This window comes from Triturus cristatus, chromosome 7 (genome assembly GCF_964204655.1).
Source record: "Triturus cristatus chromosome 7, aTriCri1.1, whole genome shotgun sequence".
Taxonomy (NCBI): Eukaryota; Metazoa; Chordata; class Amphibia; order Caudata; family Salamandridae; genus Triturus; species Triturus cristatus.
Window position 1 is genome coordinate 1,725,900,569 of NC_140590.1, and position 288,358 is coordinate 1,726,188,926.

General features: G+C 45.0%; 1 protein-coding gene across 1 annotated transcript; it reads right to left on the bottom strand.

The window, feature by feature from the left end:
• Positions 1-15,400: 15,400 nt before the first annotated feature.
• LOC146812905 (killer cell lectin-like receptor subfamily B member 1B allele A) lies at positions 15,401-179,358 on the bottom strand. The gene is made up of 7 exons (XM_085614637.1): positions 179,167-179,358; positions 162,375-162,422; positions 131,722-131,817; positions 110,244-110,381; positions 52,597-52,736; positions 48,807-48,919; positions 15,401-15,722 (listed from the first exon to the last, which is right to left on the bottom strand). Exons 1-7 carry the CDS (start codon positions 179,243-179,245, stop codon positions 15,575-15,577), a joined length of 762 nt encoding a protein of 253 aa, XP_085470763.1. The 5' UTR covers positions 179,246-179,358; the 3' UTR covers positions 15,401-15,574.
• Positions 179,359-288,358: the final 109,000 nt, after the last annotated feature.

A 288,358-nucleotide genomic window follows, 5' to 3' on the forward strand; every position in this document is an offset into this window, starting at 1 on the left:
CAACTGACCCATATTGTCTCTTAAACATGAACCATCTACAAAGAATATTTCATCAGGTTCGGAAAGGGGTTCATCTACAATATCAGGTCTGGGTTTGGTGCACAATTCAGTCACATCGAGGCAGTCATGATCCTCACAATCTTCATCATCAAAATTTGGGATTGGCAACAGTGTAGCAGGATTTAAAACAGAACACCTCTTCAATGTAACATTTTCAGCAGCTAGTATGACTTGTTCATAACGTGTCAATCTATTATTCGTGAGGTGTTGTGTCTTAGTCCTGGTCATCAATAGTTCAACCGAATGTGGCACATGCACAGTAAGCGGATGACCCATTACAATGCTCTGACATCTCTCGATACTGACACCTGTTGCAGCAACGGATCTGAGACATCCGGGCAACGCAGAGGCTACTGGATCTAGTGTAGCCGAAAAATAAGCAACTGGTCTACGGACATTCCCATGGACCTGGGTCAACACTGCCAATGCGCAACCTTCTTTTTCACAGCAAAACAATGCGAATGCCTTCTTATAATCAGGCATTCCCAATGCTGGTGCACAGCACAAGGCTTCTCTTAACTTCAGAAATGCCCTTAAGCAATCTTCATCCCATGGTACCGGATCACTCACATCTTTGTGCGTCAGCCTCTGTAAGGGCTTTGCCTCAAAGGAGAAGTTTGGGATCCATTGGCGACAGTAGCCAACCATTCCCAAAAACATCCGAACTGCCCTCTGAGTCGTAGGGACGGGCATTCTCAAGATCGCCTCTATGCGATCTGGGGATATTTTCCTCTTGCCCTTCTCGATCCTGTGACCCAAATACTGTACTTCACTCAAACAGTACTGCAATTTATTTGGAGACACTTTATGCCCATTCTCTCCCAGGAAATTCAACAGTGCCACCGTATCAATCCTGCAGGCGTCCTCAGTTTTTGACGCCACTAACAAATCATCTATGTACTGGACGAGAACGGACTCCTGGGGAAGCACTAGACCTTCAAGATTCTTTTTCAAAATCTGGTTGAAAATAGATGGGCTCTCAGTGTACCCCTGTGGGATACGACACCATGTTAACACACGATTTTCCAGCCTGAACGCGAAAAGAAATTGGCTCTCCTCATGCAGAGGGATCGAGAAGAAGGCTTGACACAGGTCAATCACGGTGAACCATTCCGCATCACATGGGATTTGGAACAGGATCACAGATGGATTCGGTACCACAGGACAACATGGGATTACGATTTCATTAATCCTTCGCAAATCTTGCACAATCCTGAATTTCCCACTCGGCTTCTGCAATCCCATTATGGGCGAATTACACGGACTACCTCTGACTTCTCTCAGAATCCCCTGCCTCAGCATGGACTCAATTACAGGTTTGATCCCCTCAATAGTTTCCGGTGACAATTTGTACTGGGGAGTTCTCGGGTATTCCACATTCGTTTTGACTCTTATTTTCACTGGATCTACACCCTTTACTAATCCGATCTCTTCCCCACTAAGGTCCCATACTTCAACTGACACAGACTCCCTTAGATCTAAGGGGAGTTCCTCCACTGTAAGTGCAGGATACATTTCCACGCACCAAAGCTGATTCGCAACCTTAAAGGTCGCATCATCATCTCTTGTCTGGACTTCCACACCATTCGGGGTGCAATAGATGGTACAATTAAGTTTACACAATAGGTCTCTTCCTAACAAACAGACTGGGCTAGAATCGCACACCACAAACTGGTGTCTATCACTGAAGTTCCCGATCCTGACCGGGATTGGTTCCGTCAGTGGGCTAGTCAATTGCTTGTTCGCTACTCCAACAACTTGGATTGTTTGACCAGAGAGGGGTAGATACGGAATCACTGCAGACCTTACAGTCGACCTTGTAGCCCCCGTATCGACCAAAAAGGTCGTAGGGTGGCCATCAATCTCTGCTTCTACAAATGGTCCCCTTTGGTCTACTTCTAGGACTGCTCTAAGCGCACAGTCATCATCTCCTCCCCAGTACGATCTTGTGGCTGGGTCGGAATCGCCTTCCCCATTCACTTCGAATAAAGGCATCTGTACATACGTCCGAGCTCCCTGCTGCATATTCTGTATTCTAGGCGGTCGGGGAACTTGTACCTGCGGAACGTTCGTCCCCCCTTTTGTCATTCTAGGTGGCGTCACTACAGGGTGTGTGTCTGCTACTGGAACCTGGGTCAACTCTTCTTCCTGCTGTATCTGATTTAATGGATTAAACGGACACTTGCGTCTCCAGTGTCCAATCTGATGGCAAAGGTGACAAGCTGTGGTCTTTTTCAATACTGTCACATCTATTCCGGTCTTAGGATCTACTCCTCTCGGTCTCCCCAGTCCTTGAGCATTCTGTGCTCCTCCTTGGTAATTTCCCTGTTTCCTTCCCAACGTTCCTCCAGTAGACTGTCCCTGTACTGCGGTCTGCATCTGTACCAATAACAGATTGTCTTTCAATTTCTTGTGCTTAGATTCGATTTCATCACTGCAATACCTAGCATATCGGAGGATCTCATCCACAGGCTTATTCTGCCAACAAATCAAATGCTGCTGTATCATCAGGCTCACCTCTGGCCTCAATCCCAACACAAACTTAGACACAAACTGCCCCATATCCTTGGTATCCAATGCCTCCAAACCACTATACTGTTTAAAAGCCTGCAAAAGCCTCTCATAAAATTCATGCACTGTCTCTTTGGGCTCCTGTACTGTCCTATCTATCTTCACCCAATCTGTATCTTGAGGCGAGACCTTCGATTTCAACCAAGTGATTACCTGCTCGAACTTTTTCATCACTATCGGCGACGGGCCATGTGTAAGCAAATCTCTGTCGGGCTCTGAGGCCGGCCATTCAATCGCAACCTTACATGCCAACCACAAATCCCCCGGGATCACAATGTCAAACAAAGTATTCAAATCAATCCACAATACTTTCGAGATCTTGACAAAACGGTCAACCTGCTTGTACCACTCCACAGGTTTTTCCCTTAACCGGGGAAAATCATTTGTGAAAGCAGCCAAGTCCCCTCTACTCCAGGGTACATGCACGTATCCTCCATTCTGTACTTCCCTTAAAGGGAAACTCCCTATCGCCATCGCGCCTCCTCCTGGAGGTGGCGTCTCTCCCATTACTCCTCTAGAACTTTTCTTCTTGGACCATCTTTCTTCCCATTTATCGAGCATTATCCATGCTCGCATTGCTATAATCAGGTCCTTGACATGGGTTCTTAATCCCATGAGTCTCTTATCTTCCAGTTCCTGATCACTATACTGTAATCGGTGGTCACCTTGCAACGTTTTAGTTTTGGACAGATCCACCCCATATCTTTTTGCCATCTCCGCCAATTTCTCATGAGCTGTGCGTGCCTTGCGAGTCACATCTTTTGCTATAAAGAGTAACTCATCTTGTTCGTAAGTCTGTATTCTTTCTAAGGGTAGATTTCCACCTATTATCTCATCCAATTCGGCCTTTAGTCTTACAACATCCAACATTTTTCCTCTCAATGCTCCCCTCAAAACTTCTCGACAAGCTGTACCATCCCTGTTACTGTATTCGCATTCTCTTTCTTGCGACCTACTCTCTCCTGATCTGCCCATAGGAATCGAGCGATTTACACCCGCTTCTCGATCCCTTTCTGCATCTAAAACACCCTGACTCTGAGTTCTCACTGGTGGAGTCCACATTCTCAAGTCAGATCTTGACTCTACTAACGACTTTGGTCTAATTGGTCTCGATTCTCCCTGTCCTCCTGAAGAGTCCGCTGTAGCTGGCATCGGCGTACTCCATTCTATAGGCTGTGGAGCCCTCTCCATTCCCCTCACCGAGCCACTTCCCTCCATCTCATTTCTCGTCCTGCCCTCTGACCGTTCTGAACTCCCTGCTGTTTCTGGCTCAAGCTCATACATCGACTCAATAGGTCCGATGATAACCGGTATTTTCAACGCATCTGGTAACCTCACTCCTTTCTCCACCTCCGACCTGCTGACAGACTTATACCTAATATTCTCGGTTCCCATAGAGATCTTTCCTTCTACTCTTACTTCTGATCGAGGTACCGTTCCCCTACACTCTTCTTCTTTCCTCTCGTTGCCTTCTGAGGCATCTGGATTGTACGGAGGTGGTCTCTCGGACAACAACCTTTCTACCAGGCTATCATCCGTGTCACTGTCTTCCTCTCCATCTACTGTCTTTTCCTTTGGTTTTCCTGTCGTCTCTAACAAGGGATACAATTTATGTCCCTCTATGGCCTGCTTTCTCCATCTTTTCTCCGCGGCATCCCATCTAGCATCCTGTAACGCCTGAACTGACCTCTTCACCCTTTCTTGGTTTCTGCCTCTCTCTTTATCATGCGCTGCTCTTATCCACGCATGTAGTGCTTCAAATTGTGTGGGCCTCGGCATAGGTCGTAAAGCTGCCATCACAGTCTTTAGCTGATACAACACTGCTAGTCTGAATGAACCATACCGTGGGAACGCTAACTCTCCTTCTCCCTGAGTCACCTTGTGCCAATTTTCAATCCAAACTATAGTATGCAACCCTACATTTCTTGCCATGTAGTGTGCTGGCGAATCCTCCGGAGGGGCCTCCGCACCCTCCCGAGAAACCACAGGTTCATCTCCCCGACACAATTCTCTAAAAACTTTAAAACATTTCATCATGCCCAACTACTAAACGCACACAACCTCTATTTACTTCCTGGTTTCCATCCGCCAACGACAGCGCGAACTACACCAACCAGCCTATCGCAGCGCGACACCTTCTGACGTCACAGTTCCTCCGCTCGCAGCAGTTTCCCTCCTTCACACCGCTCGTCTCACCCTTGCATTCGTCCCATTTACACACTGAAATAACCGTTTGATCCCAAACAAATTACTCCTCTGGCTGTCCGTCCACAGCCTCTGACTATCCGTCCACAGTCTCTCGAAATTGTCGACCTCGGTTGGTTACTGTCCGTCCCTTTCGGGCAGACAGATCGCCTCTGATAGGTTTCAATTACTCAATTCCACATACTACAACCCACGACCGGCGTCAGGTTGCCACACACTCATACACTCGTTCCCCCTATCTCGGTCCTATTGATCGATGGTACCTCACGATCAGTGGTCAACAAAATCTACCAGGGGTGTCTTCTACACCCTCTTGCTCAGACTTCTCATCGCCTAAGACTTTCTCGGGCTGCGCGCGCTCACAGCCTGATCTCACAGTCACACAACACTCACACCAACTCCGCAAAACATCTCATACAATACAACACCGCAATCTACAACATCATATCCTGTTCATACTCACTCTTCGAGCTTCTGCTTGCTGTCGCACTGCTACTCGCCATCTACTTCCGTCTGCCAGGTCTTCTGCCGCTCGCCCTCCGATGATTCAACCTCACTTATCATGGATGGGCCTCAAGGAGCACTTATCCTATTCTTGATCTTCCCTCGCTATCAGAAAGAAACCATCCTCGTTTGCTACCAACTGGGAACGCCGGTTCTTGACCTCGTCTATTTAACTACAAGAACCTACACAGGTCGCCAGGATCTTTTTACTTGCAGAATAGCGTAGAGGGAAGAATCACAATTATCAAGTCGTATTTACCGCAATTGGACATCTCAGGAAAGAACACTCATAATCTGGGAGGTTGACCTTTTATTATCAGCAAAAACATCTGAATATATAGGCACCTCAATACCAAACACAAAAGATATATGGGGATTAATACAAATGCTAGTCTGCGAAGTATTCGCATACGACTGAAAATGAACAGGATTACAGCTTCCAAGAGCATCAAATACCCTATGGCAATCGTGATATCAAAATTTAAAGTCATCAATCAAATCATTTCTGTCCCTACTCTACTCTAAGGTGACATACCTACTTAACATTCCCTTCCAGGTGAGGATCGCATAAAAGGTGTCAGCAGTGAAACTTCCTAAGAAGTCTTCACCATATGAGAGCTTGATCTATTTTGCTCCTTTCCGTCGCTCGCCTAAGTCTCGTCTGCTCCACCCACGGGGCTCTGTCCCTAATACAAAACCCCAAAAAGCTGTACACGCCCTTCAACACACCCCTTCAGGCTGCCTCTTTCTTCAGTACATTTCCATTTGGGTCCTTGCTTCTTCCATCCACGAATTCGACCTTGGGTCCCAGGCCTTCTCTGTACCAGGAGTTGCAACTTTACATTCCAATCCACTCCCTTCTCGTCTACTCCTTCTGTCTCCATTCCATTTGAACAAAGGCTCTTTCTAACTAACGAGCTACATGGCCTTGTACCTGCAGCCAAATGCTGAATAAGAAAAAACCCCTAACATCATGAGGTTTCACCATGCACTGTATTTTAAGCTCTGCTAGCATCATGCCGCCTTAATAAAACATTGCTAAAATAAACGAGGCCTTCACTTTACACTCTTGGTTAGGCCTCAAACTAAACACTTTACCATTAGTAACTCTAATTATTCGTTCTATACTTAAGAGGTTTACGTTCTTCATCCCTCTAACATGACTTTATGTCACTTAATGCACAACATTTTATACTAAGCATTACATATACACATCAATATACCAAAATAACGGAAGGCCCTTCTCCTCTCTCGAGGCCTGTTTACATTTCTACTTTTCTATTTCATTGCATACATTTCCATTATACTTGGGTAACATGTTCATATATGTGTGGGTGCTGACTAACAAAGAATATGGTGCACCCCTACAATTTTCGCATCAGCGCCGCTCTATCACAGGCATACCTTTTGCGAGCAGGGCACGCGCTCAATGCGGCTTTGACCTTTCTTCTTAAGCGGGGCTTTCATACATCTTTACGGGACTGTTGAGGAAGAATAAAAGTGAGGAGCCCGGTTTGCTAGTCATTTTCCAAAGTTCGAGTTTTAAAGGTAATCAATCTGTTTAGGCTCATACCTGCTCGTGGATTATTTCACAATGCAACAACCTTCCTTTCCGATGTCAATCACGGAAAGGAAGCAGCATAACGTGGCAGTTTTCTAAGGTATACTTGGGAGCTGTAGTGAGAAAATGTAGCCAATAGAATAGTTTAAAAATCTTATGAGCGCTCATCAGCACTCATGGTGCATTATTATATTGGTGGTTTATTATAATATTTAAACCTCAACTAGAATGGAAGCAGAGTGGCATAGTAGTTGTCTAAGGTGTTCTTGAGAGTTGTAGTTGAATAGTTAGCCAATGGAACAGTTCGAACACCTTGTGAGAACTCCTCAATACTCATGGTGCATTGTGGTATTATTAGTTTTTATGTTACACTCTCGACAGCTCAGTCAAGCTATTAAGGCCAGTCAGGACACTATTGAATATTAAAATCAAGTATGCTTCTTTTTGAAGCAAAGCATTCTCAATATCAAACATCCGCTGTGGTGTTTTGAAGGACACCAAGACTGTCCATTTGAATTGATGTTCATTGTGCAATTTTTCAACAAAGTGCTCAACCATAGGAGCAGTCATAATCTTTTCTTAATTCTGGAACGATGTTGTGTGATTCTTGTATTTATTTGTTGGTTTGTCTTCCCTATATATATCTTTTGACATGGACAAATGATTGCATAAACTACGTTTTTCGTTTTGCAGGTGGTAAAGTCTGTGTGTTTCCATTGGATCATATTGTGAGTAAACTTAGTACCTTCAATTGTTGTGGTGCAAGCCACACAGTTGCTGCACTTCCAATGACCTTCGATTGGTTTCGAAATCCATTGCAAAATAAGGTTGTTTTTCATTTTTGGAAGAGACAGAGCTGTCAGCTCACACAATTTGTTGTCCTATGCTCCTGTTCTTCATCGCTGTTACACCTGGCACCATTATCGTGGGTCTCTCTTCCATTTTTTGCTGTTGCCTCATGTGTTTTTGCTGGTTATAGATGCTTTGGGCACTGTGCCACTGCTGTTCAGTGCCACAGTGCAAGTGCTCCCTATGGTAAATTGATGTATGGATTAGTGACTCCATGATTGGCTTGATTGGTTTACTTGTCAGACCCTAGTACAGTGCACTGCGTGTGCCCAGGGCTTGTAACCAATGCTGCTGGTGGGCTTGCGTTACAACAAACAAATGATGGACGGAATGCTGACAATGCAGACATTCTCCCCCAGTCAAGAGATCTGGGTTTAATCTATCGTTCTTTTGCCCGCTACACCACCCCAATTTAGACATGGCCATATGCAAATCAGTCTTGACCCTGTGCCTCATGGGAACAGTCCAGCCCGAACTGCCAAGCCATGTCTTCCCTTGACCGGAATCAAGCATCCTAGGACCGGTTTCTGGCTATCAGCCGCCATCAGCCAGGATAGCTTGACTCCAGTGGCGTAGTGAGCACGGGTCCCACGTCTGGGAATACCCATCCCACTTAGGGCGAAAAGCGTTACAACAAACAAATGATGGACGGAATGCTGACAATGCAGACATTCTCCCCCAGTCAAGAGATCTGGGTTAAATCCATCGTTCTTTTGCCCACTACACCACCCCAGTTTAGACATGGCCATATGCAAATCAGTCTTGACCCTGTGCCTCATGGGAACAGTCCAGCCCGAACTGCCAAGCCATGTCTTCCCTGGACCGGAATCAAGCATCCTAGGACCGGTTTCTGGCTATCAGCCGTCATCAGCCAGGATAGCTTGTCACCCCGAATGGGAAGGGTATGCCCAGACGTGGGTCCCGTGCTCTCCATGCCACTGGAATCAAGCTATCCTGGCTGAAGAGGGGTGAAATCCCGAAACCGGTCCTAGGATGCTTGTTTCCAGTCCAGGGAGAACCTGGCTTGGCAGTTCGGGCTGGACTGTTCCCATGAGGCACAGGGTCAAGACTGATTTGCATATGGCTGGGTTCAAACTGGAATGGCATGGTGAGCAAAAAAAATGATGGATGTAGACCCAGATCTCTGTACTGGGGTGAATGTACGACATTGTTCTGCAGTCTGTCCATCAACTGTTGTTTTTGCATTTGTCACCCCGAATGGGAAGGGTATGCCCAGACGTGGGTCCCGTGCTCTCCATGCCACTGGAATCAAGCTATCCTGGCTGAAGAGGGGTGAAACCCCGAAACCGGTCCTAGGATGCTTGTTTCCAGTCCAGGGAGAACCTGGCTTGGCAGTTCGGGCTGGACTGTTCCCATGAGGCACAGGGTCAAGACTGATTTGCATATGGCTGGGTTCAAACTGGAATGGCATGGTGAGCAAAAAAAACGATGGATGTAGGCCCAGATCTCTGTACTGGGGTGAATGTACGACATTGTTCTGCAGTCTGTCCATCACTGTTGTTTTTGCATTTGTCACCCCGAATGGGAAGGGTATGCCCAGACGTGGGTCCCGTGCTCTCCATGCCACTGGAATCAAGCTATCCTGGCTGAAGAGGGGTGAAACCCCGAAACCAGTCCTAGGATGCTTGTTTCCAGTCCAGGGAGAACCTGGCTTGGCAGTTCGGGCTGGACTGTTCCCATGAGGCACAGGGTCAAGACTGATTTGCATATGGCTGGGTTCAAACTGGAATGGCATGGTGAGCAAAAAAAACGATGGATGTAGGCCCAGATCTCTGTACTGGGGTGAATGTACGACATTGTTCTGCAGTCTGTCCATCAACTGTTTTTTTTGCATTTGTCACCCCGAATGGGAAGGGTATGCCCAGACGTGGGTCCCGTGCTCTCCATGCCACTGGAATCAAGCTATCCTGGCTGAAGAGGGGTGAAACCCCGAAACCGGTCCTAGGATGCTTGTTTCCAGTCCAGGGAGAACCTGGCTTGGCAGTTCGGGCTGGACTGTTCCCATGAGGCACAGGGTCAAGACTGATTTGCATATGGCTGGGTTCAAACTGGAATGGCATGGTGAGCAAAAAAAACGATGGATGTAGGCCCAGATCTCTGTACTGGGGTGAATGTACGACATTGTTCTGCAGTCTGTCCATCAACTGTTGTTTTTGCATTTGTCACCCCGAATGGGAAGGGTATGCCCAGACGTGGGTCCCGTGCTCTCCATGCCACTGGAATCAAGCTATCCTGGCTGAAGAGGGGTGAAACCCCGAAACCGGTCCTAGGATGCTTGTTTCCAGTCCAGGGAGAACCTGGCTTGGCAGTTCGGGCTGGACTGTTCCCATGAGGCACAGGGTCAAGACTGATTTGCATATGGCTGGGTTCAAACTGGAATGGCATGGTGAGCAAAAAAAACGATGGATGTAGGCCCAGATCTCTGTACTGGGGGGAATGTACGACATTGTTCTGCAGTCTGTCCATCAACTGTTGTTTTTGCTGGTGGGCTTGCAGCACTGATTGTGCTACCCACCGGAGCAGCTTGTAAAGTGTGATTCAGGTCTGCCACCGAAGAGCCTGTGTGCAGTCTTTTACTGCCATGCTGACTGGGCAAGTGCACCCACTTGCCAGTCCCTAAAACCTTCCCTTTCATACATATTAGTCACTCCTATGGTAGGCCCAAGGGCAGGGTCCATTGTAGGTAAAAGGTAGGACATGCCCTGATGTGTGTGGCATGTCCTGATAGTGAATTACAGCCATTTTCGTTTTCCACTATTGCAAGGCTAACTGTTCTCCATAGGCCAGAATGGGCAGTTTGATTATTACATTTTATAATCCTAACTGACTCAGAGAACATGGTAGAAATTCGAGTTTAGTATTCCTGAACTCAGAATGATAAAATACATCTTTTAGTGAAGTTGGTTTTAACATTCTGTGTTTGAAAAGGCCACTTTTAGAAAGTAGGTATTTTCTTGTCTAACCATCCAAACCTGCCTCTTGTAGGCTGTGTATTCCTTGTCTGTAGTTTGAGTAACGGGGGCTGGGGGATTCCAGGAGACAGGGTGAGTCAGCACAAGGCTGAATAGAGAGATCTGCATGTAGATGGGTGGGAGGGGTTTCACATTGGACCTGAATAGGCCTGGGCCTTCCCTCCACAATGCTGGCTCCACCTCCTGTGGTGTGTCTGATGTCCCTGCCCTGCACTGTGAAAGGAAAGTAGGAGACATGTCAACAAAATGCTCCAGGACTGACCAGAACCGGTTTGGACTAGGCAAAGGCCTCTCTGCCTTCAGAGAACAAAGAGAAAAGTAGTATAAATATTGGGACCCAGACCCAAGAACTTTAGATCACTTCTGGGAATCAAGACAAACCTTTGCTGAGGAGAAGAACCAGGAAGCTGAAGGAGGAGACTACCCCTGTGCTGTGTCTTTGTGGGTTGGCCTGCAGTGGTTGCTTCATTACCAAAGAGGAAAAAAGGACTGAGTGTGCTTTCTATCAACTTGAAGAAGAATCTCCAAGGGCTTGAACTAGAGCTTGCCTCCTGCCTGAAGTCTCAGGGTTACAAAACTTCACCAACCAGCTCCCCCCTGAATTCCCTTGCTGGGAATTGAAGTGCCTGCTGATGTGCTGGGCCTTCTGAGAGACTGCGTGTCGCTGGGAGCTGGAAGCGCGACGCAACAACGAGAAGCGTGTCGCCGCCGCTGTCATCGCCGAGGAAGCGAGCCGCTGCTGCCACTGTCATCATCGCATCGCCGAAGCGTGGTGCATCGCCGGAGAAGCGGGACGCTGCCACAGAAGTCATCATCGCATCACCGGAGAAGTTGCGGCTCCAAAGATCATCGAGTCGCCACACGGCCGTCGGGCGTGCACGCATCACACCAACGTTGTCGCATCGCAACCAAGACGCCATTTTGTCGCATCGAACCGGAGAAGATTATCGCATCGAGGTGCCAGAGTATCGCATCGCACTGGAGAGCAGTAAGAAACCGACGCATCAACTCCCCACACAGTAAGAAAGCGAGCATCAACTCCCCTGCGCTGCAGTAAGGAACCGACGCATCCACTCCCCTGCATGTATGGAACCGACGCATCACCTTCCTTGCGACCCTTTTGTTTACTTTGCATTACGTATTTAAGGTGCATTGAGAATAAAGTGTTGCATTTACAACTTGAGAGAACTGAGCTATTTTATAACATTTGAGAGACTATTTTTGAGTACAGTATGGTGGATTTTTGTCGTTTGGTCTTGTGTTAAGTCTATATAAAAATACTCTTTTTTATAATACAACCTGTGTGGTGTCCATTTGTAGTGTTGTCACTGTTTTACTGTATGTGTTCACAAATGCTTTACACACTGCCTCTGAGATAAGCATGCCTGCTCGTCCCAAGCTACCAAGGGGGTGAGCAGGGGTTATTTTAGGAGTGTAGCCCCTTACCCTGACTAGACGCAAGGGTCCCTATTTGTCACAGGTACCTACCTATGCCAACTAGAGACCCCCAAATCTAACAATCGCAAAGAGAGGTTTTTGAAAAAGGCAATTTGTTGTTCTATGCTCTTGTTCTTCTTCATCGCAAAGAGAGGTTTTGGAAAAGGGCATTCTAGATTTTCCAACAAACGCCAATTTTTCAGAAGGATCTGCTTGAATTTATTAGTAATGCAAACATTCTCCCCCAGTCAAAAGATCTGGGTTAAATCCATCGTTCGGCAGTTCGGTCTGGCCTGTTCCCATGGGGCACAGAGTCAAGACTGATTTGCATATGGCTGGGTCCAAACTGGGGTGGCGTAGTGGGCAGAAATAACGATGGATTTAGCCCAGGTGTTTTGATTGGGGGAGAATGTTTGCATTGTCAGCATTCCGTCCATCATTTGTCTGCTGTAACATTTTTCACCCTAAGTGGGATGGGTATGCCCAGAGGTGGGTCCCTTGCTCACTGTGCCACTGGATTCAAGTTAGCCTGGCTGATGAAGGATGACATACCATGAAACCGGTCCCAGGATGCTTGTTTACGGTCTAGGGAGGACCTGGCCTGGCAGTTCGGTCTGGACTGTTCCCATGGGGCACAGGGTCAAGACTGATTTACATATGGCTGGGTCCATACTGGGGTGGCATAGTGGGCAAAAGAACAATGGATTTAACCCAGATCTTTTGACTGGGGGAGAATGTTTGCATTGTCAGCATTCCGTCCATCATTTGCCTGCTCTAACACTTTTCGCCCTAAGTGAGATGGGTATGCCCAGATGTGGGTCCCTTGCTCACTGTGCCACTGGATTCAAGCTAGCCTGGCTGAGGAAGGGTGGCATACCCTAAACCGGTCCCAGGATGCTTGTTTCCGGTCTAGGGAGGACCTGGCCTGGCATTTCGGTCTGGACTGTTCCCATGAGGCACAGGTTCAAGACTGATTTGCATATGGCCATGTCTGAACTGGGGTGGCAGAGTGGGCTAAAGAACGGTGATGGATTAAACCCAGATCAGTTGACTGGGGGTGAGTGCTTGCAATGTTCAACACTCCGTCCATCATTTCCTTTGGTTTTTGCTTTGTTCACCATAAGTTGGCAGGGTATGCTCAGACGTGAGTCCCTTGCTCACTTTGCCACTGGATTCAAGCAAGCCTGGCTGAAGACGGCTGAAATGCCAGAAACCGGTCCTAGGAAGCTTGTTTCCGGTCCAGGGAAGACATGGCTTGGCAGTTCGGGCTGGACAGTGCCCATGAGGCACAGGGTCAGACTGATTTGCATATGGCCATGTCTGAACTGGGGTGGCAGAGTGGGCTAAAGAACGGTGATGGATTAAACCCAGATCAGTTGACTGGGGGTGAGTGCTTGCAATGTTCAACACTCCGTCCATCATTGACTTTGGTTTTTGCTTTGTTCGCCATAAGTTGGCAGGGTATGCTCAGACGTGAGTCCCTTGCTCACTTTGCCACTGGATTCAAGCAAGCCTGGCTGAAGACGGCTGAAATGCCAGAAACCGGTCCTAGGAAGCTTGTTTCTGGTCCAGGGAAGACATGGCTTGGCAGTTCGGGCTGGACTGTTCCCATGAGGCACAGGTTCAAGACTGATTTGCATATGGCTTGGTCCAAACTGGAATGGCATGGTGAGCAAAAAAACGGTGGATTTAGGCCCAGATCTCTGTACTGGGGTGAATGTATGACATTGTTCTGCATTCTGTCCATCAATTGTTGTTTTTGCATTTGTCACCCCGAGTGGGAAGGGTATGCTCAGACGTGAGTCCCTTGCTCTCCATGCCACTGGAATCAAGCTATCCTGGCTGAAGAGGGGTGAAACCCCAAAACAGGTCCTAGGAACCTTGTTTCCAGTCCAGGGAGGACCTGGCCTGGCAGTTTCGGATTGACTGTTCCCATGGGGCACAGGGTCAAGACTGATTTGCATATGGCTGGGTCCAAACTGGGGTGGCGTAGTGGGCAAAAGAACGATGGATTTTACCCAGATCTTTTGACTGGGGAGAATGTTTGCATTATCAGCACTCCGTCCTTCATTTGTCTGCTGTAACACTATGATGAAGCATGACACCCAACTGGGTGTGTGAGGGCCCCTTTTCTCAAATTGGGAGACACCCCTCCTCCACCTTAGGGTAAGGGTGTTATACCAACCTAGCCTTTGCCTCTTCCCTTCGACCCATAGGAATTGCATACCTCTTCCTCTAAACATGTCTAATGAGAGACCCTCAACCTCCCTGAATAAAATCCATGCTGTTGTGTACAAATGAGCATGTGAAAGGAAGAAATAATTTCCCAAATATATCTACGTATTTACAGAGGGGTTAAAAAATAGAACGAAAACCTGACAGTATTGGTCTGCTCGGAGGGCCAACTTAATGTTCGTGAATTTTAGGAGGTGTGTAAACGAATAGTGTTTGTGGATGTACAGTGTTTAGTAAAGTGGGCCGAATTGCAGCCATACTGATGCTACAGGAGTGTAAAAGGTTGTATCACATTCCGAAGCTCAGCAACAACATGCGGATGCAGTTTGTGCACTATCAAGTGCTGTGTGGGCCTTACTTTCAATTCTGTGTTTATCATTATTCTCTGTCTTGGTGATTGTTGTTGTAGCCTAGTAGATCAAAAGTCATCATACCTTAGAGCTGAAGCTCATGTTAGGTGCTGTGTGGAAGGTGCACTGTTCAGAAATACATGCATGTGATGTGTTTACAACACTGATGTTCTATAATTGTCACTGAATATTTGGTGTGCAAGTGCACTTTTTACATGGACTGCACGTGCACTTTCATTTCAATCATTCTCTGCAGGCATTGTTTTGATTCCTGGTGCCCACTCACCTATGCAATGGCTATTTGCTCCATTTAACCCTCAACACCCGATTTACATTTTGTGGCATGGGGTCTGTTTTTAACTCTTCCCGTGGTGGACTAGTGCAATCTGAAATGCGCTACTCTAATGGTTGCATTACATGTTTTATGGGCTAGTAGAAATCTAAAGTGCATATGACAGACACTAGATGAGCACCTACGTGAAGATAAACAGAGTAGAACGAGTGTTATTGGTATGTAGGATATTTTTAAGGGCAGGCAGTATGAGCGATTATGTTTTAAAACGGAAGTTTTACCCTGTAAAAGGCTCGTCTGATGGCCACGCACACAACAATTACGTTTACCATTAATTTTTATTATGATTATAAAAGAGATTTTATTTTTTTCAAAGTCGTAAAACACATATTTGGCGCTACATCTCAAGGCATATTTTCTGCAAACAAAACATACACATGTATATATTTAATTTCAAAGTGAGATAGTCCAGATTTAAACTAAATTCATTGGAAATTTCTGCTCTGGGCTTGGATTACTAGTTGGTGACAAAACACTTCTTGTCGAACAGGATCCCCTCCTTCTGGCAGATCCACTCGATTTTGTAGCTGCAGTTCAGAGCGGTGATCTCGTCGCGAGAGTAGAACCCACAGTTGTGTCCAGGTTTGTGGGCATTCACTGGAATGCTGTCAGAGAAAAATAAATATATGAACTCGCAGGCAGGATTAACCCCATGCTGCAATTACTGTGCAGCAATGTTTGATTTTGCTGAACGTGCGTACATTTTCGAACTCTTCCCTATATTGGACTTTCAGTCACAAATATAATTTCCTCTTTGACATTCATCTAAAATGAAACCTCACAGCTATATCACTAATGCTTGGAACAAAATAAGCCCAATTTGAGAAAGTACTGTAAGGAAATCTGCATCTATGGCTGATGCCGCATGAGAGAACATTCCAAACCCTGGGAGTAGAAACAGAGAAGGGACTGACAGCTTGTGCTGATGCAGAAAAAGGGTAATCAAAGTCCGTTTTACAGACGACAAAGGACTCATTAGTTAACGGGTGAAAATGTGGAAATCAGTAAAGAATGGGCAATATTATGAAATATATATGCAAAGTGGAAGTGGGACAAGCCTTGCCCATGGACATGGACAGCTGTAGCCATGAATAAGGGCATAAGTGGTGTTGGAAGGCCCATCTTTCTGATGACATCCGATTTATTTCTTTAATGTTCTGAAAGAGAGAAATCAACCATGACTCTCATGCAAGGGGGAAAGCACTCAGCATGCAGTTTTATTTTTTTTAAAGCCGTGGTTTCGGTGCTGCTTCTTTTTTTTTTTATATACAACTTTGTTTTTATTTAGAGAAAGAGGTGAGCTCAAAGTACACAGCTGTGTGCCTACAACCATCCTGGCCGGCAGCGAACAAAAGCAAAGTCCATTTTACAAAGGCCTTTCAGCCTAACACATCGCATATTTTCCCCTTCCGATTCTCTACCTTCAGCGTATCATACTCAGGGGGCCCACCACCCCACATTCCACCCAAAGCCGCGTATGTGCCCGATGCGGGGGCGGGTAGGGCAGGTGTAGCTGGTGTTACCCGGTAATCTCCGGCTCGAATCTCACAGCTGGGGGCAACCCTGTCGCTAGGCCGGGGCTGCAGCGTGCCGCGCGTGTACACAATGTGTGAGGCAGCTCATGTGTGGCGGTGTAGCGCCCCGATGTAAGCGCGCAGGGTCGGAAGGGGTGGATAGAGAAGCGTCGCGCCACCGCGTTGGGTTGTCAAGGCCCTATTAACGCACTTAACCTCTACACGTCCTGAAGGCAGGACAAACTAAGTGAACAGAAAGCGGGAGGGGGAAAGTGGCGGGGGGAAGGGGGAGGGCGGCGGAGAGGGGGAAGCAAAACGGCAGTCATCGCAGCAGTGTGGAAAGGGAAGTCTAAGTCTAAGGGACGCAGCATGTGGGGAAGCATGTCTGTACCGTGGCGAAGTCCAACCCCGGCAAGCCCACCCGCAGCTAGGGACCCCCCAACGTCGAGGGTGTCAATGTCCCCGGCCGTGTGAGAACCTCAGAGCGCGTCTGAGATATCTCGTCATCGAACAGTTTCAAGGCCCGCAGTCTCGGCGGTTTCATTCGCGCGTGTTCTATCCTGCCCAAATGGGCCACCAAGGGAGACCAGAGGGTCTTAAACCTGGTGTCTCTAAACTGAAGGCGGGCTGTAAGCAGTTCCATCGCCAGTACCTGCCAAAGACGAGTGAACCACACGTTGATGGACGGTGGCTCCGCCTTCTTCCAGTACACCGCCACCGTTTGCTTTGCAGCACCTAACATATGGAGGCTCAGGTGCCAATCGCGGCCTGTCATTGCCCTTCGCGACGTCGGCCGAAGGCCCAAAATGATCGTGAGGGGGTCCTCTGGCAGGGGGTATCCCAGCACCTTCTTGATGTGGCTGAGGACTTCCTTCCAATAGGTAGTCAGGCTCGGGCATGTCCACCAAATGTGGATAAAGTCTCCTGGCGCTTGAGTGCAGCGCCAGCACAGCGGGGACACCTTGGGGAACATCTTCTGCAGTCGGACAGGGGTGTAATACCACTGGGTCATCACCTTGTAGGCCGATTCCTGTTGGGGAATGCTGCGGAAGGTTTTAGGGATATCGCTCCAGAGCCTCGTCCATTGGGCGGGATTAATCTCGGAGCCCGAAAGATTCTGCCATCGCTCTTGGTACGGGTGTAGGCCTGGCCGCTGAGAATGCTGGAGCACTTTATAGACTCGAGAGACTAGGCCCTTGTATGAGCCAAACGTACGCGCCAAGTGTTCAAACTGGGTGAGAGGTCTCGTGGCCGCCGGCATCAGCGAAGAGCCCTGCACCCAATGCCGAAGCTGAGCGTATTGGAACTTGTCCCCGTCTGTCAGCCCAAAGTCCCTTTGGCATTGCTGGAAGGATTTGAAGGTCCCTCCCTCGAAAAGATCTCGAATCGTCCGGCAGCCACTTTCCGTCCAATTCTCGAAGTATGGCGCGCAGCAGGCCGGCGGGAACTGGGGATTGCGAGCCAAAGGGGTGTGCGGTGAGGGGAAGGTGGTGAGGCCCCTGCGGACCGCCACTTTATCCCAAATCTCTAAGACCGTCCTAGTGGGGATCGCCATATACGCACTACGGTGACGCGCCGCCCGGGGCAGCCAAGCGTGATCCCAAATCGGGCGACAGGTAACTGCCCTGTCCATGTGGAACCAAATTTTCTCGCTTTCCCACGCCCCCCACTCCAGGACATAACGGAGGTGTGACGCCCAGTAGTACTCAAGTAGATTAGGACAAGCAAGGCCGCCCCTATCCCGAGGGAGCTTTAGTATTTTGTTAGAGAATCGCGGCTTCTTACCTCCCCAAATAAAGGAGATCAAGTCCCTTTGTAGCCCCTGGATGTAGTGTTCCGGGATGGGAGTCGGCAGGGTCTGAAACAAGTAGAGAATCTTTGGCAGCACGGACATCTTAATCGCATTGAGGCGACCAAGCCAGGAAAGCGGCAGTGCCTTCCAGGCGCGCAAGTCGTCTAGGACAGAGCGCCTGCACTCCGGCCAATTGGCCTGCGTCCAGGTGGCTAGGTCCGGCGTCAGGTTGGGACCAAGGTATCTCACGGAGTCGCTCGCCCATTGATATGGGGTGCTCGTCCGCAACGACGCTGCCTCTGTCTCCGGGATCGTGAGGTTGAGCACCCAAGACTTAGCGTGGTTAATTTTAAGCCCGGAGGCCCGCTCGTAGGTGTATAGCAACGATTGCGCGGCTGGGAGCGAGGTTGAGGGCGAAGACAGCGTGAGGAGGAGGTCGTCAGCGAAGAGCGCAACCTTATGGTCGCGTCCCCGAAGGGAGATACCCTTGACATCCGACGACTGGCGAATGAGAATAGCTAAGGGTTCTACTACCAGGGCGAAAAGCAGAGGCGATAGGGGGCAACCCTGCCGCGTGCCCCTGCAGATGGGGAAAGGCTGCGTGAGTTGGCCATTCACGCGCACCCGGGCTGCCGGGGCAGCGTATGGGGCCATGATGCGTGCTTCCATTTTGGGTCCAATCCCTACTTTCCGCAAAACTGCTCGAAGGAACTCCCAATCTACCCGGTCGAACGCTTTTTCAGCGTCTAGGGACAACAAGCAAGCCGGGATATCCCAATGCCTGGCCTTTCCCACTATGTGGGCAATGCGACGAACATTATCTGCCCCCTGGCGTTGGTGGATGAACCCCACCTGATCCGGGTCCACAAGGTGTGGGAGATGAGCACTAAGCCGTTTGGCAAGGATTTTAGTATAAAGTTTAAGATCCGAGTTCAACAGGGCTATGGGCTGGTATGAGGAGCAGAGGGTGTGGTCCTTCCCTGGCTTTGGGATGAGGGCAATCTCGGCCATCGCCATGTCCGGGGACGGCCCTCCCGAATCAGCGAAGGAGTTAAAGAGACGGAGGAGGTAGGGTTGTAGCTGTGGCAGAAAGGCACGGAAGAACGCCACCGGTAGCCCGTCTGGTCCAGGTGTCTTGCCTAGCGGGAGATCTCCCAGGGCTCCCGCTATTTCTTCCAGCGTAATGGGCTCCTCTAAGAGCTCAGAGTGACGTTTACTCATCGGTTCCCATTCGCATTTACCCAGAGTCTCTGTGATCAGCGCAGGGTCTGGCGGGTCTCTCTCGTACAGGGAGGAATAGTATTCATGGAACGCCCGAAGTTTAGCTGCTTCGGTGGTCACCCATGTACCTCCCCCTCCCTGTAGCTTCGCAATGTGGGCCTTTGCCGCCCTCGCGCGCAGCCGCCGCGCCAGCACCTTTCCCACCTTATCCCCACCGATGTAAAAGCGCTGCCGGAGCGCAAGAAGTGCCCGTTCCGCCTTATTTGTCCGGTGTGCCCGTAACTGACCTCTAAGGACCGCCAGGCGCCGCTTATGGGCCGCCAATGGGCGGGTCTGGTCCATCTTCTCCAGCGTCTGGAGTTGGCGGGTGAGTCTGGTTTCATACAGTTGGGCCTCCCGTGTCCGCGCGGCAGAGATAGCCGTGAGGGTACCCCGTATCGTGGCCTTGAAAGCATCCCATAGGAGGGGGAGGGGAGTCTCCGGCAACTCGTTGTGCTCGAAGTATTCCAAGATGGCTGTCTTTATTTCCTCTCTGTCCCTCGGGTCCCGTAGAGCGTGATCTGGGAACCGCCAGCGGCGCGGACCGGGGGCGCGAGTGGAGCGCTCGTGGAGTAGCATCTCCACGTGGGCATGGTTTGAGACCGAAATGCTCGAGTGCGAGACCGATATAGTGTCTGGGAGCAAAGAGTGGGAGACAAAGAGCATGTCGATGCGGGAGTAGGAGCGGTGGACGTGCGAGTAGAAAGTGAAGTCTTTCAGCCCCGGGGAGTGGTAACGCCATACATCTACCAAGGTCAGAGCAGTAAGGGATTTTTTCACAGTAGCCGACAGGGCCCCTACGCCTCGGAAGCCTCCCCCACAGCGGTCTAACTCCGCGTCCCAAACCAGATTGAAGTCCCCCCCCACTATGAGGTCCGAATCCACCGGGTCAAGATACTCCCGGATGACCCCGCGCAAAAAGGTGTCCTGCCCCTGATTAGGTGCGTAAAGATTGCAAAGCGTAAGCCTACGGTGCCCCCTCGTGAGCTCCACCCTCAGGACCCGGCCCGCAGTGTCTCTACGCACATGTGTGTCCCCATGACAGAATCCCGCCCGGCAGAAAATAGCAACCCCCGCTGTCTTGGTGGCCGCGGAAGCCCAAAATCTGTGAGGAAAGCGCGGATGGGCCATACGACCCACATCAACCCGCAGAAGGTGCGTCTCCTGCAGGAATACTACGTCCGCCCCCTGTTGGAGCAGGTACCTCCAGATCTGATGGCGTTTGCTAGGCGAGTTAAGCCCCTGCACGTTCAAAGAGACGACCTTCCAGGAGGGTACAGTAGTCATAGACATGGGTCAGCATGTGCAGATGTCCCCCCCACCACCCCCAGCCCCCCCACAGAGCCCCCCCCCAAGAGGGTAAGGAAATAATGAGGAAGAAAGTCAAAGAAACAGAGGCAAACGAAAGAATTAGAGTCACAAAACGGCCAACATGGCCAACAAGGACTATTCCAGTCTAGGGAGTGGCCAGGCACTTCGGCACAGGCTATCCCAGAGATGTCACTCTCCCAGGAATAGTGGTGGGGGTCCGTCGGCACTACCGCCATTCTCCAAGGTCGAAGGAGCCCTGGGCCGCCGCCCGGCATCAGGAGCTGCAGCAGCGACAACAGCGAGAAGGTCGCAGTCTCTTCCCGCACCAACAGCCGGGAACCCCAAAGCGGGCCATCTCATTTACCCAAGGGGGAAGGAGCCCAAATTGCATGCCCGGAAGGCTACTAGGGAGCGGGCTCCTGTGACCCCGCCGGCGAGGATCCGGCCTCCAGCGACCGAATGTGGCGTATGATGTCTTGCTTGTCCTTCGAGGAGCGGCTAGCAGCAGGGGAGGGGGAGCGCCCCGCCCGGCGCACCTTGGACCAGCTAGGCTTCAGCGAGGCTCGGGGCCCCGCGGCACCGCGCACCGGACTGGCCGGAGGGGAGTCCGGGATCTGGAGTAGCTGCGCGGCTTCCCTGTAGGACCGCAGCACCCGTCGTCTGGACTCCCAGTTGAAGATGAGGGCGAAGGGGTGTCCCCACTGATATCGAATGTTAAGGTCTCGCAACTTGTCCGTAACCGGCCGGAAGGCCCGCCTGCGCCGGAGGGTCGTGGGGGCCAGGTCCTGGAACAGCTGTATCGGAGCCCCGTTGAATTTGATGTCCGTCCTGTCTCTTGTCGCCTTGACAATAGCCTCCTTTTCGACAAAGAAGTGGACCCTCGTCAGAATATCGGGAATCAAACCTGGCCTTCCGGGTGGGCCCGACACTCTGTGGGCCCTGTCCAAAGTCGGCGGAGAGGCGTCGTCATCCCCCCGGAGTTCATGCAGAAGGTCCGCCACGAAGGTCATGATATCCGCCCCCTCCGCGCCAATCGGGACGCCCCTAATGCGGATGTTATTGCGGCGCCCCCTATTTTCCAAGTCCTCCTGCCTGATCTGCAGCTCCACATTCTGCTCCTCCAGGGCCGCTATCCTCTGCCACAGGCGCTCCTGGTCCTCCGAACGGGCGTCCAGGGTTTTCTCCATGTCGTCGACTCTGTCTCCCAGCTCCCCCACGTCTTTTCGGAGCTCCTTGACGCAGGCCTGGACCTCCGTGCGCAGCGAGCCGATTTCGGACTTGAGGTCCTGCATGAAGAGCGCCATGAAGGACTGTGTCACTGGCTCCGCCGATCCACCGGCTCCAACCGCCTGCGAGCCCGTCGGCGCCCCTCCAGGCTTACTCCAAAGGTCCTTTACTGTGGCATCTTTTGCGGGCGCCGATGCGTCCTTTCCTGGCTTGGTGCGCGTCATCGTGCCGTTATACGCCGCCTCCACAGGAAGACCCCAGCCGCAAGACGGCCCGTCCACTCAGCGTCCCTGGGGGGCCAGCCAGCGCCGAAGGGTGTACAGGCCTGGTCGAGTCGCGTCCAGCGTAGGGCTGCTCCACACCCCAAGTCGCGGGCCCCGTCGCAGCGCCACCGCGGATGTGCCTCAGGCGCAGTAGTGAACCAAGGCCTCGCGGCCCACGCCGATACGCGTCGTCCTCAGGGCACGGAAGCCACCAGGTCGCCGGGCCCACCAGATTCCGACTCGGGGCCCTCCCCACTCACACAGGCAGCAAACAGCACAGCGTCCGGCGCTCCAAGAAAGCGCGCTGTCCCCACAGCTCAGCAACCCCCTAGGGGGGGCCGGTAGCCCAGTGGCCGGTAGCCAAGCAGTCCCACCGTCCCGGGTCCCGCTGTCACCGCACCGCACCCCTCAGCCCCGCTCCTCCGTAGTGTCCAGCGGGGGGGGGGCGAGCTAATATCCTGGGCTCAGTCCGGCCTCCAGGTCCAGCCAGCCCAGCCGCCTCCGGTCCAGGGCTCAGATCCAGGGCCGTAGTGACCTCCCCCGCTCTAGGCCTCCAAGCGCCCCCACTGTAGCCGTCGCCACCACACAGACAGCGCTCTCAGGGGCCCCCAGCGTCCGGGACCACCGCTGCCAGGGCTCCCTCCGCTACTCCAGGCTTTACCCAGCCAGGGTGAGCCGCCCCGCGGGCCGATGCCTCCCGCCGACCTCCTCACCTCAGGCGCAGTCCAGCGCAGCAGGATCCGGCGCTCGCAAGCAGCGGCCGCAGCTTCAGCGGTGCAGGGTCCCAAAATGGCGGCCTCGCCCGCCGGAGCAAACGTCCCAGCTCTGTTGCCCTCGACCGGCACCAGGGAGTCTCGGCCCCCGCTCTCCGACGCCTCCGATCGCCTCCAGGCCAGCCAAGCGGCCTCTCAGTAGGCTCCAGCTATCGGGCAGTTCATGGGACCCAGCAGCGTTCTCCAACGCAGATCGCGCAAGATGGCGGCCGTCTCTTCCGCGCCCGGGAGCTCCCAGTGTCTGGCCTCCGGTGTCGCCAGTCGTGCTCCCCGGGCCCAGCACACCAGGCAGCGGCAGCCCCCTCCAGTTCCGACAGCCTCTCGCACCCAGGAGAAGCCGTATACCGGCAGTCAAAGTGCTTTACGAAGCTCGTTTTAGCCGGCGGCAGCCCGGAGCCCCGACAGCTCGCGTCCTACTCCATGCTCGGCTTGGCCACGCCCCCGGTGCTGCTTCTTTTAAAGCAAAGCAGAGAATGCCGCCTTAAGGGAGAGCAACCTGGCTTTAAATTTTCCTCCAAATTACTATTGTTGTGTCAACATGTCAGCGGCAGGATTGATTCCTATTTTGCCAAAGAAATTGATATCATTTAGCCCATGGTTACTCACAAACTTTCCCTCAGGCGCCAAATTTACAGTGTGGTTTGTGGCCGAGGGACGCGTCGATGGTGGCGGGGTCAGTGGGGGAGGGGGGCGGGGCTAGAGGAAAAAAACTGTGACCATGAGGTTGAACACAGGCCCCTGCAGCAGACGCCTTCGTCCACTGAGCCACCAGACCCGGCATACACGCATCTCTCTCTCTCTCTCTCTCTCTCTCTGTGTCTCCCTTCCTCTCTCTGTTTCCCTCCCCCTCTCTCTCGCTCTGTCTCCCTCCCTCTCTCTATCTCTCTCTCTCTGTCTCCCTCCCTCTTTCTCTCTCTGTCTCCCTCCCTCTCTCTCCCTCTGTCTCCGTCTGCCTCTTTCTATCTGTCTCCCTCCCTCTGTCGCCCTCCTTTCTCCCTCTGTCGCCCTCCTCCCTCCCTCTGTCGCCCTCCTCCCTGTGTCTGTCTCCCTGTGTCTGTCTCCCTATGTCTGTCGCTCTCTGTTTCCCTCTCTCTGTCTCCCTCTGTCTCCCTCCTTCTGTCTCCCTCCCTCTGTCTCCCTCTCTCTGTCTCTCTGTCTCCCTCTCTTTCTGTCTCCCTCCCTCTGTCTCCCTCCCTCTGTCCCCCTCCCTCTGTCTCCCTCCCTCTGTCTCCCTCCCTCTGTCCCCCACTCCCTCTGTCTCCCTCCCTCTGTCTGTCTCTGTCTCCCTCCCTCTGTCTCCCTCCGTCTCTCTCCCTCTGTCTCCCTCTGTCTCTCTCCCTCTGTCCGTCTCTGTCTCCCCCTGACACCCTCACTCTGCCTCCCTCTGTCTCCCTCTCTGTCTCCCTATCTCTGTCTCCTTCTCTTTCTCTCCCTCCTTTTGTCACCCTCCCTCTCCACTTCACTCCCTCTCCTTCCCTATCTCTCCCTCTGTCTCCCTCTCCATCTCTCTGTCTCTCTGACTCTACCTGTCTGTTCCTTTCCTTGTCTCTGTCTCTATCTGTCTCTGTCTGTCCCTGTCTCTGTATGTCCCTGTCTCTGTCTCCCTTTCTCTGTCTCCCTCCCCTCTACCTCCTTCTCCCTCCTTCTGCCACCCTCCCTCTCTCTTCCTGTCTCCCTCCTTCTCCCTCTCCTTCTCCATCTCTCTGTCTCTGCCTCTATCTGTCTGTCCCTGTCTCTGCATCTGTCTGTCCCTGTCTCTGTCTCCCTCCCTCCGTCTCCCTCTCTGTCTCTGCCTCTATCTGTCTCTGTCTGTCCCTGTCTATGTCTGTCTCCGTTTCTATCTCTGTCAGACTCTGTCTCTATCTCTGGCTGTCTCTGCCTCTATCTGTCTCTGCCTCTGTCTGTCCCTGCCTCTATCTCTGTCTCTATCTCTGTCTCTATCTCTCTATCGCTGCCTGTCTCTGTCTCTCTCTGTCTCTCTCTATCACTGTCTGCCTCTATCTGTCTCTGCCTCTGTCAGTCTGTCCCTGTCTCTGCCTCCATCTGTCTCTGCCTCTATCTGTCTCTGTCTCTATATGTATCTATCTGTCTCTGTCTCTATCTGTCTCTGCCTCTATCTGTCTCTACCTCTATATGTCTCTGCGTCTATCTGTCTCTGTCTCTATTTGTCAGTCTGTCCCTGTCTCAGTCTGTCTCTATCTCTATCTGCCTCTGTCTGTTTCTGTCTCTGTGCCTCGGGTAGTGCACACGTACTGTGTCTACAGGTCCCCGTCACCAGCCCAGAGACAGCCCCCCCCAACTCCCCCCTCTCCCTGTGTAATGTAAAAGCCAGCTCGTTTTCTCTCTGAATTTGCTGCTTCGCGGGATTTGTGTCCCACCACTGGGCCTGGGTTCATATCTGTCGCTGGCTTTAATTCTGACTCTCAACCCCCGAACTGTCAGACCAAAGCCCCCCTTTGGTGCCAGTCACCCGTCCATGTAGGTATGCATGCATCAATTATACATAGTGCCAACCTGGCGGCGAGCATTTGTGCGCGGTGCAGCGAGAGCGGAGACGAGGCCTGAGCTCCCTAGCTTTGGCTCAACCCTCTGACTACAGGCTGGCGGGAAACATCACATCACAGGCTCTTAATGCACACCTCACCCGGCTCTCACCCCCTACTGCCATCTGTCACCCTCTGTCACCTCACCCAGCTCTCACGCCCTGCTGCTCTCTGTCACTTCACCCGGCTCTCACACCCTGCTGCTCTCTGTCACTTCACCCGGCTCTCACACCCTGCTGTTTTCTGTCACCTCACCCGACTCTCACACCCTGCAACCCTCTGTCACCTCACCCGGCTCTCAGTCCGTGCTGCCCTCTGTCACCCTCTGTCACCTCACCTGGCTTGCACACCCTACTGCCCTCTGTCACCCACTGTCACCTCACCCGGATCTCACTCCCTGCAACCCTCTTTCACCTCACCCAGCTCTCAGTCCCTGCTGCCCTCTGTCACCTCACCCCACTCTCACACCCTACTGCCCTCCGTCACCTCGCCCGGCTCTCACACCCTTCTGTCTTCTGTCACCTCACCCGGCTCTCAGTCCCTGCTGCTCTCTATCACCCTCTGTCACCTCACCCGGCTCTCACTCCCTGCTGCCCTCTGTCACCCACTGCTCTCACTCCCTGCTGCCCTCTGTCACCTCACCCGGCTCTCACTCCCTGCTGCCCTCCGTCACCTCACCCGGCTCTCACACCCTTCTGTCTTCTGTCACCTCACCCGGCTCTCAGTCCCTGCTGCCCTCTGTCACCCTCTGTTACCTCACCCGGCTCTCCCTCCCTGCAACCCTCTGTCACCTCACCCGGATCTCAGTCCCTGCTGCCCTCTGTCACCTCACCCGGCTCTCACACCCTACTGCCCTCTATCACCCTCTGTCACCTCACGCGGCTCTCACTCCCTACTGCCCTCTGTCACCTCACCCGGATCTGACTCCCTGATACCATCTGTCATCTCACCGGCTCTGTCACCTCACCCAGCTCTCACTCCCTGCTGCCCTCTGTCACCTCACCCGCTGCTCTCACTCCCTGCTGCCCTTTGTCACCCTCTGTCACCTCACCCAGCTCTCACTCCCTGTTGCCGTCTGTCACCTCACCTGGCTCGTAATCCCTGCTGCCCTCTGTCACCCTCTGTCACCCTCTGTCACCTCACCCGGCTCTCGGTCCCTGCTGCCATCTGTCACCTCACCCGGCTCTCAGTCCCTGCTGCCCTCTGTCACCTCACCCGGTTTTCACACCCTACTGCCCTCTGTCACCCTTTGTCACCTCACCTGGCTCTCACACCCTACTGCCTCTGTCACCTCACGCGGCTCTGACTCCCTGCTACCCTCTGTCATTTCACCGGCTCTGTCACCTCACCTGGCTCTCACACCCTGCTGTCCTCTGTCACCTCACCTGGCTCTCACACCCTGCAGTCCTCTGTCACCTTAGCGCGGTGACACTTGGAATAGTGCCAGGACACTCGCAGCATGAGGAATCGATTAGTTCGCGGAAGTAACTGATGTCGCGGGGGGAGGTTGTCTCGCTACCTTTATAATTGAATTGTAGCCTAATCTATCTATTAAGTCCTTTTATTACTGTACTGGATGGCAGGCTGTGGCACCCACGAAAAAATGTGTAGTCTGTTGGTGCAGGTGGTTCCTGTTGTGCTTATTTATTAATCACTTTATACATTGTTCCTTACATCATGAACATGTATATTAATGAGGAACGTAAATCCGAGATTTGGGAATTGCGAAATGTTTTGAATCCATATGGTCTGAGTGAAATGGGATACACCTTGCTGGTGCCTCGATCATAAGAATGCTGGGCGGTGGTGTTTGTTTTTTTGTAGGACAAATCTGATGTTAGGCCATTAATAAATGTCTTCTACAGAGGTTCTAAATGTGAACATGTAATCTTTATCAACAGCGCTAGAAATTGCATATGTTGCTTGAAAGAAGTAGAATCCTTTCCGACCCTGCTGAGACAGCTTCCCGGGCACACAAACAGCCGCACCCGAGTACTTCACAGGTCTTTAAAAGACCATTTACATGTTATCGATGCTTTGTTGTATTTCACCTCTTCTGAGCGCCCCTGCATCTCCACTCTGACTATCGCTGGAATCGCCCGGCCCCCATAGAGCATAGTCTCTCGGAGTGCGGGCTGCTGCAACCAGTGATGTTTGCTGACACTCTTTAAAGAAAAAAAACAAGAACACAGGTTCGATGTCTGCAAGGTCCCCGGGCCGTCAAGGAAGGCCGTACTATGAGTACCCGTGATTTAGCCACTGTGTTGTGTTGGTTGCTACCAACTTGGTCCTGATGAAGACCCTCTTATAAATTATTAGTGGGGTTCAAACGTCAACTTTTACTAGTGGATTGATGTTGATGATACACATTTACACTCAATGAACTCTAATTTTGAGTCTTGTAGTTGTAACCTTCTTTATCATCAGTCCCTAGACTGTATATATTGTAAATAAGCACTTGTGCACTTTATTCACGTGTGCAACTTTGCACCGCACGACTTTTGGAGCTCTTACAATATGAATTTTCTACCAAAACTTTGCCATACTGATTCATTGTATGATTAAAACATTGTATTTACATACTGTGCCAATATTAATTATTGTACACAACTAATTGGCCTAGGGAGGATAGGCTTTCTCCTCTCTCCTAAGAGATCACAGTGTTGCATAATTGATCCATTACCCAGATCACCCGGATTACCTGGTTATCCCCAAATGTGACATATCACAATGCTTCCTACCTCACAATATTCTTGTGATGATACTTTGGCATCACAGTACTAAAAACTCAACATTTTGTCCAAACGTCCCTCCCACGGAAAACCTTGTCAGCTCTACATCTTTACCCTTGGGGAGTCAAGTGTATGCAAAGAGTAACTTGGTTATCCATCTGGAGTGTAATAGTTTTTGGGACCATGGGACACCAGTAGAAAATGGCTGTACCTGAAACGGGCTGAAACAGTGCTGAACGAGCCTTCACTTGTGTCATTATTTTTGCCATAAAATGTTATGCATCCCCAAATGCATTACATTACCCCAAATCCAACTATATGGAGTGAGGTCATCAGCATATATACTAGAAAGATTTAAATTCATTTGGATAAGTCTTTCTTGAGGTGCATTAGTAAATTAATCAATTTCTCTGGAATGGCGTTTGATTTCAATTTGAGCATAAGGTAAGACACCTCATCCGAAAGGAAAAACCTTTCAGTTGCAATGGGTGTCTTTCAGTGACGAAATGCTTTTCCAACATGATTTTTATACTGACATCCAATAGACTTAGGCGTAAATCGGATGACCATTAGGTTCACTAGAAATGAAAATAAAAGTTGGAGTGGTGCTAGCCTGACATAGATGAACGATGGCATCATTCTTCAAGTAATAAAATACATATTGGTCCTTATTAACTTAAGTCAGTCATATTTCTGTTCAGAATCTTTTAGTGAATTTTCATAATAGAAAAAGAAGCCTTACCAGCTATAAATGAAAATATGACATACCTTACTATCCTTGTTTGTTTTTGTATTATAGATATGCACATTATCGTTGCTCATATCTCTTGTATGACACCATTTATATCATGTCTATGTGCTATCGTATACTTCGGTTACTGTCTCATGAGGATTATCATAGATGATAAACGAAGAAGGGAAGGAGAAAAAGAAAGCTAAGACAGGAGACAAAAATAATTAAAAGAAGAAGATCAAGGTCAAAGCATCAAAGCATTATACATGTAACTGTCTCAACATATACAGAGAAATTCATTACATCTTAATCTATACTCTTTCTTTATTGTTTCTTTATGATTTGTTTTATAATCTTAAAGTGAACATTTACCCAAAACTGGTTTCCTGGCTGGGACTGAGCAAAAGAACAGAAATCTAGGTTACCAGCTTAAAACAGCAAGGTCTTCAGAACCTTATGAAATGCAAGCAGACAGGTGCAATTCCTCAGGGGTTCAGGAAGGGAGTTTCACAGTTTCAGACCCAAGTCTGCGAAAGAGTGCCCTCTCATATGGGCAAAGCGAAACCTAGGCAGAATACGTAAGGCCTGGTTCAAAGGCCTTAGCGTGCATGAAGGCTGATAAGGCACCACCAGATCCTGAATGTAGAATGGGCTATCCCGGCTCTCGCCTTCAGCAGGTAGCAAAGGGCCTTGAATTGAATAACCTTAGTAACTGTAAGTCAGTGAAACTCTTGGAAAAGCTGTGAAACTGAAGCATTTTTCGGGAGCCGGAACTGCAGTCGAGCCGCAGAGTTCTGGGCCAACTGAAGACGCAAATGGACGCCTGATCTATTCCCAAATACAAGATACCATACTCCAGTCTAGTTAGAATTAGGGCTTAAATTACTCTCCTTTGCTCTGAATGGAGAATAATCCAGATGATCTTTTTTACCCATTTGAGCACCGCAAAGTAGGTGACACTAACCTTGAACACCTGAAGCTTCATAGAAAGATGCTCATTCACAACAAAGCCCAAATTGTTAACCTTGAGGGATAGGTCAGGTAGAGTCCCTAGGATTCAGGCCAATGTTGTGGGCCCCAAAGTTGTTGATTCTTACCTAGGACAATGACCTCCGTCTAATCACTATTTAGCTTGAGAGAGTTATTGTTCATCCAAGTGGTGATTCGACCTAAGCCCAGGTTAAGATTGGACGGTTCATGATTCTCTGCAGATGACAAAGAAAAAATAATTTCGGTGTTATTTGCGTAACAGAATAAGGTCAAACCACAACTCTCCACTTTGTCTGCTAGTGGACGAACGTGAATACCATTGGATTAAGCACTGATCCCTGAGGGACTCCAGAGGTAAGAGCTCAAATCTCTGATCTGCCATTGGCTGAAAAGACTCGAAAAGTCTGAGGAAGGATGTTAGCTAAGCCAAGGCTGTTCCTCCAAGACCCTTTGTTGCCAATTTTTCTAGTAAGATGGAATGGGACATAGTATCAAAGGCTGCGCTTGCTATGTTGTTATGTTGCCACAATTTATATTGTGCACGACTCACCCGGAAAGGGGTATCTCTGCGCAGGAGCTTACTTACAACAAGTGGCAGGCACAGAAATATTCCCTAAAACAATTTAGTTTTTAGTAAATTCCTGAATTGAGATGATCAAGGCACAGACGTGAATGAACTAGAAGGGCACTGCAATAAAAGGGGGCCAGATAAGAAAACGCTATACCCCTGACCAAGACTTTTCCCTTGTAATCGTAGAGCTTTTCCAAGACTGTAAAGGGTGAGATTCAAAGCTAAATAATTGTGTCCTAGTCCCATAATGGATTTGTGGGTAATGCAACAATTTTTTTTAAATAATCCTCTTGAGAACAGGTAGCCAGTGTAAGGAGTGTAGAAGGAGAGCAGATTAAGACCTCGCAGGAGCATTACAAATAAGCCAATAAGGGGTGCAGCCATATTTTACACCACCTGCAGTCTCATTAATGGAGGCATACAGAGCATTGCAGTGAGTAATCCAAGCGACTCACAACTAAGGCTTGGACAAATGTTTTCCTTGAAGAAAGAGGGAGAAGCGGAAAACCCCATTTTAACAGGCGTAACAGATGGAAACAAAGTCCAGCGGTGTTACAAACCTGTTCTTTAATAGAAAGAGATTGGTCTAGGTACACTCCAAGATTCTTAACAATCATTTTTGGGGTTGGAGCTGTGGCAAGTTTAGCAGGCCGCCAATCAGAAGCCCATATGTTAGGGGCCTTACTGGATAGCATGATCTCAATTTTCCCAGCATTAAGCTGGAGACAGTTCTCTGTTATCCAGGCCACCATAGCTCTCAGACTAGCTACAAAATGTCCTTTAACATTTCAAGTCTCACAGTAAAGGAAATCAAAAGCTGCATGTCGTCCGCATAAGAATACTATTCTAGCCCATATGCTTTCACTAATTTGGTAAGGGGTGCCACATAGATATTAAATGACATAGGGCTCAGATGGGCCCCTAGGGACAATCTTGTCCAATAGTGCAGTGCGAGATCTAAAAGAACCCATAGTTTTGGTCTGCGTTCTATTAGTAAGAAAATCCTCAAGTCACCACGGAGATAGACCACCAATGCCAGATGAGAGTGTGACACTGTGTCGAAAGCTGCTAATAAATCAAGTAGTACTGAGATAATGGAACTGTTAATATCTAAAGAATATCTAATATGATAAATGACAGCCACCACAGTACTTTCTGTGCTATGAAATGGTGGAAACCTTGCTTGTGAAGGATCTAAAAGATGATTAGCTTCTAAATAAACCATAAAGTCTCTGTTTATCTGGGCTCCCAGAAACGTACCCAATACTGGAAGCAGCAAAATAGGATGATAGTTAGTTAAATCATAAGACGCCACATTTGGTTTCCTTAGTATGGGGATCACCTGTGCAGCTTTCCATGCTAAAGGGATTTTTCCACTTGTTATAGATTGATTAAACAAAGTGCAAACTACTGGTGCATGTATTTTAGAGAGAGAGGCTGATATCCTAGGTGGACAAATATTTAGAGGAGACCCAGATTTTGCCAAAGCGAGTGCCATCTGGATGGAGTCTATTAAAAATAGTTACATTTCTCAAGACTAGAAATATCTCTGGCATTGGAGTTATCGAAAATCGAATGCTCAGTTAACTGAAACTCTTTAAAGTCCAGATAAATCATGTTAATTTTCTCCTCAAAATGGTAGGCTAGGGAGTCGTATAAGGCTTGAGATACCTGTATGCTGTAGGTACGAGTTGAGGGATTTATAAAGGAATTCAGAACTTTAAAGAGTTTTTTGGAGGAATTACCTGCTGTAGTTATTTGATTAGATATACAAAGATTTCTTGCTCTTTTAAGATTATGATGATATCTAGTCAAAGCATTCCTATAAGATTCTTTGGAAGCTGAGCTCTTTTACATAATGTTTTTCCGCTCGCAATTCAGATGTAAACTGCAGGGCATGCACTTTTTAAAGCAAGATATAAGAGGTGCTAGTTTATCAAATGCAAGCGCTAACACCCCCTACCTCTACATAATTCCTCTTGGACAATAAGGGGTTATATACCTTTGCAAAAGAGTCAGGAAGAATCTTCCTCCATTGTCTATTCATCGTAGACTCTGAACAATTTCCAGTGTTAAGCCTATATAAATGGGATGATGACAGATCTGACCAAAGAAGCTGTTGAGGTCTATCACAAGTCAGAAAAATTGAATTTGTAAAAGTCAAATCCAAAGTATGCCCAGCAACATTAGTGGGGCCCATGTTTTTTTTAGTTAAACCAATTGCAGCTTAATCGGTCATAAGCTGCGAGACCTCAAAGTCTTGCTGGTTTTCCCCATGATAATTAAAATCACCCAACAATAAGAACTGCTGGGAGGACAGGACATGAGGTGCAGTGAATTCCATAGGCTGATGACTAAATTGTTTTTTTGGACCTAGCGGGCGATATATTAAGGCACTATGCCCACACTCATTAGGGAAGAGGTCACAATTAAAAACACAGATCTTTGCCCAATCAGTGAAAAAAAGGTTCAATAGCAACATTTAAGTGGTATCTTTAAAAACAATTACTATCCCACCCCCTGACCTGCCTACCCTATCTAGCCTTAACATGCGATATTTGTCATGGAGAGCTGTTGTGATAGCAGGTAGCGTAGTTTACCTTAACCACGTTTCAGTTAAAAATCCTATATCAGGCGTGGAGGAGTACAGCAAGTCCCAAAGTTCTACCCCGTGTTTAGGCAGTGACCTAGTATTTGATAAAAACAATTAAAACATGCTGACGCAGAGGACCTAAGAATTTAGGGAGCAGCATTATGTAAAGCAGAGTCTGAAGTTAAAAACATCTTCTCAGGACAAGCTGCCGATTTTGCTTCAACAGATATAATCTTAGAAACATCATCCAATCCTTGTCAGTTACAACACAAACAAGTAACTGGACCTTCTAGGTACGTGGAAAAGGAATTGCAGCAATTGGCCACATAGGAATCCATTAACTTATGCAACTCAGCAGTAGTGTAAATAATTCTATTAGCAGATCTACTCTCTGGTCCAGAAAAGACAGTGGTCCTGACTCCTGGAGACATTTGTGCATGGACAGGTGTAGAGGGGCTTGCCTTTGGTGCGTCGCTGTTGGAGCCCGCTGGGTGCGTCCACTACCCGGCCACGACTGCATCTGTTTTTTGAGGTAGCTAAGAGTACACCAATAAACAGCTGACCCCCCCCCCCCACCACAGGAAGTGAGTGAAACCTAAGCTCTCTCCACAAGAAACAGCAGTACCGCGGTGGACTGCTGAGCATTAACAAAGTTAAAATAGGTTAAAATACACAACAAAATGAACAGAGCAAAATGAACGTAGGCCCCAAAGGCAGTTAAAATCACAGTGTGAATGTTAGCCAAGTCAAAGGCCTAAGTCTTAGATCCAATATAATAAGCGTGGCAGTTCCTTCCAATTCTAGGAGTTGTCTAAGGTGATCAGTGACTCTAATGAGAAGAGATTCAGTATGGTGCCCAGCCCTAAAACCTTACTGCGGGAATTGAAGAACATTTCTGCCTCCACATAAGTTGTAAGCAGTGCATCCACCTGTTTCTCCCAAACTTTGGAGAGACTATCCAACAGAGAAATTGGTTGAAAATTTTACTAATTAGTCAGGTCATGATTGGGATTTTTAAGAGAGGAAGAACCATAGCATGCTTCCAACTCCGATGAAGGAAGCCCTCCCGTAGAGAAGAGTTGGGAAGATTCATCACCACCTGAAGTAACTGAATTAAGAGAATTTCCAAATATTTGACTTATCATTAATCAGTAACAAAAAGGTCAGAGCAATCTGCAGTTTACCCATATGTGAATTAAAGTGCCCCTCACTCCATCACAAAGCCAGCATGTCCCAGAATGACAAAATCCACCAAAACATTCTAAGAGGAATCCAAGGATAACTATGTATCAAGTAATATCTCAAATTACTAAATGGTGGTTGAAACCTTTGCCTGAGCTACAGACTGAAGAAATATTTTTCCTTAGAATTCCTTTACGCTTTTCATATTCTATTCGAAATAACAATGTATGTCATTTATGCTCAATAGCATTACTTATACATATACTGGATTCCTCAAGTTGCCTACAGATGAGTGATGCTTTATGTGATTTTCCTGAGAATGACTGATAAAAAGAAATTCGTTTTGGACTTTCTATGGTCAGGTTGATGTTATTAATTGAAAAACATATCAAAAAAGCATTACATTTAATCTTGCTGAGAACAAAACATAGAGGGAAGGAAAACAAATGCAATGAGTTGTGATAATAGTGTTACTTTTTACTGTATTAAGGCAAATGCATTAGGATTGCCCCAAGCTTTACAAACATTTATGATGGGCTTGATAGTTTTTGTATCTTTTATGTGCCCAAAACATGAGTGTGTGTCGGTGAGTATGTCATTTTCTTCCACAGACCCTTGGAATTGTCTTGTCACTTACAGTACCAAAACTTTACAGGTTAGAGATTGGGTGGTAATTGTGCAGCACTCAGGGGATTTAACTAGGAGCGTGCAAAGTTGCAATGTGCACTGACTTGCAACACATTCTTTTAAGCTCTTCAAAATACACAGCCTGCAAAGGATAACAAATGGAGAGCTATAGTAACTATTTCAGCAATGTGAAACACTTCCTGCTGCCACGTGGGGGTTCGGGTGAACTCCCCCTGCTCAACTACAGTCCCGTCAGTGTCCCGAGCCCCACAAGTGCCCTGCCCCTTCTTCTCCCCCAGCATCATCCTAAGTCACATTGCCCCATTCCTCCAGTGATTGTACTACCGAACATCGATCACCAGAATATCGTGGTACAAGAAAAGCAAGTGCATTCATGTGGACGATCGAAGGGGGAATCTGTTTCCTCTCTTCTCTTGCTGTGACTCCTTCTAGAAACGGCCCGATCAGATCTGTGCATGGTGGCTGGTATGTCAACCTCAGATCTGTGCACGGTGGCTGGTATGTCAACCGTGACTCACAAAGGGATATTTTCCCGGGGGTTGAAAGGTCTGTGGCCCAAACAGTTGGTTTACTTCAACATTTTTACATGTCATTACCTGTGCGCACACATGAATGATGTTGGCTGATTTTACCTCTTGTTTGCCCTTCTCAAATTAAGGGCCATATCAGCAACGACGCTTAGCGATAATTTTCTTATCGCTGGCTATCTCTGCTTTTTATCACCATGGTAGCGCGTTATCATCAACGCACTGCTCCAGGGCGATAACAATTCCAGAGATAGAGATGTTATCGCCGTTTTGCAGGGAACATCGCTGGTTTTCCAGCGATGTTCCCTGCAAAAGGGCGATAACCTTGCTGATACGACCCTGTGGTTGTATCAGCCTAATCCACCCCCAATGTTAGGGGTGGCTTAGTCAGGATTTTAGCAGACATTAGTTTTTGGAGAAAACAGCAGTTTTCTCCAAAAACTAGCGTCTGCTAAAATGCAAGGGCATCCTTGCTGATAGCGCAAAGACGCATTATTGCTCTCCTGACATGTAGTGTATGTCAGGAACGCCCACTTTGCATCTCATTAGAGATACAAAGGTAGGCGTAGTGTAAAAGGGTGCTAACATGCGAATACGCATGTTAGCACCCTCTTGCTGATAGGGAGTTGGTTTTATCTCCGCTTTTCTGGCTTTTAAAGCCAGAAAAGCGTAGATAAAGCCCTTGATGAAAAGACCCTTAGTGACTTGCCTAACATGAGCCATCCTATATTTTAAGGTTCTCTCATTCCATCCCTACCTTGAAGACTACCTCTAAAAGATGGCACCCATCATCCAGACTATTTAGAAACATTCTCCCTTCTCACCTTTGCTTCCCCATCTCCATGGCTCCTATGAACACCTTCCCCAACAACTACAGATTGTCACTGGTGGGTCATTACTCATTTAAAATCGTTTATGCTCCTAACCTATGCAAAAATGTGTCTTAGAACTTCAAACATAATCTACACAAACGTCACCCTGAAACACTTGTCTCTGATGCCTACTTTTGCACCTCTTAAGGCGTTGTGGTTAACAACCTAATCTTTTATACTAACAGGAGAGCCCAATGGAGAAGAGTCCTAGCTAACATGTTCTACTCCAAACTGTTAAGGAAAACACCACGTGGCTGCAGAATAACCATAATTCCCTCACCAATGCTGATCTCACAGTTTCCATTTACAACAATGGGAATATCCTCATACAAGCATCGGACTGAAATCTGAATCAATTTGACAAACTCTTTTTGAATATTAAAAATACTTTGGCCAATACTATATCACTCACCCGACAAATCGGAGTCTCTCAACCACGCAGCAATCCCTCGCCTCATCCACCACCTCTACCACCTCCTCTACCTCTACCTCATCTAATTGGATTCAACACGACCAGTCCCCTAGCCCTAACAATGAACCCAGTATAGACGGGCCTAGGCCTTGGACTACAATGAAAATCTGCCCTAATTTCTACCTAATGGCCCAGCCCGCATCCGATACCCACATGTCACTGGTTCCTTATCCTCCCCCCTGTAAAACGCCCAGCTATAATAATGAAGGGATCCTGAGTTCCAATCACTACCCTTCTTCTTCCCCACCCCTGCCCAGTGGGGCACCCAACCTATCCACTGTGCCCGATAACAATCGTTTCTCTACTGCCCCACAACACAAGAAGCCCATCGATGACCACCCTTTCAACTAAAGAGGAAACTTGCCTTTTCCTGCCACTCACATATTATCATACTATGCTCACTCCATAGAACAATAAATAACAGCATTCTACATATCTTTAAATCTGTTAAACTCCCCTCCTCTACATCACCCTTACCTCAGTGAACTGCCCACTCACCCACGTGCTTCCCCACACCTGGCAGCCAACTGCCCAACAGCACAAAAGACACAATGACAAAAATTGTAGAACACCACTTCACTCTCATCCTCATCATGCTGCCTCCATGTCACCTATCACCAGGGTCGTATTGGGATCACCATTCGGCCCGGTCATTCCCAAAAAAGTGGCCCACGTTCCTGGAACACGCCCGTTCAGGAAATAGCATTTGGCTTGTCTCATTGGGCTTATTTTCAGAGAAATGTTTGATAAATTATGTATTTTAAAGCTCATAGAGCCAGAAACATTGGTGAAAACTAGAAGTGCTACATTTTGGCTGGATGGGCGAAGTGAATTAAGTGGCCCAAAGGCCACAACTCCTGATGTGGCTATGTTTGTCAACTGGCTTTTTTTTTAACCAGCATTACCAATATTTTAATGCCCTTGCCAGTACGAAAATGAAGAAAATCATCTAAACTGGGATTTTCTCCCCCGATCGATATGTACATTAAAAGATTGAACAGTAAACGTAAGGTGAAAGCAGTTTAAAATGTGGTCTAAAGCTTCTTCAATGATCCGTGACCGATAGTCAAAACTAAACAAAGGAAGAAAAGCCATGTTAAGAAGGAATACAGACTTTTATTATTGAATAAAGAATCCTATCTCATTATTAAGTTCCAGCCTTTGCAGATTCTTAAAAAATGAGCAAGCAAAAGGTTATGTTTTTTTATTGTAGTTTTATATAGCGTAAACTCGGCCAAAAGGCGCTATCATATAAGCACCAGTCAGATGATCAAATTAATTTTTATTTTAGGCCTTTGAGCATTTAAGTCATTTGCCCAGAATCACAGGATGTTGCGGTGCGGCTGGGACTCAAACCTATTTCCAAAGTTCCATATTCGGCAGCTCTGACCCTAACATTACATTATCTCAATTTTCCGCACGGAAAAGGTGCTTCACAGCAAAGTTTACGAAAACATACACGTCCCTCCCCCCATCACCACAACCACCACCACTAAGGTCTGAAAGACACTGTTGCCGAGGTGCCAACAATAGGCTCTCAGCAAGGCCATTCACTTAATCTCGCAGCCCAGTAAACCGTAGCCTCAGGGTGGTGGCCTGGGGAAGTGGTGTGAACAAAAGCAGGGGAACCGAGGTGATGATGGCCCACAGCAGGGGAGTGGGACATTGATTCTGAGCGTCTGTGCCGGCCCCACGGGAGACCAAGATAAAGTCTGCAGTGGACAGAACAATATTGACCTAGCGACGCTGCTGAAAGCAACCCCCGCAGAGCCTCCTTGCTCATGATGCTGCCCCCCCCCTTACAGTGGCCTGGTTGGGAAGACAATAAATCTCTGTGGGCGATTTGACAAAAAACGGCCCACTGGTGACCCTTATGCACCGGGTCATGGCCAATGCCCGACTGCCCGCGTTACCAATCCGATGATGCCTATCACTAGCATCAACCTCCCAAAACCTCCACATCTACTTACACCCCCAACTATGTGGAACCTACATTGCCTACCACTGTTTCCTTCGTGTGGAGGCATCACTCACTTTCTACCCCCAGACAAACTAACCACTCCTTATACCACCACCCCATTGAGTATGAACTGAAAGACATCAAGCATGACCTCCAACTAGTTAAAGAGGGACTTCTGAGCCTACTACACTTCTCTACAATGATGGAGAAATGCTGGAACCTCCACATGTCCACCAAGACTCATCTTTGGAAAAAAGGCACATTTTACCTGGAAATCAAGGCCTCTTGTTAACCATCACGCCAGGCCACATAGGATCACTGACCATATGTCGGATGTTGACATTCACTCCCTTCTACCTCATTATACAATGCCACCCTTAATAAATCTTCTCTTGTACCATCCAAGATCCAGACTATTCCCTCCAATCCATTCAGAGAATCCAGTGTCAATCTCAGAACTATGAACCTTGATAATTTACCACCAGTCACCACATCTCTCCAAGAATCTGTAGTTACCAAATCCCACATCGTGTTGATGCTTCTGAATTGCAGGTCAGAGGTAAGGTATGCCGCGGATATAGTCGACCTCATACTCTCACAAGATCTGGACTTCCTGATCCTATAAGAAACTTGGCTTAATGATTCCTCCTCACCAATTTTGGACACTCTAGTTCCCCCTGAATATGACAACATCAGATTGGATAGACCTCAAAGTTGGGGAGGCAAAGCTTGCATCTTGCGCTCAGTCCTCACCCTGAGACACATTCAAACTGTTCCGATGTCCACCTGCGAGCACCTGGGCATCGGAATCTGGAACCATGACAAGTTATTGTGTACTCTTCACACAGTCTATCACCGCCAGGAGATAATCTTCTCTTCATAGAACAAGCAATGGAGACCATAGCCTCCAACTCGGACCTACTACAAAATCCTATCTTCCCTGGGGACTTCAACCTACACTGGAACAATGCAAATGATCCCTTACTGTGCACCTTCAAAGCTTTCCTCTCTAACCTAAACCTCACACAGTCCTACAATGAACCTACTTACATCAAGGGATCCACCCTCAACTTAATCATTGCCAAAGAAAAAGTTATTCAAATGGATGCCATAACTCCCTGTGACTGGTTGGATCATTACTTAATCTCATTTCTCATCTTGGAAATGGTACTGATAAGACAAGGTCAACCTTGTAAGGCCAAGAAATGGTCACAAGACTTAAGGAACATCAATATAAATGAGCTAACCAACATTAGCAATAACGTACTTTGCCCGTCCTCTAACTTGACAAATCTAGATGACCTTACCGATCACTACATTCACTCCATGAATGATATACTTGACTCAGTTGCTCGAAGCAATTGAAAAGTATACCCAGAAAACCCTCCAAACCCTGGTTCAACTGCTCCCTTAATGAAGAAAGATGCAAACTGAAGTTTAACAAACATATTTGAAGTGCAAAAACTGCTCACTTCAGGTCTCAACTCGACCGCGCCAAAAACAGGATGAAAAAACTGTTTGAAATTATCAAACAAGCTAATCACTCAATGTTAGACTCCCCAAGATCCCTGTTGGGCTGAGGTAGGTACAGTAGGCCAAACAGGGACCCGCGAGACCCAACGTTAGAGAAAAGACAGGTCGCCTTCAGAGATAGCCCCCGCTCCACCCCCTTGGTAGTTTGGCACAAGCAGCCAGGCTTATCTTCAAGGCCAATGTGTAAAGTATTTGCAATTACGCTCATAGCAGTTCAATGATAACACCACAAATAGACTCCTCACAAGTTTTATAGAAAACGAGTATATGTTTATAAAAAGATATACGATGCTACCACACAATACTAAACTAAAATATGCGTGGGGATAATGCTCCCCCTGGCCTATTATCATTGAGCTAAACTAAACATTCCTACGTAATCCTAATGTCGTAATATGCAGTTCGGTACACAACAGTCAGGTACTTCCCAAAATAAGAATAATGCAGATCGTAACACGGTTATCTGGCGATATGTACTGGCACTGTAATGAAATGCGTAGATCAACAACGTGGTAAACTGTTATGCCCCCATAATGTAATGCATACGGTCCCCTTCCAGGTACTCTGTTAGGAAAAAGCAATGCAACGTGTAATACAGTTATCAGTAAATTAGTTATGCGAACCTAATGCAATGCAAATCATATATCCAGCAGTTCGGTATGCAACATTAATGCAATGTGTAATGCGACAATCCGGCAGATCGTGATGCAGGACTAAGACAAAGCGTAACACATCTACCAGGCAGTTCGTTGTGCAAACCTAGCGCAATGCGCAACACACCTATCAGGCAATTCGTTAGGCAAACTAATGCAATGGGCAATACGACAAAACAGGCAGTCCATTGTGCAAAAATGAAGCAATGCGTCATACAATCATCAGATACTCCGCTATGCAGGAGTAATGCAATACGTAAGTTACTCCGGCACCGTTCACGGTACCTTTGGCGGTCTCTCTGCCACTTGTGATGGTTTGTGGTTAGTCTCCTGCCACAGTTGCCCCCCCACACGGGAAATATAGAAGACAGTAAATGCAGCTTCATACTCAGGCTCCGGTGCTGCCACTCCCTAGGCACACGGGCCTCAATCCGAGCCAAAGTATAGGCTCGCGCTGCAGGACAGAGAGTGAGGCCAAGAGCATCTCCCACCGAGGCCACGCCCCACCCCAGGAATCGACACATGTTACCTGGGGGCGCAAGCCCACTCTCCTCTCCTTGTCCAGCAACTTGGGCCTCCAATGCACTCTTCCAGGCAATGGGTAGATCCCAAGCTGCACACTACACCCGCACTCAGAGTAAAGACGACTTATGGAAACTCTGGGTGCACGATAACAAGACAACTCCTCATGAGGGTCTCAGGCTGTGCACGGCACACGCACACAGCGTTGTTGAGACAAACTTGGTCTTCTGGTGCCCATGATTACAAAGCACCTCTTGCACAGGGCACTTCCAGCGAGGGTCTCAGGCTGCGAAGAGCACACGCACACTCCGTGGCTGAGACACACTTGCTCTTCTGGTGTGCACGATTACAGTTAATCCACACGAAAGTCTCAGGCTGCCCCCAAGCACACGCACACTGCGTCACTGAGACTTACTTGGCTACCCGGTACACACGTTTCACAGGATGATCCTCTCAAAGTGCTCAGGCTAGACAGAGCACACGCACACCGCCTATCAGATTCTCGCTTGGAACTCCCGGTGCCCAGGATCACAGGGCACAACTTGCGAAGATCTCAGGCTAGACAGAGCACAGGCACCCACTGCATATCTGAAAGTCTTCTCTGGAAACTTTTGTGTTCCTGTGTTTCCACACAGGGATCCAGCTCACCTCGGACCCTTGGGGATAGTTACTTCCAGGACACAGCACACAGCAAAGTCCTTCAAGCAGGGGGACATAGCACACAGCAAAGTCCCTACAGCCTTTCCTTAATTGAAACAGCAAATTGCAGGCCAGCCCCAGATCACACTGCAAGAGTAGTCCTATCCAGCAGTCTCTTCAGTTATTTCTTCCTTGGCAAAGGTTCCTCTTGATCCATGACGTAGCTCCAGTCTTGTTCACACTTTATCAAGCCATTCTACAAAGTTCAAGGGCTTCAGCTCGCATAGCTATACCCCTCAATGGCTTTGAAGTCTTTAGGTTATATTCACAAGAACGCGTGATAACTACCGCAAGAGTAGCATAACGTTCAATATCGCTGGCCATCGCGGGAAAATAATCCCGTGTCAACGTGGAATTCATAACAAGGCGGTAGCATGCGATAGTCACCAGATAACTCGCCAAATGTCAGCGTCAAAATCAACGCCACACAGCAAAGATGCGATACGCAAACTCGACAATTCATTCGATGAGGTCAATCTCGGTACAGAAATCAGCGAAGACCAGCCACAGGCCTGCAAGTCCCACGCAACTGGCGGAACAATGCACTACGAAAACCACAGAAACAACACACTAGAAACGAGCCAAAGCACGTTGCAACATGGATGCACCCTGACCCAGCGCAGAGGTCAACTCGAACCCCACAACCCCCACAGACCACCAGCAAGGAACAGCTGGTCTGGGGAAGGCCAAGGAGAAAAGGGAGAGGAAGACGGGGTGCAGACCGCAGGAAAACAACACCAGCGTCACGGAGGTGACAGAATACTACCACCAACTGACCCACAAGCAGACCACCGTGAATGCAGCCGGAGTGCCGAGGAGGCCAACAGAGGAGGCCAAAAGACGCCGGCATGACTTGACAACCTAAACCAGGTACAAACCCACAGTCAACAGGAAGGCAGCAACGGCGACAGGAGGTGGCAGTCCAGCGCCATCAGAGGAGCTGAAGGAAACCCAGGCCACTGTCATCAGTGTGGAGATGGTGCAAGGAGTAGGGAGAACGGACACAGCTCGAGAAGACCTTACACAACATCAACAGGGAGTGCAACGAACAGGAACTGAGGGTACGGGGGGAGTGGGCACAATGGCATACATGCACAACGAGGTGTAGCATACTGCACACCCACAATCACCCATGTCCATGGCCCAGATCCCCTTGGCACACTTCACACACATAGCACAAACAGCACACCCACATCAACGACAACATGGTACAATGCGCATCGCCGACACTGCAGAACAGAGGACACAACTGGCTTTGCCCATGCATAGAAACATGCCTACTACATCTGACAGAGCTGGAAACTGTGAAATGGAAATGTACTCGTACGATATCACATCCGTCATGTAGTCCAAATATACACTGTCCCACAGAAAAATCCAGCACCTCACAAACAGTCAAAATGTACATTGCCAAACAGTCTGCATGTAAACCAGAACAATGCGCCAACATACATGGCAACAAAATGTCAACATGCATCTCCCCTTCACATTGCACAGGGGAACTCAACACCTCCAGCAGAGCAAAGAAGACAACACATCTGTGATGCTGGGGAGGACCACAACACCGTCGACACCGATGCCCTACAACAGCACATGGATATCCCACGCAACCCCCTCCCGGACCAGGGCAGACAAGCTACTCAGAGAACACAGCCGCTGCAACAGTCCACACAACAGGAAGCACCCGCAAGCACAGCTGGCTCACGACACTTCACCCACCCACACATGGCACCCCAATGCCATGTGTCATCACGCCAAAAGGAGGTGGCCCAACAGGTGGGGGTTGTAGCCCAACCCATGCAAGGCGAGCTAGAACACATACATTGGTGTCTATCACCCTTAGGGATCACCCACACCCCACACAGGAGACCCACACTGCCATAGAGACACATGCAGTTGTGCATTCACTGTACAGAACCACGCCCACTGGCGCGCAAATAGCAGTCACACAACCACGTTGGCGCGGCGTACGATGGCCCTGGTTACTCCCCTTACCAATTTAGTGGGTGATGACAAAGCTACATGTCCAAGCTCCAACCCCCTGCCCACGTTGACATGTCTGCATCCGATGTACACAGCACATTGTAATGTCCTAGGGACCAGGGCCCTCATGCATACAACAAGACCACAGGGACACATGTACACGTCATGTTGAACTGGCTACGGGCACGTGCGCCCGGCAAATTTATTGGCAGGGCCACATGTACAGTGACGCCTGTGCTGGATGTGTGTGGGTGAGTGTAAGCCAGCATGCACAGAACGTCTGGTGCTGGCAACCACTTGAACATTAGACACCAGTGCAACGGAAAAAGAAAACACATGCATAAAAGAGTCAACTGCTGAGCAACATGGAGGGAGCCGGAGAAAGTCTAGAGGACAGCCAACATGCAAACAGAAGTGACTGTGAGTTGCAGTGCACTGTGGATGGGACACTAGAGATGAGCACACCATTGTGAAGAAAAAGTCTCGGATTGTGTCTCTCCTACAGATACCTGATGCAGATGCAGTAGGGTGTGTCATACCTGCATCATCTTCCCCATCAACGTCTCAGGGCCCCTACACTGTTTGAGGTGACATAGCTGCGCAACCTCTCCACAGCTCAAAACTCAATCAGCAAACGGACAATGGCTTGTGGTGCACTGAGTCACTGGCAACTGGAGTGCTGAACAGGATATCAGGCCGATGATGGCATCCACAATAGATCTGAGCAACTCCGTAAGTCTGTCAGGATCACCTGGTCGACTGTGGCAGATGGCTGTTGGAGGTGGTCCTTGAGGTGGTGGCATGTGCCTGCTGCGGTGATGCCACGTCCGGGACGGTCAGGACTCGATTTTGTGTGTGAGCCCTGCTGGGACACTGTTGGGCCCGGAGGCTGCATACAGCGCAGAGCCACAGAGAAATGGCGTTGATGACCCCAAGGCCAACGCTTATTGGGCCATCCAATATCTCAGGAGAAGGGGTCCCAGACCTGACCAGTACAGTGTTAGTGGCCCCGGATGCACAGCAGCCAGCACAAGCACCCAGCCATGGGATGGTGACTTGCGGTGCAGTCAGATGGGCCATCCGACCTGAGCGGGTCACCATCAATGTCCGAGGTGCATGTTGCGGAGGGTTTGGGGGAAAGTGGAAGGTGTCCTCCAGGGCATGAAGCCGAAAGGTTTGAATTTATCCGGAAGCAGCAAATGGATGAGTGGAATGCGACAGCCTTGTTGCCACCACCAATTAGGTATCATCTACATGAGGATGAAAACTGCCCCCCAGTCCATAGGCTCAGATGCCACCAAAGTTCAACCAGAGAGTGTCCATGATTGTCGGGGAACAGACTTAGTGGCACCGGGGCTGAGAGGGGATGCTGTCTGCGATGATGCCGGTAGGCTGAAATGAACTCAGCCATTGCAAAATGAAGAGTCTGTGACCTACTGGACCGCAGTGTAGGCCGGAGGCAGTGGTCAGCAGTGGCCCACAGCCACTTGTCGTTGGCTGGCGAGGCACAGAGTTAGTGACACAAAGGCAGTTTTCGGTTGTGTTCGATCATCTCCGTAACAATGATCTTCCCTCCAGACTGAGCCACATCTTCCTCTTACTCCTCTCCGTGTGACCAATGGTGTGGACTCTGCCATTTGTGATTTGTGCCTAGGTGCTGTATGCGGGACCTATTGGTCCGCAGATTAGTCCTGGTCCCTCATTCACGTGTAGCCTGCTGGCGCTGAACAGGGTTAGTGGCACCACATGCTGCCGGCTGGCGTTGAGCAGGGCTAGTGGCACCATGTATCGCCGGCTGGCGTTGAACAGGGTTAGTGGCACCACGTGTCGCAAGTAGCACATATGGAACTATGCCTCACTGATCGAAGGGAGTCTGGTGCTGTTGCCACTGGCCCGGATTTGGGGTCACTGCCATTTATGACTCAGGACACAGTTTCACATATGGGACATACTGGGCAGAAGAGTAGGCCTGAGGTGGCAGTAGAATACGTCAATGAAAAAGGAGTAAAGCGGGCCGGTGTCGTGGAGGCCGTGATGGTCCGAGGAGGCTGCTATGGTCACGGAACACGGGCCTGGAACTTGCGCGGAAACGTGGTGGGCACTCCTTGACACACGCCGGTGTCAGCAGATGATCAGTGAGGCCTGGCTGCGCAGGGGCGGGCCTGACGGGTTCGTGGTCCAGCATGCCGGGGTGGGGCACAGCGTCGCATGCAACTCCGCTCAAGAGGACGGCATCGGCTGTGTGGTGGGGTGTGAGGAGCCACCCTGGCACAGACATTGGGCTTTCCGGAAGAGGTCCATGCCCAGGGCTACGTGCTTTTTATTCACACCCCTATGCTGGCGTGATGTACGCCGGGCCATCCCACTCCGGTCACGCTTAGAGGGGGGTGTAACAGGCAAGATTTTCAGGAGGTAGCCCACTGGCTGTGGTGACATGGTTGCATCCACTGTCCAATACACTCCATACACCGGAGGTGTACGTCGCCATGGATATGGGTGTTTTCTGCATACTGCGGTCTGTCCAGCACATCTCCGCCACTCTTGGCATTGTGTGCTTTCTCAATCATGGTACTACTGTATCCTTCACACATGCCTGTTTGTCACCTCTCCCCACATTCGGCTGTTGTGTGGCTGAGGTGCCATGCCGTTGATGGCTCATGTTCACGGCTTTGCCAGGTAACCATTGAGAGTTGTTCTGTCGTGTCTGGTGGATGGGCATGTTGTTGTGCATGTTGGTTGTGATTTTGTGACGTGTGCATTGCCAAAGTTGTGATTTGCATGGTTGTGTAGTTGAGTTGAGTGATGTGTTCATTTGGAACTTGCCAAGGGGCTGTGCATTTCCCTTGTTGCCATCCTGGGTACGCTGGTTGATGATGGACGGTCGGAGGATGAAGGAATCATGCACACTGGCTGTGTATTTGAAGGCGACATTGTTGGAGGTTCCAGGGTGATCTGTTGTTGCCTGCACATTGGGGTGGGACTTGTGCTTTCTGTTGCGGTGATTATTTGCTGTGTCACCAGGGGGGGCAGTAGGACCTGTGTGCTGTGGGTTGTCCCCGACACGTGCGTGCATCCTGCTAGGGCGTATGGCCCTTGCTTAGTCTCCAGCGTGACCTGCGCATTGTGTTGGCTGTATGGGGACTGGGGTACCAGGGTGATGGTGATGTCCAGGACAGGTGTGGGGGACTTGGATGTGGCTGGCTGTGAGACTACTCTGACTCTGGTGGGTGTTGGTTGGGGGGTGCCAGGGACCAACAAGTGCAGCCGAGCCAGCAGCTTGGTGTGGGGTGGGATGTTGGTTGTCTGCTGTGTTGGTGTCGTAGGCCTGTTAGGCGATGATGATCAGGATGCGCAGGATGGTTGTCCCTTTCAGCTTGTGGTGGAAGGTGACATTGTCAGATGTTGGGTCTGTGCGGCTGGTACGCTTCCTGGGGGTCCGCTGTCTTTGTCTGTGGTGATCCCGGGGGGTCCCAGGTGTGTGGGTTGTGGTCTTGGGGTGGTGTCGCTGGGTGTTGTGGTCCTCTTGGGTGTCCGAGTCAAAATCAACAGGGGTATACCCAAATAACCCTTTTATACCTGGGCATGGGACGTAGTTTTATAAAATGGTATAAAGTAATAAATACAAAGTAATTTTTGAGTAGAGCACATTTAATTACCTTCTCCACAATTATTATTCTTGCTTGAATGTATCAAAACATATTTATAAACCATATGGACAATAACACCTAAATGATGAGGTAGACACAAAAAAAGGGAACATATATCACCACATTCTATACATAAATCAAAAAACAAATTATTCTCACTAGTGTCCCCCTTGCAGTTCTGGAAGGACCACTAAGAGGTAGTCCAGGTGGCACAATTAAGGCTAGTCAACTAATACAAGTCGTTCTAGTGTGACTCCCTACAATTCCAAACAATCACTACAATTCAAATGACTCCTCCTTAGAAGTGTTGACGTGACCACATTTCAGCCTTTATTCTTCTTAGGCCTCCTCAGAACAGGGTTAATACATTACTGTACAAAACAAAAACAACAATATTACTCCATGCTTCCGCTATGTGGAGAGCAAGCTGGCTAAGAATCGTGACTGCCCAAATCACCATCATGTGCCCATCTAAAGCGCCACCAGAGAACCAAACATCAGTGACGGTCCTACCAACTACTTCTAATGAGAAAGTCTGCTCAATATTAGTTCGCTACATAAAACCAGTGCTAAACACAAGAGACAAACTACCACTTTTTGTGTTTCACTTCTCTCCATACCTCACCTAGATCATGATGTTCCTCTTCCAGTTCGCATTCATGTGAAATTCTATGCAATTTTCTACGTACCTTCCATTTTGCAGCATGGAGCCATTGAGCCATGTCCATTCAGAACTGTTGTCATTGTACTGGAGGCCAATCCAAAAGGAGCGTCTACTCTTTGTGTTGATCTTAATGAAATCCTGAGAGAGAAACATCTGTAAAATTAAGTCTTAGGGTTTGAAAATACTGCCTGGTGTACAAAGCAAAAGGGCTTCTGTACACAAGACACACACACACACCCTCAAAATCGATTGAAAAAGCTAAATTTAAAGCTGAGGTAGGGTGGCTAGAAGTTTCAGTCGTACGTAGGGTCTGACATTTGTTTTATATCTATGAAATTCAAAAAGTAAACCTAACATTAAACTTATCTCCCACTGAAAAGTGAAAATTAGATGTAAATAGGAGGCTGGGTGAATATTTAGATTAGAGTGCCAGATTTTTATGTCAGAGTTGTTTGATTGTTTGGAGAAGCTACTTGAAATGGTAATTGCGCCATTGTTTTTTTGCGTGGGAGGGTAATGCTAGTTTGCGAAAACGTTTGAAATTGAGGACATAATTAGTCCCTTTCTTGCAATGGTCCTGAGGCCAGTTCATACATTATGGCATGCATTTTATATCTCAGAGTATAATAGTACTTATGTATTTACAGTTATCTTATCAATATTTGTCATAGGAAATATGGCGCCCATTTTAGTATAATCATTATATGTCATCCCTAATAATAAAGATACTGCATGAGTAAAATTTGACCTTGGTAAGAATGCATGGCAGGGTTTTGAGAATAGATTAAAGCGGCTAATACATTTTGAATTTCATGTCTTTAAGGTTTTGTTTAGCAGCTACTTTTGACTTTGACTTAGTTTTTTCAGGACATATGACTATTTTTATAGATGTATAGATCCTATAACGTTCGAGGTGAGCATTATTTTGAATTGTCTTTCGTTGTCCTAAAGATAGTTAAAAATATCATATATCTTTATGTGGCTTTATGCCAATTTGTGCTTGTGTATATTATATTTCCGAACTTCAAATTGCCAAGTACATATTGTATTAGCCAGTGCGCACATGCTTGATGTAGTTTATTAGAAGTTGGGGCAAATCCCACATGTCCCCAATGCACGTTTAGCTGTTACAAAAAACCTGTTGGGGTAGCTGTCACTTGTCCTGGGCCCATGCACCCTCTTTTATTTAAGGTTGAAGGAGGCCTGACACAGGTGACACTTGACATGTTCAAGTTTGAAGTAGCTGGTACAAATCACGGAATCAAAACTGAGTCAGCAATTATTCACTCACTGATCATCCATCTGATGCAAAATATTGATCACCAGACTGATGGCCCCTCCTGCTAGTGCATAGGGGTATCCACTGTCAAAACAAATTGCTTAGCACCAAGTCCTACCTAATCAAAGTTCATTCAAGTCCAATCACTCATTTTTGACTTTTTGTCTCACAAGCACTGGCAGTCAACCCAAATACACATGAGGGGAACCATGTTGGATGGTCATTTTTGTGCTCTGGAACACAAATGCAATGTTTAATTAGAGCCCATTGATGCAAGTGGACCCAACAGCCGAAAGGCAGAAAGCAGTGACTAATAGAGAAAGCAGGGATGAGCAACAACCTGGAAGAGTGAGCTAAAGAGGCAGAGAGTGTCTTGTGGTGGATGAAAGAGGTCTCATGTAGAATCAAGACAAGCAGTCTTGGAATTTGAAACCCAGACCATGGATGCTGTGCTCTACAGCCTTCTGAACAAAACGTTGAGTCTCAGAACATACTCTTTTTTTAAATTACGCACTGCATAAGTGCCATTATCTGTGGTATCACGAGGGAATTCTGCATGTGGAATAGATATAGTGTTTTAGAGTTTTAGAAACTAATAACAGTTTTATGGTGTTATGAGCTCATGGAATGCATTTTAATGGCATGCTGAGGCGACTGGAATGCCTGTTAATTGGATATGGCCCAACAATTATTCATTGACTTACACTCTCTAAGAGCATTTTGTTCTACATGAGGACTCTTGGCAAAACAAACGATTAGCACAGTTTTTTGACAGGAGCCAAGCAGCCCAGCCTGTCCTGATCAAGTCTACATTTCTGAATACTGTTTTCTGGTGGTCCAATTGCTGGAAAATGTGTTCAGGCCTTGCGGGGTCCACTCCACGTCTCCACTGGGATGATATCTTGGCCATTTTGTCAGCAGTTTGACACCAGGAGTATGATCAGCTGGAGCCCATTCAAAGTCTCCCTGGTTAACCCTGAACGGTTTCTCCTTCAGCTCAACAACTACTGATGGTCTGTTTAATCTTTGATTCCTGGCTCAGTGTGCAGTGGGAATGTGGAGTTGCAGGTTGGGATTGACTAGCACAGATGTGCTGCACCACATTATGATGTTTCCACAGAAGAATAGTCTGAATCATGTACTATGCGAGCCAACTAATAGTTAAGTTAAGGGGTGCAGCATTCACCACAAGGTTTACATTGGCCTCTACTAATATTCATGATTCCCACCTGAACATCTGCACTTATTAATGACACAAAACTAGTGTTGGCCCCAGCACCCATCTGGGATAGAGGATGTCACATCAGTACAGGAGGTTTATCAAAGCAAGGTGCATCACAGGCTGGTATGTCACCTAAATAACACAAACCTCTAGGCCAAGGATGCGCTCTGGAAAAGGTTTGCCCGTTTTTTTCTTTATCAGTGCATCTGCTGCTCTCTTTGTTCTGGGACACAATAGGCCAGACATACTGTCAATGAGTTGGTAGAAGTCATCACAAACTGTGCACCGTCTTTTACTGAATCCATTATGTTTTTGTGAATTGACGTTTGTACTAATTGGTCAGACTACAAAATCCTATTTTTTGTGGATTTCAATTTGATCTCCTCTGTCAATATTAATATGTAGGCCACAAATTCGTACCCACTTTGAATAGCAGCCATCACAGAGATGATGGCCTGGCGAGGTAAGCAGAACACCAGGTCTATGGTTGCTTTTAAATAAAGAATTTTTAAAAATGCAACCTGTTCTCCTTAATAGAATACAGGATGAGTTAAAAAAAAAATTTGACAGCAGTCCACTTTCAAAATATCCTTAAAATGATAAACGTATAGAAACCAATAAAACAATAGAATAGAAAACAAATAAAATTACATTCACTAAATACACATTTTACATTACAAATTAAAAAATATCTACCTTCCCTGCTTGACATGCAGATGCGCTCAGGTGGGGGTAAATATTTTCCGCTCCGGCTCGCTCCTCTGACCATATGCGGCAAATAACCAAGTACTTAATGGAGCGTGCAATAACTCAAATCCCTCTGACACACCCAAGGTCTGCATTTGCCTGCACCAGATAGGGGGTAAAGGGTTGCTTTCATCCAAATATATCTGAGGCTGGAATAGTAACTGAAGTTATCCATCAATTGGATCACTGCTGGGACTGATCCAGCTGGGTTATCTCAGTATATTAAAAGATTGTCGGCATAGAGAGATTGTTTGTCTTCCAGGTTCTCTTGACATCCAAAGCCAGTAATCTTCTCTAATAACATGGAGCCCACTCATCCTTAATAAAATGAGTGAATGTGGTGCTTGTCAGGAAAAGTAATCAATGTTTGTGGTACATGCTTATTAGTTCTGTTGTCATGCAACCTACGCGGATTAACACAGACAATTTACTTGTGAATTAAATACATTAAAAGGCATGACCCAGGGAACCAAATTTCTCTTGATCTCATCACACATTTCCTCTCTCCCTAGTAATAGCATATTTAAATGCCTGTGCTTATACACAATATTTAACCATTTTACTTACATCGTCAATGATTGCGAGATGGGATTGGTGGGAGAGGCAGTATTCCTCACTGGAGGCCCAGGAATTATATTCCTCAGACATGAAATAACATCTTCCTCTGAAACTCAGCCAGTTGTAAGGGCATATCACACAAACAGATTCTAATGGGAGGAATCCACAGCATTAATATGACCAGTGTATAAAAGATTATTGTATGCCTCAGAACCTCAGATGATATGGAAGTGTAGAGAAGACATTTCACTGGATATGGTGAGACACTCTACAGACACTCAAACTAAAACGTGGGAGAAAAAAGTGGAGGTTTATTAAGCTTCCAGAATTTAGTGGTCAATAATATTCGCAGGGGTGGGAAATAACCCACACACTTCTATGTACGAGAGTCTCAAGGAGAATACTTCTGATGACCCTCAACCACACATTCACACTTAGCTGTGTATATTATCTCCGCTCTTGTGGTTCGGTGGATTGTGTCATCATTGTGTCTTTCTCTTGAGTTATGGAGTTATGCTTGAAGTTGTTAATACCTCACACCATTATGTAAATCTCTTAATAATGTCACTGAAACAATCCTTCTAGTTATAGGCCAAAGGCTGAGCCCATAACTCCATCTCGTCTAGAGCAAAGTGGGCTCCATGATGAAGACTGCTGAGTGTACATACTCGCCCACATTTACAAGTGAAGCACCCTATTATCTGTGCCCTCAACTAAACTGTCTTGATGAAGGACATTAGATCCATTAGGGCAGAGATTGGCCGAAACATGTCAACCCAATCATAAGGTGCTGTGGACCAGTTACCTATCCATATAAACTAAAAATCCACCGGCCCAATTTTAATCTTATTTTTATCTAGCTCTTTAATATTAACATCTCACTCACTGGATATGAGATCATTCTAAGTGTCATACCACTGTCAACACCCACACAGTCTCCCTCCTGGTGGACGTTGGTGAATCACTTGGAGAACATGACACTCAATAGGATAGGCCAGATAATGACATAATCCATCGAACCACAAAACAGAGTTTATATACACCACTAGCTGTGAATGTGGGGTTGAAGGTCCCCGGAACTATTCGCTTTGAGACTCTGATATAGACACCTGTGGTTCATTTCCCCATGCCGTGATTATCGATCACTCTACAGACATTGGTAGAGCACATATCACTCTCACATGTCATCTCAACACGATGCCACTTTAAAATCCAACCCATTTATTGCACTCGTTCATTCACACACAATACACCATTCTTCTAAGAACAATGACAAATAAAATCCCACTTCAGAATATGCATGGTAGAGACATAAAAGTCACACCTGAAATCGGATAACACAAAATTCCAAGACCAGAACATATTACTGATTAATACCAAAAACTAGATTAAAGGAACTGTGGCTCACCCAAAATCCTCTGTGTTGTTAACCCTTTGCAGTACTAAGTGAGGGTGAGGGCTGCATAAAATGCCAGAATGAAATATAGTAAATGTGAGTGATTGCTGCACTTCATAGGTACACTTTGAAAATGAACTTCCTCTAAGCACATGTAAACCTACTCATTAAGTTATTACATCGTTTTTCAACAGTGCATCTTGCGTCGTATTCTCCGAACTGCTGATAATTAGCAAGTAGCTGTATAAGGCCTTTTAAGAGAAAGGGCAGATAGAGGGATATCCCAAATGAAAGGACAACCTATTCGAAATGCTAGAATTCCACTTGTTTGGCTAATCTGGAACAATGGAGGGCTCTTGTGGCGCAGGCTGTTCACGAGGAACATAATGGTGATGCTTCTTGCACACAGAGTAACGACTTTAGCAGCCTTTGGTTTATTCAAGTGAAAGCAGCTTCCAAAATTGAATACGTTATGTATCAGTTTATACAAATGAAACTTCATTGCAATCACTGATAAATACAATGACGTGTCATTGGAACTGGACTAAAGGAAAACCTGAAGGTTCTAGTTATAAGGATCTCAAAGATGTTGAAAATGTTGTGGTCCAATGGTGATGTCCACCAATTTCATCCTGGTATTTTGGTAGATGCAAAAGAACCGGAACCAATGTAAGGTTAAGTGCTCAATCCTTTTCAATGAATATGCATGGGAGAGGAAGAACTTGTTGTCCATGATGTCCAATACTACAGAGAGGCCTGGTAAAACATTTAAGGTTTTTTGGTCCCTGCACTATCCCTTGTGCATGACCTCCCATATCTTAAACCTGGCAGTCTCTGTGCCTTGTTTTGATATCATCCCAGACAGTCTGAAATGTAGAATCATACTGACATTGTTAACAACATTTTGTTATTTAGAAAATAATGCTTGCTTGATTTAAATCTGTTTTAGATAACATAGCCAAGCTTACGTTGAACATGAACTAGCTTTCTAAATACATTTTTCTCGTCTTTGTATTTCAATTTCAGAAAATAAGCAAAATCAAATTCATGTTCATAGTGGTGTTGATGGCCTAATAAATAAATGTAACAATTTGTATTCCACGAGGAAGAAGCTATGTTCGAGATGTACCAGCCTCTATAACAAATTCAAAGCTCTTTTTCTGAAACTGTTCTATGAGTCAAAGATCAGTTATAGTGTTTGTTGTTTTCATTTGCTGCACTAAAAAGGAGGAGTGAACGATTAAGACGGATGTTTAGGAGTTCATAGTAGTCAGAAGGTTTGGGATGAGTCAGATGGAGTAGGGATGAGAAGGAGGGAAGGGTTGTTTTCTTTGGTAGAAAAATGTAAAGAATTCATAAATATATATATCCAAGCATCTTTTGACTTGAATATAGCTTTGGCTTTGTTTGACCAATTTGCATGAAAGTTTGCCAAAAAACTGTCATGGAGGGTACTATTGATTGGGAATGTTTGGGGGTAGTCCGTGCAGTGGGGATCGAGAATATAGAGCGCGAAAAAGGTTGCATTTGTAATGTTAATTCCCATACAAATTTTTTGCCACCTCTACCGCCTGAACTGCTGAAAGGACTTACATCAGATTTAGCAGGGAGGTAGAAGTCAGTTCAAGGAAGTGCCTGTTGCTTATTTGGTGGAAATCGGTTCAGTAGTTTTTCATAAATGTAAGTTTAAAAATATACCAACCACCACTGCATCCACTTCACCTTTCGGAAATCCGTCGCACATCACCGCACCCTACAGATCCCCCGTCGCTGCTGGGGCAAAATCATCGAAGTACAACTACAGACTAACCTCGCACTCAACCCACCGACCAACCCCTCCAACCCCGACGATGGTGCAGCACCCTTAGACGATGGATGGATGACTGCGCCAACACCTTAGCCCCGCTGAAAAAACAAACCCCCAGAGACACCAGCAAGAGAGCCAACTGGTTCACCCCAAAACTCCTAGCGTCAAAGTGCACCTGAGGGAAGTTGGAGAACATATGGCACAGCGAGAAGTCGCCGGGCAGCCGTGCAGCCCACAAAGATGCCATCTACAACCACCACCACCTCATCGGGACCGCCAAGAGGACCTCCTTCAAAGACCGCCCGACAACAATGCACACAACAGCAAGGAGCCCTTCAACGTCGTGAAGGAACTCTCCAACGCCAACGACATCCCGCCGTCGCAAGCCCTGTGCGACTCCCTCGCCACCTTCTTCCACCGCAAGATTGCCAACATCCACGACAGCTTCAACCCCCGGATGACCCTAACAGACCCCAACACGCCGGACTCACCACACCCCACCGACCACGACCCCGTGACAACCTGGGCCAATGTGAGCATCGAAGACACAATCAAGACCATGGGCTCAATCCACTCCGGCTCGCCGTTTGACCCTTTCCCACACCACATCTTCAACAAAGCAGGCAGCTCCATCGCACCCCACCTGCTCAACATCATCAACCTCTCCTTTGAGACCGCGACCTTCCCTGAGAGCTGGAAACATGCCGAAATCAACGCCCTACTGAAGAAACCCAAGGCGGACCCAAGCGAACAAAAAAACTTCCGGCCCATCTCCCTGCTTCCGTTCCCAGCTAAGGTCATCGAGAAGATAGTCAACATCCAGCTCACCCGCTACCTCGAAGACAACAGCATCCTGGACCCCTCCCAGTCAGGATTCCGCAGCAACCACAGCACTGAGACCGCCCTCATCGCCGCCACAGACGACATCAGGATCCTACTGGACAAAGGCGAGACGGCGGCCCTCATCCTTCTGGACCTCTCCGCCGCCTTTGCCACCGTCTGCCAGCGAACACTACGCACACGCAGGGACCCGAGACAAGGCCCTGTACTGGACCTCCTCCTTCCTTTCCGGCAGAACCCAGAGAGTCCACCTCCCCTGTTCCGATCCGAAGCCTCCGAGATCATCTGCGGCATCCCGCAGGGATCCTCCCTCAGGCCAACGCTGTTCAACGTCTACATGGCGCCTCTCACACGCATCGCCCTACATCACGACCTCAACATAATCTCCTATGCCGACGACAGGCAACTGATCCTCTCCCTCACCAAGAACCTCCTCACCGCCAAATCCAACCTCCACCAGGGAATGAAGGCCGTCGCCGACTGGATGGAGGATAGCCGCCTTAAGCTGAACACAGACAAGACAGAGATCTTCATCCTCAGGCCCAACCCCTCAGCATGGGACGACTCCTGGTGGCCCGCATCGCTGGGGACACCCCCCGCACATACCAACCACGCACGCAACCTGGGAGTCATCATCGACTCAAAACTCACCATGACCAAACAAGTCAACGCTGTCTCCTCCACCTGCTTCAACACCCTCCGTATGCTCCGCAAGATCTATAGATGGATCCCGACAGACACAAGGAAAACAGTCACCCAGGCCCTAGTCAGCAGCAGACTCGACTACGGAAACGCCCTCTATGCCGGAGCCCTGACCAAGCTAATCAACAGACTGCAAAGAATCCAGAATGCCTCTGCACGCCTGATCCTCGACATCACGCTCCGCGACCACATCACCCCCGACCTGAGGAACCTGCACTGGCTCCCCGTCGACAAAAGAATCTCCTTCAAGCTCCTGATCCACGCACAAAAGGCACTCCACAAGACCGGCCCAGCCTATCTCAACAGTCGACTCTCTTTCTACGTACCCAACAGGAAACTCCGCTCTGCATACCTCTCCCTGGCTACCGTCCCACACATTCGTAGAACCACAGCCGGAGGCAGATCCTTCTCCCACAGCGCCGCCAAGACCTGGAAGACCCTCCCCCTCAACCTACGACAAACCGAAGACTTTCTAACCTTCAGGAGACGACTCAAGACCTGGCTGTTCGACCAGTAGCAACAGCACTCCCCACTCCCCTCCCTCAGCGCCTTGAAACCCTTGCAGGTATGTAGTGCGCTTTACAAATTATTTAATTGATTGATAGTGATATCTCTGGCTGGGGACATTTCACAAAGGTTTTGAGCTGAATCACAAATGCACATGCCAATGGGAATGCTCTGATTGGCTGGACGCAACCTGAATAGAAAGTTGTGGCTGCCATTTTATCTATTGGGAACGATTCCAGGGGCTGAAAATCTGTGTGAAAGCCCACATAAGGTGTCAGGGTGGAGTACTCTGACCCCATGGTTGAGAACTCGAGGTGTTAGTGACAGAAGTTATAGGTATAACATACATTTTTTTAATCGTGTGCGATATTCGACACAACAACGCGACCAACAGCATGTCCCCCACGTACCATTGGGGGACATCGCGACTATCAATGTTGTAGTGAAAAGTGGTGAAAATATTAAACATATATCAATGAATCATTAGTATTCATTGTCATAGAGATATTGATAAATGTTTTTGTAGATGTTATTTATATAGTGAGTTATCTAATGTGATGGTTAGAATTAATTATATAGTTATCATTTTTTAAGGTGGTGGTGGCTATTGAATTCCTGCTTTTGCTTTCTGCATACACAACGTACCTGTGGGATCACAATGACCGACATCATCACAATCTCCGACCTCACCGCGAAAACAGAAAACAGAAAATAGGTTTTAGAGATGGTTGTTCTAGAAATACAATAGAAAAACATGAGTTTGAAGTGTACAGTAATACACCTCTAATGTATAGAATATTGTAATGTGTGTGCATAAATGTGTTTTCACTGCGTGGTAAAGGTGCGATTGTCGCGGTTGCGTAGGGCAATGTTCAGAATGGATTTTTCTAAATATTATGTTTGGATGTTTTGGTGACCATTGAATGTCTGCTTTTGCTTTCTGTTTTCGTGACGTGTCCGCGGTGATTGAAACGTTGTCAAAAAGATTCCCAAAAACTAAAGAAAAAAAAACCTTTAGAAAACAAACACTTCTCAATATTTCGGATACTAGGGTGGCTCTGACAAGGGCCATTGTGCTTGTTGTGTTTATGGCAGCTACACATAAAACCGGATGCAGAGATTCAGGTTACTTAGAATTACCCTGTTGCCTTCATCTGTAAAGTGCACTCCATCATTTCATTAAAATCAATGCATGTCATAACGCAAATTGTTGTTATAGATACAGCCCATGTGATGGTGTCTGGGGAATACAGAAACAGTTTTATTAACATGTTTCCTGGCTTTGTCAATGTGTGGACAGAATTGATTTGACCACTTCCATTTCTGTCTTTAGCATATATTAGGGTACACCAATACAGAGTGAGGTAAAAGTGACATCAGTTCTGCAAAGGTTTCATTCATTAGGATGTCCAGCCCTACCCCAGTCAATTATATAATAAAATAAAAAATAAATACATAATTATATGAGTGCATGAGTAGAGCCTGAGTGTTTCATTAGTGCACATGTGTGCCTCAGTATTTCAATGACTGCATGGGTTGTAAGTGGGTGTTCATATGGCTGCATAGGTTTTGCGCAAGTGTTATAATGATTGCATAGTTACAGCCTTGTATATTTAGTGTTAAATTTAAAAAAAAGTGTAGAAGAAGGGGAGATGCAGTGACACAGAACAAGTTTGAAGGGTAGTTGATAAGGCCTTTGCTTTGAAAAGGAAGCTTTTCATTTTGATTCTAAATAGAATGAAGACTCTTGACAAAATAGTGTTGTGCATGAGGAGACAAAAGCAGAAGAAAAGATTATTGAATAGAAGTAATAGTTGACAGTTGACAATGGACACATACTTCTTGTACAGAGGCTTTCTTTAATGAAGCAAGCTATCCCCAGGATAACAACTGAGTTCATTCTATTGATTAGAGAGGACGATGTTCTGAAATGTAGAATGATAGTCCTATAGCAAAAGAAGTGATGGTTCTAAGAAATGTAGAAGAAGTTATTGCAGAAGAGGTACCGGGAAGGGGAAGTCAGGGTACTGTATACAAATGGAATTGTAGTAGTCTTTCTAGAATTAGACAGCAATTCTTCTAAGGCAAAGTTTAAAACACAAAATAAGTTACACCTCTCAACAATACGAACTTTAGGTAGAAGGCTGTATTATGTGAAAACTCCTATTTTACCTTCACTATAAATAAATAGAGCACTTTTACATGGTAGTTTGGCAGACATAGAAAAGGTCTGTGATGATGAGCAGTTTCATTTTTTGGTCCTGAGCAGGATTCAGGGAAAATGAAGAGTGGTTAAGAGGAGGAGTTGCAGAACAACACACATATATTACAGTTGATAGTTTTAAAAAAGAGATTACAAAATGTAACATAGTGTTCTGTAAAAATAGTATGCTTGTATATGTTGTTGATGCACTTACTAGAAGATTTAAACACAGACTGTTGACTTATATTTAAAATGTGAAGAAGTACATTATATTAACTGGCAAAAGTTACCTGTGTATTTATTTGTAGAGGGATAGCGTGACTTTCTATACAGCAAGTTATATGTAAGTAGTATTACAATAAACCGGAAGATAATACAATTAACAACACATAGATATTAGATACCCATTTTTTAAGATAATAAAATGCCTGCTAATGTAGAAAAACTATGAAGAACCAAAAATAAAAAATAAAAATCAATATTTATTATTCTTTCCAGCATTGCAAAGGGCTGTTATGGACTGCTCTCTAGCACTCACTAAAACTTCATAATCCATGCAGCATGCTGCCATTGGGGAAAACACTGGAGGCAAATTTTGAAGTTGAGATTGGACTTTTGAATGGACTCTGCTTCGTTGTTGTTGTGTTGCTATTGAAGTCGAGGGTCCTTCAGCTTTGCGTTGCCTTCTTGCTGCTCACTATGAACTCCTCTTATGAAATGTGAAAAAAATAAAAAAGGGGGAAATAATGCCATGTATGATTATTGCAGCTTTGTGTACAGCTGTAACACACTGCTCGCCAGCTGTTATAACAACACTACAGTCCATGCAATACGTGGCCATTCTTGAAAACTCTGGAGCCATATCTGTTGTAGTAGTCTGTACCTCTCAAGGGTCTTTCTGGCCGGGAATTGTTGCTGCTGCCACTGATGTAGATGGTCTTCCAGCCTCCCTCTGCTTGATCGGCAGTTGGAGGCATTTTCTATGATACGTTTTATGATGATATAACATGAAAGTAGTCCCACATGAGACCCCAAAAGGTCTCCAACCAAAATCTACCACCTGCTAACAATAATCTTCCGGAAAAGAAGATTCAAGGAGGAGGAGTGGGTATATAGCACCTATTAATTTTGCTGAAAAGTATATCGTTCAACGATATTCCCTACTTTCACGTTCATGTGATGTTTTGAGATTGTGCATTGCACTAGTTTGGCAACAGCTTTTAATTCCCCATGAGTTTGGTGACAATGGGTAGTTTGATAGGTGTTTGATTTGATTCCTAGATTTGTATAGTGCACGTATGCCCAAGGGCGTCTTGGTGCTGGAATTGGCAGGAACGCTGAAGTTTGGCAGGACCTGGAGATACTAATACAATATATGAGCAAGTCAGTTGGCGAATAATCATGTTTACAGCAGTCTTCTAAATGACATGAGCGATGTGCTGCTCTTTATCGAGATCGGTAAGAGGTTCCAGGTTTTTGCTGGTAGTTATGTTCTATTTGTGAGTTCAGATGTTGAGTTATTTTTTGAAACTGGTCTTTTTTTTATAAATGTGTTGTTAAAATAAAAGTAAACCAATATGTTACTAAACAGATAGTCTCAATCTTTCTGTAAAATGTGTCTATATATCTGTTTTTCACTTTATTTGAATTTGTAACTACTGATGTCATTGCAACCTCTGGCGTTGCTGTGAAGAGGGAAAATGTATTTCTGATTTTGTTATTTCGACAAAGGAATACAAAGGGAAAAGTTAATTTAGTATCTTACTAAATAGCTACACTGAAACGTTATGGAAAATATGTCTATATATGTGCTTTACACTCTGTTAAAAACACACAGTATTCGCAGTCCATCCTTGGCAATTGCACTCATATAATCATACAGGCACTACCTCTGCAATCATCAAGGACGCCCTTACTCCATCACTTTGCAAACGTGCTTCCTGCTGGCATAGTACTAGTTGGGGGATGAAGTCTCCTTGGCTATTGGGGGTATTTAGGGGCCAAGTTTCCTTCTTGTTACCTCCAGCAAGTCCCACACAGTCAATTTGATAAGAATTCTTTGGGAGGCCAAACCCCCTTTCTGCACCATTCTGCAAAAACATCACCTAGCTTACTACTGGTTGGGAAATAAAGTTGTCTTGGATGTGAAAGGACCTCGGGGATCAAAAAGCCCTCCTGGTACTTTCTCTAAGTCCTCGACAAGCGAGATTTCTGAGATCTGGTCAGAGGCCCCATCCCCCTTTCCACACCTTTCTGCAAAACTTGGAAATTCACTGGAAAAATCTAAGGTAAGTTATAGTTAAGCATTAGCATTTAAAAAACCTTAGAAATTCACTGAAAAAAACACAATGGCTACAGGACTATCATAGTTAGGAAATAGGATAAAAAATATCTTGGATATTCATTGAAAAAACCAAAGGCTACAAGGACGTTATAGTTAGGCTGATATTTCACTCGCACGAAACCAGAGAAATTCAGCAGTCATAGTTAGCTAGCCTAACTGTAACTCACGCCCCATAATGCACTGCTTATGAGCTCACATATTACATCACTCATTACATGGTCATTGATATCACTGATGACATCTCAAATGACATCACTGATGACATCACTGATGACATCATCTACAGAATCTCTGACACATCGCTCACACCCCATGTAACTTTTCAAACACCCACTCCAACTTTCACTCTACCATTCTCAAAACCATTGATACAGCCCTATCAGTATTTACATACCCACTCGCTGATTCCTAGGTCTACACACACATCCACTCATTCACCTATACAGCCGCTCATACACCCACTCACTCACTAGTACAGCCACTGACATATCCATGCATACACCCATACAGCCACTCACACACTGTCAGACACTCATACAGCTACTAACATACCTATTTACTCAGCCATAGAAACAATCACACAGCCACATACTCACCTATACAGTTATACACACATCAACTCATTAATTCATAGAGATAGTAACACATTCTTACTCACCTATACTGTTACTGACACAAGTACACACTCACCCATGCAGCTTCTTTCACAATCACTGACTCACACATACAGTCACTTAAAGACTCCAACGCTCACCTATACTGCCTTTCACATATGCAGTTTCTCACCCATAAACCACTGACACATCCATTCACTCACGGACATAGCCATAAGCACACTCACTCACCCATACAGCCCCTCTCAGATGCACTCATGAACCCATAGAGCCAGTGATTCACCCACTCAATCATCCATGCAGGGAATCACAAACCCCCTCACCCACCCTCACAGACACTCATACACCCATACAGATACTCAGAAAAGAAATCAATAACCCACACAGCTACTCATGTACTTACTCACCAACCCATGCAGCCACTTACACACCAACTGACAGACTGATGCAGACATTCACACAAATTAGTCACTCACCCATACATTCACTGAGGCACGTATAATTAATCACTCACTTATGCAGTCAGTCACACACACACACACACACACACCCACGCACACACACACACACACACACACAGGCACACACGCACACACACACACACACACTAAATCATCCATTCAGGCAACCATACCCCACTGATTCATCATGACACCATGCTGTATAAATATTTAGCACTCATAAACATTTTAGAAACACTCACAGTCACCAGATGATGTCATCATTGATGTCATTTGAGATGTCATCAGTGATTTCATCAGTGATGTCACTGACCATGTCATGAGTGATGTAATATATGAAGCCATAAGAAGTGCATTGCAAGGGTGTGAGTTATAGTTAGCTCAGCTAACTATAACACCTGAATTTCTCTGGTTTTGTGTGAGTGAAATATCAGCCTAACTATAACATCCCTAAAACCTTTGTTTTTTTCAGTAAAAAATAATATATATATATATATATTATCTACTGGCGGTCACCAGTAGATAGTTATAGTTAGGACCGTGTTTCCATAGGAAATCCGCAACATTCTATTTGGAATAACTTTGGCGCCGGTTGACGAATCCTCGCGAAATTTTCAAAATAGGTGGGGCGCTCCGCGCCCCTCCTACCCTGAAAGTCTCGGGGGGATTCGTCAAGCGGGGGCTGAGAAAAAAGGGGGGTCCCAAAACGCATTTTCCCCATGCAATTTTCCATAGGGACCTTTAGTCCAAGGTACAGCCCGAACGGCTGAACAGAATTACTTGAAATTTGGCAGAGAGGTAGTCCTCAGGTCAGGGAAGCACCTTTTGCAGGTCTGGTGTCAATCTGTTCAGTAGTTGCTGAGAAAATCAAAAGTAAAATCATATATATATGTGGGCGGAGCCTAACCACACATCTCATCCTGAGATCTGATTGGCTGTCAGCACTTCATCCAAGAAGTGTTGGCAGCCATCTTGGGACCAATATACATGATAGCACCTCATTAAAAAGCATTGCAGTTAATAGAAGGTTTTAAGACTTTAGTTACATTATAAATCATTTGTTGATAGTACCATACACATTTTAGGAATTGTGATATGTTTTAAGGTGATTTCACCATGTGAAAAAGCCTTCTGCTGGGATATCATGATTGAGAGAAAAATATTTTCTCATGCTTTTCCCACAGAGGTTTGGAAGGTGATCTATAAGCTAAACTGAGAGCTTATTTTCTGTAAATTCACATTATCTTTCTCAGTCATGTGAGAATGAAGTCTGACATTCTCAGTAAAACATGTACATCCAACAAGGGCAGAGACTGTCAGTTGATTCCTTTGTGTTCTACTGCAGCTTCCCAGAGTGTTCCAAAGAACAACTAGAGCGCTAACAGTCCTACTTATGATAAACATATGGCACACCTGAAGCCATCTTGCTTGGATTAAAGTGGTAACTCTTAAAACATTTAATTTAAAAAGGAACAAAATGAGGGGGTTCATTTTTCCATAAAAAGTATGATTAGTGCTGCAGAAAGAAAAATTAGGGCACATTTTGAGTGACTTCTCAAATCCTCTTCTATTTCATTAAAAAATTCTGACATGCAGACTGAAACATGCACTTTCAATACCAGCAGCAGTTTTCCCTGGTGAGCAGTAGCTTTACTACAGTGATCTAATGAGCAAAAATAGTGCTAACATTCTGAATTTATGGCAAATGTGTGACACATCTGAATGCCTTCTTGATGGAATCAAAGTAAAAAACTGAAAGTATTTCCTACTGAGGAGACTGCAGTAAATGAGGAAATTAGGAAACTTCATAACAAATAAGTCTCCCAAGATGGCCACCAGAGACAAAAGAGCCCAAATGTAGCCCAAATATCACCCAGATTTTGGAGAGCGCGAGATAGCACAGGCCCTAGAGCTTGCTATGTGATATGCGCCTTGGAGTGTAATATGCACAGGGCAGTGTTGTGTAACCTAACTAGTCTCTAAAGTTGTAATATAAAATATGTGCTGGGGAGTGTAACGTTGCATATGCACTGTGACAAAGATATGGATCCCAGATTGTAATATGTATGGCATAGCACTGTGCGTTATAACATAGGCATCGAGGAAGGCACGTTAGATGGGGCAATATAACCCGTGCAAAGACAAGTGTGGCATGACATATTCACGGGGTGGTGTTACAGTGCACATGGGCTAGAGAGTGTCATAGCATATGCACTAGCTAGTGGAATACAACACAGAGTTGTGTGGCACTCAGCAGGCAATGGTGGGTGTAACACAGCATTGGGCTCTGCCAGGAGCGCGCTATGACTCTCAAGTGATGTTCGTCCCCTTTTCAGAGAGTAAAATAAAAAGTATTACACATCCGGCAGTGGATGTGTGTTTTATTAACCGTGAGGGGGGTTTCTTGCATAGTTTTGGTCGAATTTTTGTCGAAACCCCTTTGAATGGCTTGGTGTGCATGTGTATTAAATGTGCCCGTCAATAGCTACCCATGTTTGTATAAATAAACGACAAGGGTGTCTACCGGGATTAGGCACGGTAGGGCATCAGACATGTCAGAGCTTCACTAGTGGTGTAAAGACATTCCACGTGGATTCATTGTATGCATAGTCGCCTTTTAATGAATATCACGCAAATCGTCATGGTGATAGGTACGTACGGTTTGTCCAGCATGTCCTAGGTGTGTCTATATATATATTTTTTAAAAATAATAAAAAACAGTGGCTGGCCCTGCGGATTGGGGTCAAAAAAATATAATTAGGAGACAGGCCCTGGGGGATGGGGTCATCAGGGCCAATAAATTAGAATAAGAAGGGGAACGACACAGCCCCCCTTCTTAAAAAATTAAAATAAATAAAAGACTGGCATCGTGCCGGAGGCCACGGCTTCTCCTTGCAGCACTCTGCAAACGCGCCCCCTGGCAAATTGCAAGTTGGGGAATTAATTCCTCTTCAATACTGAGGGTCCCTGAGGGCCAACTAGCCCAACAGGCATCTCCAGTATGCGCCAGGGAGCTGCGCTGCAGACAGGTGTTCTGAGGCCAAGCCCCTTTTTACACCTCTCTGCAACGCAGCTCTGTGGCGCTTACTGGAGGTACCTAGTGGTCTAGTTTGACCCTAGGGACCCTTAGGATTCAAGGGGACTTAATCCCTCAATTTAGAACAGCCACAGGGCGCGTTTACACAGTGGTGAAGGGAGGGGACGGGGCCTGAGGTGACGTGTGCAAACACGCACTATGGCACGTTTTAAATTGGGGATATAATTTCCCTTCAATACTGAGGGCCCCTGGGGGCTAACTAGCCCACCAAGTGCTTCCAGTAAGCGCCACTGAGCTGCATTGCAGAGAGGTGGTCCAGGCCGTGCCACTTTTTACACCTCTCTGCAGCGTAGCTCTGTGGCACTTACTGGAGGTACCTAGTGGGCTAGTTGGACCCTAGGGACCCTCAGGATTCAAATGAACTTAATCTCCCAACTAAAAACGGACACAGGGCGTGTTTACACAGTGGTGAAGGGAGGGGACGGGGCCTGAGTTAACGTGTGCAAAAATGCCCTGTCGCCTGTTTTAAGAGGTAGTTTTAATCCCCCTGCCCTATTATATACTAGGGGCTTACAGAGGAGGTCATGCTAATCACAGGGGGAACCCCAACGCATAATGTTCCCTAGTGTATGTAGGTGTTTTCACTGTATTCTAAGTGTCTTTTAACATAGCACTGGCTCTAGGACTGGTTAGTCAGACTCAGTTATAGTTAGTTCAGCTAACTATAACTCGCGCGCCCGCAATCCACTGCTGATGACGTCACATATTACATCACTCATGACATGGTCAGTGACATCACTCATGACATCACTGATTACATCTCAAGCTCTTAGCTGAACTAACTATAACGGGGGAATTTCAATGGTTTTGCACGAAATGTCCAGCTAACTATAAAATGTGTGAAACCTATTGTTTTTTCAGTAAATTTGCAAGGTTTTTTAAATGCTAATGCCTAAGTATAACGTGTGTGAAACCTATGGTTTTTTCAGTGAATTTGCAAGGTTTTTAAAATGCTAATTCCAAACTATAACGTGTGTGAAACCTATGGTTTTTTTAGTGAATTTGCAAGTTTTTTTAAATGCTAATTTCTAACTATAACATGTGTGAAACCTATGTTTTTTTTTAGTGAATTTGCAAGGTTTTTTAAATGCTAATTTATGTATGTATTATTCTATTTTGAATAACTTTGGCGCCGGTTGACTTATTATTATATTTTCTTTATATTTATTTTACAATAAACTATATATATAGTTATAGATTGACTGTATCCTGTGATATAGAATGGCTCAGCTCTTTTTTTTTAATTTGGATAAAGTTGAACAGCATAGTTAATATCTTCTATAAACTTATAAACAGTTTAAAATGTTTTTTTTTATGTAGGGTTTTTCACGGTGCGCGCACCGTGCGCGCACACGCAATTTATTTATTTTTTTAAAAAGTATTTTTTTTGCTCTTGTGGGTCCTTTTGAGACCCTGTGACAAGGCCTAGGGCATTAGGAAGTGTCTTCCGTTACTTGTTTTCACGTTCCTAACTTTTCTCATTGGCTATCGGGCGCGCACCCCGCGATTTTTTTTTTTATAAACAAAATGTTTTTTTTTTATTTACGAGGTCCTTTAGGGACCCCCTGAGAAGGTCTAGGGGGTCAGGGAGTGTCTTCCCTGCCTCCTTTTCATGTTTTAGAAATCTGGTTAAAAATAATTCATTTCCGATGCGTGCGTGCACCGTGCGCGCACGGCAAGTCATGTGATTACGAAACAACACTTTTCATTGGTTCATAGTAGTTTCTGTTCCAGAATCTTCAAACACCACACCCACTCCCCTCACTATTTCTTCTTATTTCCTGGGACAAGGAGCTGAACAGCTATCAATTTTACATGAAAATGGCAGAACAGCAGTCTACTTCAGGGAGTGAGGAGGAGACCTTTGTGGTACCACCAAGGCAGACCAAACAAAAAGACTCTTATATCTGGAAATTCTTTACCTTTCCAGAGGGCCAAAAGAAGGTCAATGCACCGAAGGTGACATGCACTATTTGTGGAAGTGTGTTGTCCAGAGGAGATCCCACCAAGAAAAACTCGTTTAGTATTTATACAATGTTGAGACACTTCAAGACAGTGCATCCTGTATGTTATGCTCGAGAGACAACTAGAGCCCTAAGAGACAGCCCTCCTCCTGCTCAGCTGAGCACATCATGTGCGGCCGCAGATTCTCCATGTACCAGGTCACCGGACATCCGCCCACTTTTCCAGAAGGTGCACATACATTGTAATGTGTGCAATGCTGTTCTTTGCTACGGTGAGAGCAGTATTAACTTGATTGAAAACAAAATACAGCAGCACACATGCTCCAGCCCATAATTTTTTTCATTTATTGTTTTTGTTCCTGTTGAACAGTTTTTCATTACCAGTTTTTTTTGGTGCTCTAAAAAAAATTAACAAAAATACAAAATTGTTTGTTAAAAAACTAAAAAAAAATACAAAAAAAGACAAAAAAAAATGCTCTTTTCAGAACTCACTTCACTTCTCCAAGAAGAGCTATATTCCTAATATACTGTGTTGTAATTTTATTGAATGAATGTGTAGTGTATACATGAATGATTGAAATGATTGAAATGACTGAGTGAAGAGGAGGAAAGGACTGACAGAATGAGTGAGAAAAGGAAAGTATGATCAGTCATGAAAGGGAAGAGAAAGACTGACTGCAACAAAAGGACTAAGGGCAGAGGATACAGGTAAGAAGAGTGAATGAGTAAGGGAATGGCAGTGAGTAATGGAGAGTGAGGGAGGGGGAGTGAGAAAAGGGGATTAAGGGACGGAGATAGGAAAAGGGAGTAACAGATGAAGCGGATGAAGTACAGCAGGGTAAAGGGATTGAAAGTAAGAGAAGTGGAGTGATGGTGAGATAAGGGGTATCAGGATTAGAAAAGGGGGTAAGGGAAAGTGAGAGATGGGGAGTGAGGGGATGGAGGGATTTAGGAAACTGGAGTGAGAGAAAGGGAGTCAGGATTTCAATGAGCAAAGGAGAGTGAGAGAGAGTGAAGGAAAGAATGTGAAAAGGTGAAGGGGTGTGAGATACAGACAGGAGGAAGTGAAGTAGGAGAATAGGAGTGACTATGAGTAAAGGATAGTGACAGTTAGGGAAGGTGAGGGAAGGAGAATGACGGAGAAGGTTAAAAAATTAACATAGATGGAAAATGAGTGATGGAGAGAGGAGGAGTGGTAGAAACAGAGATGTTAAGGAAATTAAGGGTAAGACAGACAAAGGGAGAGAGACAGAAACAGAGACAGAAAGCAAGGAACTGAGAAGGAGTAAGGCAGTTAGAATGACTGAGACATATGGAGACAGGGAGAGAAACATGGTTGAAAAAATAGTGATGGAGGCAGTAAACCTAGGGGAGTAGTAGAGAAGGAGTGAGGGAGTTATGAAAGAGCAGTAAAGGAACAAGAGAGAGGGAAGGGGAATGAGAAAAGCAGAGTGAGGAGAAGTGAAGAAAAGAGAGCATGAAAATGAAGGGGTGAGAAATACAGATATTTTAAACTTACCTGACCAACAAAATAACTTAATTAGAAATAAATGGGGTTTTTTAATTGCAAGAAAAATGGATTCAATTTCCTAAATTTTCTTTCTAGATCTGAAAAAAAATAGTAATATTTGACAATACATTTTAGAAAACAGTACACATATTTTCATATTTTTTTGTAGGGTTTTTCACGGTGCGCGCACCCTCAATTTTTATTAAGTGCGCGCACCTTGCGAGCACCGCGCAATATTTATAATTTTTTTTTTTTTTTTGGGGGGACCTTAGGGGTCTTTCATGGTCCACCTGAGAAGGTCTAGGGGGTCAGGGACTCTCTATCCTGCCCCCTTTTCACGTTCTCCACTTGTGTTTTTAGCTCTCTTCTGCCTCTAAAACTCAAAATGGCGGCTGGAGGGTGCGCGTACGCTGCGCGCACCCCACGATTTTTTGAAAAAAAATAAAATGTTTTTTCACCCTTCGGGATCCTTCAGGGACCCCCTGACAAAGGCTAGGGGGTCAGGAACTCTCTACCCTGCCCCCTTTTCACGTTCTCCACCTTTCTTTTTCACTGTCACACACAAAATGGCATCCGACACTTCCTGATTTCAACCGATTGGAATGTTGGCTGACATCTAACCACCAATCAGAATTACGCTTGCGGACATTTAGTGCGAGCACCGTGCGAGCACCGTGCGTGCACCGTGCACGCTTATAGATATTTATGTACTTTTAACTGCAATTTTCTCAGGAACTACTGAACAGATTGACACCATATATGCAAAAGGCACATGCCTGACCTGAGGACTACCTCTTTGCCAAATTTCAAGTAATTCTGTTCAGCCGTTCGGGCTGTACCTTCGACTAAAGGTGCTATGGGAAAATGCATGGAGAAAACGCGTTTTGGGACCCCCCTTTTTTCTCAGCCCCCGCTTGATGAATCACCCCGAGACTTTCAGGGTAGGAGCTGAGCGGAGCGCCCCATTAGTTTTGAGAATTTCACAAAGATAAGTCAACCGGCGCCAAAATTATTCAAAATAGAAATTTCAGATTTCCTATGGGAACTCGGTCCTAACTATATCTATCTACATATATAGATGACGTATTCTGTATCTGGAAAGGGGAAAAAGATGATGCTATGCAATTTGTTGCCAGTTTAAATGCAAATGACTGCAATTTGACATTCACATGCACAATAGAAAAAGAAACAATTGAATTTCTGGATGTGATTGTGAATGTCAATAATGGCAAGTTGAAAAGCAGGCTGTTCCGAAAACCAACAGCAGGTAACAGTTGCATGCTGACAGCTGCCATCCAAAAAATGTGATTCGCAGTATCCCATATGGTGAACTTTTAAGGGCAAAGAGAAATTGCAGCACACAATCGGATTTTGAATTAGAAATGTCAAACATGAAAGAAAGATTTTTGGAAAGAGGATACTCAAACAAGATAATAAAACAAGCATGTGCTAAGGTAAAAACAGTTTTGAGGGATGACCTTCTAGACCCAAAAATTTCCAAAGAAGACAAAGATGAACCAATCAGGTTCATCACCGCATATTCTAACCAGTCATGGCAGGTTAGAAATTGTTTGAAAAAATATTGGCATGTTCTAAACATTGACCCAGTTTTGAAAAAATCAGTGGGAAGTCAACCAAAGATTACATTCAGGAAATGTCCAGCTCTCAAAGACCTTCTTTGCAGTAGTGCTGTAAAAAATGAAGAGAAAAATTGGAGAGAAATAAAGGGATTTTATACATGGAATTCATGCAAAGCATGCAAAAATAGTGTGAATCGAAAGGAATTCCCTTTATCAAAAAGTCACAAACCATACGTGATTCCAAAACATTTAACATGCAAATCTGATTTTTGCGTGTACGCTTTGTGTTGTCCTTGCCCACTTGTATATATTGGGAGTACCATTCATCAAGTGAAAAAACGAGTTTTAGAACATACTAGGGCAATTACCAACGAGGACAAGCAATACCCAATTGCTAGACATTTTAAAGAAATACATGGGAAAAATGTCAATGTCCTACAATTTTGTGCCCTGGATAGAATTCCTAAATCAGAAAGGGGTGGAGACAGAGTGAAAGAATTACGAACATTGGAGTCCAGAATGATTATTAAGTATGACACCGTACAACCACTAGGTTTGAACAAGGATGAAGAAATGTCGGTTCATTTGGGTTAATTGAATTCCTGAAACGTGCTGCATATTGAAAACTCAAAATGTATTGTATTATATTGTGTAAATGAGAAGCCACAAGTTTGTTTTTTAACCTTTCACATATACCATAGTGATTGCACAATTTTGTATTTTTTGTAGGAGACCAAACTGTCAGCATACCGCTAAGAAGATTGACTTACAGAGGCACAATGAAATTATGATTTGGTTGGATTGAAATGAGATAATTATTAGAAAAAAGAGTGATAACTACGGCCCACTGGGGCAGAATATGAGGAGTTTAAGAAACAGCCCACTGGGGCTTAAAAGAAGATTGCGATATAAAATATGTACACGCATTATGAAGCGAGATGGTTAAAACGTGTTGTTTTGTAACAACCGTCTTCGTGTTGAATTTTGGGTTAAATGCCCACTGGGGCAGGACTTAATATTATTCTCTAGTTTTGAGATAAACTCGCATAATATACATGCAAAGTACATTTGTGATATAGTCGCATATACTAGAAATTGAAAACAGTGGCAATAACAATATGTTCAAAATAATAACCTTGGAAATATAACCATTACAAAATGGATGCCAAGTTTGAATGTCTTTGATATTGAGTTGGGGCAGGTAGTCCTACTTTTACTTTTATGTTTTGTTTGAACACTATATGTTTTACGTTTTACAAACTACTGATTACCCGTGACCAAGGTGCGGCTGCACCGAAACGCGTCGGGCGTTTGTTTGCCATTTCATAAATAAAGAATCACGCTTATGGAACTGGGCTCAAGATTGCTTTTTTACCGCGAAAAGGCTTTGTTTGAAAATTTCAAGGAGGATCGCTACCTCGCTTGAGCCCACCACCGCAAAAGCGGCAGGGAAATCAGCGAACTGCATAAAAGATATATATATATATATATATGTGCATGTGTATGTGTGTGTAGTATATATATATATTTAGCATACAGAGAACCACCACTGCCGCTTCCACTCGCCCTGGGTGCCTCTTTTGCACGGTGGTGAGCCGCGTTTGCATGCAGGTACCATTGTAGACCAGAATTGTGTCTGACGACACAAACAGGAGCACACACAAGGATTTGTGATAAGAGCTTTCTTTATTCCAGTGTATCCCCCCTTTGCTTTATTCCTGTGTATCCCCCCTCAGCACTGACAGACGCGTTTTGCCATTACGGCTTTGTCAATGTCAGTTTGTCCATAAAAACACCACCATTCTAAAGTGAAAAAAGTGCAGTGAACGCGTGGAAGACATAAAAGATGGCCTAATACATACATAATGCATTGCTTCTGTGGCAACCATCTTAAAGCCTGTTGTGGTGCCATAAGAAATCACATTAGATAAATATCTAAAAACATAATTCTTCATATCTCCTTATTGTACTGGTACATATTTTCAACAATTATATGTGACAATCATACATTTTGTTATTGACTATTAGCCTCCGATAATTTGTGAAAGTAGACAAATTTTTAAGCCGCACTGTACCACAGTTCATCGAAAATAACATATATCTTATATCATCATATCAGCAATAGGGCATTGAGAGCCAACATCAATGAATTGTCCTGAGCTTCTCTATTTATAAATCATACCTTTTGCTTACGGGGCTTTAAAAACTTATTTTGCATTGAGTACATTTCTACTGTGATAAATGATATCGCCCTGAATGGGCATATGATTCTAACACGTGGAGATAGACAATCACATGTTTGAGCGACAAGAAGGTGCATTTCTAATTGTGTCTTTTATGCATTTGTGCCCTGAATGGGCGAATTATCTTGCTGTTACTGAAGTTATGTAGAGGAAATAACACAGGTGTAGATACTTCCCTAGGTAGACATGCTTCATACAATGGATCCTAAGTTTATCATTACAAAACTGATAGACATGTTTCATTAACTTTCAGAGGTATAGTATGACAATAAGAACCATTAGTCCAAATGTGCCCACAACTCTTCGTCATTATTTAAGCCCTGCGGAGCCATTGTGCCAAGCTCTATGATATATCTTGACTCCAGTGAGCATAATCTCCTGACTCTATCCCCTCCTCTCTCATTTTTGGGAATTTGGTCTAGGCAATAGAATTTTAACAGATCACGATTACTCGGATGGACAGTCTCAAAGTGACGAGCCACCGGATAGGTGCTGTCCTTTTTGGCTATGGTGCGCATATGCTCCAGTATGCGCTTCTTTGCAGAGTGTATAGTACTACCTATGTACTTTTTTTGACAGGGACACTCTAAGCAGTATATGGTGAACTCAGAGTTGCAATTGAGCAGGCAATTGATTTTTCTTATGGATTTAGACCTATTCCCCTGTATCTCATAGGTACTCTTCTTGTGACTAAATTTGCAGGCTTTGCATTTTAAACACTGGAAAAGTCCCACAATTGGCTCTTCTCTATGTACAGAGGACACGTAATGGCTTGAGACTAAATGATCTTTGATGGATTTTGCTCTTCTATATGTAATAAGGGGTTGTACAGAAATTACACTTTTCAAGACATTTCCTGTTTTAAGTATATGCCAGTTTTTCTTAAACATCTTAACAATCTTGGAGGATTGCGTGTTAAAGCGTGTTATCATACGTACTGGCTCTATCCCTTCCAAAGTATCATTAGTCTGATCAGATTTAGGCATCAACAATTCAAGTCTAGATGTCTTTTGCACTTTATTTACTGCCGTGCGGAGGGTATTGTCAGAATAGCCTCTAGTTCTGAATCGATTTAGGGCTTCATTCTTGGCTATCTCAAATTCCTCCTCTGTTGCGCAATTGCGTTTAATGCGCAGCATTTCCCCATAGGGGATATTGTTGACCGTGCCCTGGGGTGGAAACTTTTAGCATGTAGCACGGCATTGCCAGCCGTAGGTTTCCTATAGAGCCGGGTCAAGATTTTCATATTTTTCACATAGACTTATAGGTCTAGATACACAACTTGGGTACTGCTGATATGGCCACTGAATTTTAGGTTGAGATCATTATTATTTTAAAATGATATATATTCCTCCACTGAGGAATATGAGCCCTTCCATACAATGAATAATTCATCGATATGGCGGGCCCAAAGTATGACACTTTCCAACCATTTCTCCGGGGTATCCCTCCAGGCCACATGCTCCTCCCACCAGCCCACAAAAAGATTTGCGCAGCAGGGGGCAAAGCACGTGCCCATCACGGTCCACCATTGCTGTCTGTACAGCTGTCCTGCAAAAATAAAAATGCTATTTTCTAAACAGAATGTCAACATTTCATTGTGTTTTTTTAGTTTAAGTAAACGCTTCTCTAGGAACCATTTTACAGCATTGATTCCTTGATCGTGATTTATGCCGGTAGACAGACTTGTAATATCCAACATGATCAACAACATATCAGGTTCCCAATTGATTCCTTTAATGGACCTCACAAAGTCCTATTTGTCTCTAATGTAGGAGCTAACCCAGGTTGCCAAAAAATAATCCAAATAGATTGAGCAGTTTTCAAGAAGGCTATTTATTGATGCAACTGTTGGACGTCCCGGGGGCCAATGAATGTCTTTATGTACCTTGGGGAGGTGGTAAAAAGTTGGTACAGTAGGGTACTCACAAAATAAAAAATTAAATTCATCAACATCCAACAGCCCCTCATCTCTCAAGGTTCGCAGGAGTTGGTGAAAAGTTTCAATACATGTGGAGTAGTCCTTTCTTTCATGAGTGATGTAATATGTGACGTCATCAGCAGTGCATTGCGGGGGCGCGAGTTATAGTTAGCTGAACTAACTATAACAGGGGAATTTCTAGGGTTTTGTACAAGGGAAATGTCCAGCTAACTATAACGCCCCTGAAACCTATGGTTTTTTCAGTGAATTTCTAAGGTTTTTTAAATGCCAATTCCTAACTATAACGCCCCTGAAACCTTCGTTTGTTTAGTGTTACCTACTGGCAGTCGCCAGTAGGTAGTTATAGTTTGGACCTATTTTCCATAGGAAATCCGCAACATTCTATTTGGAATAAAGTTGGCGCCGAATCTTTGCAAAATTTTATAAACTTTTGGCCAGCTCCGGTCCGCTCCTATCCTGAAAATTTCACGGTGATTCGTCAAGCGGGGGCCGTGAAAAAAGGGGGGTCCCAAAATGCGTTTTCCCCATGCAATTTCCCATAGGACCTGTTGACGCAGCTACAGCCCGAACTGCTGAACGGAACTACACCAAATTTGGCAAAGATGTAGTCCTCAGTTCAGACTCATGCCTTTTGCTTAAATGGTGTAAATCCGTTCAGTAGTTCCTGAGAAAATTAGAGTTAAAAAGATAGATATATCTGGGCGGAGCCTAACCACACATCTCATCGTGAGATCTGATTGGCTGTCAGTACTTCATCCAAGAAGTGTTGGCAGCCATCTTGGGACCAATATACATGATAGCACCTCATTAAAAAGCATTGCAGTTAATAGAAGGTTTTAAGACTTTAGTTACATTATAAATCATTTGTTGATGGTACCACACTCATTTTAGGAATTGTGGTGTGTTGTAAGGTGATTTTACCATGTGAAAAAGCCTTCTGCTGTGATATCATGAATCATGTTTGAGAGAAAACTATTTTCTCATCCTTTTCCCACAGAGGTTTGGAAGGTGATCTATAAGCTAAACTGAGAGCATATTTTCTGTAAATTCACATTATCTTTCTCAGTCATGTGAGAATGAAGTCTGACATTCTCAGTAAAACATGTACATCCAACAAGGGCAGAGACTGTCAATTGATTCCTCTGTGTTCTACTGCAGCTTCCCAGAGTGTTCTAAAGAACAACTAGAGGGGGCGTGGCTTAGGCGCCTACGGAGATGGCCGCCGGGTCTCTGAGCTCCGCGATGGCGTGAAGCGGCGAGGTGTCTCCAGGTTGTTTTGCCGCATCGTGGGTGTACGGTAACCTTTGAAGATAGCATCGGAAATGTGGCTCCGCGATGTGCGCTGCAGTAGCAGTGTCTGGTAAGCTTTAAAGCATCTTTTTCGCCTCAGAATCGGCCGCGATGCACTCGCGGCCGCCATTTTGTTTTTCTCTCTGAAACGCTGTTTCCACGTTCGCTGCCACAATTACCTCAGAAAATTCCTATTTTTTGCGGAAATGTCTGTTTTCTTTCTTTTTTCCTGCAAAGACTGCCTGCACTATTATTTTTAACGTACCATCTTCATGGTTTTGGCTGGTCCTATCCTTTTTGTGAGCTACTGATATATTGCCTCCTCTGACAATTTTCATGCTGTGTGGCTGATTCTTACTTTATTAGTAAGCTGATCGTCTTGGGTCCAATTTTGACGCGACAGGGCTGTCACTTGGTCGCTTCGCAGGGCTAACAGTACTCTTTGAGGCCACTAATCTGTGGATTGAACTTTATGAAACTATCTTCAGCATTTTTTCTTAGTGGTGGAGTGTCTTGTCCTGTACGTGGTGGCTTCACACAGCTAGATTTTACTTTAAAAAATTTGCTGGATATTCTCTGCTTTCATTCTGCAACATGGCAACTTCTCAGAATAATCGTAGAGAGGTTCCACAGGCCAATGCTGCCTCTTTGGACGACTTCAATCCTTTTACTATTTTACAAGAGAATGCTGATGATGTCTCCAATGATCCTGCAGTTACAAAAGGTTCCTCTCCATCTACGTCTCGAGCGGGCGCCAAACAAGGATCTAAAATTCCATCCTCAGTCCCTTTCACGCCTAGGAAAAGAGGCAAAGCGAATCCTCCTTCTCCGCCGAATTCTTCTTCATCCCTTTCGTTGGAACTTATTCTTGAAGAGATTTCCGCCCTCAAGCCCTATATGGAAGAGACTAACATTCGTTTACAGAATTTGGAAGATAACTGGTCCCACACTGAGAAGCGTGTTGATGCTTTGGAGAAGAGAATTGACTCTGTTCAAGACTTCACTATGCAAGTTCCTCTTCTTCATAAAGGGGTGGATCACCTTAAACAACAGATTGAACAGTTGGAAAATCGTAATAGGCGTAATAATTTACGCATTTATGGTGTGGCTGAAGGTCTTGAAGGTTCTAACGCTATATCCTACTTTCAGTCCTTTCTTCCAACTCTTCTTGGTCTTCCAGAGTCTCCGCCATTAAATATCCAGTGTGCGCACCGTTTGGGTCACCTTTCCAACTCTGCATCTTCCTCAGTGAAACCCAGAGGAATAATTTTGTATTTCTTAGAATATACGGATCTTTTCAGAGTACTGCAGGCGGCCAAACAAAGAGGAAGGATTTCTTGGAATGGTTCTAATCTCTTTTTTGCTCAGGACTATGCTAAAATAACTGCTGATCGTCGGAAGAAATTTCTGGATATGCGACCAGCCCTTCGCAGTCTAAATGCTCGTTATGGTTTATTTCATCCATGTCTTTTCAAAGTGAATTATAATAACAGAACAACCAATTATGAGGATCCTGCTGTACTTCAACGATTTTTGGATTCTTGTAAAGGAGTCTCTATGGACACTTCTAAATCATAACATGCTGTACTAATTTTTGTTTCTATCATTTACCATTTGTTTCATATTTGTCCGCAAGTGTGAATTCTTATTTTTCAGTCATTCTTTGTAAGTCTTGCTGTTAGTATATTGTTTTTTATATTAACCTATATCTTATTTTCCCCTTTCTAGGTTGTGGTTTCTTTGCTCCCTTGCTTCCAGTGTTCCTTGGTATACCTGGATGATATTCTCTGTTTGCTTCTCGTCCCGTGACCTCTAGCCCGACGTTTTGGCCCTCCCCATGTGGCTCCACCTACCCCGACACTCTTGTTTCTTGTGTGGTATGTTTTTCTCGTATTGTATTAATTTATCACTTGTTAATTTTGTTGTGTTCTCTTGTTTCCTTTCTTTCCTTACTCCTCAATTTTATCTCTTTTTTAAATTTTTCATCTATGTTCTTTGTATACAGCGTCTTCTCTCTTATTTTCACTCTTTCTTCTTTTTCGTAATCTTATATATCCCTCACTGCTATCTTTTTATATTAACTGTTGAATACCTTACATTGCTTTTGTATATATACTTGGTATACTTTGTCAAAAATTGTTTCAATTTATTTGATATGAAATTGTAATGTCGTTAAATATTATGTCTTGGAATGTTAAAGGTTTGGGTTCTCCTATCAAACGTCAAAGAGTTTTGTCACATATTGCGAATTTGAAAGGAGATATTGCTCTTTTGCAGGAAATTCATTTACCTGACACTGAAATAATTAAACTACGGAGGAATTGGGTAGGTCATACTTTCGCTTCACCTGGTTCAGGAAAACGCAATGGCGTTGCTATTCTTTGTCATAAACGCCTAGATGTTCAGCTCGTAAAACAAGATCATGATTCTGACGGCATATGGGTTGTGATTTCTTTACTGATTAACAAAATTCCTCTCACTATTTTTAACATTTATGCTCCCACTATTCACGATAAAGTGTTCTGGCCTCAAATCCTTTCCCTCTTAATGCAATGCACTGATGACTATTTGATTTTTGGTGGGGATTGTAACATGATTGTTGACCTCTTTATTGACAGGAACTCCAAATCTAGATTTGTCCCTTCCTTTATGCACTCTCAATTCACTTCCACTATCTCTCAAAGATCTCTTGTAGATTCTTGGCGAATTTGTCACCCCACATTACAAGAATATACTTACTTTTCTCCTGCTCACTCTACGCAATCTCGAATTGATTATCTCTTCATTTCCAAAGCTTTACTTCAACACATTTCTCATTCAGACATAGGATCTATTCTAATTTCTAATCATGCTCCAGTTTCCTTAAGTTTGGATTTACTTCCCCCTGTTAAAGGTACCAGACTTTGGAGATTTAATAATTCTCTTCTGTTAGATCCTAAGTTCACACCGGCCTTTCTTGATTTTGCCTCCTTATGTTTTGAGACGAATGAAACTCCTCAAATGTCTCCTCAAGTTGTATGGGACGCATTTAAAGCTGCTTCTCGGGATTTTATTATTTCCTTTGTTGCTCATAAGCGACGTGCAACTTCTTTTTCATCTCAGGCACTTACTCTACAAATTAAAAACCTGGAACACCATTACTATCTAACAAAAAGCCAGTCCATTTTGGAGGAACTTATTAAGGCCAAACTTTCTTCCATAGAATTTTATACCCACTTCTCTAAGTTACTTTTTCCCAAATTATTACAGTTATTTTTGTTTTTTATATCTTCCCAGGGATCTGATGGATCTTTTCAAGAGGCTTTGATTTGCCTCCTTCCTAAAGAAGGTAAAGACCATACATTGTGCAAAAATTACAGACCTATTTCCTTAATCAATTTAGATTATAAGATTTTTGCGAAAATTCTTGCGCTTCGCCTCGAGAATATTCTACCACATCTTATAGGTAAAGAACAATGTGGTTTCATTAAGGGTCGCCATCTTTCTGATAACACTCGTCTCTTTTTCAATGTCCTAAGCAAATCTTCTTCCCATAAATCTTCATTAGCTGCTGTGGCTTTAGATGCTGAGAAAGCTTTTGATCGGGTTAATTGGCAGTTTATCTTTTCAACTCTTACCTGGTTTGGTTTTGGTCCAAAATGTCTCTCTTATGTTTCTATGCTTTATTCTTTTCCAAGATCTTTTATTTTAGCCAATGGGCTTGTCTCCTCTTCTTTCCCTCTTCTCAGAGGTGTCAGGCAAGGTTGTCCTCTTTCTCCCCTTTTATTTATTTTGGCACTTGAACCCTTCTTATCTAAAATACGGACAAACAAAGCTATTACTGGTTTTCCTTATGGTAGTAAACAGCTAAAACTCTCGGCATATGCTGATGATATTCTTTTATTTATCTCTAATCCTCAGACCTCCTTGCCGACTTTTCTTTCGGAAGTTTCTGCCTTTTCCTCAGTTTCTGGATATAAACTCAATGTAGACAAATGTGAAATTCTTCCGTTAAATAAATATTGTTTCCATGATGATTTTGTATCTTCTTCTTTTCATTGGAACCCTACGAAGATTAAATACTTAGGTTTATGGTTTACCCCTTCTATTAAAGATACTGTATCACTAAATCTTAACAATCTCCACTCCACTTTAGCTAATTCTACTTCGCGATGGCATCCTTTATTTTTGTCTTGGTGGGGTAGACTTGATGCTATAAAAATGATGTTGGTTCCTGTAATTTTATTTTTCTTATCTAATCTTCCAGTTAATATCCCTACCTCCTGGTACAAAAAAATGTACTCTATTCTATCAAAATTTCTGTGGCAGAACAAAAAACCTAGGATGTCTTTCTCCAAGCTTAAACAAACTAAGCATTTAGGTGGAGTTAACTTCCCCGATTTTGCATCTTATCATACCTCCTTCTTTCTTAAAAATTCCTCTTCGTTGTTATCACAGAACGCGTCTGATTCGGTAGCTTTACCTTTGTGAGTTGAAATTGAGTCTTATTTTATTTCTCCTTTCTCTTTTGATGAATTTTTATCCTTATCTAATACTCCTCAGAAATGTTCACTCCCCATCCTTAAACATGCTTGTAAAATTCTTTATCCACTTATGCTTGATGGTTTGGATGATCGAGATCGTTTCTTGCAGTCTCCGATTTGGTATAACAAATATATTCGGATCAAAAATAGAACTCTTTTTTGGAAAGACTGGTTCCATCTTGGTCTTAGATGGACTCACCAGCTTTTTCAAGACGCTACCTGTATCCCTTTCCCTATATTACAAAAACGCTATTCTCTTCCTTCTTCCTATCTCCCTAAATATACATTATTAACCCTAGCTGCTCAAAATTCATACAATAATTTTGAGTCTCCTTCTACACAGATCAACCCTTCTCCTCTATCTTTATCTTCCCTGTCCTTGACCACTTCGGCTTCTCAAATCTACACTAAATTGAGAGACAGTGGTCGCACTCGGGATAAATCTAAAGTAGAATCTAGTTGGGAATCTGATCTAAGTGTTTCCTTCTCCTCCTCTGTATGGGATAAAATTTGGATTAAACTAAGAAAAACTTCTAGGGCAGCAAATACCACTCAAACACTATTTTTCATATATAATAGACTTTTATTACTCCAGCCAGATTGCATCAGATTAATCCTCTCAATCCCTCTACTTGTTGGTCCTGTTCAGCTCCTGTTGCGGATCTTAAACATATGTTGTTTACATGTCCACCTATCCACCAAATGTGGATTAAGGTTTGGCAACAAATTAACAAAATATTTTGCACAAATATCCCTTTTTCTTTTTCCCATATTTTTCTAGGTAGCGTTGTAGAAATATGGTCCTCTTCCACTTCTCTTAATACTCTCATCATTGATTTACTTATTGCTGTTGCTTTTCAGCAAATAACTAAGTCATAGAAAAATGCCTCTCATGTTTCTTTTCAGGGCTGGTGGTACGGTGTTTGTTATAACCACAGATTGGATAGAGCATATGTTCACCCGATTGCACTTGCCATTAAACGTGACTTATTATGGTTACCTGTTACTAATTTTTTAGATAAGTCTGCTCAATTATTCCCAAGACATGTTCCAATTATAGAAGAAGTTTCTAAGCCTCCTTTAAGTAGTATTAATCAATCGTTTTATTTTATTCTGTTTTTCTTCTATTTTATATATTAAGTCTTTAGTAGTGAGATAAGTATAATATATATGCTACATTTTTTCGCTGTTGGTTTAACTATATTATTATAAGACATATGTATCTCCTTTCCCCCTCCCTCCTTTCCTCCCCTTTCTTCCCTTTTTCCTTTCTTTATGATATGCATTATATTTCTATTTTTCTTATTATTATTCTCTATTGTATTGTATTATTGTATCCTTCTATATTTGTATCAAATAAACTTTCTTTTAAACTTAAAAAAAAAAACAACTAGAGCGCTAACAGTCCTACTTATGACAAACCTATTGCACACCTGAAGCCATCTTGATTGGAATAAAGTGGTAACTCTTAAAACATTTCATTTAAAAAGGAACACAATGAGGGGGTTCATTTTGCAATAGGGCACATTTGGTAAATGTGTGACATTTTCTGAATACCTTCTTGATGGAATCAATGTAAAAAACTGAAAGCATTTCCTACTGAGGAGACTGCAGTAAATGAGGAAATTAGGAAACTTCATAACAAATAAATCTCCCAAGATGGCACCAGAGACAAAAGTGCCCAAATGCAGCACAAATATCACCCAGATGTAGCCCAATGACCGAAGTGTGCAAAACACTTATTTTTTGTGTATTCGCAGTTTTATATAGTGCAGACTTGTCAGGTATTGAAGTGCTTTACATGAGCATTGGTTACATCACACAAGATCAAATTCATTTTGGTTGTAGACATGGGGAGATTAAGTGATTTGACCAGAATCACAGAATGTTGAGCTGAAGCAGAAACTCCAACCTGGTTCCCCAGTTGCAAAGTCTGCAGCTCTGGAAGTAACACCACATCCTCTCCCCTAAGTGCAACATTTAATCAAGTGGTCAAAGGGATAAAAAAACATAAAGATTACAAATAATTTAAAAGTTCTTTGTCGCTATTTGAAAACTCAGAAAATATGTCCTCATTTTAGTTTTTTAGAGCACTAACCATAATTTTGTGCAAATAAGAACCTCCCATATATGTAATTTCTAAAGGAAATGCTCTAGGTATTACAGTTTAGATTACATCAAAGGGAGGGTCAGGACCTGGGCACAGACAAGAGAGTTCAGGGGACCGCGCGGGGCAGGCAGGAGGAGCAGTTGCAGCACAACAGACCAGGGAGGACAGAAGGGTGTGGCAGTAAAATGAACCATGGAGGACAGGAGGAAGGGGATAGGGGCATGGCATGTGGACAGGCAGGGTGGAGGTGGCAGGGACAGGTTACAGTCATCTGACAATGCTAGGCAGGTGGGAGGGGAGTGACAGCTCAACAGAACACTCACAGTAGATAGGAGTGGCAGGTCAATGGAACATGGTGGGCAAAAAGGATGGAGCAGGGGCATGCACACAGACAGCGGAGAGCAGAGGGAAGGATAATAGTGGCAGCAAGCTAAGCACAGAGGCTAAGCAGGAGGTCAATGATGGGCCATAGAATTGGGCAATGGAGGGCAGGAGGAGTGGACTGGTACATCATACTAAATGGAGGGTAGTTGCAGCACATCAGACCATGCATGGCAGGAGGGAGGAGGCTAGTCCATGGATTCAGACAACAGAGGATAGGGAGGAGGTGGATGGGGCAGCAAGGTAAATTCAGAGAAGGTGGGTATAAGGAACTTTATTGTTTTTAAAATGTGTGTCTGTGCGCACTACTTAAAATATGAACAAGTATGCAGCATAATCTCACTTTTATTCAGGAAGAAGAGGACGTTTGTGACTGTGAATCCGGGCTCACTTGGCAGAAACACCCCCTGACCCTCCACCCCCCATCGCAAAATGTAATGCCCATGTAAAGGGTAGGTGGACGCAGTGTTATATAGAACATAGTCCTGAGAGCACGATTGAAAATGAAAACTAGATATAGTATATGGTATAAACTATGCACCAAAAAGTGTGATATAAGATGAACCGGGCGTGAAATATCATATGCAATACATTGTGCACAATGACAGATTCATTGGAGAGCGCGAGATAGCACAGGCACTAGCGCGTGCTATGTGATATGCGCCTTGGAGTGTAATTACACAGGGCAGTGTTGTGTAACCTAACTAGTCTCTAAAGTTGTAATATAAAATATGTGCTGGGGAGTGTAACGTTGCATATGCACTATGACAAAGATATGGATCCCAGATTGTAATATGTATGGCATAGCGCTGTGCGTTATAACATAGGCATCGAGGAAGGCACATTAGATGGGGCAATATAACCCGTGCGAAGGCAAGTGCGGCATGACATATTCACGGGGTGGTGTTACAGTGCACATGGGCTAGAGAGTGTCATAGCATACGCACTAGCTGGTGGAATACAACACAGAGGTGTGTGGCACTCAGCGGGCACTGATGGGTGTAACACAGCATTGGGCTCAGCCAGGAGCACGCTGTGACTCTCAAGTGAGGTTTGTGTCCTTTCCAGAGAGTAAAATAAAAAGTATTAGACATCCGTCGGTGGATGTGTTTTTTTAACCGTGAGGGGGGTTTCTTGCATAGTTTGGTCGAATTTATGTCGAATCCCCTTTGAATGGCTTGGTGGGCGTGTGTATTAAATGTGCCCGTCAATAGCTACCCATGTTTGTATAAATAAACGACAAGGGTGTCTACTTGGAGAGTACCCACCGGCGGGGGTGCCGGGATTAGGCACGGTAGGGCGTCAGACACGTCACAGCTTCACTAGCACTGTAAATACATTCCACGTGGATTCATTGTATGCATAGTCCCCTTTTAATGAATATCGCGCAAATCGTCATGGTGATAGGTACATACGGTTTGTCCAGCATGTCCTAGGTGTTTCTATAAATATATTAAAAAAATAAAATAATAAAAAACAAAGGCCGTCCCCGGGGGATGGGGTCCCTGCGGCCATAAGTGGCCTGAGGAGGGGGGCAACGCAGCCTCCCTCCTAAAGAATTTTAAAAAAAGGCAATGACCCGGGGGTTGGGGTCCCCGGGGCCGATTAAGGCCTTGGGAGGGGGGCCATGTGGCCCCCTTCCAAATTAATTTTTTTCAACAAAAAAAATTAGGGTGCAGGCCCTGGGGGATGGGGTCCCCAGGGCCAATCAACTAGAAAAAGAAGGGGGCCCACACAGCCCTCCTTCTTAAAAAAAATAAATAAATAAAAGACGGCATCGCGCCGGAGGCCACGCCCCCCTCCTTGCAGCACTCTGCAAACGCGCCCCCTGGCCAGTTGTAAGTTGGGGAATTAATTCCCCTTCAATACTGAGGGTCCCTGAGGGCCAACTAGCCCAACAGGTATCTCCAGTATGCGCCAGGGAGCTGCGTTGCAGACAGGTGTTCTGAGGCAACGCCCCTTTTACACCTCTATGCAACACAGCTCTGTGGCGCTTACTGGAGGTACCTAGTGGGCTAGTTTGACCCTAGGGACCCTTAGGATTCAAGGGGACTTAATCTCTCAACTTAGAACGGCCACATGGCGCGTTTACACAGTGGTGAAGGGAGGGGACGGGGCCTGATGTGACATGTGCAGACACGCCCTGTGGCGCGTTTTAAGTTGGGGAAATAATTCCCTTTCAATCCTGAGGGACCCTGGGGGCCAACGAGCCCACCAGGTGCTTCCACTAAGCGCCACTGCTCTGCGTTGCAGAGAGGTGGTGCAGGCCGTGCCCCTTTTTACACCTCTCTGCAATGGCGCTTACTGGATGTATCTAGGGGGCTATTTTGCCCCTAGGGACCCTCAGGATTCAAGGGGACTTAATCTCTCAACTTAGAATGGCCACAGGGCGCGTTTACACAGTGGTGAAGGGAGGGGACGGGGCCTGAGGTGACGTGTGCAAACACGCCCTGTGGCGCGTTTTAAGAGGTAGTTTTAATCCCCTGCCCTATTATATACTAGGGGCTTATAGAGGAGGTCATGCTAATCACAGGGGGACCCCAACGCATAGTGTTCCCTAGTGTATGTAGGTGTTTTCACTATATTCTGAGTGTATTTTAACATAGCACTGGCTCTAGGACTGGTTAGTCAGACTCAGTTACCACCAGTATCCGTCTGAAAAAGTTGAGGGTACAGGATGATTTTGCAACAAGGCTTCTTTCTGCTCTTCTGTTTGTTCTTTCTGCACTTTTCTTCGTCTTTGAGGACTTCTGTTGCTTCTTTCTGCATTTCTTTTTTTTCTTTCTGTGCGTTTTTTCTTCTTTCTTCTCATGTCCTATCTCTGTAGGCATAGTTAGAAATTAGGATTTAAAAAACCTTTGAAATTCACTCAAAAAACCCTAGGTTTCAGGCACGTTATAGTTAGGAATTAGCATTTAAAAAAACCTTAAAAATTCACTGAAAAAACCATAGGTTTCAGGGGCATTATAATTAGCTCGACTTTTCACTCGTACAAAACCATTGAAATTCCCCCGTTATAGTTAGTTCAGCTAACTATAACTTGCGCGCCCGCAATGCACTGCTGATGACGTCACATATTACATCACTCATGACATGGTCAGTGACATCACTCATGACATCACTGATGACATCATCCTTGTGATAGAGTGGCAGACCTCCTCTCCCCCTAATATAACGTTTGATACACACATTCAAAAATAGAAACTAACATTTTCAAAATAATGGACATACCAATACCAGTTACACCAATCTATTCAGTAATTCTAAGATCCACATACACATCCACTCATTCACCAACAGTCCTATACAGTCACTCATACATGTACTCACTCATCATATGCACTCATACACCTATACATCCTGTTACACAACGCCACTCATCCATAGTTACTCACACACATAGTCACTCATGCTAATAAAGAATCAAACATCCATTTACTTGCATATACAGTTATACACACACCACCACACTTACTTCTACAGAAACTTACACATACTTAGTCTTTTAAACAATCACTTATAGAAACACATACTTACTCATACAGGAACTCTTCCAATCTCTCACTCTCACATATACTCACTTATATACACCAATAGTCACATATACAAGTTTAAAACATATGTAGTTACTCATAAAGACACTATTGAGACAGTCATTCACTCACTAACACACCCATGCACACACTCATCCACCCATACAGTCCTGCACACATGCTGTCTTCAACACATACAAACAGTGAGTCACTCATTCATGCACCTATGTAATACCCCACACACTCAGACACTCATACTGATACTCAAAAAAACAACTAATAACCTATATAGACATTCATGTAGCAATTCACCAACCCTTGGAGCCACTTATACACAAAGTTAGAGACTGATACAGATATTTACATATTTAAACATTACTCACTAAGCCATGTATTCACTAAGATACACTTAATCAGTCAGTTATACAATAAATTTTCCACAAACAAATCATCCATTTAGACACTTATATACCCATTTATTCTTCCATCAACCTTGAGATATACATATATAAAACATATGTAATTTTCAGAAAAACACACATTCACTGGATGATGTCATCAGTGATGTCATGAGTGATGTCACTGACCATGTCATGAGTGATGTAATATGTGACGTCATCAGCAGTGCATTGCGGGCGCGCGAGTTATAGTTAGCTGAACTAACTATAACGGGGGAATTTCAATGGTTTTGTACGAGTGAAAAGTCCAGCTAACTATAACGCCCCTGAAACCTATGGTTTTTTCAGTGAATTTTTAAGGTTTTTTAATTGCTAATTCTTAACTATAACGTGCCTGAAACCTATGGTTTTTTCAGTGAATATATATATATACGCACACAGCAGGCACCCGCCAAGAAAAGTTTGGCAGGCAGTGGCCATTGATGGCTTGTATTTTGTTTAACCTGCCAGAACCTCCATGGCCAATGAAAGTATTGTGCCTGCTGACACGAGGTCGGGGCAAAACAACATGTCAAGGCGGCAGTCACAAAGACCGGCACCTTAAGGCACATGAACTGTAAGCGGCAGTAAGCTGCTGACGAGCAGGAGATTGTGTTAAGTAGCAATTTCAGAATGGCAATGCATAAGAATATGTGGCAGCGCTATCAACAGTGCAATGGGACTCGCAATAATATGAATGGTCATTAATTTGTAATCATCACAAGATGAAAAAACACAAAGTCTGGGATAATAATTTAAAAGACACTGAATGATGGCGGCTACAAATCGGTAAAAAGGACTGCATTTAAACCATAGTCCCCTTTTGATTGCCACAATGCAGGGGGAGCTAATTAGAATACTTAACCATCTGTAATTATGGACTTTCACAAAAAGCATTTGATAAAGGCTTGGTCGCCAAAATGAGTCATGCTATGCCTGTGAAAAGGAATGCTTTTTAATGTGAGGTATGGAATAAATGCATTTTTCAAATACCCGCAGAGTGGTACGGTTGTTCCTAGTGGGAGGAACGTTGTTGGAAAATTGTTCCGTGCTGGCCATGCGCACACAGGTGGTACCTATATATATATTCACTGAAAAAACCAAAGGTTTCAGGCACGTTATAGTTAGGTATTGGCATTTAAAAAAACCTTAGAAATTCACTGAAAAAACCATAGGTTTCAGGGGCGTTATAGTTAGCTGGACATTTCCCTCGTACAAAACCCTCGAAATTCCCCTGTTATAGTTCATATAACTCGCGCCCCCGCAATGCACTGCTGATGACGTCACATATTACATCACTCATGACATGGTCAGTGACATCACTGATGACATCTCAAATGACATCACTGATGACGTCATCCATGTGATAAATTAGTGCATCTTCTCACACCCTAATATAACCTTTGATACACCGACTCAAAATTTCAGACGGCCATTTTGACAACCATAGATACTCCAATACCAATACCTACTCACCCACTCATTGACTTTTAGGTCTACATACATGTCCACTCACTCACTTCTACAGTCACTCATACTTACAGTCACTCTGTGCATTTATACACCTATATGGACACTCACACACCGCCAATCATCCATTAAGGTACTGACACATCTAGTCAGTCATGCAAATAATTATTCACAGTAAAATTTACTCACCTATACAGTTAAAAACACTCAAGTTCACTTACTCATAAAAATACTAACAAATTCTGTGTCTTCCGGCAGAAAAAACAAACAGCACATGACACAGATATCCTTGCACTATGGAGCATACAGCCACTCCCAAAATCACACTCTCACATATAGATAGTTATATACTCTTACACACATATACACTGCGTTTCACATATGTAGTTACTGACACATGTACATCTGAGATATACATTCAATCACTAACACACCCATACATACACTCACCCAACCATACAGTGCACCACAGATGCACTCTTAAAACCATGCACCCACTGTATCACCCACTCACACATCTAGTCACAGAGTCACACACACCCTACCCACACAAATACTCAGGCACCCATATAGATACTCAGACAACCAGTATATAACCCATACAGACACTCACATAGCTATTCACAAAACCATGCAGCCACTTATACACCAACACACAGACACTCACACAGTTTAGTCACTACTCTGCAGTAAGATACATTTAATGACTCACATAGAGTCAGTTACGCACCTAGAAAATCATCCATTCACACACTTGTACACCCACTTATTTTTCAACAGGCCTTTCCCTATATATATTAAACATATTAAAACTGTTCAGAAACACATACTCAATGGAGGATGTCATCAGTGATGTCATTTGAGATGTCATCAGTGAGGTCATCAGTGATGTCACTGACCATGTCATGAGTGATGTAATATGTGACGTCATCAGCAGTGCATTGCGGGGGCGCGAGTTATAGTTAGCTGAACTAACTATAACAGGGGAATTTCTAGGGTTTTGTACGAGGGAAATGTCCAGCTAACTATAACGCCCCTGAAACCTATGGTTTTTTCAGTGAATATATATATACATATATATATATATATATATATATATATATATATATATATATATATATATATATATATATATATATATATATATATATATATTCACTGAAAAAACCATAGGTTTCACACATGTTATAGTTAGCTGGAAATTTTACTGATAAAAAACCAATGAAATTCCCCCGTTATAGTTACTGTAGGCAACTATAACTCACGCGACCGCAATCCTCTGCTGATGCTAATACTGTATTTAGACACTTATTTGCCCATGTCTTCTTCCATTAAATTTTAGCTATCCATATATTACAAATATTTTTTTTTCATAAAGACACATATGTCATCAGCACAGGATTACGGTCGCGTGAGTTATAGTTGCCTACAGTAACTATAACGGGGGAATTTCATTGGTTTTTTATCAGTAAAATTTCCAGCTAACTATAACATGTGTGAAACCTATGGTTTTTTCAGTGAATTTGCAAGGTTTTTTAAATGCTAATTCCTAACTATAACGTGTGTGAAACCTATGGTTTTTTCAGTGAATTTGTACGGTTTTTTAAATGCTAAGTTACTTTACGCCATTCGTGGCGTGCGCGCCCACTTAACGCAGTTCGTTCCGTGCGCGCACGGTGCGCTTCTCGCACCGTGCGCGCACAGTGAGCACGCGGTGCGCTTTGCGCACCGCGCGCCCACTTTACGCAGTTAGTGCCGTGCACGCACGGTGGGCACGCGGTGCGCTACGCGCACTGCGTGCCCACGTTACGCTAGATGGGCCATGTACGCACGATGCGCTTCGCGCACCGTGCGCACATGGAGGACATATTATGCGCTTCCTTGTTATAGGTAATCTGTTGAAATTTTTTGGGGAAATGCTGTGTTCATATATGCCATGCACAAATGGTGGCCTTCGGACACCATTTGCACACGGGGTGGAGAGAGTGTGGATTTTTTTTTTTAATATTTTTTTTACAGTACGCGAACGGTAAGCGTACGGTAAGCGTAATCGGCGAAATGTTCGAAAAATAAAAAATTACCGTTTTTTGCCTTGGGGATCTTTGAAGACTCAACTAACATGGTTATGTGCATGGGCGCTGTCTAAACAGCCCCTTTATATGTTTTTGGCATTTGTTTATCAGCTCCCCCCTCAGAGTGCGAGAGAGAAAATGGCGGCCGCCGCTTCCTGGTTTCGACCGATTCGAATGTTTACTAAGATCTAACAGCCAATCAGAATCGCGCTCGCGCACCCCACCGTACGCGCACGGTAAGCGCACCGTAAGCTGCCACAGATATATATATTGATTTAAAGGCTATTTTGTCAGATTCTACTGAACAGATTTACACCAAACCTACAAAAGGCACTTCCTTGACCTGGGGACTACCTCTCTGCCAAATTTCATTAAATTCTGTTCAGCCGTTCGGGCTGTAGCCCTGTCTAAAGGTCCTATGGAAAAATGCATGGGAAAAACGCGTTTTGGGGCCCCCCTTTTATCTCAGCCCCCGCTTGACGAATCCCCCCGAGACTTTCAGGGTAGGAGCGGAGCGTAGCGCCCCACCTATTTTGAAAAATTCGCGAGGATTCATCGACTGGCACCAAAGTTATTCAAAATAGAATGTTGCGGATTTCCTATGGAAACGTGGTCCTAACTATAACTACCTACTGGCGACCGCCAGTAGGTAATATATATATATATGTATATATATATATATATATATATATATATATATATATATATTCACAGAAACACCTCCGATAAGGGAGCCCTCGACCCTGCAGGGCGACCTCTTCAACCGGGCACGGAGATTTCCCGGCAATTTCAAACCATGAAGCACCAAATAAGAGGCCCATTACTGACAACAGAAAGCATTTAATCGAGCTTTTAGGCATAGGATTCCTGTAGTCCCAACTAGTTTCGGCATATATATATATATATATATATATATATATATATATATATATATATATATATATATATATATATATATATATATATATATATATATATATATATATCCAAAGAACGCCGACTCCGTTAAGAACAGGTAGAGGCCACTCGGGGGAGAACGTTAGAAGATCTTTATTTCATGACAGCGTGTGCATAATGCATTTCAGCCCTTCGGCCTTCCTCAGATGCTGCTGTTTGCAAAGGGTAACTCCACCCCCACCTTTAAATGTCCAGAAGCACTACCATTGGCGGAAGTCCGCTGACCCAAGGTCACATGTTTGCAACTCCACTGCAGTTCTGCCACAACTACAGCTCCCAGAATGCTGTAGAAACGCGAACACATCCAAAGAACGCCCACTCCGTTAAGAACAGGTAGAGGCCACTCGGGGGAGAACGTTAGAAGATCTTTATTTCATGACAGCGTGTGTATAATGCATTATATATATATATATCACACAAAGACACTCCAACTAGGATCCCTGGCCCTAGGTAGGTGGCATGGAATGGTCGGGGGAGCCACCCGACAATATTAACACACTTAACAAGACAAATGTCCGTGCTCTCAGGAAGCGCCAAAGTGAAGTTTATTGCACCTGGTGCAATAAACTTCACTTTGGCACTTCTTGAGAGCATGGACATTTGTCTTGTTAAGTGTGATAAACGTGTTGGGACAGTGATGAATTGGAGTACATGTTCCGTTTTTTTAATAAAGATTCAGCAGAATGATTGTGCATGGAGTGGCATCATTAAAGCTTGGGGCATCTTTAAGGAATGTTTATGCACGGTGGTTCCGGCCATGAAGGATGCACCGCCTGGTAAAATGTAGTACAGGATTGCAAGGCTCAAACTGTCTGGAGCCTGTCAGCAGCACACATAATTGTGTATTTAAAACCGGACTGTAACTTCCGAGGCCCACCGGAGGGCTATAACATTGTTTGAATTGAATGAAGATTGCCTGGCACATACACAAACTCAGCCAATGGGTTAATTGACACTGCAACTCCTGCATGCTATTCACCAGAGAGTGCATGTCAAAAGCGGAAATGCACGAATATATATATATATATATATATATATATATATATATATATATATATACACACACACACACACACACACACACACACATGATGGTTGATAAAAGGTTTATTTGCTTGATTAAACCCCTCTATATAAATACACATGTGCAAATTGAAGGGCAGTAATTGTAGACTATGCGGTTGGCCACAAGAGACATTGGTACATTTAGTGCCCGTGTGTCCTAAATTGACGTACCTTCTTGAAACCACTATTCTTGAGGATCAGGGTTAGATCAGCTCGCCAGGCACTAATTAGGTTACTATCTGGTGAATCGATCCTGATTTTATGCCAACTGAGAAAATGTTTAAATGCAGCCCGAAAATGTTTGATATAACAAGTTTGAGATGTATCGTACTTATGTCCCTAGAACCTATGAGCTTTTAATATATATTTTGCTACTTCTTTTGCTGCTAGGGCGATAATTAGAATTGTAACAATATAAGCCCTGTTACAGTAATTATTGATGCTCTTTATTGTTTTTAAAGAATGGAATTATTAATTATTGCACGTTGGCACTTTAAAATGCAATATGTGCAATATCTTGTTATACTAACTATTGATGTATTTTTATTGAATTTTATTCTTGTCTTTATATGTTGTAATTAATAATTATTGCACGTTGGCACTTTAAGCTGCACTATGTGCAATATCCTGTTATAGTAATTATTGATGTATTTTTATATGTACTACCAATGTAATTAGCTATGCATGATTAAAGCCCATGTGTGATTTATTTTATATCCTATATTTATATGTACAGTGTATGGTGAATTGGTCTGGTTTTGTGACATAATTATTATTGTATTGGTCATTTTTAACCCCTTCGATGCTCATGACGGAGCGGTTCCGTCATGAGCATCGGTTGGGCTGTGCTTATGACGGAACCGCTCCGTCATGAGCACAGCCCCTGGGGGAAGCGCTGGCGCTCCCCCCCTGGGGCATCGATCCTGCCCCCACAGAGGGGGATGGCAGCGGAAGACTTTCCGCTGCCACCCCCGAGCCCCCCCACGCTTCCCCATGACGTCAGCGCGCACAGCGCGCACCGACATCATCAGGAAGCGTTCCAGAGCGTCCAACGGAGGAGGAGGTAAGTTTTGCTGGCTGGTGGGGCCGCGGCGGTGATTTTGGTATCGATTGAGGCATCGGGGAGAGGAAAGAGTATTTCCTCTCCCCTGATGTCTCAATACAGGGCATTCCTGCAGCATGATCACGCACAGAGTCGCAATCGTGCTGCAGGAATGCCCCCACTAGGCACCATGGATGCTTTTGTCTTGAAAAGGAAGCGACCCCTTGGGCAGGGGGCGCTTCCTGGGGTCCCATTTAATTTTGAAGACTTTTCTTCCCCCTCTGGGGGCAGATCGGTTTCATTTTGTTGCCGTTTCCGCTCCCAGGGGTGGCAGAAAAGCCCACTAGACACCAGGGATGTCTTTGTTGTTGTAGGAAGCGACCCCTTGGGCAAGGGCCGCTTCCTGGGGTCCCATTTAGTTTTGAAGACTTTTCTGCCCCCTCTGGGGGCAGATCGGTTTCATTTTGTTGCAGTTTCCGCTCCCAGGGGGGGGGGCAGAAAAGCCCACTAGACACCAGGGATGTCTTTGTTGTTGTAGGAAGCGACCCCTTGGGTAAGGGTCGCTTCCTGGGGTCCCATTTACTTTTGAAGACTTTTCTGCCCCCTCTGGGGGCAGATCGGTTTCATTTTGTTGCCGTTTCCGCTCCCAGGGAGGGCAGAAAAGCCCAATAGACACCAGGGATGTCTTTGTTGCGTGAAGGAAGCGGCCCCTTGGGCAAGGGTCGCTTCCTGGGGGCCCATATATTTTTCAAGACTTTTCTGCCCCCCCTGGGGGCAGATCGGTCTTTTGTGTAGCTGTTTCTGGTCCCGGGGGGGCAGAAAAGCCCACTAGACACCAGGGATGTTATTTTTTTGCGTAAAGAAAGTGACCCCTTGGGCAAGGGTCGCCTCCTGGGGGCCCAAATTTTTTTCAAGACTTTTTTGCCCCCCCCCCCCCCCGGGGGCAGGTCGGTCTTTTGTGTAGCCATTTATGGTCCCAGGGGGGGGCAGAAAAGCCCACTAGACACCAGGGAATTAGTTTAAATAAAAATGGAAGTGACCCCTTGGGCAAGGGTCGCTTCCAGGGTGCAATTTTTTATAGTATGTATTTGGCCCACCCGCCCCGGGACAGAGTAGCCTTTTTTTTCCTGCTGTTTTCTGCCCCACCTGGCACACAACCCGATTGACCATTTGGGTAGTAACATAGCATGTTATAATGTTTATTGTTATATTTTTTGTGAATTGCAATTGCAATGTTTTTTTTTTACTTTTTTGTTCTGGGTGAAGACTTTTGCTTTTTCCAGTTTGCCGTTTCGTTACTGGTGGTTCCGCTGTTTGTGTAGTTTGGTAAGAGATTTTTTTTGTACAATGTAGATGTGTTTGATTTCTCTGCATGAATTTTTTTTGCAAATGGTGTAATAATAGCAGTATGTTTGGTTTTTGAGTGTCAAAAACTGTTTGCATTTGTGCTCGATGTGTATTTGGTTGTCTTGTGAGTAATTTGTTTTTTTTTCTTCTTTCTAGTTGGATACCGTTGGTTTTTGCTGTGTCACTGCAGAGTAGGTTCTGGTGAGTGTAGCTGTCTCTTGTAATTGAATTCTATAGTTTTTGAGTACATTGATCTTTGTGATAAAGGTACACATTTCTTTACTTACTTGGTTTGCACATAGTTGGTTGTTGTTGACTTGTTTGTGCAGTCTTTTATCTTAGTAAGTATAATGGCTAGCCGCAGGATTACTGCTCAGCAGGTTGCTGGTTTGCTTTTTGAGTCTTCCTCTGACCATGGTTCAGAGACTGACTCTGCATCTGAGGCAGAGGAGGCAGGGGACGATTCTGGCAGTGAGTTTTCTCTCCATATGGAGTCATCGGATGATGAAGATACTCTTAGTGCGGATGAAGTGCCTGTGTTAGAGGAGGAGACTGATGTGCTGATAGTGTGGCAAGAGGCATCTGGGCTGCAGCGTGGGGCTGCAAGGCTTCCCGTTGGTGTAGTGCGGCAAGAGGCTTCTGGGCTGCAGCCTGCGGCTGCAAGACTTCCCGTTGATGTAGTGCGGCAAGAGGCATCTGGGCTGCAGGCTGGGGCTGCAAGGTTTCCTTTTGAAAGTGATGACCTCTGGGTTGCCCCTGGCATGGTGCAGCCGGCATTGCCAGACTTTACTGGTGTTCCAGGGTGTAGAGTGAATACTGAAAATTTTTTGCCGATAAATTTTTTTCAGATGTTTATGGACGATGTGTTTTTGGCAGAGATTGTTGAGCAGACTAATTTGTATGCCGAACAGTTTTTGAGGGACAACAGTGCCAGTCTTAAGCCACACTCTAGAGCTACCCGGTGGACTCCCACAAATCTTGAAGAGATGAAGAAGTTCTTGGGTTTAACTTTTTTGATGGGCTTACTAAGGAAGCCATCAATGTCTTCATATTGGTCTACTAGTCCCTTGATGGCAACTGCTATTTTTCCGGCAGTCATGAGTCGTGACAGGTATTTGCTTTAGCTTCGGATGATGCATTTTGTTGATAATGGTTTAGCGTTGACACGAGATCACCCTGAGTGTGACTGTCTTTTTAAGATTAGGCCTGTCCTTGATCACTTTGTTGATCGATTTTCTGAGATCTATGCTCCTGGGAAAGAAATTGCAGTGGATGAGTCTTTGGTGTTGTTCAAGGGCCGCTTGGTTTTTAGGCAATATATTCCTAGTAAGAGGGCACGCTATGGAATTAAGCTGTGCATGCTGTGTGATAGTAGGACTGGATATGTCTCAAATTTCAGGGTGTACACCGGTAAGGAATCCAGGATTAACCCCTCTGGTTGTCCGTCCACTTTTGGAGTGACTGAGAAAATTGTTTGGGAACTTGGTAGAGGAATTTTTAACAAAGGCCACCATTTATATGTAGATAACTTCTACACTGGTGTGCGGTTGTTCAGGGAATTGGCCAAAGTGGATACTGTTGCTTGTGGCACAATCCGCTCTAACCGTAAAGGTTTCCCAAAAGAACTGGTTTGTCAAAAGCTTGTGCGGCGACAGTGCAGTGTGTTGCGTTGCGAGGAGCTTCTTGCTGTGAAGTTTTCAGACAGGAGAGATGTCTACATGCTGACTACCATCCATGATGAAAGCACTGCACCTGTGACTGTTTGGGGTCAGGTCGCTGAAGTGCGCAAAACTGTGTGCATTTTAGACTATAACAGGCACATGGGTGGTGTTGACAGAGTAGATCAGAGGTTGGAACCTTACGCTGCTCTTCGTAAGGCTTACATTTGGTACAAGAAGTTGGCTATCCATCTTTTCCACTTGGCAATGTTTAATGCTTTTGTTGTGTTCCAGGATTCTTGCCCTGAGTCAAAGATGACTTTTGCTGAGTTTCAGGAGTCTGTAATAGGCAGCCTTGTTGTAGTGGAACAGGCAAGTGTTCCTAGAGTTGGAGTGGTGGAGGATGTTGCTAGATTGAGAGATCGCCACTTTCCTGATCTCATTCCTCCCACACCCTCAAAAGATTTTCCCAGTAGGAGATGTAGAGTCTGTTGGCGAAGAGGTATGCGGAAGGAGATTCGTATGTACTGCCCCGACTGTCCTTCTAATCCTGGGCTGTGTATCCCGGCTTGTTTTAGAGCGTACCACACGCAAAAGAATTTTTGGGAGCATTCATGAGTGGTAAAGTGAACTGCCTGGTCTGTATTCTTTTGAAAATTTGATTCTGTTTCAAGGTTGGCGTTAGTGCAATGTATTTAGTTGGTGATTTTGTGTTTGTAGATTTGTATCTATTTGCGATTTGTTTGTGTTTTTATTTTTGTCTTTAAAAATCCTAAATGTGATGGCGGTGTGTGTAGGCTGGCGCTTGGCTGTTGGTGTGTGTGGACTGGCACTTGCTTGGCGGTGTGCGTGGAATGGTGCTTGGCTGGTGGTGTGCGTGGACTGGTACTTGTCGGGCGGTGTGCGTGGACTGGTGGTGTGCGTGGACTGGTGCTTGGCTGGCGGTGTGCGTGGACTGGAGCTTGGCTGGTGGTGTGCATGGATTGGCGATTGGCTACCGGTGTGCCTGGACTGGCAATTGGCTGGCGGTGTGCCTGGAATGGCGCTTGGCTAGCGGTGTGCCTGGACTGGTGTTTGGCTAGCGGTGTGCGTGGACTGGCGCTCTGCTAGCGGCGTGTGTGGACTGGCGCTCAGCTGGCTGTGTGTGAGTAGTGACTTGCTGATGGTCACTATACACACTGCTAGCTGAGTGCCACTCCACGCAATCCATGAGCTTGCATAGTTGCTGTGTCAGGAATGTGGGCGTGTGAAAATGATGGGCCCTTGAATGGCGCTGTGTGCTGGTGTGAGATTTGTTATGTGATGGGCCCGCGGCTGGCGGTGTGAATGGTTTTGTATGTCTCACGCGTTTGAAAGGTGTATGAATGGCCTTTTAAAGAGGTTGGTGCCTTGTCGTGGCTTTACAGCTCACGAGCTGTGAGTCAATGGTTCAGTTTCTCCCCCTTTCAATTATTAACAGTGCTTTTCATTTTTGTGAAATCACTTGCTAATACAATTGTATATACTGAACCATCACTCACCCTCGTGCCAAATCCAACCAGTATGTGTGTGTGCTTGAGGATTAGATGGCTGTGCAGTAATATTTGTCTTTCTGAAGCAGGGTGTACCTTGTCCCTTTTTGTGAATTTTGTAATGTGTTTTGCTTTTGTGCCTGGTGGTGCGAATGGTCTTGTTTGTATCATGTATGAAAGGTGTGTGAATGGCCTGTAAAGTGGTTAGTGCCTTGACGTGGCTTTACAGCTCACAAGCTGCGAGTCATTGGTTTGGTTTTTTGTGAATTTAATTATTGACAGTGCATTTCATTTTTGTGAAATCTCTTGTTAATATAATTTAATACACTGAACCATGGCTCGCCCTCGTGCCAAATCCAACCAGTATGTGTGTGTTTGAGGAATAGATGGTTGTGCAGGAATCTTTGTCTTTAGTTTCTCTGCCAAGGTGTACTTTCCATGTAAGAATAACCCACCAACTGTAGATATTGTTGAAAACCCTTGGGAGTTCATGGTGATGTCTCTCTTGTGAATTCAAAATGTTTTTTTATCCCCAATGTCCTGTAAACCTCCAAATGTCTGCCACATTTTCATTGCAATATTGTTCCAAAATTCTCACGCTGTAGAAACAAACCAATAATTATGTCTAAACTATCTGGTTTTGGAAAGGGGGTCATTTGGGTGTTTGGCCCGGTGCTTGGCGGCCATCTAGGGAAACCTACCAAACCCATGCATTTCTGAAAACTAGACACCCGGCGGCTTCCAGGGAGGTATGGCTTGCGTGGATCCCACAATGTTTCCTTACCCAGAATCCCCTGCATACCTCAACTTTAGCTGAAAAAATCACTTTTTTCACACATTTTGGTATGGGAAAGTTGTGGCATCACCGGGCTCACACAAATTTACCACCACCCACCGTTCCCCCAGGTCTCCCGGTAAAAATGGTGCCTCACTTGTGTGGCAGGCCCAAGTACCCGCGGCAGGCAAGGGCCCAAAACGTAGTGAGGCGACATCAAAATGGCCTATCGCAAAACCACTTGGTTTTGCAAGGGGGGTCACTTGGGTTTTTGGCCCGGTGCTTGGCGGCCATCTAAAGGAAACCTACCAAACCCACGTATTTCTGAAAACTAGACACCCGGCGGCTTCCAGGGAAGTATGGCTTGCGTGGATCCCCCAACGTTTCCTTACCCAGAATCCCCTGCAAACCTCAATTTTAGCTGAAAAAATCACCTTTTTCACACATTTTGGTGTGGGAAAGTTGTGGCATCACCGGGCTCACACAAATTTACCACCACCCAGCATTCCCCTAGGTCTCCCGGTAAAAATGGTACCTCACTTGTGTGGGAGGCCCAAGTACCCGCGGCAGGCAAGGGCCCAAAACGTAGTGAGGCAACATCAAAATGTCCTATCGCAAAACCACCTGGTTTTGCAAGGGGGGTCACTTGGGTTTTTAGCCCGTGCTCGGCGGCCATCTAGGGAAACCTACCAAACCCATGCATTTCTGAAAACTAGACACCCGGCGGCTTCCAGGGAGGTATGGCTTGTGTGGATTCCCCAAAGTTTCCTTACCCAGAATACCCTGCAAACCTCAATTTTATCTGAAAAAATCACTTTTTTCACACATTAATGTGTGGGAAAGTTGTGGCATCACCGGGCTCACACAAATTTACCACCACCCAGTGTTCCCCCAGGGTCTCCAGGTAAAAATGGTGCCTCACTTGTGTGGGAGGCCCAAGTACCTGTGGCAGGCACTCAAGTCACCCCATCCTGGATTCCCCTGGGTGTCTAGTTTTCAAAAATATATAGGTTTGCTAAGTTTCCCTAGGTGCCGGCAGGGCTAGGTTTCAAAAACTACAGCTAGTCACTTTGCCAAAAAAGGGTAATTTTTCAGTGCAAAATTGAGGTGTGACCACATTGCGTTTTGCGCCGTTTCCTGTCGCGGGCACTAGGCCGACCCGCACAAGTGAGGTACCATTTTTCTCGTAGGACTTTGGGGAACGCGGGGTGGGTGGAAATTTATGGATCCACGCAGATTCCAGAACTTTCCACCACAGAAATGTGGGGAAAAAGTGTTTTTTTTGTCAATTGTTAGGTTTGCAAGGGATTCTGGGTAACAGATCATGGTGGGAGCCAGACAAGTCACCCCATCCTGGATTCCCCTGGGTGTCTAGTTTTAAAAAATGTATAGGTTTGCTAGGTTTCCCTAGGTTCCGGCAGAGCTAGGGTTAAAAAACTACAGCTAGACTCTTCGCAAAAAATGTGTAAATTTTCAGTGTGAAAATGTGGTGTGTTCACTTCCTGTCGTGGGCACTATGCCTACCCACACAAGTGAGGTACCATTTTTATCGGGAGACTTAGGGTAGTTCAGGTTTGTAAAGCAACTGTTATTACCTATTGATTTTTGATGCATTTCTCCGTTCCAAATGAAAGACATTGTGTAAAAAAAAAGTCATTTTGAAAAATGACCAATAATTGTCATGCAAGTATGAGTATTCCCAATTTCGAAAATGTGCAAATATGCACTGTTTCTAAACTCTGTACTTTATTTCCATTTCAGAAATACATAGGTGTCTTTCATACCAATTTTTCCATGTATACATTTTCACACTATAATTGCTATATACCCGGAACAAAAAATAAAACCACTACAAAATGCTGCTCAGTTTTTTACTCTGGGTTCGTTGGGCTCTTGGTAAACCTACAAGTCCTATATATCCCCACAACCAGGAAGGTCCAGCGAATGTAACGGTACATTGCTTTCAAAGAGATGTCATAATTAGAAGAAGTTACAGGTGAAAACGTTGACACAAAAGGCTGCTTTTTTCAATAATTTTTAATTTTTCCTACATTTAACTGTTTGTTTCTATAAAGAAACCTTGATGGATCTACACAAATGACCCCTTGCTGAATTCAGAATTTTGTCTACTTTTCAAAAATGTATAGCTTTCCAGGATCCATTATTTCTTTTCTACTCATTTCTACCATTATCTGGAAGGAGGTTGAAAGCACACAAAATTGCAAAAATAGGGTAAGTCCCAGAAAAATGTCAAAACTGTGTAAAAAAAGTTGGATTTCTGACAAAAATCTGTCATTCCCTAAAATCTGGAGAAATGGTGATTTCAGCCCCACAAACCCTTTTTTGATATCATTTGCAGAGAAGAACCCAGACGCTTTCATTTGCAGCCACTTTTCCCCATTTTTCACCAAAAAAACAAAATGTTGCTGTATTTTGACTAATTTCTAGGAACCCTCTAGGAGAATCCACAAACCCTGGGTACCTTTAGAATCCGCATGATGTTGGAAGAAAAGGACGCAAATTTGGCGTGGATTCCTAATGTGGTCAAAAAGTTACAGGGGCCTAAGCGTGCACGACCCCAAATAGCCCAAAAAAGGCTTAGCACAGGAGGGGAAAAGGCCTAGCAGCGAAGGGGTTAAATAATACTTGTGGTACAGTTTCTAGATGTTGCGTATTGTAAAGATGTTTTGATTGAAATGATCGTAATTAATCACGCAATAAAGATTTATTATTATTGATGGGCAGTATCTACAAGGTCTGCTGTCCACCTTTATCACGTGATACATGTTTTCTTCAAATAACTGTAAATAAACGTATATATTCATAAGTATATATATGGCACTTATTGTAGTTATAAGTAGCAGGCATAGTTCTCTATATATGCACCTATTTGTATTTAGAAGCAGCAATTAAAAAATGGATTAACATGGCCCCTTATTCAAATGTATCCTATGGTGTAACATTCAATTTTCCCAAATATAACTGTATCTGCTAATAATCAGAGGCATGGTTTAAGGTGCAATGATGTGTACTTAAACACCAGCTCTTTTCCATACCGTGACAATTATAGTTTATGATGTCTGAGTGTACTGTTGTGGTACATAATTGAACTGTGAGTATAGTCTTCATGCGGGGTAGAGCCAACTTTTGACTAATCTTCTGAAGTTGAGTTGGTTGTCTGTGGATCTTATGTTGGCTAGAAGGGAATTTCATAATTTGGTTGCATGAACAGAGAAAGGTGTTCTATCCATGGTTTATTTCTTGTATTTAGGAATTATGGGGCGAGGAGCCAATCTTGACGGTAGGTTCCTTTGTTGTATATATTTGTGGATTTTCTTTATGGTGAAGAGTGGCCATTTGCCATGTATTGCTGTGTGTGTGATACAAAGCAGTTTCCAGGAGGATCTTCTGACAACTAGTAACCAGTGTAGTGCCCTTAATGCAGAAGAGGTGTGTGCATGTGGCATTACATGTAGGAAGAGTCTAGTGGCAGCTTTCTGAATTCATTAGTAGTCTTCACATAGTTGAACAAATTGAACGATGATACAGACCATTTGCTTAGTCCAATATTGATAGAACAAGATAGATAGTAGCTTGTGCCTTGTATGGGAATCCTAGGTGGGAGAAGATGCATTGCAGTCTGCTCATTGTGAGAAGTCTTAATTTGACATCCGTATCCACTTATGGATTGATTGAAAGTTTTAAGTCCATGGTAATTTCAATTTACTTTACTTCCTTAGTTATTTTTGGCAGTGGTCCTAGATTGTCAAGTCAGGCTCAGAGAACATTGTGAGTATCTTGGCATTGGAGGCCTTTTGAGCTGGCTCAATTCCATCAATAGGTCAATGGGCCAGAGACAATCAAAGAGTTTTGATGTTTTAAAGTTCTTCGGACTTTCCATTTTCAGAAATATCTGCGTGTCATCGGCATAAATATAGCAGGTGATGTCAAACTCTGTGATCAGATCTGCTATTGATTTCATGCAGATTTTGAAAAACATGGGTGAGATGTTTCAGTCTTGTGGGACTCCTGCTTCAATGTTGCAAGGTTTGGAAGAGGATGGTGGGTATTTGTAATATTTGTTCTATTGTGTAGGTAGAATATGATCCAAATAAGAGCTGTTCTCTCCATTCCGGCTTCCTCAAGTTTTTAGGTGAGTGTACAATGATCCACAGTGTCAAAGGCTGCTGAAAGGTCCTAAAGAGGAAGATAGCAATCCTGTTCTGGTCCACTGTGTTTTTAGGGCCATCCCAGATAGAGAATATGACTGATTCTGTGCCTCTTTCTGGATGAAAACTAGTTTGGGAGTTAGAAAGTATTGCATTTTCTTCAGTCGGAGTTGGAAAGTATTGAATTGTGATATGATGTGCAAAAGTTTCTCTTCTTATGAGATTGCCCAGGGATGGTTCATTTGCTATAGGTCTGCAGTTATTGGCGTCTTGATTGTCCAAGCTAGTTTTTGTTTTAAAAAAGTGCATGCATGCCTTTTTTAAATCTACTGTGGAAACTACTGATGACGAGTGTTCTTACTGGGATGGCTGCTGAAATTATTAGTAGGATGTTTTTGATGATTTGAGGTTAACAAGTGTCAGAGGGGCAGCCATTTTGCTTGCCTTTTGGTTTGTTTGCTTTGACAAGTTCCAGAAATGCAGTTGGTGATAGTTTTTTGAAGGAGCATAGTTGCTGTGCTTGCCTTTAGCTGGAGGGTATTATCAGATTGGGGGTATTGGTATTTTTGTTATTTAACTAGGTTACCAACATATTTGCTTTAGATCTGAAATGATTAGCACATTTTTCCCATAAATCTTGAGAACTGGGATTGGTGGTTTCTGTACATCTTGGTTTATAGAATCCAGGGAGTATTTATAAGAATTCTTTTCTGGCACAACTTGCCTTGAGTATTCAGTTTGAATAGAATTGTTTGTTTGCATTCTTGATTGTTGACTTGAATATTCTGTTTTGTCTGTGTAGGGATATCTTGTCTTCAGGGCTGTTTGTTTTGTGTCAGTTGCCTTGGAGCATAGCATGCTGTTTTATATTTTTTAATTCTGCATTCATCCAAGGAGCATGTTTCCTTTCATTACACTTAGACATCTTCAGAGGAGTTAGAAGACTTAAAGCTCTCTGGATCCATGAATAGAGTGTTTGTACAGAATTGATGGTGTCTAGATCTGTGTTAGAGTTAAGCAGATTTTCTAGTTCTTCCAGATTAAATTTGTCTCATGGTCAGTATGTGGGTGAGGGTAAGATGGTTTTAGTTGTGCTGGGTTTTGTTTTCTTGTGTTTGAACATAACAGGGTATTGGTCTGACCACAAGTTAGGAGTAATTGTTTGGAGTGTGACTAGGTTTGTGTTTGCAAAAATATGATAATTAATGTGTGTCCAGTGATGTCTGTGGAGTTAGAAAAAAGTTGCTGTAGGTTGTGTGTGTCTAGGCTAGTGAGGATGATTCTGGGGTGCAGCATACTGGATTTCTGAAACCCTATGTTAAGGTCAACCAGAATGCATGGGTTTGAGTATATTTCAAGAAGAGCAGAGATTGTGTCTAACAATGTCTCTGGGAGTGTTGCATTACTAGGTGGTGGTCTGTAGAGTAGGAAGAAGCAACATGAAAATGTTGGTGTGGTGTAGCATCTGATAAGAGGGGGGTCTCACAACATTGTAAAGAAATACACCCACCTTTGGTGAGATGTGATGCTTCTTTAAATATGATAGCTAAGCCACCTCCTCTTTTGCCAATGCGAATTTTGTGTGTTTTATTCTGGTGGGACTGCTTTGTGCTTTTGTTCCCCCAGCCATGATTCTTTGATGAAAAGTAGATCTGATTGTGTATCTATTAGTAGGTTGAATATGTGGTACTTGTTTTGTGAGACAGAATGAGAATTTATATGTAGGCAGTGTAAAGAATCTATTTGGAAGGTGAGATAGTTTGTTCTGCAGGAGGGTGAGTATTGGTCATTGAAATCTTGAGTTGTGTGGTATTGTTGGTGGTGTTAACTGTTGGGGGAGAGAGGGAGTGGTGTTGATGGTATTCATTATCTTCTTCCAAAAGACTTAGAAGACATATTTTTGGGCCATGTTGTGTGGGTGTTGGTCATGAGTGTGTTTGAAATAGTGGGGCTGGGCAGTGGAATTGTGCCTGAATGGTGGGTTTGTTTTGTGATAGAAAGGGGATGTGATGTTACAAAAAGTGTTGTGGACTTGCTTTCTTTTGTGTATGTTGCAGGTGGATGGTCTATGGGAGGGAGGTGGTAGTGGAGCATTCATCTATTGCTCACATGTCGTATGGCTCTGAAGTCAACAATAGATAATAGACGTGTTGTAGGGTATTATTGTGTGTCTGTTGATTGAGTGGTTGGTGTATTTGTTGCATGGAGGGAGTGAGATTGAGAAGGCTTTAAATGTAAATTATGTTTCTTGGTGTTTAGTGAAGAACAGCTGTGTGTATGTGTATTTGTTTTTAGTGGGCAGTACTGTCTGGTATTTTGTTAGTGACGTGAGGTGTATGGTTTCAGTGGGAAGTATTGGTGAGTTGTGAATGTTGAATAAGAAGAAGGTGGGCTTAAAACATGAGTCTGTGTAGTATGCGTGTGGGTGATTTGAGAGATGTTTGTAGGCTGAGTAGGGGGATGATATTATCCTATTTGTGGAGAGGGGTGCTCAGCGCATGTTTTCATTGGTTGTGTGTAGGTAGAAGGTGATTGATGTGTTGGTAAATTTTGTGATAGATGGTTGAAATAAAGGTTCTGAGTGGTGGCACATGCAATGTAAAGAGTAGTGATAGCATAGTGAAAGGTATTAATGGAATTGTGGGAGTTTGTGAGATTTTAAGTGTGAGTTATATGTTTCATTGGTATGCATAATAGAAGTGCATTTGGTTGTGTTGTACTTCAGAGTAGTGGATTGTGTGTGGGTTTATTGGTACAGGAATATAATGGTATGTGGGAACAGGTTCTAATACTGGGTAGAGTTTTGTGAGAGTGACAAATGAATTGGCAATGCATGTTTTTAGCAAGAGTTGGTTGTGTGTTTTTGGTGAGGTTGTATGCATGGCTGTGTTTCAGTCTTTCTTGTAGAGTTGGTTTAAAATGTGAAACAGGCAGCATCTCTGGCACTAGGCCGAACCTGGCCCAAAGACGCCCAAACAGGAAATTGTCCTTGTCCTCTCTGTTCTTAGTCTCTCTGCCCGGGATGAGATGGCCTGAGACCTAAGGTTAAATAGCCCTAGTAATCAGGTGACCTTCAGCCAATGGAAATCCTAGCCCTAACCGTAGACAATCAGAACACAAACTCTAAACCCTAGATCCAATGAGAGCCCCAGCCCTAGGAACAAAACAAAACCCTAGTCCTATCAGTCAATCAAAAATAGGCCTGGGTGGAGTTCGCGAAGCCGCACAACAAGGAGCTCTGTGAAGTGTTGAAAAAACGTAGCTGCGCTATGCCCAGTTCGCCGAGCATCAGAGTTTTAGTGCCAGAAGTTTCTCCCGTGCTGTAAAATCAGCATGAATAGCACAACAGTAGAAAGTTCGAAATGAGGCTCCCGCATCACGCAGGGCTCCAGTGGGGGCTGCTTCTTTCTGGCACTTAAGTAGATTTTCTACTCGTGAGTCAGCTTCCTCAACGCGAGTGGCTGCTTTCTCAATGCAACTGGTAACGACCTGCTGCAACCGCCTGCATTTAGAAATCTCACCGGGGGTGGTCTAGCACAAGATTTCTCATGCTCGTGCTCACCAACTTAACGTTGGTGAACTGCTCAAGAGAATAAACTCCACTTTGCATCACTGCGCAGTTTTTTGGAACCCTGTGATGAGTGCAGAGTGAGCAAAACTCCACCGACGGAGTGGAATTTTTTGCCCACCCCTTATAAAAACCCAAACCCTAAATCATAGCTCCATTACAACCATAGCCCTAGGAACCAATCAGAACCCTAGCCCTATTAACCAATCAGAACACAAACCTTAAGCCCTAGATAAGAACCCTAGCCCTGGGAATCAACCCTAGCCCTATCAACTAATCAGAACATAAACCCTAAGCCCTAGGGTCCAATGCACACCCTAGCCCTAGGAACCAATCAGAACCCTATCCTTATCAAACAATCAGAACACATCCTCTAAATTCTAGGTCCAATACAAACCCTAGCCCTGGGAAACAATCAGATCACGTTGCAATATCCAATTAAAAACTTAGTTAAACTGAAGGACCTGTGCCAGATCTGGGAGTGGTAGAGAGAGACATGCTCACTGCTGAGCTGTTTGTGCGCCAATCACTAAAGCACAGACTGGTGTGCAGGGGAGAGGGAATATGCTCTTGAACCCAAATTCTCCTTGGATTCCTGACAAGTCCAATACACACTTTGCAGGTTCATTTTCAACCCTGCAGGTAAGGCCCAAGTATAAAGTCACTAATAGTGCTTTTCACACGTTTAAAAAACCTTGTTTTTTCTAACATAAAACGAGTTCTTCATACACTTTCCAAACACAATTTAAACCATAAAACAGATTAGGCAGTCTCTTAAATAGTCACGTTAGGCTTAGGGGTGTATTTTCTGCTTTTTTAGCTTCTAATAGGGGGTGGGGGTTGTCTTCTAGTAGCCTTATCTCACTTAAGGGGAAAAGAAGGAAAGAAATGTAACCAATTGTGCTTAGACGATCACTACTTGCAGTTTTAAAGTTAAAAGGTGCAGAGCATAGGTCAGTGCTCTTACCACCTTTCCTTTGGCCTTGCTCACTGGGATTTTTAGGGTTCCCAGAAACTGGGGTTACAAAATGGAGGTCACTGCCTTGTGGCTCCTTCCACAACCTTAAGGGACTGGTCCAGGGGTGAAGGTAGAGACCTGCTGGAAGCTTGTTGTATCACTTGTGTGGGGGGAGGGAAAATTATTCTCCTGAACTTAGAATCTCTTTGGATACAGACAAGCCCAATACACACTTTGCAGTACCAGTTCAACCCTGCAGTTCAGGCTCAAATGTAAAGCCACTAAATATTGCTGCACATTAAAAAAATCCTGTTTTTCTTATTCATAAAACAAATTGAACAATCTCTTAAACACTCAGTTAGGCTTAGGGGTGTACTTTCTGCCTTTTTAGCTTCCAGTGGGGGATGGGAGTGGCTGTGTTGTATTGGCCTTAGCACACTTTAGAGAAAACAAGGAAAGAAATGTAAGCATATACGTTTAGACAGAAACAGCAGTTTTAAGTAAAAATTTGCACAGCACAAGTCTGTGCTCTTGCCACCTTTCCTTCAGCCTTGCTCATTGGGCTGTTAAGGGCTCACTGAAACTGGGGCTATAAAATGGAGGTCTCTGTCTTGGAGTTTTCTCTACAATCCTAAGGGCCTGGGCCAGGTTTGAGAGGAGAGTAGAGGCCTGCTCAGCTGTCTGCAGGCCCTCTCTAAAGAAAAAGCTGGTATGCAGTCGGGAGGGAAAGAAGTCCCTGAGCTAATAATCTCATTGGATACAGACAAGGTGTTCCAAAATGTTTCTCATCTGATTTATCATGATTCTTACACTTTGAAAAACTTACATGGTTTTGACTTTGAATTTTGCCTTGAGAAGGTTTCTTTTTTACCCTTTGGCTATTGTCTTATGAAGACTCACACTGTCTCTATACTGAGACTCCACCCTTTTGATTTATTAATTAAATGCATTGACAACATCAAATTGGATACTTTTTGCATTGTGGCTTGTCATCACCCTGTGCCTTGTGCCTGCCATCTGCGTACAACTGTGAGAAACTACAGTAAAAAACAATGTATAACTTTCTTAGTCTTTCTATATCCTGCTGGTATAACATAATCCTTCACATTACAGCACCATAACTTCTATCTTTAAGCATATTAGTTTAACATCCACCACCAACTACATTTCCTGCTCATCCTCTTTCTTCCCAGCATGTGTAACTCAATACTTTCACCTTAACCCTTCACTCTGCACTGCTTCAATTGGGAATAGGTGTACCTCTTGCTCAGCCAGGCTCAACAGTTATTATTTTCATTCACTTTGTAACAGGCTGGTGTAACTATTACCTTCTCTGAACCTAGTTATTGCTATTAATTGTGTATGTCACACACACAGATGCACCCCTTCCCTCTCAACTTACTAATGTTACCTGCCATCTTTAGTCCAATTTTCCATTGGTTTTGATCGTTAGTAGATAATGACTTCAGTGTCATAATTTTGCCATCTTCATTAACCCTCTGAGGATCCCTTGGTCCATGATGGTACAGTTACTTGTGAAACATTTTGCTGAGTTATTAGATTATTACTCGTTTTCTCACCGTTTAAGTCTTTACATAGAAGGTCCTTCAATGCCTCCAATGTCAACGATGCCCCTTCAAAGGTGAAGCCTGAATTCAGACGTGTCCGAAGATTACAGTTAGCATTTGAGGCACCCGGCAAAATAGATAACCTAATGTCTGAAATATTAGAAAAGAAGAGGTCATTACACCAAAATGTGCAGCATAAACTGCATATATGTAGTATAAACGTGACATGTCAGTCATTTTAGACCTCAGGAACTCATTTTCGTTTAGAACAGAAATCTTCAAACAAATTTGTGCAGAGCTCCCACTGAGCAAAATGTTTTCATTTTGGGCCCCCACCCAAAGGTTCAGGGTGAATAAGAATAAGTATGGGAGGAGAAGAGTGAAGTCATGCTTCCACACTATTTGTGTGCACTACCCTTCCCTCCCTCACCTAAATGAACAATGATAATTAGATATGTCTGAGGGAATGGTGCTCCCCAAAAATCAAGTCATGGCTCCCAGGGGCAACATCCCACACTCTGAAATAGGTAATCATTGTAATAAGGACTGCCATTGCCCCATTAACCACGGATACCAGAAATTGCTGCATGCTCATTGAAATGCCAATTGATTCATTTTTACGTATCTAACTTTCATGGGGTAGTGACTTTGAACAGAAAGTGGTACCTCTGAAGGTATGTTTTGAAATAGAACATTTATTTCACATAGCTAATGCATCACTCACAACACACAAATGATCATGCAGTGTTATCTTTTTAAGAAAAAGAGACAAGACTTTATTTCTTAATAGAGGTGCATAACCATCGAATTAATCAGCCTTGAACAAGGGAAAGGCACTACTTTATATTGATATCTATCCTAATAGACTATGGTAATCTGAATCTGTCTCAAGTAGCAATACAACTAGAATGGTTTTAGGGCAAGCAGTGACCAAGGAGTAGATCTGGGCAAAACTTTACTACGCCAGAATAATTGGAGTAATTTCAGTAACTATGCATTTTAGAACAGGGACTTCTGGTTGGCAGAAGTATGAACTCTATCCAAGCAGTAACCACCACTCTAGGCAGGGTAAGCTAGATACACACTAAAAGATAACCTGTGCTGACCCTCTGTTAGCTTGGCACAAGCAGTCAGGCTTATCTAAAGAGGGAATGTGTAAAGAATTTGTGCAGTACACATACATAGTAACACAATAAAAAAAACATTAAAAATATTCCACACTGGTTTAGAATAATAGAGAATAATGTTATGGGAAAATCAAGATAAAAACAGCAAAAATCTAATAAGTAGAAGCGGAGTTATGAATTTTTAAAGAATAAACCAAAAATAGTGCTAGGAAGCCAATAGCGCCAAAATGTTACTTGCGGTCACGCTAGACCGGGGTAAATCTCAGGCCGATCAGGATGGGGCATGCTGGCTACAGGACTCAGCTATGTCCCGTTAACAAAGTACCTTGGATGAAGCAAAGCATTGACGTTGAAGACTCGAGTTGAGGAGTTGAGAAGGTGCCGCATCCGGTGGAAGGAGGCGAGCATCAGTGTTGATCCTCGCCATCAATTGAAGCTTCTTCGAAGAACCCCTGTATGATGCACGCACTGTTATCGTCAAGCCGCGCGTACCATCGTCCTCGAGCTGGACTGGCTGTAGAATCGCTGTCGTCAAGCAGCCACTGCCTTAGCATTGAATGGCGATGTGTTGGTTCCAATTGGCGCAAAGTCGCTGCGATGTCAACATCAAGGATTAAAACAGCTGCAGAACCTCCTTCTGAGACCAGGGACGGGAGAGGGGGACCTCAGACTAGGGTCAGACTCACATATGGTAGAGTCCAGTAACACCTGCAGGGTTGTAGTAAGTAAGAGGCAATCCAGCAAGCCTTTAGAGTCACTCTGAATTCAACTGAGATGGGTCAAGTACTTGTCTCTGCAGGGCTGAGATCAGCACAGCAGTGAAGCATTTCCTTAAGAACAGTCAGTAATGCAGCTTTGCAATCCTTGTAGCACACCAGTCCTTACTCCTGGCAGAGCTCTTCACAGGTCTAGTAGTGTACTGTCTTGGCAGAGTCAGAGCCCCAATTCTTATACCCAAATCTGCCCTTGAAGTGGGGGTGACTTAAAATCAGCTCCTTGAATTGCACAGGTCCCTTTCATCCCAGCCCTGTCTTCCAGGCTATCCGTGTGTGTGTGTGTGGGGGGGTATCAGCCATTTGTGTGGGACACAAGACACTGCCTATCCAGATGTGAGTGTCAACTCCCTCTTCCTGTCCAGGAAGGCTATTAGAATACAGATGAGTTCTTTGTCACACCTACCCTTCCCGTGCTTGTGGCTGTTGAAATGGAATGCACAAAGTGTAGCTGTCACCTTGCACAGAAGTGTTGGAAACAGGCTGCATTCACACAGAGCAGTAAGAGCAAAGACATGTCCACTTTCTAAAAGTGTCATTTTGTAAAAATTGTAATGTTAATTCCAACTTTACCTGTAAAGAGGATTTATCATTTCCACTTGAAAGATATGGAACATGTTGCAGCTACTCCTATCTAATCAGCAATTACAGCTAAGGAATTCCCAGTGCTAGCCCATGAGAGGAGTAGGCCTCACAGTAGTGAACAATTAATTTAGCTGTTTGTCACTATCAGATATGTAAAACTTGAAAAGTTCATGTTCTACCTTTTACATATACAGCACCCTACCCTTAGGAGCCCATAGGGCCTACCCTATGGAGGCCTTATGTGTAATAAAAGGGGAGTTTATAGCTTGGCAAGTAGTTTTAAATGCCTAGTCTAAGTGGCAGTAAACTGAACACACAAGCCCTTCAATGGCAGGCCTGAGACCGGTCTGAGAAGGCTACTTGTGTGGGTGGCACAACCAGTGTTGTAGGCCCACTCCTACAATTCAGATTACGGACCTTGGGTATGTGGTATCGAACTTTACAAGGACGTACAGGTAAATTAAATATACTAATTGTGCATACACCAATGTCATCATGTTTGCCCATGCACTTTAGAATTAAGTAGCAGTGGTAAACATTGGAGGTAAGCACACAAAAAGGTTGGTGGAAGATCACCCTAAGGATGATAGGTCTAAAAAAACATTACTCTTGTGATGCAAAATAACAAAAATTATGCGATTGCTTCAGCTTGAGTAATTAAGAAGAATTTGCGGCAAAAATCCTACCACACCAGCACAGAAACATTGAAATAAGAGAGACTGACTGGCTACTAGCAACTGCTGTCAGTATCCTGTAGAATTTAGTGCTATTTTCCTACCGCATAATGCATCCTCTGGCCCATTTTTGACACGAGCGCATTTTGAACTAAGAAAACAGTGCTAAATGATGGATTATGCTTCACAGGTTTACACATAATTATGACTTGTAGTAATTACTCTAGAGAGAATTATGCCACTTACGAACGACCCCTATCAAGGAAATGCAAAGTGTCAGAGATCTGGAATTCACACTCAGTTCTTGGCTGGCACATGCTGGGTGCTGCTAGTTTTTTCTGCACAGCAGTTTGTCGAGAACAAATCTGCAGTCAGACATGTGGCTACTTAGTAGAAGGTAGACATCAGATGTTCTCTGTCCACCTGTATTTTGTTGGAGGCTAATGTGGCTTGTGATGCAGTAGCCACTTGGAGGATTTTGGATTATCAAGAAAGGTGCAGAAAAGCAGGGAGCCACACAACCTATTGACAATGCCTGCACTTTGTGAGGATCATAGTCTCTTCAAGACTATGTGCCCGATTCACAGAACTAACTTAAGACAAAATCCTAAACTTACTACCATTTTGGTATTCACAGAAGGCACTTACTCATTTCGGTATTCACAGAAGTTAGGAGTCCTAACTTTAGGACTCCTAAATGCCTTCTGTGAATACCGAAAGTCTTAAAGTTAGGATTTTTCTCAGTTTAGGAGTAGTAAAGTTAGGACTCCTAACTTTAGGACTCGTAAACTGAGAAAAATCCTAACTTTAAGACTTTCGGTATTCACAGAAGGCATTTAGGAGTCTTAAAAGTTAGGAGTCCTAACTTTACTACTCCTAAACTGAGAAAAATCCTAACTTTAAGACTTTTGATATTCACAAAAGGCATTTAGGACTCATAAAGTTAGGAGTCCTAACTTTACTACTCCTAAACTGAGAAAAATCCTAACTTTAAGGCTTTCGGTATTCAAAGAAGGCATTTAGGAGATACTTTTTAGAAAGTTGTGTTTAATCTGGCTAGACCTCTGGGGGCCTTACTGCCAGTATTCACTGTCATCTGTCTGCTGATGGCTCCCCTATGGTGAGATGTTTTAGGCTCACAGGGAGTGGACAAAGGGTTTGGGTGAGGGGAGATTCACTCCTTCCCTTGAGATGATGGCCGGGGGCTATGCCCAAGGACTATTTAGGCTTCAAAAAGTCCTAACCCATCACAAGGAAATGTACCTGACACTAGATCTGCCCATTCCTTTATCCTTCTAGCCAACTTGTCTCCAAAACCAGTAGGAGAGGGAGCTGTCCCAGAACAGGTCTGGAGTGACCACAAGAGAGGCTTTGCTCATTAACATAGCCACTCCTCTAATAGGCAGAGGGAGCTCTGACCAGGGGAAGAAAGGTTCGCAATGTTGGATTTAGGTAGAGGGGAGCTCCGGGGATTGGTTACAGTAAAACACACAGGAGGTGCTGCAGAACTGTGCAGGCTCATGCCTGGAAACATTTACCCTATTGACCTGAGAATGGCCTGGAGTTTCAGCCACCCATAGGCTGACACTGCGCAATAATGTGACATTCCCAATACCCTCATCAGAGCACTCCTGGACCTGGTGAGAATCAAAAAAGTACTGCCCTGCTGTCTAAAGAATCTGAAGGAAGATTGGATCTGCTTGCTGTGAATTTAGTACCCCAAAGGTGACTCCAAGTGAAAGTTGGCTGACCTCCTGTTGGCGCTAAAGGGCTACAACAAGCTTCCAGAGGTCTCTCTCCCTACAACTGCACAGCTGGCCAGGTCCAACTGGACTGGCCCCGGACTCTGATGCTGACCTCTGTTGTAGTGTGTCCTAACCCATAAGTGGGCCCCCCAGATTCTGGACCCTTGGCTGTTAGAGTGTGCTCTTCCTGTCCACAAACTGCAAGACAGAGGACTAAGAAACTTTTTGTTAACATTCTACCTGGAGAGCCAATGGGGACTGGGGTCGCAGTCAAAACCACAGCAATCGGTGGCTGGCTTCAATTTTCCGGGTGACCCTGCAGACGGAAACCCAAATTGCAGAAAATTTTAAAAGTCCAAAAGTAGAGGGCTTTACTGGGACTGATACCCAGCAGCATCTGATCCTCCTTGATGACCATCCGTTCACTGGAAAATTTGTGAACTGACTATATGAATCCAAGCTCTACGTTTACAACTCCTCCATTTCTTACAATAAAATCAATGTTTTGTAAACTTACATCATTGTAGTCACTGTTGTTCCACCTCCAAAAACAGCCCTCATAGCTTACTTCGGCCCAAAACTAGGAGAGGGTGGAATGTTTCATTTTGCCCACAGAATTGGCAGGATTTTGGTTGTCCTCATTATTCTTTCACATGGAGTTCCGGCAAAATCCACTAATTGCCACGTGCTGGAATTTTTCTCCCACAAGACTCCAAAAATGTGAGCCAGCGAGAGCGAGGAAGATTTGGCATCCCCTACGGCGGTCAGGAGCAGTCAGGAGCGTTGGTTTTCTGCAGCTCGAGTCATTTTCTACTCAATCGGCTTCAAAATCAACTCTAATGACATGCACTCTCGCACAATGCATAGTGCCGTTTGTGATGTGCATGAGCTGAAAACAATAAGGTGAAACGTTCCTCCCTCTCTTCAAATGGTAATTTGAAAAAAATAAAACCCTAAATGTAATAGGTCACGAAAAAACTGACAATCTGAATAAGCCAATAAGACAAAACTGGAGAAAATTCACTCCAAAAGGAACCAGGAACAGGATCCATGCAGAAATTAAGAGATTAAATCAATCGTACACTCCAGTGATCTGTTCTACAAGAAGGTATATCCATTCCAGAAATTGGTTGATTCAGCTGAAGTGTCTCTCAATCCTGTTTCTGCTCTGAACTTGCACAAGAAGACAAGGTAGATCATCTTCTATATGTGGAAAACAGAAGCAACAAAATACCCCAATGGGAGGGATAACATCAGCATTAGTAAAATATGACAAAGATGCATAAACAGGAGTGGAATATTCCTCGACTCTGTGTCCTTAATAGAATTGAAAATTCTTAAAATTATAGGTTGAAATTCTTGTCATTCTAGGTCATGACCGGAGGTTCAGATTATGCTTGTTAAAAACTTGTTCACCACCACAGCTGCCACATTAACAATAGGTTTATGATAAAATCACTCAAACATGAGGTCAAAGGACCACTCAGCGGCCCTCATAATGTCCTCCATACGAGAACCTAATGTGAATAATTTGTAATCCATTGCACCCCTGACTGAAAGAGCTTTGACTAAAAGCACTCACATCCACTTCCGCTTCAGCCATTAGGTTACCTAACCCATCTGGCTTAAGTAGCAGACAGTACCAAATGGTTCCTGAAGATCAATCAAACTTTGAGCATTAGGATCCCTTCTAACGCTGGTTGACAGACTCATAAGCCTCAAACTACACACAACTTAGCATTCACAGGAAAATATGCATATGAAATACATCTTGTCATTGTCTTGGTACATTTAGTAATCTGAAAGGACACCCCATTGGGTGAGAATACTCTAAATGCAATAGTGAGTGTTCTCACATCCAAAATGAGTCTACAGGATACCAGGCTCAACAGTTGCTTTCTGGATAGTTCCCGATTATTGGGCCAATTTTGAAGGAACTGCAAGACCAAGTTCACATCCCATAGCCCCGAGTACCGAGGAAGAGAATGATTAGTAACTCAAATCCCTCAAATTTCTTTACAACAAGGGATGTTAGTCTAAAGGCTTACCATCAATAGGGAGGAGACTAGTAGAAATAGGTGACTGATTATTATTCACTGACTTGTAACACAGGCCATCAGAGGCAAGCAGAGAAAGGAAATTAATTACATGGGAGGAACCAGCCACCACAGGATCAACTTATTGTGAATCACATCGACGAACCAACCAACACCATGCTGAAGTATAGCATTTAAGGGTACCAGGAGCCTGAGACTGGTGGATGAAGAATTTCGATTAATCTGCAAGTCCAAACACTTGCCAATGACTCTGGAAAAATGCTACGCAATGAGCTGTGGAGAGCCCTGCGGAACCATAGGGTGCAGCTCACCAATCAGACACATTAGTAGAACCACAACTACGCTCTCCAGAATGGGACCACAAGAATCAGATTCACTCCCTGTCTCCTCACTTGAGCTGCTATCTGCAGGATCATCATGAAGGGTGGAAATGCGTAATCAAGACCTTTGGTTTAGTCATTCAGAAAATAATTTGTCTCCAGATCAGTGGGCCTAAATGCCAACTGAAGAACTGAGGAACTTGAGGGTCAAAGTGAGAGGCAAAGAGGTTGATCTACAAAGGGCCCCAGACATATTGAAACTACAGAATCATGTGAGTATGAAGCTTCCAATCACTGGCATCCCATCGAAACCTGGGGTTCCAATCAGCTATCACATTGGACTGACCAGGCATATGTTCTGCAAATACCAAGATCTTCTGCTAGAGGCAGTAATGCCAAAAATCCTTGGCAATCTCAATCAACATTTTTGATCTGGTGCCCCCTAACTTGTTGACATGCTAGATCACTGAGACATTGTCCATCCAGAGGAGGCTACAACAACTCAGCTTCAAAGGGGGAGAGGGTCTTGATTGCATAGGATCCTGAGAAACAACTCTAGATAGTTAATGTGAAGATCCAGTTTCTCCCAGGACCACCTTATCCCCGTGGATGCATCTGTTTCCCCGTCCCCACTTGCTCACATCTGATTCAATAATGGTGTACAGCTAGGAACCAAATATTGCCCTGGAGGTTCAGGCTTCCATATGATGAAGCCACAAGGACATTTTGTTCTTGGTCTCTTGGGAGAAGGAGACCAGGTCAGAATACGACAGGCCTCTTTTCAATAACTGATATGGAAGCGATGGACAGATCAGTAGTGAAGGGGCCAGAGAAAAAAGCTTGAATGCAGGAAGCTAGAAGTCACAATATTCTGGCCACCTGTCTAAGAGAGACCCTAATTCTTGTCAATGATTTTCCTCAACTTGCGCTTTAAATAACTGCACCATCACAGAACCGATCAGGAAGCCCAGAAACCCTACTGACTGAGATGGAATCAGCTTAGATTTCTTCTAGTTTAACAACAATCCCAGTTGATGATGGCGAGAAATGGGCCATGATAAGGGAGTCACTTGAAGGAGTCTGTCCTGGGCTAATCAGAGAACTTTGTTTCAGATAAATTATGAGATGAAAACCCTGAGATCTTAAAAACACAACCACTGGTCTCATCAACTTGGTTAACTACCAATCAATCAATCAATCAGGACATTTGTAGAGCGCGTTACTCACCCGCGAGGGTCTCAAGGCGCTGGGAGGGGGGTGCCGCTACTGCTCGAAAAGCCAGGTCTTGAGGTGCTTCCTGAAGGAGAGATGGTCCTGGGTCAGTCGAAGGGGGGTGGGGAGGGAGTTCCACATCTTGGCCGCCAGGTAGGAGAAAGATCTTCCTCCGGTGGTAGTTCTGTGAATCTGTGGGACGGTGGCGAGGGCGAGGCTGGCGGAACGGAGCTGGCGGGTAGGTGTGTAGAATGTGAGGCGGGTGTTGAGGTATTTGGGGCCCGCGTCGTGGAGAGCCTTGTGTGCGTGGGTGAGGAGTCTGAAGGTGATCCTCTTGCTGACGGGGAGCCAGTGCAGGTCTCTCAGGTGAGCAGAGATGTGGCTGTGTCGGGGAATGTCCAGGATGAGTCGAGCAGCTGCGTTCTGAATGCGCTGGAGTCTTTGCTGTAGTTTGGCGGTGATCCCAGCGTAGAGGGCGTTCCCGTAGTCCAGTCGGCTGGTGATGAGGGCCTGGGTGACTGTCTTCCTGGTACCAGTGGGGATCCACGGGAAGATCTTTCGGAGCATGCGGAGGGTGTTGAAGTAGGAAGATGTAACGGCGTTGACTTGCTTGGTCATCGTGAGGGAGGAGTCAAGGATGAAACCCAGGTTGCATGTGTGGTCTGTGGGCTTGGGGGTGGTGCCCAGAGCAGGGGGCCACCAGGAGTCATCCCAGGTGGAGGGGGATGGTCCGAGGATCAGGAGTTCAGTTTCAGACGGCTGAGCTTCATCTATCCCACGACGTCTTTCATTCCTTCCTGGAAGCTGGCTCTGGCGGTGGCGGGGTCGTTGGTGAGGGAGAGGATCAGTTGGGTGTCGTTGGCGTAGGAGATGATGTTGAGGTTGTGTTTGCGTGCGATGGCTGCAAAGGGGCTCATGTAGACATTGAAGAGGGTGGGGCTGAGCGAGGATCCTTGGGGTACGCCGCAGATGATCTTGGTGGCCGCTGCACGGAAGGGCGGGAGACGGACTCTCTGAGTTCTGTCGGAGAGGAAGGAGGTGATCCATTCCAGGGCCTTCCCTTGGATCCAGGCGTGGTGGAGGCGGGTGGTCAGGGTGCGATGGCAGACAGTGTCGAATGCAGCCGACAAGTCGAGGAGGATGAGGGCGGCAGTTTCACCGTTGTCGAGCAGGGTCCTGATGTCGTCGGTGGCTGCGATGAGGGCGGTCTCGGTGCTGTGGTTCGCTCAGAATCCGGACTGCGATGGGTCGAGGGAGCCATTCGTCTCGAGGAAGGTGGTCAGCTGTTTGTTGACGGTACTCAATGACTTTAGCGGGGAAGGGGAGGAGCGAGATGGGACGGAAGTTCTTGAGATCTGTGGGGTCCGCGGTGGGTTTCTTCAGGAGGGCGCTGATCTCTGCATGCTTCCAGCTCTCCGGGAATGTGGCGGATGTGAAGGAGTTGTTAATGATGTCCCGGAGATGGGGTGCTATTCCCATAGAAGCCCAGGTTCACACCAGGGCATATTATCAAGCCCATTATTGCCGCTTTAGTGGCAGTTTCCTACCGCTAAAGCGGCGATAATGTTATCGCCGTTCCTTGATAATATGGCCCCTAATCTGATACTCCTGGACTGTTGAAAGGACCTATGCATCCTGAGTGATGTGAGTCCAGCTGGGAAGTAAGTGACTGATAAGGCATCCCAATCTCATTCCTGAAGGAGGGCTCAACCTCACCTGTAGGGGAGCCCTGGAGAAAATTGTAGGTGTTAGTTCGGAAGCTGCCCCTGCCTTGTATGCCTCTCCAAAAATGGGAACCTGCTGGGAAGAATGCACCTCTACTGGTCTCTTGCCAGTTGTGGTGTCATTTAGCCTCACAGAAATGTTGAAAACCCATGTAGGAGGTTCAGCCAGGCAAGCAGCCACTTAATCGCCCAGCCCTGGTAGAAAGGCCAGACTGAAAAACTTTTGATAGAATATTGGGCCTTATCCAGGGCTGTAAACGTATTGACAAACTTGTCCAAGTCTTTAACCGAGGCCGATTTTGTGAACTTAGGACCTATCCTCTTCAATATGGATTTTCCATGCTCTGTGGAGGAAGCACAATTGGCATTGCAAGGTTTGCTGATGGCACGCTGAGCCCAACCCACTATTGATGGGGGTTCCTGAATTTTTGTCATCGACTGCCATCTTGAGGGTTTCTGCCAGAGGTCTCGAAATGTGTAGAAGACAAGTCAAAAGCACCATGCCTTTTCAAAGACCTTCTTGATAACTTTGGAGAATCTTTTCAAAAAACTATTTATACTAGGGTCAAATTCTGGTGTTTCAGATGCCTTGCCTTTCAAGGTAAATGTAAATGTATGTGTTTTTTGTAAAGCGCACTGCTGCCAAGGCGTCGTGGCGCTGTAGACCGCTGCGGAACCTGTCCTGGCTATCCCTGTGAGATGGTCCCCCTGGGTATCTCCAAGGTGAAACCAGGCATCCCCAGCGAATGTGGGGGGCCGTTGTGGAGATGAGGCAAGCTAATGCCCAGAGTTGCCGAGTGTGATCCCTGGTTAGAGTAGGCACCGAGGCGAGAATTATCAAGTCCGCTGGTCCTGGTCCACGACCCTGCCGCATCGGGAATTGAACCCTGGTCCCGGGCCGTCCTCTGCTTCCAGGTCTGCTGCCTCTAACCAGTGAGCCACACTACTCCACAAGGTAGGTAGGTCAAGGAAACTCAGTTCAGAGTCTAGCTTTCATGCCTTTGTCAAAACCCTTGTGCAGGCTTCATTGCATGCAGTCAGCTACTTCTGAGCAAGGTTACTACTCTGAGGAAGAGTGATGGACTATCTTGCGGGGTCAAAAGATAGGAGGTCTTCCATAAGAGGGTCTTAAGGGGCTGGGGGGGAAATGCAGTTGTCTCTTTCTTAGGAGGGATGGGTCTAAGTCAGAAAAGGGGGATCCCGAAGTACCTTAGTCTGTGTCTGAGTGGGAGCTCTTGTCAGAGTCTTGCATAGGAGGGGTGGAGTGGTTGCATTGAGGGGCCAGGTGTAAGGAGATCATCAGTAAGCGGAGGGAGAGGAATGGGGATAAGCTCTGCTATTTTGCAAAGCTGTCTGGTGAAGGGATGAAGGGCTAAGGCGAAGGACCTGTTAACTGAGTGCTGGCCTGAAGAATCAAGGGCCCCTGCTAGTTGTTCCCCTATGAAATGCCCCTCTTCAGAGAAAGGCTCAGAGGGGTGAGAGCCTGAGTGATCCATAGCTGAGATAAGTAGACACCCCAATTATACATTAGGGTTTGGGGGGAGTACATAGTACACTTAGGGGGGCCCCCAGGAATTAGGGCAGTGAGTTTACAGGAGGCACATGTACCTTGAGGCGGCAGTCCCAAAAATTGTTTACAACCCTCAGTGGACTCGGCCACGAGGGGTGTAGCTGGAGGGGCCCTAGTAATATGTGGGCTAGAAAATATATCAATATAATTCATTGCCAGTAACAATTGTTGGCCAATAATTCAAGACGGTGCACTCGTTGGGAAAGCAGTGATCGAGGTGAGGCCAAGCTCGTATTATATCTAGTTGTAAGCGGTAATTGTGCAACGCTCCCAGAGTGAAAGAGGCCGCACAGGGGCAGGTTGGCTAACACTCGCGATAAAAACAGGAAGTGCTTGGAACAGGGAACCGTGAGCACTGTTTGGGGAGCTAGAACATGGAGAAATGCTTTGAACAATAACAGCCACTATTTGGATTACATTTTGTAGAACTGACAACACATCAAGGTCTGAAATGCATATACAGGTGCATGTTTATATAACTTTAGAAGTAAAAAGCAAAAGTGTCTTATCTTGTGGCTGCAGCATCAAAGAAAGAGGAAGAGCTATTCTCTGTGTGTACTATTATAGGGTTTGTGGGCCCTGATTTGTGGGTGGTTTTATCGGTAATGTAGTTTTATAGGTTAAAAGTTCTTTGCTGGTGTTTTGAGAAATTTGCAGTAAAGGAAGAGAAGCATAACCTGAGACTCCGGTCCTGACATAGAATCACTCCGAAATGGGAAGCATTTGACCACATGCCAGAAGACTTCCGAAAGAAACTTTTTACAAAATGTATGCCGTCCCTTAAACAGGGAGCCTCATCACCATTTCTGTTACCCAAAATTATTGAGTTTTCCATTGCACCCTTTTGCACTCCATTAAGTTGGATTTTAAAATCCAATTAAAATGAGTCATTGAATTATTTCTCTAGCTGTCCCCAGACTGCAATTATGCATTAGTTGTTATGCTGTAGCCCTCTGTTTACCTGAGGGCATAGATATCTTTGCCACATTGAAAAATGACTTTGGATGTTTCTTATTGCTAGAACGTGTAAAACATTACATTTCTATGCCCTTCTTTTAAATACCATGCACCCTGCTCTGTGGGCTTTTAAGACTTTCCTTTGGGATGACTTATAAGCATTAAAAAGGAAGGTTTAGGCCTGGCAAAAAGTTTATTTTGGCAGGTTGAAATTGCAATTTATAACTGCATACCCATGCTGCAGTGGCCAGCCTGGAGCCATATTTTACAGTGTTACTTTAGTGGATGGCACAATGAGTGTTACATTCCACTAGTAGCATTTAATTTGCATGCCCTTGATAGAGGTTGTATAATATACTACTTACTTAAGGCAGATGAAATGTGCCAATATGGTTTATACCAATTTTAACATTTTTTTAAAAGGAAGGCACACACACACTACCACTGGTTGGAAGAGGTAAAGTGCATAGGGTTCTATGGCCAATCTAAAAGGGATCAGCAACAGAAGGCAAAAGTATTGGGGTAACACCATGCAAAAGATCGTCAATTCTAACATGTTTCCCCATTCACCCTGGAATATTACAAAGACAGTTTCTATCATCGAACAAAAAACAAACAAAGACCCCTAGCTGGTCACCAGTTTCAATACTAAATGTTGATGCGAAGATTTATGGTCCAATGATCATCGGAATGTATGCCCCAATCAGTGTCTGCCTGACAACAAATGTTTATTATTGAAAGGATTACCACTGTATATACTAATATAACAGCTACCTTGGTAGAGTGGGCAAAGGAATCTTGAGATGTTGGGAGAGCTTCCTATTGTGTGGAGTGGGGATTCGTCTCATCAAGAAAATGTTATTTAATGAGTTTGAAGTGGGTTTTCCATCTCCAGCGGTCCGCGGCAGGGATACTCACTGGCTCCTCATCTGTATGCATGGTAGTTGGAACCGCTAATTATATGCATTTCAAATGAAAAGATAACCATCCTGGGGCCAAAGTTCATATATATAAATCAAAATTAATTAATCCATGAACATCAAACAAAATAATTCAAAAGCAATGAGCAGAGATTGCCTGTGTCTGGTTCTGATTTTTTTCTATCTGAAGTTCATTTTGGTGTCACTTTTGTTGTTAATGTTTTCTTCATTTTTGAAAATAGGTTGAAGGATTTTTAATGGACAATGTTTAGACTTTTTAAATGCTTTATTACTGCTTAATAATGTAAACATTTCCTAAGCTAAGCCTGTTTGCTCTGTGCCATAGCTATCAGGGTTTCAGCCCAGGTTTAATTTCTGAAACAGTGTGATTGACCTGACAAGTTTGTTGACTCGTTATTTTGGGTGGACTCACATTCACCCCAATGAATAATATATTTTCTTTCAGAACTGTCTTTGAATACTATTATCAGTAGATTCCTCATCTTCAACGTATTCACCACATTGGAGAGCAGAACAAAACTTCTTACATATGGTGGCATAAAGTTCTACATGGAGGTGCACTTTGAATTTCTCAACATTGTATACTGACAGGAGAGACTTTATGAGGCTTTTAAGGTCCTCGTATGCCATGTTATACCAACCTTGTTTTCTGAGGCACACTACCACTGCAATGTATCTTTAACTCAGCTGATTGTAGGGTGTCAGTGGAATGCTCTTCCCAGACGTTTTGAACCTACAATTTATTTCCTATGCTTTTAAACTCTATTTTCTGACCTGACTTTGTGATTGCCTGCATGCATTCTTTGAAAACCACAATTGTGTCTATGCCACTGGGCCTTAGCCAAAAACTATGGGAACACTGAAATCAACTCACCCATTGACTCAGCTAATTAATTATGTCAATCTCATCTGACTGATTACTTACTAACTGCTTATGCTATAGACATTATTTAGGGGCTGAAACACATTTCGAGTGGCTGCTGCATTACTGTGACGGAAATGAACTTCTGGCTGCCGTCTACATTCTTGTTACCATTATGAAAACTAGGAATATTTTGACTGTTCACTGTGTTTTTATTTATGTGTGGACTATTTTACATGTACTTTGACTTGTAGCTCTACTGTAAGGACCATGCATAAACCCACATATATATGGAAGAATTTTTTTTGTGTATATGTTATTGATGAACTTATCAACTCCAGCAATGTGCTTCAGTCAAAACTGCAATGAATTAAAAGGCCCATTGATTTTCACCCAGCATGGTTTCGCTTTAGTGTAATTAAACAACTGTCATGATGAATTATATCTCAGTTCCATGTTGACTGATCAACTGACTAAGCACTGGAAATCACTCACCTGCCACCCGACTGGATACAAATTGGTGGCAAGAGATGCTGGATGTAGCATCAACATGTTTCCACCTTCCCCAGTATCAACAGACATTGTCCATGTTTCAACCAGATGTTTTTGATGATACATGGTGTTGTAGTGGACCATCTATTATGTAACTAAAGACAGAACCCCTCTTGTTACCTGTACAGTCAACAAGATGTATTAATTGGTCTATTTTTATCTTAACTTTGTTTTGTTAAGTAGTTTTTTATGTGTGACCTCACTACTTGATAAAATAATATAATTATAAATACAATGTTCTCAGCTAGGAGACAGTGTCCTCAACACAGTTGGAACGCTGAACTTAAAAACTGGTAAGGAAGAAATATCCTACTTCAATTTCATGAGCTTAACAAGACCAGCTACCTCCATGAGGGTTAACTTCAAAACACATGATTTACAGGCAATTCAAATAACCTCAAAATGCAATGTTATATGTTATGTTATGTTAAGTCCTTTTATAGCGCGCAATAGCTACTCCAAAGAGTGTCCCAGCGCGGAGGCAAGAGGAAATTCAACATAAGGCCAGCCATTACGGAAACAAGTGAGTTTTTAATAGTTTCTTGAAAAGGAGCGGATCTTGAGTATTGCGCAAGAGAAATGGAAGAGCATTCCAAGCCTGAGAGGCTCTAACAGCAAGAGAGCCGCCCCCCAATTTGGAGCGAGAGAAACGTGGCACTATAGCCAACAGAAGAGCTGAAGAACGTAGCAATCTAGACGGGACATAAAAGGAGAAGCATTTCTGCAGATAGATGGGACCCTGATTGTAAAGAGCCCGGTGAGCAATTACCAAAGATTTAAATTTGACCCTCTCAGCCACGGGCAGCCAATGCAGGGTGCGAAGATGAACACACATACTGCTTCTTCTAGCGATTCCAAGAAGCAGCCTAGCGGCCTCAGTCTGGATCACCTGCAGTTCATTCATAGAGTAGCCAGGGATGCCAACATACAGGGCATTAGCATAGTACAAGCGGGACAAAAATAATGCCCGAATAACCGTTTCTTTGGCAGACCTAGGGAGGAGAGGGAGAAAACTCCTGAGTGTTTAAAGAAGACCAAAACAACAGTCTGAAATCTTATTCACATGAACAGAGAAGGAGAGATTGTCCTCAAACCAAACTCCTAGATTTTTTGCGGATTTCCCATTAGACGAAGGAAGGGGAAATCCAGGAGGCCAGATCCTACTTCTGAAGTCCAGGGGAAAGTTGCCGTAAAGAAGGATCTCAGATTTGTCTTCGTTACACTTGAGTTGAGCCCTAGAAAGCCACACAAATACCGAAGACAAGCACTTCTGCACAGGCAGTACAGAGTCAGCACCCTTACCCCATGTGAAGAGGAGCTGGGTGTCATCAGCATATGCTATCACCTTAGCCCCCAGCTCCTCGGCCAAAAAGACCAAAGGAGTAACATAGATGTTAAAAAGAAGGGGGCTAAGGGAAGACCCCTGAGGAACGGATGTATGACGTTACAACGCGAGTCAGTACAACGCGTGCTGTTACAAGAAAACTTTTACAACGCAAGTGGATTTACAACGCATGCTTTTACAACGCAAGTCTTTACATCAACTTGCGCTAGATGGCGTGCTAACATTAGAAAAGTGTAATTTACTATTCCAACTCCAGTCTACTTAACAGTAGGGAAGGTGTTGGGATAGTAAACTACACTATTTGTAATGTTAGCACGCCATCTAGCGCAAGTCGATGTAAAGACTTGCGTTGTAAAAGCATGCGTTGTAAATCCACTTGCGTTGTCAAAGTTTCGTTGTAATGGTAGTGCGTTGTAAAAGTTGCGTTGTAAAGGTTGTTTACCCTGAGGACCACCTGTAGTAACCTCCTGCAAAGAGGGGGCAGCCAAACCTGTTGAACCCGCCCTTCCAAGAAAGACCTCAGCCAAGCCAAAGCCAAACCAGAGACCCCGATCTCCGTGAGGCGGGTGAGCAGCTTGGAGTGCGGGACCGTTTCGAACGCAGCCGACAGATCGAGCATAACCATAGCTGCTCTGCCACCAGCGTCTAAGCAATCACGGATAGCTTCAGAGATATCAACCAGCGCTGTCTCCGTACTGTAGGAAGCCCGAAACCCAGACTGCGCTGGATGCAAAGCATCAGATTTTTCCACAAACTCAGTGAGTTGTCTGGTAACCACCTTCTAACAGACTTTGGCTAAGCTGGGAAGAAGAGAAGTTGGGCGGTAATTCCCGGGAATCAGGGAGTCGAGAGTAGGCTTCTTCAGCAAAGGAAGATTTTTGGCCTGTTTCCACTCCAACGGAACCCGAGACTCACCAAGGGAGGCATTAATAATAGCGTTAACCTCAGGGTTAATGATCTTCGCTACTGCTGCCAGCAATCTCGCCGTGCAGGGATCCGTGGGAGAACCGGACTTCAAGCCCTTGAGGATCTTCAGAGAGCTGACCAGATCCACAGGGGCAAAAGCTGACAATACGTGTTTTAATGCACCCTGCGGTGGCACAACAGGCCCCGCGGCCACAGGAGAATCCGCACACAAAGCGAAGGTCTTCTGAATCAGACAGATTTTATCTAGGAAAAAACTAGACAAAGTATTGCACCAGTCAGCCGTGGCCGGGCGAATACACGTTTGAGCTGTAGGAGACGTAAAACTCTGAACTATATGAAAAATCTCCTTGGCATTGTTACGGGCCTGCTAGATACGGGCTGTAAAATATTGTTTTTTGGCCTGAAAAATGGCCGAATAGTAGATTTTTTGTCTGCCCCTAAGGGCGGCCTTGGCCGAGGGACACAGTAGCCACTGCGACGCCAAATCCGTTCAAGTTTTTTACATTCCTGTTTAAGCAGGTGCAAATCAGAAGAAAACCAGTGATTCGACGGTGAGGCTATCGAAAATCTAGATGAAGTTGGAGTAGCAAGCAGAGACATAGACTTAGCTAACCAATTCGTAAAGCCCGCAAGACTCCCCTCAAGGTCGGGAGTAAGGGCCGGTCTTGAAGCCGCCAGGACCCCCGCCAAAGTAGCGGGATCCCTATTGTTTTTAGAAACCGTATAAAACATCTACTTCACTTTTAGGCCCTGCTTTCTTTCAGATTACGATTATGCCTCTTCCAGATAAATTCTTGGACCTCTATTATTCAGTATGACGGACAATCTACTTGTAAGGGTCATTATGTGAATATGAAGATTTAAACAAATCTCTTAACATCAATACATAGACACAATACCCAAGGCTGATCAATGTTATTGCTTAGAAAAACAGAGCTACAGTTCAGGCTGTACAGCCTCCCAAGTTTAGACAACAGAAAATCACTTAGACTCCCTAATTATACAATCTTAGACCTCAACATGTATAGATGTATCTGGTGATAATAAGGTGAAAAAAGCATCAAGAGACTATGTAATGCCTTTGCATGAGACAGAAAAAGTGCATATCAGCAAGAAGGTGGCCCCAGAATATTAGTTGTTATTTTTGTTAAAGTCAATTTTGTGTATTTATGAAATGCACTCAATTTTTCCCAAAATAAAACCACATCATTTTCAGTAAAAACACTCATTGTGTTCTCATGTGCCACCAATATATTTTTACAGATAACATTCCCTGGCAATATATGCCAGCTTCTAATTTCAGTAAAATAGCAGTGTATCATTGCCAGTATCCACAAACGCAAGCCTTGCATTGTTCTCATTTTTGTCTCCAGCAAACAGCACTTTGCTTTCTTAGATGGTTTGTACATATCAGAAATATCATCTTGTCATGTTCAACAAATGAACTAATTTTCCCAGCTGAGGCCATCGTTCTGAATTTTTGGGCCTCATTGTGATGGCGGTGGGTCTGCCACTGTCAGGCTGTCGGTGGCGGTCCCACCACCATCGGACCCTGCAAGACCTCCTGCCGCATTATAATGGTGGGCAGATGGAGGGAGGGCAGAGAGACCAACCGCCATGCATCCGATGAGCTCAAGGAGCCTGTCAGTGCGTCAGAGGCACTGCAATCCCTACAACTGTGGTGGTGTCTGCTCAGGCACTGCCGTAGGGATTACAATATTCCATTCCTCCGGCCGTTTCATGGTGGAAACCCTCCATGAAAAGGCAGGCGGAAAGTGACTTGGGGCCCTGTAGCGGGCCCGCCTTGGCCCTCCGATATGGGTGCCTGGTGGGCACCTATGGTGCCCCAATACATATCCCAGCACCCTTTGGCAGGCACCGCATGGCATAGTTTATTTTGGACTCTGGCGTGTGCTGCAGCACACGTCGCAATAGATAATATACACATTGCGACCACCTTGAAGGTGTTTGCATCCTAATCCCGATGGCGGGACCGCTGTCAGCTAGTCGGGCGGTCCCGTTCCCGACAGGATGACGGTCGGAATCTTGTCCGACCGCCCTCATAACCAGGCCCAATGTTCCTGGGGAAACACTAAATCTGCATGAGAATTCATCATTACATTACAGTAAATCTATCTAAGTATTATGAAAATGTGTGTATCGCTTGGGCTTTAAGAAAGAAAGCTATTCATAAATCTGAACCCAGATAGAGAAATGTTGTATTCTCACTCCCATTTATCAAGTGTTTATGGATTGTTGCACTTATTTATTCAGCTAATTTCTCCCTTCTGGATATCCCCAATGTTTGCTATTTTGAACAATCTCCCTGTTTGACCCTCTGAATATCCTATGATTGACTGTGACACTCTCCACCTTGATGTATAATTGGTTTCTACGTCAGGTTTACAATTTGTTGTAGGACAATGTTTCATCTTTTTACTTTTGTATCTCATTTAATGTTTTTATTGCTTTTTATAGTAAGGTAACCGCACTTTGATGTCATCTGTTTTTTATTTTGCATAAATCTTTAAAGAACTTAAAATGTTTTTTCATCATACTGCTCTGCTGTGTTATAAGGGCTGTCCCAAAATATACGATTATTATTAATATTATGATGAAAATACAAGTGAAGCTCTATGGATTGTGGAATTGCCTTGTGGGACTGGTTTTCAGTTTGTTATACTGCACTGAATTTCCCATTTCCATTGGATTTGAATACATACATTTCCCACATGCTCTGATCCGGTGGTAAGACCATGAGGGAAGCTCTGGGTAGGTCTGAGAACGAGAGGAGGGATTGGGGTGATTAGTCGAGGGATAGCTGATTTCTGGCAGGGGAAGATTGTATACCCGTCTGTGTCAGAAAAAAAATTAAACATGGAATGAGGCTTGCATGGTGCTGTAGCCAAAGCCTCATGCAAAGTTACCATTACTGCATGGTAAAATGAGGGCTAGTTCTCACACACGGAGAAAACACACACACTGTTTTGCCTGACTTGTAACAATGGCTTAAGAAAGTATATTTTTTTTTTGCTTTGACTTAATCTTGTCCCAAGCATAATATGAGTTTTTAACTTTGGATGAATACACTTCCTTCTTTAAGCACTAACCATCAGCTGGACACTTTCTGAAATTACCCAACAAATATATTATCCTGTGGGTACACTGTAATCTCCATTGGTTTTGTAACCTATTAAATGTTTTCCAGGTGCTCCAAATATGTCCAATCATTGCAGCGGAATGACCTTAAAATCATACTAAAAGTCACAGTTGGCCCTTGTCACAATCCTGGTGCCTTCTTTCAACTCACAGGTCTTATGCATCGTATGTATTTAATTCTAAATTTAAATTGTTATTCCCTCTGAAACACTGATGTCCACTTCATGTATAATTGTTTTTAACGATTTATCTCTAGCAAATGTCTTCATTTTGTGTTAACAATGAATTTCCTTAAACATGCTCCACTGTCCATCACATACTTGCTCAGATGGTTCAATTATGTGTCCAAATGCATTTGATCAATAATGCTGTATTTTACCCACCCAATTCATTTTACATGCTATTCATACTTCCTTAAGGGATTAACTATTGAGCATCATATCATCAGCAATCAAAACAATTGCGCTTAATTAAATAAATCCTATGGGTTTGACAAATGCATATTAAAATAAACACAAACTTACTTGGTAACCCTTGTTTACAAAAAATTCAACTACAATTAGAACTCATTTTCATTGGCAGCTTTCTGTGGGCTGTTAAGTCCTATACCTAGCGAACTCATGAAATTTATAGGTTTTGTCATCCATCATTTAAGCTGCTCCATCATAGACTAGCCTGCTTCCTTTTTCCCATTCAATATTCTTTACATCACCATAAGATGATTATAATTTTTACTGTAGTTTATGTGCCAGGCTAATTGTTTTTCCAAAAGTAAATTGCACATCTTAAATGTATTTAATATATGTTACTTTCATTCACTTTTCTGTACTGAAAACAGGTCATCTTTATTCTGCTGTTCAAACCAACTGGATATAACATATGTATTTGTCCTTCACTTATCATTTGAAAGAAAGGGGTGTTGTCTAGAATAATATTATAAATGAGCTAATACCCACTTACTCAGAATCATTTGGGCAATCACCACACCAAGCAGACACAGCACCATAGTCCCCAGTATCCTGGAGAGAAAATTGCAAATAGGAGATACAGCAGGAGCTGAAAATAGAGAGAACTTTTAAAGCTATAGCAGTCTTGGTATTCACTGGGTAAATAATTTAGTAATATGCAAATAATGTTTGAAAAAAACGAATACAAACATATTAATTTGAAGTGGATATTGAGTCGATGATTTAATAAAAAAAAGGCACACGTAACATCAATTCAACATACATATTTTGTGAAACACCACGACATTTGCATGAATAATCAGAAATAAAAATAGAAGCAGAGACGGCACAACAACTATGCCAATCTTGTAATTACAATATAATACATGTTACTGTCATATGTGAGTAACGGAAATATTGTTTATCCATAAATGTATAATTTACAAAATACTCTTGAGAGGGACATAAAAGATTGCATGTATTTATTTAATACAATAATTTACAGCTTATTGTAAATGCACTTTAAATGTTACATACCAAGCCTGATAATACATTTGATATTTTGAAAATATAAAAAGAATTATGTCTGAATTCAACAATGTTTAACTGTGTTGTGCGTGCATTCTTCTGTATTTTAAGTGAAATTATTGCTTTCATAAAAATTGCAAAATGTGTGATCAAAATGTTTAAAAAGTGTTTGCAGGTGAGAAGATCAACAATATGGATGACAGCCAAAATAATTTAATGTCATTTTTTAATTTAATAATGTAGTAATTTTACTTCATTCTGATATTTTCTCAATATTTAACATGAACTTACATTGAAGTTTGAGCATGGGATTTCTCACAACAGTTTGCTTTTCGAGACACCCCTCAAATCACGATTCATAAAAACATCACAATAATAATAAACACTATTAAAAAAACAAATGATAAAAACCAATCATGACCATATTTAACAGGATTATTGACACAGCATGAGTTTCATCCATTTTAAATTCAAGAAAATCCCGATTTTACCAATGGGGAATGAAATGCACACTGATATGGAGACCTAAAACTACAAATATTCATACTCCTGCTGACTGAGGTTTTCTAAAATCCAGAAGAAAAAGAAGGGGGTAATAGAATATACTGGACTGGCACAAACGCAGGCATTAAACTGAGCTCCAGGCGAGGTTATAACATTAAAGAGCAGAGGTCTAAAGTGAATTGACTAACTAAAGAGTCTAAAGACCTCTTCAGGCCATGCAACGCAATGTCAATCTAGCACTAGAAGTGAAAGGATAAAGAGAGTAACAACATGGAGATTATATGCTGAGAAATTGGGTGGTTTAACAATGGTTATGAAGACTACTCATCCCTAAAGAAAGTATGAGAAATCTAATGAGACATGAGTTACCTGGGACCAAGAAGTATGTGCAATAGATTTGTAATCATTATCTATGTCCTGAAGAAGTTTGGTTAAATCTTTGAACCTGCTGAAACGCTGCATTGACATTCCTGTTAAATATGTTAAAGACTGATTTAAATTTTTTTTTTAATATTGTGTTTTATTACTGTGATGTTTTTATGAATCATGATTTGGGGGTGTCTCAAAATACTAACTGTTGTTAGAAATCCTATGGTAAAACTTCGATGAAAGATCATGGTAAATAAAAAGTAAAATGTGTGAAAAACCTTTAGTAAATGAGATATTTTTAAACTAAGCACAGGTGTGCAAGTGTACTACACACTACTACTGAAGATCCTCTCAAAACTAAAAGTACATAGGGAATGCCTACTAATCTCAAGGTATTGCATGAAGGGAGGCACCTTTTGGTAATGAGACTAATAGCCTGATTTTGAGTTTGGCGGTGTGGGAGCGGGCGGCACACCACCATCCTGCTCCCACACCTTCAAACCTTACCACTGGCCAGATTACAAGTTGTAATCCAGGCAGGAGGTCCTGTCGTAACTGGCTCATGGCACTGCCTTTCAAAGGCTCATAGTAGAGCATTAGGAAGGCAGTGTCATGGCCTTGCCACGGTATGTTGCAGCATAGCCTGGACTGTAAAGTCCATGGCGTGCTGGAACTGGGGGTGCAGAAAGACGGGGGCACACCATGTTCCCCCTTGCTTGCACCCACTTGCACTGAGGCACCAGGGGGCCATCTAGGGCCCTCTAAGATTCCTTACTGCCATCTTTTCACTGCCATAATAAGGAGGGCAGTGAGGAAACTCATAATATGCTTGGTAGTGCTGCAGCGGCACCACCAAGCATATTATGGCCTCAGACGGCCACACCACCTCTGAGGGATGAGAGATCCCTCGTCGTTGTGGTAATCCACCACCAAGCTCAGGATATGGCAGACTGCACAGCCACTGCAGTGCCACACTGGGTTCCACGGACCCGCAAACTCAGAATCAGCCCCTAAGTCATTAGCAGGTGTGTGTGTAAAGTCCTTTATTGACTGGAATCTTTGCCTTAATATCTCACTTCAGCTAGCTCAGAGAATCAATATTTCATATCTCCGAGCTAAATATAGAAAATTTGGCATATCCTTTTAGTTTTTCATTCCAAATTAGCTATAGAGTCAAATTTTCACATTCATTTCTGTCACAAGTTTGAAAAGACAAAATAAGAATTAATTTACTGTTAAGGATCAGTTTCCATTTTTTAGATTATTAAACATAAATTCGGACAGGAAACAATCAGTTTCTCTCCCTGCATTAACTGTGCAAATGGGAAATGCATATCTTTGGTTTTCATTTGCATCTCCCTGCAGTCACTCACAACATTAAGGCCAATATCTGAGCATGCAGACACAATTGGCAGTTAAAAAAAAATGAGACTGCTCAAGCAGCTGCAGCTATGCTCATGTGGTAGAGGTACAATTCAAATATTTTAGTTGTTTGTCCTGTTATTCCCATAGACATAGTCCCTTAGAGATCACTGTGTGGGTGTACAATTGTCAATTAATGTGCCGATTCCGATACGGGTCGGAAAGCACTCTGACCGAGCCGGATCCGGAGTGTTTTCTGACCGAGACGGAGTCCTGCAGTCCGACTGTGCAAGTAAGATGCGGCCGTGTGCTGTCGGACTTGGTTCGGCGGACTCCCATAGAAGTCAATGGGAGCCGATCGTACGACGCGTACATGGGCTCCCATTGACAGAATGGGTACATCGCGGACAAGTGCGCCCCCTACAGTGAGTATGCGGCGGTGCCATCTGCACCATACCTGCCTGTGTTGGGGGTACCCTTGGGTCTCCCCCTGTGTTCGAGTCATAGGGCTGCGGATGACAGGGCGTCCGACGCGGACCCCCAAAGGCAACCACCCGGACGTTTTGCGAGCCGGACACTCCAGCTCGCACAGGCTGTCTGACGCATGCATCGTATTGGCTAGGTCATTAATCACATCCATTGCACGCCACAGGTGGCTTACGACCGAGTCGTACAGAGCGATTCGGACCCGGAAACGACTCGGTCGGTGAATTTCATGTAGCTCGCATCGTACTTGCTCGCTCGTACAGCTGTACGAGTCGGGCAGAAAACACGCTTACGCCTCGTAGTTTTTCCGGCCGGATCGCGTTCGGTGCCCTTCCGACCCGGATCGGAATCGGCCCCTAAATAAGTGTGGAAATATGCTATTTGGAACTTCATTTTTCTATTCACCAGCATATAAATATGGACAAAAATCTATAAGATAAGAAAAATATGAATATGGATATAGATGCAGATGGCAAACAATGCCATTAATCCCAGAGCCCTATTTATATTTTATCCAGGTTCTCCTTTACTTCTACAACAGATGTATTACGGTCAAGTTCAGCTCTAAAAACTTTCAAATTTTATTGACAAATAAACTCTTCCAGAAATCCAAAACTTCGGGCCATGCACCTTTACTGTTGGCCTACAGTGGGCTGGCTTTTAAAATTGTTCTTCTTCAGTACTCACCTGAGACCATAGTAATGAATTAGTCCAGTCCTACAGAAGTGGGATGTGAGGTACAGTAGTTCAGCTGTGTGAATGTTGCTGAAGTCTTTTTAGTTGCTATCTGTTCTCACTTGATGTAAAAATCCCAGTTTTAATGGCGTGTGGACAAAATATTGACTTAAAATGTTGCGACAGAAATATCAAGACAGAAATATTAGAAATTAAGTTTTGTGACACACAGATATTGTGATGCACAAACATCAATGACAAAAATATCTTTTATGAGGTACGTAAGGTTTAAGTTTTAAATATTATCAATATCTTTAAAATTGATTTCAATAATATAGTTGTTAAAAATATCGTTTTTCAATTATTTGAATGTTTTTAGTCAATATATCAATTGTATGTGTTGCTAATATTAATATAAAGTATTTTTTAAATATAGCTTATAATTTTAAGTGATTTTTGAAAGTTTGATTCAATTTTTAATAATAATTTATTGTATTGTAAAGGTTGTTGGGTTTATTGGAGGTAGGGTGAGAAGTTAAGTAGGATATGATTAATCATAAATAATTGAATAAATTTTATCTCATTATATGATTGATATTTATCATGTGAATATGGTAATACTAATGTACTTTTATTATATGTTATTTGCCGGCTGTTACGTTTGTAGGGGTAAAGGGTGTGAAGTTAACTAAGTAATAATTAATTACCAATTAATTATTAATTGTCAATTAATTATTTAACTGATTTCTAAATATGTGACATATGGAATACTTACTTATCTTACTCATATTTTAGTTGCAGAATGCTAGGTTTGTAGGGATGTAGGGTGGGAAGCTATCATATATTGTATTTTAGATATATACATATATCTATATCTATATATATCTATATATATCTATATATATATATATATTACCTACTGGCGGTCGCCAGTAGGTAGTTATAGTTAGGACCCCTTTTCCATAGGAAAACCTCAACATTCTATTTTGAATAACTTTGGCGCCGGTCGATGAATCCTCGCGAATTTCTCAAAATAGGTGGGGCGCTACGCTCCGCTCCTACCCTGAAAGTCTCGGGGGGATTCGTCAAGCGGGGGCTGAGATAAAAGGGGGGTCCCAAAACGCGTTTTTCCCATGCATTTTTCCATAGGACCTTTAGAACGAGCTACAGCCCGAACGGCTGAACAGAATTACTAGAAATTTGGCAGAGAGGTAGTCCCTAGGTCAAGGAAGTGCCTTTTGTAGGTTTGGTGTAAATCTGTTCAGTAGATTCTGAGAAAATAGCCTTTAAATCAATATATATATCTGAGCCCGCTTACGGTACGCTTACCGTACGCTTACCGTAAGCGTACGGTGGCGTGCGCGAGCGCGATTCTGATTGGCTCTTAGATCTTAGTAAACATTCGAATCGGCCGAAACCAGGAAGCGGCGTCCGCCATTTTGTCTCTCGCACTGAGTGTTGTTTATCAAACATGATGGCCAAAAACATGTTACGGGGCTGTTTTGACAACTCCCTCCCACATAGTCATGTTGAGGGAGTCCACAAACATCCCCCAAGAGCAAAAACGGTTTTATTTTTTTTTCGGCAATTTCGCGGGGTACGCTTACCGTACGCTTACCGTAAGCGTACGGAAAAAAAATAAAAATAAAAAAAACACTATCCACACTTACCCCACCCCCTGTGCTTTTGGTTGGCGAAGGCCACCAAATGTACAGGGCTTATTAATAGGTAAAAAAACTAAATTTTGGCAACATGAAATTATAAAATCGAAATAAAAAAAACACTATCCACATTGACCCCACCCCCTGTGCTTTTGGTGGCCGAAGGCCACCAAATGTACAGGGCTTATTAAAGTTGATAAAAACCGTGCACGGAACGAACTGCGTTAAGTGGGCGCGCACGCCTCGAATGGCGTAAAGTAACTTAGCATTTAAAAAACCGTACAAATTCACTGAAAAAACCATAGGTTTCACACACGTTATAGTTAGGAATTAGCATTTAAAAAACCTTGCAAATTCACTGAAAAAACCATAGGTTTCACACATGTTATAGTTAGCGGAAATTTTACTGATAAAAAACCTGTGAAATTGCCCCGTTATAGTTAGTGCTGGCAACTATAACTCACGCGACCGCAATCTTCTGCTGATGACATATGTGTCTTTATGAAAAAAAAATATTTGTAATATATGTATAGCTAAAAATGTATGGAAGAAGACATGGGCAAATAAGTGTCTAAATACAGTATTAGCATCAGCAGAGGATTGCGGTCGCGTGAGTTATAGTTGCCAGCACTAACTATAACGGGGCAATTTCACAGGTTTTTTATCAGTAAAATTTCCGCTAACTATAACATGTGTGAAACCTATGGTTTTTTCAGTGAATATATATATATATATATATGTCACTCCCCCAACTCCGGTAGAACTCAGGGCTGTCACGGGCGGTCCGAGTCAGGATACCGGAACTCCTCTTATAAACTCCACACTGTTCCCTTTCACGCCATATGTAATGATCTTTATTATACAGTGATATGATCGATATTTCTAAGTAACGGTTTGCATTATTATCGAGCAACCAGATCGATACACATTTGAATGGGGTAATTATTGGTGAATAATTTAGATTTGTCCATTTGGACGAGGATGTTGAAAGAGTCTCTACTCACCAATAGTTTATTAATTGACTGATGTACGCTATGTTTCAGTTTCTGGAGTCACAAGTAATGTATTGCGTGTATAAATTCTCAGCGCATTATATTTCTCTATATGTTTTGAAATTCTAATGATCAATGGGATAGAGTAGTATGTATTCTCTGTTTCGTTTGAGGTTTGTGCATTTAATTGCATTATCGGAGACTAGCGTACTCACCACTTCAAAATGGCCACTCCATTAGTATTTCTTTTTCCGCCGAAAAAGGGATAAGATAATGATCGGTCCATGTCAAAGGAGTGGGGGGGAGAGTGGAGAGGGAAGGAAGATTGGAAAAAATGAGGTCAAGGGTATGGCCTGCTATATGAGTAGGACCTGTCACTAGTTGAGGCAAGGTGAGTCCTTGTAAGGTTTCTAACAGAGAGGAGGCTAGTGTGCAGGAGGGATTATCAATATGAATATTAAAATCTCCTAAAACAGTAAAATGGGGGTGTTTGAGAGAAAAATCGGCGATGGAGTGAATCAGAGTGATAAGGGAGGAAGAGGTGACGGCCGGGGGATTATAGACCAGTATGCCTGCACAGATGGAACAAGCAGGGTCCATAATTGCAAAGTGAGCGGCTTCGATGATGCCAAGGTTGGGAATTTTCGTGAGGTTTAATTTGAGATGGGATTTAGCAATGATCGCAAGACCTCCTCCGGTCTTAGAGTTGTCTCGATTAATGCCAATGAAATGATAACCAGGGGGAGTAGCAAGATTGATGTCCGGTTTGGAGGAGTCTTTTAACCAAGTTTCAGTAAGAAACAATAGGTCCCAATTGTGGGTTGCAAGAGATAGCCATATGTCATGAGCATGGGCAGGGAGAGATCTGCAATTGACTAATGCGGCCTTTAAGATGGTCGTAAATGGACCAAAGTTACATGTAACTCTCTGGAAGCTCATCTACATTTTCATCTTAACCAGCTAAATGACCTCAATTTAGAAACATTGAGATTCAATTCGGCCCTCTCGGATGCACTTGACTCGGTTTCCCCGCTGGTCCCCGTCACTTCCTCCAGATCCCGTCCTTCTGCCCCTTGGTTCTCCCCTCTGTTGCGTGAGGAAAAGAGCAAGTGTAAGCAGTTGGAACGTAAATGGAGATTGAACTATGATCCTGTAGCCAAATTGGCCTACAAATCTGCCCTGAGTAAGTTCCACAAACTAACACGCTCGTCCATGAGAGCTTACTTTTCTAATTTGATTCAACAGGCGCAGAATTCCTCCAAAACTCTTTTTTCCATAGTGAATGACTTCGTAAATCCTCCTGCTTTGAAATCCCTCTTTACTCCCACTCAAGATCTCTGCAATGGATTGTCTGATTTTTTTCAAGAGAAGATAGTTAAACTCTCCTCCTCCTTTGCAGCAATGGTTCCGGATTTCCCTGATGATTGCCCTGGCCTCCCCTCTTGTTCTTTCAACTCTTTTAGCGAGCTAACTCCTGATCTCGCGTTAGCTTTATTACGCAACGTTAAGTCTGGTTCCCCCCTGGACCCAGTTCCTGCCAAAATCATGGGTAATCTCGCCCCTATCCTTGTGAACCCGTTTCTTTCCATCTGGAATGCCTCTTTGTCGCAAGGTCTATTCCCCTCAGTTTGGAAACAGGCCAGGCTGGTCCCCATATTGAAAAAACCTGGTGCAGACCCTCTGCTTTTTAGCAACTATCGACCTATTTCTCTCCTGCCTAAACCTGCCAAGATACTGGAGAAGGTGGTACAGAAACAAGTGGCACTGTACTTAGAGTCAAATCAGCTGCTACACGACTCTCAGTCCGGTTTTAGATCCGGCTATAGCACCGAGACTGCGCTGCTTGAAGTCTCTGAAATTATCAGGGAATCAGTGGATAGGGGCGAGGAGGCCATGTTGGTCCTCCTCGACCTATCCGCTGCTTTTGATACTGTCTCCCACAAAATACTTACCTCCCGCCTACAGCAGCTAGGGGTCGGTGGGACAGTGCTGGCCTGGATTATTTCTTTCCTGTCTAGCCGCTCCCAAAGGGTTATGATGCACCCTTTTGAATCCGAAGACAAACCCCTCCTGTGTGGAGTGCCCCAGGGCTCTGCCTTGAGCCCTCTTCTGTTTAATGCTTATGTGGCTCCTCTGGCCAAGGTAGTTGAATCCTGGGGCGTCAGGGTGGTCTCCTACGCTGACGATACTCAGCTTATCTTTTCCTTTCGAGACCATTCTGACTCCCTCTTCTCCAACTTTAGAAACTGCCTTGGTAACATATGCTCCTGGATGTCAGCCAATCACCTTGCCCTTAACACCGACAAAACCGAGGTTCTCTTTTTCAGTAAAAAATCCCCCCCCCTGCAACCCTCTGGTGGCCTACCATTCTGAATCCCCCACCCTCTCCCGTGAAGGCAGCTCGTAACCTGGGCTTCATTTTTGACAACTTTTTGTCCGGAAATGCCCAAGTTAACAAAGTGGTAGGGGCCTGTTTCTCTAAACTTCGCATGATCAGAAAAATCTTCCCCTTCCTCCCTCTATCCTCACGCAAAACCGTAGTCCAGGCCCTTATCATCACCCATCTAGACTATGCTAATAGTCTATATGCCGGTGCCCCGCACTATCTTATTGACCGCCTGCAAATAGTCCAAAATGCGGCAGCCCGGCTCATCGGTAACATCCCTGCCCGGACTTCAGTCAGAGCCTACCGAGAAGAACTTCATTGGCTTCCCATTTCACGACGCATAGACTTTAAAATTCTGATCCTGACATTTCGGGCTATCCATGGTACTGGCCCACTTTATCTGAAAAAGCGTCTCAAGATCTCTGTTTCAGCCAGACATCTCAGATCCAATAACCTTCGTCTTCTGTTGGTTCCTAGATTCAGGCTTTCTCGGACTGGCGGCAGATCTTTCGCCGTCACTGCCGCCAAGCTCTGGAATAGCCTCCCCTTGACCTCAGGTTCTGCGAATCTGAGCCAGCCTTTCGCCGCAAACTCAAGACCTGGCTGTTCACTAGGCGGTAGGACTTGGAACTGTCAACTCCTCACCGTTTCCCATTTTCTCTGTGAGATATGATCTTGGTTACTCCTCATGGGGACAGTTATGTAATCTTAGCGCCGGGACACCTCCTTTGGAGGTAGCTGCGCGCTCTATAAGCTCCATAAATAAATAAATAAATATGTGTATAGGAGAAGTCCGCTTTTTGTTTTGACTGTTTGATGCACGATCAATTTTGTATTTAAACATGGCGTAGAGTTAACCATACGAGCGTGATAAAGCCGTAATGGTGAAACGCGTCGTTCTGCTTGCTGATTAAAGTATTCACCTTCTATGGAGTGTCCGAGTGTTTCCTTGGCGTTAAAGGGAACAGGGTGGAGTGTATATATATATATATATATATATATATATATATATATATATATATATATATATAGACGTATTCACCACTGCAATCCTCAGCAGAAAGACGATGCAGACCCAGAATCAGTGCTTGAAGTGAAGTCTTTATTTAAGGACCCGTTTGTCTGCCATGACGTGTTTCAGCCTGCAAGAGGCCTTGATCACACGACGCATTCATGAGGAGGTATCGGATTTAAAGTGCCAAGTGCATAATTCAAAGTGTCACATGATTCATAGACATAAAAGATGGTAAACTTGTATGTCAAAAAGATTGTAGTCCATTATGTAAAATACATAGGAACCTAAGAAAACCATGTTTGAGAATATTCATGTCCTTATTTGTTAAACGGCAGAAGGCGCAAATGGACAATAGATAAATGTAAAATACATTATATACGCTTAAAGAATTTTTCAAAATGTTAATTAACATTATTCATTCGAAAAATTGCTGAGCAAGATGGCCTTATTAAAATTATAATAAGTTTGACATCATAGATATAAAATAATTAGACCCCAGTGGGTATATAAATATGATGATAAAACTTTAAGCCCAATGAAGACAGGCTAAGAGACGGATAAAATAATATACATTTCGATATGCCCATATAAATACAAATAAGTGTCTAAAAAGATTTGATATATATACACAAATAAATAAACACATAAATATATAAATATATATACACATAGCCAACATCTCTGTATAACTGCAGTTGGATATCAGAAAATACATGTATAAAAAATTTAATAAAATCCAACATCAGAATCAATAATGCAGTAGTACTATGTCCCAATATATGGACATTGCCATCACTATCCGAATTAAATAAAACTGCGCATATTTATTTACAATTTGTCCAGCCACCGCCTAATATGACAAATCTATAATATGACACTGAAGATTATGAATGTTAAAAGATTGGTGTAAATAATTTAGAAAAAAATAATAGAAAATGAAAAATTGTTTGTACCTGAAAAGTTACACATGGGGGAGGCTGCATTATGGGTAATAGTTCTAAAAATCAAGCGCTGTGTTAAAATTCCAATGGCTAAACAGACTATGTTATAGGCAAGTGTAAAAATCCTCACTAGCGTTGAGCCCATTGGGGGTCTTGGTGTCTAAGATCAGAATGTAACTAGTTTCCAACGCCTGAAGTCGAGCTTCACGAACACCGCCACATCTTAGTGGAATGATGGAATCAATCACAAAATATCTAAGGAGTTCCGAGTTGTTGTTGTGGAACTCCATAAAATGACGAGCCACCGGGTAAGTAGTGTTGTTACTTTTGATAGCCCTTAGGTTCTGGAGTATCCTCTTGTGAACCTGCAACTTGGTGCTGCCAACATAACGCAGGCAACAAGGACACTCCAGCACATAAACTGCAAAATCAGTCTTGCAGGTGAGCAGCTTTGGAATGCAAACTGGGGTATCTTTGAACGGAATAGAAACAGATATTTTGTTCGTGCCATGCCTGCAAGCTTTGCAGGTGGTGCATTTGAAGAACCCCTTCCTGCAATTAATCCAGGATCTGTTAGTCAATAATTCACGGCTACTTTTAACCAAGGCATCGCTCATAGATCTAGCTTTACGAAAAACGATGTCTGGTGTAGCAGGCATCATCCTGCCAATGACAGGATCATTACGCACCAGGTTCCAATTGTTTCTGAAAATTTTACGTAGAGCTTGGTGCTGCCTGTTGAATGTTAATATTAGTCTGGTAACTGTCTGATCCTCTTTGTCTTGAGTGACTGGTATGGATTGTTTATTCATAAAATCCACACCCAAAATTCTGCCATTAGCCTTGCTTATTGCTTTATTCACCAATTGCTGCAAATAACCTCTGGCCAGAAACCTTTCTTTACTGGACACTTGTGCCATATTGCATTCAAACTGTGTGCTGCCATTGCGTCTTATACACAGCATTTCCCCGAAGGGGATGCTGCGTATACGGTGGCTAGGATGGTGACTGGTGGCATGGAGCACAGTGTTGCCTGCAGTGGATTTTCTATAGAGTCTAGTCTCCAATTTGTTGTTCCAAAGGAAGACTTCTACATCTAAGAAACAAAGCCTGGTACTAGTGGTGTTGCCTGTAAAATGTAAGTTGATACAGTTATTATTGATAGTGTCAATAAAATAGAGGGTCTGCTGATTAGAACCTCTCCAGATTAAAAACACGTCGTCAATGTATCTAAACCAGTGTACCACATTGTCAGAAAATTCCTGGGCTAATTCACCTCGTAGGACCTGCCCGTCCCAAAGTCCCATATGGAGATAGGCATAACTTGGGGAGAAGCAAGCCCCCATAGCCACGCCTCCGATCAGTTGAAATATCTGACCTGAGAACATAAAGAAGTTGTTATTAAGGCAGGTTGCAATCATAGATAGAAGCATTTTGTTGTGGTTGAAGAAATGCATGGACCTCGTACCCAAAAAGTGTTCTACTGCCTTGATACCATCCTGGTGGTGTATGCACGTATACAATGAAGTGACATCCAATGTCATTAGTAGATAATCTTCTTGCCACATGACCAATCTCAATTTTTGTAGAAAATCCCCAGTGTCTTGTACAAAAGAAGATAGTTAGTTGGACATTTCACTCGAACAAAACCCGTGAAATTCCCCCGTTATAGTTAGTTCAGCTAACTATAACTCGCGCCACCACGATGCACTGCTGATGATGTCACATATTACATCACTCATGACATGGTCAGTGGCATCACTGATGACATCACTGATGACATCTCAAATGACATCACTGATGACATCATCCAGTGACTGTGTGTTCCTGTAAAGTTTAAATACGTTTAATATATATAGGGAAAGGTGTATTGAAGAATGAGTGGGTGTATAAGTATCTGAATGGATGATTTAGTATTTTTGTGAGTGACTTTATAAGTGAGTGATCAAACGTATCTTACTGAATGCATGGGTTAGTGACTAAACTGTGTGAATATCTGTATCCGCCTGTCTGTTGGTGTATAAGCGGCTGCATCGGTTTGTGAATAACTGCATGAATGTATAGATGAGTTATTGATTTGTTGTCTGAGTATGTGTATGGGTGCCTGAGTGTTTGTGTGGGTGGGGTGTTTGTGACTCTGTGCATAGATGAGTGAGTGGGTGATTCACTGGGTGCATGGTTTCAAGACTGCATCTGTGATGGACTGTATGGGTGGGTGAGTGTGTGTATGGGTGTGTTAGTGAGTGAATGTATATCTCAGTGGTACATGTGTAAGTAACTACATATGTGAAAGGTAGCATATATGTGTGTTAGAGTATTTAAATGGCTATAAGTGAGAGTGTGTGATTGTGAGAGTGGCTGTATGGATGAGTATGTGCTTGTATCAGTGATTGTATAAGAGCATAAGAATGTGGTAGTATTTTATGAGTAAGTGAGCTGGTGTGTGTGTAACTGTATAGGTGAGTAAATGGGAGTGTGATTAATTATTTGCATGAGTGACTAGGTGTGTGAGTACCTCTATCGATGAGTGGCGGTGTGTGAGTGTCTATATAGGTGTATGAGTACATATGATAGTCCTGTACTGAGTGACCGTAAGTATGAGTGATTGTACCGGTGAGTGAGTGGATGTGTGTGTAGACCTAAGAATCAGTGAGCGGGTATGTAGTTATTGATGTTGGAGTGTCTATGGTTTTGAGAATGGCAGTCTGTAATTTAGAGTGGGTATATCAAAAGTTATATTAGCGTGTGATAAGATGCATGAAATTATCACATGGATGATGTCATCAGTGATGTCATTTGAGATGTCATCAGTGATGTCATCAGTGATGTTACTGGCCATGTCATGAGTGATGTAATATGTGACGTCATCAGCAGAGCATTGCAGGGGCGCAAGTTATAGTTAGCTCAACTAACTATAACGGGGGAATTTCATGGGTTTTGTACGAGTGAAATGCCCAACTAACTATAACGCCCCTGAAACCTATGTTTTTTTCAGTGAATTTCTAAGGTTTTTTAAATGATAATTTCTAACTATAACGTGCCTGACACCTATGGTTTTTTCCGTGAATTTCAAAGTTTTTTTAAATGCTAATTTCTAATTATAACATGCGTGAATCCTTTGTTTTTTACAGTGAATTTCGAAGGTCTTTTAAATGCTTGTTTCTAACAATGCCTACAGAAGTATGACATGTGAAGAAAGAAGAAAAAACGCACAGAAAGAAGCAAAAGAAATGTAGAAAGAAACAACAGAAGTCCACAAAGACAAAGAAAAATGCAGGAAGAAGCAAGACATGTGCAGAAAGAACCAACACAGGAGCAGAAAGAGGCCTTGTTGCAAAATCATCCCGTGCCCACAACTTTTTCAGATGGGTACTGGTGGTAACTGACTCTGACTAACCAGGCCTAGAGCCATTGCTAAGCTATAAGGCACTGAGAATACAGTGAAAACACCTACATACACTAGGGAACCATATGCGTCGGGGTACCCCTGTGATTAGCATGACCTCCTCTGTAAGTCCTTAGTAAATAGGAGGGCAGGGGGATTAAAACTACCTCTTAAAATGTGCCACGGGCGCGTTTGCACAGTGGTGAAGGGAGGGAGGGCCTGAGGTGACATAAGTGCAAACACGCCCTGTGGCCGTTTTAACTTGGAAGATTAAGTCCCCTTGAATCCTGAGGGTCCCTGGGGTCCAACTAGCCCACTACGTACCTCTAGTAAGCACCACAGAGCTGCGTTGCATAGAGGAGTAAAAAGGGGCATGGCCTGGACCACCTCTCTGCAACGCAGGCCTGTGGCACTAACTGGAGGTACCTAGTGGCCTAGATGACCCCCAGGGGCCCTCAGGAATGAAAGGGACTTAATTGCCCAACTTAAAACGCGCCACAGGGCGTGTTTGCACATGTCACCTCTGGCCCCACACCCTCCCTTTACCACTGTGCAAAGGCACCCTGTGGCATGTTTTAAGTTGGGGGATTAAGTCCCCTTGAATCCTGAGAGTCCCTAGGTCCAACTAGCCCACCATGTACCTCCAGTAAGCACCACAAAGCTGTGTTTCAGAGAGGTGGTCCAAGGCTATGCCCCATTTTACACCTCTTTGCAATGCAACTCTGTGGCACTTACTGGATGTACCTGGTGGTTTACTTGGCCCCCAGGGACCCTCAGGATCCAAGGGGACTTAATTCCCCAACTTAAAACATGCCACAGGGCATGTTTGCAAACTTGTGACATCAGGCCACTCCCCCTCCCTGCACCACTGAGCAAACACACCCCTAGTGCGTTGTAAATTGGGGGATTAAAAGGGGTCATGTTTGGGGTAGAGTTAGGGTTTAGGGCAGTGCAGTGGTGTTTGGGTAGTGTAGGGGGTCGTGCTGGGGGTAGTGTTTCAGGTTTTAGGGCAGTGCAGTGGTGTTCGGGTAGTGTAGGGGCGTGCTGGGGAAGTGTTTTAGGGTTTAGGGCAGTGCAGTGGTGTTTGGGTAGTGTAGGAGGTCGTGCTGGGGGTAGTGTTTTAGGATTTAGGGCAGTGCAGTGGTGTTTGGGTAGTGTAGGGGGTTGTGCTGGGGGTAGTGTTTTAGGGTTTAGGGAAGTGCAGTGGTGTTTGGTAGTGTAGGGGGTCGTGCTGGGGTAGTGTTTTAGGGTTTAGGGAAGTGCAGTGGTGTTGGTGTAGTGTGGGTGGTCATGCTGGGGGTAGTGTTTTAGGGTTTAAGGTATTGCAAAGGCGTCTGGGCAGTGTAGGGGTTCGTGCTGAGGGAAGGTTTAGGGTATTGCAGTGGTGTTTGGGTAGTGTAGGGGGTTGTGCTGGGGGTAGATGTAGGGTTTAGGGTAGTGCAGTGGTGTTTGGGTAGTGTAGGGGGTCATGCTGGGGTTAGTGGTTTAGGGTTTAGGGTAGTGCAGTGGTGTTTGGGTAGTGTAAAGGGTACTGCTCGGGGTAGTGTTTTAGGGTGTAGGGTAGTGCAATGGTGTTTAGGTAGTGTAGGGGGTACTGCTGGGGTAGTGTTTTAGGGTTTAGGGTAGTGCAGTGGTGTTTGGGTAGTGTAGGGGGTACTGCTGGGGGTAGTGTTTTAGGGTTTAGGGAGGTGTAGTGGTGTTTGGGTAGTGTAGGGGGTCGTGCTGGGGGTAGTGGTTTAGGGTTTCGGGTAGTGCAGTGGTGTTTGTGTAGTGTAGGGGGTAGTTTTTTAGGGTCTAGGGTAGTGCAGTGGTGTTTGTGTAGTGTAGGTGGTCGTGCTGGGGTAGTGTTTTAGGGTTTAAGGTAGTGCAGCTGTGTTTGTGTAGTGTAGGGGGTCGTGTTTTAGGTTTTAGGGTAGTGCAGTGGTCTTTGGGTAGTGTAGTCGTGCGGGGTTGTGTTTTAGGGATTATGGTAGTGCAGTGGTGTTTGGGTAGTGTAGGGGGTCGTGCTGGGGGTAGTGTTTTAGGGTTTCGGGTAGTGCAGTGGTGTTTGGGTAGTGTAGGGGGTCATGCTGGGGGTAGTGTTTTACGGTTTAAGGTAGTGCAGTGGTGTTTGGGTAGTGTAGGGGGTCGTGCAGGGGTAGTGTTTTAGGGTATAGGGTAGTGCAGGGGTGTTTGGGTAGTGTAGGGGGTCATGCTGGGGGTAGTGTTTTAGGGTTTAGGGTAGTGCAGTGATGTTTGGGTAGTGTAGGGGATCGTGCTAGGGGTAGTGTCTTAGGGTTTAGGGTAGTGCAGTGGTGTTTGGGTAGTGAAGGGGGTCGTGCTGGGGGTAGTGTTTTAGGGTTTAGGTAGTGCATTGGTGTTTGGATAGAGAAGGGGGTCGTGATGGGGGTAGTGTTTTAGGGTTTAGGGAGGTGTAGTGGTGTTTGGGTAGTGTAGGTGGTCGTGCTGGGGATAGTGTTTTAGGGTTTCGGGTAGTGCAGTGTTGTTTGTGTAGTGTAGGGGTAGTGTTTTAGGGTTTATGGTAGTGCAGTGGTGTTTGTGTAGTGTAGGTGGTCATGCTGGGGGTAGTGTTTTAGGGTTTAGGGTAGTGCAGCTGTGTTTGTGTAGTGTAGGGGGTCGTGTTTTAGGTTTTAGGGTACTACAGTGGTCTTTGGGTAGTGTAGTCGTGTGGGGTTGTGTTTTAGGGTTTATGGTAGTGCAGTGGTGTTTGGGTAGTGTAGGGGGTCATGCTGGGCGTAGTGTTTTAGGGTTTCGGGTAGTGCAGTGGTGTTTGGGTAGTGTAGGGGGTCGTGCTGGGGGTAGTGTTTTATGGTTTAAGGTAGTGCAGTGGTGTTTGGGTAGTGTAGGGGGTTGTGCAGGGGTTGTGTTTTAGGGTTTAGGGTAGTGCAGTGGTGTTTGGGTAGTCTAGGGGGTCGTGCTGGGGGTAGTGTTTTAGGGTTTAGGGTAGTGCAGTGACGTTTGGGTAGTGTAGGGGGTCGTGCAGGGGTTGTGTTTTAAGGTTTAGGGTATTGCAGTGGTGTTTGGGTAGTGTAGGGGGTCGTGCTGGGGGTAGATGTAGGGTTTAGGGTAGTGCAGTGGTGTTTGGGTAGTGTAGGGGGTCATGCTGGGGGTAGTGGTTTAGGGTTTAGGGTAGTGCAGTGGTGTTTGGGTAGTGTAAAGGGTACTGCTCGGGGTAGTGTTTTAGGGTTTAGGGTAGTGCAATGGTGTTTAGGTAGTGTAGGGGGTACTGCTGGGGTAGTGTTTTAGGGTTTAGGGTAGTGCAGTGGTGTTTGGTTAGTGTAGGGGGTACTGCTGGGGGTAGTGTTTTAGGATTTAGGGAGGTGTAGTGGTGTTTGGGTAGTGTAGGGGGTCGTGCTGGGGGTAGTGTTTTAGGGTTTCGGGTAGTGCAGTGGTGTTTGTGTAGTGTAGGGGGTAGTGTTTTAGGGTTTAGGGTAGTGCAGTGGTGTTTGTGTAGTGTAGGTGGTCGTACTGGGGTAGTGTTTTAGGGTTTAAGGTAGTGCAGCTGTGTTTGTGTAGTGTAGGGGGTCGTGTTTTAGGTTTTAGGGTAGTGCAGTGGTCTTTGGGTAGTGTAGTCGTGCGGGGTTGTGTTTTAGGGATTATGGTAGTGCAGTGGTGTTTGGGTAGTGTAGGGGGTCGTGCTGGGGGTAGTGTTTTAGGGTTTTGGGTAGTGCAGTGGTGTTTGGGTAGTGTAGGGGGTCATACTGGGGGTAGTGTTTTACGGTTTATGGTAGTGCAGTGGTGTTTGGGTAGTGTAGGGGGTCGTGCAGGGGTTGTGTTTTAGGGTTTAGGGTAGTGCAGTGGTGTTTGGGTAGTCTAGGGGGTCGTGCTGGGGTAGTGTTTTAGGGTTTAGGGTAGTGCAGTGATGTTTGGGTAGTGTAGGTGGTCATGCTGGGGGTAGTGTTTTAGGGTTTAGGGTAGTGCAGCTGTGTTTGTGTAGTGTAGGGGGTTGTGTTTTAGGTTTTAGGGTACTACAGTGGTCTTTGGGTAGTGTAGTCGTGCGGGGTTGTGTTTTAGGGTTTATGGTAGTGCAGTGGTGTTTGGGTAGTGTAGGGGGTCATGCTGGGCGTAGTGTTTTAGGGTTTCGGGTAGTGCAGTGGTGTTTGGGTAGTGTAGGGGGTCGTGCTGGGGGTAGTGTTTTACGGTTTAAGGTAGTGCAGTGGTGTTTGAGTAGTGTAGGGGGTCGTGCAGGGGTTGTGTTTTAGGGTTTAGGGTAGTGCAGTGGTGTTTGGGTAGTCTAGGGGGTCGTGCTGGGGGTAGTGTTTTAGGGTTTAGGGTAGTGCAGTGATGTTTGGGTAGTGTAGGGGATCATGCTAGGGGTAGTGTTTTAGGGTTTAGGGTAGTGCAGTGGTCTTTGGGTAGTGAAGGGGGTCATGCTTGGGGTAGTGTTTTAGGGTTTAGGTAGTGCATTGGTGTTTGGGTAGTGAAGGGGGTTGTGTTTTAGGGTTTAGGGCAGTGCAGTGGTGTTCAGGTAGTGTAGGGTGTGTACTGGGGTAGTGTTTTAGGGTTTATGGCAGTGCAGTGGTGTTCGGGTAGTGTAGGGGGTCATGCTGGGGGAGTGTATTAGGGTTTAGGGCAGTGCAGTGGTGTTCGGGTAGTGTAGTGGGACGTGCTGGGGGAGTGTTTTAGGGTTTAGGGCAGTGCAGTGGTGTCCGGGTAGTGTAGGGGGTCGTGCTGGGGGAGTGTTTTAGGGTTTAGGGCAGTGTAGTGGTGTTCGGGTAATGTAGGGGGTCATGCTGGGGGGAGTGTTTTAGGGCTTAGGGCAGTGCAGTGGTGTTCGGGTAGTGTAGTGGGATGTGCTGGGGGAGTGTTTTAGGGTTTAGGGCAGTGCAGTGGTGTTCGGGTAGTGTAGGGGGTCGTGCTGGGGGAGTGTTTTAGGGTTTAGGGCAGTGTAGTGGTGTTCGGGTAGTGTAGGGGGTCATGCTGGGGGGAGTGTTTTAGGGCTTAGGGTAGTGCAGTGGTGTTCGGGTAGTGTAGGGGGTGATGCTGGGGGGTGTTTTAGGGTTTAGGGCAGAGCAGTGGTGTTCAGGCAGCGTAGGGGGTGGTGCTGGGTGTGGTGTTTTAGGGTTTAGGGCAGTGCAGTGTTTTTCGGGCAGTGTAGGGTGAGGGTGCTGGGGGTGGTGTTTTAGGGTTTAGGGCAGTGCAGTGGGTTCGGGCAGTGTAGGGGGTGGTGCTGGGGGTGGTGTTTCAGGGTTTAGGACATTGCAGTGGTGTTCGGGCAGTGTAGGGGGTGGTGCAGGGGGTGGTGTTTCAGGGTTTAGCAGTGCAGTGTTGTTCGGGCAGTGTTGGGGGTCTTGCTGGGGGTGGTGTTTCAGGGTTTAGTGCAGTGGTGTTCAGGCTGTGTAGGGGGTCTTGGTGGGGGTGGTGTTTCAGGGTTTATGGAAGTGCAGTGATGTTTGGGCAGTGTAGGGGGTCTTGCTGGGGGTGGTGTTTCAGGGTTTAGGTTAGTGCAGTGGTGTTTGGGTAGTGTAGGGGGTCGTGCTGGGGGTAGTGTTTTAGGGTTTAGGGTAGTGCAGTGATGTTTGGGTAGTGTAGGGGATCATGCTAGGGGTAGTGTTTTAGGGTTTAGGGTAGTGCAGTGGTGTTTGGGTAGTGAAGGGGGTCGTGCTGGGGGTAGTGTTTTAGGGTTTAGGTAGTGCATTGGTGTTTGGGTAGTGAAGGGGGTTGTGTTTTAGGGTTTAGGGCAGTGCAGTGGTGTTCAGGTAGTGTAGGGTGTGTACTGGGGTAGTGTTTTAGGGTTTATGGCAGTGCAGTGGTGTTCGGGTAGTGTAGGGGGTCATGCTGGGGGGAGTGTATTAGGGTTTAGGGCAGTGCAGTGGTGTTCGGGTAGTATAGTGGGACGTGCTGGGGGAGTGTTTTAGGGTTTAGGGCAGTGCAGTGGTGTCCGGGTAGTGTAGGGGGTTGTGCTGGGGGAGTGTTTTAGGGTTTAGGGCAGTGTAGTGGTGTTCGGGTAATGTAGGGGGTCATGCTGGGGGGAGTGTTTTAGGGCTTAGGGCAGTGCAGTGGTGTTCGGGTAGTGTAGTGGGACGTGCTGGGGGAGTGTTTTAGGGTTTAGGGCAGTGCAGTGGTGTTCGGGTAGTGTAGGGGGTCGTGCTGGGGGAGTGTTTTAGGGTTTAGGGCAGTGTAGTGGTGTTCGGGTAGTGTAGGGGGTCATGCTGGGGGGAGTGTTTTAGGGCTTAGGGTAGTGCAGTGGTGTTCGGGTAGTGTAGGGGGTGATGCTGGGGGGTGTTTTAGGGTTTAGGGCAGAGCAGTGGTGTTCAGGCAGCGTAGGGGGTGGTGCTGGGTGTGGTGTTTTAGGGTTTAGGGCAGTGCAGTGTTTTTCGGGCAGTGTAGGGTGAGGGTGCTGGGGGTGGTGTTTTAGGGTTTAGGGCAGTGCAGTGGGTTCGGGCAGTGTAGGGGGTGGTGCTGGGGGTGGTGTTTCAGGGTTTAGGACATTGCAGTGGTGTTCGGGCAGTGTAGGGGGTGGTGCAGGGGGTGGTGTTTCAGGGTTTAGCAGTGCAGTGTTGTTCGGGCAGTGTAGGGGGTCTTGCTGGGGGTGGTGTTTCAGGGTTTAGTGCAGTGGTGTTCAGGCTGTGTAGGGGGTCTTGGTGGGGGTGGTGTTTCAGGGTTTAAGGAAGTGCAGTGGTGTTTGGGCAGTGTAGGGGGTCTTGCTGGGGGTGGTGTTTCAGGGTTTAGGTTAGTGCAGTGGTGTTTGGGTAGTGTAGGGGGTCGTGCTGGGGGTAGTGTTTTACGGTTTAAGGTAGTGCAGTGGTGTTTGGGTAGTGTAGGGGGTCGTGCAGGGGTAGTGTTTTAGGGTTTAGGGTAGTGCAGTGGTGTTTGGGTAGTCTAGGGGGTCATGCTGGGGGTAGTGTTTTAGGGTTTAGGGTAGTGTAGGGGATCATGCTAGGGGTAGTGTTTTAGGGTTTAGGGTAGTGCAGTGGTGTTTGGGTAGTGAAGGGGGTCGTGCTGGGGGTAGTGTTTTAGGGTTTAGGTAGTGCATTGGTGTTTGGGTAGTGAAGGGGGTCGTGCTGGGGGTAGTGTTTTAGGGTTTAGGGCAGTGCAGTGGTGTTCGGGTAGTGTAGGGGGACGTGCTGGGGGAGTGTTTTAGAGTTTAGGGCAGTGCAGTGGTGTTCGGGTAGTGTAGGGGGTCGTGCTGGGGGAGTGTTTTAGGGTTTAGGGCAGTGTGGTGGTGTTCGGGTAATGTAGGGGGTCATGCTGGGGGGAGTGTTTTAGGGCTTAGGGCAGTGCAGTGGTGTTCGGGTAGTGTAGTGGGACGTGCTGGGGGAGTGTTTTAGGGTTTAGGGCAGTGCAGTGGTGTTCGGGTAGTGTAGGGGGTCGTGCTGGGGGAGTGTTTTCGGGTTTAGGGCAGTGTAGTCGTGTTCGGGTAGTGTAGGGGGTCGTGCTGGGGGGAGTGTTTTAGGGCTTAGGGTAGTGCAGTGGTGTTCGGGTAGTGTAGGGGGTGATGCTGGGGGGTGTTTTAGGGTTTAGGGCAGAGCAGTGGTGTTCAGGCAGCGTAGGGGGTGGTGCTGGGTGTGGTGTTTTAGGGTTTAGGGCAGTGCAGTGTTTTTCGGGCAGTGTAGGGTGAGGGTGCTGGGGGTGGTGTTTTAGGGTTTAGGGCAGTGCAGTGGTGTTCGGGCAGTGTAGGGGGTGGTGCTGGGGGTGGTGTTTCAGGGTTTAGGACATTGCAGTGGTGTTCGGGCAGTGTAGGGGGTGGTGCAGGGGGTGGTGTTTCAGGGTTTAGCAGTGCAGTGTTGTTCGGGCAGTGTAGGGGGTCTTGCTGGGGGTGGTGTTTCAGGGTTTAGTGCAGTGGTGTTCAGGCAGTGTAGGGGGTCTTGGTGGGGGTGGTGTTTCAGGGTTTAAGGAAGTGCAGTGGTGTTCGGGCAGTGTAGGGGGTCTTGCTGGGGGTGGTGTTTCAGGGTTTAGGGCAGTGCAGTGGTGTTTGGGTAGTGTAGGGGTTTGTGCTGGGGGTGGTGTTTCAGGGTTTAGGGCAGTGCAGCGGTGTTCGGGCAGTGTAGGGGGTCATGCTGGTGGGTGGTGTTTAAGGCAGTGCAGTGGTGTTCGGGCAGTGTAGGGGGTCGTGCTGGGGGGTGGTGTTTCAGGGTTTTGGGCAGTGCAGTGGTGTTCGGGCAGTGTAGCGGGTCATGTTGGGGTGGTGTTTCAAGGTTTACGGCAGTGCAGTGGTGTTCGGGCAGTGTAGGGGGTCGTGCTGGGGGTGGTATTTCAGGGTTTAGGGCAGTGCAGTGGTGTTGGGGCAGTGTAGGGGGTCGTGCTGGGGCTGGAGTTTTAGGGTTTAGGGCACTGCAGTGGTGTTTGGGCAGTGTAGGGGGTCGTGATGGGGCTGGTGTTTTAGGGTTTAGGGCAGAGCAGTTGTGTTCGGGCAGTGTAGGGGGTCGTTCTGGGGGTGGTGTTTCAGGATTTAGGGCAGTGCAGTGGTGTTCAGGCAGTGTAGGAGGTGGTGCTGGGGTAGTGTTTTAGGGTTTAGGGCAGTGCAGTGGTGTTTGTGTCATTTGCAGCGCATGCGCTGCGTCGCTAGCGAGACCTAAAAAGCATTGCAACAAGATGGCTGCCAACACTTCCTGGATTGAAGTGTTGTCAGCAAATTAGAGTTAAGTTTGTGCTTGTGTAGTTAGGTTCCGCCCAGATATATAAAAATGTCTTTCCTTTAATGTCTCGAAAATTACTGAACGGATTTACACCATTTAAATAAAAGGTCGCTTTATGAACAAAGCACTACCTTTTTGCCAAATTTGGTGTAATTCCGTTCAGCAGTTTCAGCTGTAACCATGTCTAATGTTTCCTATTGGAAATTGATTTTTTGACCTCTATTTTTTAGATTTCTCAGGAACTCCTGAACTGATTTATACCATTTAAAAAAAAAGATATTTTTCTGAAACAAGGGCTACCTTTTTACTAAATTTGGTGTGATTCCATTCAGGAGTTCGGGCTGTAGTCGTGTCTAAAGTTTCCTATCGGAAATAACATCGAGAAAACATGTTTTGGGACCCCCTTTTTTATCAGCCCCCACTTGGCGAATCACCCCGAAACATTCAGGATAGGAGCTGACCGGAGCGGGCCAAAAGTTTTGAAAATTTTGAGAAGATTTGTCAACTGGCGCCAAGTTATTGGGAAAAGAAAATACGCTTTTCCTATGGAAACTAGGTCCTAACTATATACTATATAACTATCTATTGGCGACTGCCGGTAGATAAGATATATATATATATTTATATATATTCTCCAAGTGTGCTCAGAAACGAGGCCGCACTCCGCTAGAAGGTAGTTTTACAACCACTTTATTATAACATACAGCTTTTCAATTCAATTCAGCTTTATTCGGTACAAATTAATGTCCATCAAAGCATACACAATCACAATTACAAAATATGAACAGCTTATAGCAGACATAATTACACATCATTATACAGTATTAATAGTTAAAAAACAATAATTTACCCCTTTAAAATGACATAAACATCTAAAAACACATACTCTTCCTCACATTGATGCATTTGTTTAAAAAAGTAGCAGTATAAAAACAAATATCAGCCGATTGTAAATTAAAAATCAGTTTCATGGCTTGCTCAACCGTACGTGTACCATATTTAACAAACATGGGTTTTAGCAAAATAATACGAAAATTAGAGTAGAGCTTGCAAAATAATATAAAGTGCATTGTGCTCTGCTTTGAAATCCCGTCACAACTACAAGGGCCTACAGGGTATTTCCTCATTACAGGTTGGGCCACCAGATGATGCACTGTGCCGAATCTCAATCTAGTCAGCACAAATTTATGTGTCGGCCTGGTGACAAGAGTTAAATAGACAGGGAATCCATCCATGGTCAAATATCTGTTATAAAACATAACAGTGGACAAAGTACCAGCAATAACAGTTCTTTTCCTCTCAACAAAGGCTAGAAAAACCCTTTTTAACTCGATCTTAGGGATTAATAAAACAGCGTTCGGATCAGTTACAATATTCAGGTTAAAAATATCCGAAAAACACATAATAATGTATTTAATCCAGGGTATTGCTAAGGCTTTATCTAGTCGCATACAATCCTGGATAATAACCCTAGTAAAGGATTTTTCTTCATTCAACCAAATAGACCGCCACACCATCAGAGGTCTAAGTGACAAAAGATCGGATAGATAGTTCATATTTAATTCTTGGTGACATAATGCATTAGAGGCCGAAGTGGGTAAACACAAAACTTTTTTAAGGAAAGAATTCTGTTCCAGTTGTAATTCATATACATCACTGTAACCCCAAATTCCTGCCCCATATAATGCAATCGAAACACATCTTGCCTGATAAATTTTTTTCATGTCTCTGGTCCTTCGATCCCCAATTTTCTGGGCAAATCTAAAAATTCCATGTGCATTTCTAGCCATTTTATTGCGTATATTATTAAATTCATGTGTCCACTTTTTATCTTCAGAAAAAGTTATGCCTAAATAACAGAATTTGTCCACCTGCTGTACTTTTGCTTTGTCAATAAAAAACCCTTTCGCTGTATATTTACATTTCTTTGGGCCACAGATCATTGTATAAGTTTTGCTTTTGTTGATAACTAATTTTTTATCATTAATAAAAGAAGCAAAACTATCCATTAGTCGTTGTAACCCTATCGGAGTTCTCGATAATAATACAGCATCATCAGCATATAGTAACACTGGTACTGGTGCACCGTTAATCATGGGAGCATCTGCGGGTACTTCTTTTAAAATTGCATCAATGTTATTTATAAATAAAATAAATAAAAGTGGGGCTAAAACACAACCCTGCCTTATACCTCGCTTAACGCTAAAGTTCCGGGTACATTCACCCTTCTTACCAAAACGTACACATGTTTTTAATCTCTCATACATCCTGGCAAGAAAATAAATTATGCCCTTTGGCGCCCCTATTTCCAACAAGGTTGACCACAGAATAGAGTGGTCAACCATGTCGAATGCGCTACTTAAATCTGCAAAGCATATATAAATATGACCAGATTTGGCTTCACTATATTTCCCGATCAATAATTCTAGATTAATGCATTGATCGAGTGTACCCCTACCTTTCCTAAAGCCATATTGGCTATCTGACAGAATACAGTCCTGTTCTACCCATTCTTCGAGTCTAACTAGCATAATCCTACTCATAACTTTTACCGAAGCATCCAATAATGAAACAGGTCTATAGTTTTTTGCGTCTGACCTGGATCCTTTCTTGTATATTGGTACAATTATAGACTCCTCCCATGTTAACGGAGGATCTGTACAAACCGCGGCATTAAAAACAACAGCCAACAGTGGGCCCCATACTTCTGGGGCATCCTTATATACGTCACTAGGGACCCCATCTGGGCCTTGGGCCTTCCCTCCTTTGCTTGCCCTAATCCCCATTTCCACTTCTTCCACAGTAATCTCCAGTGGTATAATCGGCCAGCTAACTGTCCCGACATTAGTGTTTTTATCTGAGTTGAAAATACTTGAGAAGTGGGTAATCCATCCTTCACAAGAGACGTTTGATGTTAACTCAGGCATATTTGTTTCCTTAAGGAATGGGGAGTTGACTGTTGCCCAAAATAATACAGAATTAGAACATTCTGCCACCTGGTTAAGAGAATCCCAGGCCTGGAGCTGTAGAACCTTCTTCCTCGCTTTAATAGCACTTTTATATTCTAGCCTCAGAGTAGTTACTAGTTTTTTATCTCTAGGTCTAATTACAAGGGCCTGTTTAAGATCGGTCAGGGCAGCAGAACAGGTTTTATCAAACCAAACCAAACCAGGTTTGTTACTACCCCTACTACCACTTGTAAACTTAGCGTTAATGGCTTTGTTGATTTCTTTAAAACTAGATAAGACCCGCTCATGATCTAATCTATTTTCTAAAATAAAAACAATGTCTGCTAAATTCTTCATAATAATAGATTCCCTTAGCTCTGATGCTTTTGCACCTATCCACCTCAACCTTACCCCATTAACCGCTTTTCATCTCGTTGGTTAATCCCTCGGCCTTACGCGTTTCGAAGCATACGTGCTTCTCGTCAGAGGCCAGTGTCAGGAGTCAATTGTTCAAAACTACCACGCCCCAGCTGCATGCTTAAAATACCTTTACATGCAGCAGGGGCGTGGTAGCGTTGAACAGTTGACTCCTGACACTGGCCTCTGACGAGAAGCACGCAGGCTTAGAAACGCGTAAGGCCGAGGGATTTACCAGCAAGGTGAAAAGCTGCATGTTATAATAAAGTGGTTGTAAAACTACCTTCTAGCGGAGTGCGGCCTCGTTTCTGAGCACCCTTGGAGAAGATATTATCGCGGCGGCTCCGGCCGTGGTGGTGACGCACCACCTGCAAAATAAATGGAGGACCATAAGAGGGGCAGGGACCCCTTTTAATTCGGCGCAAGAAGGTGACTAAAATCTAACATGCAGAGTTTTATCTGGAGCCCACTGGAGGGCTATTTAATTGATCTCTAATTGAGTGGTTCAGGAGACAAACCCATTGGAGGGTAAAAAAGGACGCATAAATTGCGTGGGTGTGTCCAAATCAGCAGGAATCCCTTGGTCGAAGCCTCTGAGGAAGGAGCAACATGCTCTGAAATGCATCAGGCTTGAACTTTTCGACACCAGAGCTGAAAATTAATTTGAATGCGGTGGACAGCCTGACCTATTTAAATGTTACTGCAAACTGTCTGTAGAGTGCGGCCTAGCCAGTGGGTATCCTGGATAGCGGCTTCATGTATTATGCAACAGCCCAGCCGCAAAGGATCGCACCGCCACATGATCACGGGGATCACAGAGCTTGGAATCTTGCCGGGCCCCAGAGATGAAATAGCAGTTTATGGGATAAATGACAGTTACGCATCCAAGGGCCCATTTGAGGGCTTTCAAGTCAGCAGCAACATTTCTCTTGCACCTATACAAGGCAGATATGTGGGACACAAACCACAAGGCCCAGGAGGCTTTGCGTTTGAACTCATTTTGAGCACCCATTGGAGGGTGGTTAATTCTTTATAAAGTGCGTGGGTGTGTCCAAATCAGGCAAAACCAAAGGAAATGATGGACGGAGTGTTGAACATTGCAAGCACTCACCCCCAGTCAACTGATCTGGGTTTAATCCATCACCGTTCTTTAGCCCACTCTGCCACCCCAGTTCAGACATGGCCATATGCAAATCAGTCTGACCCTGCGCCTCATGGGAACAGTCCAGCCCGAACTGCCAAGCCATGTCTTCCCTGGACCAGAAACAAGCTTCCTAGGACCGGTTTCTGGCATTTCAGCCGTCTTCAGCCAGGCTTGCTTGAATCCAGTGGCAAAGTGAGCAAGGGACTCACGTCTGAGCATACCCTGCCAACTTATGGCGAATAAAGCAAAACCAAAGGAAATGATGGACGGAGTGTTGAACATTGCAAGCACTCACCCCCAGTCAACTGATCTGGGTTTAATCCATCACCGTTCTGTAGCCCACTCTGCCACCCCAGTTCAGACATGGCCATATGCAAATCAGCCTGACCCTGCGCCTCATGGGAACAGTCCAGCCCGAACTGCCAAGCCATATCTTCCCTGGACCGAAAACAAGCTTCCTAGGACCGGTTTCTGGCATTTCAGCCGTCTTAAGCCAGGCTTGCTTGAATCCAGTGGCAAAGTGAGCAAGGGACTCACGTCTGAGCATACCCTGCCAACTTATGGCGAATAAAGCAAAACCAAAGGAAATGATGGACGGAGTGTTGAACATTGCAAGCACTCACCCCCAGTCAACTGATCTGGGTTTAATTCATCACCGTTCTTTAGCCCACTCTGCCACCCCAGTTCAGACATGGCCATATGCAAATCAGTCTGACCCTGCGCCTCATGGGAACAGTCCAGCCCGAACTGCCAAGCCATGTCTTCCCTGGACCGGCAACAAGCTTCCTAGGACCGGTTTCTGGCATTTCAGCCGTCTTCAGCCAGGCTTGCTTGAATCCAGTGGCAAAGTGAGCAAGGGACTCACGTCTGAGCATACCCTGCCAACTTATGGCGAATAAAGCAAAATCAAACGAAATGATGGACAGAGTGTTGAACATTGCAAGCACTCACCCCCAGTCAACTGATCTGGGTTTAATCCATCACCGTTCTTTAGCCCACTCTGCCACCCCAGTTCAGACATGGCCATTAGCAAATCAGTCTGACCCTGTGCCTCATGGGAACAGTCCAGCCCGAACTGCCAAGCCATGTCTTCCCTGGACTGGAAACAAGCTTCCTAGGACCGGTTTCTGGCATTTCAGCCGTCTTCAGCCAGGCTTGCTTGAATCCAGTGGCAAAGTGAGCAAGGGACTCACGTCTGAGCATACCCTGCCAACTTATGGCGAATAAAGCAAAACCAAAGGAAATGATGGACGGAGTGTTGAACATTGCAAGCACTCACCCCCAGTCAACTGATCTGGGTTTAATCCATCATGTTCTTTAGCCCACTCTGCCACCCCAGTTCAGACATGGCCATTAGCAAATCAGTCTGACCCTGCGCCTCATGGGAACAGTCCAGCCCGAACTGCCAAGCCATGTCTTCCCTGGACCGGAAACAAGCTTCCTAGGACCAGTTTCTGGCATTTCAGCCGTCTTCAGCCAGGCTTGCTTGAATCCAGTGGCATAGTGAGCAAGGGACTCACGTCTGAGCATACCCTGCCAACTTATGGCGAATAAAGCAAAACCAAAGGAAATGATGGACGGAGTGTTGAACGTTGCAAGCACTCACCCCCAGTCAACTGATCTGGGTTTAATCCATCATCGTTCTTTAGCCCACTCTGCCACCCCAGTTCAGACATGGCCATATGCAAATCAGTCTGACCCTGCGCCTCATGGGAACAGTCCAGCCCGAACTGCCAAGCCATGTCTTCCCTGGACCGGAAACAAGCTTCCTAGGACCGGTTTCTGGCATTTCAGCCGTCTTCAGCCAGGCTTGCTTGAATCCAGTGGCAAAGTGAGCAAGGGATTCACGTCTGAGCATACCCTGCCTACTTATGGCGAATAAAGCAAAACCAAAGGAAATGATGGACGGAGTGTTGAACATTGCAAGCAATCACCCCCAGTCAACTGATCTGGGTTTAATCCATCACCGTTCTTTAGCCCACTCTGCCACCCCAGTTCAGACATGGCCATATGCAAATCAGTCGGACCCTGTGCTTCATGGGAACAGTCCAGCCCGAACTGCCAAGCCATGTCCAAATCAGCACAAATCCCTTGGTCGAAGCCTCTGAGGAAGGAGCAATATTCTCTGAAACGCATCAATCTCGAACTTTTCGACACAAGAGCTGAAAGTTAATTTGAATGTAGTGAACATCCTGACCTATTTAAATGTTACTGCAAACTGTGTGTAGAGTGCAGCCTTTCCACTGGGCATCCTGGAGATATATATCTTTATATATATATATATATATACACCAAGTCGTCAGTTCATAAAACTCTTCTGACCCCGAAGGCAGCGTGTGTACAGGTGTGATGCCCATAAATTTTAAGCAATTTATTTGACCATCCAACTTCTTGTACCATCTCGTAATCAAGATGTCCTTTGAGATGTCATTTGAGATGTCATAATTATGTCATAGGACGTCATGAGTGATGTAATATGTGAGGTCATAAGCAGTGTTTAGTTATTTTATCATGTTTTAGGCATTTTTTAATTCCTAGTATTTTGATGTCTCAACACATTATCCAAGTCCCTCCATGTTAGATACGAGCCTATGATGTCACATTCATACATTAAAGCCTGGAATGATATAAAGACCCTAAAGTCCCAATCATCTGACTTTATTTCATTTAGGCCCAGTCGCTATTTTAGACTATGGTGGTTGCCATCTTAGACTATGGAGGTCGCCATCTTAGATCATGGAGGTCCCTTTATGCAGAATCATTGGTTGCTCACAAAGTGCCTTCTTCCTGTTTTTATGATATCCTGTGTAGTTAGTTTTAAATGTAGTGAAAAACAAGTTGTTCCTGTTATGATAAATGCTTTTGTATTTAAATTTTTATTCTTATTAGTGCAGTGTGTGTGATATTATATGAACAATGAAATGGGTTTCTTTCTGTGACTACAGTGCTCCTGATCCCTTCGTACAGATTCTTAGTTACCCAAAAGCAATAACTCTAGTCCAACAATGTATTGGATAGGGTTCTGCGGGCTACGGTAACCTGTCTTTCATATTCAGTGCTGGTGTTCACTTCTGAGGTGGGAAAGCAAACCTTGTAGAACTACACCAGAGGAGTGGTTTATGCAACAAACACCAACATCTTTGCTTTTCTCTTACACCTCACTGTAAGGAAAACTACACCAACATCCAAATTCAGACATCCTGTTATGACATGTTAATATCATAATAAAAAGTAACTCAATATAATGAAGTTACTGCCCATAAGCAAACCATACCTGCACCACTTTGTTGAGGAATCAAACTCAGATCTGCATAGGTGACCCCTGCCAAAAGACCAATGAAAAATAGATGGTTAGATTATCATCCTAGCAAAGATGGATTTTAGCAAAAACATGCCGTAAAAATAAGTACAATTAAGAATGAAGTAAGCAGAGGTGTAACAAAAGCCCCCTCACCACCCACAGTGTGGGAGTGCCTGCTCTCCAGGGGGCCCCCTCCAGCACTGTGCACGATGGGCCTAGGAGCTCCTCACTGGCTCTGGAGCGTGGGGGGTCCCCTTCATGCACTTTGCCGGGGGGGGGGGGGCCTCAAGCTTCCTTATACCACTGGAACTGAGAGATAACATAACGGAGAAAGAGGAGAAGAAGGAAATTACTAAATGATACAACTTTTCACAAAGAGCAGCTTGTGTCCGACCAAAGAAGTTACTCTAGGGATGGCTTTCCAAAATGGCACATTGATAGTGGTACCGAGATTCAGTTGGCTTCACTTCTGGCACAGTTTGGGGGATTAAAATAACAAAACATGTCTCTACGAAGTGCACATTCACCCCAGAGATTTTCAGCACTAAGAAACAGATCTTTATCGTTACCCTACTCCGTGTTACTCAATTTACCAACCTCAGGAAGATGAAAAGCTGAGCAGACCCACCAGTGCCATATGATAAAACACTTATCCATGCAGGTGATCCAATCCACCAAACTTAAGCTGAATTTGTAATGTCCTTGCATTTGTTGTCCCTCTCAAGCTCTGTGTCTGCCAGAGATGTTCCAGAAGTGGCCTGATTATCTCATTTTAGTAGTAGTGTTTGAGCAATAATCTGATTGTTTCTTTTTGCCCCTTTTCCTTGTCACAGTCCTTGTCTTATTAAATAGACAAACCAAGAAAACAGGCTTCTGGTTTCTTTCCATTTCTTGGGGCTAGTGATTTTCGTGGCTGGGTGGAGACCTGGCCAAGCCCAATATCTTTATCTCACTCTGCAGGCTCGTGCTGGGCCTTCTGCAGACTCATTTGCTACTGTTGCCCTTGGTACAACAACTTTGTAAATAGATCTGACGACATTAGACTATGCCAGTGCAGCATTATTTAAGGCTCTGTGTAGCTTACGAAATGACGTGTTTCCCATTCAGTTTATGCTCATGAGACTGGGATGAGGTACAGTGATGAAGTGATAAATCCTCTTTTATATAACTGCAGTCATTACACCATGTCCAGCTCTAGTCATCCCTTGTATTTTCCTCCTACTTTCATCTTAGTTTTTACAGCTTCAGTAGACAATAGTGAAAGAGGTCACAGTGAAGAGGCAATACCAATGACCTCCCTAGAATTGGCTGAATAACAAAAAAATGCATTAGATGAGGACTCTCCTTTTTAATTTCTTTAAATTGAACATTTGAGATGTCTGGACACCAATGGGACTCATGAGAAAAATCAGAACTCAAGGCCAGATGTATAAATGCACAGGTCCCAAAAAGTGGGCTCAAATCGTGCACAACTTTTTTGCGACCTGCTTCTGATTTTGCAATAAAGTCTATAGGATGAGTTACAGAATTGCCAGTTGTGAGGGGTTGCAGAATGATCTATTTAATACAATTTAATCACTATTTGCAGCTCCCTGAAGTTAGAAACAAATAATTGATTGTGATGTGCAAGGAACAGCAGACCACCATCCCTGGTGCTACTTTTAAATAAAAGTTTCCCAGTTTTGATGACTTTTTGGGGGAGAAGGAAGAGGATCTTTTGAACAATACCTGTTCCCTTACATGATTCTCAAAGGGGAAATGGAACACAGAGACTTCCTCCATTTTGAAAATCAGTTAATACCTCATTTGAGGTATTGGAACTGATCAATGGTTTGTGACCCCAAATACGGTAAAAAAACATTAATATGTACCATGGCTAAGCGCAATTAGCACGGGATGTTACGTTTACTCCACTTCCTTACTAAAAATTTGTATAGTTTGCTAAACCCATCTTGCAAGTCAGAAATGCATTTTGGACTCACAAAATGGGTTTGGTATATTTAAAAAAAAAAATGTTTTTAAACCTTGTGATTTCTGGAATCATAAGGCTTGCAAATGCAATCTAGCCTTTTGTGTAATGATTATCGATAAATAATTAGAGCATCTTAAATTCTGGAAAATACATAATTTCATTGTGAACCTGTATGAAATGTAAATTGTTTGCAAGTAATAGAAACACCTAGAGTTACTTATCTTTATGTACACTGAGCATTATGTAACGTCTAATTTGTAATCCACAAAATGGACAAAATGCTGATTCCACTGGAGTTCAAGATTCAACAAGAAATTTAAGCATTAATAGAGCAATTTCTAGACATTCAGGGCCCGATCACGATGTCGGGCAGAAATCTTCTGACCAGGGTTTGGAGGCTTTCTGCTTGACATCAAGGGTTTCATTCTGACCGCTGTATTAGGATGACGGCAGTTGGAATAATACCAGCGGGGGTATTCCGACACGGTTCCAAATGGATTATGATGCCCCTTTCCGGCAGCCATTTAATGTCAGCATTACTGACATGAAAAGACTGTCAGAAAATGTAATTGGTGGCCCCTAGCAGGGCCCCTTCCCATCTGGCTCTCCGCAATAGGGTCTGGGGGGCACCTATGGTTCCCCCCAAAACATCCTGTGTATGTTATAACAAGGACACCCCTTATATGTCCACGGGGACCAGGGTCAATATACTTTATATACAAAATCGTGTCCACTGTGCAACTCTTTTCAGACAAAGCCGGGCAACCCTCTTACATCAGGGAAGCACATCATCCAATGTATTATTTCAAAGCCCAGGTGGTGCCTCCACACCTGGTAAGCTCTACTACAGATATACGTATAAACCACATTTCAAATATATGTAAAGAAAGAATGACACAAGGTTTCTGTGGAAATAATCTGTATTATTTCCAAAACATTTAATATATTGATAATGTGCTAATAAATAATACAAGTGCAGACAATGCGGTGCTCAAGTGTGACAAAAAAATCTCAAGCTATTCACATAAGAAACAAAATACACAACTTTACTAGTTATGTATTTATATGGTTACTGCATTTGTATACCCCATTACAACATGCGAGGCAATCAATGCTCAAGATAACCAAGTGAAAGCATATGTCGACGTTTCGACCCTTATGGAATCAGGGGGTCTCCTCAGGACAAAAGGTCATCGGACTTATTACCTGCATGATCATTAAGAAAGGGGGAGACAGAAACCAAAAATGGGGTGTCAGTCTAGAATCACTAAATGTTATAGATTTCTCTGTAGCATCAACCCAACTTACCAGGAGATGTCCATCATTGGTAGGGATGTAGTTCAATATGGGGATGCGTCTGGCTCACTAGCCTGATCTTTCCATAAATAACTATGGGGGAGTAATGGAGCCAATATCACCACCAATCCGTAGGACATAAGTCTGTACTTAATTCTGGAATAAATGTATAATATAATATATATATATTTATATTGACACAGTCTATATATACTACCTACCGCAGATCCAGAATCATCTGTAGTGTCACCTTACCACTAATGTACCATCACTCTCGAAGATTTAGTAAACCCGTGCCTACAACCTGGATTGGTGTAATAGACACCAAGTGTACACGTATGCGTGCTCAAACATCGAGTATAGTCTACTGGAATATACTCCGAGTAGCCCAAATAAACATCTATGTGAGTCTACATGCTACATTTCAAAAAACTTGTCCATATTAAGTGATACTAAATTCCAGGTCAATAGTGGTACAATTCCATGGTCCATTACGACACCTCTCACCTAACACTGTTTGAGGGTGTGTGAAAATAACCCATGGACCAAAGTCATGCAAATTGGCCAATGGAAGAGCTACTGCTACAACCATGGAGATGTGCAATGCGGGTTTTCTAGTGTGACATGCTAAGTGCATGTGATTACGTATCAGGGTGGATTAGTCAACAACGTGCAGTGTCAAAACAATCCTACCGATCCTGCTAAATCTTTGCTATCTCGCCCCTCACTGTCTAAGTCCTTAATAAATAGCACTCGGACGGCGGCAGTAGAAAAAAATCTGAAAGTACAACATGCTTGCGTAAACAGTCTGTACTGTGAAATAATAACATGTTAAGTGACATCTTCATTTAGTCCACACTTACTGCAACTATCAGACGTTGTGTATAACGCTTCCTTCTCAATCTTCCACTGGTATGAAATCTAATTGCCGCATGTAGCCAAAAGCCTATTATGCTATGTATCTGTGCGGTCTGAGAACTAGACTGCTAACCGCGGGCACAATCTTGGAGCTCCCTTTACTCTTGCGGACTTTTCCTTCACTATTAGATATAAATGTCCAATATAGTAGTGATTGTAACTATGACTGAAAATAAATATCAGACTGCCAAACATACAAATGTGTGTAAATTAACTATTCAAGTCATAAAATGTACCCAATGACCAGTGGGCCACAAGCCAGTCCCTGCTCGATTAAATGTATACTGAAAATGGACAGGTGTCAATCCATCCTTATTCATGGAAACCATTAAAGGGAAAAGGCAAAAAGATTTAGATATCTGTCAGGATGGTTCCTCTACTCAAACAGCTGTCATAACAACCTTTGCTAATATTACTAAAACAATTTCAAGCGATTTAAAATCCAAAAGAAGGAAAAATGGAGCAGCCCAAAATATAGATGGTTTAACCATGAATGTACAAGGTTAAATGGGGAATTGAAACTTGTGCTCAAACAAATACCTAGAGACCTTCAAAAAATTAGCGCCGCCAGGAAAGACTATAAAAAGACACTGGAAGTAAGAAAAAGGGAGATCCGCGAAGAGGCCTGGGAGAAATTAAATCAGGCGGCAGAGTTGAAAGACCAGGTCCTCTCATGGAAGACAATCAATCATCCATATTTTAAAGATAAAAATGCAGTACAGATTGATACCGCAGTACCACCCGATGATTGGGTGACACATTTTAAGAGCATTTTTAACCCAGAAGACATAAACTCCATAGATTGGAAAGATGAAAAACTTATAAAGACAAAGTTAGTCAAAACAACATCAATCACCCCAGAGGAAGTTAAACTTGCACTTCAAAAAAGTGCAAGTGGGAAAGCTGCAGGCCCAGATGGGGTGCTGACAGATGTTTTTAAGCATGATTTGGATTTTTGGATACCAATTTTAGTGACAGTTTTTAATGCTGTTTTGGGAGGAGCCTTACCAGTTACATGGGCCGAAAGTATTATTGTACCAATTTTTAAGAAAAGGAACAGGGAAAAGGCAAACTGCTACCGCCCAATATCCCTTCTGGACTCTTCGTCCAAGATTATGGGCCGAATCATGCTGGAAAGGCTTGAAGCCTGGGCCAACGAAAACAACATATTAACAGAGGCACAGTATGGTTCCAGAAGGGGTATTGGGACGGTAGAGCAATCTTTAAATTTAGATCTGTTAATTGGGAAGTACACACTAGCTAAGGAGAGCACTTATGTTTCGTAGACCTGACCAGTGGCTTCGATTTAGTTCATCACCAAAAATTATGGCAAACTCTGAGAGTGCTCGGTGCTCCCATAGAAAAAATGTTATTTTTATCCCAAATTTATGCTTATCTAATGTCAAGGGTACGACATGGAAAATTAGGATAATGTACGCCTGACTTCGCGGTAAAGCGAGGTATCAGACAGGGATGTGTACTGGCTCCCTTATTATTTTCCCTGTACATAAACAAAATGGACTCGTTTTTACAAAAACTGGTAGTAGATGCCCCAAAAGTTGGAATACGCCCCACCCCTGTTTTATTATAGGCGGACGATGCTGTCCTAATGTCCAGAACTGCAAATGGCTTACAATGTCTAATAGAAAACTTTGCCCAATATATGACCAACATAAATGTACAGCTGAATTAAAAAAAACATGTAATGTCATGTGGAGGCAAGAGACAAAAGTGTAGACAGCATCATGTGGGAGGAGTTTTTATAAATAGAGCTCTGACTTTTTTATACTTGGGGTTGTTATTCTGTAACAAAGGCTCTTGGAATCCTCACATTGAATTATGTAAAATGAAATTTTTAAAGACATCTGAGGGAATCTTTAGATTTGCGGCAAAACTTGGGAACAAACCATTCCGTGAAATGTTTAATTTATATAGGAGTAAGTGTGTCCCAGCTGTTAACTATGGAGCCGCAATATGGGGGAGAGCAAATACGATAACCCTCCAAACTAATGAAAATAAGTTCCTAAAAAGATTATTGGCAGTTCCTAGTACAACAGCAAATATGATTGTACATAAAGAACTATGTGTGCCATATTTAAGCGATTCCCTGAATATAGCTGCTCTCACCCTCTGGCACAGTATATGGACAAAAGAAGAAACACAATTTTCGAGAGATCTAATCACAGACTGCCTAGCCTTAGATCATTGTATGAAAATACCATGGCTGTGTCACATTTTTTAACTTTTAACAAAATGTGAAGTAAATACAGATAATCTCTTAAGTATACAGGAAGACAGCAAAAGTGACTTGAAACTAAGATATATCTCTGCCATAGAATATGATAGGGATAGGATGGCTATGAAAAAACAGACAGTTGCAGCATACTGTGAACGCCCATATACGAGAGGTACCCAGTTATACCTTATTTTAGTGCAGAATGTACAGCATAGATTTTATTTGACAAGGTTAATGATGAGCACCTTACACTATTTAATTGCCTTCCCAAAAATACAAAAATGTCAGAGAATTTTGCCAGCCTGCCCATGTGACGGTAAAACTTTACAGTCCACCTTGCATTTTATTCTCTTTTGCCCTTTTTATATGGATATTCGAAAAACTGTACTGAAACCGCTCTTTTTAAAAAATATGCCTTTTAACTATAAGGATGCATTTAATTTTATATGCAGCTTGGATATAATGAAAATTATTAGCTCCGTAATTCGCTTCAAACAACAATCAATTAGAAAAAGAAAAGACTATACACTTTTGGATGCTTTGCTATATGGAAAAGAAGATGATTAACATTTCTCCCCAACCGTATATTATTGCACTGTTTGCACTTACACTTTATCGTATGAAATTGTGATTGATCGCCTTTTTATAAAACTCTGAAAAATTGACTAGTTATTTTATCGTATATTCTCCCCACAAAGTCCAAGTCTGTACATATTTTTTTATAACAATAATTAATTATTGTACACGAATATTAATCAGAATGCATTTCTCTCTTTTTTTAAAAAATATGTGTTTGTATGCTTTTCTGGTGCTTGCCTTGTTGTCACCGAATAAAGCTGTTTTGATATGATTTGTATACTGAACCCATGAAAAGGCTGACTACCCGTGGGTCTGCATCCTGAATATCTATGAATGAAGAAACAATGTGCAGTACGTAGCATGTCTATAATAATTACATGTCTGAAGCCTCCATCAAATCATCATTGGTAAAGGTAGGGACTAGCAACATAGGATATAACCCTCAGTCTGTGTAGCTATGAAGAACATCCATCCTAGGATGCCACTAGCAAATAGGCAGGATGGAAAGTCGTCTTAGTTCGTCTACATCATTCAGCCCAGTATGTGTACTCTCTATCAAGTCAATCCATTTGCACTTCCAGCAGTTTAGTAGCTCGCTGATATTTCCTCCTCGTTTATCCGTGGCGACAACTTCTGTCACCTACCAGTATAACTCATTTTCAGTGTGTTGCATTTCTTGATAGTGTCGGACCAGGGGTGCTTCTTCAACTCTGCATCTTAATCTTCTCCTATGTTGGACAATGCGGTGTTTAACCATTTGTGACGTCTGCCCCATGTATACCTTCATACACAGACATTTGATCACATAAATCACATTCCTGGTATTATAATTAGAAAATGATATCAAAGTTAATATTTTATCAGATGTTTCAATAATTTTAGTGTCAGAGGTGAATGCACATGCTACACAATCCCCACATCTATGATGTCCAAGTAACACAGATAAGGCCCACAGTGCCCTAATTTTGTCGTTCTTAGGGAGGTCCCTATGCACCCTAATCACATGATCTCTGATGTTCCTATTCCATTTGAAAGCAAACATAGGTCCTTCTTCACATGTTTCTTTTACCAAGGGCCAATTCTTGCAAATGATTTTCTGAATCTCATTGCGGATGGGTGAAAACCTGCTGACCATTGATATTCTCCTGTTCTCATCTCTCTCCTTGGGGGTCAGGTTTGCTTCTCTAGGGCAAAACCAGGCCTTCATCATAGCGCTTTTCACTATTTTCTTAGGATACCCCTTCTCTAGTAATCTGTTCATCAGTATTTCATCCTCTTTGAAAAAAATCTTCTTTCAGTTTACAACTTCTCCAAAGGTGTAAAGATTTCCCATCAGGGAGATTATCCCAGAGTGCTCTGGGATGATGGCTGTTGTATCTAAGTAAAGTATTGGTGTGAGTATTTTTTTCATTAAATATAGTATACAAATTCCCTCCACTGTGTTTCACAAGCAGATCTTGTAGCTTACTTCTGTGTGACTGTAGTGTGCTGTAAATTTCACATTCTCACTGCGTGAATTGATCCACTCTCTGAATCTATTGAGGTCATTTTCACTACCATGCCAAATCATAAAACTTTCGTCAATATATCTCTTTCATTCTCTGAATGGATGACTCACATGATATATGTTGTCTACCTCAAACTTGCCCACATAGAGATTAACTGCATTCGGCGCAAAGCACGCAACCATCGCCACTCCCTTTCTTTGTAGGAAAAAGTAATTTCTGAAGATGAAATAGCTTTATTTAAGTGCCATTTCCATTAGTTTGATGATGAGTCCACACAACTCTTCATCTTTGTCTGTTAAGGAACGTACCTGTACCTCAATAGCTTCATTCTGGGGTATATTTGTGTACAGTGACTCTATATCCGGAGTCACTAGGATGTCATGTTCATGTTCAACCGTTGTATCCTCAGTGTCATTGATGAATTGCATTATATCCCTTACATATGATCTGAGTTTGGGAATCTCTTCTTTGATCTGAGTATCAATGTATCTGCATACAGGTTCTAGTACTGACCCGCAGGCAGATACCATAGTTCTTCCTGGAGGTTTGTGAAGTTTTGTGTGAACTTTGGGTAAAGTGTAGATCACAGGAGTCTTGGGATGTATTTTATTAAGATATATATATTCTTTCTCATTCAAAATACCCTAATCCAAACCTGATTAAGTGACTTGTTGCATTTCTTTCTGAATCCCCTAAAGTGGATTACCTGCTATTTTTTGGTAGTGTCTATGATCTGTGAGTTGTCTCATTATTTACTCGTTGTAACCCGGGGTATTTTTTATTACAATTTCGCCCCCCTTTATCCTCTGGTTTGATGGTAATCTCCCTATTAACAGCTAGTGACTCTAAGGCCTGTCGCTCCCGAAATGAAATATTATATGGTGTTCTTTTTCCGTGATTGAAGAGCATTAATCTGTCCCAGAACCATGTTTTCAAACTCTCCAGACTCATCATATGACTAGGAGGATTGTGAAGGCGGGCATAGTCCTGACCCCTCAAGCAGTGGAAGAGGGGGTTTGTCTTTGAAAAAATATTTGAGTCTCTGGGTACGAAAAAAACAATACAATTCACAGTTTACTTTAAAAAAAATCTGGTTTCTCGGTGATTACCAACCCAGGCCCTTTGTTCAACACCTCATTCTCATCATGTGTGAGAACGTAATCTGACAGATTAATGATCCGGATTTAGTGTTGGTGCCTGCCACATGGTGCACGGATGTCTACAAACATCCATTTGTCAGTTGAAGTTTGTGCTGTGGGCCTTTAGCACCCACTGCACAAGCTTCCACTAACAAATGGATGTTTGCGACTGCCCTATGGGCGGTTTCATTGTAATGCTGTGGTGAACTGCCGACCTAAGGCGGGTGGTTTCTTACCGCTATGGTGTCGGGCAGACGTAAGTGTGCCTGACATCGTAATTAGGCCCTAAGGCCCATATTTATCAAAGAGTTAGCTTCGTCCTTGTGCCACGCAAAGGTGTGCAAGTGGAACTTAAATATTAAGTGATATTCATCAAGCCATTCAAGGCCACATTCTGTGGCCCCGCATGGCTTGATAAATCTAGGATAATGCTAGGCAGCACACACAGAAAGAGGAAAATGCCTCTCAGGATAGTTTTTGTGCAGGAAGGTATACCTTACTGCACAAAAATAATCCTGCATGCAATGCAGGCACCCTTAAAACATGACGCAAGGGAATCTGCGGTTGTGCTATGCAGGCAAAAGTAGGCTAGCACTATCAAATGACAAGAAGGCAATGTATTCAATTCAATTCAATTACTTTATTCAGATAGAACATAGCTATAAAAGAACAAACCACACATGGATACAAAAAACACACAAATTCATGATGATCGTAAAAACATTATGTAAAAACCAATGCAATAGGAATATTATTTATACAATACACATTGTATTGCGTTGTCAAAAGGACACCCACGCGAAATACTAATTCATCATCTTCCAAATTAAGGATGGTCCTCGGTGCATCTTTTTAATGCGCAAGTGGATAGCTTTTGAAAAAAGGTATTAAAAACAATTTTGCATGTTGTATATAATACTCACACAAAAATAAAAAGTATGGTATAATTTGCCCTGACCGACCATCACAGGACATGACAGAGAGCCAAGGTTAGTATGATAACCAAGGGGGAAACATAATAAAAACTTCACTGTGCCAGCCCTTAAGCAAAAGGGGAGTCCCTGCTCCCAACAACCCATGGGTTTAGTGATATAACTAGCCAACTGGTGTTCAACATTCTCGATGGACATGGAAGTAGCTACGGATGGCTTCCTAGATTCCATGTCAAGTCTGTCCTTTCTATAGTTTGTATATAGGGCCAACCGCAGGTCTTTTTTATTTACAGTATCTATCTCATGGGGGCTTTCAAAGATGTGTTCTTAGTCTATCCTAGTTAAGCTAGATCGCACCTCAGCTAGCCATAGGAATCCATGCCCTTATCGCGCTTAAGGCAATTTCTTATAATTTCTCTTGTGAGGGACGACGCTGTATTTTTCCAAATGGATAGCCAAAATAGAGCAGGGAGAGACCTTATGTAGTCCTCAATATAATGTAGGTTAAATCACTGTGATAAACATATTGGGGTATAGAGATAGGGGCTCCCAGAAGTTTACGGCATAACCTATTCTCCTCAAGCTTAATGGCACTGGTATTTTAGAAGCCCCACATCTCTGTGCCATAAGTTACCATAGGTATAAATTGAAATTATTATTTTTTTTTTAATAGCTGAGACAATCACCAACCTTCTGGGTTGGGGAGACTGAGAACCAAATTAATTGCTTTATAGAACTACCTCCTACAGTATGCCAAGTGGTCAGTCCATAATCCATTAGCAGGAAAACCAGCCCTAAGTAGGGAAAAGTGCTAGTGCAATGTAAGCTCTGGTTGCCCACAGAAATGATATTTATAGCACGCTTCCTCGGGCCAATAGCCATTATTAAAGTTTTTTTTTAATTAGTACATAGATCTAAAGCAGCCATAAAATCAACAAAGCCTCTTACTAAAAGATGCAAGGCATTAAGTGTGCGGCTCATTAGGACAGCGTATAACAGTGATGGGAGTGCCTGGCCATTAATTCTCGGGATGTCTTTGGTAAGCACAAATAGGGAGGTGTGTAAGTTGTTAATTGATAGAATCAAGAGTAATGGGGCCAGACCACATCCCTGCCTGAGCCCTATACAAACATTAATATCATTAGAGACATCCCCACCCATGTTAATTCTGATGCTGGCTTTCAGATCCCTATGCAGATGCTAAAAAATTTACTAAAGCCTCATCCAACCCATATTCTAGTCAAGCGGTATCGATTAGCATAATCAAAAGCAGAGGTCAGGTCCATAAAAGCTAAATATATAGGTGACAGCTGTAAAATTGTATATTTCCCGAATGCAATGTATAATGGTATATATGGCAGATTCCTGCCCTTTCCCTTCCACACAGCGGAGAACTCCAAGGTGGCTTGCTACGTTGCTCTACACAAAACAATGAAATATCTGCCTCTTATTTCTTATAGTGAATGTTATCTTGTAAATTTGCATTTATGAACAGTTTCTTTAAACCCAAAAAATACACGCAGGTTCAAATATATTTTATGCAATGCCAGTGAAAATAAAGTGGTTCAAACAAGAGCACACATGATTTTGAGCAACTGCACTAATAAACATGCATTTATACATTTATAAGTACAGTGCAAATGTCACTCTCAATGTTAGATAAATACAATCAAACAGCACACACGAGCATGTGAAAACTATTTAAAGGCCAGACTAATTAACTATTTACAAATGCCAACATTATGTCTAGGCTTTTCTCCTTCTACTTAACACAAAATGTATTTTAGTTCCAATAGGTACCATTTAGGAAGTTCATGAAAACTGCCATGAGCACCCGCTCAACCCTGAGTGGCAAATGTATTCATGGGCTTGTGGGACAAGCAAGTGGCATGGTATGGAGAAATACGCCAAAAAAGTGGTGTTATGGTTGCTTAACATTGACAACATGTTTATTGTTTTGTATGTTAGTACAGATGTATCAGAACTTTTTCAGATGGCCACGGGGCATGCATGAACTACTGGCCCAACAGTGATGGTTGAGGCCCTTACTCTTGATGTGCCATGGCCCGGCCTGTTATAGATTATGAGCTACTGGGCTGAGTACCACTTGTGCACTTGACTGTCAATGGTAGCTGTGGTTGAGCAGTCAAGCTCCATCGGGGAGATGTAGATACAGGTCAGTGAACAAAACTCAAAACTCAAAGTGCAGAAAAGTGCGAACAATAAATCAATGTTCAACCAAATGCTTTTATAACAATAGTAGTATTTTATTTCTAACTTTCCACATGCAAAGGAATATGACATTCAGAAGCAACAACACAATCCCCCTTGAGGTCAGGGCTCTAGTTGTTGTCTGGCAAATCCTAACCCACCATCCTTCGTATAACATATTCAGGGTTAGTCTCCATTCACTAATGGGCGCGTCAGAGAATGCAAACTTAGGCCATATTCAAGATTTCCATTTTTCCTTATCCTGTCTTCAGGTAAAAATGTCTATAGTGCTACAACACCTTCAGTCCAAATGCCCAGTTTCAGTCTTACCTGCTCCGGTGGAACGGTAGTGTTCAGAAGTGCAGTGAGTGCCCTCTCCTGAAGTACTCCCCAGTCCACATCCTGTACAGGGAAGTTGGGCTGCTGTCGATGGACACTGCAGCATCCAGCAATGCAGGCTCTTCCTGTTGAGTGGTGCTGCTAGTCGGTTTGCGGTGATCGGAGCTGCTTTTGCTCGGTGGGCACCAAAGGTAAGTTGCTGTTTGACTAACAAAAATTCAGGGGGTGGGGTCTTCTGCTCCCAACAGGAGTTCTGGCGAGGGTGCAACAACCTCAGTGGCATCCTGCAACCCTTGGGAAAACAGTCAGGTGCAGGTGGCAGACTACAATCCGAGCATTTGTCCACATTGATACCAGCAGCCCCCTTTGGCATATGGAGTTGCCAAGTTGCTCACTATCGGGTGCATACATTTAAGTGTGATTGCCAGAAAAAAGACATGCAAAAGTTTCACCCTACGGCCTAATTAAGTTCACAGATGGCCCCTTCTAGCATACAGGGTCACTGTAGTATGGCGCTGCAGGCTTGGTGCTTCCTGCAGGGCGCACTTCACATGGTTGAGGCCCTCTCCTGGCATATAGGGTCATCAGACTGTTCCTGGACACGGGCATTGACCCTATTGCTGTACAGCAGCTCCCCTCACACCTCGCTCAGGGGGGCTCATCTCGGCAGGGCTCCCCACTGGACCTCGCTCCCTCCAACGCTCTCCTCTTCCTCACAGGGCACACTGGTCTTGGCAAGCAGACATGCGATGGAGCTCCAGGGCAGGTGAGCTCGGATTCCCTGGGTGGTATGTCCTCACCCAGCAGGAAAACTAGCAGACCTTGTACCCAACCCTGTTCACAGGCTTGCAGAGCTTCCCCTTCTCACGCAGCGCATCTGGCTGTTTGGCAGATGACCAGTTTTTGGGGACTCAATCTCCTCTTCTTATCGCCCTTTTCCAGACGCAAATGTAATCTAGGCTCTGGTACTTTTACGTTTTATGTTGGGGTTCTGCTTCTTTTGAAGTGGGAACTTCTACTTTTCATCTTTCTTCATGAAAAAGGACTGCCACAACAGGCACACCTCTGAAGCTAATTGTCCACAACATAATTCATGGGAGTGACCAGAGTTTATACTTGGATGTCAGCCACACTGATATGTGCATTAAAAGGTTAATCCCATACCCTCAGTTCTCCTCTTTATGATTCTCTTATCAGCCCCATCTCCCTTCATGAGCTGTCCAGGCCTCTTCCTTCTGATCTATCACTGAATAGACAAGCAGTCTTTAAGTTGCAAATTGATTCAAGTCTCTCCAGTGTGTCCCCACCCAGCCCTCATGGGTATATCAATCCAAATATTTGTCTGAGAGGATTTCTCTCCTCATCATGTCTTCACTAAGCAGGTCTAAGATGTCCAAAATAGAACCCAGGGTCCTACATACAATGCACCATTTCAGACACACTCACTCAGTGTACATTCATACCACACTTTCTGTTCACCACACATACATCTTTGCATTGTACCCTTACATGTACATATGCAGTCAATACACACATTCTCGATCTGTAAGCACTGTTCAGCACTGAAGCATTTCCATCTTTAACCAGGGTGAGTTAATATGAAACACCTGCACAGCCAGCACATACATTAACTATGCGCGCACCGCACTACTCATTAATGGTACTTCATGCAAACACAAATACACACAGCACATGTGGTACCTGCACACTCACTGTACAGCACTACATCTCTCATCACATGTACTAAGCACACATGCACTGCACAGCACTGCTACATTCCTATATTTTACCCCAAACACACATACACCCAGAAGAGAGTCACTATACTGCACTGCACAGCACTCTACAGCTACCTGATGTAGGTCAAGGGTGAGATAAACACACAACAGTGGAACTTTTAAAAAGGCCTGTAGGCCTCACTCCAGTAACAAAGGGTAAAAAGGTCCTTTCCCCTACAACTAACAACTACACGGCATGCTGCCACCACGCTTGCGCTGCTTAACCCCTGGGCAAGGTGATAGCCTTCCATCACTATGATGGTAGCGCTTTGGGCACTCCTCACAGTCCAACAAGACCATAATACATGAGACAGGCCTATGTCATGGTGCACACGCATATTCCATGTTCCCGTGTGACAAACAATCAGCATTAGGGATCCAGACAACAGTACAGTTGGGCAGTCAGGGCAGGGTTACACGCCGTTATCATGCAGAGGAGTTTTCCATCCCAACAAGATGAAATTGTCAATTATGTCAAGTGCTGTAATGCCAATTAATTTAGTTTCAAATGCAGGGTGAATTACAGCAATACTGCTGTTGACTATTAGATATAACAAGCTTGTGGTCCAAGAAGGACAATTGCAAATCTTTCTCTGGAACCTACCTATTATCCATCACAATCAATCATCTCCTGGCCCTCTAATGGAGTGTTCCCTATGGGGAACGCCTCAGGGTACACAGGAATTGCAGCATGGTTGAGGGGTTCCAACTGGTAAAGAATGAGCTATAAAATGAGGGGTTCTCCTGAAAAGCATTACAAAGAGCAGTAAAAAATAAAATGTTTGATTATTATGATTTTTTAACTCTCTCCTATATGTTTTTAAGTTCACTAGTGTATGCAATGTGATCCTGCTTCCAGGTCCCATATTCTAAAAAGACAGACCCCACAGACGCTGACATTTGTTTCTGTGAGTGTGAGAAAGAGTTAGACACACTCACAGAAGCAGAGACCTCACATACTCGGATTGGTGTTTGAGTGACCGCAGATGCCCAGTGAGATTGACCAATTCATCAGCACAAAGTGATGTATCGTTCTGACTAAATACACCCTGACCACTGGACATTTCTGTGGGTAGCATTGTGCTCCACTCCTGTTCTGCTCATCTGTCCCATTAGAGACACCACCCAGTCTCTGCCCCTGTCCTATTATGGGCAGTGCAGCATAGACTGTCCCGTCAAGATTCCTCTGGAAGCATGAGTAACTCCAGACGTAATTCCGCATTTGTTAGTGGTTATCTAAAAACATATATCTTTACATTAATTGATATACTGGAAATAAAATTATTAATCAAAAACGCGTTAATTTATTCTCTACGTGTCAGTTTACTACCTTGGGGATTCCCATTCATCTACTCACGAATCGAACAAACTGTTGCAAGTAAGACACAGAGAAAAAAAATTCACTCCTGTGCCCCCATGGATGGTATCCAGGGAAACAATGAGCTATTGATTGGCATTAAAGGAGTGTTGCGAAAAACATACATGAAAGCGCTTAAGAAGAAAACGTGCAGAGACAGAAATGCGTCAGACAGTGCAAGAAGTAGGACTTGTAGATTGAGCACGCAGGTCTATATAAGTCTGTGGGAGGGATTCAGTACATCTAAATTGCCATCCGGTTTACCAAATTAGAAAAAATAGTTTACGGAGGACATTTCAGGGGGATTGATTTTAAAAAGCAATTACAGTAAAACGATGAGAAAGAAGCCACTTCAGTGCAAAGCAGACAGGCTTATATAATTTAATGAAATATGAACAGTTCAGGTCAAAGGGGACACACCCATAGAATCTTGCTGAATATTTTAGAAGCTTTCCTTAAACAAAGTAAGCCATACTTGACAGATAACAGAATATCCTTACCTTCTGGGCTCTCTTGAGAGGTTGAGGCTGCCCTCTTTGTCTTAGAAAATCTCACGTCGACATATGTGACATCAGCCATCCCCAGGTAAGATTAACTCGAATTTCTCCTTTTGGTATAATGCAAATGATCTCAGCAGGTGTCCCTCTGGCACTGAAGGTGTCCCTCACCCCTGAGGCACGGGCAGGAAAGTGACTGATGAGACCAAGAGAGGGTCTCGTGCCATCTACTGATCAAACAGGAAGGGTGCGCACTGCCTGGCTGGGGGAGGGGGAGGGTGATTGCCACAGTGTGAAGACGTGCTTGTTCTCTCTGATGTAAAACATGTAGTGAGAGCAAATTGAATCAGCCAATGGGGGAGCTTGCGCACTTGAGGGGCCCGTGGTTAGAGGAAACGCTGGTCTGTTTCTGAAGTTTCTGAAAGAATGATCGGCACTACTGGCTTGGCACTCACTCCTTTGGTTTAGGATATGGTGTATAGAAAACTAATCATTTGTTTTGCTAATAATCAAGTGATCTTCCATCGAGTTACACCCATGTGTTGGTATTGTGTAACTCTTATCATAATATCTCATCATCAGCTTGGCACAATGAGTGTGAACTCTCCACTACCCACTGTGACTCTTCCGATGTCCTCATTCTTGGAATTCCTTTGGCTGCCCCCTGCAGCCTTATTGCTCACTTCCAGGCACCAGTCCCCCCCTTAAATTTAACTTCCATATAACATCCTCACAACAAAGATCCCGACTTTCTTGCCAAATTTATGGACTATTTCGCCTCCCTCCTCATGACTAAGAGAGGGTCTTCTTCACAGAGGAGTTCAGCATTTGAGTCTATCACGTCTCTAACTGGCCTCTCCAAGGTGGTTCAAGCTCTGACTTACAGCATTGGTAACACCCTCAGTCTCCTCTTTCCATTTCTTCTATTCTCCTCATCTTAAATTATTATACAAGAACAACTACATTGGGCCACATCTACTATTTACTGTCCTAAAAAATACTAGTTCCAATTAGCCACCAGAGTTTTTGTGACTAATAAATAATTTTCCAAACTGACCTATTTGCAAATAGATCAGTTTTGATAAACAAAGGGGTATATTCACGAGAACGTGTGATAACTACCGCAAGAGTAGCGTAACGCAACTTTTAACATCACAGCCTATCGTGGGAAAATAACCCTGTGTCAACATGGAATTCACAACGTGGCGGTAGCATTCAATAGACACCAGATAACTTGTCAAATGTCCACGTGAAAATCAACGACATGCCGCAAAAATGCAAAACGCGAACGCAAAAAAACATGCCATGAGGCCAATAGTGGTACAAAAATCAGAGAAAACCAGCCACAGGCCTGCCAATCCCCCGCGTCTGTCGGGAAAATGCAATATAAAAGAAACAAAAAACAAAAAACAATTCAAACTGCGCTGCAACAAGGATGCACCCGGACCGAGTGCAGAAGACAAGCCGAACACCACAAGCCCCCCGGAGGTCCTGCCAGGAACCCAGTGTTCACCGAAGGGCAAGGACAAGAGGAAGAGGAAGACGGGGTTCAGTCCGCAGGAAGACCAGATCATCGTCACGTAGGTGATTGAACACCATCAACAACGGTTCAGCACCTCCACTGCGGCACTGGCAACCCCAACGGAAACATGGCAGGCCATCGTCACCAACGTCAATGCAGTTGGAGTGTCAAGGAGGTCACTGGAGGAGGTGAAGAGGTGCTGGCTTGAAGTGCACAGCCAAACCAAGGAGAAACACGCTGCCAACATGAAGGCAGCAAGGGCGACTGGAGATGGGACTCCTGCGACACAGGAGGAGCTGGATGAGCTGGAGAAAATAGTGGCCACAGTCAGCAGTGTGGAAATGGTGGAAGGAATTGGGGGCCTGGACAAGGCACGATACGACCTGACCCAACAGCAACAGGTTGAGTAATGACCAGGGACGGGGGGGACAGGGGGAGATGGGCACAATAGCACACATGCACAATTATGTGTAGTACACTGCACACCCACAATGCTCGTGGAACATGTCACTGATAGCCTTTGTACACTGAAGCACACATTGAAACGCAAAGTAGGCCCCCGTCCACAATGTGCACAAAGGGCCCCCCCTCCATATCACCAATATCACAACTGAGCCATGCACATGTGCTGAATCCAGCAAAGCAGCGGCTCTGTGACCCACACTAACTATGCATGTAACACTGCATGCCCGATACCATGGCAGCAGCCAAAAAACATGAGATGGCCCACGAATCGACATGGAGGTAGCCCTGTGCGGATTATTTTATTTATTTACTTATATAGCGCCTGAATCACCCCATAGGGGTATCTCTGCGATTGCAGATGGGTAGGAAAATGCTAATACTGCATGAGACGTCTTAGAATAGAAATGTTTTCAAGGACTTTCTAAAATGGAAATAGTCCGTACACTGCCTCAGTGTTAGCGGGAGTGAATTCCAGTTCCGTGGAGCATGGTAGGAAAAAGCCTTCCCCCCGGTCCTGGCCTTGTTAATATACGGGACTTTAAGAAGGAATTTAGAGCTGTATCGCAGGTCTCTAAAGGGAGTGTATTGACTAAGCTTCCCTGCCAAATATGTTGGCCCGTTGCCGTATACTGCCTTATGGGTGATGCAGCAAATCTTACATTTTATTCACTTGTGCACCGGGAGCCAGTGCAGCTTCCGCAGTAGCGGGTTCGACGGAGATCTATAGGGGGTGCTCAGCACCAGACGTGCTGCTGTATTTTGCACCACCTGCAAGTGATCCAACACGGCCTCATTGGCCGATATCAGTAAAGCATTGCAATAATCAAACCGACTTATGACTATTGACTGGATAAGAGTCTTCCGTGTGTGGTCTGGAAAAAATGGAAATACTCGCCTCAGAAGACTTAATACATGAAAGCATGAGCTTACTGTTTGAGACACCTGCTCCTTCATGTTTAAACTCTGTTCAATGCGCACCCCAAGATTCTTTACTGATGCCTTCGAGGCGGGGGGCACCCAACTCCCTGGGCCACCATTCTGGTGTCCACAGCAAGGTGGCTTCTCCAAAGAACATAATCTCTGATTTCCTGGCATTTAATTGGAGATAGTTGGTATTCATCCACTGAGATATTGCTAGCATGCCGGTAGAGAAGTTGGTACGGTCTGTTGTGGAATGTTTATCAAAGGAGAAGGTAAGCTGGGTGTCATCCGCATAGGATATTGGAACAAATCCATATGTTCTCATAAGGTTGGTCAAGGGAGCTATGTAGATGTTGAATAAGGCAGGAATCCCTTGGACAAATTCCTGGACTTGGACATATAGGGACCCAAGCTAACTGTCTGGGAGCAGTCAGAGAGGAAGTTGTTCATCCACTGCAATGCCTTTCCTTTTAGTTCGGATTCCTCTAATCTTCTGAGCAGAATTTGATGGTTGACGGTGTCGAATGCCGCGAGAGATCTAATAGCACCAGTAGGGTGGATTGTCCTCTAGCTAGTGCTAGCGTAATATTGTCCGTAACTGCCACTAGGGCTGTCTCCATACTATATTTCGGCCTGAAGCCTGATTGTGACACATCCAGGCAATCTGACGCTTCGACATATGCTGATAAATGCTTGTTGATATGTTTTTCCAGCATTTTGCTCAGGAGCGGTTGGAGGGATATAAGTTGCAGGTTAGATAGATCTTTCATAGAAGCATTGGTGTTTTTACGCAGTGGAATGACCTATGCTGCATTCCATTCTGAAAGTAAATGACCTTTCTTTAGGGATGCATTCAGAAGGGAACAGATATTATCAGACAGTTGTTTTGAGAGGCTCGCCGATATTTTGGCCGGTACAACATCAAGGGGGGAAGCCTGATCTGAGGGTATGTAATAAGGCTTCCACCTCTTCACAAGTCAGAGGGGGGAAACTCATCAAAGGTGTCCCCTTTATGTCGGGGAGGTGTTCATATGTTGTGGCCCGTCTCGTATTGCCAGCTGTAATGATTTTATCATAAATAGCCTATATTTTCTGCTCAAAGTATTCCCCGATAGTGTCTCATAAGGCTTGGGAGGGGGGTTCTTCCAGATCACAAGCTTTAGGGTTCGTGAAGGTCTTAACGATCTGGTACAATACTTTTGGGGCACTCCCTGCCTTGGTTAACTGCAAAGCGATGAAAGTCTTCCGAGCGATATTTATATTTTTGTGGTATTGAGCGAGGAGAGTCCTATATTTTTCTTTATCACCAATATCATGTGACCGTCTCCACCGCCTTTCAAGATTTTTGCAGTGTCCTTTCTCTATACGTAATTCCGCAGTAAACCAAGCTGCTTGAACCTGTCTTGACTTACCCATAGAGGTTTTCAAAGGTGCAAGTTGATCAATTGTAGCTTTTGCTAATGCATTAAAGCAAGCTAACCCCTTCTCTACCTTTTCGTGTTCCCCATCCCATGGTACAGGAAAAACGGCTGAGAAGGCTTCAGGGGTGACTTTATGCCACTGTCTAAATGAATAGTTAGAGTCAGAACCCGTCTTTTCCAGGCCTCTGGGTCCCCAGATCTTAAAATCAATGAAAGCGTGATCTGACCAGCTGACTGTTCGGGGAGATTCACAGGTAATATGGGATGAATTTGTGAAAATGATATCCAAAGTGTGGCCAGCTGTATGAGTGGGACCATCTTTGATCTTGGTTATATCTAGAACTGCAAGGTCGGCGAGGAAAGCCATTGTTTCCGCATTGTCCACGCACTCACTGTGTATATTAAAATCTCCAAGTAGGAGAAAGTTTTTGGTAGATATAACATGTGGCGCTATAAGTTCCACCAGCTTAGTAGAGAAGTCCGCAAAAGGGCCTGAGGGTCGATAAACTAAAGCTCCCTTCCAGCTCAGCTGAGGGGTGAGATCTAACCGAAAAATAAGGATCTCAATTTTTTCGATACTTAATTCCTCCAAAACAGTAACTGTTGCTCAATCTCTATAGACAATGGCTATTCCTCCTCCCATTTTATATTGTCTATCTAGCCTTTGTAGCTTATAGCGTTCGGGGAGTGACACCGAAATTACAGGAGTGGAGCTAGGCTTTAACCAAGTCTCAGTCAAAATGCTTAGGTCCAGTTGCTCAGAGTCAAGCAAGTTCCATATTTCTAATGCATGTTTCGGCAATGACCTAATGTTGCCAAGAAAGTCTTTCCACTCTTGTGATGTAGATATACTAGTATTGTTTAGCTTCCGTCCTTTCTCCCTAGGACGGGTAGTCTTGGTAAGTGAATCGGCATGACCTGGAATAGAGTGCACAAAGTCACTGTCCAAGCTTTGGAATCTGCATGCTCTGCATGTGAAAGGTCCCTCTACATAGCTAGGGTTCTCTACACGTTTATGCAAATTATACCTTGCTTGTAAGGGCCCTCTCATCTTTAATAGGTCCCTACTAATATAAGCTGTCTTAGTACTTGTATCAGGAGGTGGTTTCAAAAGAGCAGGGTGTCTGGCTCCTGGCGTCAGAAGGGTGCAGACGGGCGCAGACAGGCTTGCCTTTGGTGAGCCGTCGGCGCACCGCCGGCGCACCCGCTGTGCGTCGTAGTGAGCATCCGGTTTTATGGAGGGAGCCGGCCCGCTAGAACGCCAACCTCCCTGCAAAACCGGAAATAGCCTTAACTCCCTCCACATCAATCGAGTCAGACTCGTGGTGGACTGGGGAGCGGCAATTAAACTATGACAAAGGTAGGAACAAGTTTATAATATGTAAAGGAGCAGGTCACACTCTGACATGTCCACGTGCACACACAACCCATGCCGTACAATACACGCAGCAGACGAACAATGCACCAGGCCACAAAATCTGTGCGAGAGCACATATGACCCAAGTCAAAAACAAATCAGGCCTCAAGAAGCACACAATTCAAAGGTACTCCACCTCAAAGGAAGAAGAATACACGAAATCAGAGCTGCTGGGGCAACTCCCCTACAATGCAGTACACACACATAGCAATCACAGAACATCAGCAATGACGGTAATGTGGTACAAAATGCAACACCAACACCATAGGACAGGGCTCACAACAGGTTCTGCACATGCGTAGTACCTGTCCACTCATATCTGGCATTGCCTGACACTGTGTGATGATAATGCCCGGGTAATACCACACATCCATCATGTAGTCGAAAAACACACTGATTGCCATCAAATAGCCAGCTCCACCAAAACAGTTACAATGTACATTGGCATGCAGTCTGAATGTAAACATCTACAAATCTTCAACAAATATGTGTAACTCTGTTAACCTGCATCTCCCCTTTCACATGGCAGAGGGACAAATAACACCTCCTGATGGGCCCACCACACTTTACATCATCGATGATGAAGAGGTCAACCTGCACATATGTCAAGACACCCTCCAACGGATAATGAACAGCCTCCGCACCCCATCCCCAGGAGCAGGGCAGGCCAGCTGCCCCAAGGTGAGCCCACCACCTGCACAGACCACACATTAGGAAACACACCACCACAGCTGGCTCCCCGGACCCCTGACCAATACATAGAGTTCCAACAACATGTGTGGGCTTGGCAGGTGGAGTTGGCTGAACAGCTGCCGGTGGATTTCGAGCTTGTGGCAGCCAATCTTGATGCCATACGTGGGTGTCTGAGTCCCATCAGGGACCACGTACAGTCCCCATCGGACACCCCCTGTACCCACCATGCTCCGCCACCTACCTTGGCTGACCTTGCTGGGGACATGAATCGAATACAAGAACTGCCTGATCAGACAGGCACCAGTGATGACAGCACAGAGTTGACACAGATACAGAGGTCAATGGAGACCATGGAGCAGATGCAGGCTGGAAGTATGTCTGCCACGGCTGGACACCAGTGTGTAGTAGCTGGGAACTTCAATGCCCTGCAGTACTTCATTTTGCCATTGCTGCCACTGAGCCGTACCCAGATGACAGCAACGGGAACATCGACACACACAGATCTGATCCCTGATGTGTCTGTGGCACACAGTGATGCTGCCCAATCACCTTCACAGTCTGCTGCGTCAGTGGCACACAGTGATCACCATGCCACACACACCTGACACAACGGACACAGAACCCATATCAGGAGAGTAGGAAGGGGATGGGAATTACTGTGTGAGGAAGGAGGCAGTAGCATCCATCACAGCCATATGGCCTGTCCCTGCCTGGTTATGACCTATGCATCATGCCCTGGGCAATACCTCCTCCTGACCCCCGGAACACTCTGGGACATTCACCCAGACCCCGACACGGACTGCCATTTAATCACTGCTGGCCAATTGGACAGCAATCCTGCTGCGGACTGCACTCTCCCACTTCCTAATCACTTTTCAATCCCTAAAGGACTTTGGTTGGCCCACCAATGGGCTTCCATGTGATGTGGGCTTGGATTGCCATGTACAGCTCCAGCTCTTTCAATCACCTGAATGTGAATGAAATATTCTAAATCACACAGATGTGTCATGACTATATTCACTCACATATGGAAGTATGGCTGGATGTAGGGACAATGATTGCACATGAAGGTACACCATGGTAACTGACATCTATGCGCATGTGTATCCCTGAGACACATGGCCAATTGGATTACTGTGAAGGTGAGTACTTGCCGTGTCCCCATTGCACATCAACAAAAATCTCACAACCCCCCAACGTAGGCACACGTCCATGTGTTATATAGGGCTGTGTGTATGAGTGACCAAATCGGTAGCAGACCAGGAGCGGTGTCCTACATCACATGTGACAACAGAACTTCATGTTGCATACCTACTTACACACATCTCTGTGGACACATTCTGTTATGATATCTGACATTCCTCCACATGATCAGAGGTTGGACACCATACTCACATTGCTGAAGTCACGTAAGTGCACATGTCGGCCAGCACCTATCCCAACACCATGTCTGGCTCACAGAGGTTGAACTTGCAAAAGGGACACACCCCCATTGCACATGCGTCAGTCAGTTCCTCCCTGTGTAGGGACGATGCTCATTGTGGCACACGAGTGAACAATCTAATCAACACACCTCACAGTTAAACACCAGTGGGGTGGCATAGACTTTATTGGCATGTGAGTGTCAGTACGGACGAGGCAACGGCCACAACAGGCAGAGACATGCTTAAGACACTTACAAGCATCATGGGTACATGTCGAGGTTCAGAAAATGGTGGTGCAAAAATGGACAACAATCATCACGGATGGTAACGCTCCCAGCCCACCATGCCTTGCTGGTTGAGTCATGTGTTGTTTGGCGTCTGTCCATTGCCCAGTGTGAGGGGACACTGCCCATGGGATCTGTATAGTGCTCTGCCACCAGAGTGCGCCGGTAGTCTGCTCTGCTGACAGTGATCAGGCGAAAGGGTCCAACAGGTTCACATATCATCCTAGATTGCCATGTGTGTGCTCTCCCCCAGCAGTGTGTCCGAATTGGCAATGTTGCCAAACAATGCTGTGTTGCTCCGACCATGGACCTGCATCACCTTGCACAGGTGTGTGTACACACACGTTGTTCCACCCACATGCATCCAGAACCGGACGAAGGCTGACGTGTCCTCTGTTGTTGGGGATATGTGAGCAATCCCCACGATGCAACAAGTTGTAGGGACCTGTGCTGTGGGTAACAATCGGCTGTGGCTGCAGGAACGTAGTTACTCGTCCATGAATACCCAAACAGCTTCATGTGCAATGTGTTCCAATAGTACGTCATTGTCATGTTCAAGGAACATCAGGGTGAGCCAATACATTAACTGGTCTGGGCAGGTGTGTTCAACCCACGACTGCACATGAGGAATTGTGCAATCTCCCATGCACAACTGCCAATACATATGCAGTATGGAAAGGCATCCCATGTAGGCTGTCTCGGTTACACTCCTGTTCATGATCCAACAGGGGGCACAGACACAAGTCATAGTCAATTCATCTATGGTTGTGTTGGATAGGCAGACATCCATGGGACACTCGAATGTGCATGTTCGGCAGGGGAACCAGGGCTGGATGCAGGTGACGTAGGCAATGCGGAAGCTGAGCCAGTAACTGATCCGCAGCACTGCCAGTGGAAGTGCACCCAGTAAATGTTGCATACATGCACGGTACTGTACCACGTGACGGGGGTTGTGGATGTGCCCGGTATGGCCTGCCATTGCTTTGGTGCATCTCGTGGAACCGGCACTCTTCTGAACTGCGGCAGTTGGGTGGAGGATCTGCCACAGCTCTGAGCAATGATTCGAATGTGTGTGCAACGTTGGGCTGAATGGGTTGCTGTTTCCGTGAGTGTCAAGGGCATCCCATGCGGGGGTACCTCAGGCAGGGGCTTCTGTGTGTGGGTTGTAGAGAAGTCAGATAGTTCATTTGCGCAATGCATGGTGTGGGAGTCATCCCCATCTGCCATTGCATCTCTCTCAGGGTGTTTCAGGCGCGTTCTGGGCCAAGGTCAGAGGTGCAGGTGTCCTCCCGCCTTCTGCATTGGAACAATGGAGCTTTCATCCCTGATGTTTGTCTGACTACTACTTGCGTTTTCTGAATGTGATGTGGTTTTGGCTCTGAGATTGGGACACGGCCTTGGGCTCATGTTGTACGGATGGCGATACACACACACATGTTGGCATGTGGAGCCAGGTGCCCTGCAAGGCCTTGTGCTGCTTGTGCAATCTCACTCCGTCTCCCTCCCTCGCTCTCTTTTTGTTGTTGGGTGCATGGCACACCTTCTTCTCTTGGATTTAGTTTTCCAGGCTGTGTCCTACGGATTGTCCAGTGAGAACCCGCTAGCACTCATATGAATGGTTGTTTTGGCTTTTGTTTGTATGGTGTTTTGTGTTGGTGATTGCATTGCTGTATGACTGATTCTCCATTTAATGGCCACGCATGTATGTTGATTTTCCTTCTTGTGTGACATCAGGCAAAATATTTGTTTTGGGAGTTGTGGTGTTGGTGTGCAGTTTCTTGGGCCCGGGGGGGGGGGTGTTGCGGGCCTGGGTGTGGGGTTGGTGGGTGTTGTGGCCCTCTTGGGTGTCCGTGCTGCATGTTCAGTTGCTCGGGGGCATCTGTTGTTCTTCATGTGTGGCTCTGGGATGTGCTTCCTTTTGTGGTGCAGGCTGTGGTCCGACTTTACTCCAGGTCAGAGCAGGTGTTAATTTCCTGCTGCTAACGCGCCTTCTCACCTGTTTTGTGTTCTTATCGTAGTTCTGTCTGGTCGTTGTGAATGTTGTGGTGCGGTGTTGTCGCTGCTTTTGGCACGGGAATGCCTACTCTGCATCTCATTAGTGATAGTTGCGGGGGTCCTCTGTGGAGATGTTTTTTGAGGCTGCTATCGCGGGTAAGCTTGTGCTGTGGGCTGTTAACACCAGCTTGTGAATGGGGAGGTAAATTTTTCATGACTTTGGCTGCGATAAAGTGCCGATAATTTGGTGATAGCTCCTTGTGAATATGCCCCAAAGTGTGTTGCAATTCAACCTACCTCATTAATATTGATAAGGTTGCTCCCAAATGGCTACTTTCACCGATAAACCCACAAAAAGGATGGTGTCCTCCTGAATTTAGCAGACCACCATGTCTCTGAATGCCTTTTAATAAAGTAAACTTTGTTTTTAAATGCTGCGGGTTTCACAAAACCTTTTCTTTTATCATTACACTGGGTATCCTTCCCTTATGTGAGTGGATTACCACACCAACCTGGTGGTCAGTAAGATTTCAATGATTTATGACTGATATTTGGAAGGGACACTTACTACACACCCATTCCAGACTGTGATTCCCCATCCATTTTTAAACCCATTTTAGGAATCTGAAAGAAGTTACTCACTTCTAAAATGGTTCAATACATTATAAAAACATTTTTGCTATTGCAAATTCAGAATTGGAGTGTTCAACCCCTTCAGCGCGGCGCGGATTACCGCGCTGTGCTGAAGGGTTCTTGCACAGGCAGGGCCGTGACGGAGCGGTTCCGTCATGCGCACAGCGCGACCGACGCGCATGACGGAACCGCTCCGTCACAAGCATCGAAAGGGTTAAATTCTTTCTAAATATTCCAGCTGGTTCCTTCCATTCACAGAATTTGATGCTACAGTAAATTACTCACAGGATGGCAGATACCCACATGAGTTATGGCATTAATCTCACATCTTTCAACAACACCACATGCTTGTGCACAGTTAGCAGTCTACTGCAGCATGAATGGAGTACCTATCCGATCCTCAAGTACCATACCTAACACGTTCCATTAAGGTTAAACAACAATGCCTAACCTCCTGTCAGAAACTCCTACAAATTAGTCCCCCACCCTAGATGTATAACTCCTTATCTTACAATAATTTTCCTAAAATGTTTCTTTCCCTGCCGGTTATTCATAACAATTCCGATCAAAAATGTTTAGCCTTTTTCAACCTACAGCCATTTAGCAGAGATTATTTTCCATATATCCTAACTACTCTTATTAGAAGAAGAGCTAAGAACAAAATATAGGAAAACAGAACTCCACATTCCCTGGAGTGCCATGTGACCTAGTTACAAGGCACTCCAGTCATGATATTTTCGAGTCATCAATTATTTCAAAAGGTAGCAATATGCTTCCACATTCCTCAAAATGTCCTAGGGAAACATTCAAAGATGTGAAAGACATCAAAATCTCCTTGTGTTACTCATCCTGCCCTGACAAGATTGTGGCATTGAAATTTACAACTCCTTCATGATCATCAACTCACGTCTGAAATCTTCCTCAACACCCCCTTTCTCAAGATGAAGAATCTACTATCTGTTCGTATTCACAACTCTTGGTTGCACCTGTTGACTGTTGAATATCATTAGTTCTGAAGGAAAATATATAGTGCAAGCTGTCATAGCTGATCTCTGCAATCTGGCCTCAGATCAGGGAATTGTCACATCTACACTGGAAACACTCGATAACACATTGGTCTTCCAGCTTTCTCCCCACCTTTTCAAATTGGAGAAGCCCTCAAAATCTCAAAGGCAAACAAATAGGAATCTACTTTGCCTCAATGATGTGTCGGTTTTGTGAAGACAGAATATCCTATTGCAGTTTGCCCATAAGACTATAAGACATCATATCTAAACATCAGACATCGGAACAGTAAAACAGTGCTTGATCATGCCCGTGCTGGCACACAGTAATGCCCTCTTAATAATATCAATGCCCTTGCTTGGCAACCTCAATAGTTTAAGTAACATTTGTCTGATGACTTATAATTGTTGTTGGACATCGGACCATTCTCTCACAGTCCTCAAAGCACTACATTGGCTGAATGTCAAAGAAAGGACAAATTATAAAATACTATTATCAGCAAAAGTTTTACACAACAGTGCCCCAAAATACAACCTGATCTCAGTACAACAGAACCTGTCTTTTCTGCAAAGATGAATGTTCTTTTATTTTACATAGATTTCTTAAAGCACATATTCATAAAGAACCAACATTTTACAGATTAGCAATCTTTCAGAAAATACATTATTGACATGAAGAAAATAATGAACATACAACATTATACACACATAGGGGCCAAATACGATGCCTTCCGGAAAAACTCCGAACGGTGATTCGGATTCAGAGAATCCGATTCAGAACCTATGTTTACGACCAAATCGCACACCTTTCCAGACGACCGATTACAATGCAAGGAAACCGTTTGGGCTGTCTGTACCAGTTTCAAACGGCATTCGGACTGCCCAAGGAGTTCAGAGCCGAATCGTACAGCTCTATGGGCACGTTTTCCGAACGAGCGAGTATGCTGATGGATTCAGACAACCATTCTTATCTAGTCTGCCCGACATGAAACGCCTGTGGAAACCTGACTTTAGGGGCCCGTAGCAGGCCCCCCTTCCCCCGTAGGCCTCCGGATGGGGCCCCTGTGCTTATCCATGGGAACCCTCTTTACAACCTTGCACAGTGTGGCACGCACTATTGGGTGCCCGCCACAGGATGCAAGGTTTTTCCCAATCACCCCTTTTTTTGATGGGAGCCTGTGTTCTCATTTGGAACACAGGGTCCCGTTGAAGTCAATGGGAGTCTGACCGAACGGTGTTCAGACACATCATTATCGGTTCGTCGGACGCCCTGCAGCCAAGTCGTTCAGAAAGCATTCTGAAACATATTGGGCTGGACTGCTTTCCGGACGACATCTTAAATGGCCCCATAGCTAATCAGTCCAAAAAACATTGGCTAAGAATGGTCCAGTTAAACAGTTAGACAATCTTATATTCGACTTCATTGCACAACACTTTACCTCACTCTATGCCACTGTACGACACTCCACTGTACGTCACTCAACTATACCACACCCTACTGTATTCTATTCAACGTCACTCTGCAAGACTTAACTACACTATATGCCACTCTATGATACTCCACTCCTCTCTATGCATAATCACTCTACAACACTATACTACATTGGATGACACTATAGGGCACGCCTCTTCACTTCGTGCTATGACATGCCACTCCATGATATGACACAGTACTCCACTGTTCAACACTCTCCTCCACTGAACGACACTGCACCACTGTTAGAACTGGCGGTCTCTAGTTGGCAGAGGTATACACTTCTGACAAATAGGGACCCACCTTCTCTAGTCAGGGCAAGGGGATTACACACTCAGATAACCCCTGCTCACTCCCTTGGTAGCTTGGCAGAGCAGACAGGCTTATCTCAGAGGCAGTGTGTTAAGCACTTATGACCACATACAGTAATAAAGTGAATACACTACAAATGGACACAACACAGGAGTTATTATAAAAATAGTATTTTTATATAAGGCTTAGCACAAGACCAAATAACGACAAAAATATTCCACAATCTTAATAAATACTCTTTGGATGGAAAAATAATAGTTCAGGTAAAGTTTCTTCTTAGGAAATAGTTCTTTAGCAACAAAAGTAAGTATTCTTCTGAAAACACAGTTCTTGGCAACAATGTGACCCCCACAGGAGTCACACAACGTCGAGTTTACGATATTCCCACGGTTCGGTGTCGACCGGGAGGAGCGCTACGTCGAGCCTGGAGTTGCGACAGACCCCACAAACACGGTACCTTTGGAATGAAGAAAACAATGATCCACGGCATCGAGGGGTCGGCGACGAGGGGTCAGCGTCGATCGTGCCTCGGATTCGGGGCGATCCGCAGCGGCGTCGAGAGGTGTCGGGCCGTGAGCCGAACTCACTACTCACTGGTGTCGATACCGGTGTTGAGACGGGGTCACTTGGAGCTGGAGCCGAACTCACTACTCACTGGTGTCGCTACTGGCGTCGATCAGGCCCGGCGGCCGGCGTCGAAGGCTCGTAACACTGGAGCCGTACTCACAATGTCGAGCTGGATTCGGCGGCGTCCGGCGACGTCGAGACTGCAGATTTCCCCTGTGTACTGGAAACAACACGTTCCAGCAACTAGCAATCCAGCAGAGGGTGAAGTCCTTTGGCCCTGGGACTTCAACAGGAGGCTGGCACTCTTCCAGCCCTTGGAGATTTTCTTGCAAGCTTGAGAGTACACACCAAGTTCCTCTCTCCTTGTCCCTTGGCAAAAATAAAGAAGCAGCTTCAGGTTCCCCCCAGCAAACAGCACACTGGCAGAAGGGGGAGGCAAGTCCTTGGATCAGCAGGCTTCTTGTCCTTGGTAGAGGTTTCCTTGTCAGAAGTGATCTAAGTTCTTTGGTTCAGGGGTCCTTCTTTTATACCCCTTTTATGCTTTGTTCCCTTTGTCCAAGCAGGGAAATTCCCCCCATCCTAGGTTTGTTGTGGGTGTTGCCAGGCCGAGGCACCTGGCCTATTCACTGAGCAGGGCAGGGTCATCAGCCGCCCAGCAGGAGGTGGAGCCAGTATTGTCACTGGCAGGGGCAGGGCTATCAGTCGCCCGGCAGGAGGTGAAGCCAGCATTGTGTCAGGCAGGGCAGGCTATCAGGGACTACTCTTCCCCCACTCTAAGTGTAGATGCCTCATTCACCCCACACTGACTCATTCAGACCTCTGGAGCCACCCAGCCCCTGACACACACACCAAACCAGCAGAGACCGGTGGATAGTTGGACAAGAAAATAGCCACTTTCTAAAAGGGCTATTTTCAAACACAGAATTTAAAAACCATCCATCCTAAAGGGGGTGTTATTAAATTCTGAGTTCAGGGATACTAAACTCGACCTGCTACCATGCTCCCTGAGTCAGATAGATTATAATGGAGTTAATAATCAGTCTGCCCATTCTGGCCTATGGGAGGCAGGTAGCCCTTCAATAGTGAAAAACGAAAATGGCTGTAATTCACTATTAGGTCATGCCACACACATCAGGCAATGACCTACCTTTTACCAACAATGCACCCAGCCCTAGGGCCTACCATAGAGGTGTCTGAAATGTGGCAAAGTGAAGGTTTTAGAGACTGGCAAGTAGGTTTCCTTGCCAAGTCGACATGGCAGTCAGGGACTGCACGCAGGCTCTGCGATGGCAGGCCTGGGACACATTTTATAAGCTGCTTCTGTGGGTGGCACAACCAGTGCTACATGCCCTTGGCACACGCGGTGCACTAGACTAGGGTCTGAACAGTAAGTCAACCAAGCCAATCATGGTAACACCAATCAATGTATCAATTTAACATAGGGAGCACTTGCACTGTGGCACTGATCAGCAGTGGCACAGTGCCCAAAGCAATATTCCAGCAAAAACATCGTAAACAGAGGAGGTCAACAGAAAAAAATGGAGGAGAGACTCATGCCAATGATGCCAGGTCTAACAACCACTGTACGAGGTACTACTCCATGACACTTCACTATACCACACAACTCTTTGACACTCTACTGCATGGCAGTCCACTCGATGACACTAAACTATATGATAATATACTTCACTGAACTTTACTCGATACCACTACAATGTACAACACTCTATCCATGCTATGACATTGTATGGCACTTTACTCAATGACTCTCCGCTTCACGACACTCAACTCCAGGGCACTGCTTTCGATGACACTCAACTGTATGAAACTTAACTGTACTGTTTGACACATCCCTCCATTGTACAATCCACCACTCCACTCTACGATATTCCTCTCCTGTATACAACACACCACGCTACTCCACTCTATAAAGGTTTACGCCACTTCAATACACTCTATCCCACTGTACAATGCTACACTACGACACTACCCTGTATGACACTGTCCACCTCTATACTCTATGACTCTCCATTCAAAAACACTCAACTGAATGGCACTTAACACTATGATATGAAACACCTTCTTAATAAAAAATAAAAAACAGTTAAATGTAATATAAAAACAAAAGTTAAAGTTGTTACGTAGTGTGGTAAGTGTGGTGTACAGGGATGTGTGAGTTACAGTATATTGAAGATGGTGTGTAGACTATAAATTTAAGTTATAACTGTTGGTGAGTAAATTATACATTTAAGGTGGAACTATATCTTTAAAATTTCTAAAGTTTGTATAGTATAAGTTGGGGTAGAATAGACAGAATACTTAAAAGTAACTTAGCTTCAACATTTTTTCAATAAAAAATATAATAATATAATAATATAATAATATATATATATATATATATATATATATATATATATATATATATATATATATATATATATATAGATATATGCCTCTTGGAGGCTGAAACGTGTCATGGCGGACAAACGGGTCCATAAATAAAGACTTCACCTATGCACTGATTCTGGGTCTGCATCGTCTTTATGCTGAGGATTGCAGTGGCGAATACGTTTATTTATATATATATATATATATATATATATATATATATATATATATATATATATATTACCTACTGGCGGTCGCCAGTAGGTAGTTATAGTTAGGACCACGTTTCCATAGGAAATCCGCAACATTCTATTTTGAATAACTTTGGCGCCGGTCAACGAATCCTCGCAAATTTTTCAAAATAGGTGGGGCGCTACGCTCCGCTCCTACCCTGAAAGTCTCGGGGGGATTCGTCAAGTGGGGGCTGAGATAAAAGGGGGGTCCCAAAACGCGTTTTTCCCATGCATTTTTCCATAGGACCTTTAGACACAGCTACAGCCCGAACGGCTGAACAGAGTTCCATGAAATTTGGCAGAGAGGTAGTCTACAGGTCAAGGAAGTGCCTTTTGTAGGTTTGGTGTAAATCTGTTCAGTAGATTCTGAGAAAATAGCCTTTAAATCAATATATATATCTGAGCCAGCTTACGGTGCGCTTACCGTATGCGTACGGTGACGTGCGCGAGCGCGATTCTGATTGGCCGTTAGATCTTAGTAAACATGTGAATCGATCGAAACCAGGAAGCGGCGGCCGCCATTTTCTCTCTCGCACTCTGACAGGGGGTTGAAAAACAAAGTGCAAAAACATGTAAAGGGGCTGTTTAGACAGCTCCCAAGCACCTAGCCATGTCGAGGGAGTCCCCAACGATCCCCCAAGTGAAAAAAGGCAATTTTAATTTTTTTGAAAATTTCGCCGATTACGCTTACCGTACGTGTACGGTAATAAATAGTATATATAAAAAAAAGTATCCACATTCTCCCCACCCCGTGTGCAAATGGTGCCCGCAGGGCACCATTTTTGCATGGCTTATGACATCGAAACAAAACATATATTTTACCTGTCACAAGGATGCTCATCATATGTCTTCCATGTGCGCACGGTGCGCGAAGCGCATCGTGCGTTCATGGCCCATCTAGCGTAACGTGGGCATGCGGTGCGCGAAGCGCACCGCGTGCTCACTGTGCGCGCACGGTGCGCAAAGCGCACCGTGCGCGCACGGAACGAACTGCGTTAAGTGGGCGCGCATGCCACAAATGGCGTAAAGTAACTTAGCATTTAAAAAACCGTACAAATTCACTGAAAAAACCATAGGTTTCACACACGTTATAGTTAGGAATTAGCATTTAAAAAACCTTAGAAATTCAATGAAAAAACCAAAGGTTTCACACATGTTATAGTTAGCTGGACATTTTACTGATAAAAAACCAATGAAATTCCCCCGTTATAGTTACTGTAGGCAACTATAACTCACGCGACCGTAATCCTCTGCTGATGACATATGTGTCTTTATGAAAAAAAAATATTTGTAATATATATATAGATAAAATTTAATGGAAGAAGACATGGGCAAATAAGTGTCTAAATACAGTATTAGCATCAGCAGAGGATTACGGTCGCGTGAGTTATAGTTGCCTACAGTAACTATAACGGGGGAATTTCATTGGTTTTTTATCAGTAAAATGTCCAGCTAACTATAACATGTGTGAAACCTTTGGTTTTTTCATTGAATATATATATATATAGATATATATATCTGGCTCGAGTGTAAAACACAATGCACTCGCGGGGTGTATCAATTCCTTTGTTTAAGCACACGAATCATGAGGGCGCGTTTCGGCGTTCTGCCTTCTTCCAGCTCGCGTGTGCATCATCTAATGTGGGTGGGTGTCTTTGCTTAAAATATCAGAGCTAGATGCTCATTGGCCGCATTAGCTGGTAGGGAGAGTGGGATAGGTTGCACAATAGTCAATGTCAAGGCCCCTCTAGCTCACACATCTCCCTATTACCGCTGGCTCAGTCCCCACCACGTCGAACATAGTCTGAAGGGCACCCCTCGTCAACCACCAAGTTTCGTCACATAGCAGCACAGGGATCAGCATATCTCCAATTGTCCTCCAGTCTGTATGGCTGGCGCTTCTCACGACGCTGCTGTTTCCGACGCCCAGTGGTGGTGCAAGACGCTGTATAATCCTGGCTCCATTTCCACCTTTGGCGCCCACTGCACTCTTCTGATGGGTGCAAGTAAAAACGGAGGTGGGTCCATTTTTCAAATATCTGGCTCGAGTGTAAAACATAATGCACTCGCGGGGTGTATCAATTCCTTTGTTTAAGCACACGAATCATGAGGACGCGTTTCGGCGTTCTGCCTTCTTCCAGCTCGCGTGTGCATCATCTAACGCGGGTGGGTGTCTTTGCTTAAAATATCAGAGCTAGATGCTCATTGGCCGCAGTAGCTGGTAGGGAGAGAGGGATAGGTTGCTCAATAGCCAAAGTCAAGGCCCCTCTAGCTCACACATCTCCCTATTACCGCTGGCTCAGTCCCCACCACGTCGAACGTAGTCTGAAGGGCACCCCTCGTCAACCACCAAGTTTCGTCACATAGCAGCACAGGGATCGGCATATCTCCGATTGTCCTCCAGTCTGTATGGCTGGCGCTTCTCACGATGCTGGTGTTTCCGACGCCCAGTGGTGGTGCAAGACGCTGTATAATCCTGGCTCCATTTCCACCTTTGGCGCCCACTGCACTCTTCTGACGGGTGCAAGTAAAAACGGAGGTGGGTGCATTTTTCAAATATCTGGCTCGAGAGTAAAACACAATGCACTCGCGGGGTGTATCAATTCCTTTGTTTAAGCACACGAATCATGAGGACGCGTTTCGGCGTTCTGCCTTCTTCCAGCTCGCGTGTGCATCATCTAACGCGGGTGGGTGTCTTTGCTTAAAATATCAGAGCTAGATGCTGATTGGCCGCAGTAGCTGGTAGGGAGAGAGGGATAGGTTGCTCAATAGCCAATGTCAAGGCCCCTCTAGCTCACACATCTCCCTATTACCGCTGGCTCAGTCCCCACCACGTCGAACGTAGTCTGAAGGGCACCCCTCGTCAACCACCAAGTTTCGTCACATAGCAGCGCAGGGATCGGCATATCTCCGATTGTCCTCCAGTCTGTATGGCTGGCGCTTCTCACGATGCTGGTGTTTCCGACGCCCAGTGGTGGTGCAAGACGCTGTATAATCCTGGCTCCATTTTCACCTTTGGCGCCCACTGCACTCTTCTGACGGGTGCAAGTAAAAACGGAGGTGGGTCCATTTTTCAAATATCTGGCTCGAGTGTAAAACACAATGCACTCGCGGGGTGTATCAATTCCTTTGTTTAAGCACACGAATCATGAGGACGCGTTTCGGCGTTCTGCCTTCTTCCAGGTCGCGTGTGCATCATCTAACGCGGGTGGGTGTCTTTGCTTAAAATATCAGAGCTAGATGCTCATTGGCCGCAGTAGCTGGTAGGGAGAGAGGGATAGGTTGCTCAATAGCCAAAGTCAAGGCCCCTCTAGCTCACACATCTCCCTATTACCACTGGCTCAGTCCCCACCACGTCGATCGTAGTCCGAAGGGCACCCCTCGTCAACCACCAAGTTTCGTCACATAGCAGCACAGGGATTGGCATATCTCCGATTGTCCTCCAGTCTGTATGGCTGGCGCTTCTCACGACGCTGGTGTTTCCGACGCCCAGTGGTGGTGCAAGACGCTGTATAATCCTGGCTCCATTTCCACCTTTGGCGCCCACTGCACTCTTCTGACGGGTGCAAGTAAAAACGGAGGTGGGTGCATTTTTCAAATATCTGGCTCGAGAGTAAAACACAATGCACTCGCGGGGTGTATCAATTCCTTTGTTTAAGCACACGAATCATGAGGATGCGTTTCGGCGTTCTGCCTTCTTCCAGCTCGCGTGTGCATCATCTAACGCGGGTGGGTGTCTTTGCTTAAAATATCAGAGCTAGATGCTCATTGGCCGCAGTAGCTGGTAGGGAGAGAGGGATAGGTTGCTCAATAGCCAATGTCAAGGCCCCTCTAGCTCACACATCTCCCTATTACCGCTGGCTCAGTCCCCACCACGTCGAACGTAGTCTGAAGGGCACCCCTCGTCAACCACCAAGTTTCGTCACATAGCAGCGCAGGGATCGGCATATCTCCGATTGTCCTCCAGTCTGTATGGCTGGCGCTTCTCACGACGCTGGTGTTTCTGACGCCCAGTGGTGGTGCAAGACGCTGTATAATCCTGGCTCCATTTTCACCTTTGGCGCCCACTGCACTCTTCTGACGGGTGCAAGTAAAAACGGAGGTGGGTCCATTTTTCAAATATCTGGCTCGAGTGTAAAACACAATGCACTCGCGGGGTGTATCAATTCCTTTGTTTAAGCACACGAATCATGAGGACGCGTTTCGGCGTTCTGCCTTCTTCCAGCTCGCGTGTGCATCATCTAACGCGGGTGGGTGTCTTTGCTTAAAATATCAGAGCTAGATGCTCATTGGCCGCAGTAGCTGGTAGGGAGAGAGGGATAGGTTGCTCAATAGCCAATGTCAAGGCCCCTCTAGCTCACACATCTCCCTATTACCGCTGGCTCAGTCCCCACCACGTCGAACGTAGTCTGACGGGCACCCCTCGTCAACCACCAAGTTTCGTCACATAGCAGCGCAGGGATCGGCATATCTCCGATTGTCCTCCAGTCTGTATGGCTGGCGCTTCTCACGACGCTGGTGTTTCCGACGCCCAGTGGTGGTGCAAGATGCTGTATAATCCTGACTCCATTTCCACCTTTGGCGCCCACTGCACTCTTCTGACGGGTGCAAGTAAAAACGGAGGTGGGTCCATTTTTCAAATATCGGGCTCGAGTGTAAACACAATGCACTTGCGGGGTGTATCAATTCCTTTGTTTAAGCATACGAATCATAAGAAAGCGTTTCGGCGTTCTGCCTTCTTCCAGCTCGCGTGTGCATCATCTAACGCGGGTGGGTGTCTTTGATTAAAATATCAGAGCTAGATGCTCATTGGCCGCAGTAGCTGGTAGGGAGAGAGGGATAGGTTGCTCAATAGCCAATGTCAAGGCCCCTCTAGCTCACACATCTCCCTATTACCGCTGGCTCAGTCCCCACCACGTCGAACGTAGTCTGAAGGGCACCCCTCGTCAACCACCAAGTTTCGTCACATAGCAGCGCAGGGATCGGCATATCTCCGATTGTCCTCCAGTCTGTATGGCTGGCGTTTCTCACGACGCTGGTGTTTCCGACACCCAGTGGTGGTGCAAGACGCTGTATAATCCTGGCTCCATTTCCACCTTTGGCGCCCACTGCACTCTTCTGACGGGTGCAAGTAAAAACGGAGGTGGGTCCACTCGAGCCAGATATTTGAAAAATGGACCCACCTCCGTTTTTACTTGCACCCGTCAGAAGAGTGCAGTGGGCGCCAAAGGTGGAAATGGAGCCAGGATTATACAGCGTCTTGCACCACCACTGGGCATCGGAAACACCAGCGTCGTGAGAAGCGCCAGCCATACAGACTGGAGGACAATCGGAGATATGCCGATCCCTGCGCTGCTATGTGACGAAACTTGGTGGTTGACGAGGGGTGCCCTTCAGACTACGTTTGACGTGGTGGGGACTGAGCCAGCGGTAATAGGGAGATGTGTGAGCTAGAGGGGCCTTGACATTGGCTATTGAGCAACCTATCCCTCTCTCCCTACCTGCTACTGCGGCCAATGAGCATCTAGCTCTGATATTTTAAGCAAAGACACCCACCCGCGTTAGATGATGCACACGCGAGCTGGAAGAAGGCAGAACGCCGAAACGCATCCTCATGATTCGTGTGCTTAAACAAAGGAATTGATACACCCCGCGAGTGCATTGTGTTTTACACTCGAGCCAGATATTTGAAAAATGGACCCACCTCCGTTTTTACTTGCACCCGTCAGAAGAGTGCAGTGGGCGCCAAAGGTGGAAATGGAGCCAGGATTATACAGCGTCTTGCACCACCACTGGGCGTCGGAAACACCAGCGTCGTGAGAAGCGCCAGCCATACAGACTGGAGGACAATCGGAGATATGCGAACCCCCCCCTGCTATGTTGCGAAACTTGGTGGTTGACGAGGGGTGCCCTTCAGACTACGTTCGAGGTGGTGGGGACTGAGCCAGCGGTAATAGGGAGACATATGATGCACTTCGTTTTGAAAGGTAATATTTTAATTTTTTGTATATTTTATAAGCCATGCACAAATTGTGCACTTCGGGCTCCATTGGCACACGGGGTGGAGAGAGTGTGGATTATTTTTTTTTGTTATTATTGTTTTTTTTATTATTTTAGTTTATCTCTCAATAAAATTAAGCCATGCACAACTGGGGCCCTGCGGGCACCATTTGCACACGGGGTGGAGAGAGTCTGGATATTTTTTTTTTTTTTTAATTTTATACCGTACGCGTACGGTAAGCGTAATCGGCAAAATTACCGAAAAAATAAAAATCCCGTTTTTGGCCTTGGGGGATCTTTGGGGACTCCCCCAACATGGCTATGTGTGTGGGAGCTGTCTAAACAGCCCCTTTACATGTTTTTGGGCTTTATATTTTAGAAATCACTCTCAGTGCGAGAGAGAAAAGGGCGGCCGCCGCTTCCTGGTTTCGGCCGATTCGAATGTTTACTAAGATCTAAGAGCCAATCAGAATCGCGCTTGCGCACGCCACCGTACGCGTACGGTAAGTGTACCATAAGCGCACCGTAAGCTGGCTCAGATATATATATTGATTTAAAGGCTATTTTCTCAGAATCTACTGAACAGATTTACACCAAACCTACAAAAGGCACTTCCTTGACCTGAGGACTACCTCTCTGCAAAATTTCTAGTAATTCTGTTCAGCCGTTCGGGCTGTAGCCCTGTCTAAAGGTCCTATGGAAAAATGCATGGGAAAAACGCGTTTTGGGACCCCCCTTTTATCTCAGCCCCCGCATGACGAATCCCCCCGAGACTTTCAGGGTAGGAGCGGAGCGTAGCGCCCCACCTATTTTGAAAAATTCGCCAGGATTCGTCGACCGGCGCCAAAGTTATTCAAAATAGAATGTTGCGGATTTCCTATGGAAACGTGGTCCTAACTATAACTACCTACTGGCGACCGCCAGTAGGTAATATATATATATATATATATATATATAAATATATATATATATATAAATTATAAAAAAAAGCAATGAAAAAATGGTTTAAAAATCATGTGACTGATGACCTGCGTGTCATGTGATCAAGGCCCTCCGGGGCTGAAACGCGTAATGGCTGCTACATCGCTGTAAAGAGGAAAATAAACGCATTCTACCGCCAATTTGATGTGGTCTACGCTCCTTTGTGTTCAAGGAATCGAGGAAACTTACGAGGAGTTCGCTGATATATATATATATATATATATATATACGAACCTCCTTCTTGCGAATGAGTAGACACCACCCAGGGAACAGTAAGGAAGCAGCTTTATTCCTTTCAGGGGCAGTCTGTGCATCCAAGTTATTGGAAGATCGGGACCCGCCATGGAGTTTGGAGAGGAAAGACAGCAGTCATGAGGTTACCCAACCCCATGTTGGGCGACGTGCATTGTCATTGTTGCCCCTGCCAGACACAATCCCTGAATTCTGAGGCTGAGGCTGTTGGGGGACCCAAGGAGGCGTGATGTTCCTTTACCCAACGGGAAATTGGCTTCAAAACGAACTGTCCTGCCATTCCGCTCATCCACCAGGCGTAACACCCCTTACGCATTACCTACCTGGATTTACCATGCATTCTGGGAGTTGCAGTTCATCAACACCACCCGAACTGACAACAGGTGAGCGTTTCATCACAGGGGGCAGAGCGGGCCCTCAGCCAATAAGAGGGCATCAGGACTCAGGCTCGTGAAGTGGAAGCCTCCTGAACATTATGGCGCTGACGAAGGCTGATGTGCAGCCGAAATGCATTCGCCCCTGAAAGGAATAAAGCTGCTTCCTTACTGTTCCCTGGGTGGTGTCTACTCATTCGCAAGAAGGAGGTTCGTGTATTTAGTTCCCGTGTGTGCCAGAAACACGGTTTTAGAGACCCCCGCCTCACCAGTTGGCCCGGTAATTACTGGCTTCGTCGCTGTTGCAGTGGCAGTCTGTGCATCCAAGTTATTGGAAGATCGGGACCCGCCATGGAGTTTGGAGAGGAAAGACAGCAGTCATGAGGTTACCCAACCCCATGTTGGGCGACGTGCATTGTCATTGTTGCCCCTGCCAGACACAATCCCTGAATTCTGAGGCTGAGGCGGTTGGGGGACCCAAGGAGGCGTGATGTTCCTTTACCCAACGGGAAATTGGCTTCAAAACGAACTGTCCTGCCATTCCGCTCATCCACCAGGCGTAACACCCCTTACGCATTACCTACCTGGATTTACCATGCATTCTGGGAGTTGCAGTTCATCAACACCACCCGAACTGACAACAGGTGAGCGTTTCATCACAGGGGGCGGAGCGGGCCCTCAGCCAATAAGAGGGCAGCAGGACTCAGGCTCGTGAAGTGGAAGCCTCCTGAACATTATGGCGCTGACGAAGGCTGATGTGCAGCCGAAATGCATTCGCCCCTGAAAGGAATAAAGCTGCTTCCTTACTGTTCCCTGGGTGGTGTCTACTCATTCGCAAGAAGGAGGTTCGTGTATTTAGTTCCCGTGTGTGCCAGAAACACGGTTTTAGAGACCCCCGCCTCAACAGTTGGCCCGGTAATTTCTGGCTTCGTCGCTGTTGCAGTGGCAGTCTGTGCATCCAAGTTATTGGAAGATCGGGACCCGCCATGGAGTTTGGAGAGGAAAGACAGCAGTCATGAGGTTACCCAACCCCATGTTGGGCGACGTGCATTGTCATTGTTGCCCCTGCCAGACACAATCCCTGAATTCTGAGGCTGAGGCGGTTGGGGGACCCAAGGAGGCGTGATGTTCCTTTACCCAACGGGAAATTGGCTTCAAAACGAACTGTCCTGCCATTCCGCTCATCCACCAGGCGTAACACCCCTTACGCATTACCTACCTGGATTTACCATGCATTCTGGGAGTTGCAGTTCATCAACACCACCCGAACTGACAACAGGTGAGCGTTTCATCACAGGGGGCGGAGCGGGCCCTCAGCCAATAAGAGGGCAGCAGGACTCAGGCTCGTGAAGTGGAAGCCTCCTGAACATTATGGCGCTGACGAAGGCTGATGTGCAGCCGAAATGCATTCGCCCCTGAAAGGAATAAAGCTGCTTCCTTACTGTTCCCTGGGTGGTATCTACTCATTCGCAAGAAGGAGGTTCGTGTATTTAGTTCCCGTGTGTGCCAGAAACACGGTTTTAGAGACCCCCGCCTCACCAGTTGGCCCGGTAATTACTGGCTTCGTCGCTGTTGCAGTGGCAGTCTGTGCATCCAAGTTATTGGAAGATCGGGACCCGCCATGGAGTTTGGAGAGGAAAGACAGCAGTCATGAGGTTACCCAACCCCATGTTGGGCGACGTGCATTGTCATTGTTGCCCCTGCCAGACACAATCCCTGAATTCTGAGGCTGAGGCGGTTGGGGGACCCAAGGAGGCGTGATGTTCCTTTACCCAACGGGAAATTGGCTTCAAAACGAACTGTCCTGCCATTCCGCTCATCCACCAGGCGTAACACCCCTTACGCATTACCTACCTGGATTTACCATGCATTCTGGGAGTTGCAGTTCATCAACACCACCCGAACTGACAACAGGTGAGCGTTTCATCACAGGGGGCGGAGCGGGCCCTCAGCCAATAAGAGGGCAGCAGGACTCAGGCTCGTGAAATGGAAGCCTCCTGAACATTATGGCGCTGACGAAGGCTGATGTGCAGCCGAAATGCATTCGCCCCTGAAAGGAATAAAGCTGCTTCCTTACTGTTCCCTGGGTGGTGTCTACTCATTCGCAAGAAGGAGGTTCGTGTATTTAGTTCCCGTGTGTGCCAGAAACACGGTTTTAGAGACCCCCGCCTCACCAGTTGGCCCGGTAATTACTGGCTTCGTCGCTGTTGCAGTGGCAGTCTGTGCATCCAAGTAATTGGAAGATCGGGACCCGCCATGGAGTTTGGAGAGGAAAGACAGCAGTCATGAGGTTACCCAACCCCATGTTGGGCGACGTGCATTGTCATTGTTGCCCCTGCCAGACACAATCCCTGAATTCTGAGGCTGAGGCGGTTGGGGGACCCAAGGAGGCGTGATGTTCCTTTACCCAACGGGAAATTGGCTTCAAAACGAACTGTCCTGCCATTCCGCTCATCCACCAGGCGTAACACCCCTTACGCATTACCTACCTGGATTTACCATGCATTCTGGGAGTTGCAGTTCATCAACACCACCCGAACTGACAACAGGTGAGCGTTTCATCACAGGGGGCGGAGCGGGCCCTCAGCCAATAAGAGGGCAGCAGGACTCAGGCTCGTGAAGTGGAAGCCTCCTGAACATTATGGCGCTGACGAAGGCTGATGTGCAGCCGAAATGCATTCGCCCCTGAAAGGAATAAAGCTGCTTCCTTACTGTTCCCTGGGTGGTATCTACTCATTCGCAAGAAGGAGGTTCGTGTATTTAGTTCCCGTGTGTGCCAGAAACACGGTTTTAGAGACCCCCGCCTCACCAGTTGGCCCGGTAATTACTGGCTTCGTCGCTGTTGCAGTGGCAGTCTGTGCATCCAAGTTATTGGAAGATCGGGACCCGCCATGGAGTTTGGAGAGGAAAGACAGCAGTCATGAGGTTACCCAACCCCATGTTGGGCGACGTGCATTGTCATTGTTGCCCCTGCCAGACACAATCCCTGAATTCTGAGGCTGAGGCGGTTGGGGGACCCAAGGAGGCGTGATGTTCCTTTACCCAACGGGAAATTGGCTTCAAAACGAACTGTCCTGCCATTCCGCTCATCCACCAGGCGTAACACCCCTTACGCATTACCTACCTGGATTTACCATGCATTCTGGGAGTTGCAGTTCATCAACACCACCCGAACTGACAACAGGTGAGCGTTTCATCACAGGGGGCGGAGCGGGCCCTCAGCCAATAAGAGGGCAGCAGGACTCAGGCTCGTGAAATGGAAGCCTCCTGAACATTATGGCGCTGACGAAGGCTGATGTGCAGCCGAAATGCATTCGCCCCTGAAAGGAATAAAGCTGCTTCCTTACTGTTCCCTGGGTGGTGTCTACTCATTCGCAAGAAGGAGGTTCGTGTATTTAGTTCCCGTGTGTGCCAGAAACACGGTTTTAGAGACCCCCGCCTCACCAGTTGGCCCGGTAATTACTGGCTTCGTCGCTGTTGCAGTGGCAGTCTGTGCATCCAAGTAATTGGAAGATCGGGACCCGCCATGGAGTTTGGAGAGGAAAGACAGCAGTCATGAGGTTACCCAACCCCATGTTGGGCGACGTGCATTGTCATTGTTGCCCCTGCCAGACACAATCCCTGAATTCTGAGGCTGAGGCGGTTGGGGGACCCAAGGAGGCGTGATGTTCCTTTACCCAACGGGAAATTGGCTTCAAAACGAACTGTCCTGCCATTCCGCTCATCCACCAGGCGTAACACCCCTTACGCATTACCTACCTGGATTTACCATGCATTCTGGGAGTTGCAGTTCATCAACACCACCCGAACTGACAACAGGTGAGCGTTTCATCACAGGGGGCGGAGCGGGCCCTCAGCCAATAAGAGGGCAGCAGGACTCAGGCTCGTGAAGTGGAAGCCTCCTGAACATTATGGCGCTGACGAAGGCTGATGTGCAGCCGAAATGCATTCGCCCCTGAAAGGAATAAAGCTGCTTCCTTACTGTTCCCTGGGTGGTGTCTACTCATTCGCAAGAAGGAGGTTCGTGTATATATATATATATATATATATATATATATATATATATATATATATATATATATATATATATATATATATATATATTATCTACTGGCGGTCGCCAGTAGATAGTTATAGTTAGGACCCTGTTTCCATAGGAAATCCGCAACATTCTATTTGGAATAACTTTGGCGCCGGTCGATGAATCCTCGCGAAATTTTCAAAATAGGTGGGGCGCTACACTCCGCTCCTACCCTGAAAGTCTCGGGGGGATTCGTCAAGCGGGGGCTGAGAAAAAAGGGGGGTCCCAAAACGCGTTTTTCCCATGCATTTTTCCATAGGACCTTTAGACACAGCTACAGCCCGAACGGCTGAACAGAGTTACTTGAAATTTGGCAGAGAGGTAGTCCTCAGGTCAAGGAAGTGCCTTTTGTAGGTCTGGTGTAAATCTGTTCAGTAGTTCCTGAGAAAATAGCATTTAAATCAATATATCTATGTGGGCGGAGCCTAACCACACATCTCATCCTGAGATCTGATTGGCTGTCAGCACTTCATCCAAGAAGTGTTGGCAGCCATCTTGGGACCAATATACATGATAGCACCTCATTAAAAAGCATTGCAGTTAATAGAAGATTTTAAGACTTTAGTTACATTATAAATCATTTGTTGATGGTACCATACTCATTTTAGGAATTGTGGTATGTTCTAAGGTGATTTCACCATGTGAAAAAGCCTTCTGCTGGGATATCATGATTGAGAGAAAAATATTTTCTCATGCTTTTACCACAGAGGTTTGGAAGGTGATCTATAAGCTAAACTGAGAGCTTATTTTCTGTAAATTCACATTATCTTTCTCAGTCATGTGAGAATGAAGTCTGACATTCTCAGTAAAACATGTACATCCAACAAGGGCAGAGACTGTCAGTTGATTCCTTTGTGTTCTACTGCAGCTTTCCAGAGTGTTCCAAAGTACTACTAGAGCGCTAACCGTCCTACTTATGATAAATGTATGGCACACCTGAAGCCATCTTGCTTGGATTAAAGTGGTAACTCTTAAAACATTTAATTTAAAAAGGAACAAAATGAGGGGGTTCATTTTTCCATAAAAAGTATGGTTAGTGCTGCAGAAAGAAAAATTAGGGCACATTTTGAGTGACTTCTCAAATCCTGGCATGCAGACTGAAACATGCACTTTCAATACCAGCAGCAGTTTTCCCTGGTGAGCAGTAGCTTTACTACAGTGATCTAATGAGCAAAAAGAGTGCTAACATTCTGATTTTATGGCAAATGTGTGACACATTTGAATGCCTTCTTGATGGAATCAAAGTAAAAAACTGAAAGTATTTCCTACTGAGGAGACTGCAGTAAATGAGGAAATTAGGAAACTTCATAACAAATAAGTCTCCCAAGATGGCCACCAGAGACAAAAGAGCCCAAATGTAGCCCAAATATCACCCAGATGTAGCCCAAGTATAGCCCAATGACATAATGTCCAAGAATGTTCTTAAAAACAACTAGAGCACTTACTGTCTTCATTATGACAAAAGTATGGCACACCTGAAGCCATCTTGATTGGAATAAACTGGTAACACTTAAAACATTTAATTTAAAAAGGAACACAATGAGGGGGTTCATTTTGCCATAGAAATTATGATTAATGCTGAAGAAAGAAAATGAGGGCACATTTTGAGTGACTTCTCAAATCCTCTTCTATTTCATTAAAAAATTCTGACATGCAGACTGAAACATGCACTTTTAATACCAGGAGCAGACTTCCATGGTGAACAGTAGTTTTACTACAGTGATCTAATGAGCAACTAGAGTGCTAACATTCAGAATTCATGGCAAATGTGTGACATATCTGAATACCTTCATGATGGAATCAAAGTAAAAAACTGAAAGCATTTCCGACTGAGGAGACTGCAGTACATGAGGAAATTAGGAAACTTCATAACAAATAAATCTCCCAAGATGGCCACCGGAGACAAAAGAGCCCAAATGTAGCCCAAAATCACCCAGATATAGCCCAAATATAGCCCAATGACAGAAGTGTGCAAAACACTTATTATTTTGTGTTTTTGCAGTGTTATATAGTGCAGACTTGTCAGGTATTGGAGTGCTTTACATGAGCATTGGTTACATCACACAAGAACAATTCATTTTGGTTGTAGACATGGGGAGACTAAGTGATTTGACCAGAATCACAGAATGTCGAGCTGAAGCAGAAACTTCAACCTGGTTCCCCAGTTGCAAAGTCTGCAGTTCTGGAAGTAACACCACATCCTCTCCCCTAAGTGCAACATTTAATCAAGTTGTCAACTAGATAAAAAAACATAAAGATAACAAATAATTTAAAAGTGCTTTGTCGCTATTAGAAAACTCAGAAAATATGTCCTTATTTTAGTCTTTTAGAGCACTAACCATAATTTTGATGCCAATAAGACCCTCTCATATATGTAATTTCTAAAGGAATGCTCTAGGTATTACAGTTTTGATTACATCAAGATGATGTCAGGCGTTCCACACTTTTGTAATAAATATAGAATGTTAGCAATCTAGTTGTTCATTAGGATACTGTTGAGAGGCAGAGGCCAGGGGCACGGACTCTGAAAATTGAAGGCAGGTAGGAGGGTGCAAAGGCAACAATTTAACCACACTGAGCAGGCAGGAAGGGCCGTGGAAGCACAACAGACTATGGAGGGCAGTGGAAAGGGGGGCAGGGGCAACAAACCAACAATACAGGACTTGCAAGAGAGGCTGTTGGAGGGAAGATCTATTACGGATCAAGGAAGCTAGGGGCGGTCCCCAGAGCCCCGGGAGCCACCACAGAACTGAGCAGGAGAGTGAGTCAGGGACAAAAGGGGCACCTTAATTTGAGCCGGGGTGCCTAGGAACGCTTGCTCCAAAAATGAAGAAAACAGACATATGAGACATGGAATTGGAGGCAGAATACAATGGCAGTTTAATGAGAAGATGCAACTTCAAAGAAACCGCAGAATAGAGACATAAAGTACAAAATACAGAATCCAGATAATCATACAGCTGTCATGATATTCTCTGTATCTCAATTAATGGACTGACAGAGAGAGAGAGAAAACACATCTATAAATGCATCATGAGAAACAAGTTACACCAAGGAAAATGTTACCTAGGGACACTCACATTTACTTTTAGAGCAAGCATTCCTGCAATTACAATACAACATCTTTTAAATGCAAAAGTAAAGAGAACAATGGTTAAACATAATATGACATTTCATATAGGTAAAATAGAATAAGATACTTCAAGCAAAGCAGAGCAAGACATTTTAAGCAAAGGAAGACAAGAGCTCCCAGTTCTTGGGGAAAACCTGCACAGCCTGTTAACCTACATACAGACGGCGAGGTTGTCCGTCGATATCTGTGGGTGCTCCCTTTTTATATCATTTTGTGGGCTCCTTTGCACGCTACATCTACCTACGTATGCTACTCAAAAGCTTCGTCTGCAGATTTTACCAGACATTTCGTCATTTACCCACTTAATGCTGACAATGGACTGGGTGAAAATGTCAGTCTCTCAGGCCAATCGCTTATCGTAAGTTCCATAGAGCAAGCAGAAAATAATGGGTATTGTACAGGAATTCAATATATTCATGTATAAAATCTCCTCAGTTCTCCTAACTTGACGCTCTGCGGTTGCCACTTCCTTAAAAGCGGGAAACCTGCCCAGGAAGCAAGTACCAGTCCAGGATGCAGCCTACTGTATGTCGACAGCTTCAGGGGGATGTTGAACTTTGATACCGAGCACGGAGCACTCGGGTAGGGTGGGGGCTACTAGTTTGGAGCAGAAGGCCTCGCAGACCTGCCTTCAGACTGCTATACACTAAAATTGCAGAGCTATGGTCAATTTAACAAAGAGGCCTACATATTGAACAGAAGGGCCTACACAGGGGTTTTATGCTGGCTGAGTGGTAAGGATGTCTCAGGATAATTATATTGCAACACAGGACCCGCTGGTCAATTTAATACGGCCTACAAATGCGGCTGGCAGGGCAAGGACAAGGGTCTCATACTTCAGGTGTGGACAGAACGGGCCAGGGGCCCCCTGTGATACACAATCTACCCTCCTTCAAGGCTGTGGCAATGTAATAGACCATTGTGGGCAGAAGGAAGAGGCAATGGTAGTACAACCATACATGCCAACAGACCCGATTCAGCCAGGAAACGTCCAATGTTTTTAAGCTCAAATGGGCTTTATTTGATCTGTCTCCTGTCTACAATATCCTCTTTTTCAATGTAACTCAAAGGGGAAAATCAATACCCCAGTTTTTTTTCAAAATCTCCCTCTTACCAAGTTCAAAATGTTCGCAAGTATGGTACATTGGATCATGGAAGGAAATGGGATAGGGACATGGACTTGGATAACAGAGGACAGGAGAGACATGGAGAGGTGCACCAAACTGACCCTGCAGGGCAGGCATCAGGGTTTGCAGCAGCACAATACACCACACAGGGCATGCAGGACGGGAGTGCAGCACAACAATCCATAGAAAGCAAGAGGGAGGGGACAGGACCATGCACATGGACAACAGAGAACAGAGGGGCAAGAGGCAATGGTAGCTAGCTGACCATAATGGACAGACAGGAGAGAAGGCTGCAGCATAACAGACCATAAAGGGCAGGAGGGACGGATCAGGGGCATTACAATGGAACAGACAAGCCAGGAGGGAGGGAGTAGGGGTCTGCACATGTAAACAGAGGGCTGGGGGCAAGGGGGCAGGGCAGGAGCAGCAAGATGGCCATGGAGGTCAGGCAGGATGGGCACTAGAAGCAAGACACAACATGAAGAGCAACAGTGAGACTGTGATGGCATACACACAGACCATGGAGGGAAGGTGGGAGAGGGTCAGGGGCAGCTAACTGACCACACAGGGAAGGTGGGATGGGCCATGGCAGCACAGAAGACCATGCATGGCAAGTGGGAGGGTTAGTGGCAGCACAATGGCTATGATGGGCAAGAAGGAAGGTGCAGGGGCATGCACAAAGGACGATGGAGGATAGAAGGGAGGGTCAGGACCTGTGCACAGACAAGAAAGTTCAGGGGAAGGGGCCTCACAACAGACCACACGGGGCAGGCAGGAGGAGCAGTTGCAGCACAACAGACCAGGGAGGGCAGAAGGGTGTGGCAGTACAATGGACCATGTAGGACAGGAGGAAGAGGATAGAGGCATGGCATGTGGACAGGCAGGGTGGAGGTGGCAGGGACAGGTTACAGTCATCTGACAATGCTAGGCAGGTGGGAGGGGAGTGGCAGCTCAACAGAACACTCAGAGTAGATAGGAGTGGCAGGTCCATGGGACATGGTGGGCAAAAAGGATGGAGCAGGGGCATGCACAAAGACATCGGAGGGCAGGGGGAAGGAGAATAGGGGCAGCAAGCTAAGCACAGAGTTTAAGCAGGAGGTCAATGATGGGGCATAGAATTGGGCAATGGAGGGCAGGAGGAGTGGACTGGTACATCATACTAAATTGAGGGCAGTGGCAGCACATCAGACCATGCATGGCAGGAGGGAGGAGGCTAGTCCATGGATTCACACAACAGAGGATAGGGAGGAGGGGGATGGGGCAGCAAGCTAACTGTTCAGAGAAGGCGGGTATTAGAAACTTTTTTGTTTTTAAAACATTTTGTCTGTGCAAACTACTTAAAATATGAACAAGTATGCAGCATAATCTCACTTTTATTCAGGAAGAAGAAGACGTTAGTGACTGTGACTCCGGGCTCACTTGGCAAAAACACCCCCTGACCCTCCACCCCCTATCGCAAAATGTAATGCCCGTGAAAAGGGTAGGTGAACACAGTGTTATATAGAACATAGTCCTGAGAGCACGATTGAAAATGAAAACTAGATATAGTGTATGGTATAAACTATGCACCAAAAAGTGTGATATAAGATGAACCAGGCGTGAAATATAATATGCAATACATTGTGCGCAATGACAGATTCATTGGAGAGCGCGAGATAGCACAGGCACTAGCGCGTGCTATGCGATATGCGCCTTGGAGTGTAATATGCACAGGGCAGTGTTGTGTAACCTAACTAGTCTCTAAAGTTGTAATATAAAATATGTGCTGGGGAGTGTAACGTTGCATATGCACTGTGACAAAGATATGGATCCCAAATTGTAATATGTATGGCATAGCACTGTGCGTTATAACATAGGCATCGAGGAAGGCACGTTAGATGGGGCAATATAACCCGTGCGAAGACAAGTGTGGCATGACATTTTCACGGGGTGGTGTTACAGTGCACATGGGCTAGAGAGTGTCATAGCATATGCACTAGCTAGTGGAATACAATACAGAGGTGTGTGGCACTCGGCAGGCAATGGTGGGTGTAACACAGCATTGGGCTCTGTCAGGAGCGCGCTGTGACTCGCAAGTGATGTTCGTCCCCTTTCCAGAGAGTAAAATAAAAAGTATTACACATCCGGCAGTGGATGTGTGTTTTATTAACTGTGAGGGGGGTTTCTTGCATAGTTTTGGTCGAATTTTTGTCGAATCCCCTTTGAATGGCTTGGTGTGCATGTGTATTAAATGTGCCCGTCAATAGCTACCCATGTTTGTATAAATAAACGACAAGGGTGTCTACCGGGATTAGGCACGGTAGAGCATCAGACATGTCAGAGCTTCACTAGTGGTGTAAATACATTCCACGTGGATTAATTGCATGCATAGTCGCCTTTTAATGAATATCACGCAAATCGTCATGGTGATAGGTACGTACGGTTTGTCCAGCATGTCCTAGGTGTGTCTATAAATATATATTTTTTTAAAATAATAAAAAACAGTGGCCGGCCCTGGGGATTGGGGTCAAAAAAATATAATTAGGAGACAGGCCCTGGGGGATGGGGTCATCAGGGCCAATAAATTAGAATAAGAAGGGGAACCACACAGCCCCCCTTCTTAAAAAATTAAAATAAATAAAAGACTGGCATCGTGCCGGAGGCCATGCCCCCTCCATGCAGCACTCTGCAAACGCGCCCCCAACAGACATCTCCAGTATGCGCCAGGGAGCTGCGCTGCAGACAGGTGTTCTGAGGCCAAGCCCCTTTTTACACCTCTCTGCAACGCAGCTCTGTGGCGCTTACTGGAGGTACCTAGTGGTCTAGTGTGACCCTAGGGACCCTTAGGATTCAAGGGGACTTAATCTCTCAACTTAGAACAGCCACAGGGCGCGTTTACACAGTGGTGAAGGGAGGGGACGGGGCCTGAGGTGACGTGTGCAAACACGCACCATGGCACGTTTTAAATTGGGGATATAATTTCCCTTCAATACTGAGGGCCCCTGGGGGCTAACTAGCCCACCAAGTGCTTCCAGTAAGCGCCACTGAGCTGCATTGCAGAGAGGTGGTCCAGGCCGTGCCACTTTTTACACCTCTCTGCAACGCAGCTCTGTGGCACTTACTGGAGGTACCTAGTGGGCTAGTTGGACCGTAGGGACCCTCAGGACTCAAATGAACTTAATCTCCCAACTAAAAACGGACACAGGGCGTGTTTACACAATGGTGAAAGGAGGGGACGGGGCCTGAGTTAAAGTGTGCAAAAACGCCCTGTGGCCTGTTTTAAGAGGTAGTTTTAATCCCCATGCCCTATTATATACTAGGGGCTTATAGAGGAGGTAAGGCTAATCACAGGGGGACCCCAACGCATAATGTTCCCTAGTGTATGTAGGTGTTTTCACTGTATTCTAAGTGTCTTTTAACATAGCACTGGCTCTAGGACTGGTTAGTCAGACTCAGTTACCACCAGTATCCGTCTGAAAAAGTTGAGGGTACAGGATGATTTTGCAACAAGGCTTCTTTCTGCTCTTCTTTTTGTTCTTTCTGCACGTTATCCTTCTTCCTGCACTTATCTTCGTATTTGAGGACTTCTGTTGCTTCTTTCTGCACTTCTTTTGTTTCTTTCTGTGCATTTTTTCTTCTTTCTTCACATGTCCTATCTCTGTAGGCATAGTTAGAAATTAGCATTTAAAAAACCTTTGAAATTAACAGAAAAAACCATAGGTTTCAGGCACGTTATAGTTAGGAATTAGCATTTAAAAAACCTCAGAAATTCACTGAAAAAACCATAGGTTTCAGGGGTGTTATAGTTAGCTGGACTTTTCACTTGTACAAAACCATTGAAATTCCCCCGTTATAGTTAGTTCAGCTAACTATAACTCGCGCGCCCGCAATGCACTGCTGATGACGTCACATATTACATCACTCATGACATGGTCAGTGACATCACTGATGACATCACTGATGACATCTCAAATGACATCACTGATGACATCACTGATGACATCATCCTTGTGATAGAGTGGCAGACCTCCTCTCACCCTAATATAACCTTTGATACACACATTCAAAAATAGAGACTAAAATTTTCAAAACAATGGACATACCAATACCAGTTACAACAACCTCTTCAGTAATTCTAAGATCCACATACACATCCACTCATTCACCAACAGTCCAATGCAGTCACTCATACATGTACTCACTCATCATATGTACTCATACACCTATACATCCTGTTACACAATGCCACTCATCCATAGAGTTACTCACACACATAGTCACTCATGCTAATAAAGAATCAAACATACATTTACTTGCATATACAGTTATACACACACCACCACACTTACTTCTACGGAAACTTACACATACTTAGTCTTTTAAACAATCACTTATAGAAACACATACTTATTCATACAGGAACTCTTTCAATCTCTCACTCTCACATATACTCACATATATACACCAATAGTCACATATACTAGTTTAAAACATATGTAGTTACTCATAAAGACACTATTGAGACAGTCATTCACTCACTAACACACCCATACACACACTCATCCACCCATACAGTCCTGCACACATACTGTGTTCAACACATACAAACAGTGAGTCACTCATTCATGCACCTATGCACTACGTAATACCCCCACCGAACCATGCAGACACTCAGACTGATACTCAAAAAACCAACTAATAACCTATATAGACACCCATGTAGCTACTCACCAACCCATGCAGCCACTTATACACAAAGTGAGAGACTGATACAGATATTTACATATTTAAACATTACTCACTAAGCCATGTATTCACTATGATACACTTAATCAGTCAGTTACACAATCAATTTTTCAAAAACAAATCATCCATATAGACACTTATATACCCATTTATTCTTCCATCGACCTTGAGATATACATATATAAAACATATTTAATTTTCAGAATAACACACATTCACTGGATGATGTCATCAGTGATGTCATTTGAGATGTCATCAGTGATGTCATGAGTGATGTCACTGACCATGTCATGAGTGATGTAATATGTGACGTCATCAGCAGTGCATTGCGGGCGCGCAAGTTATAGTTAGCTGAACTAACTATAACGGGGGAATTTCAATGGTTTTGTACAAGTGAAAAGTCCAGCTAACTATAACACCCCTGAAACCTATGGTTTTTTCAGTGAATTTATATATATAAAACTAATTTAAACTTTAGGGAAACACACAGTCACTGGATGATGTCATCAGTGATGTCATCAGTGATGTCATTTGAGATGTCATCAGTGATGTCATCAGTGATGTCACTGACCATGTCATGAATGATGTAATATGTGACGTCATCAGCAGTGCATTCTGGGGGCGCGAGTTATAGTTAGCTGAACTAACTATAACACCGGAATTTCTATGGTTTTGTACGAGTGGAATGTCAAACTAACTATCACGTTCCCGAAACCTATGGTTTTTTCAGTGAATATATTATCTACTGGCGCTCGCCAGGAGATAGTTATAGTTAGGACCTAGGTTCCATAGGAAAAAAGATTTTTTTTCCCAATAACTTTGGCACCGGTTGACGAATCTTTGCGAAATTTTCAAAACGTATGGCCCGCTCCGGTCAGCTCCTATCCTGAAAGTTTCGGGGTGATTTGCCAAGCAGGGGCCGGGAAAAAAGGGGTGTCCCAAAATGTGTTTTTTCCATGTTATTTTCCATAGGAAACTATAGATACGGCAACAGCTTGTGCTGCTAAACGGAATTACACCACATTTGTCAAAAAGGTAGCCCTTGGTTCAGAAAGAGACCTTTTTGTTAAATGGTGTAAATCCGTTCAGTAGTTCCTGAGAAATTAAAAACAAAAGAGGTCGAAAAATGCATTTCCCATAGGAAAATGTAGACACGGCTACAGCTCGAACTGCTGAACGAAATTGCACCAAATTTGGCAAAAAGGAAGTGCTTGGTTCAGAAAGCATCCTTTTTTTTAAATGGTGTTAATCCATTCAGTAGGTTTTGAGATATTAAAGGAAAAAAATCTTCATATATCTGGGTGGGACCTAACTACACAAGCACAAGCTTGGCACTAATTGCCTGCCAACACTTCAATCCAGGAAGTGTTGGCAGCCATCTTGGTGCAATGCTTTTTAGGTCTTGCCTAGAGATGCAGCGCATGCGCTGCCCACAACACAAACACCACTGCAATACCCTAAACACTAAAACAATACCCCAGCATGACCCCCTACACTACCCAAACACTACTGTCCTACCCTAAACCCTAAAACGCTACCCCAGCATGACCCCTACAATATCTAAACATCACTGCACAACCCTAAACCCTAAAACACTACCCCCAGCACGACGATCCCCTACATTACCCAAACACCACTGCACTACCCTAAACCCTAAAACACTACCCCCAGCACGACCCCCTACACAAACCAAACACCATGCACTACCCTAAACCCTAACACACTCCCCCCAGCATGACCCCCTACACTACCCAAACACAACTGGACTACCCTAAACCCTAAATCTACCCCCAATTTGACCCCCTAGATTGCACAAACACCACTGCACTACCCGAAACCCTAAAACACTACCCCCAGCATGACCCCCTACATTACCCAAACACAACTGCAATTCCTTAAACCCTAAAACACGACCCCCTATACTACACAAACACCACTGCACTACTCCAAACCCTAAAACACTACCCCCAGCATGACACCCTACACTACACAAACACCACTGCACTACCCTAAACCCTAAAACACTACCACCAGCATGACCCCCTACACTACCCAAACACCACTGCACTACCCTAAACCCTAAAACACGACCCCCTATACTACCCAACCACAACTGCGCTACCCTAAACCCTAAAACACAACCCCCTACACTACAAAAACACCACTGCACTACCCTAAAATCTAAGACACTAACCCCAGCATGTCCCCCTACACTACACAAACACCACCGCACTACCCTAAACCCTAAAACACTACCTCCTACACTACACAAACACCACTGCACTACACTAAACCCTAAAACACTACCCCCAGCATGAATCCCTACACTACATAAACACCACTGCACTACCCTAAACCCTAAAACACTACCCCAGCATGACCCCCTACACTACACAAACACCACTGCGCTGCTCTAAACCCTAAATCTACCCCAGCACGACCCCCTACACTGCCCAACCACAACTGCACTACCCTAAACCCTAAAACAAGACCCCCTACACTACAAAAACACCACTGCACTACCCTAAAATCTAAAACACTACCCCCAGCATGACCCCCTACACTACACACACACCACTGCACTACCCTAAACCCTAAAACACTACCTCTTAAACTACACAAACACCACTGCACTACACGAAACCCTAAAACACTACCCCCAGCATGAATCCCTACACTACATAAACACCACTGTGCTACACTAAACGCTAAAGCACTACCCCCAGCACGACCCCCTTCACTACCCAAACACCACTGCGCTACCCTAAACCCTAAATTTTCCTCCCACACGACCCCATACACTACCCAAACACAACAGCGCTACCCAAAACCCTAAACCCTAAAACACTACCCCCCACCCGAACCCCTACGCTAACCAAACACCACTGCACTACCCTAAACCCTAAAATACTATCCCCAGCACGACCCCCTATGCTACCCAAACATCACTGCGCTACCCTAAACCCTAAAACACTACCCCCAGCATGACTCCCTACACTACACAAACACCACTGCACTACCCTAAACCCTAAAACACTACCCCCAGCATGACCCCCTACACTACACAAACAACACTGCGCTACCCTAAACCCTAAAACACTACCCCCAGCATGACCACCTACACTATACAAACACCACTGCGCTACCCTTAACCCTAAAACACTACCCCCAGCACGACCCCCTACACTACACAAATACCACTGCGCTACCCTAAACCCTAAAACACTACCCCCAGCACGACCCTCTACACTACCCAAACACCACTGCGCTACCCTACACCCTAAAACACTACCCTCAGCACGACCCCTACACTACTGACACACCACTGCGCTACCCTAGACCATAAAACACTACCCCCAGCATAACCCCCAATACTACCCAAACACCGCTGCACTTCCCTAATCCCTATACTACCCAAACACAACGCACAAAGCACGACCCCCTATGCTACCCAAACATCACTGCGCTACCCTAAACCCTAAAACACTACCCCCAGCATGACTCCCTACACTACACAAACACCACTGCACTACCCTAAACCCTAAAACACTACCCCCAGCATGACCCCCTACACTACACAAACAATACTGCGCTACCCTAAACCCTAAAACACTACCCCCAGCATGACCACCTACACTATACAAACACCACTGCGCTACCCTTAACCCTAAAACACTACCCCCAGCACGACCCCCTACACTACACAAATACCACTGCGCTACCCTAAACCCTAAAACACTACCCCCAGCACGACCCTCTACACTACCCAAACACCACTGCGCTACCCTACACCCTAAAACACTACCCTCAGCACGACCCCTACACTACTGACACACCACTGCGCTACCCTAGACCATAAAACACTACCCCCAGCATAACCCCCAATACTACCCAAACACCGCTGCACTTCCCTAATCCCTATACTACCCAAACACAACTGTACTACCCTAAACCCTAAAAACACTACCCCCAGCATGACCCCCTACACTACACAAACACCACTGCACTGCCCTAAACCCTCAAACACTACCCCAGCACGACCCCTACACTACACAAACACCGCTGCACAACCCTAAATCACTACCCACAGCACAACCTCCTGCACTATACAAACACCACTGCACTATCCTAAACCCTAAAACACTAACCCCAGCACAACCCCCTACACTACACAAACACCACCGCACTACCCTAAACCCTAAAACACTACCCCAGCATGACCCCCTATACTACCCAAACACCACTGCAGTACCCCAATCCCTAAAACACTACCTCAAGCATGAACCCCTATGCTACCCAAACACCACTGCTCTACCCTAAACCCTAAAACAGTACCCCCAGCATGACCTCCTACACTACCCAAACAATACCGCACTACCCTAAACCCTAAAACACTACCCCCAGCACGACCCCCTACACTACCCAAACACCACTGCACTACCCTAAACCCTAAAACACTACCCCCATCACAACCCCTACACTACACAAACACCAGTGCACTGCCCTAAACCCTAAATCTACCCCCAGCACGACCCCGTACACTACCAAAACACCTCTGCACTATCCTAAACCCTAAATCTACCCCAGCACGACCCCCTACAATACCAAAACACCACTGCACTACCCTACAGCACTACCCCCAGCATGACCCCCTACACTACCCAAATACCACTGTACTACCCTAAACCCTAGAAAAGTAACCCCCACCCCATGCCCAATCCCCCTTACCTGTCACTCCTTATGGTTCTTGCTTCACGTCGTCTCTGAGGGGCGGTGCATGTCGTGGTGAGGAAACGGAACACGACCCCCTACACTGCACAAACACCACTGCACTACCCTAAACCCTAAAACACTACCCCCAGCACTACCCCCTACACTACACAAACACCATTTCACTACCCTAAACCCTAAATCTACCCCGAGCACGACCCCCCTACACTACCAAACACCAGTGCACTACCTAAACCCTAAAACACGACCCCCTATACTACACAAACACCACTGAACTACCCTAAACCCTAAAACACTACCCCCAACACTACCCCCTACACTACACTAACCACTGCACTACCCTAAACCCTAAATCTACCCCCAGCACGACCCCCTACACTACCCAAACACTACTGCACTACCATAAACCCTAAAACACTTCCCCCAGCATGACCCCCTACACTACCCAAACACCACTGCACTACCCTAAACCCTAAAACACAACCCCCAGCACAACACCCTACACTACCAAAACACCACTGCACTACCCTAACCCTAAAACACAACCCCTTACACGACACAACCACCACTGCACTACCCTAAACCCTAAAACACTACCCCCAGCATGACCCCTACACTACACAAACACCACTGCACTACCCTAAACCCTAAAACACTAACCCCAGCATGACCCCTACACTACACAAACACTACTGCACTACCGTAAACCCTAAAACACTACCCCAGCACGACTCCCTATACTACCCAAACACAACTGTACTACCCTAAACCCTAAAAACACTACCCCCAGCATGACCCCCTACACTACACAAACACCACTGCACTGCCCTAAACCCTCAAACACTACCCCAGCACGACCCCTACACTACACAAACACCGCTGCACAACCCTAAATCACTACCCACAGCACAACCTCCTGCACTATACAAACACCACTGCACTATCCTAAACCCTAAAACACTAACCCCAGCACAACCCCCTACACTACACAAACACCACCGCACTACCCTAAACCCTAAAACACTACCCCAGCATGACCCCCTATACTACCCAAACACCACTGCAGTACCCCAATCCCTAAAACACTACCTCAAGCATGAACCCCTATGCTACTCAAACACCACTGCTCTACCCTAAACCCTAAAACACTACCCCCAGCATGACCTCCTACACTACCCAAACAATACCGCACTACCCTAAACCCTAAAACACTACCCCCAGCACGACCCCCTACACTACCCAAACACCACTGCACTACCCTAAACCCTAAAACACTACCCCCATCACAACCCCTACACTACACAAACACCAGTGCACTGCCCTAAACCCTAAATCTACCCCCAGCACGACCCCGTACACTACCAAAACACCTCTGCACCTTCCTAAACCCTAAATCTACCCCAGCACGACCCCCTACAATACCAAAACACCACTGCACTACCCTACAGCACTACCCCCAGCATGACCCCCTACACTACCCAAATACCACTGTACTACCCTAAACCCTAGAAAAGTAACCCCCACCCCATGCCCAATCCCCCTTACCTGTCACTCCTCATGGTTCTTGCTTCACGTCGTCTCTGAGGGGCGGTGCATGTCGTGGTGAGGAAACGGAACAGCCTATGTTTACTTACAACGACGTGGATTGTCTACATTTTTTTAGATCGCATGGTCATTTACCATACATACCTTTACAACGAAATTCGTTGTAAAGGCATGCGTGGTAAATGACCATGCGTTCTAAAAAAATTCATAGTAATGACTGCGCGATGTACAACGCATGGATGGTAATGCATGCATTGTAATGGTATTGCGAAGTAAAAAAGTCGTTGTAACAGCTGTTTACCGATCAAAGCTGCCCCTGATTAGGAGGAAGGGTTGTTTTTTTTACCGAAAAATGCATTCCCAGCTGTTGTATTGTGAAAGTGTCCGCGTGGCCTGGTTTCATGTCCGGTAGAGAGTGGAAGAGTCGGTTTCGTTCTAAAGGAGCTCTGTTGTTGGACGGGACCGGCGTGACACATCATCAGAAAACACAGCTAATGGAAATCGTTCTCTCCGAAGGGTGGAGCAGTGCCATGAGAGGTCAACGAGTGTGCGTCCCACCGCAGTTTGACCGTACTCTGCCGTTCTAGGTTACGGGAGGCAGAAGTGGCATCAATCGCAGATCCTCTTGTACACTAAAAAAGGACCAAACAATGCTTTCCTTTCTTTTCTTCTTCTGCTGCACCATCTGTTCTTCCTCCTCTACTGCAAGGGGATCAACTTCGGCAAAACTAGAAGCCATAGTTGTATTAAAAATAAACAAACACACAAAAAAGGTATATCAATATAAAGAGAAGCAAGAAACAGGTCTTCTCTCTATCAAGGACAAAAAGTAAGGGAAATATCAGAAGGATGGATCCTCCCTCTTTCACAATGAAATTGATTTCAACCAATCAGATTCCTTGCTTCTTTTGCTGACATGAAGTCGCGTAGGGTGCACGCACTTGTCATGGACCCTTCGCGCACCCGCGAAAATCATATATATCATTGTACACTATGAATAAAAATTTCTATAAACTTTTAATAAGTATATTAGCAAAATTGTTCAGTCTAATATCATATTCAAACATTCTATAGTCATTTTTTCAACTTTAAAACTATGCCGAAGTCTCGACTTCTGCTCGATCTCAGCACGATCACGGCATGACCCCGGAAATACGCGTGGGGAGATGTTGCACACATTAAAAGCGGCTACACCGTGCATTTTGTAACTTTACTTTCGTCGAAATTATATTAAAAATAATACTTTAAAAATACTTAATGGAAAACTCTTATTTATAATTAATTTAAAGATATTTCATACTTTACAAATTACGCCAAAGTCGCGACCCCAGCGTGACTTTTTAAAATGGCTACCGGAATGTGTGCAGCCATCCTGTAGGATGCGCGAAGGATGCGCGACTTCTGTTTAATGGTACCAAAAAAAAAGAATGAATATAGTTTTCCTAACTAAAAATTATTCACAATTTTTTTTAAATATAGATATCAGTATAGAAAATAAAAAAAAACATAGGATTGAGGTACATTAGACTTACAAATTTTCATTTAAAAAACCTTTGAAATTCACTGTAAAAACCATAGGTTTCAGGCACGTTATATTTAGAAATGTGCATTTAAAAAACCATAGAAATTCACTAAAAAAAACGTAGGTTTCAGGCACGTTATAGTTAGAAATTAGTATTTAAAATAACCATAGAAATTCACTGAAAAAACCATAGGTTTCAGGAGCGTTATGGTTACTTGGACATTTCACTCACACAAAACCATAGAAATTCCAGTGTTATCGTTAGTTCAGCTAACTATAACTCACGCCCCCCAATGCACTTCTGATGACGTCACATGTTACATCATTCATGACATGGACATTTACATCACTGATGACATCTCAAATGACATCACTGATGACCTCACTGATGACATCATCCATGTGAAAATCTGATGCACCTCCTCACACCTGAATATAACCTCTGATACACCCACTCTAAAATACAGACTACCATTTTCCCAAAAATAGGAACATCAATACCAGTTACTAAATACGCGCTGACTGATTCCTAGGTCTACACACGCATCCACTCATTCACCCATACAGTCACTCATAGATGCAGTCACTCATCAATACAACACTATCTTATGCACTCATACACCTATACAGACACTCACACACTGCCACATATCCAGAGTTACTCACACACCTAGACAGTCAGGCAAAGAATCAATCATACTTCCATTTACTCACCTATACAGTTATACAGACACCACCTCACTAATTCATACTTAATTACTCTCTTATAGAATCACTGATACAAATACACACTCATCCATGCAGCCACTCTCACAATTAGACTCTCACATACAGTTATTTATATACACCATCACTCACATATACTGCCTCTTACATATGTACTTACTTGCACATGTACCACTGAGACATCCATTCACTCACCAACACATCCATACACACACTCACACACCCATACAGCTGTTTCCACATGCACTTTTGAACCCATACACCCAGTGAATCAACCACTCACACATCTATGCACAGAGTCACACACCTCACTCAGGCAGCCATACAAATACTCTGGCAAGCAATCACTAACACTTATAGACACTCCTGCAGCTACTCACCAACCCATGCAGCAGCTTACACAACAACAGACTGACTGATACACTTTCACACAGTTTAGTCACTAACCCATGCATTCAGAAAGACACATTTAATCACTCACTTATACAGTCATTCATGTACCTACTAAATCCTCCATACAGACACATATACACCCACTCATTCTTCAATACAGCTTGGCATATATATAAAACAAATTTAAACTTTACGGAAACACACAGTCACTGGATGATGTCATTAGTGATGTCATCAGTGATGTCATTTGAGATGTCATCAATGATGTCATCAGTGATGTCACTGACCATGTCATGAATGATGTAATATGTGACATCGTCAGCAGTGGATTGCGGGTGCGCGAGTTATATTTAGCAGAACTAACTATAACGGAGGAATTTCAATGGCTTTGTACGAGTGAAATGTCCAACTAACTATAACGTTCCTGAAACCTATGGTTTTTTCAGTGAATATATATATATATATATATATATATATATATATATATATATATATATATATATATATATATATTATCTACTGGCGGTCGCCAGTAGATAGTTATAGTTAGGACCTATTTTCCATAGGAAATACGCAACATTCTATTGGGAATTTCTTTAGCGCCGATTGACGAATGTTCGCGAAATTCTCCAAACTTTTGGCCAGCTCTGCTCCGCTCCTACCCTGAAAGTTTTGTGGTGATTCGTCAAGCGGGGGCCGAGAAAAAAGGGGGTCCCAAAACACATTTTCCCCATGCAATTTCCCAAAGGATCTGTTGTCGCAGCTACAGCCCGAACCGCTGAACGGAATGACACCAAATTCGGCAAAGAGGTAGTCCTCAGTTCAGGCTCGTGCCTTTTGCATATTTGGTGTGAATCTGTTTAGTAGTTCCTGAGAAAATTAGGGTAAACAAGTTAGTGATATCTATGGCCGCGGAGGATCCGCGGACCCTACCCGCACCGTACGCGAACCCTCCACGATCGCGCGCTGAATGCTAATTGGCTGTCGAGCGTCTCTCTACATTCGAAGCCAGGAACTGTTGGCGCCCATTTTTTGCCTCGGTAGAAGCAAGGCTGAAGAAGCAAGGGGATTAAGTGTGTAAAACATATAAAGGGGGCAGAGTGGGAATACTCTGACCCTCTAGAGGTGCTTAAGGGGTCCCAGAAGGACCCCCTGGGGCCCCCCTTTTTTTTTTTTTTTTAAACGGTGTGAACATCCGATCGCGTTGGATGCACGGATTCTCTCGCGGTGGGTGCGCGGATCCACGGCAACGTTTTTTGAAAAACGACAAGAAATCATTGGTTGTATTACAACTTTCTACACTGAAAGGTAGGGTGTATATTTTTGTTTTTTAACGGTATGATTGTTTTTGGTTAACAAAAACAGATTATAAGGAACATTATATATGATACGCTGATATGTTGAAATGTCAAGCACACTTCCTGTCTTGTGTAGGAACATTGTGTGCTGAATTTGTGACCTGTGAGCTCAGTGCAGTGTTCCATGACCTGTTTCTATGGTAACAGGCAGAAGGCAGATTGGGGGAAGGGTTGAAATGTATTTCAGTTGGAAAGGGTTGAAATGTATAACCAATAGAAATGTGTGTTTGCTTTTGAGTTTATGTGCGAAGGATTGTGATTTGATGTTTACATGTATATGTGTGGAAAATGAAAGGGAAACTTTTCCATTCTTTGCTTTTGCTGAGAGGTGCACAGTGCATAGATTCTGAAAAAGAAAATATGGTGAGTGATTGATATACTCCTTAATCTACAAAAGAACTTGAAAGATGAGTTATTTAATTGTGAGGGGATGTATGTGGACTATTTTGATTTTAATCAGACTAATGTATTTTTCCTGCTAAAGTGTAGGGAGTACTTTTTTTCTCTACAATGTGTGTGCATGTAGAAACCATTCTGTGATTGGCATTTGTGTTTTTCATGTGTTTGTAGAGAGATAACTGTGCAGTTTTTATATTTTGGTAGAATTAGAAACCCGTCATTGTTTATGAATTTGTGAAATGAGTTATTTTATGTTTCTATACTAAAATGTAGTACTACTTCTATATGAAGAAATGTGTTTTCATATAGTGCAAGGGATAGTGTTGTTTGTCTAGAATCACACAGTGAGTCTGTGTGCATTTGGGAACCACTGTAAGAGAAGCATTTGGTAATATCGTGTATTTGCTGACAGATAAGTGTTTTAAAACCAGTCAGGTTGTCAAGTTTTAGTAGTATTAGAAGCCAGTCTTTGCTTATGTGTTGATTAAATGAGTCAGACATTGACACTAAAGTGCAGTCGTGAAATATGTAGATTGTGTGCAGTTCCCTTATCACTTCCAGTGTAGTGAATGAATTTTGGTAAACTCCTAGGAATACTGGTGCTTGTCTAGAATCACACTGTGAGTCTTTGTGCATTTGGGAACCACTGTGAGAGAAGCGTTTGGTAACATTGTGTATTTGCTGAGAGAAAACTGTTTTAAAACCTGTCATGTTGTCAAGTTTTAGTAGCATTAGAAGCCAGTCTTTGCTTATGTGTTGATTAAATGAGTCAGGCATTGACACTAAAGAGCAGTCGTGAAATATGTAGATTGTATGCAGTTCCCTTATCACTTCCAGTGTTGTGAATGAGTTTTGGTAAACTCCTAGGGATACTGGTGCTTGTCTAGAATCACACTGTGAGTCTTTGTGCATTTGGGAACCACTGTGAAAGAAGCGTTTGGTAACATTGTGTATTTGCTGACAGAAAACTGTTTTAAAACTTGTCATGTTGTCAAGTTTTAGTAGCATTAGAAGCCAGTCATTGCTTATGCGTTGATTAAATGAGTCAGGCATTGTCACTAAAGTGCAGTCGTGAAATATGTAGATTGTGTGCAGTTTCCTTATCACTTCCAGTGTAGTGAATGAGTTTTGGTAAACTCCTAGGAATACTGGTGCTTATCTAGAATCACACTGTGAGTCTTTGTGCATTTGGGAACCACCGTGAGAGAAGCGTTTGGTAACATCGGGTATTTGCTGAGAGAAAACTGTTTTAAAACCTGTCATGTTGTCAAGTTTTAGTAGCATTAGAAGCCAGTCTTTGCTTATGTGTTGATTAAATGAGTCAGGCATTGACACTAAAGAGCAGTCGTGAAATATGTAGATTATGTGCAGTTCCCTTATCACTTCCAGTGTTGTGAATGAGTTTTGGTAAACTCCTAGGGATACTGGTGCTTGTCTAGAATCACACTGTGAGTCTTTGTGCATTTGGGAACCACTGTGAAAGAAGCGTTTGGTAACATTGTGTATTTGCTGACAGAAAACTGTTTTAAAACTTATCATGTTGTCAAGTTTTAGTAGCATTAGAAGCCAGTCATTGCTTATGCGTTGATTAAATGAGTCAGGCATTGACACTAAAGTGCAGTCGTGAAATATGTAGATTGTGTGCAGTTCCCTTACCACTTCCACTGTAGTGAATGAGTTTTGGTAAGCTGCTAGGGATAGTGTTGTTTGTCTAGAATCACACTGTGAGTCTGTGTGTATTTGGAAACCACTGTGAGAGAAGTGTTTGGTAACATCGTGTATTTGCTGACAGATAAGTGTTGTAAAACATGTCATGTTGTCAAGTTTTAGTAGCATTAGAAGACAGTTATGGCTTATGCTTTCATTATATGAGTCAGGCATTGACAGTAAATTGCAGTTGTGAAATATGTAGATTGTGTGCAGTTCCCTTACCACTTGCACTGTAGTGAATGAGTTTTGGTAAGCTCATAGGGATAGTGGTGCTTGTCTAGAATCATACTGTGAGTTAGTGTGTATTTGGGATCACTGTGAGAGAATCATTTGGTAACATCATGTATTTGCTGACAGATAACTGTTTTAAAATCTGTCATGTTGAGATGTTTTAGTAGCATTAGTATCCAGTCTTTGCTTATATGTTGATTTAATGAGTCATGCTTTGACACTGATGTGCTGTACTTAAATATGTAGATTGTGTGCAGTACCATTAACTCTTCTAGACTACGGAATGAGTTTTGGTAAACTCCTAGGATAGTGTTGCTTGTCTAAAATCACACTGTGAGTCTGTGTGCATTTGGGTAATGGTTGTGAGAGAAGCATTTGGTAACATCGTGTATCTGCTGACAGATAACTGTTTTAAAACCTGTAATGTTGTCAAGTTTTAGTAGCATTAGAAGACAGTTATGGCTTATGCTTTCATTATATGAGTCAGGCATTGACACAAAAGTGCAGTCATGAAATATGAAGATTGTGTGAGGTTCGCTTACCACTTCCACAGTAGTGAATGATTTTTGTTAAACTCCTAGGTATAGTGGTTGTTGTCTAGAATTACACTGTGAGTCTGTGTGCATTTGAGAACCACTGTGAGGAAGCATTTGGTAACATCGTGTATTTGCTGACAGATAACTAATTTAAAACCTCTCATGTTGTCAAGTTTTAGTAGCATTAGAAGCTAGTCTTTGCTTATGCATTAATAAAGTGAGTCAAGGTTTGACACTAAGGTGCAGCACCATGTACTATTCTGTTCACTGTGGCAGAACTGAAAATTTAAAAGTTTTACCTAAGCACTGTCCTAGAAGTAGTCTGATTATTTAGTCTGTTTCTAAGTACCAAATAGATTGCTTCAAATAAAAGTGTTCTGACATACTATACACTTGTCTTTTACACCTTCAATTCCCTAGTCAGTATCCATACACGTCCAGGAAACATCCTGTCACTTCCTTTGCAGTCCTCTAGAGACCCATTCAACAGCATGTACTAATCCATTGACTGTGCCAAAACTCAAACACTTATAAATTCACCTAGACACTCTCTTTCCAGTACTCTAATGATTCAGTCACTGCCTAAGTATTCATGCACGGAGCCAGTTCTTAGCACATGGACTACGTCAAACCCATATCCACTATACATGCAGTCCTCTAACCACCTACACACTTGTCTTTCACACCTTCAATTCCCCAGTCAGTATCCGTTCACTTCCAGCAAACACCCTGTCACTGCCGTTGCACTCCTCTAGTGACCCATTCAGCATCATGTACTAATCCATTCACAGCGCCAAATCCTAATAAATTCACCCAGGCACTCTCCTTGCAGTACTCTAATCATTCAGTCAGTACCCAAGTACTCATCCAGTGACCCAGGCCTTAGCATATGGACTGCTTCAAACCCTTATCCTCTATGTATGCCATCCTCTAACCACCTACACAATTGTCTTTCACACCTTCAATTCCCTAGTCAGTATCCATACACTTCCAGGAAATATCCTGTGACTCTCTTTGCAGTCCTCTAGTGACCCATTCAGCACCATGTACTAATCCATTCACTGTGCTAAAACCCAAACACTTATAAATTCACCAAGATACTATCTTTGCAGTACTCTAATCATTCAGTCAGTGCCTAAGTATTCACACACTGAGCCAGGCCTTAGCACATGGACTGATTCAAACCCCTATGAACTATGCATGCAGTCTTCTAACCACCTAGACACTTGTATTTCACACTTTCAATTTCCTAGTCAGTATCCATACAGTCCAGCACTTGTCACTGCCTTTGCACTCCTCTAGTGACCCATTCAGTACCAAGTACTAATCTATTCTCTGTGCGAAAAGCTTAGCACTTATAAATTCACCTAGGCACTCTCCTTGATGTACGATAATCATTCAGTCAGTACCCAAGTAGTCATGCAGTGAGCCAGGCCTTAGCACATGGACTGCTTTAAATGCCTATGCAATATGGATGCAGTCCTCTAATCACCCACACAGTTGTATTTCACACCTTCTATTCCCTAGTTAGTATTCATACTCTTCTAGTAAACACCCTGTGAGTCACCAAGTGTGTCTCCTTATACTACTGTAATCATTTAGTCAGTTAGGATGTAGTGTTTTAGTGAGGTAGGCTTTAGGGCATGAACTGCTTCAAAGTAGTATGCACTATGCATGTAGTGTTTTAATGATCGTCACACTTGTGGTTCAGGACTATACTTTCATAGTCAGTTTTTATATAAAATGTGTTTGTACAGTAATGGAATAGTATACATTTGAAAGTTATTAATATACATTTATTTGTGATTCTTTTTTACAGATACAGAACAGAAGTATTTCTCATCTGTTTGCACTCTTCTCGTGCAAGACTGTTTGGATGAAGGGTCCTTAGGTGTTTCATCACACTTGCTGTGCCGAACGAGTATTTTTTGTTAGGATTCCCTTGTAACAGAACTCTTTGGCAAATCTTGTGAATGAAGAAGGTGGCATTGGTCTTTGTTTGCCCCTTGGAAAAAGTTAAAAAGTTCTTCACCTCTGAAGAAAAACATTGTGGGCGTGGTGCCTTCTGCAAAACAATTTCCAGATTCGGTAAATATTTTAAAGCGGCAACATTTACAGTTTTTGTAAGTTAAACTTATAAAATTTTGTTAGCTGTATGCATTTTATATATCTGTGATTTGTTTCTTGCGGTATTTTGTTGAGAATACCATGTTGTTTTTTTTAACAATCTTTCTTATTTTTCAGGTCTGTGGTCGACATCCATTGTCCCCACAGTAGTGTTCCGCCTTGTTGTTTTTTATTATTGTTGTTACGTTTTGTTTATTAGTTTATTGTTCATATATATGTTAATAAAAAAATAAAGTTTGAAAATAGTTTTTCGTTTATATATTTATTATTATAAAAAATAAAGTTTGAAAAAAAAAATAATAACGTTTTTGGTTGTTCTCTTAACTTCTGTGTGACTCTTTCTTGTTCTTATTACTGTTATTTGATGGAGTCCACCATGGTGTTACATTTTGGGGGGACTTATTGCTGGAATACTGGTGACATCTGCAGTTTGCACTAACTTCTGAATAGTGTGTTAGATTTATCTCAACTTTATTTCCGTTAAAGTGCTGATAATGAAATGGAGAGTAGCCGTTCCCGTGCAAAAAGACACGAGGTGCACCTTTCCGATTTATTCTAAATACTAAAATCCTGTATTGAATTGCACTGAGGTATTGGCTGCAGTTACAGTGTACACACAAAATCTATTAAGAAATCTCATTGTATTTATATTGATTGGGAATAGTGCGTCAGGTGCTGGATCTTGATGAGATACACTGCTCAGTTCGTATATTGTTCTGCACACGAAAAAAATCACATCACATCTTTCACACCAATTGCAATGCGAAACAAATTCCGGCGATAAGACACGTTAGCACCAGGGATTTTACACCTGCTTTCTGCTGGTTTTAAGCAGGACAACTACCTGCACCATGAAAGGGAACACAGTCAAGAGTCACACCAGAACACCCACAGGTACCATAGAGTCAATGAGCATGATACAGGGATACCCATGAGGGCCAGAAGACTCATCTCAACAACTCCAGGACCGCCAATGCCCCCCAAACCCATATCTTAGTAAGTGTGTCCCTGTGGTCATTGTCTTAGCATGATAGGCACGAGCCCTGCAACACACCAGTGTGCTGTCACCTCAGCGTTGGCAGTGAGCCTGGATGTGTAGCTACGCACGTATCCTCCTGCATGCACAACTGGCGTGTGCTGGTCTGGGGTTCACAGGTCAGTGCAGGGGTGTGCCTATCCGGCAAGGGGAACGGGGTGTCTCGGACATGTCCGTGTACAGGAAGTGCTGTAAGTGTGTCTCTGTGTTCTGGTGTGGCCTGCTACAAGAGCCGCAGCAGTTGATGTTGTAAACTGGCATGCACCACCTCCAAATGGCACTGTGATGTTGTAGTTGGAATGTAGCAGGACATGCGCAAATAGGCATTACAATGGTGTGCTGTACGAGTGCACGAGATACAACAGCGTACTGTACAAAAGTGTGGGGGATCGTGGGAGGGAGGTGCAGCCGTTTGGCAACATAACACACAGTGAACTCGACCATGTGCCACATGCTGGGCATCTCATCCATGATGACCACGGTCGCAGACATCCCACAACACCAACGACTGGCCTTTGTACACATCCTGTATGAATGCAGCGTGGTTTTCACTTCTATGCTCGTTCAGTGGTGTGATGTTGGCGGGTTGTGTGACTTGTGCTGCTTGTTGGTGTGTTTCATTTTGGCCATTGTTAGTCTATATGTGTGTTGTAATTAATTGTGCATGTGTGCCATTCTGCCCATCTCCCCCTCCCCCCACTCCCTGCTTCTTCCTCTTCCTACTGCTGTTGTGTCTATAATTTTGTTGCTGCACACATAAATACATATAAAGAATAAATTAAAATAGTTCCTTGATTCTTTTAGGTTTCAAAACTTCTCTATTGGTTTCTTTTTAATTTTCTATATGAACCGTTTTTTAAATATTCAACAACACATAGAAGTCAGAAGTGCAACGTATTCTATCAACACACTTTCTAGAACATTCTACAACACGTGCAGGTTAAAAGTTCATCAATTTTTTAAAACTTAACGATATTTTTTTGTAACATTTTCTTGAATATTTAACGACACGTGCAGGTTAAAAGTTGACGATTGTTTTAAGTTGGAACAGTGCCTTTCAAATGCAAGTAGCAGGTGTGGTTGATCTGAGCAAATTTTATCCTTTGATATGTACTCCACGTTGAAACTGCTTTTTCTTAACCAATCACAAAGATGCTTTTCCACAAAACTAATGTACACCCTACTTTTAAAAAAGAATGCTTTTCATGATATCTTCAGAGATAAGTTATAGATAGGAATTAGCATTTAAAAAACCTTTGAAATTCACTGAAAAAACCATAGGTTTCAGGGGCGTTATAGTTAGGTATTGGCATTTAAAAAACCTTAGAAATTCACTGAAAAAACCAAAGGTTTCAGGGGCGTTATAGTTAGCTGGACATTTCCCTCATACAAAACCCTAGAAATTCCCCTGTTATAGTTAGTTCAGCTAACTATAACACGCGCCCCCGCAATGCACTGCTGATGACATCACATATTACATCACTCATGACATTGTCATTGACATCACTGATGACATCTCAAATGACATCACTCATGACATCACTGATGACATCATCCATGTGATAAATTAGTGCATCTTCTCACATCCTAATATAACCTTTGATACACCGACTCAAAATTTCAGACGACCATTTTGAAAATCATAGATACTCCAATACCAATAACTACATACCCACTCATTAACTCTTAGGTCTACATACACCTCCACTCACTCACCTGTACATTCACGCATACTTATAGTCACTCCGTGCAAGACTATCATATGCATTTATACACCTATATAGACACTCACACACCGCCAATCATCCATTGAGGTGATGACACATCTAGTCAGTCGTGCAAGTAATTAAACACAGTCCAATTTACTCACCTATACAGTTAAACACACTCAAGTTCACTTACTCATAAAAATAGTACCACATTCTTACACTCTAATAGAATCATTGATAAAAGCACACACTCATCCATACAGCCACTCTCACAATCACACACTCTCACATATACCCACTTATATACTCTTACACACATATATACTGCCTTTCACATATGTAGTTAGTCACACATGTACCACTGAGATATACATTCAATCCCTAACACACCCATACATACAGTCCATCACAGATGCACTCTTAAAACCATGCACCCATAGAATCACCCACTCACACATCTATGCATAGAGTCACACACACCCTACCCACACAAACACTCAGGCACCCATACAGATACTCAGACAACCAATCAATAACCCATATAGAGACTCATATAGCTATTCACAAAACCATGCAGCCACTTATACACCTACACACAGACACATACAGACATTCACACAGCTTAGTCACTAGTCTGCAGTAAGATACATTTAATGACTCACTTAAAGAGTCAGTTACGCACCTACAAAATCATCCATTCACACACTTGTACACCCACTCATTCTTCAACAGACCTTTCCCTATATATATTAAACATATTAAAACTGTACAGAAACACATACCTACTGGATGATGTCATCAGTGATGTCATCAGTGATGTCATTTGAGATGTGAAAAAAACATAGGAATTTATTTTCTTATTTTCTGCCGAAATTCGCGCTGGGTGCGCGAATCTCGATGATTTTTTTTGGGACCCCCTGAGCAGGCCTAGGGGGTCAGGGTGTTTCTACCCTGCCCCCTTGTCGCGTTTTTCGCGTTTGTTTTTTAGGTTTCTTGTGCCTCGGTTCTACCAAGGCACAAGATGGCTGCCAACACTTCCTGATCTGGAGTGTTGACAGCCAATTAGCTTTCAGCTCGTGCAGGGCAGGGTGCGCGCTGGGTGCGGGGAGGGTGCGCGGATCCTCCTCGGCCATAGATATCACTAACTTTTTTACCCTCATTTTCTCAGGAATTACTGAATGGATTTACACCATTTAAGCAAAAGGCACGAGTCTGAACTGAGGACTACCTCTTTGCCAAATTTGGTGTCATTCCGTTCAGCAGTTCGGGCTGTAGCTGCGACAACAGATCCTGTGGGGAAATTGCATGGGGAAAATGCGTTTTGGGACCCCCCTTTTTTCTCAGCTCCCGCTTGACGAATCACCACGAAACTTTCAGGGTAGGAGCGGAGCTGGCCAAAAGTTTGGAAAATTTCACGAAGATTCGTCAATTGGCTCCAGACTTATTGGGAATAGAATGTTGCGGATTTCCTATGGAAAATAGGTCCTAACTATAACTAGTAGATAATATATATATACATATATATATATATATATATATATTCGTCCAAAGGTTGCCCTACATTTGAAGACGCACACAAAGGCAAGATGCACAGCTTCCAGGCAGTGTTCTTTATTGAGCAAACAGCAGCGTTCTCAGATATTTCACCGGCCTTTCCCTACGCGTTTCAAAGCCTTCGCTCCTTGTTCACGGGACGGCTGCCAGTGAGCAGATGCACGGAGGGGCCGTCCCTTGCTCAGCTGTTATATCACCCTCCCATGGTGTCATAATCCTCTGCTTTCTGGGACTCGTAGTCTTCGTGCTAAAATAATACCCCAATGGGTTCTGCTTTTCTGGCAATACTTTCAAACCCTCCATAGGGCCTCTGGTCGCGTTGCCATTTGTAGATAAAAGTCCCAAATTGCCTTTCTGTTATCGCGGTGTCCGTGTATCTGACACCAACAGTCCTTTATAATATAGGCGGTGCTGTCTTCTCGACCAGAGCCGGCCGTAATAAATTCGTCCAAAGGTTGCCCTACATTTGAAGACGCACACAAAGGCAAGATGCACAGCTTCCAGGCAGTGTTCTTTATTGAGCAAACAGCAGCGTTCTCAGATATTTCACCGGCCTTTCCCTACGCGTTTCAGAGCCTTCGCTCCTTGTTCACGGGACGGCTGCCAGTGAGCAGATGCACAGAGGGGCGGTCCCTTGCTCAGCTGTTATATCACCCTCCCATGGTGTCATAATCCTCTGCTTTCTGGGACTCGTAGTCTTCGTGCTAAAATAATACCCCAATGGGATCTGCTTTTCTGGCAATACTTTCAAACCCTCCATAGGGCCTCTGGTCGCGTTGCCATTTGTAGATAAAAGTCCCAAATTGCCTTTCTGTTATCGCGGTGTCCGTGTATCTGACACCAACAGTCCTTTATAATATAGGCGGTGCTGTCTTCTCGACCAGAGCCGGCCGTAATAAATTCGTCCAAAGGTTGCCCTACATTTGAAGACGCACACAAAGGCAAGATGCACAGCTTCCAGGCAGTGTTCTTTATTGAGCAAACAGCAGCGTTCTCAGATATTTCACCGGCCTTTCCCTACGCGTTTCAGAGCCTTCGCTCCTTGTTCACGGGACGGCTGCCAGTGAGCAGATGCACGGAGGGGCGGTCCCTTGCTCAGCTGTTATATCACCCTCCCATGGTGTCATAATCCTCTGCTTTCTGGGACTCGTAGTCTTCGTGCTAAAATAATACCCCAATGGGTTCTGCTTTTCTGGCAATACTTTCAAACCCTCCATAGGGCCTCTGGTCGCGTTGCCATTTGTAGATAAAAGTCCCAAATTGCCTTTCTGTTATCGCGGTGTCCGTGTATCTGACACCAACAGTCCTTTATAATATAGGCGGTGCTGTCTTCTCGACCAGAGCCGGCCGTAATAAATTGTGATTTAACAGCTGAGCAAGGGACCGCCCCTCCGTGCATCTGCTCACTGGCAGCCGTCCCGTGAACAAGGAGCGAAGGCTCTGAAACGCGTAGGGAAAGGCCGGTGAAATATCTGAGAACGCTGCTGTTTGCTCAATAAAGAACACTGCCTGGAAGCTGTGCATCTTGCCTTTGTGTGCGTCTTCAAATGTAGGGCAACCTTTGGACGAATATATATATATATATATATATATATTATCTACTGGCGGTCGCCCGTAGATAGTTATAGTTAGGACCGTGTTTCCATAGGAAATCCGCAACGTTCTATTTGGAATAACTTTGGCGCCGGTTGACGAATCCTCGCGAAATTTTTAAAATAGGTGGGGCGCTCCGCTCCTACCCTGAAAGTCTCGGGGGGATTCGTCAAGCGGGGGCTGAGAAAAAAGGGAGGTCCCAAAACGCGTTTTTACCATGCAATTTTCCACAGGGACCTTTAGTCCAAGGTACAGCCCGAACGTCTGAACAGAATTACTTGAAATTTGGCAGAGAGGTAGTCCTCAGCTCAGGGATGTGCCTTTTGCATATATGGTGCCAATCTGTTCAGTAGTTCCTGAGAAAATCAAAAGTAAAATCACATACATATCTGGGCGGAGCCTAACGACACATCTCATCGTGAGATCTGATTGGCTGTCAGTACTTCATCCAAGAAGTGTTGGCAGCCATCTTGGGACCAATATACATGATAGCACCTCATTAAAAAGCATTGCAGTTAATAGAAGCTTTTAAGACTTTAGTTACATTATAAATCATTTGTTGATGGTACCATACTCATTTTAGGAATTGTGGTGTGTTCTAAGGTGATTTTACCATGTGAAAAAGCCTTCTGCTGTGATATCATGAACCATGTTTGAGAGAAAACTATTTTCTCATGCTTTTCCCACAGAGGTTTGGAAGGTGATCTATAAGCTAAACTGAGAGCATATTTTCTGTAAATTCACATTATCTTTCTCAGTCATGTAAGAATGAAGTCTGACATTCTCTGTAAAACATGTACATCCAACAAGGGCAGAGACTGTCAGTTGATTCCATTGTGTTCTACTGCAGCTTCCCAGAGTGTTCTAAAGTACAACTAGAGCGCTAACAGTCTTACTTATGACAAAAGTATGGCACACCTGAAGCCATCTTGATTGGAATAAAGTGGTAACACTTAAAACATTTAATTTACAAAGGAACAAAATGAGGGGGTTCATTTTGCCATATAAATTATGATTAGTGCTGCAGAAAGAAAAACTAGGGCACATTTTGACTTCTGAAATCCTCTTTTATTTCTTAAAACTATTCTGACATGCAGACTGAAACATGCACTTTGAATACCAGCAGCAGACTTGCCTGGTGAGCAGTAGCTTTACTACAGTGATCTAATGAGCAACTTGAGTGCTAACATTCAGAATTTATGGAAAATGTGTGACACATCTGAATGTCTTCTTGATGGAATCAAAGTAAAAAACTGAAAGTATTTCCTACTGAGGAGACTGTAGTAAATGGGGAAATTAGGAAACTTCATAACAAATAAATCTCCCAAGATGGCCACCAGAGATAAAAGAGCCCAAATGTAGCCCAAATATCACCCAGATGTAGCCCAAGTAGAGCCCAATGACAGAATGTCCCAGAGTGTTCTTAAGAACAACTAGAGCGCTTACTGTCTTACTTATGACAAAAGTATGGCACACCTGAAGCCATCTTGATTGGAATAAACTGGTAACACTTAAAGCATTTAAATTAAAAAGGAACACAATGAGGGGGTTCATTTTGCCATAGAAATTATGATTAGTGCTGAAGAAAGAAAAATTAGGGCACATTTTGAGTGACTTCTCAAATCCTCTTCTATTTCATTAAAAAATTCTGATATGCAGACTGAAACATGCACTTCTAATACTAGCAGCAGACTTCCGTGGTGAGCAGTAGCTTTACTACAGTGATCTAATGAGCAACTAGAGTGCTAACATTCAGAATTTATGGCAAACGTGTGACATATCTGAATACCTTCTTGATGGAATCAAAGTAAAAAACTGAAAGCATTTCCTACTGAGGAGACTGCAGTAAATGAGGAAATTTGGAAACTTCATAACAAATAAATCTCCTAAAATGGCCACCAGAGACAAAAGAGCCCAAATGTAGCCCAAATGTAGCCCAAATATCACCCAGATGTAGCCCAAATGCAGCCCAATGACAGAAGTGTGCAAATCACTTATTTTTTGTGTATTTGCAGTTTTATATAGTGCAGACTTGTCAGGTATTGGAGTGCTTTACATGAGCATCGGTTACATCACACAAGATCAAATTCATTTTGGTTGTAGACATGGGGAGATTAAGTGATTTGACCAGAATCACAGAATGTTGAGCTGAAGCAGAAACTCCAACCTGGTTCCCCAGTTGCAAAGTCTGCAGCTCTGGAAGTAACACCACACCCTCTCCCCTTGGATGCAACATTTAATCAAGTGGTCAACTGGATAAAAAAACTAAGATTACAAATAATTTAAAAGTTCTTTGTCGCTATTTGAAAACTCAGAAAATATGTCCTCATTTTAGTTTTTTAGAGCACTAACCATAATTTTGATGCAAATAAGACCCTCTCATATATGTAATTTCTAAAGGAAATGCTCTAGGCATTACAGTTTTGATTACATCAAGATGACGTCAGGCGTTCCACACTTTTGTAATAAATATAGAATGTTAGCAATCTAGTTGTTCTTTGGGATACTGTTGAGAGGCAGAGGTCAGGGGCACGGACTCTGAAAATTGAAGGCAGGTAGGAGAGTGCAGAGGCAAAAATTTGACCACACTAGGCAGGCAGGAAGGGCAGTGGCAGCACAACAGACTATGGAGGGCAGTGGAAAGGGGGGCAGGGGCAACAAACCAACAATACAGGACTGGCAAGAGAGGCTGTGGCAATATAATAGACCATTGTGGGCAGAAGGAAGAGGCAGCGGTCATACAACCATACATGCCAACAGACCTGTTTCAGCCAGGGAACGTCCAATGTTTTTAAGCTCAAATGGGCTTTACTTGATCTGTTTCCTGTCTACAATCTTCTCTTTTTCAATGTAACTCAAAGGGGAAAATCAATACCCCAGTTTTATTTCAAAATCTCCCTCTTACCAAGTTCAAAATGTTCGCAAGTATGGTACATTGGATCATGGTCGGCAGGAGGAATTGGGGTAGGGACATGGACTCGGATAACAGAGGACAGGAGGGACATTGAGAGGTGCACCAAACTGACCCTACAGGGCAGGCATCAGGATTTGCAGCAGCACAATACACCACACATGGCATGCGGGACGGGAGTGCAGCACAACAATCCATAGAAAGCAATAAGGAGGGGACAGGACCATGCACATGGACAACAGACAACAGAGGGGAAAGAGGCAATGGTAGCTAGCTGACCATAATGGACAGACAGGAGAGAATGCTGCAGCATAACAGACCATAAAGGGCAGGAGGGACGGATCAGGGGCATTACAATGGAACCGACAAGCTAGGAGGGAGGGAAAAGGGGTCTGCACATGAAAACAGAGGGCTGGGGGCAAGGGGGCAGGGCAGGAGCAGCAAGATGACCATGGAGGTCAGGCAGGATGGACACTAGAAACAAGACACACCATGGAGAGCAACAGTGAGACTATGATGGCATACACACAGACCATGGAGGGAAGGTGGGAGGGGGTCAGGAGCAGCTAGCTGACCACACAGGGAAGGTGGAAGGGGCCATGGCAGCACAGAAGACCATGCATGGCAAGCGGGAGGGTAAGTGGCAGCACAATGGCTATGATGGGCAAGAAGGAGGGTGCAGGGGCATGCACAAAGGACCATGGAGGATAGAAAGGAGGGTCAGGACCTGTGGACAGACAAGAGAGTTCAGGGGAAGGGGCCTCACAACATACCGCGTGGGGCAGGCAGTTGCAGCACAACAGACCAGGGAGGGCAGAAGGGTGAGGCAGTAAAATGGACAATGGAGGACAGGAGGAAGGGGATAGGGGCATGGCATGTGGACAGGCAGGGTGGAGGTGGCAGGGACAGGTTACAGTAATCTGACAATGCTAGGCAGGTTCAACAGAACACTCAGAGTAGATAGGAGTGGCAGGTCCATGGAACATTGTGGTCAAAAAGGATGGAGCAGGGGCATGAACAAAGACATCGGTGGGCAGGGGGAAGGAGAATAGGGGCAGCAAGCTAAGCACAGAGGCTAAGCAGGAGGTCAATGATGGGCCATAGAATTGGGCAATGGAGGGCAGGAGGAGTGGACTGGTACATCATGCTAAATGGAGGGCAGTGGCAGCACATCAGACCATTCATGGCAGGAGGGAGGAGGCTAGTCCATGGATTCAGACAACAGAGGATAGGGAGGAGGTGGATGGGCAGCAAGCTAACTGTTCAGAGAAGGCGGGTATTAGGAACTTTATTGTTTTTAAAACATGCGTCTGTCCGAACTACTTAAAATATGAACAAGTATGCAGCATAATCTCACTTTTATTCAGGAAGAAGAGGACGTTTGTGACTGTGACTCCGGGCTCACTTGGCAGAAACTTCCCCTGACCCTCCACCCCCAAACGCAAAATGTAATGCCCGTGAAAAGGGTAGGTGGATGCAGTGTTATATAGAACATAGTCCTGAGAGCACGATTGAAAATGAAAACTAGATATAGTATATGGTATAAACTATGCACCAAAAAATGTGATATAAGATGAACCGGGCCTCGAAATATAATATGCAATACATTGTGCGCAATGACAGATTCATTGGAGAGTGCGAGATAGCACAGGCACTAGCGCTTGCTATGTGATATGCGCCTTGGAGTGTAATATGCAAAGGGCAGTGTTCTATAACCTAAGTAGCCTTTAAAGTTGTAATATAAAATATGTGCTGGGTAGTGTAACATTGCATATGCACTGTGGCAAAGATATGGATCCCAGATTATAATATGTATGGCATAGCGCTGTGCTTTTAACATAGGCATCGAGGAAGGCACGTTAGATGGGGCAATATAACCCGTGCGAAGGCAAGTGTGGCATGACATATTCACGGGCTGGTGTTACAGTGCACATGGGCTAGAGAGTGTCATAGCATACGCACTAGCTGGTGGAATACAACACAGAGGAGTGTGGCACTTGGCGGGCACTGGTGGGTGTAACACAGCATTGGGCTCAGCCAGGAGCACGCTGTGACTCTCAAGGGAGGTTTGTCTCCTTTCCAGAGAGTAAAATAAAAAGTATTACACATCCGGCGGTGGATGTGTGTTTTATTAACCGTGAGGGGGTTTCTTGCATAGTTTGGTCGAATTTTTGTCGAATCCCCTTTGAATGGCTTGGTGTGCATGTGTATTAAATGTGCCCGTCAATAGCTTCCCATGTTTGTATAAATAAACGACAAGGGTGTCTACTTGGAGAGTACCCACCAGCGGGGGCGCCGGGATTAGACACGGTAGGGTGTCAGACATGTCAGAGCTTCACTAGCGGTGTGAATACATTCTACGTGGATTCATTGTATGCATAGTCACCTTTTAATGAATATCACACAAATCGTCATGGTGATAGGTACATACGGTTTGTCCAGCATGTCCTAGGTGTTTCTATAAATATATATTTTTTTTAAATAATAAAAATCAAAGGCCGGCCCCGGGGGATGGGGTACCCGGGGCCATAAGTGGCCTGAGGAGGGGGGCAACACAGCCCCCCTCCTAAAGAATAAAAAAAAAAATAGGCCATGACCCGGGGCATGGGGTCCCCAGGGCTAATAAATTAGAAAAAGAAAGGGGGCCACACAGCCCTCCTTCTAAAAAAACAAAAAAAACTAAAAGACCGGCATCGCGCCGGAGGCCACGCCCCCTCCTTGCAGCACACTGCAAACGCTCCCCCTGACCAGTTGTAAGTTGAGGAATTAATTCCCCTTCAATACTGAGGGTCCCTGAGGGCCAACTAGCCCAACAGGTATCTCCAGTATGCGCCAGGGAGCTGCGTTGCAGACAGGTGTTCTAAGGCCATGCCCCTTTTTACACCTCCATGTAACGCAGCTCTGTGGCGCTTACTGGAGGTACCTAGTGGGCTAGTTTGACCCTAGGGACCCTCAGGATTCAAGGGGACTTAATCTCCCAACTTAAAACGGCTACAGGGCGTGTTTACACAGTGGGTAAGGGAGGGGACGGGGCATGAGGTGACGTGTTCAAACACGCCCTGTGGTGCGTTTTAAGAGGTAGTTTTAATCCCCTGCCCTATTATATACTAGGGGCTTACAGAGGAGGTCATGTTAATCACAGGGGGACCCCAACACATAGTGTGCCCTAGTGTATGTAGGTGTTTTCACTGTATTCTGAGTGTCTTTTAACATAGCACTGGCTCTAGGACTGTTTAGTCAGACTCAGTTACCACCAGTATCCGTCTGAAAAAGTTGAGGGTACAGGATGATTTTGCAACAAGGCTTGTTTCTGCTCTTCTGTTTGTTCTTTCTGCACGTTATACTTCTTCCTGCACTTTTCTTCGTCTTTGAGGACTTCTGTTGCTTCTTTCTGCATTTCTTTTTTTTCTTTCTGTGCGTTTTTCCTTCTTTCTTCACATGTCCTATCTCTGTAGGCATAGCTAGAAATTAGCATTGAGTGATGTAATATGTGACGTTATCAGCAGTGCATTGCGGGCGCGCAAGTTATAGTTAGCTGAACTAACTATAACGGGGGAATTTCAATGGTTTTGTACAAGTGAAAAGTTCAGCTAACAATAACACCCCTGAAACCTATGGTTTTTTCAGTGAATTTCTGAGGTTTTTTAAATGCTAATTCCTAACTATAACGTGCCTGAAACCTATGTTTTTTTCTGTGAATTTCAAAGGTTTTTTAAATGCTAATTTCTAACTATGCCTACAGAGATAGGACATGTGAAGAAAGAAGAAAAAATGCACAGAAAGAAAAAAAAGAAGTGCAGAAAGAAGCAACAGAAGTCCTCGAAGACGAAGAAAAGTGCAGGAAGAAGGATAACGTGCAGAAAGAACAAAAGGAAGTGCAGAAAGAAGCCTTGTTGCAAAATCATCCTGTACCCTCAACTTTTTCAGACGGATACTGGTGGTAACTGAGTCTGACTAACCAGTCCTAGAGCCAGTGCTATGTTAAAAGACACTTAGAATACAGTGAAAACACCTACATACACTAGGGAACATTATGCGTTGGGGTTAGCATGACCTCCTCTGTAAGCCCCTAGTATATAATACGGCAGGGGGATTAAAACTACCTCTTAAAAGAGGCCACAGGGCGTTTTTGCACACGTTAACTCAGGCCCGTCCCCTCCCTTCACCACTGTGTAAACACGCCCTGTGTCCGTTTTTAGTTGGGAGATTAAGTTCATTTGAATCCTGAGGGTCCCTAGTGTCCAACTAGCCCACTAGGTACCTCCAGTAAGTGCCACAGAGCTGCATTGCAGAGAGGTGTAAAAAGTGGCACGGCCTGGACCACCTCTCTGCAATGCAGCTCAGTGGCGCTTACTGGAAGGACTTGGTGGGCTAGTTAGCCCCCAGGGGCCCTCAGTATTGAAGGGAAATTATATCCCCAATTTAAAACGTGCCATAGTGCGTGTTTGCACACGTCACCTCAGGCCCCGTCCCCTCCCTTCACCACTATGTAAACGCGCCCTGTGGCTGTTCTAAGTTGAGAGATTAAGTCCCCTTGAATCCTAAGGGGCTCTAGGGTCAAACTAGACCACTAGGTACCTCCAGTAAGCGCCACAGAGCTGCGTTGCAGGGAGGTGTAAAAAGGGGCTTGGCCTCAGAACACCTGTCTGCAGCGCAGCTCCCTGGCGCATACTGGAGATGCCTGTTGGGCTAGGTGGCCCTCAGGGACCCTCAGTATTGAAGAGGAATTAATTCCCCAACTTACAATTCGCCAGGGGGCGCGTTTGCAGAGTGCTGCAAGGAGGGGGCATGGCCTCCGGCATGATGCCAGTCTTTTATTTATTTTAATTTTTTAGGAAGGGGGGCTGTGTGGTTCCCCTTCTTATTCTAATTTATTGGCCCTGATGACCCCATCCCCCAGGGCCTGTCTCCTAATTATATTTGTTTGACCCCAATCCCCAGGGCCGGCCACTGTTTTTTATTATTTTTAAAAAATATATATTTATAGACACACCTAGGACATGCTGGACAAACTGTACGTACCTATCATCATGACGATTTGAGTGATATTCATTAAAAGGCGACTATGCATACAATGAATCCACGTGGAATGTATTTACACCACTAGTGAAGCTCTGACATGTCTGATGCCCTACCGTGCCTAATCCCGGTAGACACCCTTGTCGTTTATTTATACAAACATGGGTAGCTATTGACGGGCACATTTAATACACATGCACACCAAGCCATTCAAAGGGGATTCGACAAAAATTCGACCAAAACTATGCAAGAAACCCCCCTCACGGTTAATAAAACACATATCCTGGCAGAGCCCAATGCTGTGTTACACCCACCATTGCCTGCTGAGTGCCACACACCTCTGTGTTGTATTCCACTAGCTAGTGCATATGCTATGACACTCTCTAGCCCATGTGCACTGTAACACCACCCCGTGAATATGTCATGCCACACTTGTCTTTGCACGGGTTATATTGCCCCATCTAACGTGCCTTCCTCGATGCCTATGTTATAACGCACAGTGCTATGCCATACATATTACAATCTGGGATCCATATCTTTGTCACAGTGCATATGCAACATTACACTCCCCAGCACATATTTTATATTACAACTTTAGAGACTAGTTAGGTTACACAACACTGCCCTGTGCATATTACACTCCAAGGCGCATATCGCATAGCACGCGCTAGTGCCTGAGCTATCTCGCGCTCTCCAATGAATCTGTAATTGCGCACAATGTATTGCATATTATATTTTACGCCCGGTTCATCTTATTTCACACTTTTTGGTGCATAGTTTATACCATACACTATATCTAGTTTTCATTTTCAATCATGCTCTCAGGACTATGTTCTATATAACACTGTGTTCACCTACCCTTTTCACGGGCATTACATTTTGCAATAGGGGTGGAGGGTCAAGGGGTGTTTCTGCCAAGTGAGCCCGGAGTCACAGTCACAAACGTCCTCTTCTTCCTGAATAAAAGTGAGATTATGCTGCATACTTGTTCATATTTTAAGTAGTTCGCACAACACACGTTTTAAAAACAATAAAGTTCCTAATACCCGCCTTCTCTGAACAGTTAGCTTGCTGCCCATCCCCCTCCTCCCTATCCTCTGTTGTGTGAATCCACGGACTAGCCTCCTCCCTCCTGCCATGCATGGTCTGATGTGCTGCCACTGCCCTCAATTTAGTATGATGTACCAGTCCACTCCTCCTGCCCTCCATTGCCCAATTCTATGCCCCATCATTGACCTCCTGCTTAAACTCTGTGCTTAGCTTGCTGCCCTTATTCTCCTTCCCCCTGCCCTCCGATGTCTTTGTGCATGCCCCTGCTCCATCCTTTTTGCCCACCATGTTCCATGGACCTGCCACTCCTATCTACTCTGAGTGTTCTGTTGAGCTGCCACTCCCCTCCCACCTGCCTAGCATTGTCAGATGACTGTAACCTGTCCCTGCCACCTCCACCCTGCCTGTCCACATGCCATGCCCCTAGCCTCTTCCTCCTGTCCTACATGGTCCATTGTACTGCCACACCCTTCTGCCCTCCCTGGTCTGTTGTGCTGCAACTGCTCCTCCTGCCTGCCCCGAGCGGTCTGTTGTGAGGCCCCTTCCCCTGAACTTTCTTGTCTGTGCACAGGTCCTGACCCTCCCTTGTATCCTCCATCGTCCTTTGTGCATGCCCCTGTACCCTCCTTGTTGCCCATCATAGCCATTGTGCTGCCACTAACCCTCCCACTTGCCATGCATGGTCTTTTGTGCTGCCATGGCCCCTCCCACCTTCCCTGTGTGGTCAGTTAGCTGCCCCTGACCCCCTCCCACCTTCCCTCCATGGTCTGTGTGTATGCCATCACAGTCTCAGTGTTGCTCTTCATGGTGTGTCTTGCTTCTAGTGCCCATCCTGCCTGACCTCCATGGCTATCTTGCTGCTCCTGCCCTGCCCCCTTGCCTCCAGCCCTCTGTTTACATGTGCAGACCCCTACTCCCTCCCTCCTGGCTTGTCTGTTCCATTGTAATGCCCCTGATCCGTCCCTCCTGCCCTTTATGGTCTGTTATGCTGCAGCTTTCTCTCCTGTCTGTCCATTATGGTCAGCTAGCTACCATTGCCTCTTGCCCCTCTGTTCTCTGTTGTCCATGTGCATGGTCCTGTCCCCTCCCTCTTGCTTTCTATGGATTGTTGTGCTGCACTCCCGTCCCCCATGCCCTGTGTGGTGTATTGTGCTGCTGCAAACCCTGATGCCTGCCCTGCAGGGTCAGTTTGGTGCACCTCTCCATGTCCCTCCTGTCCTCTGTTATCCAAGTCCATGTCCCTACCCCATTTCCTTCCATGATCCAATGTACCATACTTGCGAACATTTTGAACTTGGTAAGAGGGAGATTTTGAAAAAAAAACTGGGGTATTGATTTTCCCCTTTGAGTTACATTGAAAAAGAGGAGATTGTAGACAGGAGACAGATCAAATAAAGCCCATTTGAGCTTAAAAACATTGGACGTTTCCTGGATGAATCGGGTCTGTTGGCATGTATGGTTGTACTACCATTGCCTCTTCCTTCTGCCTGCCCACAATGGTCTATTACATTGCCACAGCCTCTCTTGCAAGTCCTGTATTGTTGGTTTGTTGCCCCTGCCCCCCTTTCCACTGCCCTCCATAGTCTGTTGTGCTGCCACGGCCCTTCCTGCCTGCTCAGTGTGGTTAAATTGTTGCCTTTGCACCCTCCTACCTGCCTTCAATTTTCAGAGTCCGTGCCCCTGGCCTCTGCCTCTCAACAGTATCCTAATGAACAACTAGATTGCTAACATTCTATATTTATTACAAAAGTGTGGAACGCCAGACGTCATCTTGATGTAATCAAAACTGTAATACCTAGAGCATTTCCTTTAGAAATTACATATATGAGAGGGTCTTATTGGCATCAAAATTATGGGTAGTGCTCTAAAAGACTAAAATAAGAACATATTTTCTGAGTTTTCAAATAGCGATAAAGCACTTTTAAATTATTTGTTATCTTTATGTTTTTTTATCCAGTTGACCACTTGATTAAATGTTGCACTTAGGGGAGAGGATGTGGTGTTACTTCCAGAACTGCAGACTTTGCAACTGGGGAACCAGGTTGGAGTTTCTGCTTCAGCTCGACATTCTGTGATTCTGGTCAAATCACTTAGTCTCCCCATGTCTACAACCAAAATGAATTTGTTCTTGTGTGATGTAACCAATGCTCATATAAAGCACTCCAATACCTGACAAGTCTGCACTATATAACACTTCAAAAACACAAAATAATAAGTGTTTTGCACACTTCTGTCATTGGGCTATATTTGGGCTACATTTGGGTGATTTTGGGCTACATTTGGGCTCTTTTGTCTCCAGTGGCCATCTTGGGAGATTTATTTGTTATAAAGTTTCCTAATTTCCTCATGTACTGCAGTCTCCTCAGTAGGAAATGCTTTCAGTTTTTTACTTTGATTCCATCATGAAGGTATTCAGATATGTCACACATTTGCCATAAATTCTGAATGTTAGCACTCTAGTTGCTCATTAGATCACTGTAGTAAAACTACTGTTCACCATGGAAGTCTGCTCCTGGTATTAAATGTGCATGTTTCAGTCTGCATGTCAGAATTTTTTAATGAAATAGAAGAGGATTTGAGAAGTCACTCAAAATGTGCCCTCATTTTCTTTCTTCAGCATTAATCATAATTTCTATGGCAAAATGAACCCCCTCATTGTGTTCCTTTTTAAATTAAATGTTTTAAGTGTTACCAGTTTATTCCAATCAAGATGGCTTCAGGTGTGCCATACTTTTGTCATAATGGAGACAGTAAGCGCTCTAGCTGTTTTTAAGAACACTCTGGGACATTCTGTCATTGGGCTATACTTGGGCTACATCTGGGTGATATTTGGGCTACATTTGGGCTCTTTTGTCTCTGGTGGCCATCTTGGGAGACTTATTTGTTATGAAGTTTCCTAATTTCCTCATTTACTGCAGTCTCCTCAGTAGGAAATACTTTCAGTTTTTTACTTTGATTCTATCAAGAAGGCATTCAGATGTGTCACACATTTGCCATAAATTCAGGATGTTAGCACTCTTTTTGCTCATTAGATCACTGTAGTAAAGCTACTGCTCACCAGGGAAAACTGCTGCTGGTATTGAAAGTGCATGTTTCAGTCTGCATGTCAGAATTTTTTAATGAAATAGAAGAGGATTTGAGAAGTCACTCAAAATGTGCCCTAATTTTTCTTTCTGCAGCACTAATCATACTTTTTATGGAAAAATGAACCCCCTCATTTTGTTCCTTTTTAAATTAAATGTTTTAAGAGTTACCACTTTAATCCAAGCAAGATGGCTTCAGGTGTGCCATATGTTTATCATAAGTAGGACTGTTAGCGCTCTAGTTGTTCTTTGGAACACTCTGGGAAGCTGCAGTAGAACACAAAGGAATCAACTGACAGTCTCTGCCCTTGTTGGATGTACATGTTTTACTGAGAATGTCAGACTTCATTCTCACATGACTGAGAAAGATAATGTGAATTTACAGAAAATAAGCTCTCAGTTTAGCTTATAGATTACCTTCCAAACCTCTGTGGGAAAAGCTTGAGAAAATATTTTTCTCTCAATCATGATATCCCAGCAGAAGGCTTTTTCACATGGTGAAATCACCTTAGAACATACCACAATTCCTAAAATGAGTATGGTACTATCAACACATGATTTATAATGTAACTAAAGTCTTAAAACCTTCTATTAACTGCAATGCTTTTTAATGAGGTGTTATCATGTATATTGGTCCCAAGATGGCTGCCAACACTTCTTGGATGAAGTGCTGACAGCCAATCAGATCTCAGGATGAGATGTGTGGTTAGGCTCTGCCCACATAAATATATATGATTTTACTTTTGATTTTCTCAGGAACTACTGAACAGATTGACACCAGACCTGCAAAAGGCACTTCCCTGACCTGAGGACTACCTCTCTGCCAAATTTCAAGTAATTCTGTTCAGCCGTTCGGGCTGTACCTTGGACTAAAGGTCCCTATGGAAAATTGCATGGGGAAAAACGCGTTTTGGGACCCCCCTTTTTTCTCAGCCCCCGCTTGACGAATCCCCCCGAGACTTTCAGGGTAGGAGCGGAGCGGAGCGCCCCACCTATTATGAAAATTTCGCGAGGATTCGTCAAGCGGCGCCAAAGTTATTCCAAATAGAATGTTGCGGATTTCCTATGGAAACACGGTCCTAACTATAACTATCTACTGGCGACCGCCAGTAGATAATATATATATATAGACTGGTTATTTGCATAACTCGGGCAGGTTAGATTAGAAATAATGTATTTATTTTATGTACATACACGAATACAATCATGTATTTACATGCTGCAAATATTACGATGTTGCTCTTTGCAGGTTACTGACTTTTCAAATGATAGTATTTCTTCTATTTCTGTCCATCATGTGATACGGGTGTCAGCCGGAACACGTCATGACATAAGGGAGACTTCAATACTTTTGAAAATAAACAACAGTATTTACCGACGAAGAGGAGTTCGTGCATTCTTTTTTCTCGGAGAAAACGACGAATGCTCTGTGTCCATATATATATGTTATCTACTGGCGGTCGCCAGTAGATAGTTATAGTTAGGACCGTGTTTCCATAGGAAATCTGAAAATTCTATTTTAAATAACTTTAGCGCCGGTTGACGGATCCTCGCGAAATTTTCAAAACTAATGGGGTTCTCTGCTCAGCTCCTACCCTGTAAGTCTCGGGGTGATTCATCAAGCGGGGGCTGAGAAAAAAGGGGGGTCCCAAAACACATTTTCCCCATGCATTTTCCCATAGGACCTTTAGTCGAAGGTACAGCCCGAACGGCTGAACAGAATTACTTCAAATTTGGCAAAGAGGTAGTCCTCAGGTCAGGGTTGTGCCTTTTGCATATATGGTGTCAATCTGTTCAGTAGTTCCTGAGAAAATTGCAGTTAAATGTACATAAATATCTATATCTACCGTGCGCAAGCGTAATTCTGATTGGTGGTTACATGTCAGTCAACATTCGAATCGGTCGAAATCAGGAAGTGTTGTCCGCCATTTTGTGTGTGACAGTGAAAAAGAAAGGTGGAGAACGTGAAAAGGGGGCAGGGTACAGCGTTCCTGGCCCCCTAGCTTTTGTCAGGGGGTCCCTGAAGGACCATGAAGGGTGAAAAAAACATTTTTTTTTTTTTAATAACTCGCGGGGTGTGAGCACCGTGTGCGCACCGTCACGAGGTGCGCGCATGGTGCGTGCAAGGCGGAAAAAAATCATAAAAAAATAGAATTAAAAAATCTAATTTAAGTGTTTAGATGTTAGGTGGCTCTAAAAAGAGCCGTTGTGTTAATTGAGGGACAGAGGAACAAAAAAATGGCAAAAAGTATAGGGTGCCGCATGTGTGCTGCTGTATCTTGCTCTCTATTAGGGGAATGCTGGTGTCCCCATAAGAGAGAAGAGCATTGCACGCATTGCACCGTATATGCACCCTCTTAAACAGAGGGTGTATATCCAGAGGAACAGAAGCAGGTGAAGCTGCCGCCACAGATGAAGTGCTCGGCTGAGCTGCCGATGATGTGCTCGGCTGAGCTGCTGCGGATGTGCTCGGCTGAGCTGCTGGAGGGTTTTCTCTAGCAGCTCGAGCATAAGCCATAGGATGTACATCTCTAACGTGCCTGATCATAGTGAAGATACTAAAAGAGTATTTCTTTTTAGGATCTCCTCTTGATAAGACACGATCACAAAGAGTCCAGGTGACTTTTGGAGCATTCACCTTCTTCTGCCCCTCTGGAAAAGTGAAAAATTGCCATATAAAAGAGTTTTTCGGTTTCCTCCGTCTCTGTGGCACAAGTGTCTCCTGCTCACTCCCAGAAGATGACTGCTGCTCTGCCATTCTCAAGTACTGGAGTACTGGAAAAGCTGCTCAGCTCCTTCTCCCAGGGAATCAGAAGTAATAATGAGGGGAGTGGGTGTGGTGTTGGAAGTTTCTGGAACTGAAATTACTATAAACCAATGAAAAGTGTTGTTTCTTAATCACATGACCGGAAACTACTATAAACCAATGAAAAGTGTTGTTTCTAAATCACATGACTTGCCGTGCGCGCACTGTGCACGAACGGTGCACGCACGGAGCACGCGCGCATGCTCGAATGCGCACGGAGCACGCACGCATGCGCGTACGGAGCACGCGCGCAGGCGCGTACGCGCACGGAGCACGCACGTGCGGACAAAAACCTTAAAAAAATAAAATAATAAATTTAAAGTGTTTATAAGTTTATAGAAGATATTAACTATGCTGTTCAACTCTATCCAAATATTATAAAAAACACAAAAACTGAGCCATTCCATATTACAGGATAAAGTTAATCTATAACTATATATATAGGTAGCTTATTGTAAAATAAATATTTAAAAAATATAATAATACATTCATAAATTAGCATTTAAAAAACCTTGCAAATTCACTTAAAAACCATAGGTTTCACACACGTTATAGTTAGGAATTAGCATTTAAAAAACATTTGAAATTCACTAAAAAAAACATAGGTTTCACACACGTCATAGTTAGGAATTAGCATTTAAAAATCCTTGCAAATTCACTGAAAAAACCATAGGTTTCACACATGTTATAGTTAGGAATTAGCATTTAAAAAACCTTGCAAATTCACTGAAAAAACCATAGGTTTCACACATGTTATAGTTAGCTGGACATTTCACTCGTAAAAAACCAATGAAATTCCCCCGTTATAGTTAGTGCAGGCAACTATAACTCACGCGACCGCAATCCTCTGCTGATGACGTCAGATATTACATCACTGATGACATATGTGTCTTTATGAAAAATAAATATTTGTAATTTATGTATAGCTAAAGATTAATGGAAGAAGACATGGGTAAATAAGTGTCTAAATACAGTGATGTAATATCTGATGCCATCAGCAGAGGATTGCGGTCGCGTGAGTTATAGTTGCCTGCACTAACTATAACGGGGGAATTTAATTGGTTTTTTACGAGTGAAATGTCCAGCTAACTATAACATGTGTGAAACCTATGGTTTTTTAGGTGAATATATATATATATATATATATATATATATATATATATATATATATATATATATATATATATATATATATATATATATATATATATAGACGTATTTGCCACTGCAATCCTCAGCAGAAAGACGATGAAGTCCCAAAAAACAATGAAATTCCCCCGTTATAGTTAGTTCAGCTAACTATAACTTGCGCGCCCGCAATCCACTGCTGATGACGTCACATATTACATCACTCATGACATGGTCAGTGACATCACTCATGACATCACTGATGACATCTCAAATGACATCACTGATGACATCACTGATGACGTCATCCATGTGATAAATTACCACATCTTCTCACACGTCTAATATAACCTTTGATACACCAACTCAAAATTTAAGAGTTCCATTCTCAAAACCATAAATACTGCAATACCAATAACTACATACCCACCTATTAACTCTTAGGTCTACATACACCTCCACTCATTCACCTGTACAGTCACTCATACTTACAGTCACTACATACAAAACTATCATATGCATTTATACACCAATATAGACACTCACACACTACCAATCATCCATAGAGGTACTCTCACACCTACTCAGTCATGCAAATAATCATGACTCCCATTTACACACCTATGCGGTTATACATACTCAAGTTCACTTACTCATAAAAATAGTATCACATTCTTATAGAATCATTGATACAAGCACACACTCATCCATACAGTCACTCTCACAATCACACACTCTCACATCTACCCACTTATATACTCTTACACGCATATATACTGCCTTTCACATATGTAGTTAGTCACAAATGTACCACTGAGATATACATTCAATCCCTAACACACCCATACATACACTCACTCAACCATACAGTCCATCACAGATGCACTCTTAAAAGCATGCACCCATAGATTCACCCACTCACACATCTTTGCATAGAGTCACACACACCCTACCCACACAAACACTCAGGAACCCATAGAGATACTGAGACAAGCAATCAATAACTCATATAGACACTTATATAGGTATTCACAAAACCATGCCGCTACTTATACACTAACATACAGACACATACAAACATTTACACAGTTTAGTCACTAGTCTGCAGTAAGATACATTTAATGACTCACTTATAGAGTCAGTTACGCACCAAAGAAAGTCATACATTTACACACTTTTACACCCACTCATTCTTCAACAGGCCTTTCCCTATATATATGAAACATATTAAAATTGTTCGGAAACACATACTCAATGGATGATGTCATCAGTGATGTCATGAGTGATGTCATGAGTGATGTCACTGACCATGTCATGAGTGATGTAATATGTGACGTCATCAGCAGTGGATTGCGGGCGCGCGAGTTATAGTTAGCTGAACTAACTATAACGGGGGAATTTCATTGTTTTTTTACGAGTGAAATGTCCAGCTAACTATAACATGTGTTAAACCTATGGTTTTTTCAGTGAATATATATATATATATATATATATATATATATATATATACAGTCGCCAGTAGGTAGTTATAGTTACAACCTAGCTTCCATGGGAAAAGCATTTTTTGATTTGCTAATAACTTTAGCGTTGTTTGACGAATCTTTGCGAAATTCTCCCAAACAAAAGTCTATCCAGGTCAGCTCCTATCCTGAAAGTGTGGGGCTGATTCATCAAGGGGGGCTGAGAAAAAAGGGGGTCCTATGATAATTTCCATAAGAAATTCTGCGAGGAGCTACAGCCCGAACTGCTGAACGGAATTACCCCAAATTTGGCAGAAAGGTAGAGCTTGGTACAGAAAGCGACCTTTTTTTTAAATGGTGTAAATTCGTAGAGTAGTTTTTAAGAATTTAAAAAAATAAGAGTCAAAAATCAATTACCCTTAGGGAAACTTTGTGCAAGGCTACAGCTGAAACTACTGAACGGAATTAGCCCAAATTTGGCTGAGAATTTCGAAAAATAAAAGTGTTGCTATCCGGGCAGAGCCTAAGTCCCGTGCATGAGCTTTACTGTAATTGGCTGTCAACACTCCGAACCAGGAAGTATTGGCAGCCATCTTGTGGCTCGGTAGAAGCGAGTCACTAGAAAACAGAGAAACAAAGGTAGAAAAGAAGAGAAGGGGGCAGGGTAGAAACACCCTGACCCCCTAGGCCTGCTCAGGGAGTCCCAGAAGGACCCCCAGCGTAAAAATTTTATTTTATTTTTTTAAAACAAAAAACGGCGCAATTCGCGCTGGGGTCGCGGGTTCCCGTGTTCTATTTTAATGAGACCAAAGGGTGGGCTAGGTCCTGGGGGTATTTCTAAAAAATAATAGTGGGGGCTCGCTGGGGCTGTGGAGGCCCCCTGGGGCCCCCGCAGTGTTGGGGCTTCACTCACAGGGGGGGTTGCGCGGCCCCCCTCCTGGAGCCCTCTATCTGCTTATAACTTTGGCGTCGTTTGATGATTCTTTATGAAATTTTCAAACAAAGTTTTCTCTTTTTTGATCAGCTCCTATCTTGAAATTTTAGGGGTGATTGGTCAAAGGGGGGGGGGCTGAGAAAAAAGGGGGTGGTCAAAATGTGTTTTCTCAATGCATTGTCTATAGGAAACTTTAGACAAGGCTACCGGTCAAACTGCTGAACTGAATTACGCCAAATCTGGCAGGGAGAAAGGTCTTGGTCCAGAAAGCGCGGTTTTGTAGAAATGGTGTAAATGTGTTCAGTAGTTTTTGAGCTATTAAAGGAGAAAAATATATATATCTGCTCGGTGCCCAACTCCTGAGCATGAGCTTCCCTCTGATTGGCTGCTAACACTTCAAAGCTGAAAGTGTCCTCTGATTGGCTGCTAACACTTGAAACCAGGAACTGTTGGCAGCCATCTTGTGCCTTGCATCAAGTGAAAATATAAAAGAAAGGTTCTGGAAGCAATTTAATATAGCAGACCTCTGTGTAATGATGATTTGGATGCAGTGAAGGTTTAAGATTTATTAACAATAAAGGAGAAACAGGTGAGCGCCAGGCAGCACGACTTCCACTCTGGGACACCAGTAGGAAGATAACCTTTTCACACTCACTGTGCCCAACATCACCACTTCGCAGCTATGCCTTTAGAAGCTAGTCCGTCGGCTCGCAGATGTCTACCTTTGCGACCTCAGACGCTGCTGTGCCTCTACCTCTGCGAGCTGCTACGCTGCTGTTCCTTTCGGAGCAGACGGCTCATAGTTCTGCCTCGGTGAGTCGAGCGGACGGGCTGCAGTTGCCTCTCTGCGAACCAGGGCATGAACTGTTCATGATTCACACTATATGAGTATTGAAAAGCCATTTTGTGATTCAGTCCGTCAGCTGGCATCTGTCCGAGGCATTTCTGAAAACACATCAGAGCTCTTTCTGTGAGAGAAACCCCATTTCATGCTGCTTCTCCCCACATTAGCAGGTAACACACCCTCTTCCCACATCACCAGAGTACCCCCAACAACCGTCTTGGGCCAGGAAGTGTCCCTCTATGAACTACTAATATAAAGATGCTTGTGAGGTTGGGGAAATAAGAATCTTAGTCATGTAAAGATTTACATATAAAATATTCTATTAAAACAAAACAACAAATAAATCTTTGTACAGCCGTGGCGTGTCATCGCTGGTCCACTTGTGATTCACAGCCTGCAACACAAAACGAAAGATGAGATGGTGCGTCATGCGTCCAGCAAAGGAGATAGAGAGAGAGAGAGAGAGAGAGTGAGAGAGTGGAAGAGAGAAAGAGTGAGAGAGAGAGGAAGACAGATAAAGAGAGATAGAGTAAGAGAGAGAAAGAGTAAGATACAAGGAAGAGAGAAAGAGAAACAGTGTGAGAGAGAGGAAGACAGAGAGAGAAAGAGTGAGAGAGAGGAAGAGAGAGAGAGAAAGAGTGAGAGAGAAGAAGAGAGAAAGAGTGAGCTACAAGGAAGAGAGAAACAGTGTGAGAGAGAGGAAGACAGAGAAAGAGAGAAAAAATGAGATATGAGGAAGAGAGAAACAGAGAATCAGTGTGAGAGAGAGGAAGAGAGAGAGAAAGAGTGAGAGAGGAAGAGAGAAAGCGTGAGAGAGAGAAAGCCAGACAAAGAGAGAAAGAGTGAGACAGAGAGGAAGACAAGAAGAGAAACAGTGTGAGAGAGAGGAAGAGAGGGAGATACAGAGAGAGAGAGGAAGAGAGAGAGTTAAAGAGAGAAGAAGAGGGAGAGAGAAAGAGTGAGAGAGAGGAAGAGAGAAAGAAAGAATGAGAGAGAGAGGAAGAGACAGAGAGAAAGTGTGAGAGAGAGAAAGGAAGAGATGGAAAGGGAGTGTCGACACCGGAGAAAATCTTTGCAGCTCACCTTTGTACCACCGGTGTGACTCGAACCACGTGCTGGGACATAGTGCACCCTCAAGTTTAGTCATCTGAAAGATAGTATAGAATTAATAATTGTAGAGTGCATACAACTGCATATGCCTAATTCTCTATTTCTGCAATGTGCACTCCCACTGCTTGGAGGTGTCTGTGCGCTCTTGTGTACCCAGGCTGCTGCACAGTATCCACTCCCGTCGCCCAGAGGTGACTGCCCGCTGCTGGGGAAAGAAGCCTCTCTGCTCACCTTCCGCCACTGGCGTGTGTGTAAGAGGGTGTACCACGTGTCGAAGCAACTTTCTGAGGGGTTGTCAGGATGGCCACACATCATCGCAGATTTTTCATGCATTCAGCATTGGTGGTGTTGGGGTGGTTGAACGTTGATTCGTGAATCACAGCCTGATAAATAAAAAACAAGATAAGATAGTGCATCATGCGTCCATTAAAGGAGAGAGGAAGAGAGAACAAAATAGTGAGAGGGAGAAAGAGAAAAAGAAAGAAAGAGTGAGAGGAAGACAGAGAGAAAGAGAGAAACAGTGGTAGTGAGAGGAAGAGAGAAAAAGAAAGAAAGAGTGAGAGGAAGACAGAGAGAAAGAGTGAGAGAGAAGAAGAGAGAGAGAGAAACATTGAGAGAGAGGACGAGAGAGAGAGAAAGAGTGAGAGAGAGGAAGAGTGAGAGAGAGGACGAGAGAGAGAGAAAGAGTGAGAGAGAGGAAGAGAGAAAGAGTGAGAGAGAGAAAGAGAGAGAGAGAGAAAGAGAGAGAGAAAGAGCGAGATAAAGGAAGAGAGAGAAAGAGTGAGGAAGAGAGAGAGGAAGAGTGAGAGAGAGGAAGAGAGAAAGGAAGAATGAGATAGAGATTAAGGGACAGAGAAAGAGAGAATGCGTGAGAGAGAGAGAAAGGAAGAGATGGAGAGGGTGTGTTGAGAAAGAGTGAGAGAGAGGAAGAGAGAAAGAGAATGAGTGAGATAGAGGAAGAGAGAGAGAACGAGCGAGAAAAAGTAAGAGAGAGAGAGAAAGAGTGAGAGAGAGGAAGAGAGAAAGAGTGAGATACAAGGAAGAGAAAAACAGCGTAATAGAGGAATAGAGAGAGAAACAGTGTGAGAGAGAGGAAGAGAGAGAGATAAAGAATGAGAGCGAGGAAGAGAGAGAGAGTAAGAGTGAGAGAGGGAGAGAGAGAGAAAGAGAGAGGAAGAGAGAAAGAAAGAATGAGATAGAGAGTAAGAGACAGAGACAGAGAAAGAGAGAAACTGTGAGAGAGAGAAAGGAAGAGATAGAGAGAATGTGTTGATACTGGAGAAAATCTTCGCAGCTCACCTTTGTGCCACCGGTGTGTCTCCAACCACGTGCCGGGATATAGGGCAGCCCTCAAGCTTAGTCATCTGAAACATAGTATGGAATCGGTAATGGATGAGTACATACAAGTGCACAATTTGTGAATCACAGCCTGCAAGACAAAAAGAAAGATAAGATGGTGCGTCATGCGTCTAGCAAAGGAGAGAGAGAGAGAGAGAGAAAGAAAGAAAGAAAGAAAGAAAGAAAGAAAGAAAGAAAGAAAGAAAGAAAGAAAGAAAGAAAGAAAGAAAGAAAGAAAGAAAGAAAGAGTGAGAGAGAGGAAGAGAGAGTGAAAGAAAGAAAGAGTGAGAGAGAGAGGAAGACAGAGAAAGAGAAAATGAGTGAGAGAGGGAGGAAGAGAGAGAGAAAGAGTGAGATACAAGGAAGAGAGAGAGAAAGAGAGAAATAGTGTGAGAGAGGAAGAGATAGAGAGAAAGAGTGAGACAGAGGAAAAGCGAGAGAAAGAAAGAATGAGAGCAAGAGGAAGAGACAGAGAAAGAGAGGAAGAGTGTGAGAGAAAGAAAGGAAGAGATAGAGAGTGAGAGATAGAAAGAACGTGAGTGACAGAAAGGAAGAGATGGAGAGGGAGAGTGAGTGTTGACCCTGTGGAGAAAATCCTCAGAGCTCACTTTTCTGCCACTGGCGTGTGTCGAAGAGGGTCCACCATGTACCGAAGAAACCTCCTCACCCATTGTGTACACGCAGCACAGCGGAGCTCACAATTCAGTTTGAGTGTTGATTGCAGGACGGCCACGCATCATCGCAGGCCTGCTAGATAAATAGCAAGATAAGATTGTGCGTCATGCATCCATCAAAGGAGAGAGAAAGAGAGATGGAGAGAGAAAGAAAGAGTGAGAGGAAGATAGGGAGAAAAAGAAAGTAAGAGTGAAAGGAATACAGAGAGAATGAGTGTGAGAGACAACGAGAGAGAGAAACAGCGAGAGAGAGGAAGAGAGAGATAGAAAGAGTGTGAGAAAGAGGAAGAGAGAGAAAAAGAGAGAAACAGTGTGAGAGGAAGAGAGAGAAAAAGAGTGTGAAGGAGAGAAAGGAAGAGATGAAGAGGGACAGTGAGTGCCCACACTGTGTACAAAACCGTCACAGCTTACCTTTACGCCACCGCTCTGTCTCCAACCATGTGCCGCGACCTAGTGGAACTCTCAAGCTCCCACATCTGAAAGATAGTACAGAATTAGTAATGGCAGAGCAGCGTTGGATTAGGATTCAAAATCGGCCCGGGCACGCTAAAAAAAAAAGTTGCCCACATTTGCATATTGCCTTTCCTCAAAACACTGCTTCGGTGAAATTTTATTTAAAAAAGGGGGGTTGGGGGAGATACAAAAAAATGCACAGATTTGTTTACACTGGTGACTTCAAAACAAGTGAGCCCACTCCTGCTCAGGCCCCCTTCCCTGCTAGGTATGCATACATTAATAGGTGGCCCTGAAAGAGAAAGACAGTGACACCTCTGCCTGTTGCTAAACATGGCCTTTCTCCAATAAGGCCATTCAGACACCCTCTGGGCTGCTGGCTGTATCCAAACAACAGCGACACTTCCCAAATCTGCCCCAGACAGCATCAAAAAGCAGCCCACAGTTGGAAATCGGCACCGCCTCCTCGGGCATTGCAACCCGATGCTGTGGCAGTGTATATACGAGTGCATACACCTAAATTCCTCTGCCGTCTTTCTGCATTCAGGCTGCTGTACCCCATCCACTCCCACCGCTCAGAGGTATCTGCCCGACGCTGTGCACCAAGGCCTCACTGCTCACCTTTTTGCAGTCACGGCACCCTCCACATCATGCAGCTCCTTTTTGCAAGCTTATAGGTCTCACATTTGGAATTGAGTCTTGATATCGCCATGGCAGAGGACATACTAGTGCACCTATCATCATCGCAGGTTGTACATCCACTCAGTGCTTGCAGTGCTACTAACTCAGTGAGAAGTGAGGCCACACAGGTTGGGCTCAGGCCTACACTGGAGTGCAGCAGAGCACACAAAACATCAAGTGTCTGGACCACCGGACGGGCCATCACTGTGGCGGTGAGACTGTGCCGGCTGCAGGGCATGCTTTGCGAGCAACTCTTAAATGGCGTAGAGCACGTGCGCCCGGTCTTTTTTATTAGTAGTGTCACATGTCCTGTGATGCCTGTGCTGGATGGGTGTGGTATGGGTGTATACCAGCCGTGATGCTGTGGCATTAGTGTTGCCAGATTGGGCTAGATCACGCACAATTGGGCTTTATTTTGCTGGTTGTGTTGCAAAACGTTGGTTGTGCTAGTCTCCAGATTATAAATATATATACAGCGCTCCAGCAAAGTAGTACGTTAAACCACTTTATTAGACAAATATTTACTTGGCATCCTGCTGCAACATCAATTCAAATGCATTCACTGCCTGCTTGATGCTGTCCCTGACCCTCCTTCCCTAAAGTAGCCATATTGGGCAACTTTGGGCTACTTTTTGGTTGGCTTTGGGCTATAGAAAGCTTAAACAATCTGACAACACAGGATGCGGTTGTCCTTGTTGAAGTGCTACCGTCACCCGGGTTGCAAGAGCCAAATTGTCACTCTATGAGCCAAGTCCAATAATATGGACAACATGGAAGGTACAGGGAATTACTGACCCTATATTCATCCATAGTTCCACACAAGAAAGATGGTGGACATGAGACATCTGTGTGGATATGAATGTTTATTGCACATTCAGTGGAGTGTTCTAGCTGTTGCAATACAGGGCCATGGAAAGTTGAAGTTTCAGTTTTTGGCATATGAAGGGCAGCCAATTAGACGCAGCTCATTGTTGGAGTTAGGCAACGCCAACATATGTACTTATACAATCACTGTGATGATCCTCACTCACTTATAAATTCACTATACACTCTGTTTGCAGTACTCTAATGATACAGTCTCTACGTATGTACTTGTACAATGATCCAGTCAAAGTTACGTAACTAAAGTTTTCCCCCACTGTCAAAGGTAAGATGGTCGCACACGCTGTCCAGAGCACCAGGTAATGTGGTAGGGCCTAGGGGCAGCATGTTGCATACATAATGAACACACGGACACAGATAGATAGTGGAACTGGGTACGGGCATGTGTGCTCGACTCCTTTTAATTACCAGGGTCACATGTCTAGTGACGTCTGTGGTGGATGCGTGTGGGGTGATTGTAAGCCAACCCTCCGGGAATGGTTGCTGCTGGCAACAAGTACAACAGTAATCATTGGATCAGACACAGATATTCAATCATAAAGGGTCAATGATTTGCGAAGGACAAGGGTCTGCGCAGCCAGTGATGATGCGTGTCCCGGGCGGGCCACACTCGGAGCGATGTCTCTTGCCTACTGGACTGCGTCATCTGCCATTGCGGCTCGATGTGAATTGTGAGCCCTGCCATCCGCAATGTAGATGGAAGGCAGTAGTCAGCACAGACATTGAGGAATGCCTTTTGTCACTTCCTCTTGACAAAATCCAAGGACATAGAGTACAATTCTGTCTGAAATTAATAAATCATGTCTTAATGTAAGTTGTGAGCTCTGCTGACCGCAGTGTAGGTAACAAAAGATGAAATATGTATGGAATACATTGTCGAAATGTGTAGGTTTCGGGGACGTTATAGTTAGTTGCCTACTGGACTCTGAAATTCATGAATCAAGACTGAATACGAACTGTGAGCTCTGCTAGCCGCAGTGTAGAATGCCATTCAGTGTTCCTTTGGACTTGCAAGATGAATTTCGTGATTGTAAAGCTATAATTGATATCAAAAAAGGTCTTGAAGCAAGGATACTAAGAGGATATTATTTAGGTTTTGAAGACATTGTACTTAGTTGCCTACTGGACTCTGTAATTAATGAATAAACACTCAATTTTAATTGTGAGTCATGCTGACTGCAGTGTAGGCCAGAGGCAGCAGTCAGCAAGGGCCCACAGGCACGTGGCATTCAGTAGAGCTGCACAGTTATTGGCAATTCAGCATGTGTGCAGCCAGCGATGATAAGTGGTGCAATGAGTTAGTGGCAACTGAAGCAACCAGCTTATGGGCACCCTGCGATGATGCGTCATCCGAGTGGGCTACACTGGGAAAAATGTATTTTGCCTACTGAACTCTGCCTTAATAAGGCCACGTGGCGATGACTCATGGTGCACTGAGCTAGTAGTACCTTTGGCGCTCAGCGTGTACGTAACCTGTGATGATGCGTTGTCCTGGAGGGCAGCACTTGGACCAATGTCTTTTGTCTATTAAATTCTGCCTCAATTAGGCCACGTGGTGATGACTTATGGTGCACTGAGTTAGAAGTACCTTTGGCGCTCAGCGTGAACATACCCTGCGATGATGCGTGGTCCGGGGGGGCCGTACTCAGAGCAATGTCTTTTGTCTATTGAATTCTGCCTTAACCCCTTCGCTGCTAGGCCTTTTCCCCTCCTGTGCTAAGCCCTTTTTGGGCTATTTGAGGTAGTGCGCGCTTAGGCCCCTGTAACTTTTTGACCACATTAGGTATCCACGCCAAATTTGCGTCCTTTTCTTCCAACATCTTGGGGATTCTAAAGGTACCCAGGGTTTGTGGATTCTCCTAGAGGGGTCACAGAAATTAGTCAAAATACAGCAATTTTTTTTTTTTTTGGTGAAAAATGTGAAAAACGGGCTGCAAATGAAAGCTTCTGGGTTTTTCTCTGCAAATGGTATCAAAAAAGGGTTTGTGGGGCTGAAATCACAATTTCTCCAGCTTTTAGGGAATGACAGACTTTTGTTAGAAAACCAACATTTTTTACACAGTTTTGGCATTTTTCTGGGACATACCCTATTTTTGCTATTTTTTGTGCTTTCAACCTCCTTCCAGTTAACGGTAGAAAAGGGTAACAAAACAATAATGGATCCTGGAAAGCTATACATTTTTGAAAAGTAGACAAAATTCTGAATTCAGCAAGGGGTCATTTGCGTAGATCCATCAAGGTTTCTTTATAGAAATTTACAGGCAAATATAGGAGAAATTAAAAATTTGTTGAAAAAAGCAGCCTCTTGAGTCAACGTTTTTACCTGTAACTTCTTCGAATTATGACATCTCTTTGAAAGCAATGTACCGTTACATCCGGTAGACCTTCCTGGTTGTGTGGACATATAGGACTTGTAGGTTCATCAAGAGCCCAACGAACCCAGAGTAGAAAAATGAGCAGCATTTTGTAATGTTTTTTTTTTTTGGTCCGGGTATATAGCAATTATTGTGGGAAAATGTATACTTGGAAAAATCGGTATGAAAGTCACCTATGTATTTCTGAAATGGGAACAAATTACAGAGTTCAGAAACAGTGCATATTTGCACATTTTCGAAATTGGGAATACTCATATTTGCATGACAATTATTGGTCATTTTTCAAAATGACTTTTTTTTTACACAATGTCTTTCATTTGGAAGGGAGAAATGCATCAAAAATCAACAGGTAATAACAGTTGCTTTACAAATTTGAACTACCCTAAGTCTCCCGAGAAAAATGGTACCTCACTTGTGTGGGTAGGCATAGTGCCCACGACAGGAAGTGGCTCAAAACCTAAGGTGAACACACCACATTTTCACACTGAAAATTTACACTTTTTTTGCAAAGAGTCTAGCTGTAGTTTTTGAACCCTAGCCCTGCCGGCACCTAGGGAAACCTAGCAAACCTATACATTTTTGAAAACTAGACACCCAGGGGAATCCAGGATGGGGTGACTTGACTGCCTCCCACCATGGTCTGTTACCCAGAATCCCTTGCAAACGTAAAAAATTGAAAAAAAAACCACATTTTCCCCACATTTCTGTGATGCAAAGTTCTGGAATCTGCGTGGATCCGCAAATTTCCACCCACCCCGCGTTCCCCAAAGTCCTACGAGAAAAATGGTACCTCACTTGTGCGGGTCGGCCTAGTGCCCGCGACAGGAAACGGCGCAAAACGCAACGTGGTTTTGGAGTGAAAAATGACCCTTTTTTTGGCAAAGTGACTAGCTGTAGATTTTGTACCCTAGCCCTGCCGGCACCTAGGGAAACCTAGCAAACCTATACATTTCTGAAAACTAGACACCCAGGGGAATCCAGGATGGGGTGACTTGACTGCCTCCCACCATGGTCTGTTACCCAGAATCCCTTGCAAACATAAAAAATTGAAAAAAAAACCACATTTTCCCCACATTTCTGTGATGGAAAGTTCTGGAATCTGCGTGGATCCACAAATTTCCACCCACCCCGCGTTCCCCAAAGTCCTACGAGAAAAATGGTACCTCACTTGTGCGGGTCGGCCTAGTGCCCGCGACAGGAAACGGCGCAAAACGCAACGTGGTTTTGGAGTGAAAAATGACCCTTTTTTTGGCAAAGTGACTAGCTGTAGATTTTGTACCCTAGCCCTGCCGGCACCTAGGGAAACCTAGCAAACCTATACATTTCTGAAAACTAGACACCCAGGGGAATCCAGGATGGGGTGACTTGACTGCCTCCCACCATGGTCTGTTACCCAGAATCCCTTGCAAACGTAAAAAATTGACAAAAAAAACACATTTTCCCCACATTTCTGTGATGGAAAGTTCTGGAATCTGCGTGGATCCACAAATTTCCACCCACCCCGCGTTCCCCAAAGTCCTACGAGAAAAATGGTACCTCACTTGTGCGGGTCGGCCTAGTGCCCGCGACAGGAAACGGCGCAAAACGCAACGTGGTTTTGGAGTGAAAAATGACCCTTTTTTTGGCAAAGTGACTAGCTGTAGATTTTGTACCCTAGCCCTGCCGGCACCTAGGGAAACCTAGCAAACCTATACATTTCTGAAAACTAGACACCCAGGGGAATCCAGGATGGGGTGACTTGACTGCCTCCCACCATGGTCTGTTACCCAGAATCCCTTGCAAACGTAAAAAATTGAAAAAAAAACCACATTTTCCCCACATTTCTGTGATGGAAAGTTCTGGAATCTGCGTGGATCCACAAATTTCCACCCACCCCGCGTTCCCCAAAGTCCTACGAGAAAAATGGTACCTCACTTGTGCGGGTCGGCCTAGTGCCCGCGACAGGAAACGGTGCAAAACGCAACGTGGTTTTGGAGTGAAAAATGACCCTTTTTTTGGCAAAGTGACTAGCTGTAGATTTTGTACCCTAGCCCTGCCGGCACCTAGGGAAACCTAGCAAACCTATACATTTCTGAAAACTAGACACCCAGGGGAATCCAGGATGGGGTGACTTGACTGCCTCCCACCATGGTCTGTTACCCAGAATCCCTTGCAAACGTAAAAAATTGACAAAAAAAACACATTTTCCCCACATTTCTGTGATGGAAAGTTCTGGAATCTGCGTGGATCCACAAATTTCCACCCACCCCGCGTTCCCCAAAGTCCTACGAGAAAAATGGTACCTCACTTGTGCGGGTCGGCCTAGTGCCCGCGACAGGAAACGGCGCAAAACGCAACGTGGTTTTGGAGTGAAAAATGACCCTTTTTTTGGCAAAGTGACTAGCTGTAGATTTTGTACCCTAGCCCTGCCGGCACCTAGGGAAACCTAGCAAACCTATACATTTCTGAAAACTAGACACCCAGGGGAATCCAGGATGGGGTGACTTGACTGCCTCCCACCATGGTCTGTTACCCAGAATCCCTTGCAAACGTAAAAAATTGACAAAAAAAACACATTTTCCCCACATTTCTGTGATGGAAAGTTCTGGAATCTGCGTGGATCCACAAATTTCCACCCACCCCGCGTTCCCCAAAGTCCTACGAGAAAAATGGTACCTCACTTGTGCGGGTCGGCCTAGTGCCCGCGACAGGAAACGGCGCAAAACGCAACGTGGTTTTGGAGTGAAAAATGACCCTTTTTTTGGCAAAGTGACTAGCTGTAGATTTTGTACCCTAGCCCTGCCGGCACCTAGGGAAACCTAGCAAACCTATACATTTCTGAAAACTAGACACCCAGGGGAATCCAGGATGGGGTGACTTGACTGCCTCCCACCATGGTCTGTTACCCAGAATCCCTTGCAAACGTAAAAAATTGACAAAAAAAACACATTTTCCCCACATTTCTGTGATGGAAAGTTCTGGAATCTGCGTGGATCCACAAATTTCCACCCACCCCGCGTTCCCCAAAGTCCTACGAGAAAAATGGTACCTCACTTGTGCGGGTCGGCCTAGTGCCCGCGACAGGAAACGGCGCAAAACGCAACGTGGTTTTGGAGTGAAAAATGACCCTTTTTTTGGCAAAGTGACTAGCTGTAGATTTTGTACCCTAGCCCTGCCGGCACCTAGGGAAACCTAGCAAACCTATACATTTCTGAAAACTAGACACCCAGGGGAATCCAGGATGGGGTGACTTGACTGCCTCCCACCATGGTCTGTTACCCAGAATCCCTTGCAAACGTAAAAAATTGACAAAAAAAACACATTTTCCCCACATTTCTGTGATGGAAAGTTCTGGAATCTGCGTGGATCCACAAATTTCCACCCACCCCGCGTTCCCCAAAGTCCTACGAGAAAAATGGTACCTCACTTGTGCGGGTCGGCCTAGTGCCCGCGACAGGAAACGGCGCAAAACGCAACGTGGTTTTGGAGTGAAAAATGACCCTTTTTTTGGCAAAGTGACTAGCTGTAGATTTTGTACCCTAGCCCTGCCGGCACCTAGGGAAACCTAGCAAACCTATACATTTCTGAAAACTAGACACCCAGGGGAATCCAGGATGGGGTGACTTGACTGCCTCCCACCATGGTCTGTTACCCAGAATCCCTTGCAAACGTAAAAAATTGACAAAAAAAACACATTTTCCCCACATTTCTGTGATGGAAAGTTCTGGAATCTGCGTGGATCCACAAATTTCCACCCACCCCGCGTTCCCCAAAGTCCTACGAGAAAAATGGTACCTCACTTGTGCGGGTCGGCCTAGTGCCCGCGACAGGAAACGGCGCAAAACGCAACGTGGTTTTGGAGTGAAAAATGACCCTTTTTTTGGCAAAGTGACTAGCTGTAGATTTTGTACCCTAGCCCTGCCGGCACCTAGGGAAACCTAGCAAACCTATACATTTCTGAAAACTAGACACCCATGGGAATCCAGGATGGGGTGACTTGACTGCCTCCCACCATGGTCTGTTACCCAGAATCCCTTGCAAACGTAAAAAATTGACAAAAAAACCATATTTTCCCCACATTTCTGTGATGGGAAGTTCTGGAATCTGCGTGGATCCACAAATTTCCACCCACCCCGCGTTCCCCAAAGTCCTACGAGAAAAATGGTACCTCACTTGTGCGGGTCGGCCTAGTGCCCGCGACAGGAAACGGCGCAAAACGCAACGTGGTTTTGGAGTGAAAAATGACCCTTTTTTTGGCAAAGTGACTAGCTGTAGATTTTGTACCCTAGCCCTGCCGGCACCTAGGAAAACCTAGCAAACCTATACATTTCTGAAAACTAGACACCCAGGGGAATCCAGGATGGGGTGACTTGACTGCCTCCCACCATGGTCTGTTACCCAGAATCCCTTGCAAACGTAAAAAATTGACAAAAAGAACACATTTTCCCCACATTTCTGTGATGGAAAGTTCTGGAATCTGCGTGGATCCACAAATTTCCACCCACCCCGCGTTCCTCGAAGTCCTACGAGAAAAATGGTACATCACTTGTGCGGGTCGGCCTAGTGCCCGCGACAGGAAACGGCGCAAAACGCAACGTGGTTTTGGAGTGAAAAATGACCCTTTTTTTGGCAAAGTGACTAGCTGTAGATTTTGTACCCTAGCCCTGCCGGCACCTAGGGAAACCTAGCAAACCTATACATTTCTGAAAACTAGACACCCAGGGGAATGCAGGATGGGGTGACTTGACTGCCTCCCACCATGGTCTGTTACCCAGAATCCCTTGCAAACGTAAAAAATTGACAAAAAAAACACATTTTCCCCACATTTCTGTGATGGAAAGTTCTGGAATCTGCGTGGATCCACAAATTTCCACCCACCCCGCGTTCCCCAAAGTCCTACGAGAAAAATGGTACCTCACTTGTGCGGGTCGGCCTAGTGCCCGCGACAGGAAACGGCGCAAAACGCAACGTGGTTTTGGAGTGAAAAATGACCCTTTTTTTGGCAAAGTGACTAGCTGTAGATTTTGTACCCTAGCCCTGCCGGCACCTAGGGAAACCTAGCAAACCTATACATTTCTGAAAACTAGACACCCAGGGGAATCCAGGATGGGGTGACTTGACTGCCTCCCACCATGGTCTGTTACCCAGAATCCCTTGCAAACGTAAAAAATTGACAAAAAAAACACATTTTCCCCACATTTCTGTGATGGAAAGTTCTGGAATCTGCGTGGATCCACAAATTTCCACCCACCCCGCGTTCCCCAAAGTCCTACGAGAAAAATGGTACCTCACTTGTGCGGGTCGGCCTAGTGCCCGCGACAGGAAACGGCGCAAAACGCAACGTGGTTTTGGAGTGAAAAATGACCCTTTTTTTGGCAAAGTGACTAGCTGTAGATTTTGTACCCTAGCCCTGCCGGCACCTAGGGAAACCTAGCAAACCTATACATTTCTGAAAACTAGACACCCATGGGAATCCAGGATGGGGTGACTTGACTGCCTCCCACCATGGTCTGTTACCCAGAATCCCTTGCAAACGTAAAAAATTGACAAAAAAAACACATTTTCCCCACATTTCTGTGATGGAAAGTTCTGGAATCTGCGTGGATCCACAAATTTCCACCCACCCCGCGTTCCCCAAAGTCCTACGAGAAAAATGGTACCTCACTTGTGCGGGTCAGCCTAGTGCCCGCGACAGGAAACGGCGCAAAACGCAACGTGGTTTTGGAGTGAAAAATGACCCTTTTTTTGGCAAAGTGACTAGCTGTAGATTTTGTACCCTAGCCCTGCCGGCACCTAGGGAAACCTAGCAAACCTATACATTTCTGAAAACTAGACACCGGGCGGTTTCCAGGGAGGTATGGCTTGCGTGGATCCCCCAACGTTTCCTTACCCAGAATCCCCTGCAAACCTCAATTTTTGCTCAAAAAATCACTTTTTTCACACATTTTGGGGTGGGAAAGTAGTGGCATCACCGGGCTCACACAAATTTACCACCACCCAGCGTTCCCCCAGGTCTCCCGGTAAAAATGGTGCCTCACTTGTGTGGGAGGCCCAAGTACCCGCGGCAGGCAAGGGCCCCAAACGTAGTGAGGCGACCTCAAGATGGCCTATCGCCAAACCACCTGGTTTTGCAAGGGGGGTCACTTTGGTTTTTGGCCCGGTGTGCGGCGGCCATCTAGGGAAACCTACCAAACCCAGGCATTTTTGAAAACTAGACACCCGGCGGCTTCCAGGGAGGTATGGCTTGCGTGGATCCCCCAACGTTTCCTTACCCAGAATCCCCTGCAAACCTCAATTTTTGCTCAAAAAATCACTTTTTTCACACATTTTGGGGTGGGAAAGTAGTGGCATCACCGGGCTCACACAAATTTACCACCACCCAGCGTTCCCCCAGGTCTCCCGGTAAAAATGGTGCCTCACTTGTGTGGGAGGCCCAAGTACCCGCGGCAGGCAAGGGCCCCAAACGTAGTGAGGCGACCTCAAGATGGCCTATCGCCAAACCACCTGGTTTTGCAAGGGGGGTCACTTTGGTTTTTGGCCCGGTGCGCGGCGGCCATCTAGGGAAACCTACCAAACCCAGGCATTTTTGAAAACTAGACACCCGGCGGCTTCCAGGGAGGTATGGCTTGCGTGGATCCCCCAACGTTTCCTTACCCAGAATCCCCTGCAAACCTCAATTTTTGCTCAAAAAATCACTTTTTTCACACATTTTGGGGTGGGAAAGTAGTGGCATCACCGGGCTCACACAAATTTACCACCACCCAGCGTTCCCCCAGGTCTCCCGGTAAAAATGGTGCCTCACTTGTGTGGGAGGCCCAAGTACCCGCAGCAGGCAAGGGCCCCAAACGTAGTGAGGCGACCTCAAGATGGCCTATCGCCAAACCACCTGGTTTTGCAAGGGGGGTCACTTTGGTTTTTGGCCCGGTGCGCGGCGGCCATCTAGGGAAACCTACCAAACCCAGGCATTTTTGAAAACTAGACACCCGGCGGCTTCCAGGGAGGTATGGCTTGCGTGGATCCCCCAACGTTTCCTTACCCAGAATCCCCTGCAAACCTCAATTTTTGCTCAAAAAATCACTTTTTTCACACATTTTGGGGTGGGAAAGTAGTGGCATCACCGGGCTCACACAAATTTACCACCACCCAGCGTTCCCCCAGGTCTCCCGGTAAAAATGGTGCCTCACTTGTGTGGGAGGCCCAAGTACCCGCGGCAGGCAAGGGCCCCAAACGTAGTGAGGCGACCTCAAGATGGCCTATCGCCAAACCACCTGGTTTTGCAAGGGGGGTCACTTTGGTTTTTGGCCCGGTGCGCGGCGGCCATCTAGGGAAACCTACCAAACCCAGGCATTTTTGAAAACTAGACACCCGGCGGCTTCCAGGGAGGTATGGCTTGCGTGGATCCCCCAACGTTTCCTTACCCAGAATCCCCTGCAAACCTCAATTTTTGCTCAAAAAATCACTTTTTTCACACATTTTGGGGTGGGAAAGTAGTGGCATCACCGGGCTCACACAAATTTACCACCACCCAGCGTTCCCCCAGGTCTCCCGGTAAAAATGGTGCCTCACTTGTGTGGGAGGCCCAAGTACCCGCGGCAGGCAAGGGCCCCAAAGGTAGTGAGGCGACCTCAAGATGGCCTATCGCCAAACCACCTGGTTTTGCAAGGGGGGTCACTTTGGTTTTTGGCCCGGTGCGCGGCGGCCATCTAGGGAAACCTACCAAACCCAGGCATTTTTGAAAACTAGACACCCGGCGGCTTCCAGGGAGGTATGGCTTGCGTGGATCCCCCAACGTTTCCTTACCCAGAATCCCCTGCAAACCTCAATTTTTGCTCAAAAAATCACTTTTTTCACACATTTTGGGGTGGGAAAGTAGTGGCATCACCGGGCTCACACAAATTTACCACCACCCAGCGTTCCCCCAGGTCTCCCGGTAAAAATGGTGCCTCACTTGTGTGGGAGGCCCAAGTACCCGCGGCAGGCAAGGGCCCCAAACGTAGTGAGGCCACCTCAAGATGGCCTATCGCCAAACCACCTGGTTTTGCAAGGGGGGTCACTTTGGTTTTTGGCCCGGTGCGCGGCGGCCATCTAGGGAAACCTACCAAACCCAGGCATTTTTGAAAACTAGACACCCGGCGGCTTCCAGGGAGGTATGGCTTGCGTGGATCCCCCAACGTTTCCTTACCCAGAATCCCCTGCAAACCTCAATTTTTGCTCAAAAAATCACTTTTTTCACACATTTTGGGGTGGGAAAGTAGTGGCATCACCGGGCTCACACAAATTTACCACCACCCAGCGTTCCCCCAGGTCTCCCGGTAAAAATGGTGCCTCACTTGTGTGGGAGGCCCAAGTACCCGCGGCAGGCAAGGGCCCCAAAGGTAGTGAGGCCACCTCAAGATGGCCTATCGCCAAACCACCTGGTTTTGCAAGGGGGGTCACTTTGGTTTTTGGCCCGGTGCGCGGCGGCCATCTAGGGAAACCTACCAAACCCAGGCATTTTTGAAAACTAGACACCCGGCGGCTTCCAGGGAGGTATGGCTTGCGTGGATCCCCCAACGTTTCCTTACCCAGAATCCCCTGCAAACCTCAATTTTTGCTCAAAAAATCACTTTTTTCACACATTTTGGGGTGGGAAAGTAGTGGCATCACCGGGCTCACACAAATTTACCACCACCCAGCGTTCCCCCAGGTCTCCCGGTAAAAATGGTGCCTCACTTGTGTGGGAGGCCCAAGTACCCGCGGCAGGCAAGGGCCCCAAAGGTAGTGAGGCCACCTCAAGATGGCCTATCGCCAAACCACCTGGTTTTGCAAGGGGGGTCACTTTGGTTTTTGGCCCGGTGCGCGGCGGCCATCTAGGGAAACCTACCAAACCCAGGCATTTTTGAAAACTAGACACCCGGCGGCTTCCAGGGAGGTATGGCTTGCGTGGATCCCCCAACGTTTCCTTACCCAGAATCCCCTGCAAACCTCAATTTTTGCTCAAAAAATCACTTTTTTCACACATTTTGGGGTGGGAAAGTAGTGGCATCACCGGGCTCACACAAATTTACCACCACCCAGCGTTCCCCCAGGTCTCCCGGTAAAAATGGTGCCTCACTTGTGTGGGAGGCCCAAGTACCCGCGGCAGGCCAGGACAACAAACGTAGTGAGGCGACCTTTGGGATAGGCAATGTTGATGTTGCCTCACTACGTTTGGGGCCCTTGCCTGCCGCGGGTACTTGGGCCTCCCACACAAGTGAGGCACCATTTTTACCGGGAGACCTGGGGGAACGCTGGGTGGTGGTAAATTTGTGTGAGCCCGGTGATGCCACTACTTTCCCACCCCAAAATGTGTGAAAAAAGTGATTTTTTGAGCAAAAATTGAGGTTTGCAGGGGATTCTGGGTAAGGAAACGTTGGGGGATCCACGCAAGCCATACCTCCCTGGAAGCCGCCGGGTGTCTAGTTTTCAAAAATGCCTGGGTTTGGTAGGTTTCTCTAGATGGCCGCCGCGCACCGGGCCAAAAACCAAAGTGACCCCCCTTGCAAAACCAGGTGGTTTGGCGATAGGCCATCTTGAGGTGGCCTCACTACGTTTGGGGCCCTTGCCTGCCGCGGGTACTTGGGCCTCCCACACAAGTGAGGCACCATTTTTACCGGGAGACCTGGGGGAACGCTGGGTGGTGGTAAATTTGTGTGAGCCCGGTGATGCCACTACTTTCCCACCCCAAAATGTGTGAAAAAAGTGATTTTTTGAGCAAAAATTGAGGTTTGCAGGGGATTCTGGGTAAGGAAACGTTGGGGGATCCACGCAAGCCATACCTCCCTGGAAGCCGCCGGGTGTCTAGTTTTCAAAAATGCCTGGGTTTGGTAGGTTTCCCTAGATGGCCGCCGCGCACCGGGCCAAAAACCAAAGTGACCCCCCTTGCAAAACCAGGTGGTTTGGCGATAGGCCATCTTGAGGTGGCCTCACTACCTTTGGGGCCCTTGCCTGCCGCGGGTACTTGGGCCTCCCACACAAGTGAGGCACCATTTTTACCGGGAGACCTGGGGGAACGCTGGGTGGTGGTAAATTTGTGTGAGCCCGGTGATGCCACTACTTTCCCACCCCAAAATGTGTGAAAAAAGTGATTTTTTGAGCAAAAATTGAGGTTTGCAGGGGATTCTGGGTAAGGAAACGTTGGGGGATCCACGCAAGCCATACCTCCCTGGAAGCCGCCGGGTGTCTAGTTTTCAAAAATGCCTGGGTTTGGTAGGTTTCCCTAGATGGCCGCCGCGCACCGGGCCAAAAACCAAAGTGACCCCCCTTGCAAAACCAGGTGGTTTGGCGATAGGCCATCTTGAGGTGGCCTCACTACCTTTGGGGCCCTTGCCTGCCGCGGGTACTTGGGCCTCCCACACAAGTGAGGCACCATTTTTACCGGGAGACCTGGGGGAACGCTGGGTGGTGGTAAATTTGTGTGAGCCCGGTGATGCCACTACTTTCCCACCCCAAAATGTGTGAAAAAAGTGATTTTTTGAGCAAAAATTGAGGTTTGCAGGGGATTCTGGGTAAGGAAACGTTGGGGGATCCATGCAAGCCATACCTCCCTGGAAGCCGCCGGGTGTCTAGTTTTCAAAAATGCCTGGGTTTGGTAGGTTTCCCTAGATGGCCGCCGCGCACCGGGCCAAAAACCAAAGTGACCCCCCTTGCAAAACCAGGTGGTTTGGCGATAGGCCATCTTGAGGTCGCCTCACTACGTTTGGGGCCCTTGCCTGCCGCGGGTACTTGGGCCTCCCACACAAGTGAGGCACCATTTTTACCGGGAGACCTGAGGGAACGCTGGGTGGTGGTAAATTTGTGTGAGCCCGGTGATGCCACTACTTTCCCACCCCAAAATGTGTGAAAAAAGTGATTTTTTGAGCAAAAATTGAGGTTTGCAGGGGATTCTGGGTAAGGAAACGTTGGGGGATCCACGCAAGCCATACCTCCCTGGAAGCCGCCGGGTGTCTAGTTTTCAAAAATGCCTGGGTTTGGTAGGTTTCCCTAGATGGCCGCCGCGCACCGGGCCAAAAACCAAAGTGACCCCCCTTGCAAAACCAGGTGGTTTGGCGATAGGCCATCTTGAGGTCGCCTCACTACGTTTGGGGCCCTTGCCTGCTGCGGGTACTTGGGCCTCCCACACAAGTGAGGCACCATTTTTACCGGGAGACCTGGGGGAACGCTGGGTGGTGGTAAATTTGTGTGAGCCCGGTGATGCCACTACTTTCCCACCCCAAAATGTGTGAAAAAAGTGATTTTTTGAGCAAAAATTGAGGTTTGCAGGGGATTCTGGGTAAGGAAACGTTGGGGGATCCACGCAAGCCATACCTCCCTGGAAGCCGCCGGGTGTCTAGTTTTCAAAAATGCCTGGGTTTGGTAGGTTTCCCTAGATGGCCGCCGCGCACCGGGCCAAAAACCAAAGTGACCCCCCTTGCAAAACCAGGTGGTTTGGCGATAGGCCATCTTGAGGTGGCCTCACTACGTTTGGGGCCCTTGCCTGCCGCGGGTACTTGGGCCTCCCATACAAGTGAGGCACCATTTTTACCGGGAGACCTGGGGGAACGCTGGGTGGTGGTAAATTTGTGTGAGCCCGGTGATGCCACTACTTTCCCACCCCAAAATGTGTGAAAAAAGTGATTTTTTGAGCAAAAATTGAGGTTTGCAGGGGATTCTGGGTAAGGAAACGTTGGGGGATCCACGCAAGCCATACCTCCCTGGAAGCCGCCGGGTGTCTAGTTTTCAAAAATGCCTGGGTTTGGTAGGTTTCCCTAGATGGCCGCCGCGCACCGGGCCAAAAACCAAAGTGACCCCCCTTGCAAAACCAGGTGGTTTGGCGATAGGCCATCTTGAGGTCGCCTCACTACGTTTGGGGCCCTTGCCTGCCGCGGGTACTTGGGCCTCCCACACAAGTGAGGCACCATTTTTACCGGGAGACCTGGGGGAACGCTGGGTGGTGGTAAATTTGTGTGAGCCCGGTGATGCCACTACTTTCCCACCCCAAAATGTGTGAAAAAAGTGATTTTTTGAGCAAAAATTGAGGTTTGCAGGGGATTCTGGGTAAGGAAACGTTGGGGGATCCACGCAAGCCATACCTCCCTGGAAGCCGTCGGGTGTCTAGTTTTCAAAAATGCCTGGGTTTGGTAGGTTTCCCTAGATGGCCGCCGCGCACCGGGCCAAAAACCAAAGTGACCCCCCTTGCAAAACCAGGTGGTTTGGCGATAGGCCATCTAGAGGTGTCCTCACTACCTTTGGGGCCCTTGCCTGCCGCGGGTACTTGGGCCTCCCACACAAGTGAGGCACCATTTTTACCGGGAGACCTGGGGGAACGCTGGGTGGTGGTAAATTTGTGTGAGCCCGGTGATGCCACTACTTTCCCACCCCAAAATGTGTGAAAAAAGTGATTTTTTGGGCAAAAATTGAGGTTTGCAGGGGATTCTAGGTAAGGAAACGTTGGGGGATCCACGCAAGCCATACCTCCCTGGAAGCCGCCGAGTGTCTACTTTTCAGAAATGCGTGGGTTGGAAAGGTTTCCCTAGATGCCCGCCGATCCCTGGGCAAAAAACAAAAGTAACCCCCCTTGCATAACCAGATTACCTATTGTTACTACAGCGTGAGAATTTAGGAATAATACTGCAAAGAAAATGTGGCAGACAATTTGAGGTTTACAGGACAATGGGGATAAAAAATATTTTTCAAATCACTAGAGAGACATCACCATGAACTCCCAAAGGTTTTCGACAATATCTACAGTTGGTGGGTTATTCTTACATGGAAAGTGTACCTTGGCAGAGAAACAAAAAACAAAGATTCCTGCACAACCATCTATTCCTCAAACACACACACATACTGGTTGGATTTGGCACGAGGGCAAGTCATGGTTCAGTGTATTAAATATTATTAACAAGAGATTTCACAAATATGAAATGCACTGTCAATAATTAAATTCACAAAAAACCAAACCAATGACTTGCAGCTCGTGAGCTGTAAAGCCACGTCAAGGCACCAACCGCTTTACAGGCCATTCACACACCTTTCATACGTGATACAAACAAGACCATTCGCACCACCAGGTACAAAAGCAACACAGTACAAAAATCACCAAAAAGGGACAAGGTACACCCTGCTTCAAAAAAACAAATATTACTGCACAGTCATCTAACCCGCAAGCACACGCACATACTGGTTGGATTTGGCAGGAGGGTGAGTGATGGTTCAGTAGATAAAATTGTATTACCAAGTGATTTCACAAAAAATGAAATGCACTGGTAATAATTGAAAGGGCAAGAAACTGAACCATTGACTCACAGCTCGTGAGCTGTAAAGCCACGACAAGGCACCAACCTCTTTACAGGCCATTCATACACCTTTCATACGTGTGAGACATACAAAACCATTCACACCGCCAGCCGCGGGCCCATCACATAACAAAACTCACACCGGCACACAGCGCCATTCAAGGGCCCATCACTTTCACACGCCCACAATCCAGACACAGCAACTACACAGGCAGAAGGATTGCGTGGAGTGGCACTCAGCTAGCAGTGTGTGTAGTGACCAGCAGAAAGTCACTACTCGCACACAGCCAGCCAAGCACCGGTCGACACACACCGCTAGCCAAACGCCAGTCCACGCACACCGCTAGCCAAGCGCCAGTCCAGGCACACCGCCATCCAATCGCCAGTCCAGGCACACCGGCAGCCAATCGCCAATCCACCTACACCGCCAGCCAAGCTCCAGTCCACGGACACCACCAGACAAGCACCATTCCACGCACACCGCCAGCCAAGCTCCAGTCCACACACACCACCAGACAAGCTCCAGTCCACGGACACCACCAGCCAAGCTCCAGTCCACGGACACCACCAGCCAAACACCAGTCCGCACACACCACCAGTCCACACACACTGCCAGCCAAGTACCAGTCCACGCACAGCGCCAGCCAAGCACCATTCCACGCACACCACCAGCCAAGCACCATTCCACGCACACCGCCAGCCAAGCACCATTCCACGCACACCACCAGCCATGCACACCGCCAGCCAAGCACCATTCCACGCACACCACCAGCCACGCACCAGTCCACGCACACCGCCAGTCCATGCACACCGCCAGTCCACGCACACCGTCAGCCAAGCACCATTCCACGCACACCACCAACCAAGTGCCAGTCCACACACACCAACAGCCAAGCGCAAGCCTACACACACCGCCATCACATTTTGGATTTTTTTAGAAAAAAATAAAAACACAAACAAATTGCAAATAGATACAAATCTTCTAACAGAAAATCAGCAACTAAATACATTGCACTAACACCAACATTGAAACAGAATCAAATTATCCAAAGAATACAGACCAGCCAGTTCACTTTACCACTCAAGAATCCTCCCAAAAATTTTTTCGCGTGTGGTACGCTCTAAAACAAGCAGAGAGACACAGTGCAGGATGAGAGGGACAATCGGGGCAGTACATACGACTCTCCTTCCGCAAACCTCTTCGCCAACAGACTCTACATCTCCTACTGGGAAAATCTTTTGCGGGTGTGGGAGGAATGTGTTCTGGAAAGTGGCGTTCTTTCAATCTAGCAACATCCTCCACCAGTCCAACTCTAGGAACATTTGCCTGTTCCACTACAACAAGGCTGCCTATTACAGACTCCTGAAACTTAACAAAAGTCATCTTTGACTCAGGGCAAGAATCCTGGAACACAACAAAAGCATTAAACATTGCCAAGTGGAAAAGATGGATAGCCAACTTCTTGTACCAAATGTAAGCCTTACGAAGAGCAGTGTAAGGTTCCAACCTCTGATCTACTCTGTCAACACCACCCATGTACCTATTATAGTCTAAAACACATACAGGTTTGCGCGCTTCAGCGACCTGACCCCAAACAGTCACAGGTGCAGTGCTTTCATCATGGATGGAAGTCAGCATGTAGACATCTCTCCTGTCTGTAAACTTCACAGCAAGAAGCTCCTGGCAACGCAACGCACTGCACTGTCCCCGCACAAGCTTTTGACAAACAAGTTCTTTCGGAAAACCTTTACGGTTACAGCGAACTGTGCCACAAGCAAAAGTGTCCACTTTGGCCAATTCCCTGAACAACCGTACACCAGTGTAGAAGTTATCTACATATAAATGGTGGCCTTTGTTAAAAAATCCTCTTCCAAGTTCCCAAACAATTTTCTCAGTCACTCCAAAAGTGGACGGACAACCAGGGAGGTTAAACCTAGATTCCTTACCGGTGTACACCCTGAAATTAGAGACATATCCAGTCCTACTGTCACACAGCATATACAGCTTTATTCCATAGCGTGCCCTCTTACTAGGAATGTATTGCCTAAAAACCAAGCGGCCCTTGAACAACACCAAAGACTCATCCACTGCAATTTCTCTACCAGGGGCATAAATCTCAGAAAATCGATCAACAAAGTGATCAAGGACAGGCCTAATCTTAAAAAGACGGTCACAATCAGGGTGATCTCGTGGCAACGCTAAACCATTATCTACAAAGTGCATCATCCGAAGCAGAAGCAAATACCTGTCACGACTCATGACTGCCGGAAAAATAGACGTTGCCATCAAGGGACTGCTAGACCAATATGAAGCCAATGATGGCTTCCTTAGCAAGCCCATCAAAAAAGTTAAACCCAAGAACTTCTTCATCTCTTCAACATTTGTGGGAGTCCACCGGGTAGCTCTAGAGTGTGGCTTAAGACTGGCACTGTTGTCCCTCAAAAACTGTTCGGCATACAAATTAGTCTGCTCAACAATCTCTGCCAAAAACACATCGTCCATAAACAACTGAAAAAAATTTACAGGCAAAAAGTTCTCGGTATTCACTCTAGACCCTGGAACACCAGTAAACTCAGGAAATTCCGGCTGCACCATGCCAGGGGCAACCCAGAGGTCATCACTTTCAACGGGAAGACTTGCAGCCCCAGCCTGCAGCCCAGATGTCTCTTGCCGCACTACACCAACGGAAAGGCTTGCAGCCCCAGCCTGCAGCCCAGATGCCTCTTGCCGCACTACACCAACGGAAAGGCTTGCAGCCCCAGCCTGCAGCCCAGATGTCTCTTGCCGCACTACACCAACGGGAAGCCTTGCAGTCCCAGCCTGCAGCCCAGATGTCTCTTGCCGCACTACACCAACGGGAAGCCTTGCAGGCGCAGGCTGCAGCCCAGATGCCTCTTGCCGCACTATCGGCACATCAGTCTCCTCCTCTAACACAGGCACTTCATCCGCGCTAAGAGTATCTTCATCATCCGATGACCCCATACGCAGAGAAAACTCACTGCCAGAATCGTCCCCTGCCCCCTCTCCCTCAGAAGCAGAGTCAGTCTCTGACCCAATATCAGAGGAAGACTCAAACAGCAAACCAACAACCTGCTGAGCAGTCATCCTGCGGCTAGCCATTATACCTACTAAGATGGAAGACTGCACAAACAAGTCAACAACAACCAACAATGTGCAAACCAAGTAAGTAAAGAAATGTGTACCTTATATCAATAAGATCAATGTACTCAAAAACTATACAATCCAAAATCAAAAGAGACAGCTACACTCACCAGAAACAAACTCTGCAGTGACACAGCAAAGACCAACGATATCAAACTAGAAAGAAGAAAAAAAAACAAATTACTCACAAGACAACAAAATACACATCATGCACCAATGCAAAAAGTTTTTGAAACTCAAAAACCAAACATACTGCTATTATTACACCATTTGCAAAAAAAAACAGGCAGAGAAATCAAACACATTTGCATTGTACAAAAAAACAGTCTCTTACCAAACTACACAAACAGCAAAACCACCAGAACCAAAATGTCACCGTGAACAGAAGAAAAGCCTTCACCTAGAACAAAAAAGTAAACAAAAAAAACATTACAATTGGAAATCACAAAACATATAACAATAAACATTATAACATGCCATGTCACTACCCAAATGGTCAATCGGTTTGTGTGCCAGGTCAGGCAGAAAACAGCAGGAAAAAAAAGGCTATTCAGTCCCGGGGCAGGTGACCCAAATACATATAACAAATTGCACCCTGGAAGCGAGGGGTCACTTCTATTTCTAATTGAACTAATTCCCTGGTGTCTAGTGGGCTTTTCTGCCTCCAATGGGAGCAGAAACGGCAAAAAAATAAAACCGATCTGCCCACAGAGGGGGCAGAAAAGTCTTCAAAACATTTAGGGGCCCAAGGAAGCGACCCTTGCCCAAGGGGTCGCTTCCTACAATAATATTTATATCCCTGGTGTCTAGTGGGCTTTTCTGCCCCCCCCCCCCAAAGAGCAGAAACGGACAGAAAGACGACCAATCTGCCCCCAGGGGGGGGCAGAAAAGTATTCTAAAAAATTAGGCCGCAAAGGAAGCGACCCTTGCCCAAGGGGTCGCTTCCTACATAAAGAAAAAGACATCCCTGGTGTCTAGTGGGCTTTTCTGCCCCCCCTGGGGGCAGAAACGGGCAGAAAGACGACCGATCTGCCCCCAGGGGGGGCAGAAAAGTCTCCTAATCACTTTACCACCCTAGGAAGCGACCCTTGCCCAAGGGGTCGCTTCCTACATAACGAAATAGACATCCCTGGTGTCTAGTGGGCTTTTCTGCCCCCCCTAGGGGGAGAAACGGGCAGAAAGAAGACCGATCTGCCCCCAGGGGGGGCAGAAAAGTCTTCAAATTATTTGGCCCCCAAAGGAAGCGACCCTTGCCTAAGGGGTCGCTTCCTACATAGCATAACCAATATCCCTGGTGTCTAGTGGGCTTTTCTGCCCCCCCCGGGGGCAGAAACGCGCAGAAAGCGGACCGATCTGCCCCCAGGGGGGGCAGAAAAGACTTCAACAAAATTTGCCCCCAAGGAAGCGACCCTTGCCCAAGGGGTCGCTTCCTACATAGTAGGAACAGCATCCCTGGTGACTAGTGGGCTTTTCTGCCCCCCCCGGGGGCAGAAACGCGCAGAAAGCGGGCCGATCTGCCCCCAGGGGGGGCAGAAAAGACTTTGCCAAATTTTCGTCCCCAAGGAAGCGACCCTTGCCTAAGGGGTCGCTTCCCAAACTCCAAATACAAAATCCCTGGTGTCTAGTGGGGCATCCCTACTCCACGATCGCGACGCTGTGCGCGATCGTGGAGCAGGAATGCCCTGTATTGAGAGATCGGGGGAGAGGAAATACTCTTTCCTCTCCCCCGATGCCTCAATACTAGAGATTTCACCGCCGCGGCCCCCACCAGACGCCAAACACCTACCTCTGCTCCCCTCGGACGCGCTGGAAGAAATGGATTCCAGCGCGTCCAACGCTTCCTGATGACGCCGGCGCGCGCTGTGCGCGCTGACGTCATCAGAAAGCGTGGGGGGGCTCGGGGGGGGTCGGGGGTGGCAGCGGAAGCTCTTCCGCTGCCACCCCCGTAAAGGGGGCCAAGATCGAGGGACAAGGGGGGGAGCGCCAGCGCTTCCCCCGGGGGCTGTCCTCATGACGGAACGGTTCCGTCATGAGCACAGCCCAACCGATGCTCATGACGGAACCGTTCCGTCATGAGCATCGAAGGGGTTAATAAGGCCACGTGGTGATGACTTGTGGTGCACTGAGTTAGTGGCACCTGAAGCACTTAGTGTGTGTGCAATCTGCGATGATGCGTGGTCCGAGAGTGCCGCACTGGGAGCAGTGTATCTTGCATACTGGACTGCGTCAACTGCAATCACTACTCCATCTGAATTGTGATGCCTGCTGTCCGCAGTGTAGATCGAAGGTAGTAGTCTCTACAGACAAAAGTCTGCAGTGCTGTGCCACTGGGTTCGCAGGGGGCCTGTGTCGAGGAGTCCCGTGGTCGTGGCGGCAGCCACATGGCAGGGTAAGGCCACCCGCTCTAGCAGACTCGTTGGTCTTCACAGCTCACAAGTGAACCACGCCCAGAGCCCCAGCTTATTTATTAATACTCCTACGCTGGAGTGGCATACGTTGGACCAGCCCACTGTGCTTCCGCTTCCAGGGGAGGACAACACAGCTACATGTCCGAGATCTTCCCCACTGCCTGAGGTAACATGGTTGCGTCTATTGTGTACAACACTACAAGCACCAGCAGTATATGTACAGAAGGAGAGGTTTATGATCTGTATAGTGAGGTCTGTCCAGCACATCACCGCTACACTTGGTATTGTGTGCATTATTATTGATGGATGAGTTGCGTCCTTCACACATATTTGCTTGCCATATCTGCCAACATTAAAGTAGGTTGTGTGGCTGAGGGACCATGCCGTTTTTGGAAGGTCCGCAGTCCTGTTTTGTGCTGCCTCTGTAGAAGTAGGGAGGGAGGTGGTTTGGGAGAGACGTCCTTAGGCTTGTAGCAGTGAGTGTTGTGGTCTCCATGGGTGTTTGAGTTGCGTGATCAGTAACTCTATGACATATGTTGCGCTTCAGATGTGATTCTAGGCTGCGATCTCTTTCACATTGTAGGTAGTCGTCATGGTTTATACCAGTAAAATGCAGATGTTAGTTCCTGAGGCGGAAGCCGGGAACATACGTTATAGAGCGGGTATTTTTAAACGCTTTTAACTTGTATTGTTGTTGTTGCTAAATCTCTCTGGTTGTTTTTAAATTAATACTGCTAACCTGCACACGCGCTGAATCTTTAAAGTTACCTCGTGGGTGTCATACGCTTGGGCACCGGGGGAGAGACCGGACTTCTCCTTGGGACGGCCGCCATCTTGGGGCTACAAGGAGGAGGCGGTCTAGTAGTGAGCGCCATAGGCATAAAATGCCGAACCCTCAGCGCACGCGCAGCGGACGTGCGCAGCGGGTGCGCCAAAGGCGCGCACAAGGCAAGCCCGCCCTTACAAGCCCTAAGCCCAAAACCCCTGCCCAAATTCACGGCACCCCGCCATTATCAACTCGATTATGCTATTCCTCAAAATCTTTAATGGACCATAGATTCCCTCAGTTGCCACAGTCCACCACTCCAGCTAATTGTCTAGAATCATTCCCGCTAATTTTAGAAGGACCAGTGTCTTGTAAGACATGCTCTTTCTGCTGTAAATTAAACTACCCAACTGGCCCGGAGTTAAATATCTTGCCTGACGCAAAACTCTCCAGCCCTACATTAATTCTCTGCAACGTCAGGTCTCTAGCCAAACAGCCGATTGAAATCTGGGATATGATTAACTCATATTCCCCAGACTTATGTTTCTTTACAGAAACGTGGCTAAATGCTTCAAACCACTCCCTGATTAGCTTAGCTATACCCGACGGATACAAATTCATCCACTTAGACAGGCAGGGAAAAACCGTGGGCGGGATTGCAATAGCTTTTAACGACAACCTAAAAGTATATTGGACTACCACTCACTGTATGACCAGCCTAGAATTAGGCTTCTTCAGGCTGGTCAGATCGCCATCAGAAAGCTGGAATGGGGCCCTGATCTACCGCCCGCCGGGGCCCAGGACCGACTTCACAAATGAATTAGTGGAACTAATAGCCCTACAAACCATTGCGTCCAGCAACTTCATTTTGCTTGGGGACTTCAACTTTCACGGGGATGCCTTAGAGAATCCTGAGACGGATAATCTCCTAAACAGCCTAAAACAAATCGGCCTTTCCCTCCTTTCAACTGCACCCACGCATAGAGCTGGTCACGCCCTTGACCTGATCTTTTCTAACATCGTGCACCTCGTTGACCTCCCCCCCTCCCCTTAACATGGACCGACCATTTCATAGTCCATTTCTCCTTGAGACAACAGCACTCAAATGATCTATCGGATTCTGGACCTCGCTCTTCGCAATTACGCAGACCTTGGAACAACCTTTCCCTAGAAGCTTTCGCGGCCACCTACCATGCCCTGCCCCGGGCTTCTCCAGCGCTAGGCTCAGAAGCTCCAGAATTGTTGAAGACCTTCTCGACCAATCTTACTACAGTCTTCGACTCTCTCATTCCCGAGAAAAAATTCTGCCCCTCTAAACAGCAAAAATCGGCCCCCTGGTACACAGTAGATCTCAGTGCCGAAAAATCTAGATGCAAAGCCCTGGAAAGATGCTGGAGAACCAGTAAGACCTCTACGGACCGCTTGACTTATAAACATTCATTATTTAAATACCATCAGAACATAAAATCAGCAAGGAAATCCTTCATATTTGCACAAATTGACCAAGCCACAAACTCTTCAAAAACGCTATTTAATATAGTCAAAGAGTTTGTCCACCCTCAGGCTTGTAGGTCGCCTCAAATGGAGTCACAGGACCTCTGCAACTCTCTTGCAACCCACTTTGAGGAAAAAATGTATCTGATTTATGCTAATTATTCGCCTTCAAAAACCCAGATCAAAATACCCATTATGAGCCCAGCCGAATCCAATGATAAGACTTTGTGCGTGCTCAAACAATTTGAACCTCTATCTATAACGGAAGTAAACTCCTTGCTTTCCTCTGCAAAATCTGGTTATCCTGGTGACCTGTGCCCCCCGAGAATCATGGCCCGCCCCGTGTTGTGCTTTGGAGGTCCAAGCAATCTTCAACAGTTCCATCAAGTCGGGCATTATCCCCCCCCCGTCTGGAAGGATGCGTTTGTCCGTCCCATTCTGAAAAAACCGACAGCAGATCCCCTCATGCTTGCTAACTATCGGCCCATATCATTATTACCCTTGTTAGGCAAAGCACTTGAAGCATCCATAAATAAACAGCTGAGCCACTACCTTGAATCAAATGATATCTTAGACTCATCTCAATCAGGTTATCTGCCAGGCTACAGCACCGAGACTGCTATTCTAGCAGTTACGGATTCACTGAGGCTATAAATGGATGCGGGAGGATCAGCAACTTTGGTTCTCTTAGATCTCTCCGTAGCATTTGACACGATATCCCACTCTAAGCTGTCGGAGAGATTGAGCTCCTGCGGCATACAAGATCAAGCCCTGAAATGGCTACAAAACTTCCTGGCAGACAGAAATCAAACTATCATGCTAGGCACATTTCGATCGAACAAATATGGCCTGGACAAAGGCGTCCCCCAGAGATCATGTCTCAGTCCTACTTTGTTCAATCTATATATGTCCCCTTTAGCAAAAATAGCCGAATCCTGTGGGTTCGAGATTATCTCATACGCGGATGATACCCAGCTCATCTTTAAAATCAATCCTAATGCAACGTCAGAACATCTACGCTTTGCAGCAGGAATGACCACTATCTCCAACTGGATGACCGAGAATCTGCTCCAGCTAAACCCGAGTAAGACAGAGATCTTATTAGGTGGGAAAGCTTCTCTTTCCTGTTCCAAGGACTGGTGGCCACGAGTGCTTGGGATAGCTCCAGTTCCAAAAAAAGTTGTGAACAACTTGGGGTTTACACTGGATCAGGCCCTCTCGATGAAAGACCATGTAGCTACAATCACCAGCTCATGTTATTTCAGTCTGCGACTTTTACGGAAGATTCTCCCTTACCACCCCATCAACTATCGAAGAACGCTAGTTCAGTCAATGGTGATCTGCCGCCTTGATTATGGCAACGCCATGCTCGCTAAACTTGGCCCGTCCCTGTTAAGGAAATTACAGGTCATCCAGAATACCGCGTCCCGAATGATTTTCGACCGTCCGGCAGGTACGCCTTCAGCCCCTCTCTTATTAGAGCTCCACTGGCTCCCTATCGTGAAACGATCCCACTTTAAGACCTGTTGCCTCACGTACAAAGCCTTGAACGGTACAGGTCCCAAATACCTGGCAAACAAACAAAAAAAAAAGACCTCCACCCTTAATCTTAGATCTAACGCCATGGAACTTTTGAAAATTCCCAGAATCCGCCGCTCACGTGCAGGGGCTAGGACTTTCTCGTGTCTCGCACCGCGCTACTGGAATTCGCTTCCTATTGCCATTCGAAACTGTCCCTCTCTCACAATCTTCAGGAAAAAATCAAAAACATTTCTATTTCTCACTCCCTAGTATTTGTCTTGGGTCTCTCCCACCCTCCTTCCCTCTCAGTGATTAACTAAGTATAGCGCCGAGATGCCCCCGGGTGAGTCGCGCGCTCTAGAAGTACCCTTAACATAACATAACAGATGTTAGATACCTACTGCAAACGTGGCTTATTCCCTGTATTTGGATCCCACCCCAGATTTGGATGCTCGTTGGAAATATTGGGAACTGGTACTTTTGTGTTAATTTTTGGACGTCTACTCTGTATATTATTACTGTTAGTTGTTGTTCTCATTTGTGACAAATTTGTTTTTGGTGGAAGCTATTGCTGGAAAACGGGATATTGGCTGTTTTCACTAGGTTGACAATGAAGTGATAATTTAAAATCACTGAAAAAACTATAGGTTTAAAGAAGAAAATAATTAGAAATTAGCATTTAAAAAACCTTTGAAATTCACTGAAACAACCATAGGTTTAAGGTACGTTATAGTTACAAATTAGCATTTAAAAAAACCTTTGAAATGCACTGAAAAAAACATAGGTTTCAGGTACATTATAGTTACAAATTAGCAATTAAAAATCCTTTGAAATTCACTGAAAAAACCATAGGTTTCATGGACGTTATAGTTACATATTAGCATTTAAAAAACCTTTGAAATTCACTGAAAAAACCATAGGTTTCAGGGACGTTATAGTTAGTTGGACATTTCCTTCATACAAAACCATAGAAATTCCGCCGTTATAGTTAGTTCAGCTAACTATAACTCACGCCCCCGCAATGCACTGCTGATGATGTCACATATTAGATCATTCATGACATGGTCAGTGAGATCAAGGATGATATCACTGATGACATCTCAAATGACATCACTGATGACATCATCCAGTGAATGATTTTCTTTAAAATTTATATATGTATTATATAAATACCAAGTTGTATTGAAGAATGAGTGGATGTATAAGTGTCTGGATGGAGGATTTAGCA

Excerpts from the sequence above, each read along its gene's own strand:
- LOC146812905 (XM_085614637.1), bottom strand. The coding sequence starts at position 179,245 with ATGGCTGATGTCACATATGTCGACGTGAGATTTTCTAAGACAAAGAGG. Across the intron at positions 162,423-179,166 it reads CTCTCAAGAGAGCCCAGAAG|GGGTCACCTATGCAGATCTG; the intron begins GTAAGGATATTC and ends GTCTTTTGGCAG. Across the intron at positions 110,382-131,721 it reads GATTGCCCAAATGATTCTGA|ACATTAGGTTATCTATTTTG; the intron begins GTAAGTGGGTAT and ends CTAATATTTCAG.